Source organism: Monodon monoceros, unplaced genomic scaffold, assembly GCF_005190385.1.
Source record: "Monodon monoceros isolate NGI ecotype Baffin Bay Population unplaced genomic scaffold, NGI_Narwhal_1 Super_Scaffold_11, whole genome shotgun sequence".
Classification (NCBI taxonomy): domain Eukaryota; kingdom Metazoa; phylum Chordata; class Mammalia; order Artiodactyla; family Monodontidae; genus Monodon; species Monodon monoceros.
Genome location: NW_021703767.1, coordinates 67,300,506 through 67,539,472, shown reverse-complemented (window position 1 = coordinate 67,539,472; position 238,967 = coordinate 67,300,506). Strand labels below are relative to the sequence as shown.

Below are 238,967 nucleotides of genomic sequence, written 5' to 3'. Positions count from 1 at the left end.
GACCTGAAAAAAAAAAGCAGAACCCTAAAATTAAAAGATGTACTTGAGAGAGAAACATAAAATTCATCAAGTGGAATCTATTACCAGAAGAAAAGAAATTTCCACGTATGAACTAAAAAAGGCATAATTAAGGAACTCAAAGGGTTCAGATGGTCAAAAAAATGTTTTTAAGAAAATGGATTTTCATCCAGAGAAATCATTGTGAGCATTTCAAATTCCAAAGACAAAGAAAACTAAAAAAAAATAGAAAAAAATTAAAGTAGGATGACTGCAGAGAAAGTTAAACCAGCTCGGCATCTTAATCAACCCTAAATGTCAGAAAACCACGGAACAACATCCATAGTGTTTCGAGGTAGCATTCTCTACCCAGATAAGATGCCAGTTAAGTGTGAAGTCAGTAGAAATATATTACCAAGCAGACAAAAACAACAACAACAAAAATACCACCACTAAGATAACCTTCCAAAATAAATTACTTAAATATGTGTGTTCCCAAATAATTAGAAATGAATTAAAATTGAAAGCCTAAGAATGGAAAAGCTATGATTAAAGAAAGAAATAAAACTTTGGTAAGCTTAAAAGCCAGTAAAACATACAGAGATAACACTAAAAAAATTGTTGTAAATTAGTTTAGAAGATCAGAATGTTAAGAAAAATTATTAGAAATAGATTACCTATATTATTTTTAATGAAGTTTGAAAATAACAGGTGATAGGATTCTGGGAAGATGGCAGAGCAAGAAGCACCAGGAATCTCTCTCACTGCCTAGACAATTGCACTGGCAGAATCTGTCTGATGTAACTATTTTGGAACTCTGTAGTCTATTGAAGGCTTTCAATTTCCAAGGGAAGGCTTGGACTTTAAATTGTGGTTAATTTCAATCAATTTCAGCTCGTGGCACAGGGGAGCAGCTACCCATCTGCCACTCCCAGTTCCACTGCAGGCAATTGTGTACAAGTTCCTGGAGCATCTTGCACACAGCTTGCATGTATCAAGGTGGGCAAAACAAGACCCTGTACTCCAAATATCTGGGATATATGTCCTGATCCCTGATTGCTGCTTCAGGTACAGAAGTGCAGACAAAGAGATGAGAAGCCGTTTTTGTTGCACCTCCCCAGCCGCCAGCTGAAGTGACTTACAGTGGATTTAAAGGACTGGTGCCCTTCCTCTTCCTTCCTTTTTCTCTTTTTCCACTCTTTGGAGCCAGACATTAGAGACTAGGAAATTCAAAAGCAACTGCATATATGGGGAAAATCAGAAAGTGGGAAAGGCAAAGACTCAACAAAGACATGAAAGGACCTTAAGTTTATACCTCAGTGTGATCCTTGGCACAGAGACAGCCTACAACAATTTAAAAAAACAAAAAGAATAACAAAAAGCAAACAGTGGGAAAGGTGGCTAATCTGATGTCCAGAGTTACCACAGTAGATTCAAATGTCCAGCTTTCAACAAAAAAATCATATCACAATGTATATAAAGGAAAATATAAACTTCCCTCTTAGAATTTTTCATTAAAAGGAAAAAATAAATCAACAGAAACTGATCTTGATAAAGACTTGATGGCACATCTACTTTAAAACAACTATCTTAAAGATGCTCAAAGAACTAAAGGAAGATGTGGAGAAAGTCAATGAAATGATGTATGAACAATATGGAAGTATCAATAAAAGAGATAGGAAACCTGAAAAGAAACCAAAAAAATTATAGAGCTAAAAAGTACAATAACTGAAATTTTAAAATTCACTGGAAGGAGTCAAACGAAAATTTCAATAGGCAGAAGAAAGAATCAGTGAACTTGAAGATAAGACAAAAGAAATTGTCAAGACCGAGAAACAGGAAAAAAGATGAAGAAAAATTATCAGAGCCTAAGGTACCCATGGGACACCATGAAATCAATCAACATATTCATTGTGAGAGTCCCAGAAGGAGAAGAGAGGGAGAAAGGGGCAGAACACTTCACAAATTTGATGAAAGACATGAATATAAACATCCAGACAGCTCAACAAACTGCAAGTAAGATGAACTCAAAGAGACCTACTTTGAGACATATTAATGATGAAGTTTCTGGAAAGCTAAATACAAAGAATCTTCAGAGCATCGGTTGAGAAGGACTTGTAATATACAAGGGATTCTCAATAAGATTAGCACCACATTTCTTATCAGAAACTTTGGAGGCCATGGGCCAATATAGTCTAAGTACTAAAAAAAAAACAAAACAAACCTGTCAATCAACAACCCTATATATGGAAAACCTGTCCTTCAAATGTAAGGGAGAAATTAAGTCATTCCCAGGTAAACAGAAGCTGAGAGAGTTGTTTACTACTAGATTTTCTCTGCAAGAAATGCAGAGAAAGTCCTGTAGGGTGAAATGAAAGCAAACTAGAGAGTAACTCAAAGTTGTATGAAGAAATAAAGATCTCAGAAAAGGTTAATACACTGGCAATTCTAAAAGCGAGTATTATTGTAACTTTGATTTGTAACTCTACATTTTGTTTTCTACATAATTTAAGAGATTAATGCATTTAAAAGACTTATTAGTTTATGTTTTGGAGCACACAATGAATAAAGATGTAATTTTGTAATATCAACAACTGAAAGGGGTGGTGACAGAGTTGTAAAGGAGCAGAGTTTTTGTTTATTATTAAAGTTAAGCAAGTATAATTCAAATTAGAATGCTACAGCTTTAGTATGTTTAATTGTAATCTCCATGGTAACCACAAAGAAAATAGATATAGAATATGTGTAAAAGGATATAAGAAAGAAATTTAAACATTTCGCTGCAAAAAATTCAACTAAACACAAAGGAAGATGATAATGTAGGAAAAGAGGGACAAAAAAATCTATAAGGAAGATAGAAAACAAATAGCAAAATGACAAAAGTAAGTCTCTCCTTTTCAGGAAGTATTGATAGTTGGAGACTTCATTAGACCACTCTCCATAATGGATAGAACAACCAAATAGAAGATAAGGAAACAGAGGACACAGTAGACTGACTAGATCCAACAGACATACATAGAACACTTTACCCAACAACAACAGCATACATCTTCTCAAGTACACTTAAGATATTTTCCAGGGTAGACTATATGTTAGGCCTCAAATTAACTTTCAGTAGATTTTAAAGATGTCATGCAAAATATCTTCTCAGACCACAATGGGATGAAGTTAGAAATCAATAACAGAACCCAAACTGGAAAATTCACAAATTTGTGGAAATTAAACAACATATTTTTAAGCAACTGCAGGATCAAAGGGGAAATCACAAGGGATATTAGAAAATACTTAGAGATGAATGAAAACAAAAACAAAACACGAAAACTTATGGGACACAGTGAAAACTAGGACTAAGATTGATATTTATAGCTATAAACACTGCTGTCAAAAAACAAGGATCTCAAATCAACGATGTAGGGAACTAGAAACTTTACATCTTAAGAAACTAGAAAAAGAACAAACTAATCCCAAAAATAGCAGAAGGAAGGAAATAATAAAGAATAGAACAGAAATAAATGAAATAGAAAAAAATAGAGAAATCAATAAAATCAAATTTGGTACTTTTTAAAAGATCAAAAAAATTGAGAAACCTTCAGCTAGGTGGATTAAGAAAAAAGGCTAAAATTACTAAAATCGGTAGTGACCAATGGGTCAAAGAAGAAATAAAACAAAGGAGTCAAAAAGAAACTTTGAACAGACAAAAATGAAAACACAAATTACCAAAACTTATGTTATGAAGCAAGTGCATTTCTAAGAGGGAAGTTTATAACAATAAATGTCTAAGTTAAGAAAGAAAAGAAGTTCTTTTCTAACTAGGTCTTTTAAGAACTTATCAGTAAATTTTAAAATTGTGCTATTTTTATCATCTATTTTACTCATGTTTTAAACACACTACATTGTCATTTTTTGCTTTATATGATCAGTTATTTTTTTAGCACATTTAATTCTAAGAAAAGATTTTATTTTCTTTCATGTATTCCATTTTGTTTATTCTATTATTTCATTAAATTTTTTGTATATACAGCCATCCCTCATTTTATTGTGCTTTGGTTTATTACACTTTGCAGATACTGCATATTTTATAAAATGAATGTTTGCAGCAATCCAGACTTGTCAGATAATGGTTAGCATTTTTCAGCAATAAAGCATTTTTAAATTAAGGTATGTTCATTGTTTTTTTAAACATAATGCTATTGCACACTTAATAGACTACAATATAGTGGAAACATAACTTTTATTTGCACTGGGAAACCAGAAAATTTGTGTGACTCACTTTGTTAAGGTGATTTGGAAACAAACCAGTGGTACCTCTGAGGTATGCCTGTTAATTTCTGACCAATACATATTCCTTCACCTAAAGGGTTTTCTGTTTGCTTGTTTTCTGCTTTTTGTGTTTTTTTACATTTCTTGGGGAGTATGCATACTGGCAATGAATTTTATCAACATTTGTCTGAAAAAGTATTTCTCCATCATTTCTGAAGAATATTTTTTGCTGAGCAAAGAATTGGAGTTGACAGGTTTTTTTTACTTTCAGCACTTTAAATATGTCACTCCATTGTCTTCTTACTTGCATGGTTTCTTCTTACTTGCAGGGGGAGAAAAAGAATTACAGTCTGCTGTAATTCTTATCCTTGTTCTTCTGCAGGTACTTTTTTTTTTTTTCCTATTTTTAAGATTTTCTCTTTGCTTTTGGTTTTCAGCACTTTGAATATTGGTGTGGACTGAATTGTGTCCCCCCCTCAAATTTATATGTTGAAGTCCTAACCCCAGTTACCATGGATGTGACTGTATTTGAAGATATGGTCTTTAAGGGGGTGATTAAGTTTAAATGAGGCTGTTAAGATGGTTCCTAATCCAATCTGACTGATATCCTTATAAGAAGGGAAAGTTTGGACCCAAAAAGAGACACCATGGATGATAGTCATGGACAAAGGGATGACCATGTGAAGAGACAGAAAGAGGATGGCCATCTGCAAGCCACAAGGAGATGCCTCAGAGGAAATCAGTCCGGCCATACCTTGATCTTGAACTTGCACACTTCAGAACTGTGAGAAATAAATTTCTGTTGCTTAAGTCAACCAGTCTGTGGCATTTTGTTAGGGTAGTCTAGCAAATACAAATATTAGTGGGTTTTGGTTTTTTTTTTTTGTTTTTTTTGTTTTTTTTTTTGGCTTGGTTTGATTTTGATATTTATCCTTCATGGTGTTCTCTGAGCTTCTTAGGCCTGTGGTTTGAGGTATGGCATTAATTTTAGAAAAATTTTGGCCATTATTTCTCCAGATATTTGTTCTGTCTCATATTCTTTTTCTTTAGTCCTTCTGGGATTCCAATTACATGTATATTATACCATTTGGTATTTTCCTTCAGCTCTTGGTTGCTCTGTTCTGTTTTTTATTCCCCCATCCTATTTTTCCTCTTATCAGTTTATATAATTTTTATTGACCTACTTTCAAGTTCCATGATTCTCTCTTTTGCTATGTTGTCTATTGATGGGCCTGTTTAAGGCATTTTTCTTCTCTGTTACTGCATTTTTAAATTGATTCTTCCTTATAGTTTACATTTCTCTGCTAAAATTATCTTCAAAATACCTTTTCCATTAGATCCTTTAACATATTAATTATAATTACTTTAAATCTCCTATAAGATAGTGCCAACATCTGTATCATATTTGTGTTTGGTTCTGATGATTGCTTTGTCTCTTCAGATTTTTATTTTTCTTGCCTTCTTGTATGCCTCTGCTATACAGATTTGTATGTTGAGGCCCTAACATCCAATGTGATAGTATTTGGAGATGAAGCCTTTGGGAGGTAATTAGATGTGGGACCCTCGTGATGGGATTAGTGCCCATATACAAAGAGACACCAGAGAGCTTGCATGCTCACTCTCTTTCTCTCTCTTACCATATGAGGACACAGAGAGAATGCAGCCATCTGAAAGTCAGGAAGAGAGCTCTCACTGGTACCAAACCAAACTTGGGTCTACTCGTCCAATGCACAGCAAAGCCAGTCCATTGACACTGGGTTGTGGTGCAGGAAAGTATAGCATTTATTTTAGGGTGCCAAACAGGGAGAATAGGCAGCTCATGTTTAGAATACCTGAACTCTCCAACGACTTTCAGGGAAGGGTTTTTAAAGACAGTGTGAGAGAGGGTGTGCACAATCTGTGCACAGTTTTTTGATTGGTTGATGATGAGGTAATAGAGTGGTGTTTCGGGGATCTCGATCATCAACATTCTGGTTCCAAACAGTCTGGGGTTTACTTGCTGGTGGTCCCCATGCAGTTAACTTTTTTCCACCTGGTGGGGTTTTTAGTATCTGCAAAACAACTTAAGGATGTGGCTCAGGATGTTATCTACAGCTCTTGAGGAGGAACTAAAGACTTGACTTTCTTGACTTTGTTTTATAGCTAAACTATTATTATTTTGTTTTGCTTGATTGTGTTTCTTTGTTTTTTCACTTTTTTCACTTCTCTGATTAAATTTGCTCTTTGGAACTCAGGGAAGGCCTAGGAAGCTAAAGCAATTTTATGAAGAAGAGATGGGGAACACAGGGGTGGGGCATGTCCCTGGGAAGGGTCCTGCTTGTTTTCATCATCAGAGTCCAACCATGCTGGCACCCTGATCTTGGACTTCCAACCTCCAGAACTGTGAGAAATAAATTTCTGCTTAAGCCACCCAGTCTATGGAATTTTGTTATGACAGCTTGAGTCAAGTAAGACAGCCTCATAAATTTTTGTTCAAAATCATATGTGTTATATAAAATAATAGATGCTGAGGTAAATATGTTTTGTGCTTAGAGATAAACATGCCTTCCTTCTGCTAGGTGCTTAGCAATGTGGGGATTTGTGTTAAGTTTGTCTGGAGTTGAGTTGGGTTTGAAGTTTGTTGTTGGTATGGTTAACCTCAGTGTACCATAGGCTTCAAATTTCTCTAATGATAACTTGTGTGGGCTATTTACTAGGGTGTTTCTCCAAATGTCTGCTCTACACCTGGCTTCATCTCTTTCTGCTTTGAGTCTTCCCTTTGAACTGCTCCCCAGAAAGAATCTGTCTTTTGCAGCTCTCCTGTATTCCATTCTTATCTTACTTGATGCTTATCAGAGTGGTTATGGAGGAGGGGCATGGGGAAGGCAGAGTTCTCTGATTTTCTAATTGTTTCAGTTTTAGTCAGACATTGTGAACCTGCTTCCTGTGGGCCTTCACTAAATGTTCCTGTCCCACCTCCAAATCAAGCGCTGGGCTAGAACCTATTCCTGACTTTTTTCCAGGGATGAACATGGCTTTCCTGCTTTTGTCCCCCAGTGGCAATGGGCTTCTACAAGTGCCCTAAGGATATAGTTTTTGTTTTCATTATCCCTGCAGATTAAGCCTTTTGTTCCATAAGGGAGACAGGATAGATGGGTTTGGGCAGAGTTTCTGCAGCAGTTTCTAATCTCCTCATCCACCCATCCCTGTGAAGAAAATTTCCTCAGGATTTTCTCCAGTTTTCCTTGTGAGCTCCTGATGATGTTCTCGCAGAAAAACGATGCAAGCCAGGGGCTTCACTGTATCACACTAACCTACACTCAGTCTTTACAATTAATTGTTACAGTTTTCCAGCTGATTCTTGTTACTGACATGTGACATCTGGAGGCATCTGCCCCAGGTAATCAAATGCTCGCATCCTGTTTTTCCGTATAGGAGCTTGTCTCTCCCTAAATTTTGGGTTATATTTTTGCCCTGTCATAGAAGTTCTTTTAAGAGTTCTTCATTGGTTTGCAGTTTGTCCAGCATTTTCTCGTTGTTAGGGTGGGAACAACTGTCCTTATAGCTTTCTACATCTTCTGGGGTGAAACCAGAATTAATCTCTATGATTATTCATGTACAATTTCTGGGACTCAACAAAAATGACCAGACGCACAAGTCTGCTGAATACAAGGTCAGTATACAAAATCAACTTAGTGTCTATATACCAACTGCAAATAATAGAAAATAAAATTTTTTTAAGGATACAATTTGCCATCAAACAATATCAATAGAAATAAACCTCATGAAGATGTGTGGCATTTCTACCAAAAAAACCCCCTTAAAATTTATTAAGAGAAATTGAAAAATATAAAAATAAATAGAGATATTGGAGGGCTCAAAATATAAAAATGTTAACTCCCCCAAATTGACCTACTGATGTAAGGCAATCCCAATTAAGATCCTAGCAGATTTTTCTGGAAATTATCACACTGATTCCAAAATGTGTGTGTCAATGCAAAGAGCTAAGAATAGTCAAGTCAGTCTTAAGGAAAAAATGAGGTAGAAGGACTTGCTCTAGCTGAAATCAGGACTTGTTATAAAGCTCTAATTAAAAGAGTGTGGTATAGATACAAAGGTAGGCAAATAAATAGACCAATGGAAGAGAATAGAGAATCCAGAATCAGAGAGACACATGTATCAACACTTGACTTTTGGAAGAGCTAACACTGCTGAGCAGTGGATAAAGAAATTAATTTTCAATAACTGGGCTTGGTCAATTGGATCCATATGAGAAAAAGAAACTTAACCCACCCTGTACTTCACAACTTAATTCTATGTGGATTATAGACCTAAATGTAAAAACCAAAATATAATCCTTCTAGGAGACAATAGAGGAGAATATCTTCATTACCCTAGGGAAGGCAAGTATTTCTTAAATAAAATACTAAAATATCAAGGACATTAAAGGAAAAGATTTTAAAATTTATAAATAATAAATTATTAAATAAATAAAAATATTTGTTCATCAAACAATATCATTAAGAGAGCAAGAAGGCAAGTCCTACAAATTAGGAGAAGATATTTTTAACCACGGAAAGGACCATATCCAAGACACATAAGAAACTCCTAAAAATCAAGAAATTAATAGAAAAATAAGCAAAAGATTCCACCAAAGCCAAAAATAAGATATCCAAAAGTCCAAAAGGCCAATAAATATATGAAAGTTTACTAGTCATCTAATCAACTTCATTAGTCATCAGGGAAATGCAAATTAAACCACAGTGCAATACCATTACACACCTACCCGTAGAGCTATACGTGAAAAGACTGTCAGTTCCAAGTATTGCCAAGGATGTGGAACAATTAAAACTTTCATACACTGGTGGTGTGTGGGTAAATTTGGAAAAAATCTTTGGCGTTTTCTACTAAGGTTGAACATAAGCTTCCTCTGCTCGTAATCTATTGCTGCATAATAGCAATATTGTTTCAGTGACTTAAAATAATATATATTCTCTTACTCTTTCTGTGGGTCAGGTATTTGAAAGTAGTTTAGCTGTAGGGTTTTTGGCTCAGGGTCTCTCATGAGTTTAGTCAAGATGTCAGTTCTTTGGAAGACTTCACTGCAGCTAGACAATTTCCTTCCAGGATAGCTCACTCACATGGCCACTGGAAGGAGGCCTTACTTCCTCAGTGTGTGGGCCTCTCCATAGGACTAGCTAAGTATCCTCATAATATTGCAACTGCTTTTCCCCCAGAGGAGACAAGGAAAAAACTGTAATGTCTTTTATGACCTAGTCTTGGAGGTAACACGGTGTCACTTCTGTTATTTTATTCATTAGAAGTGAGTCACTAAGTCCGGCCTACACTTCAGGGTCATGGATTTAGGCTCCCCCTTTCGAAGACAGGAGGGTCAAAGACTTTATGGACGTATATTAAAATCACCACACATACCCTATGACCAAATAATTTGACCCTGAATTATAGAAGCAAAAAAGGGTGGGTGTATGGCCCCCCAAACATTTACAAGTATGTTTATAGCATCATTATTCATAATAACCAAATTGTAGAAACAAATCAAATGTCTATCAACAATAGAATGTATAAATAAATTGTGGTATATTCTAACAATGGGAAGCTATTCAGAGATGAAAATTAGTAAACTACAGATTCATAAACTACAGGTACACGCGAAACCATAGATGAATCTCACTAATTCTTTTGCTCACTAATATTGAGCAGAAGAGACAAACTCAAAAAACTGTGCTACATTATTTCCTTTATATAAATGTTAAAAGAGGCAAAACCAATCTGCAATGTAAGAAATCAAGATGGTGGTTACCTTTGAAGAGGAGAAAGGAGGGAATGACTTCGAGGGGTAATGAGGCAGAGCTTCTGAAATGCTGTTAACTGTTCTGTAACTTGCCCAGAGTGGTGGTTGCAAAGGTGTGTTTACAGTGTGATGGTTCAATGAGCCATACACCTCTTATTTGTGCAGATTTCAGCATTGTTTTATACTTCAAATTAGGAAAATTTTAAAGATACCAAGGAAAGAAAAGAATACTCTTCAGGCAAAGACAGAACAGGTCTTTGTGCTGAATTTGGCTTTCAACTAGCCAGTTTATAATATCTGCTTTAGACCAGGGTTGGTAAATGTGATCTTCAGCAGGCCTCAAAGCATATGGGTTACGGTAGCCTTTGGTGGTAGCATAAATCTATTCCTATAGAATTTGGAATTGTTGAATGTTGGTTCTGGAAAAGACCTTCTGGATCATTTGATCCAGTGATTTTTCAAACCGGCCTCTCTGGCAGAGGCAACCCCTTAGATATTCCACAGAACAGTTTCTCAGAACAGTTTAAAAACCACTGATCTAGTTTAACTCCCTTGTGCTACAAATAAACAGGCTTAGAGAGTGTGTGTTACTACTGTGTTATAACTGTTCAGAGTTATACAGCTATTACTTGGTGGTAATGACCTGAGATTCACTGCCATCTGAAGGTACCATATCGTGCTGCCCTGATGGAGAAGCCAAAAAAGGGGAAAGTTACACATCTCAGGATCATAGTCTTTGGAGTAGAAACTCTCCTATTCTGTCACTCAAGGTGGCGGCAAAGCAAAGTTACTAAAGAGAAGCTGACATAGGAGATGTGTTGGAAAGTGTTTCATTTAGGGACTGTGCTAGGGAATACCCTGTTTGGTAACAAATATATGGGGCATTCTTTTACCCAGCTCACCCTTCAACTAGCTTCTCAACTCTGCCTGCACATTAGAACCACCTGGGAACTTAAAAAAAAAAATACTCCTTCCTGGGCCTCCCCATAGACTAATTGAACCAGAGTCTCTGAAGTGGGCTGGAAAGAACTGGATATTCTGACCCTCATTGAGCTTTACTGAGATGTGCATGGAGTGAGCTCATCATCTTAGAGGAGCTCTGAGTCTGAATAGCAAACTGGGCCTTGACACAAGAGGAAGAAACACTAGAGAGGAAAAAAAAATCCCTCTGGTTGTAGGAAAGCTCCAGGCTTTCTGCCTTTGTTGCTATGACCTGAGGACATGGACCTCTTCTCTATGGCTCCAGCCTCAGGAATGCAGCCCCATCCCCCCAGCCCCTCCCCCCAATCCCAGTTCGTCTCTGGTTTCTCTTCTTATAATAAAATATTGAGAGAACCAGATTCTTAGGCCTTTCAATGACAAGTGCGATTAAAGTACATGGGTCTCATGCTTTGGCAGAACATGGGGTCTACCCCTTTGCTCAGAATGGGCAGAACCCAACAGGACCCTTCTCTCAGGGAGGTCACCCTTAGAGATGCGTTGGTTCTGTATTCCTCTGTCCAGCTAAGGGACCCTAACATCTTCCTAATCTGGATTCTTCTCTCCTTTGAACTGTAGAATGCCAGAGCTGGGAGGGACCAAGGAGGTTATCTCATGCAGTTTCCCATTTGATAGATAAAAACATCTAGGCCCAAAGTGACTTACATAAAGTCACACTGAATGCCGGTGGAAATGTCATGACACAAACACACTTGGTCTGATTCTACACCCAGTGCTCTCTCTTTTTTTGTCTTGAAAGTATTTTTTAAATACCTAAGATACCAAAGATACAGAAAAGCACACAAAATAATATAATCTCACACTTATACTACCTAAATTTAACTGATTTTACCTTTTTAGCGTATTTGTTTCAAACATTAAAAAAAAAAAGTTACAGATTCAGCTAAAGTCCCTTCCAACCCATTTCTCTCCTCCCCCTCTCTCAGGAGTAACAACACTCTAATATTGGTGAATACCATTCCGCTGAATGTTTTTATACTTTGTTCTACATATATATGAATCTTCTGTAACACTACACGATATTGTTTTGTGCCTTAACATTTGACAAAACAGTATCTTGCAACTTCTTTATTCATATAACATTATATTTGTAATGTTCATCCATGGTATAGATCTAGTTAATTCATTTTAACAGTGGCATATTACCTCATTCCATTGATAAGCCCTATCTTATTATTTCCCTCCAGTAGAAAGTTGTTTTCCAAGTTTTGCACAAATTGCTTTGCAGTGAACTCCCATGCACATATATCTGTGTTCACGAGAGTTGAGAGTTTCTATAGAGTGGAGACCTAGAGGGGAAATCACAAGATCCTAGGATATGTTCACCTTCAACTTTATGAGGCTTTGTAAAATTGTTCTTCAAAGTAGTTGAACCAATTTACACTTCTCACATCTTTACTAATGCCTAGTTGGCTCAGACTTTTACATTTTAACTTATTTGTCAAATGTGAAGTAGCATTTGTTGTTTTAAATTTCCAGTTTTTGATTACTAGTCAAGCTGAGCATCTTTTAATATGTTTAATACTGAATCAGATTTCTTCTAATGTGAATTGCCTGTTCATCTCCCTTACCATTGGATTGTGTCCTGCTTACTTTTTAGGAGTTTTTTAATATTTGTTGGTTATAATTTTCTTGCCTTTTAAATGCACAGCAAATATATTTTTCCAGTTTGTGATTTGTTTGTTCACTTTGTATATGTTGTCTTTTGTTTATAGAACTTTTAAATTTAATATAGTCTTATGTATCAGTCTTCCTTAATGAATTATTCTTTTTGTTTTCTGTTTAAGAATTCAGTCTTTTCTACAAGGTCATATGGGTATTCTATATTTTCTTATAAAAAATTGAAATTCTTGCCTTTAATGTGTAGATTTTAATCAGTTTGGAATTTTGTATGTGGTATGAAGAAAAGATACACCTTATCTCTTAATACAACAGACACTAATTGTCCCAGCATCACTTACTTAATAGTTTATGGTTGTCCCATTGCATTGTAATGCCATCTCTGTTATATATCAAGTTCCCATTATTATGGGTGCCTATTTCCAGAATCTCTTTTATGTTCCACTTGTCTGTCTATCTATATGCCAGTGCCACATTGTTTTAATTACTCTAGCTTTATCATTTGAAGAGGCAAATTCCCTCTTCCTCCTAATTTTTCGTCAAAATTATTTAGCTACTTATCACTGTATAATTTCCTTTTAATCTTAGAAATGGCTTGTGAAGTTTTACAGAGATTTTTTTTCAGAATTTTGTTAGAAATATATAGAATTTGATTAATTGAGGAAATATTATCATCCTTAGTGATATTGAGTGTTCTTATCTATGAGCATGGTACATCTTTGTATTTATTTAAATCTTTAAAAAATGTCTTCAGTACCTTTTTTCAAATTTCTTCATAAAGCTGTTCCACATATATTTTTAGACTTATTCCTAGTTACTTTATAGATTTATTGCTATTGCAAATGTATATTTTAAATTCATTTCTTCTAAATGGATATTGTTGGTATATACAAACACCAGTGACATTAGTATATTGACCTTGTTTCCAGCAACCTTTCTTGTTAGTCCGTATATATAATTTATAGATTCTCTTCAATGTTTTGTGTAGATAATCATAATGTAACATCTTTATTCTTCATTTTCAGACTTTTACTTTTTATTTTCTTATTATACTAGTTATAATATCCTGTAAAATGTTGACTAGGAATGGTAATAATAAACATTTGTTCTCAAACTCCTTTTACTAGATTCTACCACCTCCTGCTTTTAGCCCTACTCCAAGATAGATTGTCTTGTTATATCCCACTAATCCAGAAGGTTTCTCAGTCCCTGCTAACCCAGACCTCCCTATATAGTTGTGCAGCTCCTACTAACCTAATGTAACCAGATTGCACTTAATAAAGATGTCCAACCCTCCATAGGATTTTCATTTGAATGGTCCACTATTCTCTCCGGTGCAATGTGTTTGAAGTGATTCAAAACCTTTCTATATATTTATTTTCTTTAAAGGCATCACCATCCACCCAGGCTCAATAGTCAGAAACTTATATTCTTCTCTCAATTCCCACATCTAATTTATCACCAATCTTGTCAATTCTATATTCGAAATATCTGCCCAAGTATTCTCTCCTCTCCATTCCCAACACCAACGACTGGCTTAAGCCCTCAGTATCTCCCACCTTGACTATAGTATCAGTTTCCTAACTGGTCTCCCTGCCTTTCATCTCAGTTCTCACCTACCATTCTTCTTACTGCTACCAAGTTTATTTTTCTAAAATGCAAGTCTGATCATGCCTCGCCCAGCTTAAAACCCTTCACTGGCTTCCCAGTGTCTATTATATGAAGTCTTAGTAATCCAGCTGGTCACGCGAGGCCCTTTATTTACCCTGGCTAGCTCTCTAACATACTTTCCTACCACTCCCCACCTTGCTCTATAATCTAGCAGAACTCAAGTGCTTATAATTCAGCTATGCTATTTCCTGGTTCCATGATTCTTCACATACTGGTCTCTCTGCTTGGATTACTCTGGCAAAATCTTATTTGTTTTCAAACCCAGATCACATGTCACTTCCTCCAGAAACTATGGATTAACAGCTCAACAAATATTTATTGAGCACTACCTATATGCCAGGTACTATGCTATATGCCAGGCATACAAAGATGAATAAGACATACTTCAAATGGTGCAGCATCAGTTGGTGACTTTCTTTTCTTGCCCTCCTTTACCTTTAACTGCCTGAAGCATAATTTTTATTTACATGTTCTTTTGTTTTCTCCATTCTTGATAAATACACATATAGATGTAGAAATATCACAGTATTCTCAAATACAGATGCATATGCACATATAGACTCAGTATTCAGAGCATTCATGGATACAGTTTCAACTAGGAAGTGCAATTATAAAGGGTGAGGTCATAAGCTCAGTACTTTGTGGTCAGAACCTGGACCAGTCGACACATAGAAGCACAGCATAACTAGAGTAGTAATTAAGGGTGTGTGCTCTGAAGACAGGTTGCTTGAGTTTGCATCTCAGCTCTATTACTTACAAACTGGGTGGCCCTGGGTAAATAACTGAATCTTTGTGCCTCAAGTTCATCAGCTATAAAATGGGGTCAGTGTTAGTCCTTGCCTCATAGTGTTGTTGAAAGAATTATTGAAGTTAAAACAAAAAGGGCTTAGAATAGCGCCTAGCACAATGTAAGTGTTTAATAATAGTAGCTATTATTATTTTACAGATGAGGACACTTTTGTCTCAATCAGTATCAGCAGGTCAAATGATTTTTACTTCTATATCTAGCAATGAAAAAACTATTTGTTCTGAGCCAAATGTATAATCTTATCTAATCTTTGTTGAATGAATGGCACATGTCGGCAAAATGACTGGCCCAGGAGAGCTCATGACAGTGGAATGGAGTTTTTCTTTGTCTGGAGCTAAATGGCATATGTGGAAAGAAACTGCATTAGCACATGCTGATAGAGTCAACTATACACATTGAGACGTAACTAGGTGAGAGTGCATGGTGGTATAATAACTAAGAGCACAAGATCTGGAATCAGATTGCCTCACTTAGACTCATAACTCCACCACTTACTAGCTTTGTCACCTTGGGCAAGTTACTTCTTTGTATTTCAGCTTCCATTCCGTAAAATGGGATTGATAGTAAGTTCCTATTTCATACAGTTATTGTGGGAATTTAATGAGATAATGTATGTAAAGCACGTAGAACATTACTTGGTACATAATATGTAATAAATGGTGAAGAAAAAAGATGCACATAGTAGACAGAGGACCATATAAAGTTAACCTAAGTGTTCACTACAAGAGAAGAAATGGAGGTAGATGTTCAGTTGAATGAGTGATTCTCAAGAGAAAATAAGGGAATTTTCTAATTCTACTACACTTGGAATAGCCTTTGTTAAAGTCATTATTTTGTTGTTGTTGTTCCTATGTAAGTCTCAACGTATTCCCCCAGTTATGTTTGGGTTAGACCACCAGGCTTTCCCAGAATATGTTCCATGGGACATCTGCCCTAAGATATGTATGAGAAAAAAGGGTTTTGTGGTTGAACAATGCTGCATGCCATATTCTCTTGGAAATTCAAATGTATATTAGCACCCTAAGGGGTTGATAGGTCCTGGAAAAATGTTTCATTTAGTTTAACCCAGCATTTCTTGAATATATTTGATCAAAGAGCCCTTTTCGCATATACTATTTATTAACATTCCATGGAACTACTGTTCCATGGAATAAACATGGAGAAATGCTGACTTCAGTGAATAGCAAAATGACCTTAATACCAAAGCAAGGGCTAAGGGAGGTATAGGTGTGGGAAGGAGAGGGCTCATACTTTTTTAGACTGGATTGAAAATTTCCCTAGAACAATTCTCAAAGCCAGGAATCACACAAATCCCTCAGGGTCACAAACTCTCAAACACATACAAGCTTCCTGGGAGCACATGCAGGATCCCTGGAAGGCGTTGGGGGAGCACCCCTCACTCACATTGTATCCTGCTGCTCCTGCTGTGCTGGGATCCCACTGTGGAAGATCCAAAGCTCCTGAACACACTGTGCCATCTGCCTTTGGCCATGCATTTCCTGATTCTACTTCCTACTTTTTAGAAGAGAAGAGGCTACAAGAAAACTATTTAAAGTGGAGAGGCCCTATAGGGGAACCACAGGCCAGACACAGGAGTGGAGGGGGGAGGAGGGGATTTGGAGAGAAGAGACTGGGTTGAAACCTCCAGTCAGATTCAGGACAAGGATGCTCCTCTGGGTGGAGGCGAGATGAGGGACTCCAGTAGTGCCAAGCGAAGAGGAGCCTTCCTGGCAGAGCAAAACAGGAGATACACTTATGAGAAATAATACTGACTTGTAAGGTCGGTGAGCAGAATAGGAGATCCCTGAGGGCAGAAACCATGTTCAATGCATTTTTATAACTATTTTCTTCAGGAAAAAGGTGGTGGCTAGGAGGAGGGGGGAATTGTGTTTGTTACAGAACAGGGAGCACAGTGAGAAATCCCTGATAAAGGAGAGGTGTATAAGGTGGCTTGCTGTCTATATGTTGGCCAGTGTTCATGTCACTTTCCAAATTAATGTCATTGGTTGGCTGGTTCCTGAAGGCAAGTGTGCCTTCCTCCTCTGATTTGCTTTACCCCTTACTTCCTACCAAGGAAGAAGGAGAGACTGGGAATACATCCTAGATGGCCTGGTGCAAAGAGACCTAGAATCTTTCATCTTGGGCGGCTGAGGTCTGTGAGGGGCTGCTGAGCTGCGTGCAGGATGGCAAATAATAAGGCCTAAACCAATATTAACGATGCCTAACTATGGATGGTGGGAGCACGGTTTTTTCTTACTTCCATTAATTTATATTTTTTCTAACTTTTCTATAATGAGCACCCTTTTCTTTTATAACTTGGAAAATTAGGTCTATTTCTCTAGTTCACACCCCACCATCTTTATTTATAGAAAACCTGAACAATCATTACACATAAACATCCTATTAGTGTGTTTTTAGTGGGGAAAAAAAATGTTTTCCAAGCACGTGTGAGTGAATGGAAACATACGGCAGGAAATATTCCCTAGAAAGTTATATCCACATAATTCTACGAAGAGTGAGGGAGAAATTTGCTAGGGGTAAGGTTTCCCAAGAACTTCTGGGGAAAATGGTAACAGGCTCTTACAGGTGGGAGGCGAGAGTGGCACGAGATGGTGTTTCGGTGAGGAGAATCACCTGGCAGCCTGCCTGGGGGGCGGTGGCAGGCAGGAAAGGTGGCCGCGGGCCAGGGCCGGGGCGGAGCAGGAAACGGCGGCGCGCGGAGCGGGAGGCGGAGCCGCGGGGAGCTCCCAGGTGGACAGGAGCCGGGCGGTACCTGCCCGCGGAGCCGGACCGGTCCTCCCGCCGCGCCGCACGCAGTGAGCGGAAAGCGGGGGGATTCCTTGGAGAAGTGGTGCGCCCTGAACCGGCCGCTGATGAAGACAGACACAGTGTCCCTGGAGCCCCTGAGCTGAAAGGGACCGGAGGGGGCCGGCATGAGCCCCGAGCTGCCCGCACCTTGGCTGCTGCTCTTCACCTGGCTCCCAGCAGGTGAGCCGTGGGAAAATGGGTCCCACCAGGGGCCCAAGGGGAGAGGAAGCCATTGTTGCCTGGCCTTGCAGAGCTGGCCACAGGCAGGACAGCGGAGGCCCGGGCCGCGCTCAGGTGGCTCTTGGCACGGGCGCCAGGAGTTGCGGGGACTGAATCGAGTTTCTGTCTGTGGGAACCTGTTGTTTTCTTCTTTTATTAGCCTAGGCCCTTCCGAAACAGGTGCAACTAAGGAAGAAGCCAGGAGCCTCTGGGCTTCTCCTCCTGCTCTTTAGGCACTTCTTGGTCTCTAAAGACAAATTGATAGAGGCGGAAACACCACTCTTACAATTCCTAATTGTAATTCCTAATTCCCACTTCTGACCCTGGGCACCCCATCCTCAGAATTAGGACTTTGTAGCCAGCAGTCATCTAGGTCAAAAGAATAATAAAAGAAGCCTTACAGACAAAAATCCCATTAGGGTGTCAAACCCAATCCTTAAATCACCAGCATGATGTTTTAAAAGCTGTTCTATTTTTACAAAGAATATTGAACGCTCAACATTTTTCAAACACAATGATTATAACCAAAGGGTATATTCTTTTTTTTTGGAATTTTATTTTTATACAGCAGGTTCTTATTATCTATTTTATACATATTGGTGTATATATGTCAATCCCAATCTCCCAATTCATCCCTCTTTCCCCCTTTGGTGTCCATACGTTTGTTCTCTACATCTGTGTCTCTATTTCTGCCTTGCAAACCGGTTCATCTATACCATTTTTCTAGATTCTACATATACGTGTTAATGCATGATATTTGTTTTTCTCTTTCTGACTTACTTCACTCTGTATGACAGTCTCTAGGTCCATCCACGTCTCTACAAATGACCCAATTTCATTCCTTTTTATGCTGAGTAATATTCCATTGTATATATATACCACATCTTCTTTATCCATTCGTCTGTCGATGGGCATTTAGGTTGCTTCCATGACCTGGCTACTGTAAATAGTGCTGCAATGAACATTGGGGTGCATGTGTCTTTCTGAATTATCATTTTCTCTGGGTATATGCCCAGCAGTGGGATTACTGTGTCATATGGTAATTTTATTTTTAGTTTTTTAAGGAACCTCCATACTGTTCTCCGTAGTGGCTGTATCAATTTACATTCCCACCAACAGTGCAAGAGGGTTCCCTTTTCTCCACACCCTCCCCAGCATTTGTTGTTTGTAGATTTTCTGATGATGCCCATTCTAACTGGTGTAAGGTGATACCTCATTGTAGTTTTGATTTGCATTTCTCTAATAATTAGTGATGTTGAGCAGATTTTCTTGGCCAACTGTATGTCTTCTTTGGAGAAATGTCTATTTAGGTCTTCTGCACATTTTTGGATTGGTTGTTTGTTATTCTAAAATTGAGCTGCATGAACTGTTTATATATTTTAGGGATTAATCCTTTGTCCTTTGATTCATTTGCAAATATTTTCTCCCACTCTGAGGGTTGTCTTTTCATCTTGTTTATAGTTTTCTTTGCTGTGCAAAAGCTTTTAAGTTTCATTAGGTCCCCTGTGTTTATTTTTGTTTTTATTTACATTACCCTAGGAGGTGGGTCAAAAAAGATCTTGCTGTGATTTATGTCAAAGAGTGTTCTGCCTTTGTTTTCCTCTAAGAGCTCTGTAGTGTCTGGTCTTACATTTAGGTCTTTAATCCATTTTGAGTTTATTTTTGTGTATGGTATTAGGGAGTGTTCTAATTTCATTCTTTTACATGTAGCTGTCCAGTTTTCCCAGCACCACTTATTGAAGAGACTGTCTTTTCTCCATTGTATATCTTTGCCTCCTTTGTCATAGATTAGTTGACCATAGGTGTGTGGGTTTATCTCTGGGCTTTCTATCCTGTTCCATTGATCTATATTTCTGTTTTTGTGCCAGTACCATATTGTCTTGATTACTGTAGCTTTGTAGTATAGTCTGAAGTCAGAGAGTCTGATTCCTCCAGCTCCATTTTTTTCCCTGAAGACTGCTTTGGCAGTGTCTCCATACAAATTTTAAGACTTTTTGTTCCAGTTCTGTAAAAACTGCCACTGGTAATTTGATAGGGATTGCATTGAATCTGTAGATTGCTTTGGGCAGTATAGTCATTTTCACAATATTGATTCTTCCAATCCAAGAACATGGTATATCTCTCCTTCTGTTTGTGTCATCTTTGATTTCTTTCATCAGTGTCTTATAGTTTTCTGAGTACAGGTCTGTTACCTCCTTAGGTAGGTTTATTCCTAGGTATTTTATTCTTTTCGTTGCAATGGTGAATGGGATTGTCTCCTTAATTTCTCTTTCTGATCTTTCATTGTTAGTGTATAGAAATGCCAGAGATTTCTGTGCATTAATTTTGTATCCTGCAACTTTACCAAATTCATTGATTAGCTCTAGTAGTTTTCTGGTGGCTAAAGGGTATATTCTTAAAGTAAGCAAATTGCTAAATGGACAGACTTCAGAAAGTGGAGCTCCAGGTGTTCATGAACCAACCATGCAGTGTGAGTAGCCAGGATACTGAGCTGGTCAAATAATACAGACTGCTGTATTTGCCTGGCATTCGTTAAATGGAAGCCTACCTGCGTGACACATTTTAGAAGCAAAGAATGCTGAACACGGAAAGATCCTAAGTCCAGGAAGAAATACAGTTTACATTGTGACATATACACACATATATGAGATTTATAAAATAGGAACAAAAGGTATACACACACACACACACAAAACCAGTTACTATGTTGGATAAAAGAATAACAAATTAACATTAAATATTACTTTAATAACATTTAAATTCATAGAAAGTAATCCCCAAATTAACAGTATTAAATAGAAAAATCCAGTAAGTTGATTTTCTCAAGACCCACTGCAAACTGAGGTATGAACTTTGGAAAACCCTGCATTAGAACACATTCATTTTGGTCTGTCACCTTGTTATCTTCTGTTTCTAAAGAAAAGTCAACCCAGCTCTCTGATTAGCATCCAAGTTTCTGCAGTTGCGAAGTGTGGGTCAGGAAAGAGATTATGTCAGATGTGGGTACTGGCTAGTTGGTGTGGCTTGGGGCCTCTGATGAAGCCTCTGAGGTCAGGAAGTCCTGTGAAGTTACCAGAGTCTTTATGTTTGGAGCTGTGGAGAGATGGCTTGTCAGAGGGTTTTGTGTGTGTGTAATTCTCCAAACTGTTTTTCCTTAAAAAGAAAGAAGTTTTTTTTATCACACAAGTGATATTTGCTTCTTGAAACAGAGCCTTAAGATAAGGCTAAAGTAAGCTCCTATAGCCCTTTGCATTATTGGCTAATAGCTCTGGTTACCTTCATCCAATCTCAAAGTTTATTCCTGGAATGAAAAGTTTAGATTCCACCCCCCGCCCCCTCACTGCCAAATTCTAAAAGGTTGTGTGTTGTTTGTGCTTTTGTGAATATTTAAAAAGATCTTAGAGGGGTGTTAACTTATAGATCCACGTAGCTATCAACTTATATTATTCTTTAGGAAATCAGACAGCTGACTTCTAAGGGACAAGATTCTTAGCATCTAGACCAGGAGCTTCCCCTTGGTGGTTGGGGTGAAGGTTGGGATCATACTGAAAACCTAATGACATCTTGGTCCCTGATACAGTAGATAGTAAAAAGTAGAGCTTCTCAGGTGTTGGACAGGGGACTGTCCACTTGACTCCTCCCTTGCCCCCCACCCCCCCTGCCGTGAGGCTCCCTGAAGTACCTCCCAGAACCCCAGTGCTCTGCGAACACAAGTAGAAATCACTCCCAGTCCTTGTCTTCTCCTCCCAGCCAGTTTTACAGGTAAGGAAATCTGTGTCCAGGGAAGTCAGGCATCTCAAGTTGACACAGTGGAGTTGGTTTGAGAGCGGGGACGACGGGAACCCTGGCGTCCTCACTCTTGGTCCATTGCTCTTTCACCTATTTCATACCATGGAGCAGATTTGTTTTGTCTAATTGAATCCTGGTAGAAATAGAAATTGACTACCTCCTGGATGTATAACCAGATGTTAATTATTAAACCTCTTGTCTCAACAACAGTGCAGTGGGATGAGATGCTGGGTAATTACTGTACTGTCTGCCTAAGTTTCTTTCGGCCTAATACTTTATTTCATTATTTGAAGTCCTTAGGGGAGAAATAAGATTGTGTGTTTTAAGAATTAGGAAGACTCCGATCATGTCTTGTCTTTCTCCAGTCTTCGTTTCTGGATCTTCCAATCTACAAATCTTAGGGTAAGGTGGGGTCAGAGGAAAGCATTCTACACTTTCTTCATTTCCCAAACCCAGTTAATCACCATGTGCTATTGCTTAATCCCAGCATCTTAACCATCGCCTTGCCTCTAGGCCTGCTACCTCTCTGCCTAGTTTCAACCATCCTCTACCCAGATGATAGGTTAGCCTACCTGGATTAATCTTTCCCACCTTCACTTGAGTCCTCCAAGAACCTCTGCTAGATCCCCATAGTTTATATGAGTGGATTAAATCTCTTTGGAATTCAAGCCTCACTCATTATGGCCTCACTAACATGGGCAGCCTTGTCTCCACTACTATGAGCATGCTCTTGCACCCCCTCTCCCCCCAACATACACCCTTCTTCCTTGCTTTTTGTCTGGCCATATTACAAATGGTTGACTTTAACCATTTGTTTTCTGTACTTTCAGAGCACTTAAACTTTGTTCCAGGCAGCTTAGCCTGTCTTGTATGAATTTATTTGTTTGTTTATTCAGCAAAGGTTTAATGCACACCATGTGCCAGACATACTCTCAAACAAAAGCAGACACGGCTTTGGTCCCCATGGTGCTTATGGTCTAAAGGAAATACAAGCAAATGTAGAAATACAACTATGATAGGGACCATGAGAAAGCGATACAAGGTACCACAAGAGCATATAATAGATGGATTTTGCTCATTCAGGAGGCCCTCCCTGGAGAAATGACGCTTACATTGAGAGCTGAGGGGTGATCATCCCAAACAAATGAATAGCATGTGCAAGGCTGCTGGACAGGAGCTCAGTGAGAATGAGAGGTGGCAAGAATATCAGTGTGACTGAGAGGAGGAAGCCACCGGACGTGTGGTGGAAAGGAGGCCGGGGATGGGTAGGACCAGATATGCATGGCCTCATGGGTCATGGTGGAAGGCTGTGTATTTATCATAAGAACAATGGACAGCTTTTGGAGATATTTAAGGAGAAAGAGTTGGGAGACGTGTGTGGAATCCACGTGGAGGAAAACCAGAGTATGTGCAGGTACCAGTTAAGCTGAAGCAGTATCCAGGCTGGAAGTGATGGTAGCTTGTGCTAGGGTGATGGTGATGATGGAGAGACAGAGATTCCAGAAATACTTAGGAGACAAACCCAATTTGATAGTAGATTTTAAATGGAGTGAGGAAGAAAGAGATGTCAAGGACGATTCCTAGTTTTCAGTCTTGTCCATTCACTGAGACGGGAAATAGGGAAGAAGCCCAAGTTTGTACAGAAGGAATAGGATTTAGATTTGGGGTCTGATTTAGATTCTGAAACAACCAAGAAGAGCTATGAGGAGGATTTGGACCCGTGTGTCTTCTTGGCTCTTATTGTACAGTAGTAGGATTTGTTATTCAAAGCTCTACCCGCTTCTAAGCCATCCTATAAAACTTAGCCATGACCAGAGGTACCTTGCTTATCCGTTTACTTATGTATTGTTGACTTTCCCCAAGAGTATAAGTTCCAAGAGTACAGGGACCTTGTCTCTCTCATTAGCTACTTTACCCCCATCATCTGGAACAGCGCCTGGCTCATAGTAGGTATTCAATAAATGAGTGAATGAGTGACCTCTGAAGGCCCAGGGCACACAGAAATTTGTCATTCTGGTGAGACTTAAATTTGCATGTGCTCTGAGATTAGCATGTGGGGACACAGATGAGTCACAGACACTGAGCGTCTGACTTTGGGAAACCCCGAGCATCTGCCTCTCAACCAGGTCTTGTTGTCCTCTACCCCTAATAACCAAAGGATATCAAATTCAAACCACCTGAGGGGCTATTTTTTTCACCTAGTAGTTTATCAAGAAATTTTTAAAGATTGATATTTCCCCTGTTGGAAAGATTGTGGTGAAACATGGGAGTGTCACACCCTGTTGATGGGAATATAAATTTCTTTCCTGAATTATCTATTAAAATATAAAAGCCTTATCCCCTTTGACCCAGCACTCTCTCTTTGAGAAATACATCCTACTAGAATAAAAGCATGCATGTGAAGAGATACTTTATATAATATAAAGGTATTCATTTCAACAAATTATTTCAGCATTGTTTGTAATAGTGAAATATTAGAAACAACCTAAATGCCCATCATTAGAAAAATGGGTAAATTATGGTTCATCCATGTAGCGAATTTTCATGCAGCCACTAAAATTTAGATCCATATATACTGAGATAGAATATAATGATATCTCATTAGTTTGAAGAAAAAACAAAGTTGCAGGTCAATGTACATAACATGATTAATTAAAAAAAAAAAAAAACCGTGTAGGAAAAGATGTGGAGGGTAGACACCAAATTATGGTGCCTCTGGAGAGTAGAGTTCATAGTGAGCAAGGATGAACTTTTTACTTTATACCCTTCTCTATTGTTTGAAGTTTCTTATTATTTATCTTATAAATAAAAAAGGAAGAAAGGGGTTTCTCTACAAAATGGTTAAAATAAATTTGTGAATGTCTCTTAAAGGGTTAAACCTCCACCATTAGGAAACTTATCCAGGAGGCAGGTGGTACAATGGAAACTGTAGGATTTGGGATTTTAGAGGTATACGTTTATATCTAGTTTCGCTATTTACTAGCTGTGTGGCTTCAAACCGGTTACTTAATCTCCCTGAGGATTTTCCTCATCTATGAAATTGAGATAAAAATAAGGCTGATCTCATGGGGGTTTGCCAAGGTTAAACTACGTACTGCATAATGAAGCCCCCAATACCATGCTGACCAACACTGAAGTGCTCAGTAGTTACCAGTTTCCTCCCGAGGGTAGACATAGGCTTCTGCCACCCCAAGCCTAACAACTGTCGAGAAGCACCCCCAGACCTTTGTTAAACGTGCAATACGTAGACATAATTCCTCCCCCGCCCCAACCTGCTTCTTTCTCCCCTTTTCTCCTCTCCTTGCTCTCTCCGTCCCTTACTTCTTGTCCATGCATTGCCAGGCCCTCTTCTCCTTGATTCCTCTTCTGTTTGCACTGTTATCTGAGGAAATGTAACAAATGCTGATGGTAAATATACTTGGGGAGATAGCTTGCCCTGACATAAACTCTGATAGGATTAAACCTGTGTACTTTTTGTTAACCTGATTAGTGGAGCAGAGGTGCCTGGGTGCCTGAAAAACAGGAATCAAGACCTTCCATCGGAGGCACCATTAGGCCACTGCCCCTTGCTGGGAAAGACCTTGCTCTCCTCCCTGCCTGCCACTCCCTTCCAAGCAAGACCCTTCATGTGGAAATGAGGGGAAATGCCATCCAGTCCCCTGAAAAGGATTCTTAGTTTAAAAGGAAAAAAAACTTTTGTATCTGTATCCCTGTACTGTATGGATAATATGTTCTAGAAACTATAAAACATCTTGCCCACTCTGATACTACACAGGGAAGACAGGCTGAATAAATAAATGTGCAAAGATCTGCATCTATTTGGGAACACATGGCATTTAGTTGTAAAGATACTCTTCTTTTTATTGGTGTATTTACCTTCCACTTCAAGGCGGGATGGTAGTCCCCACTCTGCTTAGCAGCCTAGTCTTGGAAAGTACCTCATGGCGGGAAACAGAGAATCCCCTTCTCCTTCCCTCCTTCCCATGAGCTCTGCTATCTCATCTGAAGTTACCTTTCCACCCTTACAGATCTCCCTTCCTCTTTCACAGAGACAAACTGTGAATGGGTTTGCCAGGTAAGACGCAGCTTTAAAAGCTTTTAATGCACTAACTCATTTTGCAAAGAGAAGGCAGTAATGATAGCTTACATTTGTATCATTTTAATTCATTCAAAATGCTTTTGCATGCTGTTCTCAATTGCTCTCAACCTCTTGAAGTGGGCAAGATAAGAACAAATGATACAAGTAATAGCTACTGTTTATTGAGTGTCTATTATGTGCCAGGCTCTTTGCTAAATGCTGGACATATTTATCTCATTTAACCCTCACTATTACCCTACCAGGCACGTATTATCATCATCCCAATTTTGCATATATAGAAACAACTGTAGTTTGGAAATAACTTGTCAGGTCTTTTAGCTAGCAGGGGAGTGGAGGCAGAATTTGAACTCAGAAAATCAGTCTCCAGAATTCATGTTTTCAGGAGAAAATTATAGACACAACTAGGCAAGTAGATGGTGATGAACTGGGGAGAAGGAGATGCCACAGGATGAAGGGAATTTAAGAACAGAAAGAAAATTTAAGAATTTGAAAGCCCGTAGTACCAGGTTTAAAAGAGCAAGGATGCAACCAGGACACATATAAACGGGACACTTATCTTTTTGAATCTCTTCATATTTTCAGCCCAGATTCCGCTGCCCTTAGTCTCTCCTTGAAAACTTGACCTGCTTAGTAGTGTGTGTGTCCAGTGTGGTTAGTTTTACAGAGAAATTAGAGGCTAAAGGAAAAGATAGGAGGTTTCTGCCTTTGAAATGGTCTGTCTTGCTACTTCCTCTCTCTTCCTCCCAATCTGGAAATTCCTCCTGCTTTTTGAGTGTCCAGTGCCTGACTTCTACTTGGAAAGTCAGGCTTGCCTTCTTAGGAAAGATTGGATTTGGTGTGAGCAAGACCCGAGTTCAAATCCTGAGGCTGAGAGGGCTTGGTTTATTATCGTCTCTGAACTTTTGCCCACAGATATGAGCAGGGCTGACCCCACCCTAGGGAATTTTGTGAGGATTAGAGACGATGTATGTACATCACCTGGTACACAGTAGATGCTGAAACCCAGAGCAACAGCTGAGAAGAAGGGAGAAGCGTTTGCTGGTTGCTCGGTACCTTTTGGCCTGAGATTCTCCTCCACCCTCCATGTGAGGGTGGGCTTGGGGTGAAGGTCTAGGAGCTGTACAGGATGCTGTAGGGCCAACAGACCGCTGGAGGGAGTGTGAATGAGCTCAATATGGTCAGATATGTGGGAACCTGGCGTATTTCAAGGCTTGAAATTCACGTAAGGCATGAAATTAAAGAGAGGATAAAAGAGAAATACCAGGCAACAAAGCCAGTGCTGACGTTGGTAAAGGTGAGTCAAGTCACCCCACGTGTGCTTTGCCCATAACAAGAGCATTCATGGAAAAGAAGCTGAGTGCGCATTTGGTAATGAAGGTGATCACCCTTGTCCCCATTCTTCTGCCTCAGGGTGTCAGATTCAGCCATCTTCAAAGCTACCCCAGAGCAACTTCTGGCTCCAACCAAATACCCTCTCTGACTCCCAGCAAACCTGCACTACCCCCCTGCAGATATTCCACCTCTATACAAATAATGTTGACTGGAGTCCTTTGAATAAACTGTCATTTGTATTGAATTACCATTCAGCAAAATAAAGAACATGTAGCTTATTAATCACGGTATTAGAGTAACTGCTGCCCATTGTATATTAATTATTGCTCGTGTAGCCTGGCCCCATATGCTGTGATTATTTGCAAGCTATTGAATACCAAACATCTTCCTTTATTTAAAGAATAGCCAGGTAGAATGGCAAGAGACTGCTCAGGGGCAGAATCTTGGCTCCAACCCCCTTAGAAAATGAATGACCACAGTCAAGCCACTTGCCTTATCCAATCCTAGATTTGCCGTGTATGCACCGGCACAACTTGTTTCCTCCCAGGGCTCATATTTAGGGAGTAAATGAAAATATTTGAAAGTGCTTTGTGAACCTAAGATTTTGTTTACACCACAATTCAATGTTTTTCTCTCTATTCCAATCCATGCGTGTTACTGAACAAAATAAGCTAGTGTTGACAGTGCCATCCTATTCATTGTCAAATCTTACCTGTAGCTGCTTCTGGTATTCAGTTAAAGCTGTGTTGGGTAAAAGCTCCAAGGCCTACTTCAGGTCAGTTCTGGAAAAAACCAAAGAGGTGGTGAAGGTGGAGAAGCAAAAATAAAAAATCAGATTATGAAATAATCCTTGTTAGGCTTGAGATACTAGTCATTAGCTCTTCCATTCTGATTGGACTGATTTCCAGGAACACTACAGCTAGTAGAGACAGCAGCTATTTCCCCCAAACTCCTCAAGGCTTATTTTCAAAGTGATGTTCTTTTTCCATTCACAACTAAATAAGGAAGTTATCCATCTTCCTAAAAACATCACTTTCACCTTATTACTTGTCTTCAGGAAAGCCTTCAGTGATTATCCATTAACTGGAAATAGACTCGAGTGCAATTTACACTCCACCCCATCTCCCCACTTCCTACTCCCCACTACCAGCTCCCCTTATTTATCCTCTGTCTATAAAGCCAGAGGCACCAGCTGGGTTGGTTCCCTCCAGGTTCTCAAAGGAACTGCCCCTTCCTGATAAGGGCCTTTGCTCACTCCTTTCTTCCATCCTGACACAATGAGGCTCTCTGCCCTCTCCCTATTTTTCACGTATCATGTTTTGTTTTTTTTTGCGGTACGTGGGCCTCTCACTGTTGTGGCCTATCCCATTGCGGAGCACAGGCTCCGGACGCGCAGGCTCAGCGGCCATGGCTCACGGGCCCAGCCACTCCGCGGCATGTGGGATCTTCCCGGACCGGGGAACGAACCCGTGTCCCTGCATCGGCAGGCGGACTCTCAACCACTGCGCCACCAGGGAAGCCCTCACGTATCATCTTAATCCTACTTGGGTTTTAGGGTCTAGCTTAAATCTCTTCCTTCTATGATGCTTCCCACCCACAGGTCTCCCCCACACTGCTGCAGACCCTCTCTCTAGCATGGCTGTCACTGGCACATCCTCATTACAGCCCAGCCCTGGAGATGGCTCAGGTCATTTCTGGGGACCAGAGCCTGTCCCAAGCAACATTCTGCTACCTCTCTGTGGACATGAGAAAAGTGGCTGCTGGTGGCCATCACAAACCATGGTGGCTGTCTTATGAGGGTTGTGTCCAGAAGGCGAGGCAGGACCCAGAACCATGTGGCTCTGGCCGTTGAGCCAGGCTCACCCAGCTGCTCTATAACAGGGGTGACTGTATTTATTTTGTTTATGGGAGTTAGTCAAAATGAAGGTAGCTCTACCTGAGAACTCTATTGGAGGGACTCCCAGCTTGAACCCCTTTCTCCTTGGCCCTCATAATTAGGGAAAAAAGGAAAAAGACTCATACAGTGTCACTAACATGGCAGCATATATGCCAGCACCTTGCCAGGTACCATGCCAAGTGCCAGGAGTGGGTTATCTCACTGCATTCTTGCAAGGACCTGATTAGGTTAGTACTATTATAATCTCCATTCATAGCTGAGGAAACACAAGCTCAGAGAGAGTAAATAACTTGTCCAATGTCCAAGTGAGTAGTACAGTTTGATTTGAACCCAGTTGTATCTGAGTCCAAAGCCTGGGTTTACTTTAGCTAGTCTACACCAGTGGTTCTCAAAGTATGGTACCCATCAAAGTAGTATCAGCAACTCCTGGAAATTTGTTAGAAATATAAGTTCTTGGGTCCCACCCAAGTCCTACTGAATTAGAAACTCCTGCTGACAGTGATCTGGGCTGTCACGAGTCCTCCTGGTGGTGCATGCTCAAGTTTGAATACTACTGCTCTACACTAAACCTCCTATGAGAAGCCCACTATAACTTGGCCTAGAATCCATATTGACATAGGAACATTTGAAGATGCTGGTTATGTGTGGACTTCTGACCATGCCAGAGTCCCACCTGACATTTCTGTGCCACCTGGTTCCTCATCAACACACACTTGGAGCTTTCAGTATATCTGTAGATTTGGAGGGTAAGGGGAGAAAGTTTTTAAAAAGTAAAAAGAAAAATGGTTAGTTCCTTCAAGTCTTTCATGATAAAATTTGTCACAGTCTGATCATTTTTTAATTTTCTTTATGCTTATGTTGACCAGTTGAACTGCCAATTTTCACTGGTCATTCATTCCATCATTTATTCAACAGACATTTGTTGGGTGCCAAGGAGGTGACAGGCACAGTATGAGGCTCTTGTGTTTGAACAGTGAGTCAGAGGCAAACCCAGTTGGCCTTCTCAGAGCCTACAGTAGACAGGCCATCCCCAGAAGTGTGAAATGCTCTGCCTGGGGGTAGGATGAGGCACTTTGGGAAAACAGAGGAAAGCCCCTCTCCCGGACTTGTAGTCAGAGGAGGCTTCTTGAGGAGGTAAGGGTGCAGCTGAAGACCTAAGAAATAAGTAGTACTTAGCCTGGTGAAGGGAGTGGAGAGGCCGCTGGTGATGTGGAAGAGTGCTCCAGCCAAGAGATGTACATGTGGGAGCACCTGGGGAAGACAGCAGTCCTAGCACGGGAAGGACTGAGGCAAGTCCAGAGTGGCTGAAGCCCCAAGTGGGGGTGGGCATGAAGGGAGATGAGGCCACAGAGAAAGACTGAAGGCAGACGTGACTGGCCTCCTAGGCCAGGGTACAGAGGTTGAACTTTATCCTTAGGGAAATGGGAAAACGTTTTAAGAAGAGAAGTGACATGAAAAATTATATATATTAGCGAAGTCACTCCAGTACATACATGGCCTTCTTTTTTTTTTTTAAAGAAGATGTTGGGGGTAGGAGTTTATTAATTAATTAATTTATTTTTGCTGTGTTGGGTCTTCATTTCTGTGCGAGGGCTTTCTCTAGTTGTGACAAGCGGGGGCCACTCTTCATCGCAGTGCGCGGGCCTCTCACTGCCGCGGCCTCTTTTGTTGCGGAGCACAGGCTCCAGACGCGCAGGCTCAGTAGTTGTGGCTCACGGGCCCAGTTGCTCCGCGGCATGTGGGATCCTCCCAGACCAGGGCTCGAACCCGTGTCCCCTGCATCGGCAGACAGACTCTCAACCACTGCGCCACCAGGGAAGCCCCATGGCCTTCTTTTAATATCGTTTCTTTATCATTGTTGGATGTGTTATCACTCCCTATGGACTGGGAACACCTTGGGAGTCATGGTTTTTGCTCTTTTTCTCCTCCATCTCCTCCAGGGTGTCTGTGCAGTTTCCGTCCCAACCCTGCCCAGGCTAAGTAAGAACACAGACAGCTTGTGAGCTGCTCCCAACCAGTCAGGCGGTGTGTTTGCTTGTGTGCAATGCTTTTATTGCCCCATGAATAGAAGTAGGTCACCCCTTAGAGACCTACCTAAGGTCTGCCTTCAGCATTGTCTCCTGCTCTTGGCTGCAGGGTGTGTGTCCTTGCTGGTGACAGTCCAGCACACGGAGCGCTATGTCACCCTGTTTGCCTCCGTCGTTCTCAAATGTGACTACACCACCTCTGCCCAGCTCCAGGATGTGGTGGTGACGTGGCGCTTCAAGTCCTTCTGCAAGGACCCCATCTTTGATTACTACTCTGCATGTGAGTGCCCTCATCCCTGCCCCCTGCTCTCCCGGAGTCCTTCTGTGATGTACCGCCATTAGGGTGTAGGAATTCTTTAGGATCACAAATCCTTATAGTGAGAAGAAGCCAGAAAGATCACTTAATACTGTCCCCTCGTTTTATAGATAAACAAACAGAGGCCAGGTAGATGAAATAACTTATTCAGGGTCACATAATATTTATTTATTTAAAAATTTATGTGTCACCTTGTTCTAAAATAAATGAAGGCAGCTTAGACTTTAAATAAAAGGCAGAGCAAGTTGTGACTCCTAGTTCATTCCTGGTTGCCCACCCATGCGCTAAGATGAGGATGTAGGTCTGCCTCTCATCACCCCCACCTCCTCCGAACGCAGACAAGAAGACTCCTACCCGCCCCCCAATGACGCATGAGGAGTGGTCACTTGTGAGCCTCCCGCCCACTGCCACACTCCCTTCTAGAGCCAGCCTTCCTGGTGGACAGTCAGTCCTCTGTGGATTAAACACTCTCAGTGCTGGAGAGCTCCCTGGCCACAGGCAGCCTGTTCATTGTTGGACATCCCTGAGTGCTGTGCAGCTCTCCCCATGCTTAGCCAAGTCCTGCCTCTCAGTGACAGCTGCCCTACTCACGTCAGTCCTGCTGTCTGGAGCCAAAGCTCTTCCCTAGCTGCCCACCTCTGCCTCTCTCAAGAAACAAAGGAACCCTGATCCCCACCACCAGCCTGGGACAATTAACCATTAGAAATTCAGAGAATAGAAGTAGATACCCTGTTCACAGGAAGGAACTGAGCTTCCTGAGATGAGGAAAAGCAAGGGGAGACATCAGCTTTACCTTTTTTAGCCCTAATATCTTACAATATGAACTCCAAAACCTAACTGTCTGAGCCACCCACAGAGCCTGACATTGTCCCCAAGACACCCCTCTCTAAATTGAGGCATTGTTTCCTGGGGGTTACTCTTAAAATGCCTGCATTAAGTGGGAAGGTAGGAGGGACGGGCTAGTAGGCATTTACCATCAGCAGATTTAACAGCTCTCAAAACTTTTATTGTGAGGGCAGGTGGATGAACCATATGGGAGCAGATTCTGGGGTGACTTTGAAAATGAGGCAAGGGAAACTGGGGTGGGAGATGGGGATGCAGTCAGGATTTGGAAATGATGGCCTATTAGAGGGGTCTGGAGTCTTGCTGCTCAAAGTGTGGGTCACTGGTGTCACCTGGGCAGAAATGCAGAATCTCAGATCCCCACTCCAGAATCAGAATCTTCATGGGGATGCATAGGCTCGGGAAAAATTGAGAACATTCATTGCTCCAGAAACCACTAAGGGCACCTTTCTTCATGGGAATTCCCCACTGCTGTGTGACGTAGGTGTGTACTCTTTCCCCAGCATACCAGGCGGCTTTATCCCTGGGCCAGGACCCATCCAATGACTGCAATGACAACCAGCGGGAGGTGCGCATCGTGGCCCAGAGGCGGGGGCAGAACGAGCCCGTGCTGGGGGTGGATTACCGGCAGCGCAAGATCACCATCCAGAACCGTGAGTGTAGAGGCAGCAGGGAACTGGGGGTGGAGAGGTGTGTAGACCAGGCCCAGAGGTCTGAGTCATTGTGGGGATTTCCCTTTTTTTCTGCTGCCTGATGGTCTACTTGGTCACTTTCATTTTTTGAGGAAAGTGCCAAATACACAGAATGTGCTATACCATCCGAAGTCATTACCCTGGAAGCTGGTCTCAGGCAAGAAGACATCCTACAGCTTTGGCTAAAGGTCAGGGAGTGGGTGATTTCCTTTGCTTTTCCAAGATGCAGGTCTAACGTCTGGCTCAGGCTCCCTTGATTCCTTCCACAAATTGCTCTCAGGGCCTGCTCGAACCCCAGGCCCCTGAGTTCCCCTCTGGCTACTTCTGTTGCCCAAATCTAAGGAAATAGGGGTTTCCAAGTAGATGGCCACCTTAGACCCTTGCCCTCCATTGGTAGAGGAAAGAGCATTGTGCTTAGAATCAAAAGACAGGGTGGGTGCCCCCATGCTTCCACTCCCTTGCTTAGTGACCAGCAGCAGATCCATTCTTTTCTCTGGCCTCTGTTGCCACATCTGAAAGATGGGCATAATGGCCTCTGTCTCCCCACACCAAAGTGAGTATCAAATGTGATACCTGAGAGCTATGTCTAAAGCATATGCATTCTTTGTGGGAGTACAGAGAGTAGTGGTCAGCCCCTTCTCTGAAGTCAGACTCAGGTGTTGGTCCCCATTCTGCACTTACAGGGTGTGTGAACTTGGGCAAGTCCCTTCCATTTTCTTTAGCCTCAATTTCTGTAAGATGGGACTTGCCGTAGCACGTATCTCATGGAGGGTTGTCAAGATTAAGTGAGATAATACGTATAAAGCACTTAGCAAACATTAAGTGTGCAGTAAACTTCAATTATGATCACTCAACACACTTTTGAATGGATGCGTCAGTGCCCCACATTCCTGTCTTATAATCCAGGACTGCTGCAATGGATTATTGGCACAGAATTCAGAGCGTATTTCAATGAGCTTTATGTGCAGTGTTAAATAAATATTGGCTGGTTAAAAGTGAAAAAAAAAAAAAAAGCGGGAGAATACACCTAGAAGGCCACTCAGGGTACTCTTAGCAACAATGTGAGGAAATCAGTGAATATTCTATGACTGTTGAGGTAGATCAAGCCAGTTTAAAAATTGCTTCCACCTTTGTGTATAATACTTTGGCTATAATACATAAGTCTGATCCATTTACATTCAACCTCAGACCTTCCCAAGTCAACCCTTGAATGCTCAGCCTTAGGGAACATCTATCCTTTTCCAGTTTCTAGGTGCATCCTCAGAGGTTCAGGGTGACTCTGCTTTCTCCAGAGCCCACAGAATTAGCTCCGATCTGACCCCAAAGTTTAAAGGATGAAAGTGCCCATAGGGGATAGTCGCTGATTTTCCGTCTTTTTTTCTAGTTTTGCACAGCACTGTCTACTACTTCCCCTCCCAACCCCGTTTGGGTCAAACCCTGCCTCCTTCTTACTCCCATGGGAAAGCGGTATTTCCCCTTGGTCTTAATTTTTAACCTCAGGCTTGTTGTGACTTCTTGGAGCCCTTGTATTCCGATACTTTTATGCCTGTGTTTGCATCATTTGAGAAGACCCTGTCAAATCAGTTCTTGGATAATTTAAAATATTAACATATCTGAATGTCCTCATTACTCTGACATCCCTGAAATAATCCTTATGCCTCTAATAAAATTGGGGCAGATTTATAACACACATTAACCTTGGAGGGGGAATTTCTTCCTAAGCACTTTCACCATTCTTCCAAGTCTGGGGCAAGCTTGTTTCTGGGAAAGGCAGTGGGTTTGGAAAATCATGGGGTAGGAAAAAACCGTAGGGATTGACGTAGAAAGAGAAGGAAACAGAAGTCGAAGTTAGCTCCAATGGTGCGTGACCTTGCATGTTTGTTTCATTTCCTCAGTAAATATTTCTTGACAAAGAGATAATAAAGAATTGCAGCTACGACTGCCAGCTGAGCAGGAGCAAGTCTATAACTGAGGTCTTTAAGAATTTGAAGGTGTCCTCTGGTACTTACTGTGGCTGAAGTAGCAGGGACGTGGGAGCTGCCCTGATGCCTTTGACTGGACTTTAAGCGCTTTGAGGACAGAGATAGGTCTTGTTTGACCTTCCATAGAGTCTGATATAGTGCTGGACCCACAAAAGGTCTTTAGTGAACATTTGTTGCATTTACTAAATGTGAACATAACATTCACCTATCTTAACGGGGTAGATGCTTGGTGCTCATGAAAACTGAAATTCTTTTCTTGAGTAACCTTTACTCTTAAAATATTGGCATTTCATCCTTACTTATTATTCAAGTTCATCTCACCTATCCTTTCAAGATTCAGAAATATGTGTTTCCAGCTTGTGAGGAATCCAGGCTGTGGAGTTTTCCACCCAGTTAGGAGAGGACGGTAGAGCTTGGTGGTTAAGGGCACCAGCTTTGGGGCAGAGACATGAGTTTGAACCTACCTCTGTCACCTCTCTCTGTTCTAGCTTCCTCTAGTCTTAGTTTCCTCATCTGAAATGCAGCTAATAATCCTACCCACTGTATCAGGATTAAGTTTGATTGCAAGTAAGCAAAAGCCCAAAATATTAGTGACTTAAACAATAAAGAAGTTTATTTCCGCTCATGTATAAATTTGGAGGTAGACAGACAAGAACTAGTGTGGTGGGTCTGTTCCATTATGTCCTCAGGTACCCAAGTTCCTTCCAGCTCACCAAGAATGTCATCTCCTTCCTCATGGTCCAAGATGGCAGCCATCACATTTGCTTTCCAGATAACAGAGTTGAAGAAGAAAGGGGCAAAGAAGTTCCTAAACTGTTTTTAAAAAAGTTCCTGGGAGCCATCATGTGACACTTCTGCTTATATTGTGCCCACCAGAACTGAGTCACATGTCCGTGTCCATCTGTAAATGAGGATGGGAAATAGTGATTTTATTCTGGATGGCCATGTACATGACCAAAACTTCTATGATCATGAGAGAAGGGGAGAATAGACATTGGGAGATAGCCGGTAATCTCTACCTCACCCACTTAGAGTTGTTTTGGGAAGTAAATGAGGTGATGTATCCAAAATCCTTTCAAGGTACCTAGTAGGGCTCAATGAATGGTAAGTTCTGCCACCTTTATATTGTTTGGAGAAAGAAGAGAGTCTCAAACGAAGGAATTGAGGCCTTTCTCTGAACTATGAGAGGCCCTCTTGGGATGTGGAAGTACAATGCTGGGGACTTGAAGCGACCATAGATCAGATCCCTCTCCTTTAACCACTGGCACCTTCCCCTCCCCTGTTGCAGGAGCAGATCTTGTGATTAATGAAGTGATGTGGTGGGACCATGGAGTGTATTATTGCACCATTGAGGCTCCAGGGGACACGTCAGGAGACCCAGATAAGGAAGTGAAGCTCATTGTCCTGCGTAAGTGCTCCTGGAGCTTTCTATTCGGCCACCCCACTGTGACACTTTTACATACAGAAAAAAAAGAAAAACAGAAACACGCAAGCCTAGGTTATTGTTGTCGGTAGCCAGCCTCTGAAGTTCCCTTACCAAAGATAAACTTTTTTTTTTTTTTGCCTGTATGTTGCTCACCCTTAACCTATAGTTCAAGAGCTGTGTTGATCAGACCTCTACAACGTTACAGCCTGAAGCATGCACCTACCTGCATGTTTAGTTCAATCCCTGCTCGGCTTCTCTCCTGCAGACTGGCTGACAGTGATCTTGATCATCCTGGGGGCCCTCCTTCTGCTCCTGCTGATTGGAGTGTGCTGGTGCCAGTGCTGTCCTCAGTACTGCTGCTGCTACGTCCGCTGCCCCTGCTGTCCCAACCGCTGCTGCTGCCCCGAGGAAGGTGAGAGGGGACGGACGAGCAGTGCGGTGGGGTGGTGCAGGAGCCTAGTGCCCCAGACAGATCCATTTCATATGCCCAGGTCAAAACCTTGGGTTCTTCCAGGTTCTCCTCCATGCCCTTCTCCCGTCAGAGGCTCAGAGGTCTTTGGCCTCAGCCCAGGAAATTATGCTCAGGGAAGCTATGGAGCAAAGTGGGAGGACTTCTGCCTGTTCACCTCCTAGCCTGCCTAAGGCTTCGTTCAGGTGTCTCTGCCTACATATCAGTGGCCCTGATGTGCCTGTGCTCCAGCATTTGCTCCCAGCACTGACCTTGCTTGGACACGAGGTGGCTGGAGGGAGTGATTTGCATAGAGCTGTGAGAGGGAAGGCCACTTCTCAAAGATGACTTGAAAAGAACAGATGAGAAGAGAGAGGTGTTGGAGCAGGGATTCTCAAACTTAAGAATCTCCTGGAGGCCTCCATCTCCAGAGTTTCTGATTTAATCGGTCTTGGGTGGCCCTGAGAATTTATATTTCTCAAAAGTTCACAGGTGATGCAATTCTGCCAGTCTGGGGGCCACACTTCGAGAGCCTCATTTTTAGACAAAGGAAAGAGGGGGCAGAAGAAGATCTTGCTCTAATGTGATCTTTCTTTGGGCTTAAGTTTGACCTTTTAAAACAGAATTGTGACATGCCATAAAAAATTTGGTGAAGGCCAAAGAAAAAGAATTATTCTACAAAGATCTTTCCTTACTAAAGAGATGGAATCAACAGCTTTAAATTGAAGGAGGTTTTTTTGTTTTTAAAGTAACATTTCCTTTTCCTGATGATATAAGTGAAGTATTACATTGTCGAAAATTTGAAATGTAGGAAAATGAAAAGACTAATCTAAGCACCCAGATATAACCACTCTTATCATTTTGGTCTATTTGAAAAGAAAACTTTTAAAAGAAAAAAATAAGAAATTGGCTGTTAAGACAGAAACAAAACCTAATCTACAAGGTCAAGAAGGTCAATGGTCTGAGTCTAGTTTCAGGCCTATGTTCTGAGGTTGCTGTCTTACAGGAAAAGAGAACTAACTTTTATTGGATGTCTGGTGTGTGTGGGCCCTTTGCATATATTTCCCTTTTGAATCCTCACAACCCTAGAAGGCAGGTATCATTATTTAACCATGAGGAGACTGAAGGTCAGAGGAGTCACACAGCTGGTAAGTAGCAGAAGTAGTGCAGCGTTGTATTCATGATTATCTGACTTATGAGCGCCTGAATTTCCCACGAGAGAGGCTGCCACGACCTATCTGTGTAGATCACTATGGGATTGGCTGAGATACCAATGAACTCCTTCAAGAGAAGAAAAATAGCAGAGAACTCAATATTGGGCCACGGAGCTCCCTACCGTTCAGAGGCCTCTGGGAGAGATGCCACGTAGAAGTCACTGCCACTGGAGCAGAAATATGCAGACTGAGATGAGAGAAACTCTCCCAAGATACTTTCTTGGAATCCCTAGGTCTGTGGGGTACTCAAAACAGTCAGGGCTAGGGACTCAGTCAGCACAAGCGATAAACGTATCCACTGTCAGTAAGCTGATAAACAGGTTCTGGGAGAAAGTGGCTTCTCCTAAGTGGTTAGGGGTCATTTAGAAGAACTGGTAAAGTAAAGAAATGTGGGCCACAAATAAAAGATCCCTGAACTTGAGCAGATGAGATCACTTTCAAAGTGAGTCACTTGGGGAGTCTGTCCTGAGAAATTTGGTGATAAGAGGAGATTACATAGAGGGGGCAGGAGTTGTCAAGGAAAGCTCTTGGGTGGGGAAGAGGGTGTATGTGATCGTTGATTTTTTTTTAGAATAAGGTAACCCTAAGCATATGTGTAGGCAGAGAACCAAGGCCAACAGAAAGAGAGTGAAGGGAAGCATTGTGAAGTAAGGCGATGACTCAGAAGGGATGGAGCCAGTGGGAGAGACATCAGGCTTACAGTGAAAGGATTACCTTTAGACAGAAAAGGAGAAGGAAGCCTGCCCTCTGAAGAGAGAGAGGAAGTTGTTAACACCTGGAAGACGATTAAAGTGTCAGGGAAGGAGCTGAGGGAGCGAGCTCACACCCGCCTGTCTCGATTTCAGCACATCAAAATTCTAGATGCAAAAGGCAGCTTCGATGCCAGTGATTCTTGTGCTTCCGAGACCACAGCCCACCTCCCCAACCTGCTCCTACTTTCCAGTGAGAGTTAACAGAGGACCAGAGAGGAGAAAAATGAAAATGACACCAAAGTTTAGTAATCCTTGGTAATTCACTTAGTACTAGTAAACAACCTACAGTAGAACTTAAAGAAGAAAGTTATTGACACTGAATCTTATTTTTTTTCCGTGGGAACTGGAGCGACAACTTCCATCCCTAGATTGGTTGTTGACCCTCCTCCCCACGGAACCCCTAGGCGCACCCTGCAGTGGGCTATAGGCCACACGGAGAATCTCTGATCTATGCCACCCACCTCCCCATCCCCTCAGCTGAGGGAAGTGAGGCCTAGAGAGACTTTTCCACAGTTACACACAGCTTGTTAGTGATGAGCCCTGGACTAGACCTAGGTCTCTTGATTCCATGTCCAGGGCTGGTTCCTCTTCCTCAGCAAAGACATGTCATTAGCTGAAAGTTCATAGGGAGGGGAAGACATGAGAAGTTTAAACTGCTGCTCTGGAGGAGGGAAGCAGGGTCGCTAGATCAGTCAAGGAGATCTACGCACATTGCGAGAAGGGCTATATGAGGTCAGTTGCCTGACTGTGCAGCCAGTGTGGGTCCAGGAAGCATTGACTGGTGGTTTCCTAAAGCTGAAATGGCAAAAATTCAAGGGGCATGAGATTCTAGGATGCTCCTGAGGTTGTCAGTGGAAGGACTGCCAGTCAATTTGGTATACTGTGTATACTGCCAGTATATGTATAAAAAAAAGGAATGTGTGACCATGGGTCAGAGAGGGCGAAGAACACACTATAAGGGCAGGGAGGGGGTGGTAAGGAATAGTAAGAAGTTGGAGGTCCTCAGGGGCACCATGGGTGATGCACACAGAGGATGCTGGCTGCAGGTCTCTGCAGGAGGGGAGGTGTTGAGTGTTATTTCTGCCACAAAAGGGTCTTCTTAAAGAACATGCCCTGGGTTTTCCTCAGGAATGAGGATGAATATGGTGGTCTAGTCTCCAAATGTGTACTTTTTGTCTTCTATGAGATCTAAGGTGAAAGAAGCGACTTATTTTAACAGTAACAGTGACAGCCATGAGCTATTAGGCATTTCATGTGCATTACCTCATTTAACTTCAACAACTTTGTGAAGTAGGTATTATTATCCCCAGCTCAGATATGAGGAGATTGGGCTCAGACACTCTGGAAACTCACTCAAACTTACACAGCTAATACATGCTGGGATTCAAGTTGAAGTCCACGTGACCCTCAAAGCCTGTGTTTAACCTATCCCCGAGGACCATAATTCTCAGAATGTTGTTGAGAATCCACAATAGTCAACTCCAGTTCGACTCCCTGCATTAAAATCAGAGAGCTTGTTGAAAACATGGATTTTCTTACCTTGTATTAGACTGAAAGTCAGTCTGCGAGCAGGGTCCAGGAGTCTGTATATATAACTAGCGCGTTAAAGGTGACCAAGGCAGACTTTACACCACTGAGGTTCAGAGGTAACTTATTAGGAGTCTTGAAGCTTTGTTCATTTCTCCATGTTTCTTATTTTATTGCCTGATTCCCCATTAGGTGAGCAATAGAAACACCTGATAGCCTAGACTTCCCCATGGAGCTGTTTCCAGGGACAGGAGGGCAAGGGAGAAGCTCAGAGGCTGTATTTTTCCACTCCCATCTCATCAGTTCCAGTGCATCAGGGAAGGGAGGGACCCTGGGAAAAAGTTTGTGGCAGCTAAGAAGGGAGCAGGTGTGTTAATCTTGGGAATATGTAAAAATCTGACAGGAAAGCGCGTGGAGGACCTGGAAGGGTCTCTAGGGAGTCATCTCTGCAGGGGGTCCCATTAATTAAAAAGTCATTTGGGGAGCAAGGAGTTAAGCCCAAGTCTCCTTTTCCCTCCTATTGAATTGGAGGAGTTGAAGAAGGAAGTGGCCCAAAGGGGAAATGGTGTCATCTGGAGGAAACCAAGATTCAGTCAGAGGGGCAGGGGGTGGGTAGGGTTGTTCCCAATGGAATCAGATGTCCCCAGGCCTTGGAAGCAGAGGTTAGTCTGAAGTGGGTTTTGAATGGTGTGGTGCTGAGTGGAGAGAAATAAAGTGAGGCACTACCACTAGAGAAGGGTTTTTTTTGTTTTTAGGTTTGTTTTTTTTTTTGCTTTATCACATAAATAAAGGAGTCTGGGGACTCTGTGGTTTGGCAGAAAGAGTACAGGCTTGAGTGGCAGACAGACACCGGGTCACATGCTGCCTCTGCCAGTCACCAGCTGTGGGACATTGGGCTGGGAAGGTAACCTCTGTAAGCCTAACTTCCTCATCTGATTCTCATATTAAGAGATTCCTCTGAGGATTAGTTAGCTCATGTAAAGTGACTGGCGCATATTAAGGAGGGCATTGTGTGTGCTGAAGATATCGTGTATAGGGAGCTGGGGGAGGCACCTGTTAGCAAGAGGGAGAGGAAAGTGCTGAGCAAGTGAACCTATCTTTAGAGGGTCTGGAGTGCTGTCCTTTGGCATGAAGATGTGGCAGCTGGGTGAGCTGCTCTAAGTTTGCATCTGATTTCCTCCATGCTGGGCTGTGACTCACCATCAGGGCTGGGGCTCCAAACATTTTTGGGGGCTTGGCTGAAACCACTTCCTATTGTGCTGGAAGTTGGTTTCATACTAGAGCCATTGGGTGGCCTTCCTGATGGCCCTTTAGCTGCTGGCCTCAGCAAATCCCCCAACCTATGCAGCTGGGTCCAGAATGCCTGTCTTCTACCTCTTCCTTCTGTGGTAAGAGGAAGCCTCTGGCAGAGCCCTGCTGCTTTAGGGGTGGCCACAGGGCTTGGGGAACCCAGAAGGAGGTGAGAATGCCAGGCTGGCAGGCACTTCCTGCACTTAAGCACACAAGTACATTTCCTACATGCACGGATAGACAGGGAGCTTGGGAGACATGTGCACTTGGTCACAATTACCTCAAAATAGAAATTCATGAACAAAAACAACTAGATGCATTTGTTTTTACTTTGTACTTGCTGTGGGTTGTGTGCTTCAGACCAGCTGCACCTAAGCGACTGGAGAAACGTTTCTATGGATCCCTTGTGCTGCTTTTTTCTATTATTTTCTTTGCCCTGAAAGGAAATGGTATTTCCCTTCTCCCTTCTCTGCCTCTACCCCACCCATTAGAGATTCCCCCTACTTAGGGAAAACCCCAATACTTAATAAAGTGAGGAGAAGAGTAGAAAGGATCCACCTCAACTTTTTTGCATTCTCTGCCTTCTTCCCCCTGGTTTTCTCCCACCCAGGGCTGGCATTACCAGCTAGAAACGTTCTTCAGTCCCTCTCCCTTTACCAGTAATTCTGCCCATTGACCTCAGCACCTGCGTCCTCTTTTTCCACTCTGAGCAGGCAGTCCTCCCAAGCAGCCTCTGACTAACAGCCTCCTCTAAGCCCTTTGCATCTGTACCTTCTATATTTGGCCTATGGCCTGAAATTTCATTGCCTGCTAATACCTATGCATCTACCTATACATTTTAGGCTGACTAACAGCCTCCTCTAAGCCCTTTGCATCTGTACCTTGGCCTATGGCCTGAAATTTCATTGCCTGCTAATACCTATGCATCTACCTATACATTTTAGGTGACCTTGGAAATGGGCAGAACAATGAAATGTTTTCAAGACTAGGAAGTCAGGTTTTAAGATTATATTTCCTAGTGTGCAGGAGTTGCAGTGTTGGCTGGGGAATTTATTCCCAGCTCCTTGCCAAGGGAATAGTTGATTCACTACTTCCCTTAACTCTTACTCCCATGCGAGAGAGGTCACAATAAACTTTGAAGAGAGAAAGTGGCCTCTTGGCAAGGCTGCTAGGTGGAGAGAAGTGAAGTGGGAGGTGTGGGCCTTGCCCTGGCTGAGGGTCTGCATTTCTCCTTTTCCCCCTGCAGCCCTGGCCCACCAACGCAACATGAAGCAGGCTCAGGCCCTAGGCCCTCAGATGATCGAAAAACCCCTGTACTGGGGGGCGGACAGGAGCTCCCAGTTTTCATCTTATCCAATGAATCCACTGCTGCAGCGAGGTAAACCTTGCCAGAGATTTGGGGTGGGAGAGGGTAAAGGGCAAGGGTAGGAGCATGGGCTGCATTGGGGCCTTCATGACCAATATGGTGGACATCTTTACGACTGAGGATGGGAGGGGGTAGATGCATGCTAATAAGGTGGCACTTCGGTGCCCTGATTCTGAGGAGTGTGTTTTGGACCAGCAGTTCTGCATGTTCTTTTCCTTATTTTCAATCAGATTTGTCCCTGCGATCCAGCCTCCCAGAGATGCCATTGACCCAGACCACCGCTCACCCTCCCATCACCAACGGTGTCCTAGAGTATTTGGAGAAAGAGCTGCGGAACCTCAACCCAGCCCAGCCTCTGCCGGCTGACCTCCAAGGCAGATCTGGCCATCCCCGCAGCATGCTGTCCTCCCTGGGCTCTGAGGTCGTGGAACGCAGAATCATCCACCTGCCCCCGCTGGTCAGAGACCTGCCGTCTCTGCGGAGGACCAGCAACTCCTCCCACCAGCAGTGGCTCCCCCCGGCTCCCCCCGGACCCTGGGATCTGAGGGAGGGGAGAAGGCAGCCCCGCTACTCTGATTTCCAGCAGGAGCACCGGGACCGGGAGCCTCAGCGCTGGGCGCTGGAGCAAAGGGAGCTGGGCCGACTGCGGAGCGGAAGGCACCGCGGCTCCAGGCAGCGCGGGTCACCCACACCCTGGTCAGACAGGGACAGCCTCAGCGACGGCCCCTCGTCCAGCGAGGCCCGCTGGCCGCCCAACCGCCCCCGTCTCCGGAGCCGCTTCCCAGAGAGAGCCCGCGGGCCCAGCCCCCGGGGCAGCGCCCAGGGACACCAGAGGCGCCGGCACCGCAGCTACTCCCCTCCCCTGCCCTCCGGGCTCAGTTCCTGGAGCTCCGAGGAGGAGGAGGAGAAGGAGAGGCATTCCCGGAATTGGGGGCCCCGTCGCCGCCGCCGCCGCCGCTCGCGCTCCCCAAACTGGCCTGAGGAGAAGCCACCCAGTTACCGCTCGCTGGATGTCACCCCAGGCAAGAATGGCAGGAAAAAAGGGAGTGTGGAGAGGCGCTCGGTGAGCCTGGGGCTTCCTGCTGAGGGTCGGGCGTGGGCAGAAGGGACCCTTCAGCCAGGCTGACACGGGCCACCTCACCTGCCGCCGCGGAGGGTCCCTCATCTCTGTTTTGCCCCGCTGGCCCTCTGGGCGTGGTGAGACCCCTCTTGCAGAGCTGGACGGGACCAGTGAGTGCCAAGAGCAGGGGAGGGACTCTGGGCGTGATGCTTAAGAGGGCCTTCTCACTCTCAGTCTGGCTCCAGCCCTCATCACAGTCCCCTGAGGCCAGTCGGGCCGGGTCCCCCCATTTCACGGGTGAGGAAACGAAGCTCAAAATAATTAAGCGCTTTGTGAGTAGTGGAGCTAGAACTCCAGCACAGGCTTCCACCGGCCAAGGCTTTACTTCCTGTCATAGCTGCCTTGCTTTACTTAGCAACAATTTCCATACCCCAAATTAGAACCGTGGGCCTGACAGGACGTTTGTGCCACTTCTGGGTGCTGCAAGTCAGTGTGCAAGGGCCTGAGACCCACCCCCAACCCCTCCGGAAAGTCTCGTTAAAGTGATTTAGGGAAACAAAAACAAAACAAAACCCCCCAAAACCCTGATATCCCAAATATGGGTCGAAACTTTAGGACTCTGTGAACAGGCAAGGTGCCAATGGAAAGGGGCACAAAGAGGGATGCAGGCTCTTTAAGCCTCTGAACATAGACCTTTTTTCTCCTTTAAGATGCGACTTTAAAATATCATCTTATAATTAATATACCCCTATGATAGTATTCCTTCTGTGTTGTCACTTTGCAAAGTTATGCTGGCTGTTGCTCAGAAATATTCATGAACTGCTTCAGAACCAACCTACAGGCTACCCACACAAATCTATTTCTCTATTCCACTAAAATCCTTTTTCCGTTTTGCTTCTGTTGAGATAAAGGGATACGTAGTCGGTTGTGAGGGAAGTTCCCAGAGTAGAGGGATATTAGAGGAACAAGAATTTTAACCTCTCACGTACTTTGAAGGATACAACTCTCGTTTGGAAATGCAAATTCTGCTGTGACTTGTTTTAAAACCAGTCATCTGCATAGTGTGTACAAAGAAACAGGCACCTTATGAGAGCCCCAGTGCTGGTCTTTCTAGGGAAGAACCTTGGCGAAAGTGTGATTTGTGAGGAAGGTAGCAAAAGCCCGCGGGCATTTCTGAAATAATCAATGGCAATTATATTCTCACAGATGTCCCACGAGAGAGGCAAAGACCAGTAATAATGAAACTTAGTAGTATCCTTACTAAGTGGTACTGAGCTATGGACATTTATGCAACATCTCATTTAATCCTTTCAACACCCTGTGAGGTTTGTACTATTATGTTCGTTTTACGGTGGATACAACTCTTTCTTCCATGTTACCAGTAAGAAAATTACATCCTGAAAGAAAATACAGAATCAGTCAAAGCCAGGACAACCACTGTTACTTTGGTCATATGATTACTAGACAGTCTCTTATCTTCATTTTAACAGAAAAATGTAATTTAAAAGTCAGCTTTTGGCTTCAAATCCAAACCCTATTTTTTTTTTTAAGTTAAACTTTTTCTTTAATTTCTTCTAAATTATATGGTTTCTTTTAAGTGAGAGAATGGTGAAAGGAGCACCAGTTATGTTTTGGATACCAGAATAAGCCCTTTCCAAGCCTTATTTCATTTAATCCTTGCGATAGCCCTGTGAGGCTCAGTGAGGTTGAGTAACATGCTCAAGGTCACACAGCCAATAGGGAGTGAAGCCAGAATTTGAACAAAGCCCTCTGACTCAAGACTATGCCCTTTTCAATAACTCATGCTGCCTAATTAGAAGAGAATTGTGTGGGGCAATGATGTTTTCTTGTAACTTTATTTCTTATCATCAAGATGTACACACAAATAATTCTATCACAAGGAAACCAAATTTTCGATTGTAAAGTTGCTTGTGAGAGGCAAAGTCGCTCAAGATAATTGTAAAGGCCTTCATTGTTTTGGATTTCTCTGAGCTTATCTCCAAAATAGTTTTCACTTTACTTTATCACATTCAACTATCCACTCATACTCTGAGTGACCAGAGGCCCAAGACCAAAGCTTGATTTGGAAGGTTGATTCGTTTGAAGGGCACCGTGTTTTGTTTATTTTGTTTGTAACTTGAAATTTGAATGCTTTTAGTGGGCCCTAAATCTCTCTTTGCTCCTCTCCTTGGCAGGGCCGGATGCTTTCCACACGCCTTCTAGCCTCTGAAGTCTTTGGAGCTTGCAGCTAACTTTAGAAGTTATAGTACAATTGGGCCACTAGATGGTGATCTTTGATTATATATAACTTGAGTTTCTTAAATTGAGCTGATAAGATGTATGACTATTTTCTTAAATCAAGCTTTCAACAGTTACAGCTTTACCATAACTTTTTACAAAATACTTATTAAAAATACTTTATTAAATATTCAGAGTAATATGAATTAATCAAAAAATCTTTTGGCTCAAATGGAGTCTCTCTCTAGAGTAATGTTTAACAAGTAGATGCCAACAGGCAAGGCCTTGCATGTAAATGATCTCATGGGAACTGAACTAGGTAAGGAGTATTGTCTGCACAGTGCCCATGAGAAAAGGGAAGTTATGTTGAGGTATCTTCCATTTGACTCCAGAACCAGGACTCCAGCCAAGATCTCATTGCGTGTCTGGTGGTCTTTTCACTCCACCAAAAGTCAAGAGTCTCAGAAATATAAGCAGCAGTAATATCAAGCTTTAAACTCCAGGGGTTTCAGACTGAGTGGCCCCTGTGTTTCTGGTATCCTTCAAATCGATCATCTTTCTTTCCAGTCTTGCTCTGTCAGGAAGGGCTTCCCAAGGCATTGCTGATTTGTTCCAATCTTGGCCTGTACACACCTGTTCTAATGCAAGAGAAAGCTACTGCATTCTTTCCTCTCCAAGCTAAACTCAAACTTGCTGTAGAGAATCCAAGATTTTTTTCTTGACTCTTTGATTTAATTAAAAACATTTTAGATTATGGTACTTTCTTCTACTTTCAGTAAAATGTCTGTTCTTTGATAATGTCTTTTCTTTAGAAAACCCTGTACAACTTCCTTTGGCTCCATTTTGTTGCTTTCCTTTGTCAGAGAGCATTCATCCCACAGCATTTTTGTTCCAAGAAAAATTTTTTTTATTGAAGTATAGTTGGTCTACAATGTTTCAGGTGTACAGCAAAGTGATTCAGTTTTATATATATATTATTTTTCAGACTCTTTTCTGTTATAGATTATTACAAGATATTGAATATAGTTCCCTATGCTATACAGGAGGTCCTTGTTGTTTATCTACTTTATATATAGTAGTGTGTATGTGTTAACCCCAAGTTCCTACTTTATCCCCCGCCCCTTTCCCTTTGATAACCATAAGTTTGTTTTCTATGACTGTGAGTCTATTTCTGTTTTGTAAATAAGCCCATTTGTATCATTTTTTAATCCTACATATAAGTGATACTATATATCTGTGTTTCTGTGTCTGACTTACTTCATTTTACTTCACTTTGTATGATAATCTCTAGGTCCATCCATTTGTTGCTACAAATGACATTATTTCATTCTTTTTTATGGCTGAGTAATAGTCCATTGTATATATATACCACATCTTTTTTAAAAAAAATTTATTGGACTTCCCTGATGGTCCAGTGGTTAAGACTTCATGCTTCCACTGCAGGGGGCATGGGTTTGATCCCTGGTTGGGGAACTAAGATCCCACATGCTGCGTGATGTGGCCAAAAAAAAGAAAAAAATTATTGAAATATAGTTGATTTACAATGTGTATTAGTTTCAGCAAAGTGATTCAGTTTTATATATATTATTTGTGTATATATGTGTGTATATATGTATTTGTATATATATTCTTTTTTAGATTCTTTTCCATTATAGGTTATTACAAGATATTGAGTATAGTTAGTTCCCTGCGCTATATAGTAGGTCCTTGTTGGTTATCTGTTTTATAAATATATAGTAGCATATTTTAATCCCAAACTCCTAACTTATTCCTCCCCCACCTTTTCCCCTTTATTAGCCATAAAGTTTGTTTTCTATGTCTATGCATATATACCACATCTTCTTTATCCATTCATCTGTCGCTGGACATTTAGGTTGCTTCCATGTCTTGGCTATTGTAAATAGTGCCACTATGAACATTGGGGTGCATGTTTCTTTTCAAATTAGAGTTTGCTTCTTTTCCAGATATATGCCTAGGAGTGGGATTGCTGGATTATATGGTAACTCTATTTTTAGTTTCTTAAGGAACCTTCATACTGTTTCCATAGTGACTGTACCAATTTACATTCCCACCAACAGTGTAGGAGGGTTCTTTTTTCTCCACACCCTCTCTAGTATTTATCATTTGTAGACCTTTTGATGATGGCCATTCTGACTGATGTGAGATGATACCTCATTGTAGTTTTGATTTGCATTTCTCTAATAATTAGTGATGTTGAGCATCCTTTCATGTGCCTGTTGGCCATCTGTGTGTCATCTTTGGAGAAATGTCTAATTAGGTCTTCTGTCAATTTTTTGATTGGGTTATTGGGTTTTTTTTTTATTGAGATGTATAAGCTGTTTGTGTATTTTGGAAATTAATCCCTTGTTGGTCCCATCGCCTGCAAATATTTCTCTCCCATTCTGTAGGTTGTCTTTTCATTTGGTTTATGGTTTCCTTTGCTGTGCAAAAGCTTTTAAGTTATTTAGGTCCCATTTGTTTATTTTTGCTTTTGTTTCCATTACTCTAGGAGGCAGATCCAAAAAAAAATTGCTGCAATTTATGTCAAGGAGTGTTCCACTTATGTTTTCCTCTAGGAGTTTTATAGTATCCAGTCTTACATTTAGTTTGCATTTATAGTATGCAGTCTTACATTTATATGGTGTTAGAGAATTTTCTACTTTCATTCTTTTACAGGTAGCTGTTCAGTTTTCCTATCACCACTTGTTGAAGAGACTGTCTGTTCTCCACTGTATATTCTTGCCTCCTTTGTTGTAGATTAATTGACCGTAAGTGCATGGGTTTATTTCTGGGCTTTCAGTCCTGTTCCATGGAAGTATGTGTCTGATTTTGTGCCAGTACCATATTGTTTTGATTAGTGTAGCTTTATAGTATAGTCTGAAGTCAGGGAGTGTGATTGCTCCAGCCCCGTTCTTCTTTCTCAAGATTTGTTTAGCTATTCAAGGTCTTTTGTGTTTCCATACAGATTAAAAATCTTTTGTTCTAGTTCTGTGAAAAATGTCATTGGTAATTTGATAGGGGTTGCATTGAATCTGTAGATTGCCTTGGGTAGTATGGTCATTTTAACAATACTGATTCTTCCAATCCAGGAATATGGTATATCTTTCCATCTGTTTGTGTCATCCTCAATTTCTTTCATCAGCGCCTTATAGTTTTCAGAGTACAGGTCTTTTGCTCCCTTAAGGTAGGTTTATTCCTAGGTATTTTTTTAATGGTATTGTTTCCTTAATTTCTCTTCTGATATTTTGTTGTTAGTGTATAGAAATGCAACAGATTTCTATATGTTAATTTTGTATCCTGCAACTTTACCGAATTCATTGATGAGCTCTAGTAGTTTTCTGGTAGTGTCTTTAGAATTTTCTATGTATAGTATCATGCCATCTGCAAACAGTGACAGTTTTACTACTTCCTTTCCCATCTGGATTCCTTTTATTTCTTTTTCTTCTCTGATTGCAGTGGCTGTGACTTCCACAACTATGTTGAATAAAAGTGGCAAGAGTGGGCATCCTTGTCTTGTACCTGATCTTAGAGGGAATGCTTTCAGCTTTTCACCATTGAGTATGATGTTAGCTGTGGGTTTGTCATAAATGGCCTTAATTATGTGAGATATGTTCCCTTTATGCCCACTTTCTGGAGAGGTTTTATCATAAATGGATGTTGAATTGTATCAAAAGCCTTTTCTGCTTCAATTGAGATGATTGTATCATATGGTTTTTATTCTTCAATTTGTTAATGTGGTGTATCACACTGATTGATTTGCGGATATTGAAAAATCTTTGCGTACCTGGGATAAATCCCACTTGATCATGGTAAATTATCCTTTTAATGTATTGTTGGATTTGATTTGCTAGTATTTTTATTTATTTATTTATTTATGGCTGCGTTGGGTCTTTGTTACTGTGCATGGGCTTTCTCTAGTTGGGGTGAGTGGGGGCTACTCTTCGTTGTGGTGTGTGGGCTTCTCATTGCAGTGGCTTCTCTTGTTGCAGAGCACAGGCTCTAGGCACACGGGCTTCAGTAGTTGTGGTTCACGGGCTCTAGAGCACAGGCTCAGTAGTAGTGACACATGGGCTTAGTTGCTCCACAGCGTGTGGATCTTCCCAGACCAGGGCTTGAACCCGTGTCTCCTGCATTGGCAGGTGGACTCTTAACCAGTGCGCCACCAGGGAAGCCCGATTTGCTAGTATTTTGTTGAGGATTTTTTCATCTGTGTTCATCAGTGATATTGGTCTATAATTTTCTTTTTTGTGTGATATCTTTGTCTGGTTTTGGTATCAGGGTGATGGTGGCCTCAGAGAATGGGTTCAGAAGTGTTTCTTCCTCTGCAGTTTTTTAGAATAGTTTCAGAAGGATAGGTGTTAACACTTCTCTAAATGTTTGGTAGAATTCATCTGTGAAGCTATCTTGTCCTGGACTTTTGTTTTGGGGGAGGTTTTAAATTACCGATTCAGTTTCCTTACTGGTAATTTCTTTGTATTTTCTGTTTCTTCCTGGTTCAGTCTAGGGAGATTGTACTTCCTAAGAATTTGTCCATTTCTCCTAGGCTGTCCATTTTATTTGCATAGAGTTGCTCGTAGCATTCTCTTATGATCCTGGATAAGTCTGAGTAAAGGCTTATCAATTTTATCTTTTCCAAGAACGAGCTTTTAGCTTCATTGGTCTTTTCTATTGTTTTTGTGGGGTTTTTTGGTCTCTATTTCATTTATTTTTGCTCTGAACTTTGTGATTTCTTTCCTTCTACTAACTTTGGGTTTTGTGTGTTCTTCTTTCTCTAGTTGCTTTAAGTATAAGGTTAGGTTGTTTATTTGAGATTTTTCTTGTTTCTGAGGTAAGCTTGTATTGCTATAAACATCCCTCTTAGAACTGCTTTTGCTGAGTCCCATAGGTTTTGGATCATTGTGCTTTCATTTTCATTTGTCTCTAGGTATTTTTAAAATTTCCTCTTTGATTTCTTCAGTGATCCATTAGTAGCATATTGTTTAGCCTCCACGTGTTTGTGTTTTTTGCAGTTTTTTTTCTTGTAGTTGATTTCTAGTCTCATAGGGTTGTGGTCAGAAAAGATGCTTGATAAGATTTCAATTTTCTTAAATTTACCAAGGCTTGTTTTGTGGCCTAGCATGTGATCTATCCTGGAGAATGTTCCATGTGCACTTGAATGTGTAACCTGCTGCTTTTGGATGGAATGCTCTATAAATATCAGTTGAGTCCGTTTGGTCTAATGTGTTATTTAAGACCTGTGTTTCCTTACTAATTTCTGTCTGGATTATCTGTCCATTGATGTAAGTGGGGTGTTAAAGTCCCCCACTATTATTATATTACTGTCAGTTTCTCCTTTTATGTCTGTTAACATTTGCCTTATATATTGAAGTGATCCTATGTTGGGTGCATATATATTTACAATTTCTTTATCTTCTTCTTGGATTGATCCTTTGATCATTATGTAGTGTCCTTGTCTCTTATAAGGACAAGGACACTTGTCAGTGTCTTTATATATATATATATATATATATATATATATATATATATATATATATATTTAACATCTTTATTGGAGTATAATTGCTTTACAATGGTGTGTTAGTTTCTGCTTTATAACAAAGTGAATCAGTTATACATATACATATGTCCCCATATCTCTTCCCTCTTGCATCTCCCTCCCTCCCACCCTCCCTATCCCACCCCTTTAGGTGGTCACAAAGCACCGAGCTGATCTCCCTGTGCTATGTGGCTGCTTCCCACTAGCTATCTATTTTACGTTTGGTAGTGTCTATATGTCCATGCCACTCTCTCACTTCATCCCAGCTTACCCTTCCCCCTCCGCATATCCTCAAGTGCATTCTCTAGTAGGTCTGCATCTTTATTCCCGTCTTGCCCCTAGGTTCTTCATGACCATTTTATTTTTTTTTAGATTCCATATATATGTGTTAGCATACGGTATTTATTTTTCTCTTTCTGACTTACTTCACTCTGAATGACAGTCTCTAGGTCCATCCACCTCACTACAAATAACTCAGTTTCGTTCCTTTTTATGGCTGAGTAATATTCCATTGTACATATGTGCCACATCTTCTTTATCCATTCATCTGTTGATGGACACTTAGGTTGCTTTCATGTCCTGGCTATTGTAAATAGAGCTGCAATGAACATTTTAGTACGTGACTCTCTTTGAATTATGGTTTTCTCAGGGTATATGCCCAGTAGTGGGATTGCTGGGTCGTATGGTAGTTCTATTTTTAGTTTTTTAAGGAACCTCCATACTGTTCTCCATAGTGGCTGTATCAGTTTACATTCCCACCAACAGTGCAAGAGGGTTCCCTTTTCTCCACACCCTCTCCAGCATTTATTGTTTCTAGATTTTTTGATGATGCCCATTCTGACTGGTGTGAGGTGATACCTCATTGTAGTTTTGATTTGCATTTTTCTGATGATTAATGATGTTGAGCATTCTTTCATGTGTTTGTTGGCAATCTGTATATCTTCTTTGGAGAAATGTCTAGGTCTTCTGCCCATTTTTGGACTGGGTTGTTTGTTTTTTTGACATTGAGCTACATGAGCTGCTTGTAAATTTTGGAGATTAATCCTCTGTCAGTTGCTTCATTTGCAAATATTTTCTCCCATTCTGAGGGTTGTCTTTTCATTGTTTATGGTTTCCTTTGCTGTGCAAAAGCTTTTAAGTTTCATTAGGTCCCATTTTTTAATTTTCGTTTTTATTTCCATTTCTCTAGGAGGTGGGTCAAAAAGGATCTTGCTGGGATTTATGTCATAGAGTGTTCTATGTTTTCCTCTAAGAGTTTGATGGTGTCTGGCCTTACATTTAGGTCTTTAATCCATTCTGAGTTTATTTTTGTGTATGGTGTTAGGGAGTGTTCTAATTTCATTCTTTTACATGTAGCTGTCCAGTTTTCCCAGCACCACTTATTGAAGAGGCTGTCTTTTCTCCACTGTATATTCTTGCCTCCTTTATCAAAGATAAGGTGACCATATGTGCGTGGGTTTATCTCTGGGCTTTCTATCCTGTTCCATTGATCTATATTTCTGTTTCTGTGTCAGTGTCTTTATATTTTAAACTCTATTTTGTCTGATATAAGTATTGCTACTCTAGGTTTCTTTTGACTTCCATTTGCATGGAATACATTTTTCCATCCCCTCACTTTCAGTCTGTAGATCTGAACTGAATCTCCTGTAGGCAGCATATATATGGGTCTTGTTTTTGTATTCATTCAGCCCGTCTATGTGTTTTGGTTGGAGCATTTAGTCCATTTACATTTAAGGTAATTACTGATATGTGTTCTTATTGACATTTTGTTAATTGGTTTGGATTTTTCTGGGTCTTTTTCCTTTTCTTCTTTTGTTCTCTTCTCTTGTGATTTGATGACTACCTTTAGTGTTATGTTTGGACTTCTTTCTCTTTTTTGTGCGTATATCTATTATAGATTTTTGGTTTGTGGTTATCATGAGGTTTTTATACAGCAATCTATAAATAAATATTTTTATTTCAGTTATTGTATTCTTCAATTCTGTTTGGTTGTTCTTTATATTTTCTAATTCTTTGTTAAAAATCTCTAACTTCTCACTCTGTGCATCCATTTTCTTCTTGAGTTCCTTGATAATCATTATGAGTATTACCCTAAACTCTTTCTCAGATAGATTGCCTGTCTCCACTTCACTTAGTTCATCTTCTGGGGTTTTATCTTGTTCCTTTGTCTGGAACATATTCCTCTGCCACCTTATTTTGTCCAAGTTGCTATTTGTATTTTTGTGTATATGGTATATTAGTTATGTTTCTAACCTTGGAGAAGTGGCCCTCTGTAGGAGGCGTCCTATGGGTCCCAGCAGTGCATTCCCCTCTTGTTACCCAAGCTGTATTCTCTAGGTGTTCCCCCTAAGAGGGCTGCTTGGGTCCTTCTGTTGAGGCAGGCTATGTGGGCAGCCTGGTAGGCTTGGTTGGCCCCTAGTTTGGTTGGTGTCAGCCCCTGTCTTGTACAGATGCTGCTGGCTGCTGTTTAGTGTGGTCTGGTCATGAGGTGCCTGGTTTTGGAATCCAAGTGGGCTCCCCAGGGCTAGTGCTGGCTCCCTGGTGGGCAAAGTCAGGATCCTGAAGACTCGGGCTGTTGCCCACCCACTAGCAGGTGAAGCCAGATCCTGGGGTTAGTGCCAGACTACTGGCAGGCAGAGCTAGTTCCCAGGTCTTGCTGCAGGGTCCAGGGATCTCAGAGCTTGTTTCAGACCACTGGTGGAAGGGGGGCAGTTCCTGACACAGTTGGGTATGGGGTCTGGGGTGTCCTGAAGTTTGCATTCACATGATAGTGGGCAGGGCCAGGGTCCAGGTGGTCCCAGGGTAGGATCTGGCCTGCATTGCAGGATTGTGGATTTCTTGCTTCTGGTGTCTGCCCCCTGGTGGGTGAGGCTGATCTAGAGGCTTGTGCAGGCTTCCTGGTGGGAGGGGTTGGTACCTGCCCACTGGTGTGTGGAGCTGGGTCTTGGCCCTTTGGTGGGCTGGGCTGTGTCTAGAGGCTTTTGTGGGCTCTGTAGTCTTTAGGCAGCCTGTCTGTGGATGGGTGGGGCTGTGTCCCCGCCAAGTTAGTTGTTTGGCCTGAGATGTCTCAGCACTAGTGCACCTACAGGCTATTGGGTGGCCCAGGTCTTGACTCTAATGAGCCAATATGGCAGCTGCCAGGAGTGTTCATGTGGCTGAATGTTTAATATGTCTGCAACTAGTGTCTATTTCCCCAGGGTGAGCTGTAGCCACCCCTACCTCTCCAGGAGACTCTCCAAGACCAGCAGGTAGGTCTGGCCCAGGCTCCTATCAAAGTATTGCTTTTGCCTTGCGTCCTGGTGAATGGGAGCTTTTGTGTACTCCCTTTAAGAGTGAAGTCTCTATTTCCCCCAGTCCTATGGGGCTCCTGCAATTAAGCCCAGCTGGCCTTCAAAGCCAAATGCTCTGGGGGTTCATCTTCCTGGTGCTGGATCCCCAGGTTGGGGAGCCTGATGTGGGGCTCAGAACTCTCACTCCTGTGGGAGAACCTCTGCAATATAATTATTCTCCAGTTTGTGGTTCACCCACCCAGGGGGTATGGGATTTGATTTATTGCAAGTCTGTCCCTCCTACCTGTCTCATTGTGGTTCTTTCTATATATCTTTAATTGTAGGAGATCTTTTCCTGTAGGTTCCAGTTTTTTTGTTTTGTTTTGTTTTTTATTGATGGTGGTTCTGAAGATAGTTGTGATTTTGGTGTGCTCATGAGAGGAGGTGAGCTCAGGGCCTTTCTACTCTGCCATCTTGGCTACAATCTCCCATCCCACGGCATTTTGATTAGAAACCATGCTCTCAAAACTCACTTTCTTGATAAAATGGAAACACACAGAATTTTTATAGCTACATGAATATAGTACATACATATACATTTTGAACAGTATGTTTTGAGGCAGATACCTTATCTTGCCATTTCAAACAAGAAAGATCACATTCATAGATGACGTTGTAGATATTCAAAACTGAAATAAAAATAATCTCCTCCAATACAAAGTTAGAGAAATATGAGAAATTAAAACCATAGTTCTTGAAGACCTCATAGCACAAGATGAGAAAGCCAAAAGATCAAGTGGAATAATTTCTGAAGAAAAGCCACCGCGTTTGGTCAGGAAAAGATAATTAGTGATCTGAACAAATAACATCAGAGAAATACCAAGGTGTGAAGCTTAACTTTTTAGATAAGGGCTAAGAACAAATGGTTCAGGAGAATATAAATGGGAAAAGGAAAACTGGGCCATATCTTCATGAATAAATGATAGAGAGAGGGACTGATGAATGGAACAGGGTACCTTGTTTTTCGATCTAAGAGAGACTTAAAGATGTTAAAAATCAGCAAAAAGCAGAGTGAATGAGACTCTAAGAAATTTTCAGAAATTAAAGGTGTTTGAGGGAGGCTCCAGCGAGGTAGAAAGATGAGAAACATAAGCCAAGGGGAGAAACTGGCTTCATGACAAGTCAAGAAATAATTTTTAGATTCAGAGCTGCTGTCCCAGCAGCCACCACTCACTGAGGATTTGCACCAGAATCAAGCCTATTCGTGTATTGTATACATAGACAATAGAGCCCAGCTGACTGGATTTTTGTATATTCTTCTATTCCCCAGGAGAGAGAGAGCTCCCATAGTGGAAGGAGTGTGGTCATTTAGTCACCAGGCACAACACTGCTTCTGTGGCTACTTCTCAGCTCCTGCATGTCATCAGCATCACCTAGATTTCCAGCTGACTTGGGAGGGGCCATTCCAGCTGACTTGAGATGGACACCACAAGTTTGTATCTAACAGTTTTGACTTAGATTCTGAGAATCAAATAGAAGAATTCTGTAAACAAAGTTTGAGGAATTAATGACTGTAGTTTTAGCCTTGGTACACACTCTGCATATTTAGATAGTCAGACTTGTAATGAATTCTAACTGGGATGTGATCCCTCAGGAACTTAGTAGCCTGAGTCTTCAACTAGGTTACACTGCTCAGAACTGTGGCCATTCTCAAAGTGAGAACTCAGGAATCTTTAAGAGGAAATCAAACATTTCCTGCTCCTCTTAGGAGCAGAAAATCTATGGAGTACTATAGGGAAATTTCCATGGAAACTTGTCTCCCCCTATAGCATATCTAGAGGATCCCTCCATGTTATGAGTCCACTTTACTGCCCCCAAGCCTGGTCCTGAATGCCTCTGAGGGTTCACTCAGAGATGGCACAGGAAATACTCCAGCAATGTGCCTTCTCACAGGCTATTTATTGCGTGTGTAGAAAGTCGCAGAGAAGCACTTTTGCACCAGTCTTATTCCTGTCATTTGTTTTCTTCTTTTTTTTTTTTGTCTATATCTAATTTATATTTTCCTATATAACATGCATCCATTGAAACCACTTTATTATTTTTTTTCCATCATTTATGGGTAGATTTTTATTTTTTTTTTAATCTATTTTTTTTAACATCTTTATTGGGGTATACTTGCTTTACAAATGGTGCGTTAGTTTCTGCTTTATAACAAAGTGAATCAGTTGTACATATACATATGTTCCCATATCTCTTCCCTCTTGCGTCTCCCTCCCTCCCACCCTCCCTATCCCACCCCTCCAGGCGGTCACAAAGCACCGAGCCGATATCCCTGTGCCATGCGGTTGCTTCCCACTAGTTATCTACCTTACGTTTGTTAGTGTGTATATGTCCATGACTCTCTCTCGCCCTGTCACAGCTCACCCTTCCCCCTCCCCATATCCTCAATTCCGTTCTCCAGTAGGTCTGTGTCTTTATTCCTGTCTTACCCCTAGGTTCTTCATGACATTTTTTTTTTCTTCTTAAATTCCATATATATGTGTTAGCATACGGTATTTGTCTTTTTCTTTCTGACCTACTTCACTCTGTATGACAGACTCTAGGTCTATCCACCTCATTACAAATAGCTCAATTTTGTTTCTTTTTATGGCTGAGTAATATTCCATTGTATATATGTGCCACATCTTCTTTATCCATTCATCCGATGATGGGCACTTAGGTTGCATTGAAACCACTTTAAATGCTTCTTGGGAACAACACAGTTCATAAGTAAAGAAGAAGTAAGTGAAAGCTACTGGCCTGAGGATTCTGCCCCAAATATCTATTTTGATGCACTTGATGAAATTAAGCCTTCTTCCTGACTAAAGCTCAGAGAAGAGCCAGGCCAACCTGATAATTTTGGAGCGACCTTTCTCCTGGCACTACTCAGCCTTGCAAAGTTATTCCCCAAGCAAAGGCATCCAGGCAGGTTTTACTACTCAGTGCCCCAGGAGGAAGGGTCTGTGCCTCTCTGTAATAGGCCCTACCTCTCTCTCTCATTTTCCTCAGCCCCTTCTGGTGGCTTCATCAATCCATTTGTGCTTCATGTAGAGACTCTCCTTAAGCAGACTGTAAGTAGATGGCCTGAAAGGAAGTGCGTGCATGTGTGTGTGTGTGTGTGTGTGTGTGCGCGCGCGCGGCGCGCGCACGTGCATGCTCACGTGTTCCTCAACAATATCTTTATGTGTATGGCCTTAAGCTCATTTTAGATCCTTTTGTATTAACATCCGTTGTTTCTCCCAGTCTCATTAATTACATGTTAGAGAATATTGGTTAAATACCTGCACTGTGCAAAGGTGTCTTTGGGATTTTTACTATCCATAATGTAACTGCGTCTAAATTGGTAAAACAGAAAAAATAAAACTTTAATGGATAATTCAGTAGCTGAGGGACTTCTGGTCTGGACAAGATGGCATAGACCTCTTTTTCCCTGCTCCTCCTCCCTAAGCACAACTTTATATATCCTAGAAATGACACAAGAGACAAGCAAAAGATGACTCTGAAGGGTGCTAAGAAGAAGATGATCTGGTTTGGGAACCTAGGACCAGATGACAACACAGAGGCAGGGCATCTTGTGTCCCCCAACCAACAGAAGGCAGCCACCCAGACCCGATGTTTTTCTGGCTTCCCACTTGGCAACAGAAAGTAGTCCAGCAGCTTGTTCTTCCCCCTAGATGTAGTGGGAGTCCCTCTGACAACTTCAGGCAAGGGGGAACAACTGGGAGCCCTGCCAAAAATAAGTGACCAGGGGAAGCATTCTCCTACCCTGCTGGGCCACACACTCCTCTCTTCTATGGAGAGATACTGATGTGGATGGGAGGAACCAGTAAGAGACACCCAGGTAAAGCACGTGGCCCACCTGGGGAAGCCTCTTTGTCCCCAAGGGCCAGAGACCCTCCTCCTCTGCCCAGAGACATTAGGGCTGACTGGTGGAATCATGAAAAAGAACCTGTCGTCACAGCTAGCAGCCCTATAGCTAGCAGCCTGGTCCCAGAAATCACTTTATCTCTCCTTCCTGCCCAGAGAAACCTGGGTAGCTTGGGGGGGGGGGGGTTACTAATAGAAGGATTTCCTCACCTGCCTCCCTCAGGCAGTCACAAAGTCTCTGAAAATTAAACTGTTGGAATCACAGCCCACAGAAGTAGGCTAAGACTCATGTGTTAAACCTAAATAGAGTAAATTCCTGTAAAATAAAATATTTAAATAGGTCCCAGATTGTCCTAACACAATAGACAAAATGTCCAGGATATAAATCAAGAACCTAGAAAATCACAACTTGAATGAAAAGTGAAATCAACTGATGCCAACACTGAGATGAATCAGATGTTGGAGTTATCTGATAAGAATTTTAAGGCAGACATTATAAAGATGCTACAACAATTACAAATTGTCTTAAATAAAACTATAGAAAATCCCAGAAAAGAAATAGAAGTTATGAAAAAAAACAAGTGGAAATTATAGAACTGAAAAATACAATAGAAATTAAAAACTTGCTGGATGGGCTCAACAGAAGACTGGAGATGATGAAGAATAGAATCAGTGAACATGAGGACAGAACAGTAGAATTCACCCAATATGAATAATGGAAAAGAGGTTGGGAAAAAAATGACCAGAGCCTCAGGGACCTGTGGAACAATAACAAAATATCCAACATTCATTTCACTGGAGTCCCAGAAAGTAAAGGAGAAACAGTGGGGAAATGAATAAGCATTCAAAGAAACAATGCCTGAAAACTTCCCAAATTTGATGAATGACATCAACATAGAGATCCAAGAAGCTGAATGAACTCTAAAAAGGATAAACCCAAAGGATCCATGCAATACACATCATAATTAAACTTTTGAAAACTAAAGACAAAGAAAAAAATCCTGAAAGCAGCCAGAGAGAAACAATGCATTCCCTATAGGGAAATACCAATTTGAATGTATTTCTCATGTGAAATCATGAAAAAGGAAATGGCCAAATATCTTTTTAAGCACTGAAAGAAAATAACTAACTGTTGACCCATAATTTTATATCTGGCAAAACTAGTTTTCAGAAATGAAGGGAAAATAAAAACATTCACAGATGAATGAAAACTAAAAGATTTTGTGACTAGCAGATACATCCTGGAAAGACTGGACAAAGGAAGTTCTTCAAATGGAAAGAAAATGATAAAAGGAAACTTAAGCATCAGAACGCAAGAAGAAACAATAGAAAGATCGGAAATATGAGTCCATACAATAGACATTTTTTGAGTATTAGATGGTATTATAATTTGTTTCAATAAAATATGATTTATAAAACCCAAAAGGAAAAAAATCTCACAAAAGAAATAGAAGTTATGCAATGTGTTAACAATGATATGTAAAGTTGGGAAAGGTAAAGAGACCTAATTGGAAGTGAGGTTTCTATATTTCATTTTAAATGGTAAACACTGTGATACCAAGTACAGAGTTACAAGTAGCACCCAGAGCAACCACTATGAAAACTGCAGAGATGAACTCAAAAGTGCTATAAATTAAGATGGAATCCTAAAACATGTTCAAATAACCTGCAGAAAGGCAAGAAAAAGAATAAAGAGCAACAACAACCAAAGGAAACAAGTAGAAAATAAATAATAAAATAGCATCGTAAAGTGCTAACATATCAATAATTACCTTAATTGTAAATGGTCTAAACATACCAATCAAAAGACAGAGATTAGCAGAGTAGATTAAAAAATTAAAAAACCAAATCCAACTATATGCTGCATATAAGAAACTCACTTCATATTCAACCACAGGTAGGTTGAAAGTAAAAGAATGAGAAAAGATAGACTATGTACACATTAATAATAGAGAAATAAAAAGCAGTGACAATATTAATATCTTATAAGGTAGCCTTCAAAGCAAAGAAAATTATCAGAGAAAAAAGGGATATTATATAATGATGAAAGGCTCAATCTGCCAGGAAGACACGATATACTAATGTGTATAAACCACAGAGCCTCAAATACATGAAGCAAAAACTGTTAAAGCTGAAATGAGAAAGAGAAGAATGTATGATTATAGTTGGGAATATTAACACTGCTCACATTCAGCAACCAATAGAACTGTTAGGCAAAAAATCACAAGGATATAGAAGATCTGAACAACACTATCATCAGGATCTAATTAACACATATAAAACAGACCATCCAACAACAGTAGACTACATTTTTCTCAATTTCCTGTGAAACATTGACCAAGTAGGAAAAAAAAAACACCTAAAACAAATCTTGACGAATATAAAAGAATTGAACTCATAAAGTATGTGTGCTCTGACTATGGTGGAATCAAACTGGAGATCTGTAAGAAAGACAACAGGAAACTCTCAAAACATTTGGAAACTAAGCAACACGCTTCTAAATAATTATGGGTCAAATAATAAGTCTCAAGGGAAATTAAAAAGTATGTAGAACTAAATAAAAAATTAAAACACAACTTTATGTAGGATGCAACTAAAGCAGTATTGAGAGGGAAATTTATAGGTCTAAATGCTTACATTTAAAATGAGGAAAGGTGTCATATCAATAACTTCTTTCCTCCAGAAACTAGAAAAAGGAGCAAAATAAACCCAAAGCAAGCAGCAGGAATGAGATAATACAGAAAATAAAATTGGAAATAGGAAAAAATTACTGAAAACAAAACCCCAAGGAAACAAAAAGTTCGTTCTTCAAAAAAATAATGAATTTGGTAAACCTCTAGCAAGACTGACAAAAATAGAACACAAAACACCAATATCAGGAATGAAATCAGATATATCATTCCACATAGTGCAGCCATTAAAAAAAATAAGGGAGTACTACATACAACTGTATGCTCATAAATATGACAACTTAAAAAAAAATGGAACAATTCCTTAAGAACCACAAACTGCTAAAATTCAAGTAAGATGAAATAGACAATCTGAATAGCCCTATAACCATGAAGGAAATTGAATTTTTAATTAAAAACTCTCCAAAATGAAATCTCAAGGCCCAGATAGTCTCACTGGATAATTGTATCAAACCTTTAAAGGGTAGTTAAAACTAACTTTACACAATCTCTTCCAGAAAATGGAAGAGGAAACATTTCCCAACTCATTCAGGAAGACAGTACAGAGCCAGACAAAGATATGACCAAAAAAAAAAAAAGGAAAACTACAAACATCCCTCATGAACTTAGATGCAAAAATCCTTAACAGAATATTACCAAATATTTTAATACACAAAAATAATTATACACCACGAACAAGTGGGATTTATTCTAGGTATGCAAGACTGATTACCAAAATAGTCAAAACAATCTTGAAATATACAATTGGAGGACTTATACCTTCCCATTTTAAAATGTACTATAAAGCTACCATAATTGAGACAGTGTGGTACTGACATAAGGATAGACATATTGATCAACGGAACAGAACTGAGAGTCCAGAAATCTTATATTTATGGTAAATTGATTTTTGGCAAAGCTAGTTAGGCAATTCAATGGGGAAAAGACAGTCTTTTCTACAAATGCTGCTGGGTCATTTGCCAATAGCCACATGCCAAAAAGTGGATTTAGACCCTTAATTCATAGCACACAAAAGCAGTTAACTCAAAATGGACAGTGGACCTAAGTGTAAGAGCTAAAACTGTGAAACATTTAGAGGAAAAGGTAGTAGAAAGCCTTTGTGTCCTTGGTTTACTTAAAGAGTTCTTAGCTATGACACCAATAGCATAATCCTTAAAAGAAAAATTTATAAATTGGACTTCATCAAAATTTAAAACTTTTTCACTTCAAAAGACACCATTAAGGAAATGGAAATACAAGCCACAAACTTAGAGAATATAGTGACAAATCATGTTTCTAATAAAATACTTCTAACCAGAATATATAAAGAAATCTCTTAACTCAATAAGACAAAGAACCCAATTTCTAAAAATAGATAAGATTTGAATAGTGATTTCACCAAAGAAGACAAAGATGGCTAATAAGCACATGTAAAGATGCTCTTTATCGTATCATGAGTCATGAGGAAAATACAAATTAAAACCACACACCCACTAGAATGATGATAATAAAAGAGACAGACAATAATAAGTGGAGGCCTAGACATGGAGAAATGGGAATCCTCATAATTGCTGATAGAAATGTAAAATGATGTAGCCACTTTGAAATGCCTTTTGTCAATTAAAGAAAAACCACATTCTAAAAAAAAAAAAAAGGTTCTGAAAAACCTAGGGGCAGGACAGGAATAAAGATGCAGATATAGAGAATGGATCTGAGGACATGGGGAGGGGGAAGGGTAAGCTGGGATGAAGTGAGAGAGTGGCATGGACATATATACACTACCAAATGTAAAATAGCTAGTGGGAAGCAGCCACATAACACAGGGAGATCAGCTCAGTGCTTTGTGACCACCTAGGAGGGTGGGATAGGGAGGGTGGGAGGGAGACGCAAGAGGGAGGAGATATGGGGATATACGTATATGTATAGCTGATTCATTTTGTTATAAAGCAGAAATTAACACACCACTGTAAAGCAATTATACTCCAATAAAGATGTTAAGAAAAAACACACGTTAAACATAAATTTACCATATGACCCAGCAATTTCACTCCCTGGCATCTACCCAAGAGGAATAATATATTCATGTAAAGACTTGTACATGAATGTTCATAGGAGCCTTATTTTTAATAACTAAAAATGTAGAAAAAAATCCAAATTTCCATCAACTGGTGAATGGATGAACAAAATATGGTATATCCATACAGTGGAATTCTATTCAGTAGTAAAAAAAGAACAAATAAGTGATACATGCTACAACATGGATGAACTTCAAAAACAATATGTTCAGTGAAGGAACCCAGATGTATAAGACCACATATCATATGATCCAGAAAAGACAACTCTGTAGAGACAGAAAGTAGATTAGGGGTTGCCTGAGATTGGTCCGAACAGGAGTTGACTGCAAGTGGACAAGATGTTCCTTTCTGAGGTGATGGAAGTGTTCTAAAATTGGATTATGGTGATGGTTGCACAACTTTATACATTTACTAAAAATCATTCAATTGTACACTTATAAGGAGTGAATTCTATGATACATCTACTATGCCTCAATAAAAATCTTAAGTATAGTACATAAATATCATTTCAAAATGTTTTCTCTGCATATAGTGATAAAAATCCTTTTAAAATGTCTAATTTTAATTAAATATTTTAATTAAAAATTAAATTCTAATTTTAATTAAAAGTTTTTCCTACTTTAACAGAAGGAAATTGAAGTGAAACTAGAGGATTTGTTAAACTTCAAATCGTTCAAGTTTTGTTTTTTTTTTAAAGAGCCCTTCCAGATTATGAAAAAAGACAAAGAAAAATGCTGAGCAGTTGATTTCAAATGGACTACCTGGTATAAACATGAGAATGCTAGCAACTCTCATATTTCCTCTAATCTCTCCACTCCTCACCTCCCAACTTAATCTTATGGTAAAAGTAAACAAAGTTCCCAGTTACATTTATTTTAGAAAACCTGAAAAAGACACAGTTTTTGTTCAAGATATTTTCTAACTTCTGCAGAAGGATGGCCATCTTAAAAGTCAAAAGCTGTTCTGGTCTTTTACAACTCTGTAGAGTAAAACACTGCACTTTTCTTGGGGTAGTGTCATGGACACAGAGTTCTTAGAGTTCATTTTAAGATCCCATACATCAAGACAGGAACTAGCCAGGCATTCGGACTTCTTTTCATTATCTCAAACATATTTCACAATTCTTGAGAAACAAAGATTTACATTTCAGTTGAGTCATTAGACAGTTTGACAGCACAAGAGTCTTAATTTCTTACACTGAATAGCAGGTAAATACCACAGAGAAATTGTAGGCAAGATAGAGCATAGTCAGGTTTTGTATTCCTGAAGACCTCATCTGAACCTGAATTAGTTAGTAAATTCAACCTTTCTTTAGACACTCAGCTCATAAATATACTGTACCCTCTAGATTCCATTTTCAGAAAAGTGATTTACAACATAGTGTCTGAATTTAAAAAAAAAGTACTTTTAGGACCTGTTATTGATCTTGTTTAGTCTCCTTTTAAGTTAAAGGTGATGCCTGTCTTAAAGAGAGGCTCAAATTTTGGTTTACATATTTCATCCTTATAGATGAGATATTCTGTCTCCATATACATAAGTATTATTTTATCAAAGTTTATATTTATAATCTGCTTTACAATCATCATTCTCACAATTAGTCAGTGTTGGTTTTATATTTAACACAACTTCTCCATTCCCGAGTTCTTTATTTTTATTCATCTTATCTGGATTTCATCATCACACAGCTTGTGCAAGAGGTTATCTCTCATACAATCTTCCTTAAGTTTATGAAAGCTATCAGTGGCCCTAAAAATTCAACCATATTTTGGTATAATTTTTTCTTTAGAATATTGTAACAACTGCTCCATTATCTTTTGGTATTGAATGTTGCTGTGGAAAAACATGAGGACAGTCTGTGGGGATTTTTTTTTTCTCTTCTCAGTAGATCAGTGGTTCTTAAAGTATGGTCCCTGGATCAGCAGCATTAACATCACCTGGGAATTTGTTAAAATGCAAATTTTCAGTCCCCATTTTATAGCTACTGAATTAGGAACATGGGGTATAGAATCCAGTAATCTGTTTTAATAAACCATCCAGGTGCTTCTAGTGCATGCTAAAGTTCAAGAACTGATTAAATATTTCCTTTTTCTGCCTGAATACTTGAAGATTTCTTACCTTGAAATCCAATAGCCTAATCCAAAATATCTTAGAATTGAGAGCTTTCTATCAAAATTTCCTGGATTCATCTTGCAATGTGTACTCTGGCTGGTCATGAATACCTAGTAAACAAATTAATCACTTGGCTTTTATGACTGGATGGCCATGTATCTCAGGATAGTTTTAATTTATGCCTGTTGTCCCAGCATATTTATTACTAGTGCCCCCTTTACTCTCAAGACATTCCTAGTTTGAATGATAGATGATTATTTATGACCAGTGAGTCCAATGGTTTGCAAAATACCTATGACTGATCAAGATGCTGTATGGACTCTGTGAAAGCCCTGATAGGAGATTCAGAGTAGAGGCCCATAGGGTTTTTGAGTAAAATCACACCTATTTTGAAAAGTTCTTATCCTTATTTTGAGAGAGAACTCTTGGCTTCCTATTGGGCTGTGGTAGAGACTGAACACACACTTGACTATAAAACAACAGCTGCCCCACATGAATTGGGTGTCCGATCTACCAAGCCACAGAGTCAGGCATGCCCAGTAACACTCCTGCATCACGTGGTATATTTGGGACTGGGCTTGAGCAAGTGTAAATTGGATGAGCAGGTAGTTCTCACTCCTGGTGTGCTACTCCCATTGCATTGCCATCCTGCCCTCATACTATGCTTAAGCCGTATGAAGTGCTCTCCATGGCCAGTTGACTGAAAAGAAAAAAATCTGAGCCTAGTTCATAGATGGTTTTGCATGACAGCTGGAGATGACTTCTGCAATGCAGCAGCCCCACCAAGGAGTGGCCCTTCAGCAAAATAAAATGGAAATTCCATCCAATGGGCATTAATTTTAAACAGGACATCTCATTGCCCGTTTTGCCCACAGGAAAGCAGGCCTGTGGAGCAGCTCTATAGTAATGCATGGACAGGCTCTAATGATTTGGCAGGATAGTCGGGGACATGAAAGGAATAAGATAATGAGGATTGGTAACAAGTTGGTCTGGAAAAAGAGGTATGTGACGGGATCTCTAAGAATGAACTCAGAGTGAGAGAATATCTGTGTCATATGTAAATGCTCACCAAAGGGCCTTTACTTCAGAGAAATTTTTCTTTACCCAGGTAAGCATGATGACCCTCCTAATTTCAGCGCTAGTGACCCTATGATCAGTTATTCAATGCCAAATGTTCCTGTGAGTCAAACCAAATTGATTACCCACACCAGCTCTTCTGCCTACTAAAATAACCAGCTCCAAGTTGTTTCTGGCGATTTGGTGCCACTTATTATCTCTTCCATCCCAAGCTGCCATCATCCTTATTGAAATCACAGAATCTATTTCAATATCAGTATTTTCCACCTTCATCTCTGACCTACAGAAGGTAGCCACTGTGGTGCTTTTCAAATACGTTGGCACTACCTTCATTAATGCATTTCTCAATGTTCTTACGATAGGGTTGGGATGGCTTAGAGGGTAGTACATAAATCCACACTGGCATTCTCATCTCCCTAGATCTTTCTATTCCTTCCTCTATAAGGGATTTCTGGCATCTCAACTCAGCCTAGGTGAGAAGTGAATCCAATTTTCAGTCTACAAAAAGATAAAATAATTAGAACTCTACCAACTGCATGTGATAGCACATTGAATGCAGACTCTCTGATAAGTGCACCTATATAATCATTTTTAGCCTAACTGAAATTCTCTTCCTCCATTTCTAGTGTGGTACCCTCATAATTCAGTTCCATGTTTATTCCTCTGGGGTTTTGCTGATAAACATTAGTGCAGTTTTGCAACTCTTTTATCATGCAGGCCTCTTGCTTCCAAATTTGACTGTGTAGTTGGCCCACATGCATTTTAGGATCTGCCTCTAGCTGTAGATGTGGAAGCAGTGAAGGAGAGCTGGGGAGTGTGTGAGGAAAGCTGGCACTCACTTGCCTGGTAATCACCTCAAGTAGGGTCATTACAGGGTCTTCAGGCAAGGCTGGCACCATCAATCAGGTGTAAAGCGGCTGCTTCTGGCAACAGAGGCTCAGTGGTGTTTGTAGCTAACAGATTTCTAGAGTCATCTGAATTCTTCTAGGTTGAGCATTCCAATTCCCTGTGTTCCTGATATCCTGTCCCCTTTTCTTTCTCACTTTTCCCTGGATGTCTGTCCTCTTGTCTGTTTTTGTCCCTTTTTGTTTTCCTTCCAAGCTGTGTGTCTTCATACTTAAGCTTTTCTCTCTTTTGCTCATCTGTCCTCTCAGCTAACCACATTCTTTTACAGGATTCTAATCTCACCCCTGTGTAACTTCTGCTTACACAAAAGTTGCCATGCTGCCACCACCCCTGACCCCCCAAAACCCACACACCCTTCAGTTTGAGTGTCCTATTCCATTTGACTCTCTGAACCTTTGTCTCAATTCTAAATTCTTGAGAGACTCTGATGAGCCCCACTTGGGCCAATGTTCCACCTTGGTCCAATCTCCAAGGATGGCAGAGTTGCTTAATACCTAGGGCTTCCCCTCTTCTGGGTGTGGCTGGTGAGGTTCTCTAAGAGAGAGGTTTGGGCAGGGAGGATCCTGTGGAGAATGTAAAAGAAATATAAGATATGATCCTTGTCTTTAGGGAATTGAACATCATGGACGCAGAACCTGCTGTGCTTCATTAGTAGAATTCTGGCTCCTTTTTGAATTTCTATAATTGGATATTGCAGAGAATATAGATGAAGTTAGCCCAAGGCAGGTTTATACCAATAAGTTCTAACTTACTGAAGATCTGAACTTTCTTTCCTAAAGATTAAAACTTAATGTAGTAGACTATAGTATTTATGGAGTACCTACTATATCCCCAATGCTTTGCACATATTTTATTTTATTCTCTTCTCTGAGAAACTCTATGGACAGTTATTATCACCCTTTACCCAAGTCTCAGAGATATTAAGAAACTTTGCAAAAGGACCCACAGTAGTAAATAGAGATTCAAACTAGAGTTTGCTAGTTCAGAGTCCATGTTTCTTCTGGTAATAATACAAAGCTGTCTCTCTAACCAGAGCAATAAGAAACTTACCTTTAGTTAGAACTAAATCCACCTCTTCTAGAGGTCCTAGTGTCTCAGAAGGCACCAGAGCAATGCAGAAACCAGACATGTTAAAAGTGAATTCTGCTGGCTTTCTTTGTTATGGCATAGCCTAAGAAGGAGGCCACATGCCACTGCTCAAGCTACACGTTGCAACATGGTCTACGTGCCACCATACAGGACTCATAATTTCTCAGGGACCACACAAGACCTTATAAACCCTCCCTAGATGCCATACCAAGCATTAATCTCACCCTTACAAAGGCCTCCACTATAGTCTGTGGAAGAAAGGACAACAACACAAAAATCACATTATGTTTGGGTTTTTAGAAAGTAAACTCACAGGAATTCCTAGGTTTCCTTTTGTTTCCTATGTATCTCAGGCAGGGTGCTGGAGAAGCCTACAAACTGCAACCACTAACAGGTGCAGCCAAAAGAGTCCTCCATAACGACTGTTCACCCAGCCAAGGAACCAGAAAAAGAGCAGGTTAGCAGAACAGAAAACACTGCAATACCAATACTACTCCATCCAAACACCAATGGAAAACTGTCTCCTCCACTGTAATGTCTGTGGGACTGAGCAGGGAGTTGAATTTTCATCCCTCAACCATTGCTACCATTCTGCTTCTCCCATCAGGGTGGTGTATGCAAGGTCAGTGATAGCAGGCAGTACTCCAGTTCCACCACTGGGGTAGTGTCAGCATGACTGAGCAAGGAGCTGAGCTTCCAACCCTTCACAACCCTTGAAGGTGGTGCTAGTCAGCACTCTTCTTCCTTCCTGCCCTTGTGTCAGCAGGGCCCAGGGGGTTGCTGAACTTCTTCCTCTACCAGGCAGCAATGAGATGGAATGAACTGGGACATATTGGTGGTCCACGTTCTCCACTCTCACCATCTTTCCATCCCTAGTTTAAGTGGAGCTCAGCAGAGAACTGAACTCACACACCCACCCACTAGCAATGAGGTGGAAGGGGAAGTATGAGGTGGAGCTATGTGGCACTCTAAGCTCCCCCATGCTGTCAGTGGGGCCCAGCGGGGAGCTCAACTTTAAACCCAGCAGCAATGAGGTAGTGCCAGTTGGTATCATAGGACCCAGGGTTGTCACAGGACCCAGTGGGGAACTGAATATCCACCTCCACCTGACCTGAGCACTACTCTTAAACAGGGTGACTTCTGCCAGAAAAGAAAAAGATTACATGTAGAATCTAACAACATAATAACCAAAATGTATGAGATACAACTGAAAATAATTCACCATTCTAAGCACCAGGACAATCACAACTTGAATGAGCAAAGGCAATTAGCAGATGCTAACAATGAGATGATTCAGATGTTGGAATTATCTGGCAAGCACTTTAAAACAGCAATCATAAAAATATTTAAACTACCAATTACAAACATTCTTGAAACAAATGAAAAAATAGAGTCTCGGCAAAGAAATAAAGCTATAAAAAAGAATTAAAAAATTATAAAACTGAAAATTACAATAAATGAAATAAAACTCACTAGATGTGCTCAACAGTAGACTAGAGATGACAGAGTAAAGAATCAGTAAACTCAAAAACAAATTAATAGAAGCTATCCAGTCAACAACAGTAAATGAACAGAGCCTCAGCGGTATGTGGGACAATAACAAAAGATCTAACGTTTATGTCATGAGAGCCCCAGAAGCAGAGGACGAGAGTAGGGCTGAAAAAATATGCAAAGAAATAGTCAAAGGCTGAAAAATTTTCAAATTTGATGAAAGATGTTAACTTACAGATTCAAGAAGATTAGAGAGAGAGACCTTCAAGATGGCAGAGTAGTAAGATGTGGAGATCATCTTCCTCCCCACAAATACATCAGAAATACATCTACGTGTGGAACAACTCCTACAGAACACCTACTGAACACTGGCAGAATACCTCAGACTTTCCAAAAGGCAAGAAACTCCCCACGTACCTGGCTGTGTGGCTGACAGGGTCTTGGTGTTCCAGTGGGGTGTCAGGCCTGTGCCTTTGAGGTGGGAGAGCCGAGTTAAGGACACTGGTCCACCAGAGACTTCCTGGCTCCGTGTAATATCAAACAGCGAAAGCTCTCCCAGAGATCTGCATCTCAATGATAAGACCCAGCTCCACTCAACAACCAGCAAGCTACAGTGCTGGACACCCTATGCCAAACAATTAGCAAGACAGGAACACAACCCCACCCATTAGCAGAGAGGCTGCCTAAAATCATAATAAGGTCACAGACACCCTGCAACACACCACCGGACGCAGTCCTGCCCACAACAAAGACAAGATCCAGCCTCATCCACCAGAACACAGGCACTAGTCCCCTCCACCAGGAATCCTACATGACACACTGAACCAACCCTACCCACTGGGGGCAGACACCATAAACGGCAGGAACTACGAACCTGCAGCCTGCAAAAAGGAAACCCCAAACACAGTACGTTAAGCAAAATGAGAAGACAGAGAAACAGCAGATGAAGGAGCAAGGTAAAAACCCACCAGACCAAACAAATTAAGAGGAAATAGGCAGTCTACCTGAAAAATAATTCAGAGTAATGATAGTAAGGATGATCCAAAATCTTGGAAATAGAATGGAGAAAATACAAGAAACGTTTAACAAGGACCTAGAAGAACTAAAGAGCAAACAAACAATGATGAACAACACAATAAATGAAATTAAAAATTCTCTAGAAGGAATCAATAGCAGAATAACTGTGGCAGAAGAACGGGTAAGTGACCTGGAAGATAAAATAGTGGAAATAACTACTGCAGAGCAGAATAAAGAAAAAAGAATGAAAAGAATTGAGGACAGTCTCAGAGACCTCTGGGACAACATTAAACACACCAACATTCGAATTATAGGGGTCCCAGAAGAAGAAGAGAAAAAGAAAGAGACTGAGAAAATATCTGAAGAGATTATAGTTGAAAAATTCCCTAATATGGGAAAGGAAGTAGTCAAGCAAGTCCAGGAAGCAGAGTCCCATACAGGATAAATCAAAGGAGAAACATGCCAAGACACACATTAATCAAGCTATCAAAAATTAAAGACAAAGAAAAAATGTTAAAAGCAGCAAGGGAAAAACAACAAATAACATACAAGGGAATCCCCATAAGGTCAACAGCTGATCTTTCAGCAGAAACTCTGCAAGCCAGAGGGAGTGGCAAGACATATTTAAAGTGATGAAAGGGAAAAACCTACAACCAAGATTACTCTACCCAGCAAGAATCTCATTCAGATTCGATGGAGAAATTAAAACCTTTACAGAGAGCAAAAGCTAAGAAAATTCAGCACCACCAAACCAGCTTTACAACAAATGCTAAGGAACTTCTCTAGGCAAGAAACACAAGAGAAGGAAAAGACCTACAATAACAAACCCAAAACAATTAAGAAAATGGTAATAGGAACATACATATCGATAATTACCTTAAATGTAAATGGATTAAATGTTCCCACCAAAAGACATAGACTGGCTGAATGTATACAAAAACAAGACCTGTATATATGCTGTCTATGAGAGACCCACTTTAGACCTAGGGACACATGAAGACTGAAAGTGAGGGGATGGAAAAAGATATTCTATGCAAATGGAAATCAAAAGAAAGCTGGAAGAGCAATTCTCATATCAGACAAAATAGACTTTAAAATAAAGACTGTTACAAGAGACAAAGAAGGAACTTCATAATGATCAAGGGATCAATCCAAGAAGAAGATATAACAATTGTAAATATTTATGCACGCAACACAGGAGCACCTCAATACATAAGGCAAATGCTAACAGCCATAAAAGGGGAAATCGACAGTAACACAATCACAGTAGGGGACTTTAACACCCCACTTTCACCAGTGGACAGATCATCCAAAATGAAATAAATATGGAAACAAAAGCTTTAAATGATACATTAAACAAGATGGACTTAATTGATATTTATAGGACATTCCATCCAAAAACAACAGAATACACATTTTTCTCAAATGCTCATGGAACATTCTCCAGGATAGATCCTATCTTGGGTCACAAATCAAATCTTGGTAAATTTAAGAAAATTGAAATCGTATCAAGTATCTTATCTGACCACAATGCTATGAGACTAGATATCAATTACAGGAAAAAATTTGTAAAAACTACAAACACAGGGAGGCTAAATAATACACTACTTAATAACCAAGAGATCACTGAAAAAATCAAAAAGGGAATCAAAAAATACCTAGAAACAAATGACAATGAAAACGCGACAACCCAAAACCTGTGGGATGCAGCAAAAGCAGTTCTAAGAGGGAAGTTTATAGCAATACAGTCCTACCTCAAGAAACAAGAAACATCTCAAATAAACAACCTAACCTTACACCTAAAGCAATTAGAGAAAGAAGAACAAAAAATCCCCATAGTTAGCAGAAGGAAAGAAATCATAAAGATCAGATCAGAAATAAATGAAAAAGAAATGAAGGAAACAATAGCAAAGATTAATAAAACTAAAATCTGGTTCTTTGAGAAGATAAACAAAATTGACCAACCAGTAGCCAGACTCATCAAGAAAAAAAGGAAGAAGACTCAAATCAACAGAATTAGAAATGAAAAAGGAGTAGTAACAACTGACACTGCAGAAATACAAAGGATCATGAGAGATTACTACAAGCAACTATATGCCAATAAAATGGACAACCTGGAAGAAATGGACAAATTCTTAGAAAAGCACAACCGACCGAGACTGAACCAGAAAGACATAGAAAATATAAACAGACCAATCACAAGCACTGAAATTGAGACTGTGATTAAAATCTTCCAACAAACAAAAGCCCAGGACCAGATGGCTTCAGAAGTGAATTCTATCAAACATTTAGAGAAGAGCTAACACCTATCCTTCTCAAACTCTTCCAAAATAGAGCAGAGGGAGGAACACTCCCAAACTCATTCTACGAGGCCACCATCACCCTCATACCAAAACCAGACAAAGAAAGAAAGCTACAGGCCAATATCACTGATGAACATAGATGCAAAAATCCTCAACAAAATACTAGCAAACAGAATCCAACAGCACATTAAAAGGATCATACACCATGATCAAGTGGGGTCGATCCCAGGAATGCAAGGATTCTTCAGTATACTCAAATCAATCAATGTGATAAACCATATTAACAAATTGAAGGAGAAAAACCATATGATCATCTCAATAGATGCAGAAAAAGCTTTTGACAAAATTCAACACCCATTTATGATAAAAACCCTCCAGAAAGTAGGCATAGAGGAAACTTACCTCAACATAATAAAGGCCATATATGACAAACCCATAGCCAACACCGTTCTCAATGGTGAAAAAATGAAACCATTTCCTCTAAGATCAGGAACAAGACAAAGATGTCCACTCTCACCACTACTATTCAACATAGTTTTGGAAGTTTTAGCCACAGCAATCAGAGAAGAAAAAGAAATAAAAGGAATCCAAATTGGAAAAGAAGTAAAACTGTCACTGTCTGCAGATGACATGAGACTGTACATAGAGAAGCCTAAAGATGCTATCAGAAAACTACTAGAGCTAATCAATGAATTTAGTAAAGTAGCAGGATACAAAATTAATGCGTAGAAAGCGCTTGCATTCCTATACCCTAACGATGAAAATTCTGAAAGAGAAAATAAGGAAACACTCCCATTTACCATTACAACAAAAAGAATAAAATACCTAGGAATAAACCTACCTAAGGAGACAAAAGTCCTGTATGTAGAAAACTATAAGACACTGATGAAAGAAATTAAAGATACAAACAAATGGAGAGATATACCACATTCTTGGATTGGAAGAATCAACATTGTGAAAATGATGCTACTACCCAAAGCTATCTACAGATTCAATGCAATCCCTATCAAACTACCAATGGCATTTTTCACAGAACTAGAACAAAAAATTTCACAATTTGTATGGAAACACAAAAGACCCCGAATAGCAAAAGCAATCTTGAGAAAGAAAAACGGAGCTAGAGGAATCAGGCTTCCTGACTTCAGACTATAGTACAAAGCTACAGTAATCAAGACAATATGGCACTGGCACATAAACAGAAATACAGATCAATGGAACAGGATAGAAAGCCCAGAGGTAAACCCACACACATATGGTCACCTTATTTTTGATAAAGGAGGCAAGAATATACAATGGAGAAAAGACAGTTTCTTCAATAAGTGGTGCTGGGAAAACTGGAAAGCTACATGTAAAAGAATGAAATTAGAACACTCCTTAACTCCATAAACAAAAATAAACTCAAAATGGATTAAAGACCTAAACGTAAGGCCAGACACTATAAAACTCTTAGAGGAAAACATAGGCAGAACATTCTGTGACATAAATCACAGCAAGATCCTTTTTGACCCAGCTCCTAGAGAAATGGAGTAAAAAGAAAAATAGGGCTTCCCTGGTGGTGCAGTGGTTGAGAGTCCACCTGCCGACGCAGGGGACACGGGTTCGTGCCCCAGTCCAGGAAGATCCCACATGCCACGGAGCAGCTGGGCCCGTGAGCCACGGCCGCTGCGCATCCGGAGCCTGTGCTCCGCAACGGGAGAGGCCACAACAGTGAGAGGCCCGTGTACTGCAAAACAAAAAACAAAAAACAAACAAACATATGGGACCTAATGAAACTTCAAAGCTTTTGCATAGCAAAGGAAACCATAAACAAGACGAAAAGACAACCCTCAGAATGGGAGAAAATATTTGCAAATGAAGCAACTGACAAAGGACTAATCTCTAAAATTTACAAGCAGGCTCATGCAGCTTCTTAATATCAAAAAAGCAAACAACCCAATCCAAAAATGGGCAGAAGACCTAAATAGACATTTCTCCAAAGAAGACATGCAGATGGCCAAGAGGCACATGAAAGGATGCTCAACATCACTAATCATTAGAGAAATGCAAATCAAAACTACAATGAGGTATCACCTCACACCAGTCAGAATGGCCATCATTTAAAAATCTACAAACAATAAATGCTGGAGAGTGTGTGGAGAAAAGGGAACCCTCCTGCACTGTTTTGGGAATGTAAATTGACACAGCCACTATGGAGAACAGTATGGAGGTTCCTTAAAAAACTAAAAATAGAACTACCATATGACCCAGCAATCCCATTACTGGGCATATACCCTGAGAATACCATAATTCAAAAAAAGAGTCATGTACCACAATGTTCATTGCAGCTCTATTTACAATAGCCAGGACATGGAAGCAAACTAAGTGTCCAACGACAGATGAATGGATTAAGAAGATGTGGCACATATATACAATGGAATGTTACTCAGCCATAAAAAGAAATGAAATTGAGTTATTTGTAGTGAGGTAGGTGGACCTAGAGACTTTGAAATAAGTCAGAAAGAGAAAAATAAATATGGTATGTTAACACATATATATGGAATCTAAAAAAAAAAAAAAGTTTCTGAAGAACCCAGTGGCAGGACAGGAATAAAGATGCAGATGTAGAGAATGGACTTGAGGACACGGGGAGGGGGAAGGGTAAGCTGGGATGAAGTGAGAGAGTGGCATGGACTTACATATACTAACAAATGTAAAATAGATAGCTAGTGGGAAGCAACCGCATAGCACAGGGAGATCAGCTCCGTGCTTTGTGCCCTCGTAGAGGGGATAGGGAGGATGGGAGGGAGACGCAAGAGGGAGGAGATATGGGGATATATGTATATGTATAGCTGATCCATTTTTTTATAAAGCAGAAACTAACACACCATTGTAAAGCAATTATACTCCAATAAAGATGTTAAAAGAAAAAAAAAGAAAAAATGTGTTGAATGGATAAAGCAATGAATAAATGAACAGATGCAAATAAAGACCGGCTCAATGTGGGAAAAGATTAAAAAAAAAAAGTAGCACCTGCTCGCCTCAACTAGAGAAAGCCCGTGAGCAGCAACAAAGACCCAACGCAGCCAAAAATAAATAAATAAAATAAACTTATTAAAAAAAACTATTAAAAAAACCCTACTATTATCCTAAATGTGTATATTATAAAAAAAGAAAAATAAATGATCCAAGTATCTATATACTATTATCCTAAATGTGTATATTATAAAAAAAAAAAAAAGAAAAATAAATGACCCAAGTATCTATATCAAGAAGTTAGAAAGAGCAAAGCAAATTAAACCCAAAGAAAGTAAAAGGAATGACATTTAAAAAAGAACGATTCAAGGTTGGGAAGGCTCAGTACAGTAAAGATGCCAACTCTCCCCAGACTGACCTATAGATGTGATAAAATCCCAATTAAGATCTCATCAGATCTGTGTGTGTGTGTGTGTGTGGGGGGGGGTGCAACTTGACAAGGGCCAGTGGCAGGATGAGACTAGTTAGGTAGGTAGGGACAAGGTCAGATGGCCTTGTTGAGGAGTTAGAAGTTTAGACTGAATAGGGAGCAATGAAGTGCTTTTAAGCAATAAAGCAATATGAATTACATTGTAAGAAAGATCATATTGCTAGTAATGTAGGAAAAATTGGAGGCCGAAAAGTAAACTTAAAAGGCTGTTGTAATAATCTACAGATATGATGGTGGCTTTAACTGGTAGAGCAGCAGTGGGAAAGGAGAGAAGTGGACAGATTCGAAGCCTACTAAGTAAGTAGAATCTCCAAGACTTGTTGATCAACTGAGTATGTGTGAAGTGGCAGAGGGAGGAATCATGGAAAATGCCTAAGTTCCTAATTTGGAAAATGGGTAAATGATGTAGAATTTGGAACTACATAATCATAGTCTTGTGACTTTTTTCCTGCACTCCCAGGCAATCCAAAAATAGGAATAGATATAATGGATATATGTGTCTAGTGGTAGAAGAGATTGGCAAAGACGTTGGACTAGACCTTGAACCTCTTCTCTGTATACGTTTACTTCCTAGGATATCTGCTCCAGTGTCACGCCTTTAAATACCGTTTATACACTGATGACTGTCAAGTTTATATATCCAGCTCCAGGCTCTTAACTGAACTTCAGACTCATAAAACTGCCAGCTCAACATCTCCAACTAGATACCTTATTGGCATCTGAAGTTCAACATGCACAAAACTCTTAGTTACTTTACACCCCAAATCTATTCTTGCCCTAGTCTTCCCTACTCTCAGAAAATTGCACCATCATTCATCCTCATTACTCGAGCCTTCAAATCTAAGAGTCAGCACTGATTTCTTTCTTTCAAATCATATATGCAAACCATATTCAATTCATGTCAGTCCTACCTTAAAGATAATTTAATTTATTCCAAGTCAAGCCATTTCTCCCCACCTCCACTGCTGCCACCTTGGCCAAATAACAATCATGTTTTACCTGGACTATTATAAATATCTACTAATTGGACTCCCTGCTTCCATTCCTTTCTGCTTACAGACAATTCTCTACTTAGCAGCCAAATTGATCTTAGAGAATGTCAGATTATGTCATCCCCATGTACTAAACCTCCAACGGTTTCACATATCACTTAGAATAACATCAAAATGTTTTATCATGGCCACAGGCCCCACATAATCTGGTCCCTAGCTTCCTGGGACTGCATCCTCTACCTCTTTACACCTTACTTATTCCAGTCCTGTCATACTGTCCTTCTTGCTCTTCCTCAGTATTCCATTACTTCCTCAAGCCCTGTGTGTTCTCTAAGATCTTGACAGCTAGTCAAGATAAGTGAGGTAACCTTGCACACAGGTATAGCAGATTACTCATCTTTGTTTTTCCAACACCTAACTCAATGAATGGCATATAGTGAAACTCAAAGATGTATTTGAATAAAAAAATAACTCTCTTAAAAATTTTTGAGGTTTTAACCAACCATGTGATTAAAATGTAAGCCTACATTGTGATGCAGTTGCCAAAAACATCTAATGTTACCTAAGGCTACATTAACAGAAGTGTATTGTTTGGAGAAAAGCAGGTTGTAGTTCTTCTGGTCCAACCAATTCTGGAATGTTGTACATATTTGGCTTCAGATATCACATATTAAGAGGGATTCTGACCCACTGTTACATTTCAGGGAAAGGATATTTTTCAGAAGTGGAAAAACAGTTGTGAAAGGACTGGACTACGCCCTGTGAAGAGCCATGAAAAAAAACTGAGAATCTTTAGCTTGATGAATACTTACTTGATGACTGGGGAGGCGACATGAAAATTCTCTCCAAATAGCAGAAATTCTGCTGCATAAAAGAGAGGTTTATGCTTATTCTTGTTAGCCATAAAGGAAAGAACCAATGGTAGGAGGTTCCAAAGAGAAAGCTTTCAGTTCAACACAAGGAAGAATTTCCTGCCAGCTTTTCCCAAGTCAGTGTTCTGCAGAACACTATACCATGTGAAACTAAACAAAGTGTCTTGTGTCTTTACTGAAGGATATCTCAGAATCCTTAATATGCAAATGTTAAGAAGAAGATATATATGCTTCATTTCCAAAAGTTATTTATCCATAAAAACTTTTATTCACAGAGCACTGTTACTATCTCTTGAAACAATAGTTCATAGAACAGATTGAGTTAAAGCTGCTCAAAAATGAACAGAGAATCTTCTGAAGAAGCACAGTCAGGTTCACATTAAGATATCTGTGGAAACTGGATGGTGTTGCTGTCACTTCGGTACTTCGGAAAACTTGGTAACTAAGACTAGAGTATTAAAGCTTGGGAAACTTAAGCAACTTTCCTTGTTACGTTTACAACGTGAGACTGACTCAACACAGTTCTAGATGAGAATAATGGAGCAAAACCAATGGAAATGAGGCTCTCTAGGACAACTGTTCTGAACTTTTCCCCCAGCAATACACTGTAGAGTCATGATATTCCCATGTCTGTCCACTGATTCATTCATTGTGTGCAAGGTAATATTTCTCAACTTCTTTCACCAACACAGCAACAAACAAAAACCTGTCATGTTCTACCACTCCTTCCCTCAACCCCCACATTTTGTTAGAATCCTGATATGGGACCATGTCCCCCATGGAGCACTGCCATTTTAGAAGCTCAAACCTAGAGTATTAATATAACTTTTTTTTTTAATAAACAGGAAAATCTAGGCCTAAATGAAGAAATGGCATTTAAAAATTTTGGGAAAAGTAAAACAGGAAAAATTATCAAAACAGATCCACTACTTTGAGGCCAAAGGAAGTACTAATAAAAAAGGAAATTATATTCATAAAAATACTGTTGTTATTAAATACTTGTTGCAATAAGCAAGATGACGTAATAATAAGACAAAGCTGGCCCAACAACATTGAAAAGGCAGGGGTGGAAAATTATAATTAGTGTCTACACAGCTGTCCACAGGAGGGCGCACTCTAGGGCTGAAACATTGTAGTCCCTAAGAAGAATGTACACTGTAGAAGAAATGGCTCATCAGGACTTCTGCAATTTATACTTGTTCTCTTTTCCAGAGCCATGTTTACTATCTTTAATTTGATTTCCAAATATCTATCAGTACTGAGAAAGGGGATTTGGGTTAGTGGATAAAATACTGTAATTATCAGAAAGATATATCTTCTCCTATGTGTTAATAAAATGTCATTTTGTTTCCTACTATCTGTACTGAAAAATTAACTACGGTCTTATCAAATCTGGATACCTGAGAAGCCAGGCCCTGGACCAGATCACACCAGACATACCAATTCTTGAGGTCCTTATACACAGTACAATTACACTGCTAATGAAGAAACTTGAAATACCATTTCTCTGTTATTCTGCAATTTTGCCTCTAAATCAGCACTTCAAAAAGTGGGGTCATCAGTTCTAAATGGCAGGTAAAACAATTCCTACATAACTTTGATAACCACAGAGACTAACCTCAATTTTACATTTGTGTTTTTCATGGCCATTTGGAGGTAGCAGGCCAGCTTCAGCAACACTACACAAGGTTTACCAAGTTCACTGAGAGATGGGAAGACATAGAGTCTCAGGGGACTTACTATAATGTACTGAAAAACCCAGTCCTAGAACTGCCTCTATCATGGGAGAAAAATAGAGGAGATTAGCTCAGATATGACACTACTTCTCTCTTCTAACCAAGTCGGAGTAAGAAATGCTTAAAGATGGTGATGGCCAAGATCAGAGTCAGGAATTGGGGTCTGGGCAGAGTCCAGGGAGTCATTAGAGCTTTGTCTTCTTGGTCTCCAGGTTGATCATGTTTCCTTGGATTTGGGGAATCTGCTTATCTGCTGACCCCTGAATATCCTCTAGCTTTATAGGAACATAGTAGTAGCCCATGATGGAGAAGATCAGGCAGACCACCAGCAGGAGGCAGGAAAACAAAATGAATTCGGCCCACTGCAGGAAGAAATACATATAAGAGAAGAATATGGAGAACCTGAAACTAAAGGGATCTTTATAGGATGAGGACTGGGGAGCAGATTTACCCAGGGTCACCTGTTTAGGAAGAGCTTTGGCAGAAGACAGGGCTCACTGGCCTTTCCTTGCATGGGCCTATGGTAGTCATTATTGCCACTTACATGTCTATTTTTCTGGCAAAGTCTGTGGGTATCTAATCCATCTCAAGTCAGAGGGCTGAGTGGGGAATGTGGGAGACAGAGGGGAGGGGGAAGAGAGAGCAGAGGAAGTTGGATAGACACGTGCTCCTGCTTCCCTTAGGTCCATACCTGTACCAGGCTGCTGAACTGTGCCACAATAAGCACGATGATGTTCCCAACTGCAACTGTCAACAACCAGGCTGCCTGGAGTACAGACTTCATGCTAGAGGGAGCCTACAGAGGACACAAATTTGTTAGTAAACAAACTCCCTACACCACCCTAATGCCCCATGCATCTAACCAGAAAACTTCTCCCACAAAAACTTCCCCTACTAAGTTCAGCTATCACATTGATTCAGGGGATGGTAATAATGTTCAGAGTAACAAAAAGATGGAGCTCTTAACTGAATATTTTAATTCATTATATCATAATCTTCATTACAACCCTAAGGGATAAGTTCTATTACTATTATTTTATACATAAAGAAAAATAGCATTAGAGAGATACACTTGCTCAAGGTTACACATTAGGTGTGCAGCCAAAATCTGAATGTGGGCAGTTTGATTCCATAGCCCTTATTCTTAGTATTTAAGTATCCTTTTCTGGATTCCAAACAGCATAGGGATGCAGCCTGCCATTACCCTAGGAGTCAAGTTGATACTCTGTTCAGGACCATAAGGAATCTAAGGCCAAAAAATATGGAGGCCTTGGCCAGGGTCACATACCTAATTAAGGCAGTGCCAGGATTAAAACTCCACCCTCTGAGCAACAGCTCCACCTCCACCTTCCACTTGCAAAAACCTACCTGAGAATAAGAAAACTCAAGTCCTGTGACAGAGAACATGACCTCCCCAGCTGTAACAAGGGCATATTGTGGTAGCTGCCATGCGATGGACATTTTGTTGGCTGGGATATATTCCATCTTCCAGGCCTGAGGACCCTGACCGGTGCTCTTAGTGAGGGAAAGAAGAAATGGGCTTGTCAGGAGTCTCAAGTAAATATTCCTGGCCTAAAACATTTTATGGTCTTATATCCATCCCCTCATTGTATTTTCATCCTTGTGCTACCAAGCAATTTCTACACAATTTCAGTTTTTTGAAATTCCTTTCAGTGACACTGAACTCACTTGCCTGACTTCAGTCAATCAAATACCATTACTGCAGAGCCCTTAAATGGTAGACTATTTTGATACTGTACTTTAGATTCCCACCATTTTGACCTACTGGGTATTTTGATCCTGGCCAACATTTTAAATGTAAAATGGCATCTGAATTATACAAACACAATGAATTTTCAGAAGAGCATGTACTTAAGAAAAGTTTAACTCCTTGTTAAATTTTCTATGTAAATACAGTTAAACTATTTCTAACATTTTCCACTTAAATATCTATTTTACTAAAATTACTTTTATCAAAATGAGTTATTTTCTTGGTAACCCTTACATTGAAGATTTTCTTGATCAATGTTTTAAAATCCATATCAAATACCACTTGCTATGTTGAATTCTATTTATTAGCCATTATTTTTGAACTCAAATCTTACACATTCAAATTTTGTCAAAAAGATGCAATTTTTCTGTGAAATTTTGGTCAAAAAGAAATCTTTTCAGGGTCAACTTTTTGTTATTAATGTTACCAATATACACGATTCTACAATTCTTTTTTCGTCTAAAATTACTTTTATTACATGCAGGTTTTTAGCTGTAGTTGGTTTTATTTTATATAGATTATATTTACTAATATTTCTTACAATAATTGAATTAAATTTTTGGAATTATGTATTTTTGTTGGAGTAAAACCCAGTTATTAGGTAGTGTTTTTAAATAGCCAGTGTAATATCTGGATATATCATGAGATAAAAATAGCAGAGCTAAAACATATAGGTCAAAAGTCCCTAAAATCAAAAGTCTTTGATGTCCACATGCCCTTGATTCTCTGAGTCAAAAGCCATTGCGTTCGAAGTGTAGTAAGGCAAATGTTGTTTTAGTTGGTATTGTGAACAATACCTGGGCATATATTTGGGTTTTCTTAGCCTAAGAGAAGACTGTGACCTAAGCTCGTAAATCAAGGTCACATTCTCAAATACCCACAGGCAGGTAATTAACTAAACAAAGCAGGCTGAATGGGAATGATAGGGACTATGGTGAACTGGACAGCCCAACCCCATCTAAAGTGTACAGCCACTATAGCACCAGACAACTGACATGGTAATACCTGTTATAGAATCTTCTGATTTTGTTTTTAAGAAATATAAGGAATACAGTTTCTTAGGTAAAATCACTTGAATTTTAAATATTGTCAATTAATAATAATTATTTTTATTTTTGTCAAGACTGTACAGACCAAACAAAATAGGACTACGTGAGGAACTGGGCCCTTAGGCCTCTAATATATGATCTGTACTCTAGATGCTTATTATCCTGGCATTCAGAAACAATATATATAGCCTCTATCTTGAGCAGTATATGAGAGACAGAAGGAAAACACCAGGAATGCAAGTGTTATGGGTTGAGTTGTGTCCCCCTAAAACTCATATGTTGAAGTCCTAACCCCTAGTACCTGAGAATGTGACCTTATTTAGAAATAGGGTTGTTACAGATAGAATTAGTCAAGTTAAAATGAGGTCACTAGGATGGGCTCTAATCTAATGTGACTGGTGTCCTCATAGGAGAAATTTGAACATAGACAAACATACAGGGAGAACTCCATGAGAAGATGAAGGCAGAGACTGGAGTGATTCTTTTACATAACAAGAAACACCAAATACTGCTGGAAAACCACTAGAAGCTAAATGAAACAGATTCTTTTTTTTTTTTTTTTTTTGGTACACGGGCCTCTCACTGTCGCGGCCTCTCCCGTTGTGGAGCACAGGCTCTGGACGCGCAGGCCCAACGGCCACGGCCCACGGGCCCAGCCGCTCCGCGGCATGTGGGATCCTCCCGGACTGGAGCACGAACCCGCGTCCCCTGCATTGGCAGGCGGACTCTCAACCACTGTGCCACCTGGGAAGCCCCGAAACAGATTCTTTCTCACAGCTCTCAGAAGGAACCAGCTCTACCAACACCTTGATCTTGTACTTCGCCTTTATGACTATAAGGAAATAAATTTCTGTTGATAAAGCCACTCAGCTTGTGGTACTTTGTTACAGCAGCCCTAGAAAACTAATACAGCTAGGTCGGTTTAACATCAGAAAATCAATTAATATAATATACCATATCAATAGAAAACCATATGATTATCTTAATAGACACAGAAAAAAGCATTTGACAAAATTCAACCTCCCCCCTTCATAGTAAAAAACAAACAAAACCCACAACAAACTAGGAATAGAAGGGAACTTAACCTGATACCTGATAAATACCTATGAAAACCCCACAGCTGACATACTTAGTGATAAAAGACTGAATGCTTTCTCCCTAAGAGTATGTCTACTCTCACTTCTATTCAATACTGTATTGGAGGTTCAAGCAAGAGCAATTAGTCAAGAAAAAGAAATAAAGTCATCCACACTGAAAAGAAAGAAGTAAAGCTTCTTTATGCAGATGACAGGATCTTGTATGTAGAAAGTCCTAAGGGATCCACTAAAAAACTATTAAAACTATCAAATGAGTTCAGTAAGGTTGCAAGACACAAGATCAATATCAATTGTATTTCTACATATTTGCAATGAACAATCTAAAAATGAAATTAGGAAAATGATTACATTAGCAACAGCAAAATAAAGAATAAAATACTTAGGAACAAATTTAACAAAATAAATGTAAAACCTATACTCTAAAAACTACAAAATATTCTTGAAAAATTTAGGTCTTAAAGAAGACCTAAATAAATGGAAAAACATCTCATGTTCACTGACCAGGAGACAATATTGTTAAGATAGCAAAACTCCTCAAAATCACCTACAGATTCAGTGCAATCCCTCTCAAAAATCCCAGCTGGCTTCTGATCCTAAGCTGATCCTAAAATTCATATGAAAATTCATGGAACCCATAATAGCCAAACCAATCTTTAAAGGGAAGAACTAAGTTGAAAAACTCATACTTCCTGATTTTGAAATTTACTACAAAATAACAGTAATCAAGAGATTATTGTACTGGCACAAGAATAAATATATAGATCAATAGAACAGAACTGAGAATCCAGAAATAAGCCCTCACATTTCTGGTCAATTGACTTTTGACAAGAATGTCAAGACCATTTGACGGGAAAAGATGAGTCTTCAACAAATTGTGCTGGGACAACTGGATATTCACATACAAAAGAACGCAGTTAAGCCCCAAGCTCACATCATATACAAAAGTGAACTCAAAATGGATTAAAGACCTAAATATAAGAGGTAAAACTATAAAACTCTTAAAGGAAAATAATGGGCATAAATCCTCATGACACTGGATTTGGCAATGGTTTCTTAGATGTAACACCAAAAGCACAAGCAACCAAAGAAAAAAATTGATAAATTGAACATCATAAAGATTAAAAATGTTTGTACTTCAGTGGACACCATTAAGGAAGTTAAAAAGACAACCTATTGAATGGGAGGAAATATTTGCAAATCATATATCTGATAATGGACTTATGTTTAAAATATATAAGGAATGCTTACAACTCAACACAACCCAATTAGAAATTGGGCAAAGAATTTGAATAGACATTTCTCCAAAGCAGATTACAAATGGCCAAAAAGTACATAAAAAGGTGCTCAACATCATTAGTCATCAGGAAAATATAAATAAAAACCACAATGAAATACCATTTCATACCTACTAGGATAGCTATAATTAAGAAGATAGAAAAACAAGTGTTGGCAAAGATGTAGAAAAATTGCCACCTTCTATTGGTGGGAATGTTAAATGTATGTTCTCTTTGGAAAAGTCTAGCAGTTCCTCAAATGATTAAACATAGAGTTACCATGTGACCCAACAACTCCACCCAAGAGAAGTGAAAATATATGTCCACACAAAAACTTGTACATGAATGTTCATAACAACATTATTTATGTTAGTCAGAAGGTGAAAACAACCAAATGTTCATCAACTGATGAATATATGAATAAAATGTGTTATACCTGTACAATGGAATATTATTGGGCAATAAAAAGAAATGAAGTACTGATGTATGCTATATGAATGAACCTTAAAAAATATGCTAAATGAAAGAATCCAGATACAAAAGGCCACATGTTATATCATTCCATTTATACGAAATAGGCAGAATAGGCAAATTTATAGAGACTGAAAGTAAACAAGTGGTTGCTAGGGCTAGAGGGTATGGGAGGGAATAGTGAGTAACTGCTAATGAATATGGGGCTTCTTTTTGGAATAATGAAAATGTTCTAAAATTACACAACTCTGTGAATTTATTAAAAACCATTGAACATATATTATTGAAAATATATTCTATATATGTATTGAATATACAATATATATTGAATATGTTAATGCATTGAAAACCATTATACACTTTAAGTGGGTGAACTGTATGGTATATGACTTATATCTTAATAAAGCTGTAATAAAAAATGGCATACTAAAGATATCATGCTAATTAATTAAAATTAAAAAAACTTTACAGATTATTCTCATCACACTTCTAGAAATTTTCCATCTTTTCCTTATTCACTGTCTTCTTTTTATATTTAATACAACGTCAAAAGTAATGAAATAGGGCTTCCCTGGTGGCACAGTGGTTAAGAGTCCGCCTGCCGATGCAGGAGACACGGGTTCATGCCCCGGTCCGGGAAGATCCCACATACCGCGGAGCGGCTGGGCCCATAAGCCATGGCCACTGAGCCTGCGCGTCTGGAGCGTGTGCTCCACAACGGGAGAGGCCACAGCAGTGAGAGGCCCGTGTACCGCAAAAAAAAAAAAAAAGTAATGAAATAAAATTAGAAGCAAGATTCAAATCAGAATTAAAATTCAGAGGTGTCATGTCCTGAGTGCTGAGACAATTGCTTTTGATGGAGCACAGTTAATTCATCCCCCAAACTTTGTGTAGAGACTGACACTTGTTACCAGTCTTGGTATTTCAGGCTGTGATATGCTAGCAGATCAGTTTCCAAGGAGCTAGGAGACCCACATGTGGAGTCAGTCAAGAAGACTTAAACAATTTTTGTTTTCTTGGGGCCATAATGAGACTGCAGCAAACCATGTCACCTCATAGCAATGACTCAAGATAAATTATGTCTACCATTCCCCAAGACCCTGTGCCTGTTGCCAATGTTATCTCTTTTAAGTCCTCATGGAGACCTTAGTAGGTTTTCTAAAGTCACTATAGAAACTATCACCGTTCACTAGAAATAAGTATGTGATGCTGTCTTGCCACAGAGTCTTATTTGGGTCCCAGGACAGATACAGATTCAGATAGATATAGATTTATATATATAGATATGATATAGTTATACAGACATAAATATAGATACAGATACATGGAAGGAGAGAGTAAGGGTGGCCATGAGCTACTTACATTAGTAATAACAAACAGATAAGCTGCACCAAAGTCTAGTAGACCCAAATTGAGTGAAAAGTCCTCATTTTTTGTTCTACATGGCACTGCAGAATATCTGGAACAGGACAATTTTAGGTTAGAATAGACATTACAGTTTAGAAAAGCATTCCCATCTCTGGAGGAAAGAGAGATTTCATCTCTCTACTGATGGTGAATCAATCAGCAAAGCTACCATTTCTCTTTGAGGAGAGGAGTCTCAGAGTGAATTATTTTCATGCCAGGTTTTTTCTACCCCTGATCTGAGCTCTTCATTGTCTGTTGGCTAATTTTTTTTTTAAACCTTAAACCTGAATGCAGAAGGCACAAATTGTCTTCTTTTGTGAACTTCAGACTCTAAGTCTTCTCATCTAAATTTTAAGAATTTTTCTCTTCTAAGTCTTATGAATTAGTGGAACAGCATAAAACAGTGAACCTGAAAGGATAAGCTCGAACGAGGTGTTAATAGGAGTTACCAAAGGGTAGGAGTGGAAGCCAGTAATAAACTGGCAAACCTCCCAGAGATGGCATTGTTGACTATACAGTATGGCCTTTACAACAAGCATGGTCTCAATATATCTATGCAGAAAAAGGTGAGACTGAGGGAAGGAGGCAAAGGTCGAAAGAGAGCAGGAATCTGTGTATATTTAAAATTAGCTGAGATATACCTAATCCTCCCACCTATATGCAAAGAAAGCATTTAAAAAACAGTTGTTGATAAAAGTAAAATTACAAGGGTAATGCTCTTACTCTCCTCTTTGCACAGTTCTGTAAGCAGACACACCATAGTCTTCTTCAACACCGAGGGAGGTATCTGTACCCAGGGAGATGTTGAGCTCTTCATGCAAAGTGTTAACAAACCTAAGGGTAGAGACATTGTTACAGATCAGACAGACTCTCCCACCTGATAAAAGGGCAGGGGCCTTTTCTGTTTTGTTTACTGCTATATGCCTAGTGCCTAGAATAGTGGCTGGCACATAAAAGGTACATGATGTATATTGTTAACTGTGTGAATAAATGAACTCACATGTAAGAAGCAATCAGTAGTCTTAGCTGTCCCTAACTTTTTCTTTCCTCAGGTATTAACTTTTTATCTGCCACACTCTCACCTGATTTCAGCTGGGATGACACTATTGTGATCACCCATGGCAGTCCGAGTCTCCTTACTAACCTACCTTAGGTGCACCTAACTTCTTTCCGTCTTCTAATGGTGTAATTCATCAACTGAGACTCCACTAAGAAAAATAATTATGTGTGTGTGTGTGTGTGTATATATATATATATATATATATATATATATGTATATGTATATGTATAAATACGTACCAGTATTTATATAAAACTGATACTTTATCCTCTTACAAATGAAGTCTGATTTGACTTATGCAAAACTCAGACTCCCAGCCCACAGTAGGTTGAGCTATCATTGTTTTGGGTCTGCAGATAACCCTGGACTCTTCCAGAACCATCTTTCTAGTCTTTTGAACCCGGGCCGCTAAATTGCTCCCTCAGTTTGGGTTTCTGGTAGCATTTGCATTGGTCCCTGGCCCATGGGATTAGAAGAGCAGTTCCCTCTAAAATCCTTGATATTGATTTCTGGACATTCAATCATCCTGCACTAACCTAGAAATTGCTCCCTTTCATCCTTCCTGGAGGTTCCCATTGCTCTCTGACCCAGGGAAGTCCTATCCTCATTGTTGTCTTACTTATTTTTGATCTGTTTACTTTTTCTGAAGCTGCATATGCAAAAGCAGATTATTATGACTGTTCCACCCTTCAGTGAAATTCAAACTTTTTATTGAAAGCTCTCCTCTAAAATGCTATTCTCAACAGCAACCATCTAATCTTGATGGCCATAGGCACATGCATCTGTCTATTTCATGTCAGATTCCTGCCCCAGTGAGCAGGTGACCCCCTTCAAGGTTCCATTTCTGTAAATGTCCCAGGCTGTCTAACAAGACCTTCAGCCTTACCTAGATTCAAAACCAAGTCTTTTGACTTCAAGTGTGTTGCCTTTACTAAACCATGAGGCCCCTATAGGTTTATTTTAAATTTTACTTAAAAAACACAGTAACTATAAAAGATATTCAACTACCAATAACAAAGGGAGGATTATTTGCTTACTTCTAAATTTCTCTCTGGTGATCACAGAGAGGAAAGAATTCAGTTATTTTCCTAAGAGCAAGATAAGTGGATAAAATTCAGCAGAAGAGATTTATGTTGCAGAGCACAGGGGGCGTACATAAATACAGGGTCATCTTTGAATACCACATGAGAAAGCAAGCCAAAAGACTTGGTTTTGAATCTATGCTTCTCACTGCCCTGGGAAATGCCTTCTGACACTAATTCTCTTGACATTCTAGGAAGAGAATCCCTGTACAAGACAAGTAGAATGTGAAGTCTCTTCATGTGAAGCCCCACAGATCAGAAGAGACCCAAGATTCAAGAGAACAGAGAGGCCTGGGTCTCCTTGGCATCCAAACCTCATGGCTGTCATCCCATTGGTTGTTTTGTTTTCTTCATCCTTTACCTACAATAGAGGGAAGTAAACATCAGTTACAGCTGACAAGAGGGAACTGATAATCAGAAACTTTGATCATCATTCATATCCTTGGTAAGATATTGATGAGCCCAGTCATTGTACTCTAAGATAATTTGGAAACTAGGCCATTCCTCAACTTACCATCATGCTAGAAATACTTTTCCCATCTTCTCGAATGATCAGAGTGTACCATTTTTTCTCCTCCACAGAATGCTCAGTGTAGACAGACAAATTGTGATATTTCAGTTGGAAGTGGAAATTCTGGCTTTTTGTCTTCAGGTGGAGTTTGGAATAGTGTGGCATTTTCTATAGAATGAAGAGCCTGTCACACTCACCTTCTACCCCATCTTGGACATCACAATCTCATAGTAACCCAGGGCAGGTGACCTCATTAGATACTTTCAACATTACCCTTTAACCTAGTATTTCCATTTCTAGAAATATACCATAGGAGTAATTAGAGACTTGAATAAAGATTTATGAGTACGGATGTTCATTATAGAATTATGTATAATAACAAAAAAATTAAATACCTATAAGGAAATATTTTACTAAGCCATGTTATATCCACAGAATAGAATATTATGTATCCATTAAAATCACATTCTCAAAGTTTACCTAAGGGCATGGGAAAATGCTTATGATGGTTAATGTTAAAAAAAAATCAAGGTCAATACAGCATATAGTGTTTCAACACTTTTTCAAAATTTGTTTATTCATTTATACAAAAATGCTAACTATGATTATCTCCATGTGATGGATTTATAGGTGGTTTTTATATCTTTTGACATACTCCCCAATTTTCTACAATAAGTGTATATTACTTTTATTGTTTAAAAAATATTTTTAAATGAATATTTCAGAATATGTATAATATAGTAGTGAAAATATGCAAGCCAAACTCTTCCACTGGGTGTGTGTTACAAGGCAGTTTGAAATAATAACACAAATTACAACCTATTGAGAGACATTATGCTAAGCACTTTACGTATAATATTTATCCTTACAATAGCTTATGACATAAAAATTATTGCCATTTTACAGATGCTAAAACTGAGGCTTAGAGATCGAATAACTTGTTCAGGGTCTTATAGCTAGGGAATGGCAGAACCAGGAATTGGACTGGGGCAGTTTGACTCCCCAAGTGCATGCTCTTCACCACTGTATTATGCTGCTGCCTTGGCACATAATCTGAATGTGTTTCTGATTCATTCAAGTCCATACATCACCTGAAAGGATTTGACAGACTCTGCCAACAGAGAGTTGTTTTCATCTCCCAGCACTGTAACCTTCACCTCATTATCTGCCAGATTCAAGACTTGTAGGAAAATCTCTTGGGAATCTGGTTGGGGTGGGGCCATTTCCTTAGGACAGAGAACACATGTTAGAATTACCAACAAATAACCCTTCAGATACCATGAAAACACATACCTCAGTCCTTTCTCGACAGCCTAGCTGTCAGGAGGACACAGTTTCCTACCTCTAAAGAGCATTTGGCTTAGAAAACTCTGAAGGCAGTTTGGAGGGGGTAAACACCAGCTCAATATAGCAAGCACTGATGCCAGGTAACAAACTCCATGCCTTTTGACTGAGCTGTGGCCTCATACATCATTCCCTAATAGTGGCTATTCAATCTGCCAAAAGTTATTTGTTTGAGTGTCTGGTAAGCTATCTAAGAGATGGTTATATATCTTGGATACCGGTGTTTGGAAATTCCTTGACAATATACTCTGAATCACTCAGGTGGGAGGTGGGCTTCATTTTGCACTGCTGCTTTACCCCTGTATCTACTCATTGACCACAAACACTTATTATGCACCTTCTTTAAAACAGGTACTGTGCTTAGGGCCCAGGGAATCAAGATTGAACAAGTCAGAAAAGTGAACAAAATAGGTATGGTCCTGCCCTCATGGCTTAAGATTTATTGTACTCACATTAATTTTTATCTCTACAGTAGCAGCAACTGCAAAGGCCAGGCATGCTAGGATCATACCAACAGCCATTTTCCTAAGTGATCTATAGGGGAAAGAAAGAGACAATTATAGCTAAACTCTAGACTCTAAAGAATAAAATCTAAACCCCCTAAGCTTAGCTAATTTGGTCCCAATTACTTTTCAAAGTATTGCCTCCCCTTCATATAACCTTCTTTCTACTTTTACTTGAGTCATACTGAATTGTTCTCTGTAATGCACCAAATTTTTCCCTCTATCTTTGCTTATGATTTTTTATCCATTATGTCATAATAACAAAAATAATAGTAATATAGCCAGATTTACTGAACATTTACCATATACCAGTCACTATATATTATTACCTCCTTTTCCTCTCCTTCAGAAGTCTTTCTTGACCCTGGCCTCTCTCTTCCATCTCTGCATTTCCCTGGCACTTTGCTTTCCTTCTTAGGGCACTTAACATATTTCACCTTGTTGCAATAATTAACCTTGCATATTTTCTAGCTTCCTTACTAAAGAGTAAACTCCTTAAGAGCAAGATTTGTGCTTTTACATTTGCATAGCACTTGGTGCTGAACTCAATAAACTGCTCAATAAATGAGTAAATGACAAAAGGTCATCTGAATATGGTAAGTGGTTATCAAAAGGAAATTGCTATTAAATCAGAAATTAGAGAAAACTTAACACCCTCCTCTGTCAAACTTTACAAAAAATAACACTTCTATTTAGAAGGGGGGGAAAGCAGTAATTAGGGACAATTCTATCCCCACTCTTATGAGGTCCCCCATTTGTTTCATAGGGACAGTGGAAGATTTAAAGGGATTAGTTATCCTCAAAGGCTCTGGACTTCTTTGAAGAGGCAACTTTCAAGAACAAAGCAACAAGTTGGTTTAGGAGCCTAATCTCACATACTTTGTGACTTCCCATGAAGTATAGTCCTAACTCTTCAACATCACATACGTAAGTCTGCAGTAATGGCTTGGACTCTCTATCATAAGAATTAATTAGATCTAATTCCCGTCCTTCAGTATTAACAGGCGTTTAATCTAACATGGATAAACAGAAGCAGAAAAATGATAAATCAAAACAAATCATCACTAAGTAGAAAAGATATTGACTCTTTATCATACTGGGCAAATGTTGAGTCAGTTTGGAGCAACATAGGCATAGTGAGCACTTACGTGAAGTTAATGCCACACTTGGAGACCAGAGGATAAATGACAAGGTCAAACAATGGGATGAAGATAAGAACCAAAAAGGGATTTAGTACCTGTAACACCATGGTAAAAGGGATTAGTTACAATGTTCTTCTATCATGAGTGTGAGCATGTGCTCTCATTTGCATGTGTGCACTCTCTCTCACATCCAAACACACTTTCATCATACTATGTACAGAATGATTCCACATCCTTCAGTCTCTTTACACCCAAGACTCTATTTCCCCTGCATAGCACATTATCTTCCAAATATCCCAAGGAACCAGTTTCACTCTGAACCTGTTTTTCTGTCAATCAACTGGGAGCTTTCCCCTCCCATTTTCACTTATCTTCTTCAGCACCACAGCCAAGGGAAAAATGTCATGGCCAGGAGAAAGGAATGAGAGAAGGAAGAATTGGGGATTGTTGAACAAGAGTTTAAAAAGATACCTGGGAGTCACCAATAAACAGAGATTCTGATTTTGTTGCTCACACGACAAAGCCTTATACTTTCTTTGACAATATTTCCATGATACTTGACATGGAAAAAAATCCAGTGCTTATACTTTCCCTGTGAGCTCAAAACTCAGTCTCCCTGGAGTTGATCAGGAGCTACTTACTTAACAGAGGATGTGAAAGAGAAGTGTGGGGCTTAAAGAGAATATTTTCATTCCTATGTTTAGCTCTCCTCAGCATACAAGGAAAAAAGCATCAAATTATGGTTGGTAATCCTACTACTACAGGTAATGGTGTAGATGAGGAAAGAAATAAGTACCCGGGACTATAGAGAAGTCTCCTACCTGCATCTGGTCAGGCTGAAGCACAAAAAAACCCTGAAACATGATAACAAATCACATTAAGATGGTGGCCTAAAGAAAAAAAAAAGCCTAGATCAACCATCTTGCTAATTAGCAGGTGAGAAGCTTAAGGTAAAATCCATCAGGTCTTTGGTTCAGGATCACTATTATCCTTGTAAGGGTATGCCAGGGGTGGGGGGTGGGGTGGGGGGGGTGGGGGGGGGAAAGAGACTGGGAATGGCTTTAGGCTATGTCTCCTGAAGGCAGATGGGCTTAAGGGAGAATCTTATTTTCTGTTCACTATGCTTTCTTTAACTTGAAAGAGAATAAAGTCAGTGTGTTTTTTATTAATCTCAGTAACTGCAGTCGTAGGTGGTAATAATATGACGGACAAGACATCATGGTTAGGGTGAAGACTCCCACTGACACACAGTGTTTCTGAAGTTGTTCTCCAGGAGGTCAAAAAGAGGACAAACATGGTAAATCCTGGACAGCCAGGGGAAGGAAAAAGGTGAAATTATATTAAGCAGGCTCCAAACAGACTGGCATCATAAAACCCTGGCATCATTCCACCCTGCCCTCTTCACAGCTGAGATGATAGAAAAACAATACAATAATCTAGGAAGTGGGAACAAATGAGAGAAGCATTTTTGCCAATGAATGGAAATTGGAAAAAGAGGAAATAATGTTTACAAGTTTCCCATTATTTCTGTATCCATGTACAAAATACCCCACCTCTGGGTCCTCTGCTGTTAGCCCTGCCTAAGAGATGGTGTCAATTGTGTTGTAGCAGCAATCAAACCTGCTGTTCCCTGGCCAGGCTTAGATGGAAGAAAACATCCACTTCCCCAGGCTCTATCACTTCATTTGCTATCCTCTCAATGCTTCTTTGAATACATTTAAACCTTTCCATCCTTACATTTCTGATTTCTAAAGATAAGATTCTGCTTTTTATTTCTAGATTTGCTTTCTTTATTTTGCCTACTCAGTATCTTCATGCTAAAGGCACATCTATTATGATCTTATGTCAGTTTTCAGGCAAAAACACAAAGAAATTTCTCCTTAATATGGATTATAAAGAAAATGATAGACTTCCCTGGAAAAATCTCTGCTACTCACCAAATTCCCATTCATCCTGGTGGCTTGCAAGGTCCATCGTGAGCCCTAGAGCAAACAGATGCTATTAAAAGAAATCCTTTTCTCTGAGAGGGAAGGGGCTGGAGGAAGGGGTAGCTTTCAAAAGAACTATTCTTTTTTTTTTTTTTAACATCTTTATTAGAGTATAATTGTTTTACAATGATGTGTTAGTTTCTGCTGTATAACAAAGTGAATCAGCTATACGTATACATATATTCCCATGTCCCCTCCCTCGTGTCTCCATTCTTACCTGCTGATCCAAAAGAGCCCAGAACATGGGCAATGGGATATAAAGAAATAGTACCCTGGTCAGTGCCTTCACATCCATAATGAGCTGCCTCTGCAAGAAGGGGTGAGAAGGAACAGGCTGAATTGCCAGATAGGGTTTTCTTGCTTACAGTAGAAGTGGCCCAGAACAGTAAGAGAAGAGGTCAAATACAGCAGGAGGGAATCAGTTTGGACATTAGGAAAGACTACATGGAGGCATCAGATGTTTCTGCAGTTCCAACTTACTGGGTATTTCTCAGCTGCCCAGTCCAGCCAGTGCTCTCGCTTCGGAATGTCCGCAGAACGGTTCTTCAAACGGTTGGAAATGGCAAACTAGGGCAGAGCGTAGATATCAGAGGAGAGACCAAAAAAAATCCCCTGCTTTTTCCAATTCATTATCTCTTCCCTTAAACACACATAACTCTTAAGTGACTTACTCCAACCTTTTGATTTCATCAGGCATTGAATTTCAGAATATTTCAAATCTAATTTTACCTATCCTTATTTTCTGTTGGTAACATACATAACTACATTTCAGAAGACTTTTGCCCATTTTTAAAAATGATTACATTATTTTTAACTTAATGGTTAAGTAGAGGCACAGAGGGAAGACCGATTAATCTCAGTTTGCCAAAAGGCACAGTAGAGCAGAGGTCATTGAGAGAAGCCATGTTTGAAGGCCTATATGCTCAGCACAGCATCTCTTTCCCTTTGACTGAAAAAGGTAGGTAAACAATTCATGGACTTACCCAGATACATCTGACAACTTGAGTCACTATGTTTCCTTCAGGAGGTGGTTTTCTGTATATTTTGCTTCCCATTGCAAACACAACTGCAGTTGATAGACAAATAAAGTTCTTAGCTTCTCATTTAGCACATTCAGTATGTAAACACTAAGGACAGAATGCTGAAATATAGGAGTAACTGGCACATCTCATAAAGGGAGGGAAATGACTGACGCTATCTGACTTTGGAGTTAGAAAAACTATGGGAGCCAAAATGGTCAGTGTTGAGACTTTCCTGTTATCACAGAAATGAAAGTCACCTTTGAATTCTCACTCTTCTTTCTTCATCTCTACATCTGACATATTAGGAACTTTCACTGACCCTCTGTCTTCAGTGCATTTCCTGCCTGCCCCCTCTTTTGCATCACCACTGCTGTGACTCTTGTGTAGGACCTCATAACTTCTACCCTGCATTATCAAAATGGCCACCAACTAGTTTCTCAGTCCTGTTCTCTTCTTCTTTTATCTGATGCCAAATTAAAATCCTTTTTCCAGGACCTGCCTAACAAGCCCAAACTCCTGGCATGGAAGGCCTTCCCAAATTCATTATTATCCTGGTGGTTATTATTATCATTAATGATCTCTTGAAGATTTATTATTATATGTAAAGTGTTAGGCATTTTACATTCAGTACTGATTTAACCTGACAAAATATGTAATACTCTATTTTACACATGAAGAAATCAAGGATTAAAGAAATTAAGCAATCTGTACAAGAAAGTGCCAGAAACTGCATTTTTGACCTGAGGCCTGACTCAAGAATCTATACTCTTAACCACCATAAAGCACCTCATTCATTCATTCTTCCATTACACACTCTGCTAGATACTACTGGTAATAAAGATAAAAAAGAGGTGGCCCCTGTCTGCAATGGAGCTCCCCCTCAACCTACCACTTTCCACTTTACCTTTCATTATTCTCCATTTGGCACCTTATCCTCTAACCACTATTCATCATTCCTATGAAAAATTCTTTTCTGTTCTATTTCTGTTCTTGAGCTCATTCTCTTTCCCTCAACGCCCATCTTTATCCTTTAACCACATCTCCACAGTTATCTATAGGTGAATTTAATTTTCTTATTTTCTCCTTTATTTTACCAGCAATGAGATATTAGTTTTATAATTATAAAAAAGTAAATTTTTTTCAAGTTTATTAAATTTAACTAAAATCCGTGAGAAACCTCCATCTTGGTACCCTCCCAGATGTACTTTCCTCCTGAATGGACTTCCCAGCTCTAGCCAGATGCCCCTCTAGTAGATCTGCTACCCAAGATGCTTTTCTCAGTGACCAGTAGCAATTTCCAATATCCTTACATCTAGAATGCCTGAATCACCTTACTTTTCTCTATCTTAACTTTCTAATTTCTCCATTCCTCTCAGTCAGATTCACTCTACCACTTTTTCTTTATTTATCCTCTCAGTTTTCCCAAAGCTTCTCCAAATAGCACCCTTTACCTACCACAGCCTTCTTACTGTTGATAGAAAAAATAGTTCAGAGAAAAGAATGCTAATCCTGGGAGACCAGTGGGCAGATAAAGAGGTATCTAGATAAGTGGAAGATTTTGGACAGGAAATAGACTGCTCTTGAAACTAAGAATGATCCTAGAAAGAGGCTGAAATTCTCAGGAATTCTGGTCTAAAAAGTGACAGTGAAGTGATAAAAGGAAGACCTTGACAAGTTCACACTTAAATTTCAAGGCCACTTAACTAAAGAAGCTGAGTAGGGACCTTGAGTTTCTCTACCATCTCCTCCCACTAGTAGACGTTGCCTCTTACTTCACAAAGAAGATAGAAGGCTTCAAATGAAAACCCCCTCAACTTCTTGCCACCAAATCTATTAACTTCTGTATCCACACCCATCCTCTCCTCTCTCCATTTAGGTGAGGGTGATTGATGTTCCTCCTCCTGTATAAAGGCAATTGTGCCATGTGTGCTTTCATACTGATTATACTGTTTTATCTTACATCTTCAACATGTTTCTTTACTGGAGTCTTCCTAATGACATTCAAGCATGCTCAACATCCTCTCTTGACTCCATGTCACCTTTCAGCTATAAATACTGTCTTCCCTTTCATCCCTCTTATTCACTTCCCAATTTACTCTAATTAGTCTCGAATCTCCACCAATCTACCATAGATGATATCATCAAATCAATGACCCTCTTGTCACTATATTTAATGGACATTTTCCACCCTTATCTTGCTTTCCCAGTCAGTAACATTTGTTACTCTGAATGAGTCCCTTCTTGAAATCCTCTTGGTAGCCAAGATAGAACAACTATCACTTTGGCCATTCCTTCTTAGTCTCATTTGTGGGTTTCCCCTCTTTGCCTGTCTTTTTTTGTTGTTAACTGTTGAACCCTTTACCTAATTCAAATACAAAATTTGACCCTTAACACATTTTTATTGTAAAGGAAATACAAGAACTTACAAGTAAATGCTGGCTTGTATAAAGGTATGCTCAACACTGAATAATCTCATTTAATAATATAAATACATAACAAAGAATTGACAATCTATATATTGGAGAAAATAATCATTATTAAGTTTTCATTACATTAAGACTCATTCCCATACAAATTTGAAACATTATTCTAAAGGTTTATGCCATAGAGATTGCCCCTTAATTTGATTCTGGCATTAATGAAATCACCCTGGTTCTCAAAATACGATTTTTGCCTCTCCATTTGCACTGTTTTTTTCCTACCTGGAGAGCCATTCCCCAACTTTTCTTTTGTGAATCTTTATTTGAATAACTTCAGTGCAACCTAGTTACTCATGCCTTTGCTGCACTTCCTTGTAGATATCTTTATTTCTGCACTTATCACAGTGAATAGAACTTCATTGTTCACTTATCTGTATCTTTACCAGGAAAATAAAATTCCTTGCAAATAGGTACCATAACTTGTTTATCTCTAATTCCTGGTGCTTAGATCATTTGACTGTCTTTTAAATACCAGTGTTCCTCACGGTTCTATCCTTGCTGTCTTTTTACCGTACTCTTATTATCTCTTAGTTATTCCATCCATTTTCATGAATTAATTGCTATACATATATTAATAGCTCCAGATCTTTATAGCTGAAACATTTCTTCTGAACTTTAAACCTGTATTTCCAAATAAATGTTTGATACTCCCAATTAAATGTTCCAAGGACATCTAAAATGTAACATGTCCAAAACTAAATTCATTAGTATTGCCCCAAACCTCTTCTTCCTTATTATCAGTTAATGACCCTACTATCCACCATTTGCTCAAGCCAGAGCCCTACATTCAATCTTGGCTTTTCTTCTCCCTTACTTTCACACATCTAATCATACCAAGTTTGTCAATTCTGTCAGGGCCAAGGAGGGTGAGCTAAGTGAGGCACTCACCTTGAGCACAAAATTTAAGGGAGTACCAAAATTCAGTAATCAAGACAAAGGGTATCCTTGTCTCACCCTTAACCCATTTTTTCTCCACACTACAGTCAGAAATACCACTGAAAAATAAAAATCTAACCATCATTCCTCTATTCAAAATCCTTTTGAAGCTCCCTACTAGTCTCCTGATAAAGTTCTAATTCCTTAGTAGGTTAAAAGGCCCTTCATTATCTAGTTTCTGTCAATTTCTCCTATCTTTCCATTTATGCTCCAGGCAATTTGAATTCCTTTAAGGCCTTCAAATATGTCATACTATTTCTCATCTCCTTGTCTTACAGATACCGTGTCCTATTTCTGTTTCACTTTCAATCTTTTCTTTGATTAATCTTTGAATTAATTGCTGCTAATCCTTTAGGTCTTACCTTACACATCATTTCTTTCCTGACCCTCGAAGTCTTAGTCAGATATCCCTCCTATGTGTTCCTATAGCTTTCTCTGTATTTCACCAGCTGTGACAGTGATCATACTATATTGAAATTTCCTGTTTTCTTATCTGTCTCCCTCCTCCTGCTAGACCAAATAAATTATTTGAAAGCATGAATTCTGTAGCTATCTAATTCACCAGTGTGACCCCAAAACCTAGCATAGAATCTGACACACAAACGGCTCATTAAGTCAATGTCTATCAAATTAATGAGTGAAAAAAATCAAATGAATAAATTTAATTATAGTGAAAAGTCAGAGAACTGACTTATTAGTACCCAGAAAATTGAAGCAGCTGACTAATGATGACAGCTAACACTTATTTAACATTTCATAATTTATTAAACATTTCCATTACAGCATCTCTTTTGATCTTCATAATTACTCTGATATGTAAATAATATTATTGTGCAATGATCCAGAGAAAAAGACATAGTACTAATCAGAGGAAAACCAGGAAAATATTTGGCTTCAAAGGGAGAAGGAAGCAGAGAATGTATTATCACAGGGCTCCAGGAATTACGCATAAATTTCCTTGGAATTGGAATTGCAATCTGATATAATAATATTAGCCCCCCCCCCAACCCCCGGTAGAAAATAATCAGATGGAACATTGAGTCTCTGGGCTCTTTATCCTCTATTGAGCTCTTTATGTGTTTGGACTGGATATCTTCCAGTGGGGGGTGTCACCCAAAGGCTCAGTGTGAGAACAGGTTTCCAGGTCAATGATTAGAAACAATCATGTCCAAGTTTCCCCTTAGGCTGTGTAAACTAAGCAACACACACATCCCCCTTCCACTTCCATTGCTGGGTTCCCTGTGGTAAAGAGAATGCCACTTGATCTAAGTTGCATCAGTTTCCCCCTACTTATCCAACTTCTCTTATTCTCTTTGCTTAAGAGCAAACTTCTTGGGAGCATTGCAGAGCAGGGCAGAAACGGCTAAACCTAGAAGCTACTTTAAAAGGCCCAACGAATTTTAAAAGTCTTTCAATTACCAGATAAATAACCATCAGATGAAATAAGCTAGTTCAAAAGGAAGGATTATTTTCCTTGCTTCATTATATACTGTAGTGTAGATCAGTACATCTCAACCTTGACTACACATTAGAATCACCTAGATACTTAAAAAATTACAGATGCCAAGGCCTTATCCCACAGAGATCCTGATTTAATTAGTCCTACATAGGGTCCAGGGATCAGTCTTTCTTAAAGCTCTCTAGGAAACTTCTTATTAGTTATGTAACCTTGGGAACTTTTTTTTGAGGTTTCTGACTTTATTCAGTTAATTTATCTCCAACGTCTAGGGAAAACCCCTATAATAACACTTACCTAATAGGTTAGTGTGAGGACTGAATGAAATAGTTTGTGTAAAGTGCTTACATCACCCTTTACATGTGGAAGGCATCAGTGGCTATTAGTTTCCTTTGCCCCACTGCACTTACCAAGAGCTATCACCATAAGCAATCCTGGAACTCCAAAAGCCAATGCATAGCAGTCTTTCCCAAAACATTGCACATCTCCTACAGGAAAACAAAACAAAACAAAACAAATTGATCCTGAATCTTAAGTCTTTGATGTTCTATTCTGTAAGCTCAGGTTTTTGAGGTCATAGACATAGCCATCCTCTTTCTTCCCATCACCTAATCCACAATCCTTCTTTTGGGCCAGACAAAGCAAGGTTAAAAGAAATTCTCTCAGATTTTCAAACCCTTATAAAAGGAGAAGATGGACAGGAGGAAGCCTTGAACAGATTTCTGGCTGGCCTGAGTAAAGCTTATACAGAGTCCCTCAGAAAAGATACCAACCTCTCAGCATGGGTGTGACAAATGTAGAAATCAAGCTCCCTGCATTGATGGAGAGGTAGAAGACTGAGAAGTACCTAGTCCGTTCCTCTGCCTGAAAAAAAAAAAGGCCAAATCATCAGTGCAATATGCCTCCTAGCTCCACGACCTACCTCACGTTCAGACTAAGCGAGAGGTACATACACAGAGACAGATTCAAGCACTGCCTCTGTGAATGTGTATGTGAATATCATATCAGGTATTTTAAAACATATCTCGCTGACCCCAGACAAACATTTCCCTATCTTTCAAACCCTAGTACAAGCATCTTTAACATTCTTTTACCCCTTTATCTTGGCAAAAATGATCATCTTGTACACTATGCCTATGTACTGTGTCCTATACATATCTATTCTAATATTAGTTTCTTTGCATTAAATGTCTGTTTCTTTCTGTAGGTTGAGTTCCTTTAGGGCAGAAATTGTATCTTATTATTTTCTGTAATCCCCACTAGCATAGTACCTGTTATACTACAGACAATAAATGTTTATTAACTGAATTTATTAAGTGATTGAGTGACTAAATTAAGTAACTGATTTTGTGGAATGTGTGGTAGGAATAGGACTAGAACATGGGACAGTGGAGTAAATTGTCTGTCAAACAGGATAATTTACCTAATGTTTATGGGAAGTCTGCCAAAGAGTATAAAAGGATGTCTGTGGGCTTGGAAATGGCTGGTGGAAACCTGGAGGTGGGTTTGTACTATTATTGAAATATCTTTGTGGAGCAGTTACAAAATGAAGCAATTTTCAAATACAGTTGCTGATGCTTTATTCATTGTGCACTTCTGTGCTTCATTCTGACACCCCAGATCTTTTCCTGACACATCAGCACAATCCTCATTTTCTATTTATGGTGTGTTTTGCTTCCTCTTCTGGTCCCCATTTAAACTCATTACACCAATCTATGGGTATAGTTCATTGTGCATAGAATCCCAGTTGCCAGAGGTTGGTTGTTTCTCCAACGTCAGCAAGCAATTATGATCTATGGACCCTCAGGCAGATAAAGAATATAAAATAACTCAAATGGTCTGAAGGGTTAGAGACATGAAGGAAGACAGGACACAGAGAAAGAACAGAGTGAAAACCCAGAAACATGGTAACCAGCTACAGAAGAGGGAATAATACATGAAGACAGCCAAAAAAGAAAACTGAGAGGAAAAAAGAGGAAGCTAGAAATGTTGGCTGATCTAAGAATAGACTACTTCCCTTGCCTAGTTGTCACTGCTTCCTTATACAGGCCCATTTTTACCTTTATTCATACTGTTTTCCCCTCCCACTGACAGTGGCAAGTATTTAGGAAAAGAAGGAATGGTCATCCAGACAGGTTCATCTAGAGAAACTCATTCTGTTTTATTCCAAATGGTCCTTTTCCCCTTTCATAGAATCTCAAAGCTAGAGATGCTTAAATCATCTCCGTACTACTCATCACTTCCCATTCCCAAAGTGATTACCATGTATCTTCTTAAGTACCTCAAGTGAGAGTAAACTCGCTACTTCCAACTATTTCAAGTTTTTCTTTCCATCAAGCCAGAAGCTAGCTTCCTATAGCTTTCAGCCATTGATCTTTGGTTTAATTACTGATATCATTCAAATATCTATAGACAGCTAAGATATTCTCTTTAATTCTTATCTTATCCAGGCTATAAATATCTCCATTTCCCTCAACCTTTCTTCATAAGAGCATCTTTTAGTCCATCTACCATCCTGGTCACTTTCCTTTGAAATGTTGCAGTTTTTCCCTCTATTAATGACCAGTACCCAGCACTGAACACAGCTCCTCAGATATGATCTGACTAGTGGATCACTTCAATCTTGGCAAATGGTTACCTGCCGTTTGATGCCTGCTCTACATTCTTGAAAAACACAGAAATTACAGGACTCTTACATGTTTTTCTTCAAACTGGTCTCCACCAAAAGCTGCCACACAGGGTTTGATACCTCCTGTCCCCAAAGCTATTAGACTCAAGCCGACCATTGATAGGACTCTGAAATGGAGAGGTGAGAGTACTAACCATATTGATACTAAACACAACTGTAGAAATAAAATATAGAGCTACAAGAGAAAAAAAATGTGTACAAGGGCAAAGACCTCCTTCACATTTCTACACTGTGGGCATTTTCCATATGCCTTCAGTCCTAGGGGAGACTCAGGTACACTTATAATCCTTGAGTTTCTGCCAGAAAGTATACATTACATGGTGAGATTTGTCCCTGATAGTTTCATTTACCCCTTGTGCACAACAGATAGAAGCAGATACTGAAGGAACTCCAAAGTTAAAGCACTGGTTCTCAATCTTGTCTTAGTCAAAGGGACACTTCAATAGAATGACCTTGTGAACCCTTATCCCACATATCCTTAGTAACCACAAAATAAAATGTTAAACTAGTCATAACTAATAGGAGTAGTGTCACTGATTTCTGAGGGGACAAAAATAAGGAGGTATCTAATATTTATTAAATTTCAAATAAAATTCTTAACTCATTGGAAAATACACATATAGGCACAGTATAAACATGAATATGTACGACCCGCTTCTTGAACAACTCTAATCTTCTCTACTGACTGAACCAACAGACATCAGAATCTATCAAGAGTCTCTGGCATCATAAACATCAAGAGCTTAATAAAGAGGGATAGAGAAACTGGAATATATGGAACTACACATAAATGGAAATAATCCAAGCTTTGAAAATGAATTCTACAATGTATTATAAGGAAATATCACAGACAGTTTTTTTTAACTCTGGTAAAGGTACAATGTGTGGATGGGTGAATAGGTGAGGGAATATGGAGGGCATGAAGGTTTTAATGTCTTCAAGCACATGAGGTTTTTATCAAAAGGATACTAACTGGGCATTCTAGTAGTCCCCAAATATTTAATAAAAACAAATGAGCTCACATAAAGCAGGAGAGTTCAACTGGTCAAAGTTTTTTCCTTAACCAATTTGGTATTAAAACAGATTGGAAAATAAAGGGACATCATTGGTAAGAAGACAGAAAAACATCTGTAATGAATGTGTGAGACATTTACCTGCCCAATGGAGGAAAAGTGGTTTAGTTTATTCCATGATTTTACTCACGTGTGTAACATTTGTCCCCCCAGTATTGGTAAGGCACCCATGGACTTGATCACATGGCCAAGCACATACACCAAGGAGAGATAGATGATTGTCCTGTTGAGAGAGTTAAATCAGTCAGTCTACAAACAGAATTCAGAGATTTGAGTAATTACAGACTCAGAGTTCATACTGTTCTCAGTGCCAGGATAAATGGAGCGGCAGGAGGAGGGGGTGGAGGAGGAAAGAATTACCTGAGATATGCAAATAGAAATAATAATGGTGAATGAAACAAACAGTCTAGAAAAAGAGACAGTAACTCTTTACCCTGTAGTGTTAGAGATAATGGACATTCCTTTCTCATACCTGCTCTCTCTTTTCCCTCACTAACCCCACACAAACACAGAGTACCCCTGATCTTGTGTAGATATGTCATGACCAGGTTGGATTTGTAGCCAGCGATAATGTTTTAAGTAAGGAGAACCAGAAGAACAGGATACTTTGACCTGAGGTTTCTTCCAAGGAATGTCTTTGGCTCTAGAAATCCATAAGGGTCAAGAAAGAATGTCACATAAACAGGAAAAAAGGGATGGTTAACACAAAGAACTTTCTCTAAACACAATCACTGGGATATACAGAGAGGTAAAGGGCTCTCAGGTTCAGTCTGAACACTTGGGTTAATTGTAATCCCCACCACAGTTTCCTCATGGACAATTTCCCAAGGGTAAGAAAGGAACCAGGGTCTTTGAACAGACTTTCCAGTGATATAGCTCATGCAGTTGATAGGGACTTGTTGTTATGCTGTTTTTTCAAAAAAATCTGAATGACAAACAGGAAGTAGAAGAGTGAGGAATTCCAGTAAGAACATATGTAGAGATATACACACTGAAACATGGCATACTACCAAATATACAATGTGTATTATTTGTATTAGGACACCAGTATTCTCTCTATATATAAGTAGAATATTAATACTAGAAGGAACCCTGGAAATTATATAGCTTACTTCTGTGATTTTGAAGTGTTATATGCTAATGTGGAATATAAAGAATGGAATGAAGGTAGCAGAGAGAGGCTGGAGATGTCAGAAATCTCAGAATGTGGATTTCTCATTCTAAATGCCTAATCTTCCTAGGTTGGCTCTCCAGGGAAGGGATCTTAGAGGGTTTATAATGCGAAGCAGGGGATAAGAAAGCTGAGTGACTAAACCAGGGCTAATTAATATTAGGGGAAGGGGCAGCCTTTTCCAAAAGGCCTTGTAGTGTCTTCTGGAGAAAAGTTTCCTTCATTGGAATAAAAAGAATGAATAGAAAGAAAGGGAATAAAAAGGGACTGAAAAAAAGGCCAAAAATTATGAACACAAAATAGATGATCTATGCTAAATCATCACAGAGAAAAAACAAAAGGAGTCTGAGCTGGAGTGATAGTCTGCGTTGGGAGAACAGGGCAATATCAGGTTGTTGGACTAAATGAATGAAAGAAGTGTAAGTGCCTTAAAAGGAAAACAGGCAACCTTCTAGGTGAAAGATTCAGGGAATTAGTCTAGAATGTGAAGAATATAAGACAGGAAGCTAATGGCAGAGAACTTTAACAGAAGGAGAGAGAAGTCAAGAGAGACTTGGAAATGCTGCATTTGAAATGGAGTCATTGGGGTCATTACAATCCCAACCACAGGACACAGATCTGTTTTAGATAGACTTGACCAATCTTCCATTTGCAAATGAGGAAAGTGAAATCCAGAGAAGTCAAAGGATTATTTTTAAGGTGACATTCTAATTAGTATTAGGATTAGGTCTAGAACTTCCACTTTCTTACAGCCCAGCATTCCTTCAATTTTATCATGAACAAGTTAATGTGGAAAAAGGAAAGGGAAGAGAAAGAAGTTTTAAATTTTATTTAACTGTAAGAATATCAAAAGCCAGAGACATTTTTAATTAAAGCTTAGGAACTGAGAAGGAGTATGTGCAGTAGGCATATATTATTATACATACTTCCTCTGATGGCAGAGGAAGAGACCTAGCATAAAGAGGGTCAGCTCTGATGAGACAAAAAAAAAAAAATAGTGGGGGAAGGACATGCTATAGACACACTCAAAAAAACCCCAGAAATTGTAGAGAAGACATCCAAAAGCATATTTGGCAATAAACACATTTAAGAGAGTGGCTTTTAGTGATTGCCATGATCAGGAGTCCAGAGTAGTAGGCACAGGTCACAAGGTAAAAACCAACACTAGGGACTATGACTAAAAATGTTATTCTCTCTTAAAAGCAGCTAAGCATCAAAAATTGCATCTGAGCATGTAATTAACCCTCTCAGTAGATGTTTATAGAAATAATAAAAATCCAGTGTCCATGCTTAAAAATTTTCTTTTCCATTGTATATCCACTGGCTACTCTTTCCTGTGTGTAGCCCTGAAGGAAGGTTCACCTCCTTCCTGACATAGCGAGTTCCTTATACAAGAGTCAGGGACCCTGGGTACCCATTTTCTCTTAACAAAGCTATGATTCTGTGACTGCAAACAGAGGAAGCACTTTTAATAGAAGTTGTTTACTAAATTCAGATGTTTCTAATGTTATAGGATGTTTTTCATCCTGAAGATAACATCTGAAGAAAAGGAGAGGAGTTTTAAATACTTATATTCTTATGTTGCTGTCATCATTGTTTTTGTACATGTGAGCTCACACACACCCCGATAGAACAAGTTACTCATGTTTTCTCCAACTCACTTTCTCTCAGAAAGAGATACCAATTCATCCCCAAAGAGTTTTGTTATTTAAAAAGCAACCACAGGGCTTCCCTGGTGGCAAAATGGTTAAGAATCCGCCTGCCAGTGCAGGGGACACGGGTTCGAGCCCTGGTCCGGGAAGATCCCACATGTCACGGAGCAACTAAGCCTGTGCACCACAACTACTGAGCCCATGTGCCACAACTACTGAAGCCCATGCACCTAGAGCCCGTGCTCTGCAACAAGAGAGCCACCGCAATGAGAAGCCCGCTCGCCGCAACTAGAGAAAGCCCGCACACAGCAACGAAGACCCAACACACTCAAGATAAAGATAAGATTGGAGCTGATTTCTTTGATTTGCTTTAGTGTTTTCATGGCAGGAAATGCTTTCAAATCATTTTCTGTGTGTAATCTGAATGCAGGTAAAGAATTCCTCAATTTGTCAGAATGCTAGTTAAATGTAATAATAATCTGTGTAACCTGCTGTGATATTAAAGTGGCTAATGACAGTCACTTGGGTTTCCAACCAGGAAGGGTTTGTTTTAATGCACATGTCTAATTTAAGAAGTTCACTGCTTTATTATCATGTAATATTGTCGTTTGCTTGAAATAGTGCAAAGCAAATAGTTGGCTGATCACTCCTTAAGAATTTATGGTTTCTTGTAAAATCAACAGAGAATCTATTTCCAAAGAAAGAAATATCAAAATTAAGTAATAATTTAAAAATTTACGGGGAAAGTATCTCAGGCAACTCATAACAATTCCTAGATGTTTTTTATTAGTCCATGACGTTTTCACAATAAGTAAGGCTCTAAATTTATAGATAAATGCTGGGCCTGCTACCTTAATATGTGAGTGTGGTTGCCCTGGATGCAGTGCAGAGGATACACAGAGGTGATAATTTCGTGCTCCAAGAGAATTAATGGTGGAAAGTTACATGATGCTCAAATAGCTCCTTCCTTAGGAAAAAGGAAACTATCCAGAAAGTCACACACCTAGCAGAATCTATTGGAACCTTGGGACTTAGATATTTTTATAATCCTATTTCTTTTTTTATAGAGCTTCAAAAAATCATCTTTGTTCAAAAAGAGGAAATATTTTCTTTACTATAAACGGACAGAACTTTTCTCATATTTTCACAAATGTTGGTGTTCTTCTATTTCAGGAATTAATTAAAAATGTTGTCATCAAATAAAAATTCCCATATTATTTAAATTTTTTTTTTTTTTTTTTTGTGGTACGTGGGCCTCTCACTGTTGTGGCCTCTCCCGTTGCGGACCACAGGCTCCGGACGCGCAGGCTCAGCGGCCATGCCTCACGGGCCCAGCTGCTCCACGGCATGTGGGACCCTCCTGGACCAGGGCACGAACCCGTGTCCCCTGCATTGGCAGGCGGACTCTCAACCACTGCGCCACCAGGGAAAACCTAAAATATTTCTTTTATTATTATCAAGTGTCAAAGGTAATCAAGGCTATTACTCTTGAGGCACAAAGCAGATGTTGACATAAGAATGCTCTTTGTCACTACCCCTTATTGTCGTATGCCATGGTGCCAGTGATGTCTCACCCTAATCCCTGGAACCTATGACTATAATGAGATGTCACTTCTTTAATTATGTTATATTATATGACACAATTGACAGTAAGATAGTGAGATTAACTAGATGAGCCTGATCTAATCATATGAGCCCTTAAAAGCAGAGACTTTTCTCTGGTAACAGAAGGGGAAGAGATTCAAAGTTCGAGAAGGGTTTGATACACCATACTGATAGCCTGAATATGGAAAGAACCATGTGTCAAGGAAAGGGGACACCTCCACCTGAATGATGGCAAGAAAATAAGCACCTACAATGACAAGGAAATGAATTCAGCCAACAACGAATGAGGCTGGTGGTAGATTATTACCCAGAGTCCAACCTAGGAGACACCCAGACCTGTGAGCCAACTGACTGCCTCCAACTTCTCACTTACAGAATTGTGATATAATAAATGAATCTGGTTTTAAGCCAAAAATAAATAAATAAATTTATTTTAAAAAAGTAGCTGAAGTAGAGATTAAAAAAAAAAAAAAGCAATCACAATACCCACAACAAAATAAGTCATCTTCACACCTGCCCACACCTACCTCAGTCTTGTGCCTACATTTGAGTATCTGAGGGTGAATAAATTTATTAATTGAAACACTTGCTGTGCTGTGGGCCTGTTATGTACCAGGCACTGTTCTAGGTGCTGTGGATAAAAATATAAATGAGACTTTGTCTTCTAAGTGTCTGAAGAAGGTATTAGATTCATATACAATAGTTATGATAAGACAGAGTTTGGTAAATGTCACATGAGGGTAAAAAATAAGGAGTTCAGAGAACTTTAGATTACTTCTGGCTAGTGGTGAAAGGTGAGGGGCAGAGAATACTCCACTGCATAGGTGGAATTTGAACTGAGCCTTAAAGGGTTTGGACATAGAAGGCTGGGGAGGAAGGAGATTCCATGAAGTAGAAACTATGCAAACAGACATGGAAAAGAAATGTCCCTGTTTATCATTAGGTAAGTATTAGTATTTGGTTTTTCTCTAGTGTACATTTTTGAAAGGGAGTATGATAATAAGAGCAGAAAGGTAAGTTGGATGAGATTAGTAGACAGTGTGTTAGCAGAAATTTTTGAGCAGAGTAGTAATATGAACAGAGATTTCTTTTAGGAAGATTAATTTGACAGTAGTGCATACACTCAATTGTGAACAAAAGATATGGGAAGCAATGAAAACATCATATACGTCCATTTCAATAGCCCAATTTAGAGGCTAATGAAAACCAAAACTAGAGTAGTGGTGATTGATGGCCATGGGATTCAGTGTTGAGGAGGGAGAATGTGAGAGAGATTATAGAAATAGAATTGGCAGAATTTGAAAACTGATTGGATGTGGGAGTATAGGAAAGCTAGGAGAGAGGATAAGGTGGAATATCCAGGAGATGAATGCTAACATGCAGTTATAATGCATAAGGGCGCTTGAGTGACAGGTTAAGATTACAGAGTTTGAGGAGCCATTAGCATATAGGTAAAACTGACACCGCAGAGCCTGCTAAGGGAGAATCTGGAGAAAGGGAAGAGGGTAAAAGGTATACACTGGGGAAATGCCTACATTCAGGAAAGAGTAAAGTAAACAAAAAGCAAAAGAAAAGCCAAATGAGGAAGAATCCAAAAAAGTAAAAGAACCAGAAAATACAGTGTTAGAGAAGCCCAGGAAGTTTCAAGAATTTAGGAGTGATAACAGACTAAAATGTTAAAACATGTTCAAAGTGAATAAGAATTTAGAAAAGACCACTGGGTTTGATAACAAAGAGATCATTACCAGTGATCTAAGAGAGAAGAATTTCAATAGGATAAAAAGATGACATACTATATATTATTTCACTTACCGTAATCTGCTTTATATTAAAGCTAGTTGAATATGAACACCATGAAGCAGGTATTATGTCTTATTCATCTTTTTATCCCTCATGGTTCTTTGGACAAATACAAGTTGCTCAATAAACATTTACTGAATTAAACTCGATCAGCTTAAGTTGAATCTAATTGGATTCTACTGCACTGCATTACATTACTCTACCCTAAGGAGTGATAATGAAGAGTGAGAAAGGAAGGCAACAAATAATAAGTGATTCTTTTAAAAATCGGAAGGTAGTGGTAATAAGACAAAGAAGATAGAAAAAGAAAGGTTAACAATAATTTTGTTTGTTTAAAGGTCTCATATTTGCCCTTGCTTCTAGGTACAGGACAAGAGTGTCTCTGAGGAAGAATTTGAAGGAAAGAGATGGAGGTATTGAGGGTACAAAGACACCAAGGAGAGTGATCTAGGTGACGGTGATACATTTGTAAAAATTCATCCAGCTGTACATTTAAGACTTTTGGATTTGTGTACTTTATGTAAGTTATACCTCAATAAAAATAAATTCAAAAAAAATTAAAAGTACCTCATAAAGGATTGAGATTGAGGGCACAAGTGGAGGTTGCTAAATTTCCTCTGAAATCGTCAGGAAGCTATTACTTACCAAATCTCAGATCTATACTTTTTCAATCTTAAAGGAAGTCATTTTAAAAATAAATAAAATTACTACGTGATATATGTGAGTCTTTTATTCTATAACTGAATGAAGACTATATACCATGGTTTATACTTTCTTTCTGCACATAGTGCCAACCCTCTATCTGGATGGACTCGGTAACTACTACTACATAAGGAGCAAACATAGATCTCAGCCACCTGCCATACCTTTCCCAAGGCAAGAAACTGTGTTTAGTACTAAGTTGTGGTTGTAGCGCTATATTGGGTGCTGATTAAAAACTTTAGAAGAATGAATATATCTAGGCCAAAGTGAGATAGAAACCAAGGATTCCTTGTGAACACTAGGTCCACAAGAAATCCTGAAAAAATATTCCACGGTTAAATAAGTTTGGAAAATACTACATACCATAACCTCCTCTTGGATATTTTATAGTAGGAGTTCACAAGTTAAAGGCTGTAAGAAGTCATGCAGTAAAGATACCTTTTTAGCTTTATTCAGCCTAGCATTTTCCAAACTTATTTGACTATGAGAGCTTTATGTTCCCATATAACATTCATTAGATCCTATACAACCAATTTTCAACAGAATGCAGTTTGAGAAATGCTAATTTAGACAATTCCATAGATGACAAGTCCACAGAAAATACCTGAGTGATGGATATCTAAGAGCCATCTCTAGCCCATGAAGATGATGTTATAGGGGACAAAAATAACACTATCCCAAACATATCTCTTGGTGCTATTTTCAGGGAATTAAAAGATACTGAACTGAATAGACCATTAGTCTAATTCATGAAGATATTTATTATATTATTAAGAAATAAACTACAGAAGGTTAGAGAAGAGAAACAGAGATGGTAAAAGAGCTAAAAAGAGGGATTCATAAGAAGATAGTAAAAGTGTTGGGATGACTCAATCTAGAGAAGAGATGGATAGTATATCAAATAACTACATTGAATTATAAATTTTCTTGTGGGTAGCAACCTCTATCACCTGAGATCAGAACAAGAACTAGTCTTAAATTACAGAATGGAAGATTAAAATTAGATAAAAGAAAAAAACCCTGCTGACAGAAAAGGGTATAGAAATATTGGAAAAACTGAAAATGAAGAGACAAAACCTTTCTGTATTGTCAGTCTGAGAGAGATTCTTATTTGTCATGGATGACATAAGCACGTTCTTGCTTGGAAGCAAGAGGCTAGAAGTGATAGTCTCTGCACAATTAATATGTGCAGCTTCTTGGACTGTGACCTCCCATCATCCTTACTTGAATTTTCCCAACCATGAGTCAGCAATGGCTGCTCCCAGGATGGGAGTGAAATAACAGAGGCTGCTGAAGGCATGGTATACAGATGTGGAAGTGTCTTCACTCCAGTGCAGGAAATACAGGAAATACAGGGTCAGCACAGCTGAAGCAAAAAAAGAGAGACAAAACAAAATAGATGCATTAAAATGATTTATGGAGCAGAAGAACATTTGATATGGTCTTTGAAGTTGATCTTGACCTTCAACACTCCTATCAGTGAAGTGATGAGGGGTGATTGCTGGGCAGTAGAAGCAGGGCCCCTTGGAGTTGTGGGAGTAAATGGGGCTATGCTTAGTATACAAATGCAATACTCCTCCCTTCAGTCTATGTGTGCATAGCATCATTTAGGCCACTCCAAAAGATAACATGGGGCTTCTAATATCCCTTCCTTCTCCTTCCCAGCAATGATATAACCCATAGACCCGAGGAACAGAAATGAAGAATGGAATGTCGATGATGAGAGTTTTTCCACTTATATTTTCATAGGCTGTGTTCTGATTTCCACTTGGCCTTTCTGTTCTTGGCCTGTATGAGTTAGTAGGTGAAATCCCGTGAGGCATTTTTTGGAAGTCTTCACCAAAGGAAAGGACCAATTGGATGAAGGCAGAAAGAGTAGATAAGGGAAATAAGTGCATATGAGATAGGTTGTTACAAACATGGGGTGAGAGTGAGTGGAGAAGAGTAGGACTCAGGGACACAAAATTACCTTTCATGCCATAATAGGAAAAGCGCTCACAGAATTCATTCACCACAATGAAGACAATACTCAGTGGATAGTTGGAGCCACAGATTTTCTAAGAAACAAAAAGGCAATGGTTCAAGCATGAACTATATTTCCCTGTTTAAACCATTAGATTGCTCCACAACAGAAAAAAATCATTTATTTTAAGTTGCCATGATAGGTCATGTGAAACAATGGCCCCTGCTTTTCATGAAACAGCCAGTATCACACTAAAAGTGCTTGCATCGCTGATTTAGCAGTGAGAAGCTATTCTGAATATTACTTTGTTCCTCAATTCATTTAACATGAAACTGCTCAGGCATTCCTTGATACTAGACACCAGGACCTGTTCATCTTCCCACAAGTACTAAATGAAAAGCCTGGGGCTCTGAGTAGGAGAATAATCATACTTATTTTCAGGAACAGAACAAAGAGTTGGCCTATGGAGCACTTGATGTCCAGGCAGTCACACTCACATGTCAGTATCCTGCTTAGCTCCACTGTGCGGATTAACCTTTCTGTTTCCACTTGCCCCATTCACTGTGCTGGGAAAAATCCTAGCAACATGAAGGTTTCCCATTCAGTGGCTACTGAAGCCAGGCACAGAGCCTAGTACAGATTGCTAAAGGTAAGATGACTGATCACCTTGACCTTGGGCAGAGAGTTCTTAAATCTTGTCAAATTAAATGGCCATTCTTTCTATGAAAGAGAGATTCTATAACATTTACATGCTAATCCTTTTGGGCATTAAAAGGACTATGCTATTTCATGCACTGTATCAGTCAGAATAAAAGGAACATCATGTATTATTTCAAATCCTTACCCATTATGATAGCCCAGTCAATATGAGAGGGGGATGGAGATATGTGTTCATATCGAATCTTATCATGAGATTTTTATTGCCTTTTCTTATTCATAAGATGTACGTACATCTTTGTAAGCAGCCTCAAATTCTTTGGGACCAGAAAATGTATAACTAAATAAATTAATGTATTCATTCTTTTATCCACATGGATATATAAAAACAACCCTCCAAAATATTAATATACATTAACATATGATAAAAACTTGCTTCGAAGACAATATGAATTAGTCTTATTACCTTCCCAGCTCACAGCTCGAGAATCATGCAACCTGAAGTTTAGTTAACACATTTCTACTAGCTATGTAACACTGTCACTGGCTGTGTTAACATACTGATCCAGGCCATGTCACTATACTTGGCTTTATACTTCAGTTTTGTTATTCCAAAGAAACTACCACCTCTAGAATACTACTACAGTTACCTCTTTGCCTGTAGTAAGAATTCAGTAAATACTGGCTAGTATGTCTGTATCCTCTCCATTTACAGGATTTTGATATGAGGATTGAATAAGAATTGGCAAGTGCTTTAACAAGTGTATAAAGTAAAACATTATTATTACTTCCTTGCTTCTCTGTCCTTTCTCCCACTGTAAACTGGAACACAGTAACAGAAACTAGATCTATTCTAAAACTTCTCTTGGTGGTCAGCATAGATTCTGTGCACAGGGGAAACTAAGGGCTGAGATTTTTTTTTTTTGGTGAAGAAAGAACAATCACACACAGTTCTCCAGAAAGGAGTACTTGCCAAGTTTCCCTGGACATTCAAATTGCTTTTTTTCCACCCCAGAGAAACTCAGAATATACAATGAAATATAGCCAAGTCCTGGATACCAACTGAAGAACTCTACCTCTTTCTGCTGCTTCCTCTCCTAAGTTAAAGGAAACTTCTGTTTAGGTTTGGTTTACAGGTTAATTCTAACTCCAAGAGAGAATAGTTTTTAATACTCTAACACAGCTCAGCGTGAAGCTCCAGGGGCCAAGGAGGAGAACCAAAGAAGTAAGTCTGTTCCTACCAGAGACAGAACTGAATCTGAAGACTCACCGGAGATGGCTTCTTTGGAAAGCTGGGGGGTCGAGGTGGTACCTCTTCAGGGGAGACAGGTAAAAAAGGAGTTTCCTTGAACTCATTTTTCTGGAAGAGATTCATGGCTGGCTCCTTACTCTCTCTCTCTTCAAGCATTTGGCTTCGGTAGGCAGTTGGGACAGCTGCCAGGCTACTGTGAAAAGGGGGACTGGGAGGGGAAGAGGGGGTGGCTTCAGCAACTAGGTTTAACCCTGTGGGTGTCAGGCGTCAGCAGCCGCCTGCAAAGCAGAAAGCTACAGAGAAAGGAAGGATTGGGTCTCAGAGACTAGTTCAAAAGAACATTTAAGTCACAGGGAAGTGAGAATAACACATCATGGGATGAGACAGTATAATGCTGGAAAATTTCAAATGAGTGAAAATTAGTTAAGAACACAATGCCTGGAGCATAGCTTAGAGCAGATTTTGAAATCGATTTCAGGGTAATAATAGCTACCATTTATTGCACACCTATTGTGGGGAAGGTTTATACACACACACACACACACACACACATATATATTATATCTACATGTTCTAATTCTTACTACTATCCCCATTTTATAGGAACTAATGTCCTAAGAGGTTATGTAATTTGTCCAAAGTCATGTGGCCAGTAAGTGGCAGATCTGGAATTTTCACTATGCCACTACAGATTAGTATCAGTAATGCCTGTGGTCATTACTTAGGAATGGAAACTATGGAAATAAAAACATAGCAATGTAGGGGAAATGAAATGCATCGAAGAGGGAAAGTTATCTCCAAACAGAATTTGGAGAGATACAAAAAATGTTGATTTTTGGTTTTCAGCATAATAAAGTTCAACTAGAAATGTCTTATAAGCAATTAAAGAGGTGGAGCTGAAGAAAACAAAAGGAAAGGGTTGGTGATGTACATTTGGGAATCATTCTTCTCCTTTGCTAAATTCATTCCCTGTGTTTTCATTTTCTCACTTCAAGATGAATCCATCATTTAATTAGTAAATAAAATTTAATTTGTGTAAAAATTATGAGCCAGTTATTTTCTAGGAACCATTATAAACACCATATTTCTTAATTTTCAGTGAATGGACTCCCAAATGACTCCAGAATATAATATTTAGTTCTTATCAGAGGAGGAACAAGAACAGAGATGACAATGATAGATACATTTTAGACAGTATTATTTTTGCTAAGTCAAAGAGGTAAAAGAACAAGAGAGTACGGTGCCCATCTAGATGTCAATCAAAAGAAAAAGGAAAAGAATGGCTAGAGAGCAATAAGAAAAATGAGGACTAAACCAAAAAAGAAGTCAGGAAACAGGAGAATGAATTATTTTATTTTAGAATATGAGAACCTATGACTCTCTCCCTCATAAAATTCTTACATTACCTATTTGAGTTATTGACAAATAAGACCAGGAGAAACTCTACCCTTTCCTCCCTAAACTCCATCTTAGACTTTGACCATGTTTCCCCAGCTTCTACTCACTCCTCCTCCTGCTTCTCTCCCATCAACCTTTACCCAAAGAAGGGTCCACTTCATTTCTGTTTGTGACATTAATGATTAAGCTACAGTTATTCTTTCAGGAAGTACTGCACTTTCTGACCTAGTTTGGTTAATGACTCTGGATACAAAACAAATGAACAGTCAAAACTTACTAGTCAAATTAACCACTAGAGGCACAGATGCTTTTAAGATCTAATTATATCACCAGCTCCCCCTGCTCTGGCCTTGTACCTCTGGAATAGCATTTGATCTCTCAGAGCAGATGGAATAGCACCAGTAGGCAAGGCACCAATTCATTTGTGCTTATAGGTGCCCTAAATACCAGACTTTAGAGTACTGGCATTGGTTCTCTGATACTCGTTTGTTTAGGTGAAATTCTTCTTTTGATTATGGCAATACCATGCTAGCATTTATAAAATCGAATAGTATCAGAGATGGAAGGAATCTTAATCTTGTCCTACATAAACTAAACTTCCCTGATGCTAAAAATCACTTAGGGATATATATATTTACATATGTATTTATATTTGTATATATACTTATAACTACAAATTTTCACAGCAATTCACACACACACCACACACAATTTACAGGCCTTTGCTTTGAAAAGTCTTATTGAATAGATCTAAGTAGGTATCTAAGAACTTGTATTTTTAATAAGCATCTCTGGTAATTCTTATAATAGGGATTTGGTGAACACTGGTTTGAAATCCTTTTCCTAGTCTAGCCTGAAGAATATTACAGAAGAGCCTCCCAGCCTCCAAGACCTATTCTAGAGCCTTTTCTATCTTATCAAGATGCCTCTTTACACCATCATTTTTGCTAAGTTGAAATCAGATAGAAGGATAAAAGGGAAAAGATCAAAAAGAAAAGCAACTCCTGAATAGAAATGAGTACAAACTCTTGAAAGATAAAAAAAATAATAGAGTGAAAGAATCTAAAATATCAGTGATAAGAGTAAAAAATATTTGTGACCTCAATGATTATGACAGAAGAGAGTGATATTTTACAATCATGTACAAAAAGGAGGCTGAAAATGACAGATACTAATATAGTCAGAGAGAAGAGGCAAATATGAAATTAAAAGAGAACATGTGTTTAGCAAGGTGTATGAATACAAAATCATCACATAGAAATAAATTGTATTTAAATATCAGCAAAAACAAATAGAAAAGGGAATTTAAAACATTATACTAGCTCTAAAAGCATAAAAAATACCTAGGAATAAATCTATTGAAAGATGTCTAAGACATCAACACTAACCACTCTTAAAACATTATTGAAAGAAATTAAAGATCTAAATAAATGGAGAGACATACCATGCTTATGATTTGGAAGCCTCAGCAAAAATGTCAGTAATCCCCAAATCAATCTATAATTGCAACACAAAATCCAACAGGTTTTGTGAGTGTAGAAAATGACAAGTTGATTTTTAAAATTCATATAGAGATACAAAAAGCAAAGAATAGCAAAGGCAATCTTGAAGAACAATAGTGGAGGATTTGCACTAACCAGTAGGAGACCTATTATAAAGCTATAGTAATTATAACAGAGTGGAACAGACACAAAGATAGATAAGGCAACCAATGCAACAGAACAGAGTGCAGAAAAAGACCCACACATATACTGAGGCATCAGTTATGACAAACGTGACACTGCAGTGCAGTGGGGGAAATGACGGTGTTTTTAACTAAAAAAACACCATCTAGGGCTTCCCTGGTGGCGCAGTGGTTGAGAGTCCGCCTGCCGATGCAGGCGACACGGGTTCGTGCCCCGGTCCGGGAAGATCCCACATGCCGCGGGGTGGCTGGGCCCGTGAGCCATGGCCGCTGAGCCTGCGCGTCTGGAGCCTGTGCTCCGCAACGGGAGAGGCCACAACAGTGAGAGGCCCGTGTACCGCAAGAAAACAAACAAACAAAAAAACAAAATAAAATAAAAAACACACCATCTAGATACTCATATGGAAAAAAATATGTTTACCCATGTTTTTATGCATGGTGTAATATATCTTACACCATGCATAAAAACCAATTCAATATAGATTACAGATCTAACTGTCGAAGTTTAAAAAATTAAAGCTTTTAGAGGAAAACGTAAGAGAGCATCTTTATGGCTGTGGATAAGCCGAGATTTCTTAAATAAGACATAAAATATGGTAACCATAAAAGAAAAAGAATTGATATATGGGACAGTATTAAAATCAATAACTTTTTTGGGCTTCCCTGGTGGCATAGTGGTTGACAGTCCGCCTGCCGATGCAGGGGACATGGGTTCGTGCCCCGGTCCGGGAAGATCCCACATGCCGCGGAGTGGCTGGGCCCGTGAGCCATGGCCGCTGAGCCTGCGCGTCCGGAGCCTGTGCTCCGCAACAGGAGAGGCCACAACAGTGAGAGGCCCTCGTACCAAAAAAAAAAAAAAAAAAATCAATAACTTTTTTGTTCACCAAAAGATACCATTAAGAGCAAAAAGACAACTCACAAAGTGGGAGAAAATACTCATATTACATATATTGTCAAAGGATTTGTGTCCAGAGTATATAAATCACTTCAAAAATCAATAAAAAAAGTTCACATTCAGATTTTTAAAGTTTTTTGCCATTATAAATAATACTGTAATAATAACCTTGCAAATAAGTCAAATGTATCTGTAGAATGAATTTCTAGAAGTGAGATTGCTGTGACAAAAATGTTTTTATAATTTTCAAAACTGAAGATTCATTCCCTTTTTTCTATTGAGTTGTTTGTCCCCTTCTTGTAAGTTTGTAAGATCTACTGATTTTGTTTGTGGACTTTTAAAATTAAACGTAACTTAAAAGGCACAAATCTTAAGTATAAAACTCCACTATTTTTTACATATGTGTAACTCACACAACCACCACCCAGGTAATATTATATATATTTGTAATAAATATTTATTTATAATAAATATTGGGTTGGCCAAAAAGTTCGTTCAGGTTTTTCCATACCATCTTACGGAAAAACCCAAATGAATTTTTTAGCCAACCCAATATAATAATATATATTATATATTATACTACTCCTATGAATTGAGTCAGTCCCTTTGAAGAAGGTTTCAACCTTTTTAGGATATATTTTTATAATATTTTTCCCATTCTTGAGTTGGTAATTTTGATTCATCTCTTAATAAATTGGAAATTACTAAAGTAATTATTACATGAATGATATGTGAATGATACAATTCCTGAATTCTGACATGTCTAAGAATGCCTTCTTGCCAAACTGTAGATGATATTTGATGAATACGTAATTCATAGGTCACACTTATACCTTGTGCTGACACAGCTTTACTAACTTTAGAGTTTTGGTGTAGTGTTATGGAATAGTTCAAAGCCCACTGATTTTTGTTCCTTTGTAGCCAACTTACTTTCACGCTTATATTATCATCAGTTAGTGGATATATAAACTATGGTACCTCCAAACAATGTAATAATATTATTCAGTGCTAAAAAGAAATGAACTATTAAGGCATGCAAAAGACATGGAGGAAACAAGTGCATATTACTAGGTGAAAGAAGCCAATCTGAAAAGGATGCATAATGTATGATTTCAATTATAAGATATTCTGGAAAAGGCAAAACTAAGCAGACAGTAAAAAGATCACTGATTACCAGGGGTTGGGGTGTGGAGGAATGAATTGGCAGAGCACAGGATTTTTAAGGCAGTGAAACCATCCTGTATGATACTACAGTGGTGGATAAATGTCATCGTACATTTGTTAACACCCATAGAACGTACAACACAAAGAGTGAACTCTAATGTAAACTATGGACTTTGGGTGATGGTGTGTGAATGTAGGTTCATCAATTATACCAAAAAAAAAAGGTACCACTCTGGGGCAGGATGTTCATACTTGGGGAGGTTGTGCATGTGTGGGAACAGGGAGTATATGAGAATTCTCTGTACTTTCTGCTCAATTTTGCTGTGAAACTAAAACTGCTCTTAAAAATAAAGTTTATTAATTAAAAAAAAAAGAACTTGCTGCTGGTTAGTGACTCTCAACTATATTTATCATTTTTCCCCAATTCAAAAATGTTATAGGTATAAATATTAATTATTTATCTCATTAACATAAATGCTTATTTTTACTCTCAAAAGCAAAATAAGAAAATGATTAAAAAGTATCAAAGAGATAAGAGAACATGATAAAATGTGTGAGAGATAAGAGGACAATTGTTTCATTAAAACAATTACTTAGCTTCACCTTTACCCTAAACTTTAGCTTAATTTTCAACCAAAATTTAAGGAATATCAGATAGAAAGGCTCAGAGATGTAATTAAAACCAGGACATTTATTATAAATCAACAGTTTTGCCATTCACAATTGAAAACAGCAGTGTGGTAAAACAGAACACTGAACCTGAACTTCAGAACACCTGATCTGCCACTTGTTAACAATATGTGGGCAAGTAACCTAACCCCTGAAGTTTGTTTTCTCATCTGTAAAACTTCCTAGGAGTTTTGTTAAGATTAAATGAAAATACATGAAAATACCAGTACCCATAAAAGGTAAAAAATGTAACATCAACTGAAAATTCTGAATCAGATTAAATTTCTCTTATCATCAAAGTTAAGATACATTTTCCTGAGCCTTAGGAATTATCACATGTTTTATAAACTTTATACTTATAGCTGAATATTTCTTCAGTCATCACTGTCACTTCCTGATTCACTCAGCTGCAAATCATTTCCTAAAATAAAAAAGGAAAACTGTAGTAATTGAATATTTAATATTTAATATTTTTGGATAACATAGATGTTTTACAAAATATAACCCCAAGGTGATCCTGTTTAGCCAACATTATGTCTTTAAATTATAGGATAAGCAATCTGATTATTAGTCACATCAGTAGCAACTCAAAGAATTAATATTACCTGTAAAGAAAAAATAAACCACCAATCTTCAGCATAGTTTTAGTATCACTTGGCATCTATTGATATTTTAGTCTTCTTTCACATACCAACATCACCCTTCTTTTATACCACTGATTTAATTACATCAGGAAATGAGGAGAAAATGTGGTTCAGAAGATCAGACTATTTTGAAGAGTGAAAAAACGTATAATTTTTTACTACAAACTCAGTCAAAGTCATTAAGTAGTGTATGTTAAGAGTACCTCATCATTGATTCTTTTGTAATTCATCCATGTTCTTACAGTCACAGAACTTACATTCCAGTGGGGGAGACAGACAATAAACAAATATATAATGTAATATTTATCCTAAGTAGGGATAAATATTACACTATTTAGATGGGTCTGGGGAGAGTGGTGAGAGATGCTATTTTAAATAGGGTAGTTAGGAATGCCTCCTCAAGGTGGGACATTAGAACAGAGATCCAAATGTAGAGAGACAGTAATGAAAATACAGAGGTGGGGGAAAATGTCCAGGCTCAGGTAAAAGCAAATACAAATGCCCCAAGGCAGAAGCATGCTTCTTGTGTTCTCTGACAGCAAGAACACCCCTGTGGCTGGAGTGGAATGAATGAGGAAGAGAATGTAGGGAAATAGGTCAGAAAGATATCCAGAAGACCACGGTGTGTAGATCATGGAAAAAACTTTAGATTTTGTTTGAAATGTAATGGGAATTCAATTCACTGGAAAATTTTAAACAGGCAACTGACTTGAACACTATTGTATATCAGTGAATAGACTATAATGGTGTGGAGGAAACATGGAATCAGGGAAAACAGTTATGAGTCTATGCAGTTTCTCATGTAAGATATAATATCAGCTTTAAGAAAGACAAATACTGTATGACTTCACTTATATGTGGAATCTAAAAAACAAAACAAATGAACATATAAAAAGGAACAGAGTTACAAATACAGGGAACAAACAGGTGCCAGAGGGGAGGTGGGTAGGGTGAGGAGAGAAATAGGTGAGGTACAAACTTTCAGTTATAAAACAGTGATAAGTATGAAATGTATATTGTGGGGAGTATAGTCAGTAACTATGTAGTACCTTTGTATGGTGACAGATGGCAACTAGACTATGGTAATTGCTTTGAAATGTACAGAAATATCAAATCACTATGCTGTGTACCAAGAACTAACATAGAGTTGTAGGTCAATTATACTTCAAAAACAAACAAACTCAGAGAAAAAGATCAGATCTGTGGCTACCATGAGTGGGGGGTTGGGGGGAGGGGAAATTAGATAAAAGGCAGTCAAAAGGTACAAACTTCCAGCTATAAGATAAATACTAGGGATGTAATGTATAACATGATAAAATAATTAACACTGCTGTATGTTATATATGGAAGTTGTTAAGAGAGTAAATCCTAAGAGTTCTTGTTTCAGGGAAAAAATTTTTTTCCTATTTCTTTAATGTTTTATGTATATGAGATGATGGATAGTTGCTAAATCTATAGTGGTAATCATTTCAGGATGTATGTAAATAGTTGTACACTTTAAGATTATACAGTGCTGTATGTTAATTATATCTCAATAAAACTGGGGAAAAAAGAAGTAATACTGGCTTAGACTCAGGTGGTTCAGATGAAGGTGGTGCTAAGTGGTCAGATTTATAATTTGCTTTGAAGATGGAGCTTACAGGACTATCAACAGTACTGGACTTAGTACATGAGAGAAAGAGAAAAGTGAAGGATGACCCTCAAGATTTCTGGTCTAAACAACTGGACAAATGGTGGTATCATTTACTGAGATGAGAAAAACCAGAGGAACAAGATTGTGTAAAAAAAAATCACAAGTTCAATTTTTAACAAGGTACATTTGAAATACCTAGTAAATATTCAAGTATATATGGTATAGGCAATTGGATATACAAGTCTGAAGCTCAGGGTAGAGGCTACAGCTGCAAAAGATTTGGGAGTCATTGATTACAGGGGGTTTATTTGAAGCTATAGGATTGGATAAATCTTTTGGGTGGTAAATTACAATGGTTAACAAACTCTTGTATTTTTAAACTACTCCACAATCAACAAAAGCTGGCGTATTTTGAAGTTAATATCCAATTTAAGATGAGTACTTTTTAGGCCATATATAAACTGTTGTAAGATACCTCAGTCCACTGCATGAACTCCAGAACTAATTACATCACTTGATAAAGAAACCTGCTAAAGCTTCATTTGTGCATCTGGTTCACATGACCATTTTCTTATTTTCAAGGCTTAAGTTTCTACTTATTATGGCATAAGAATGTTTATCCTGATGTGATGCCTATAAAATGAGTTTCTCAAGTGACACAAACCCAAATGTCCTGAGTTCTGTTTTTCTTAATAGACTTCATACTACGGAGGTTATAAGCACAGCATTACCATGCTGTTGGTTGAAATGTTCAGTTTTGAAGATATGAGATTAGCCTTTGAATATGAGATGCTTAGTAAAGGAAATATGTTTTCAATCAAAATGGTAATTATGACTTGGAAAAAAGAGTATACCCATAGCAAATGCATTCAGATACCTAAACCAATGTTTCTCAATGAGAGCAATACTGCCCTCTAGGAGATGTTACAGAAATGTACGTGAGGGGTCTCTTGTCCCAGTGATTTGAAGATTGCTAGTGGCATTTAGTGAACAGGGAACTTAGGAATCTTAAATGTCTTGTAATGCAAGGACCAATCGTGAACAATAAAGAACCCTTCTACATTCTGTAAAACTTTTGAAAGTCCAGTGGGATACTCATGTACTTGAGAGGTCTGTTTATAATTTTAAGGCCAGAACTAATTGCATTTTTATAAACTAAAAGTATCCTTTTGCACAGACATAAAATTCTCTGAAATTTACAATGATGCAACTATCATGTAAACTGAAAGAAGACTTTACTTTTCTTCTGAGACCTTTACAAAGACTTTTTAAAATTGTTTCTGAAAACACAGTGATATCTATGTTGCTCATTGGCTTTGGGTCAGCAATACAGCACCTCAAAACTTATCTGTGTACGCAATTCTATGAATATGTATGTATATACCTTTCCAGTCCTTATTTTAACAAGATAAATAAAAAGAAAAAATATTGACATATGAGTTGAATATTGCCTTGCTTCCCTTAATTCCGAATATATTCATTAAAAGTAAGTGCAAACATATGGCACTTTGTTATGTTGTCTCACCAGGCCTGAACATTTACAAAGTAGAATATCTATTACTTTACTATAAACTATTTTTATTTTGTCTTAATATTACATTAATTATTTTCAAAGATATATGTGCCTAGATGATATTAAGCTATGAAATTCATTTCAGAATAGTAAAGGGGACTTAAATATATGTTATAAAAGAGGGTGTTGAGTCTGCTAAGGTTGAAAATGGGATGACTGCAGTAACAATAAAAAAGGGTTTATTTCCTCTTAGGAAACTTAAAGTTTGGATAAAATATATCAAGCAAAGAAATTCACTATGTTTTTGAAAGAAATTCCAATGGTTACTACTTGTATAACAAGATTGCTGCTGATTTTTCCATATCATTGTTGCATCCAAAATATTTCTAAATTCTTTTACTATTTCTATAGTTTGTGGATTCCTTTGGATTTTCTATGTAGACAATTACATTGTCCACAAATAAGGATCATTTTATTTCCTGTTTCCAATTCTTATTTTCATTTCTTTTACTTGTTTAACCACATTTTCTAGAACCTTCAGTACAATGTTGAATAGAAATCATGATATTAGTCCTCCTTGTCTTCTTCCTGACTTTAACGGAAATGCTTCTGGAGTCTCTATTAGTATAATGTTGGCAGTAGTTTTGTTCTTCGTGATTAACTTTTATAACGTTAAGGAAATTCCCTTATATTCAATCTTCAGTAAAAGTTTTAAAATTAATAAATACTGACTGTTGTCAAATTCAAATTTGTTGAAATGATCATATGGCTTTATTCCTATAATCTGTTAATGTGGTAAATTATATTGATATAATTCCAGATATTGAACATTTCCTACACTTCTGTGATGAGTTTCACTTGGTCATGATTTAGCTTGCTTGTTTTAAGTATCGTGGTTATTCAATTTGCTAATATCTTATTTGGTAATTTTACATCCATGTTCTTAAGTGAAATTGGTCTATAATGCTTTTTGTCTTGTTCCTGTTCAGTTTTGATATTGAGATTACCCTAGAATTATAAACGAATTGGGTTGCTTCCCCTACTCTTCTATTCTCTGAAACAGTTTGTAGAAGATAAGAATTGTTTGCTCCTTGAAGATCTGCTAAAATTCATCTGTAAAATTATCTTCAATTTTCTAGCATCTTGGGGATATGGAGATAGGATGAAGGAGGAAGAGACGTTAATTGTTAATGGTTTCTTCAGACTTTCCACTTCTTTTTGAGTCAGATTTGGTAAATTATACTTTTTTCCTAGAAAATCATCCATTTTTATGCCAAATATACTGGGATAAAATATTTGTAAAGTTTTCATAATGAAAAAAATAAAAACATACTATAATTTTAACCACTTTTTCATTCCTAATACTGTGTTTTACTCTTTCTTTCTTCATCAGCCCTAGTTACAGGTTGGTCTTCTTATAAGTTTTCAAAGAAATAACTTTTAGTGTTGTTGATCCTCTAATGTTTCTTTGCTATCTATTATACTAATGTCAATTCTAATCTATAATACTTTCTTTCCCTGTTTTAAGGTCTTATTGTTCCTCTAGTTCCTAAAGGTGAAACTTCCACGCATTTATTTTCAATTTTTTTTAAAAAAGAACATTTTGAGGCTACAAATTTCCCTCTATCATTTTGGTTGCACCCCAAAACTGTTGAGATATTTCTGATATTGCTTAATTATAAATATTTTATAATTTCAGTGTAATTTCCTTTTGTGTGTGTGTGTGTGTGGTACATGGGCCTCTCACCGCTGTGGCCTCTCCCGTTGCGGAGCACAGTCTCCGGACGCGCAGGCTCAGCGGCCATGGCTCACGGGCCCAGCCACTCCGCGGCATGTGGGATCTTCCCGGACTGGGGCATGAACCCGTGTCCCCTGCATCGGCAGGCGGACTCTCAACCACTGCGCCACCAGGGAAGCTCTGTAATTTCCTTTTAACGTGTAAGTCACTAGGTATGTGCTCCAGAGTTTCTAAGCATGTATTTTAAACTATTTTTGTTATTTATTTATATTCTCATTGTTTTATAGCCATGTGATATGATCAATAAAATATGAATTCTTTTAAATGTGTTATTTCATTTGTCCTAGTAGAAAGTAATTTCCATAAATGGTTTATATTATTAAAAGAATGCCTGCTTCTCATTTTTAGATTGTAAGATTCTACGTATTTACTGTTAGAATGGGCATGTTCAGCCTCCCAAGGCAATAGAAATAAAAACAAAAACAAATGGGAGCGGGGCTTCCCTGGTGGCGCAGTGGTTGAGAGTCTGCCTGCCGATGCAGGGGACACGGGTTCGTGCCCCAGTCCGGGAAGATCCCACATGCCGCGGAGTGGCTCGGCCCGTGAGCCATGGCCGCTGAGCCTGCGCGTCCAGAGCCTGTGCTCCGCAACGGGAGAGGCCACAACGGTGAGAGGCCCGCGTACCGCAAAAAAAAATTGCTGGAGAGGGTATGGAGAAAAGGGAACCCTTCTATACTGTTGGTGGGAATGTAAGTTGGTATAGCTACTGTGGAAAACAGTATGGAAGTTCCTCAGAAAACTAAAAATATAATTACCATATGATCCAGCAATCCCACTCCTGGGCATATTCCCAGACAAAACTATAATTCAAAAAGATGCATGCACCCTTATGTTCATAGCAGCACTATTCACAATAGCCAAGACATGGAAACAACCTAATTGCCCATCTACAGATGAATGGATAAAGAAGATGTGGTACATATATACATATATACAATGGAATACTACTCAGCCATAGAAAAGAACAAAATAAGACCATTTGCAGCAACATGGAAGCAACTAGAGATTATCATACTAAATGAAGTAAGTCAGAAAGAGAAAGACAAATACCATATGATATCACTTATATGTGGAATCTAAAAGATGACACAAATGAACCTATCTATGAAACAGAAACAGAATCAGGTACAGAGAATATACTGGTGGCTGCCAAGGGGGAGGGTGGTGGAAGAGGGTTGGATTGGGAGTTTGGGATTAGCAGATGGAAACTGGTATATATAGAATGGGTAACCAACAAGGTCCTACTGTATGGCACAGGGAACTATATTCAATATCCTGTGATAATGGAAAAGAATATGAAAAGGAATGTATATAAATATAAATAAATATATATATATAACTGAGTCACTTTGCCGTATAGCAGTAATTAACACATTGTAATTCAACTATACTGCAATAAAAATAAATTTATAAAAGGTATAAAAAAGAAAAAATAAATATGGACACAGACACACAGAGAAGGAAGACAGAGGCCAAGTTTGGAGCACTGTGTCTACAAGCCAAGGAAAACCAAGGATTGCCAGCAACCACCAGAAGCTAGGAGAGTCACAAAACAGATTCTTTTTCAGATCCTCCAGAAGAAATCAACCCTGCTGACACTTTCATTTTAACTCCTGGACTCCAGAACTGTGAGAGAATTCATTTCTGTTGTTTTAAATCACCTAGTTTGTGATATTTCTTAGCATCCCGAGAAAAATATCACAGTGTAGTTCCTTCCATTTGTTTGCGCTCTTGCAAAAAATAAACTGCTTCCTATGACCAATTTTAATTTACATAAATGACACTGTGCTGTGGACCAAAAAAAAAAAAGATAGAATTTATTATATTTAAAAAAGGGCATGTTAATTGTGTTGTTCAAAGATTTTATACCCTTACTAAATTCTGTATCCTTGAGTACAGATACATCAAATCTACCATTACAATAGACTTGTCAATTTCCCCTACTTCTGTCAATTTTTGTTTTATATATACAAATACACATATGTAACTACATTTTTTAATATGTAGTTACATACATTATGAAGGTATATTATTATGGGCATACAAATTCATTACTGTTTATCCTCCTAGTATTTGTCATTATTTGGCCATTCAAGAAATCAGATGCTATAATTTCACCTCTCAAGTTATAAATAATAGCACTAAATACATAAATAACTGGAAGTTCAAAAGACCTTTCCTAGTCCCTAATTAACACATAGTTTTACACTATCATAACCATAACCACAGTTTTACTCTACCACCCATGCTTGGCTCCTCCCTTATTTACTTCTGTTTTTAAGTTAGAGCAAGTCGGTCTTTCCTAGATATTTACTTTACCATTAAAATTAATACAGTGAGATTAGTTTTAAATATACAGAAAGTCCCATTCTCCCCCAGAGAGTATCAACCTGCGTGCCTTTATTAAAAAGAATTTACTGAGCATCTACTATGTATCAGGAACCGTGTCAGGTGCTAGTATTCAGTGATAACAAAATAAGCAAGATCACTGCTCTCCTGGAGCTTATACTTTAGAAGAGAACAAATGAAAGAAATATAAATTTATAAATTATAATTGATATAAAGAAGATATTGCTCTGAAGGTCTATAACAAGGGGGATTTGATCTTTTCAGAAAGGTCAAGAAAGGCTTTCTTGATAAAGTATATATAAAACCACCATCTAAAGGAGAAAAAGTTAACTACATGAAAAGAAAGAACTATTTCTAACTGAATGGACAGTATGGGTAGAGTCCCTGAGGTAGGCAAAAGTATTTGAGTATGGTGACAAAAAGAAGGAAAATGTTGCTAGAACAGAAAGGGCAGGACTCTTATGTTAAAATGTTTTGTCTCTATCCTAAAAGAAATTATAACCTATTGTAAAGTTAAAGTAGGAGAGACAAATAATACTTGAATTATGAAAAGATCAATATGGCCGCAATGTACTTAGTAGATCAAAAATGGGTTTGAGTAGATAAGTGATGAACCAGTTAGGAAGTCATTGCATTGTTAAAGCAAGAAATAATGGTAAGTTTAACTAGAGTGACAGTGGTGGAGACGCAGAAAAGTAGATGAATTTGAGATTAAGGAGGTAATATAAACAGGACTTGGTGAAGGTGAAGGATTGACTATACTGTAAAGAGGGAGAGAAACTCAACCCTAGAATACAATCACTTCTGGTTTGCATAATTAGATGACTCCTGCCTTTCACTAGGAAGAAACATAGTGAAAGATTATAAATTGGTTTTGGACAAGGTGAATTTGAAATGCCTTTTAATACGTGATGTGTTGGACTTATGTGTCTAGAGCTCAGAGGTGTGGGTCAGAGATGCAATTTTACAAGTTATCTATATATAAGTATTGACTGCAACAGAAATATGGAGATTATCTGTGGAAAGAATATAGAATAAAACAAAAAAAGGACCTAGAATTAAGCCTTGCAGAACCCCAGCCCTAATGACTGAGTAAAAGATTATAAACTAGCAAAGAAGAGTCAGAAAAGTATCTACAAAGTTTCGAGAAAAGCCAATAGGACGTTATGTTACAGAGTCAAAAGGAAATGAATAATTCAATAAGAAGGTAATGGTTGAGATGGCAGAGAGGAGAAGCAAGAAGAACTACAATTCTGCAGCCTGTGGAACGAAAACCACATTCACAGAAAGATAGACAAAATGAAAACGAAGAGGACTATGTACCAGATAAAGGAACAAGATAAAACCCCAGAAAAACAACTAAATAAAATGGAGATAGGCAACCTTCCAGAAAAAGAATTCAGAATAATGATACTGAAGATGATCCAGGACCTTGGAAAAAGAATGGAGGCAAAGATCAAGAAGATGCAAGAAATGTTTAACAAAGACCTAGAAGAATTAAAGAACAAGCACCTAGAAAAATTAAAGAACAAATAAACAGAGATGAACAATACTATAACTGAAATGAAAAATCCACTAGAAGGAATCAATAGCAGAATAACTGAGGCAGAAGAATGGATAAGTGACCTGGAAGACAAAATGGTGGAATTCACAGCTGTGGAACAAAATAAAGAAAAAAGAATGAAAAGAAATGAAGACAGCCTAAGAGACTTCTGGGACAACATTAAATGCAACAACATTCACATTATAGTGGTCCCAGAAGGAGACGAGAGAGAAGGAACTCAAGAAAATATCTGAAGAGATTATAGTTGAAAAATTCCCTAACATGGGAAAGGAAATAGCAACCCAAGTCCAGGAAGTGCAGAGAGTCCCAGGCAGGATAAATCCAAGGAGAAACACACCGAGACTCAGAGTAATAAAAATGACAAAAATTAAAGACAAAGAAAAATTATTGAAAGCAACAAGGGAAAAACTACAATAACATACAAGGGAACTCCCATAAGGTTAACAAGTGACTTCTCAGCAGAAACTCTACTAGCTAGAAGGGAGTGGCATGATATATTTAAAGTGATGAAAGGAAAGAACCTACAACCAAGATTACTTTACCAGGCAAGGATCTCATTCAGATTCGACACAGAAATCAAAAGGTTTACAGACAAGCAAACACTAACAGAATTCAGCACCACCAAACCAGCTCTACAACAAATGCTAAAGGAACTTTTCTAAGTGGGAAACACAAGAAAAGGATGTACAAAAACAAGCCCATAACCATGAAGAAAATGGTAATAGGAACATACATATCGATAATTACCTTAAACGTGAATGGATTAAATGCTCCAACCAAAAGACATAGGCTTGCTGAATGGATACGAAAACAAGACCTGTATATATACTGTCTACAAGAGACACACTTCAGACCTAGGGACACATACAGACTGAAAGTGAGGGGATGGAAAAAGATATTCCATGCAAATGGAAATCAAAAGAAAGGTGTAGTAGCAATACTCATATCAGATAAAATAGACTTTAAAATAAACAATGTTACAAGAGACAAGGAAGGACACTACATAATGATCAAGGGATTACTCCAAGAAGAAGATATAACAATTATAAATATATATACACCCAACATAGGAGCACCTCAATACATATGGCAACTGCTAACGGCTATAAAAGAGGAAATCGACAATAACACAATAATAGTGGGGGACTTTAACACCTCACTTACACCAATGGACAGATTCTCCAGACAGAAAATTAATAAGGAAACACAAGCTTTATGACACAATAGACCAGATAGATTTAATTGATATTTATAGGACATTCCATCCAAAAACAGCAGATTACACTTTCTTCTCAAGTGCGCATGGAACATTCTCCAGGATAGATCACATCTTGGGTCAAAAGTCAAGCCTCAGTAAATTTAAGAAAATTGAAATTATAACAAAGCACCTTTTCTGACCACAATGCTATGAGATTAGAAATCAATCACAGGGAAAAAAATGTAAAAAACACAAACTCATGGAGGCTAAACAATACGTTACTAAATAACCAACAGATCACTGAAGAAATCAAAGAGGAGGGCTTCCCTGGTGGCACAATGGTTGAGAGTCTGCCTACCGATGCGGGGGACGCGGGTTCGTGCCCCAGTCCGGGAGGATCCCGCATGCTGTGGGGCGGCTGGGCCCGTGGGCCATGGCCACTGGGCCTGCACGTCCGGAGCCTGTGCTCCGCCTGTGCCCCCGTCCCGTCCCGCAAAAAAAAAAAAAAAAAATCAAAGAGGAAATCAAAACATATCTAGAGACAAATAACAACGAAAACACGATGATCTAAAACCTATGGGATGCAGCAAAAGCAGTTCTAAGAGGGAAGTTTATAGCAATACAACCCTACCTCAAGAAACAAGAAAAACCTCAAATAAACAATCTAACCTTACACTTAAAGGAATTAGAGAAAGAAGAACAAACAAAACCCAAAGTTAGTAAATGGAAAGAAATCATAAAGATCAGAGCAGAAATAAATGAAATAGAAACAAAGAAAACAATAGCAAGGTTCAATGAAACTAAAAGCTGGTTTTTGAAAAGATAAACAAAACTGATAAACCTTTAGCCAGACTCATCAAGAAAAAGAGGGAGAGGACTGAAATCAATATAATTAGAAATGAAAAAGGAGAAGTTACAATGGACACCACAGAAATACAAAGCATCATGAGAGACTACTACAAGCAACTCTATGCCAATAAAATGGACAACCTGGAAGAAATGGACAAATTCCTAGAAAGGTATAACCTTCCTAGACTGAACTAGGAAGAAACAGAAACTATGAACAGACCAATCACAAGTAATGAAATTGAAACTGTGATTAAAAATCTTCCAACAGACGATAGTCCAGGACCAGATGGCTTCACAGGTGAATTCTATCAAACATTTAGAGAAGAGCTAACACCCATCCTTCTTAAACTCTTCCAAAAAAATTGCAGAGTAAGGAACACTCCCAAATTCATTCTACGAGGCCACCATCACCCTGACACCAAAAACAGGCAAAGATACTACAAAAAAAGAAAATTACAGACCAATATCACTGATGAATATAGACGCAATAATCCTCAACAAAATACTAGCAAACAGAATCCAACAACACATTAAAAGGATCATACACCATGATCAAGTGTGGTTTATCCCAGGGATGCAAGGATTCTTCAATATATGCAAATCAATCAATGTGATACACCATATTAACAAATTGAATAATAAAAACCATATGATCATCTCAATAGATGCAGAAAAAGCTTTTGACAAAATTCAACACCCATTTATGATAAAAACTCTCCAGAAAGTGGGCATAGAGGGAACGTACCTCAACATAATAAAGGCCACAGACAACAAACCCACAGCAAACATCATTCTCAATGGTGAAAAAACTGAAAGCATTTCCTCTCAGATAGGAACAAGACAAGGATGTTCACTCTCACCACTATTATTCAACATAGTTTTGGAAGTCCTACCCACTGCAATCAGAGAAGAAAAAGAAATAAAAGGAACACAAATTGGAAAAGAAGAAGTAAAACTGTCACTGTTTGCAGATGACATGATACTATACATAGAGAATCTTAAAGATGCCACCAGAAAACTACTAGAACTAATCAATGAATTTGGTAAAGTTGCAGGATACAAAATTAATGCACAGAAATCTCTGGCATTCCTATACACTAATGATGAAAAAGCTGAAAGAGAAATTAAGGAAACACTCCCATTTACCACTGCATCAAAAAGAATAAAATACATAGGAATAAACCTACCTAAGGGGGTAAAAGACCTGTACGCAGAAAACTATAAAACACTGATGAAAGCAATCAAAGATGACACAAGCAGATGGAGAGATATACCATATTCTTGGATTAGAAGAATCAATATTATGAAAATGACTATACTACCCAAAGCAATCTACAGATTCAGTGCAATCCCTATCAAATTACCAGTGGCATTCTTTACAGAACTAGAACAAAAAATCTTAAAATCTGTATGGAGACACAAAAGACCCCAAATAGCCAAAGCAGTCTTGAGGGAAAAAAACAGAGCTGGAGGAATCAGGCTCCCTGACTTCAGACTATACTACAAAGCTACAGTAATCAAGACAATATGGTACTGGCACAAAAACAGGAATATAGATCAATGGAACAGGATAGAAAGCCCAGAGATAAACCCATGCACCTATGGTCAACTAATCTATGACAAAGGAGGCAAGGATATACAATAGAGAAAAGGCAGTCTCTTCAATAAGTGGTGCTGGGAAAACTGGGCAGCTGCATGTAAAAGAATGAAATTAGAACACTCCCTAATACCATACACAAAAATAAACTCAAAATGGATTAAAGACCTAAATGTAAGACTGGACACTATAAAACTCAGAGGAAAACACAGGCAGAACACTCTTTGATATAAATCACAGCAAGACCTTTTTTGACCCACCTCCTAGAGTAATGGAAATAAAAAGAAAAATAAACACATGGGACCTAATGAAACTTAAAAGCTTTTGCACAGCAAAGGAAACTATAAACAAAACGAAAAGACAACCCTCAGAACGGGAGAAAATATTTGCAAACGAATCAACAGACAAAGGATTAATCTCCAAAATACATAAACAGCTCATGCAGCTCAATATTAAAAAAACAAACAACCCAATCAAAAAAATGTGCAGAAGACCTAAATAGACATTTCTCCAAAGAAGACATACAGATGGCCAAGAGGCACATGAAAAGCTGCTCAACATCACTAACTATCAGAGAAATGCAAATCAAAACTACAATGAGGTATCACCTCACACCAGTTAGAATGGGCATCATCAGAAAATCTACAAACAACAAATGCTGGGGAGGGTGTGGAGAAAAGGGAACCCTCTTGCACTGTTGGTGGGAATGTAAATTGATACAGCCACTATGGAGAACAGTATGGAGGTTCCTTAAAAAACTAAAAATAGAATAACCATATGATCCAGCAATCCCACTACTGGGCATATACCCAGAGAAAACCATAATTCAAAAAGACATATGTACCCCAATGTTCATTGCAGCACTATTTACAATAGCCAGGTCATGGAAGCAACCTAAATGCCCACTGACAGATGAATGGATAAAGAAGATGTGGTACATATATACAATAGAATATTACTCAGCCATAAAAAGGAACGAAATTGGGTCATTTGTAGAGACGTGGATGGAACTAGAGATTGTCATACAGAGTGCAGTAAGCCAGAAAGAGAAAAACAAATATCGTATATTAATGCATATATGTGGAATCTAGAAAAATGGTACAGATGAACCGGTTTGCAAGGCAGAAATAGACACAGATTTAGAGAACAAACATATGGACACTGAGGGGAGGAAGTGGGGCGGGGTGGTGCTGGTGGGATGAATTGGGAGATTGGGTTTGACATATATACAGATATGTAAAAAACAGATAACTAATAAGAACCTACTGTATAAAAATTAAATTAAAAAAAAGAAGGTAATGGGTAATACTGTCAAATGAATAAAAAAGAAGTCTTTCTCTGTATGCAAATTTTAGACCATAATCAGTATGGCTCCACTGTAAATTCTTACTTTTCCAATTACGCGTGCTTATGTATACTTACTTAAAGTATTCATCAGGAGGCCATTGCTGTCATGAAGTTTATTATGACCAGCCACTATCTCAGGAATCCTGCACTGTGGCATGGTAGACATGGTAGGATGTTCTGAGACATAATTCCCTGGATCAGAAGGAGAGGATCTGCACTCTTCATCTTCTGAATCACTAGAACTATCCTTACTGCTTGAAGATGATGAACTTTTGGAATCTGATGAACTATCACAACTACTCATCTGGTCCATTAGACTAGCTTCTGCCTTCAGTTCTGAAAATAAAACAGAAGTTAATAGCGTAAATAAATATTAACTATAAATATTAAATAAATATAATAAAATTTGAATGTATCAGTTTCTAACAAACTTGATGGGGAATAAATAAGACTAAACGTACATTTACAGATTTAAAGCATTTTATTTAAAAAGCTCCTCTACTAGTAGAAAATGAAAAGTAAAATCCCTCTTCTTACCCCCTCTTCAAGTTCCTTTAATCCTACTCTCCAGGAATAATCACTCCTAACACTTTCTTGTGACCATATATGTTTTAAAATTCTGCTTGGAAACTGGCATTTTAGATTTTGACACCAACTCACTTACTGTTAGAGTTTGAGTGTGGTTTTTGTTACTAACCAACCAAGAGTTTAAAAAAAAATGTCAGGACTTCCCTGGTGGTGCAATGGTTAAGAATCCACCTGCCAATGCAGGGGACATGGGTTCAAGCCCTGGTCCCGGAAGATCCCACATGCCGTGGAGCAACTAAGCCCGTGCGCCCCAACAACTAAGCCTGCTCTCTAGATGCTGCAAGTCACAACTACTGAGCCCGCGTGCCACAACTACTGAAGTCTGCGCACCACAACAAGAGAAGCCACCGCAATGAGCAGCCTGTGCACTGCAACGAAGAGTAGCCCCTGCCCGCCCCAACTAGAGAAAGCCTGCGTGGAGCAGCAAAGACCCAATGCAGCCAAAATAAATAAATTAATTAATTAATCTTTTTTAAAAGTCAACTTTTCTAGCAAAAATTGCATCCCTGAACCCAAACCTTTCTTTCCCAGCTCTTCTCTGGTAGTCTTTCTTTCTCCCTGTCCTATGTCTGGACAACATATACACATAGTTCTCAGACACCCCAAAAAGTAAAATAAAAAGCTCCTCTGCTATCAAGCTGAGCTATATTCAATGTTGGGATTATGAAAAGTAAAAGACATAGGCAATATCTAAACTTAAATACTATATTTACTTATGCCACTATACTTAATTACCCATGTAACTCAAATAAAATACAAAAAAGAATGTGAACGTTTTAAATTGTAAAAATTGAAATCTGTTTTGTTAGAAACCGTCCTCCAATCCTTTTCTTATTTCCCCAGTACATGTAATGCAACACAATACATAGAGATGAATTTTTTCAGCTTTACTGAGGTATAATTGGCAAAAAACTTGCACATATAAAAAGTGTACAACATGATGCTTTGATATACATATACATTGTGAAATGATTACCATAATCAAGTTAATTAACACATAATCTCACATAGTTGCCATTTTGTGTGTGTGTGTTTGTGTACTGTGGTAGAAACACTTGTCTTGACTAGCCTGCTGTTGTTGGATAGCCCTTTCAATCTGGGAGAAGAATAAGCTATCTGAGACGCCTTCTGTAACTAAGCTGGAGTCAGGACATGCTGGGCCTGAATTGTCATCTTCTGAAGGAGGAGGTTACAAGATGCCCTGAATATACTGTTCTTCTAGTGCTTCCTTGGGCCCCTAACCAGATTACCTTCCTCTTTCCATCTTTCAAATTTCTCCTTTGATTGTCTTTTGCATCATTTCCAGGGTTTATAGTTTTACTTAGTGGGGAGAAGCAGAAATAGATAAGTCTATGTCATCTTGTTCCACAATACATTTTAAGAGACTGATCTTACACAGAATATGTTCTCTATCAAAACAAAATAATTTAAAATTTATAAATGGAACCTAGATAATATTCAAGTAGTTGAGAACTAAACACACTTCTAAGAAACCCATGGGTCAAATACGAAATCAAAAAGATTTCAGTAAATACGTCTAATTGAATGAAAATAAAAACACAGCTTATCAAAATCTGTGGAATACAACTAAAGCACAGCTTGGAGAGAAATTTGAAACATTAAATGATTATACTGGGGGGAAAAAGGAGGTCTCAATTAAATGAACTAAGCTGTACCTTAAGGAGTTAGAGAAAGAAGAGCAAATTAAAACTAAAGTAAGCAGAAGGAAAAAAATAGCAAAAGCACAAAACAAGAAAGACAACAGAAAAAAAAGTGAAAATAAATGAAACATAAATTGACTGCTTGAGATAAATAATGTTGATCAAACTCAACCAGGTTTATCAAGAAAAAAAGATACTAGATATAAATTAGTAATATCCAGAGTGAAAGAGGTGACAGCACTACAGACCTTACAGCATTAAATGAATAGAAAGGAACACTGTGAACTACTTTATGTCCACAAACTCAATAAATTAGATGAAATGGATCAATTCCTTGAAAGGCACAAACTACTAAATTTCACTCAAGAAGAAACAGATAACCAGAATATCCATAAATCTTCTAAAAAAAACTGAGTTGTAGTTAAAACCCTCCCCACACCCTACACACAGATCTCTAGTGACAGATGACTTGACTAGTGAATTCTACCAGTTATTTAAGGAAGAAATAATGTCAGTTTGATACAAATGCTTCTGTATAATTAAAAAGGAAGAAATACTTTCCAATTCATTCCTTAGGGCCAGAATTACTGATACAAAATCCAACAAAGACATTACCAGAAAAAAAATATCCCTTATGAACAGACACAAAATTTTTAAAGAAAATTTTACCAAATCAAATTTAATAATATATAACAGTGGTTTTCAACCAGCTATGATTTTGTCACCCAGGGAGACATCTGGCAATCTGGAGACATTTTTGGTTGTCACAACTGTTGGGGAATGGTGATACTAGCATCTAGTGGGTAGAAGCTAGAGATGCTGCTAAACATCCTACAATGCATAAGACAGCCCCTGACAAAGAACCATCCAACTCCAAGTGCCACTATTGCTGAGGTTAAGAAATGTCCTATATTAAAAGGACAATATATCATGATTAAGTGGGGTTTTCCAAGGAATACAAACTTTCAAAAATCAATCCATATAATTCACTATATTAAAAACTGAAAAATAAAAGCCATCTCAAAACAGCAGAAATTTCAGCAGTGATTCTTGATAAAAACTCAGCAAAATAGAAATATAAGTTAACCTTATGAAGGACATCTAGGAAAAGCTTACAGCTGAAATCATACATAATTGTAAGGGACTGAATATTTTCCCTCCAGCATCAGAAACAAGAGGTTTCCACTTTGACCACCTCTAGTCAATGTTGTATTGAAGGTTCTAATTGGTGCAGTAAGTCATGAAAAAGAAATAAAAGCCATCCAGATTGGAAAGGAAGAGGTGAAATTGTCATTATTTACAGATAACGTGATTGTCTATGTAGAAAAGCTGATGGTATCTACAAAAAAGCTCTAGAATAGTGAGTTTAGCCAGGTTAAATACACAGGGACAATATACAAAAATCGGTTTTATTTCTATGTACTAGCAATGAGCAATTAGAAGTTAAAATCATATAAACAAGAGCATTTATAATAGCTTCCAAAAATTAAATAATTATTAAAAAATTAAATAATTATAGATAATTCTGACAAAATATTTGAAGGACCTGTATGTTGAAAACCATAAAGCATTTCTGAGAGAAATTAAAGATCTAAATAAATGGAGAGAGATACTGTGTTCATGGGTCTCAATATTGAGAAGACTCAATATTGTTAAGATGCCAATTTTACCCAAATTGATCTATGGATTCAGTGCAATCCCAATAATAATTTCAACAGAAATTGAGAAGCTAATTCTAAAATTCATGTGAAAATGGAAGAGTCCTAGAATACGCAAAACAACTTTGTAAGAGAAGAACAAAGTTGTAGGACTAAAATTTCCTGGTTTCAAGACTTATTATAAAGCTACAATTATCAAGACAATATGATGTTGCCATAAAGATAAACAAATAGATCAACATATCAGAATAAAGAGTCCAGAAATAGACACACACAATATGGACAACTGATTCTTTTTTTTACAAAGGTGCAAATATATGATGAAAGACAGTCTTTTCAACAAATGGTGCTGGAATAATTCAATATCCATATGCAAAAAAAAAAACCTTTGATACATACCATGTAGCATATACAAAAATTGACTCAAAATGAAGCATGGGCCTAAATGTAAAACTATAAAACTTCTAAAAGAAAACATGAAAGAAAACCTTTGTTACTATGATCTTGGTTTAGACAAAAAATTTCAATATGACACCAAAAGGAGAATCCAGGAAAAAATGGATAAAATGCATGTATTCAAAATTAAAATCTTTGGCTCTTCAAATTACATTGTTAAGAGAATGAAAAAATACAATCCACAGACTGGGAGAAAATATTTGCAAGGCATGTATATGATGAAGAACTTGTATTCAAAATATATAAAGAAATCCTAAAAGTCTAATAAGAAAATAAATAATCCAATTTTTTAAATGGGTAAAAAGATTTGAATAGACATTGTGCCTGAACAAAATATAATGATGGCAAATAAGGACATGAAAAGATACTCAACATCATTAGTCATTAAGGAAATGCAAACTAAAGTGACAATGAATATGATCCAACAATCCCACTCCTGGGCATATATCTGGACAAAACCATAATTCAAAAAGATACGAGCACCCCTATGTTCACAGCAGCACTATTTACAATAGCCAAGGCATGGAAACACCTAAATGTCTATTGATAGATGAATGGATAAAAAAGATGTGGTGTGTATACACACACACACAAACACACACACACATATACACACAATGGAATACTACTCAGCTATGAAAAAGAATGAAATAATGCCATTTGCAGCAACATGGATGGACCTAGAGATTATCATAGTAAGTGAGGTAAGTCAGAAAGAGAAAGACAAATACCATATGGTATTACTTATATGTGTAATCTAAAACATGACACAAATGAACTTACCTATGAAACAAAAACAGACTCATATACACAGAGAACAGACTTGTGGTTGCCAAGGGGGAGAGGTGGTGGAGAGGGATGGGTTGGGAGTTCGGGATTACCAGATGCAAACTAGTATACACATTGGGTTGGCCAAAAAGTTCACTCAGGTTTTTCTGCTGAATCGCTTTGCTGTATACCAGAAACTAAAACAACATTGTAAATCAACTATACTTCAATAAAATAAATTTTTAAAAATTTATTTTTTTAAAAAAATTAAGCCACAATAAGATACCACTATACACCCCATTAAAACTGATACAAGCATTCATATAGATGTACACTGCTGGTAGGAATGTAAAATAGTACAACCACTTTGGAAAACATTTTGGCAGTTGCTTAAAAAGTTAAATACATACCTATCATACAATCCAGCTATTTCACTCCTACACATTTACTATGGAGAAAAGAAAACATTTGTCTTTTCAAAGACTTGTATGTTATGTTCATAGCAGCTTTATTTGTAAAAGCCAAAAACTGGAAACAACCCAAATGTCCATCTTCAGGTTGAGCAGATAAACAAATTCCTGTATATCCATAAAGTAGATTACTGCTCAGCAATAAAAAGGAATGAGCTATTGATACAACCTTCAATAATGGATGATTCTCAAAATAATTATGTTTAGTGCAAAAATCTATGCAAAAAAGAGGACATACTATATGATTCCACTGATACAAATTTCTAGAAAAAGCAAACTAATGATAATGACATAAAGCAGATCAGTAGTTACCTGGGAATGGATGGGGTGGGAAGGAGTGGGAGAGAGGGATTACAAAGGAGGAGGAGGAAACTTTTTAGAGTGATAAATATGTTCATTACCCTGATTGTGGTTGTGGTTGTAATTTTAGGATGTACACATATGTCAAAACCTAGCAAACTTTACTTTAAATACATGAAAATTTTGTGTCACATACACATAGAAACACACCCGCACAAGTGATCCTACATGATTTCTGAGCCTGTGTAATTAAAAAGATAAAGTTTTGACCTCACTCCTCTGTATCCTTTCTCCCTTCCACTCTCCCTTTCTCGACACTTATTCTTGGAACCCAGCCACTATGTTGTGAGGAAGCCCAGGCCACCTGGAAAGGAAATGTGTAGCTTTTCCAGCTGACAATCCCCGAAGTCTCAGCCAAAAGCCAGCAACAACTGGCAGGTGTGAATAAGTGAGTCTTCAAATGATTCCAGCTGCTAGACCCCAAGTCAGTCCAGCTGACACCAGCTGTTCCTAGAACAGCAATGAACTATCCCTACTGAGCCCTACACAAATTGGAGAAAGAGCAGAAAATATGTTGTCATTGTTTTAAGCCTGCCCAAGATTTTCCTTAAATTCCATATGTTTGGAAACCACAAAACATTCTTTTTTTTTTTTTTTTTTGATCAAGAACTTTATTTTACTGGTTGTAAAGGTGCGCACATGCAGGCGCACACAATCACCAGTGCTGTTAAAAATTGTGGGACAGAACTAATCATAATTATTGAGTTTAAATGTCATTTATCAACTTATTAAAGTGCAAGCAAGCAGGGAAAATAAGCTAAAGACAAGTCTTCCGTTTTTTGTTTTTTTCTATATATATTTTTTTAACATCTTTATTGGGGTATAATTGCTTTACAATGGTGTGTTAGTTTCTGCTTTATAACAAAGTGAATCAGTTATACATATACATATCTCTTCCCTCTGGCGTCTCCCTCCCTCCCACCCTCCCTATCCCACCCCTCCAGGCGGTCACAAAGCACTGAGCCGATATCCCTGTGCCATGCGGCTGCTTCCCACTAGCTATCTACCTTACGTTTGTTAGTGTGTATATGTCCATGACTCTCTCTCGCCCTGTCACAGCTCACCCTTACCCCTCCCCGTATCCTCAAGTCCGTTCTCCAGTAGGTCTGTGTCTTTATTCCTGTCTAACTCCTGGGTTCTTCATGACATTTTTTTTTTCTTCTTAAATTCCATATATATGTGTTAGCATATGGTATTTGTCTTTTTCTTTCTGACCTACTTCACTCTGTATGACAGACTCTAGGTCTATCCACCTCATTACAAATAGCTCAATTTTGTTTCTTTTTATGGCTGAGTAATATTCCATTGTATATATGTGCCACATCTTCTTTAACCATTCATCCGATGATGGACACTTAGGTTGTTTCCATCTCCGGGCTATTGCAAATAGAGCTGCAATGAACATTTTGGTACATGACTCTTTTTGGATTTTGGTTTTCTCAGGGTATATGCCCAGTAGTGGGATTGCTGGGTCATATGGTAGTTCTATTTGTAGTTTTTTAAGGAACCTCCATACTGTTCTCCATAGTGGCTGAACAATTCACATTCCCACCAGCAGTGCAAGAGTGTTCCCTTTTATCCACACCCTCTCCAGCATTTATTGTTTCTAGATTTTCTGATGATGGCCATTCTGACTGGTGTGAGATGATATCTCATTGTAGTTTTGATTTGCATTTCTCTAATGATTAATGGTGTTGAGCATTCTTTCATGTGTTTGTTGGCAGTCTGTATATCTTCTTTGGAGAAATGTCTATTTAGGTCTTCTGCCCATTTTTGGATTGGGTTGTTTGTTTTTTTGATATTGAGCTGCATGAGCTGCTTGTAAATTTTGGAGATTAATCCTTTATCAGTTGCTTCATTTGCAAATATTTTCTCCCATTCTGAGGGTTGTCTTTTGACTTGTTTATGGATTCCTTTGCTGTGCAAAAGCTTTTAAGTTTCATTAGGTCCCATTTGTTTATTTTTGTTTTTTATTCACATTTCTCTAGGAGGTGGGTCAAAAAGAATCTTGCTGTGGTTTATGTCATAGAGTGTTCTGCCTATGTTTTCCTCAAAGAGTTTTATAGTGTCTGGCCTTACATTGAAGTTTTTAATCCATTTAGAGTTTATTTCTGTGTATGGTGTTAGGAAGTGTTCTAATTTCATTCTTTTACATGTAGCTGTCCAGTTTTCCCAGCACCACTTATTGAAGAGGCTGTCTTTTCTCCATTGTATATTCTTGCCTCCTTTTTCAAAGATAAGTTGGCCATATATGTGTGGGCTTATCTCTGGGCTTTCTATTCCTGTTCCATTGATCTATATTTCTGTTTTTGTGCCAATACCATACTGTCTTGATTACTGTAGCTTTGTAGTATAGTCTGAAGTCAGGGAACCTGATTCCTCCAGCTCCTTTTTCCTTTCTCAAGATTGCTTTGGCTATTCAGGGTCTTTTGTGTTTCCACACAAATTGTAAAATTTTTTGTTCTAGTTCTGTGAAAAATGACATTGGTAGTTTGATAGGGACTGCACTGAGTCTGTAGATTGCTTTGGTAGTATAGTCATTTTCACAATATTGATTCTTCCAACCCAAGAACATGGTCTATCTCTCCATCTGATTGTGTCATCTTTGATTGCTTTCATCAATGTCTTATAGTTTTCTGCATACAGTTCTTTTGTCTCCTTAGGTAGGTTTATTCCTAGGTATTTTATTCTTTTTGTTGCAGTTGTAAATGGGAGTGTTTCCATAATTTCTCTTTCAGATTTTTCATCATTAGTGTATAGGAATGCCAGAGATTTCTGTGCATTAATTTTGTATCCTGCTACTTTACCAAATTCATTGATTAGCTCTAGTAGTTTTCTGGTAGCATCTTTAGGATTCTCTAAGTATAGTATCATGTCATCTGCAAACAGTGACAGCTTTACTTCTTCTTTTCCGATTTGGATTTCTTTTCTTTCCTTTTCTTCTCTGATTGCTGTGGCTAGAACTTCCAAAACTATGTTGAATAAGAGTGGTGAGAGTGGGCAACCTTGTCTTGTTCCCGATCTTAGTGGAAATGCTTTCAGTTTTTCACTGAGGATGATGTTGGCTGTGGGCTTGCCATATATGGCCTTTATTATGCCTACTTTCTGCAGGGTTTTTATCATAAATCAGTGTTGAATTTTGTCAAAAGCTTTCTCTGCATCTATTGAGATGATCATATGGTTTTTCTCCTTCAATTTGTTAATATGGTTTATCACATTGATAGATTTGCGTATATTGAAGAATCCTTGCATTCCTGGAATAAACCCCACTTGATCATGGTGTATGATCCTTTTAATGTGCTGTTGGATTCTGTTTGCTAGTATTTTGCATCTGTGTTCATCAGTGATATTGGCCTGTAGTTTTCTTTTCTTTCTTAGTGACATCCTTGTCTGGTTTTGGTATCAAGGTGATGGTGGCCTCGTAGAAGGAATTTGGGAGTGTTCCTCCCTCTGCTATACTTCGGAAGAGTTTGAGAAGGATAGGTGTTAGCTCTTCTCTAAATGTTTGATAGAATTCGCCTGTGAAGCCATCTGGTCCTGGGCTTTTGTTTGTTGGAAGATTTTTAATCACAGTTTCAATTTCAGTGCTTGTGATTGGTCTGTTCACATTTTCTATTTCTTCCTGATTCAGTGAGGTCAAATCAGAGAAGAAACCACCTGGCAGTGGTGGGCTGCACAGGCTCCCCAGAAGAGGGGTGTAGATAGTGACCTGTGCTCGCCCCTTGGCGGCGGCAGCAACAGCCTTAGCGTCTCCTGCCCGTCCCTGGGGTCCGTGGTTTTAGCCGCGGCTCGCGCCCGTCTCTGGGGTCCGCGCTTTTAGCCGCGGCTCACGCCCATCTCTGGGGTTCACGCTTTTAGCCGCGGCTCGCGCCCGTCTCTGGAGTTCCTTTAAGCAGCACTCTTAAAACCCTCTCCTCGCACACCAGGAAACAAAGAGGCAAGAAAAAGTCTCTTGCCTCTACGGCAGGTGCAGACTTTTCCCCGGACTCCCTCCCGGCTAGCCGTGGTTCACTAACCCCTTCAGGCTATGTTCAAGCTGCCAACCCCAGTCCTCTCCCTGCGCTCCGACCGAAAACCCACAAAACATTCTTATAAATGATTTATTGTCTAAGAACTGAAATTACAAAAATTTTTAGAATTTAACTACCATGGAAGTGTTAGTCATTTACTAGATGCAGTGATACCTAGAAAGCTATTTATACTCTTAAATGCATACAAAAGATAAATTCAATATAGATGAACTAAGCATCCAATTATAAGAACAACACAGCAAACTCAAAGCAAGTCAAAGAAGGAAATATTTTTTTAAAGAGCATACATTAATGAAAGAGTAAAAAAAGGAAAAAGAAAATAATAAAAATTAAAATAATAGCTAATATTTGAATACTTCCTAGTGCCAGGAATTGCTTTAGGTACTTTATATATATTTATTGCATTTAATCCTCTCAATAATCCTAATTATTATCTCTATTTTAAAAATGAGAAAACATAGAGAGAATAAGAGGTTAAGTAAATTTCCCTAGGCCACCCAGCTGATAAGTGATGGAGCTGGGATTTGAATGAGAGTAGTCTGACTCTGAAGATGTCATTCTTAGTCACCACATTTATTATGTCTCACCAAGACCAAAAGCTGGTTCACTGAAACCTAATGAAATGTATCAAATTCTAGAAATACTGGTTAAGAAAATGAGAGAAAGGGCATGAATAATCAGTGTTAGGAATAAAAACGTGCCATAACTACAGACATTGTAGAGATTTATATGGACAAATTATGCTAGTATTTTGAAAATGTGAATTAAACTAATAATTTTCAAGACAAATATGAATTACCAAAACTGAATGAAGAAATAGACAAATATGAATTACCAAAACTGAATGAAGAAATAGAAACTGAACAAACCTATCGTTATTAAAGAAATTTAGAAAAATCTACCACATACAAACTGTTTCAAGGAATAGCAAAGTATATAAGTCCTTTAGAGTACATTCAGACATGCGCATAGATAGACAGGAAAAGGAAGAGAATGTGTTGGAAAGGAAATAAATGTCTGTAATTTTTTAAAAAACTGAAACCAAAGTGGTAAGCTGCAATTAAGGAGCCCGCCTGCTGCAACTAAGGAGCCCATGTACCACAACTAAGGAGCCAGCAAGTTGCAAGTAAGGAGACCTGGAGCCACAACTAAGGAGCCCTCCTGTCACAACTAAGGAGCCCATGTGCTGCAACTAAGGTGCTGGTGAGCCGCAACTAAGGAGCCTGCCTGCCAGAACTAAGACCCAGTGTAACTAAATAGATACATAAATATTAAAAATATATATAAAATATGCAGAAATTAACATAGTTGCATTAGGGTGGTGAGATTATGAGTGGTTTCATATTAACATTGTTTTTACATTATATTGTCTTCTCAATAAATAATCATTATCTGAAAAATAACAAATTCATTGTAAAAATTCAAATAACAATTTGCACCACAGAAAGTGAAAGGTTCCTATAATCCAAACTCCCAAAGATAATGCTTACATTTTAGTATAATTCTTCCAAGTTCGTCTATGCATCTACAACTATATACATTTTGTTTTCAGAAATGGTTCATACACACTCACACACATTGTATAATAAGTAAAAACATTTTTACTTAATAATATATTTGGATATCATTCTTTGTTACTAAAATGTGCAGTAGCTCTTTTTTAATAGGGATGTATAGTATTGTAATCCCTTCTTTATGTGCACCTAGGATTTTTCCATTTTTTCCTTAGTATAAAAAACGCCACATTGAGCACTCTTATGTGACTGATATAGGTATACCTATGTAATTATGTATCTATCTGTACAAGTTTCACAATAAGAGAAATTTCTAGACTTTCTAGGTAAGGAATAGGCACACTTTTAATTTAACAGTTATTATCAAATAAGGATGATAATGAGAGCAAAACCTTACATAGTAGTTTCTTTGTGCTAGACCCTGTTCTAAGTGTTTTGCAGGAAAAATTCCTCTACAAAAAAATATATGTCAATGTATGTTTCTTCAAAAATGTATGCACACATTTGTTTCCCTTTATATCCTCACCAGTACTGGATGTTGACAATTATTTTAGCTACTACCAAGCAGATAAATGAAAAAATATCTCTTTCCCTATCAAAATACTCATGACATTTTTCACAGAACTAGAACAAATAACCCTCAAATTCACATGGAACCACAAAGACCCGAAATTGCCAAAGTAGTCTTGAGAAAAAAGAACAAAGCTGGAGGTTTCACATTCCCTGACTTCAGATTATGCTACAAAGCTACAGTAATCAAAACACCATGATAGGGCTTCCCTGGTGGCGCAGTGGTTGGGAGTCTGCCTGCCAGTGCAGGGGATGCGGGTTTGAGCCCTGGACTGGGAGGATCCCACATGCTGTGGAGCAACTGGGCCCGTGTGTGCCACAACTGCTGAGCCTGCACTCTAGAGCCCACGCGCCACAGCTACTGAAGCCTGCATGCCTGGAGCCCATGCTCCGCAACAAAGACAAGCCACCGCAATGAGAAGCCCATGCACCACAGCAAAGAGTGGCCCCCGCTCGCTGCAGCCAGAGAGAGCCCGCGTGCAGCGGCAGAGACCCAGCACAGCCAAAAATAAATAAATAAAATAAATTTATAAAAACAAAACACCATGATACTGGCACAAAAACAGGCACATAGATCAGTAGAAAAGAATAAAGAGACAGAAATAAACCCATGCACTTATGGTCAATTATGACAAAGGAGGCAAGAATACATAATAGAGAAAAGATAGACTCTTCGATAAGTGGGGCTGGGAAAACTGGACAGCTACATGTAAATGAATGAGATTAGAACATTTCCTAATACCACATACAAAAATAAACCCGAAATGGATTAAACACAGAAATGTAAGACCTGAAACCATAAAACTCCAAGAGGAGATCATAGGCAGAACACTCTTTGACATAAATTGTAGTAATATTTTTTGGATCTGTCTCCTAAGAAAAAAGAATCAAAAGCAAAAATAAATGGGACCTAATTAAACTTAAAAGTTTTGCACAGCAAAGGAAACTAACGACAAAATGAAAAGACAACCTCCTGATTGGGAGAAAATATTGCAAACGATATGACTAATAAGGAGTTAATATTCAAACTATATAAACAGCTCATAAAACTCAATATCCAAAAATACCTGAACAACCTGGTTAAAAATGGGCAGAAGACTGGAATAGACCCTTGCCAAAGAAGATATACAGATGGCCAACTGGTACATGAAAAAATGTTTAACATCGTTAATCATCAGAGAAATGCAAATCAAAACCACTATGAGATATCACCTCACACCTGTCAAAATGGCTATCATCAAAAAGTCTACAAATAACAAATGTTGGCAAGGATGTGGAGAAAAGGGAACCATAGTACACTGTTTGTGGGAATGTGGATTGGTGCAGCCAAGCTTCCTTAAAAAAACTAAAAATAGAATTACCATATGATCCAGCAATCCCATTCCAGGGTATATACCCCAAGAGAACAAAAACACTAACTTGAAAAGATGCATGCACCCCAAAGTTCATAGCAGCATTATTTACAATAGCCAAGATATGGAAGCAACCTAAGTGTCCATCAACAGATAAATGAATAAAGAAGATGTGGTATTTATACACACACACACACATATATATATATACACAATGAAATATTACTCAGCCATAAAAAGAACAAAATTTTGCCATTTGCAACGACATGGATGGACCTAGAGGGTATTATGCTTAGTGAAATAAGTCAGAGAGAGTAGGACAAATACTGTATCTTATCCCTTATATGTGTAATATAAAATCTAAAAGATAAAACAAAACATGTGTATAACAAAACAGAAACAGACTCACATATACAGAAAACAAACTAGTGGTTACCCATGGAGAGAGTGGGGGTAAGATAGGGGTATGGGATTAAAAGATACAAACTAATATGTATAAAATAAAACTTAAAAAGGATATATTGTACAGTACAGGGAAATATAGCCATTATTTTATAATAACTTTAAGTGGATTATAATCTATAAAAATATTGAATCACTATGTTGTACACCTGAAACTAAAATAATACTGTAAATCAACTATACTTCAATTAAAAAAGAAAAATATCTTTTTTTGGCTGCGTTGGGTCTTTGTTGCTGTGTGCAGGCTTTCTCTAGTTGTGACGAGCGGGGTCTATTCTTTCTTGCGGTGTGTGGGTTTCTCATTGTGGTGGCTTCTCTTGTTGTGGAGCATGGGCTCTAGGTACTTGGACTTCAGTAGTTGTGGTGCACGGGCTCAGTAGTTGTGGCTCAAGGGCTCTAGAGTGCAGTCTCAGTAGCTGTGATGCACGGGCTAACTTGCTCTGTGGCATGTGGGATCTTCCCAGACCAGGGATCAAACCTCTGTTCCTTGCATTGGCAGGCAGATTCTCAACCACTGTGCCACCAGGGAAGTCCCAAAATGTCTTTTTTTGTTGAGATGCTTTGCTATGTAGCACATGGTCAGTTTTCTTTTGTTTTGTTTTTTAATTTCACACGGACTTGAAAAACCTGTATATCTCAAACAGTGGAAGTGCTATGTATGTCTACTTAGTTCAAGTTTCTTAATGGTGTTTTGCAAATCTTATTAATCTGGGGTTTGCCTGAATCTATCAATTACTGAGAGGGGATATACTAAAAATCTCCCACTATGAAGTGAATTTATCCATTTTTCCCTGAAATTATGTTAAACTTTTAGCTTATTCATTTCTAGGCATACTCTTGTAACCCCTGCACAGTGTCAGACATTGCAAGAATAAAACTATTAAATTTTAGAAAAAAATATCTTTTAATCTTAAAATTTGAACTTTGAAAGCATTAGTGAATCTGATCCACTTTTCATACATGTATTGGCCACTGTACATCTTATGTTGTGAGATAGACTTAAGTCCAGAAAGAAATTCTGCATGTGACAAAAATGGCTTTTCGGAGCTAGAAGATTTAAGGAACAAACAGATGAAAAATACAATAACTGAAATGAAAAATACACTAGAAAGAATCAATAGCAGAATAAATGAGAGGCAGAAGAACAAATAAGTGAGCTGGAAGACAGAATGGTGGAAATCACTGCTGCAGAATAGAATAAAGAAAAAAGAATGAAAAGAAATGAGGACAGTTTAAGATGTTTCTGGAACAACATGAAACTGACCAACATTTGCATTATAGGGGTCCCAGAAGGAGAAGAGAGAGAGAGAAAGGGCCTGAGAAAATATTTGAAGAGACAATAGCTGAAAACTTCCCTAACATGAGAAAGGGAACACTCACTCAAGTTCAAGAAGTGCATAAAGTCACATACAGGACAAACCCAAGGAGGAACATGCTGAGACACATATTATTCAAATTGACAAAAATTAAAGACAAAGAGAAGATAGTAAAAGCAACAAGAGAAAATCAACAAATAACATACAAGGGGATTCCCATAAGTTTATCAGCTGATTTTTCAGCAGAAACTGTGGACCAGAAAGGAGTGGAACAATATATTTAAAGTGATGAAAGGGAAAAACCTACAACTAAGAATAGCCTACCCAGCAAGGTTCTCATTCAGATACAACAGAGAAATCAAAAACTACAGACACGAAAAAGTTAAGAGAATTCAGCACCACCAAAGCAGCTTTACAACAAATGCTAAAGAAACTCCTCTAGGTGGAAAAGAAAAGCCTGTAACTAGAAACAAGAGAAGCTAACAGGTAAAGAGAAACATACAGTAAAGCTAGGATATCATCCATACACAAATATATCAAAACCAGCAATCGTGAGAAGAGGAGAGTACAAATGCAGGATATTGGAAATACATTTGAAATTAAGAGAACAGCAACTTAACACATTATTGACCGGGGATTTTTTGTAGAAACTAACACCTGTGGCTGTAATACGTCTCTGGTAAAAAATGTGTTAAAACAACCATATATATATATATATATATATATATATATATATATATATATATATCAGAAAAAAAGAAAATACAATCCAAACAACACTAAAGGCAGTCATCAAATCAAAAGAGAAAAGAACAAAAGAGGAAGGGAAGAAAAAACACCTACAAAAACAAATCCTAAACAATGAACAAAATGACAAGCAGAAATACATATCGATAATTACCTTAAGCAGTTCTAAGAGGGAAGTTTATAGCAATACAATCTTACCTTGCGAAACAGGAAAAATCTCAAATAAACAACCTAACCTTATAACTAAAGAAACTAGAGAAAGAAGAACAAACCCCAAAGTTAGTAGAAGGAAAGAAATCATAAAGATCACAAAAGAAATAAATGAAATAGAGATGAAGAAAACAGTAGAAAAGATCAATGAAACGAAAAGCTGGTTCTTTGAAAAGATAAACAAAATTGATAAACCTTTAGCGAGACTCATTAAGAAAAAAAGGAAAGGGCTCAAATCAATAAAATTAGAAATGAAAAAGGAGAAGTTACAACTGACATCATAGATATATAAAAGATCACAAGAGACTGCTATAAGCAGTTATATGCCAAGAAAATGGACAATCTAAAAGAAATAAACAAATTCTTAGAAAGGTATAACTTCTAAGACTGAACCAGGAAGAAGCAAAAAATATGAACAGACTAATCACAAGTACTGAAATTGAAACTGTGATTTAAAAACTTGCAACAAACAAAAGCCCGGGCCAGATGGCATGGCAGGTGAATTCTATCAAACATTTAGAGACCAGTTAACGCCTATACATCTGAAACTATTCCAAAAAATTGCAAAGGAAGTGACACTCCCAGACTCATGCTATGAGGCCACCATCACCCTGATACCAAAATCAGACAAAAAAAGAAAATTACAAGTCAGAATCACTGATGAACATAGATGCAGAAATCCTCAACAAAATACTAGCAAATCGAATTTAACAATACATTAAAAGGATCATACACCATGATCAAGTGGGATTTATCCCAGGGATGCCGGGATTATTCAGTATCCGCAAATCAATCAGTGTGATACACCACATTAACAGACTGAAGAGTAAAAACCATATGATCATCTCAATAAATGCAGAAAAAGCTTTTGACAAAATCCAGCACCACCCATTTATGATAAAAACTCTCTAGAAAGTGGGCATGGAGGGAACATACCTCAACATAATAAAGGCCTTACATGACAAACACACAGCTAACATCATACTCAGTGGTGAAAAGCTGAAAGCATTTCCTCCAAGATCAGGAACAAGACAAGAATGTCCACTCTCGCCACTTTTATTCAACATAGTTTTGGAAGTCCTAGCCATAGGAATCAGAGAAGCAGAAGAAATGAAAGGAATCCAAATTGGAAAAGAAGAAGTAAAACTGTCACTTTTTGCAGATGACATGATACTATACATAGAAAATCCTAAAGATGCTACCAGAAAACTACTAGAGCTTATCAAGGAACTCAGTAAGGTTGTAGGATAAAAAATTAATACACAGAAATATCTTGCATTTCTATACACTAACAATGAAAATCTGAAAGAGAAATTAAGGAAACAATCCCATTTACCATCACATCAAAAAGAATAAAATACCTAGGAAAAAAACCTACCTAAGGAGGCAAAAGACCTGTACTCTGAAAACTGTAAGACACTGATGAAGGAAATCAAAGATGACACAAACACATGGAAAGATAGACAATGTTCTTGGATTGAAAGAATCAATAGTGTCAAAATGAATATACTACCCAAGGCAATCTACAGATTCAATGCAATCCCTATCAAATTACCAATGGCATTCTTCACAGAACTAGAACAAAAAATTCCAGAACTTGTATGGAAACACAAAAGACTCTAAATAGCCAAAGCAATCCTGAAAGGAAAGATGGAGCTGGAGGAATCAGGCTCCCTTACTTCAAACTATACTACCAAGCTACAGTAATCAAAACAGAATGGTACGGGCACAAAGACAGAAATATAGCTCAATGGAACAGGATAGAAAGCTCAGAAATAAACTTACACACGTATGGTCAATTAATCTATGACAGAAGCAAGAATATTCAATGGAGAAAAGACAGTCTCTTCAATAAGTGGTGCTGGGAAAACTGGACAGCTACATGTAAAAGAATGAAATTAGAACATTCTCTAACACCATACACAAAAATAAACTCAAAATGGATTAAAGACCTAAATGTATGACCAGATACTATAAAACTCTTAGAGGAAAACATAGGCAGAACACTCTGACATAAATTGCAGCAATATCTTTTTGGATCCACCTCCTAGAGTAATGAAAATAAAATAAAAAATAAACAAATGTGACCTTAAAATAAAATGGGACCTAAAAATAAACTTAAAAGCTTTTGCAGTGCAAAGAGAAACCATAAACCAAACAAAAACACAACCCACAGAATGGAAAAAAACATTTGCAAATGAAGCAACCGACAAGGGACTAATCTCTAAAACAGACAAACAGCTCATGCAGCTCTATATCAAAAAAAATAAACAACCCAATCAAAAGGTGGGCAGAAGATCTAAACAGACATTTCTCCAAAGAAGACATACAGATGGCCAAAAGGCACAAGAGAAAATGTTCCACATCGCTAATTATTAGAGAAATGTAAGTCAAAACTACAGTGAGGTATCATCTCACACCAGTCAGGATGGCCATCATCAAAAAGTCTACAAACAATAAATGCTGGAGAGGGTGTGGAGAAAAGGGAACCCTCCTACACTGTTGGTGGGAATGTAAATTGGTACAACCACTATGGAGAAAGGTAAGGAGGCTCCTTAAAAGAGTAAGAATAGAGCTACCACATGATCCAGCAATCGCACTCCTGGGCATATACGGAGAAAAACCATAATTTGAAAAGACACGTGCACCCCAACGTTCAATGCAGCATTATTTACAATAGCCAAGACATGGAATCAACCTAAATGTCCAACGACAGATGAATGGATAAAGAAGTTGTGGTATATATACACAATGGAATATTACTCAGCAATAAAAAGGAATGATATAATGCCATTTGCAGCAACATGGATGGACCCAGAGATTATCATACTAAGTGAAATAAGTCAGACACAGAAAGACAGAGATCATATGATATCACTTATATGTGAAATGTAAAAAGATGATACAAATGAACTTATTTACAAAACAAAACAGACTCACAGACTTTGAAAACAAACTTATGGTTACCAAAGGGGAAAGGTGGGAGGGATAAATTAGGAGTTTGGGATTAACATATATACACTACTATATATAAAATAGATAGTCAACAAGGACCTACTGCATAGTACAGGGAACTATGCTCAATACTCTGTAATAACCTAAATGGGAAAAGAATTTGAAAAAGCATAGGTACATGTATATGTATGACTGAATCACTTTTCTGTACACCTGAAACTAACACAACATTGTAAAGCAACTACACTCCAATATAAAATAAAAACTGAATTTAAAAAATGGCTTTTCATATCAGCAGAAGAAATACTGGCTTATTCAAAAAATGGATATTGATACTCTTTTTCAATACTATATTTGTTGATTCTCTATCAATATCTATGTAATTACACTGTTGGGGAGGAAGGAAGTTTAGATTCTTATTTCTTAGACTAGAATTCCAGATAGCCCAAAAAGGTAAATGTAAAAATTAAACCAGAGAAACACTAGTAAAGCTGACAGACATCTAATCATAAACTTAAAAAAAGTGTTTCAACCATAGCAGTAGGCATTGGCATAGTAGGGTCAAATATTAAGAAAATATTTAAAAGAAGATAGTCTAAGGAACATGCTCTGCAAACTGTAAATTCTTATACAAAGTTAGATCTTATGCTTGGATTACCTTAACTTATATTCTACAATACAATGTTTTTACTAAGGTCTCTGCTAAAAACCTGCCACATAGAGGAACTTCTTTTTGTATTGTAAAATTATAGTTGAAGATACTATATAGCTTAATTCTCCAAAGAACAGGTTCCATACGATGAATTCCTTTTAGAATTTAGTAGCAGGGAAGAGTCCAAATCTTTGGAACCTCTTAGATAATACAAAATATACTAAAGTTTTCAGTTTTGTATTAGTGGATAGGAAGCTCAGATATAAATTTAATGTCTTAATAATTAGCAAATTTGCTTCCTCTTCCCTCCAATATCTTAATTTTCTGTTCCAGATTTTTATTGTACACATATATAAAATGATATAATGATTCAAATCCATTTTGGAAGCAGATATAACAATAAAATAAAATTCAAGATCCCTTGTAGCAACAAGGGTTCTGAGCTTATATTTTCCTTATTGTTTGAAAAGGGAACACTAATATATTAGGGAACTAATACTATACCGGGCCTAGAAGGGGGCAAGTGGAAACAGAGAGCTATATGCAAGTTATGAAGGCAAAGCGTAGAAACAAATAAACTTTGGTGACCAGGGTCTTACTCCTACCACAATTACTATAACATAAACACCCAAACTGCAGCTAGAAAAAAAATGGAGATTTAAGTTTCCTTACTTTCAAAAAGACTGTGCCTCTCTAGAAGCACCTTCCTGCTGAGAAGTGAGCAGCAGTTCAGAAGAACTTGCCTGCTGCTTTGGCTTACTACATCTCCTCACTCCACTACTGGTTTGGCTACATCTTAGACATCTATAGTCTGGCTACACATAAGAAAACTTCAACAAGAAGATGCTGTAAAGGACTAAATTGGAATCATCACAACTGTCAAAAAGAAGAAAACTCCAGTTACACATATCTAAACAGTTACTTTTTCCCCTGAATAATAAAAAATATAAATTCTGTTATATAGACACAGGCTTATGTACATAATACTCTAAATCATAAACTACACTTCTCCCCTAGAACCATAACAAAAAACATTATGTTTTTAGAATTTTACAGCTAGTTCCCTTGTCAATTAAAATGAAAAATTTCACTTAACATTTATTAATAATTTATTTTAAAGGGCCATTACATACTCATAGATTTTACCTCTTTCAATATCATCCATTGGAGATGCTGGGGACATCTTGTCTTCCGATGGAGAATGTTTTACAAGATTGGGAGTCCTAGTTGAATTCCGCATTTGTTGCTGCTGCTGCTCTATACGATACTGAATTTTACTGCTTCCTTCAACTCTGCAATTAAGAACATCAAAAGGTCAAAACAGGTATGATGATTGCAATATAACAACAATTTCAACTTACAAAGCTACTAAAATTGACCACTTATTCTTTTTCCTAGAGATCTTTAAAACGATATTCAAGGATTAAAGCATTAATTTAATTCATTATTTAACAAACCTTTATTGAGCCCTGCTATAGGCATGGCATACACACAGATCCACTGAGGGATACAAATGTGAATTTAAAAAAAGCCACTGCTCAAAACTGAAGAGATAAGACATACACAAATGACTAAAATAAAATGAAATTATACATGAGTATAGCAGACACATTATATTCCCTAAATTCTGAAATTACCATTTCTGTTAAAATTAAATCACTCCCACATTTCTCATTCATAAGGTTAAGACGTTATTAAAGGAGGTTCGTATACTTTCCCTTCAATACTTAAAAAAAAAAGTATATAACACAACTATGCTTGACTTTGCCTCTCCCATTTCCAGTCACCAAATCCTGTTAGTCCTTCCTTCACAAAGTATTTAGAACTTCACTTTTCTCTTCATTCCTACTCTAAAACATCGTGGTTTGTGCATTTTTCTCTTTCCCACATTGTTTCATTTAAATCAATTTGTTTGGTGGATTTACATTTCAAAACAAGAATGTAAGCATGTCGATCCCTGGTTAAAAAAACTTTAATATGCAACCACCGTCAATAAGGCAATGTCCTAATTTCATAGTTAATATTGAAGGCAACCTACCTTTATAACCTTACCTCTAGTCTACTTTCAACCTCATACCCCACTTTCTATACTTGTATGCAGGGAAAGAAACAAATCTCTGCTCTATTCAAGCAAGTCTTATTCATAGGTTCCAAATAAGTCAGATATATTCCTGTCTTGTTTACATCCTCATGTTCTCTCTGATCAATTAAATCAGTATTTTCCAAACTTTCCTACAAATAAAAAATCACCTGGGAAGAGGGGATAATTAAAAAACAAAAAAAAGTTTCCTGGGCTCCTTCCCTGATCTGTAGTTGAATTTGGGAACTCATTTGTTTAACAAGCACCCAAAGGCAATCCTTATCATGAAATATGTTTGGGGGGAAAAAAAGCCCTAAATCTTAACCTCCTCTTAAGGTACATCAGTAAGGGCTCCCTGAATGCTCCGATGAACCATGTCTTCCTTCCTTTAATTCCTAGAACAATTTTTATCTATACTATTTGTATGGCTTGTTAATGCACTGCCTATTTCCCCCCAAAAAACATGTTAATTAATGCACTGCCTATTTCCCCCCAAAAAACAATTTGAGATGGCTATGTTCTCTTATTGACATTTTAAATAGAATTATCTGCTAATCCAATTAAAATGTGGAAGTTCTGAGGTTAGTATTTGTATAGGAAGTTCTCCTTTTTCTTGCCTCACATTTTCTAAGTGCTTGATAAAATTTTACTACTGATAATGAAATTATTTTGGAGAATGTGTAATGGCTCCTTTTAGTCCAGTTCTACAAAAGTATCTACAGTAGAATAAAAGATATACCTACATATAAGAAAACATATAGAAACAAAACAAGCTTTTAAATATCATAGGGAGAAATGGTAAAAGCTTCTGGCTAAAGGATCTTCACCAAATTTAAACTTGGAAAAAGATCAAAACATCTTTGTAGGGCTTCCCTGGTGGCGCAGTGGTTGAGAGTCTGCCTGCCGATGCAGGGGACATGGGTTCGTGCCCCGGTCCGGGAAGATCCCACATGCTGCGGAGCAGCTGGGCCCGTGAGCCATGGCCGCTGAGCCTGCGCGTCCAGAGCCTGTGCTCCCCAACAGGAGAAGCCACAACAGTGAGAGGCCCATGTAACACAAAAAGAAAAAAGAAAAAAAAATTTTTGTACCAGACAGAAATAACCCTTATGTAATAGTGTGACTTAATCCAATAACTTTTTTCACTGACATTCTCTTAGCAATTTATGTGTTGATTAAATAATTTATTTCATTAACCACATACCTTGTTTTTTTTACAGTGATGTTGCTGCTGAGTTTTTCTAGTCGACATTCCCCAGTATCATGGTTAATAATCAAAATGCATTCTTTTAAGTAAGGTTTCTTTGAACCTTTGAAAACAGTTACTGGTGTAGTTGAACCCTGTTTAAAAAATTAATTATTATTACTTGAAATTTATCATAGAAATTCAGTTGAGAGGGCCTTTGAGATCTTCTGTCTTTCTCAATCTATTGATATACTGTACTTCAAGTCACCTAACTGCCTAAATTTACTACTCTGGCAATAAGGAGTATAGTAAAAAAGACAGATGAAGAGAGGCTGAGATCTCAAAATTGTTGTCTTGAGGAAAGGGAACAGAGGAAGCAGCTGCCCTGAGCCAGTAAAGATTTGTTTCACAAATCTTGGTAGACGTGGTCTACAATAGGAAATTGGGATTCAATTCTAATACAACCAATATACTTTACAATAAGGGAACAAAAGTCCTGAGTTATATTTCCTACTCTTCCTCTTCTTCCTTCCTAAATTTAATTTTTTAAATCTGGCATTTTATTAACGGGGGGCTTCCCTATGCAGATTAAGGAAAATGAATGTATCAGGGAACATATGTTACATTAAACTCACTGATCAATTTTAGCATCCTTAAAAGTGGGACAACCAGGCATTATGTGCTTCATGATGTGATATAAAAGAAAGTATGCATCACCTATAAAGTGTTCTTGCCTGAAAAAAAACCCACAAAGAATCTAACTGTCCCAAGGCTTTAGAAATAACTACCAGTTTATAGGAAATATGAGGAAGGAGAAACAAGTTACATAATCCCAGACAGAAGTAATTTGAAATCCAGAATGTGGGTATATTCTCTAGGACAATTAACCTGGTTTCTCCAACAAACCAGTGGCATAAAAGGGGGGAGGGACTTTTACAGAATAAAAGAGATAAGAAACATAATATCAGAATACAATCTAGGAATATAAAATAGGTAAACAACAAGGAACTACTGTATAGCACAGGGAACTATACTCAATATCTTATAACAATCTATAATGGAAAAGAATCTGAAAAAGAATATATATGTATAACTGAATCACTTTGCTGTACACTTGAAACTAACAGAACTGTAAATTAACCTCAGTAAAAATAAATAAATAAAAATACAATATAGGGATTTTATATGGATTTCTAGGGAGAAAAACTGAAAAAAGACATTTTTGAAACCATCATGAAAACATGAATATGGACCAAGTATTACAATTAATTCTACTATGTGTGATAATAGCAGGGTTACCATGGTACTTAGGTGAAAATTAAAATATCCTTATCAGTTAGAGATGCATACATAGCATTTGTGAATGTCTGCGATTGCTTTAAAATATGCCAGGAAAAAAGTAGGAAGCTCTATTAAAAAAAGATTAGCGTGTTTCCCTGGTGGCGCAGTGGTTGAGAGTCCACCTGCCGATGCAGGGGACATGGGTTCGCGCCCTGGTCCGGGAGGATCCCACATGCCGCGGAGCGGCTGGGCCCACGAGCCATGGCCGCTGAGCCTGCACGTCCGGAGCCTGTGCTCCGCAACGGGAGAGGCCACAATAGTGAGAGGCCCGCGTACCGCAAAAAAAAAAGGTTAGCAAAATGTTGATAATTGCTGAAGCTCAGTAAGTACACAGGAGTTCATTATACTATTCTATTTTCCATAATAGAAGGTTAAAGAATCCTGGTCATTACTAATAACCTACATCCACCTATGCTCCTCTTCTATCCTTTGTCCCTGCCTCCCTCAACCCTGAAGGAATTTTATGTTTCTCATTCTCTTATTTTATCCCACATATATGCACCCCTAAATAATATATTGTTATAATTGCTTGGTTTTGAACTTTATAAAAGTACATTAAATTTTTAAAGCACTGATTATAACAATTTTGCCAAATACAATAGTAATGTTAGATCATGTTAGAAAAAGATGACTTCTAAAAAAGACTAAAGGGCCTATCATTTTTAAAAAAAATATTTATTTATTTAGCTGCACCGGGTCTTAGTTGTGGCATGTGGGATCTTCGTTGCCACATGTGGGATCTTCTTTGCGGCATGCGGGATCTTTTAGTTGAGGCATGCAGGCTGTTAGTTGTGGCATGCGGGATCTAGTTCCCTGACCAGGGATCGAACCCAGGCCCCCTACATTGGTAGCACAGAGTCTTAACCATTGGACCACCAGGGAAGTCCCAGGGGATATCATATTTTAAAAGTTAACAATCATTAGAGGCTTAACACATTACCAGAGGAGTATGAGATAAATTTGGTAATTGAGGATGCCATAAAGAAGGGGTAGGTTAGAGACCTCTGAGAGGCTGGGAGAGAAAATTATGAAACCAAAAGTAAGGAACAAGTTTTTCTAAAACAAAAATGATCTACAGGAAGTCAAGCATGCATAGCACATAGATAAGGACATATCTGGAGTGGCCCTAGAAGAGTGAGATGCGGAGCACTTAGCTGAAGCCCTGTAAGGTAGAGAGCCAGAAGCATGATCATGAAAAAACTAAGTTGGGCCTACTTGGCTGATAAGTATATTTTTCAAACGTCTTGACTAAAAACAAGTGAGTAAGATACCCCAGAATAGCAACCCAAGGGCTCCAAATTACATTTAAGAGAGTCATGTAATATATTCTTCTTAAAAAATACTTGTATTCTTACTTAGAAAACATTTTAAAATACATTATTGTACTCTGAGTTTCTGAAGGAGGAGGACTGGATTAGAAATTTTTTATTGCTCCTAGCACCTGAAGTACCAAGCTCTTCACAGGTACTCAATGAATGTTGAATGTGAACAATATGAACATTTTTACCATAAATAACAAGTTAAATAAGCCTTTCACAATCCCTGTACCTGCCTTCTATACTTTGAACAAGTTTTTTTAAATTAAACTTTTTTCCTCATTAAATTGAGCACCATTCTTATTTTAAATTTCAATTTCTGCCCTCTTATTTCATATTCCAAGAAAGGGGTATTAAACTATTAAGGTACCAGGAAACTCCGAAGCATATGAACTCTCTTTGCCTCTGAATAACTATGGAACACCTCCTACCACCTCCATATTTACTGCTATAACCCAACTTCAGAACCCAATCATCAGGTCACCTAGATTACTGTTATCCTCCTCCCTACTCTCCTTCTAGTTTTATTTCCCATCTGCTAACAGGCAAATCTGATCATGCCTGATTATGAATACCAGGAAAGGAAAGTAATCAGTAATGGAATGGAAGAGTACAATAGTACTCCCAAAGTAACATGAGGGAAAACAAAGAAAAAGAAAAGAAAGAAGAGACGCTTGACAAAACTAATAAGGAACAGAAATAAGAAAACAAATTAAAATAACCAATACACATACTATAAGATGATAGAAATAAAAATCAAGTATAAAAACTTTGAACTAAATGTGGATAGAATTCTCCTAATAAAAATAGAAAGTGTCAAAATGGGTTTAAAAATGAAACAGAATATTCTGTTAACAAAAGATATACTTAAAATGTAAGCTAAATAAAAGTAAGAGACACTTAGATTCCATGAACATGCAAACAAAAAGAAAGCAAAGGTGGCAATATTAATATTAAACAAGGTGGTATTTAACCTTAAAGTCACAGAAACAGGGTAAAAAATGTTTATTATACAATGATAAAAATATAATTCATTTAGAAGTATAACTGTAATAGGACGTTAAAATAGGAGTCAAGTCCTAAAATAAGCTGAAGTCCCAAGAACGTGGTAGGCTATTTTCCCATGTAAGCTAAGTAAAGTAAACTCAATGGAAAGAATCAGACTAGGCTCATCTTGGAAGGGACTTTGATCAACAGGGTCATCTAGAGTGGCATAGTAGCCATCAGACATATGGAACTCTCACAAGTCCAGGGTTTGTGGGCAAAAGTTGTTGAGCAACCACTAGAGATGCACTCATTGCATAATAGGAAGTGTAGCTGGAAGTTTCCTGTGGGCTATTTCATCAAAGCCCACAAAAGTACCTCACAAGATAGCACTAAAAATATGCCAAACTGGACAACACCAATAACAAATCATAACAGTCAAGTAAATCTTTTCCTTTCAATATTCAACATTTTGAAATTTTATAGCAGTCAACCATAGAGAATTGTTTACAAAAAAGAGAGATTTGTAAATGCCCAATATTAACCCCCTTAACAGTCTTCATTTTTATTAGTTTCTTCTATTTGATACTACCAAAGAAAATCTAGAGGAATGAGAATTAGAAAATCTACCCTATCGAAGAACCACCAGAACCTGAAGGTACTCTTAAAAGTATAATAATAAAAATTCTATTTTATGGAATGCCTCCAAGCTTCTAGGCATTTTCACCAAGACGATGAAAGCAAGTTGATAAAGAAAATAGGAGAATATAAATGCCTCAAACTAATAATCATTACATTTCCACAAAATTAAGAACTGTGAAGAAATGTAAACCTCCTACTTATTTGAAGAAGTTTTTTTTTTTTTTTTTTTTTTGTTGGTACGCAGGCCTCTCACCGTTGTGGCCTCTCCCATTGCGGAGCACAGGCTCCCATTGCGGAGCACAGGCGGAGCGCAGGCCCAGCGGCCACGGCTCACGGGCCCAGCCGCTCCGCGGCACGTGGGATCCTCCCGGACCGGGGCATGAACCCACGTCCCCTGCATCGGCAGGCGGACTCTCAACCACTGCGCCACCAGGGAAGCCCTTGAAGAAGTTCTTTAATGAAGGGGGAAAACTCCAGAAAATTTGAGAATATAATTTCTATTCTTATTCACAATTGTTCAAGGATTGCAGGCCCAGCAGAAAAAAAAAATTTGCTCTTAGCAAGTGGTAATTTTAACAATTCTCTTGCATTCCAGCTATCTGAAAGATTCACAGGATAAAATTCAAATTCTTTTGCATTACACATTAGGCCCTTCTTTATCTGATTCCTAAATACCATCTCCGACAGTGTCCCCATATGCACCCTTTCTTACCTAGCCATAGTGGCTTATATATAGTTCTTCAAATGTAACAGACTCTTTTGTTGCTTTGTCTTAGCCCACGTCTTTCTTTTCTCTAAGAGGTCCTTCCCTCTTTCCTTCACCTGGGTAATTTCAACTCATCTTCAAGACAGCATATCCTGATGTCTCCTCTCCCTCCCCAGGCTGAATCTCCGCTCTTCTGTACTCCCATAATATTCTGTGTATACCTTTATGATAGTCCTTAAATTACTAAATTTTAATCAATTATCTCTTATCTTCCTCATTAAATGATAATATTTTTTAGGACACCTACCACGTCCAGTCTACCTCTGTCTTCTTTTTTTATTTTTATTTTTGGTCATGCCACATGGCATGCTGGATCTTAGTTCCCCCAACAGGGATCAAACCCGTGTCCCCTGCAGTGGAAGTGTGGTGTCTTAACCACTGGACCGCCAGGGAAGTCCCTACCTCTGTATTCTTAACAGCTACCTAGCAAAGGACTTACCACACAGAAAGTATATGCATATATGGACTGTCTGTCCAACCGTCTCCCTTTCTCATGCACACATATACACACAAAAATATTGAGGCGTAGTCATTTTGGACATATCTCTGGTGGGCTGAGGTGGGGAGGGAACTACTTTTTCCCAAATGATTTCTCTGCTATTTCATAAATTTACAATTTGAAGCTTGAAATTTTCCTCCTATAGTTGTCATTCCTTCAAGAAGTATTTTCAATTGAGACCAAAATCGAACACATGGTAGATGGTAACTCTTGATTAAAGCAGGATTGTGTGTGAATGAAAAAGGTTTATTAATAAATGTAAGAATCCCCATCTGCTTGGAGTAGAAAGACAATGCAAGGGATGAGGATGGGAAGATTGCAATTTGAGAAAATAATATGCTACGTGGCAAAGAAGAACTCATCTGCAAACCAATCATCACTGATCAATAATCCTATAATCTGAGACCAGGATAACAGGTGGTGCCTGTTATCCACCTGAGGCTTTTCAATAACTTTTAAGATTAAGTGAATGATTTGGGCTTTTCTTTAATAAACCTCATAAAGCAAAAAAAGCCTTAGATTATTGGGTACTTAATATCCAAACTATTTTAAAGACACCAGAATCTGAACACTTTTTATTAACAGAGTAATACAAAGGCTTACTAATCTACAATGTCTCAGACTGAGTTGATTTTTCATTTTCTTCAATTTCTAAGGGAGCAAATGAGAAATATACAATAAAATGCACCCACAAATTTCATTAACATTAGGGAAAACTTCAGAGGCAGCAACTCATATAGTCTGACATATAGGTGGGGTCTCAATATATAGTGTTGACAGACAAAAGGAAACAGATGGAAGGCTAGATAGAGGATAGAGAGCTTGCTTGCTATACCTCTAACCATGACAAGCCATCTCATAAATGTATACAAGAGAATGTGGATGAACTAGCACAAAACCATTCCTATTACAAAAGTTAAAACAATGTAAAAAAATCTCAGAAAGTCCAGTGTTTTCTATGTTAGAGTATAAAGTTAGTCTTGGTTTTCTTTGAGAATAGATCAAGTCAGTATAAAAGAAAAGAGAAACTTAGGTTGAATGCTAAGAAATTTCTAACTCAAGGACTGAGAAAACTAGAGCATACAACAAAGAACTTGCATATTTATGTAAACATTAGCATTACTTTGATATATCTGAAAATTTTTGAAATGGGCAAAATTTTGGTAAAGGCCTACCTGACCTAGTCTCTTTCTTTTCCAGTCCATTCCCTAAGTCATTGTTAAAATCACTCCCAAAGCACAAATTTAATCATGTTACCTCTCTGCTTAAAAACCTCTAATGGTTCTCTAATACCTATGACATAATCTCAAAATTCTACATTACAACATAAAAGATTCTTTATAATCTGGTCCCAACCTACCTTTCCAGTCTCTACTCCTATCAATCATTTCTCATTATTCTGTAATTTACTACATTCATTCATTTATTCCACTTGTCCTTTCTCCATTTGGAGCCTTTCACATACTGTTCCTTTTGCCTAGAATATTCTACTCCTCTTATAACGGATGAAATTCCACTTGTCCTTTAAGTCTCAGCCCACATAGCATATGCTTTATGAAGCCTTTCAAGATTCCACCAAGCAGGACTTCCCGGGTGGCGCAGTGGTTGGGAGTCCGCCTACTGATGCGGGGAACACGGGTTCGTGCCCCGGTCCGCGAGGATCCCACGTGCCGCGGAGCGGCTGGGCTCGTGAGCCGTGGCCGCTAAGCCTGCGCGTCCGGGGCCTGTGCTCCGCGGCGGGAAGGGCCGCGGCAGTAAGAGGCCCGCGTGCCGTAAGGGAAAAAATTCCACCAAGCAGAGTATCTGATTCCATTTATGTGTTTAAACAGAATTTTGTCTCTGTTCTAATCTATAGCACTAGATAGATGTTTATATGTCTGTCTGCTGTAACAGATTAGGACTACATGGCAGGGCATATGTTATTATTCCTAGTTTGGAGAACAAAATCTGGCTCATAATAGTGATTTAATAAATATCTGTTTAGACCTCCAATTGTTTCAAATCATTTAATATGATAGTTCTTGAAACTTACAAAGTAAATTTTAAGAGTTTAAGATTGTTTTACTTAAGAAAGTTTAAAATATGATTTTTTTGCTTTGCTATATTTACTAATTTTTTAACTACCACTACATGAATTGTACAATTATTTTCATTTAAATTTAGTGGAAACCTGTAAAAACATCTATTTAGTTTAAATATATGGAAATACTCACTTCTATATTTGGTAGAGTAATTGTCACCTGTTCACCTTTGCCGACTTCAAGCTCTCCTTCACAAGAAGTGTCAATAGAAGCAGGTTTGAAGTCATCTAAAAATAGATATAGATACTGGTTTTTATAAGATGGAAGAATACCTGAATACATGGGTATCAAAAATATGAGCATGTTTCAGAGTGATAAATTATTTTTCAATAGCCAGTAATTAAAAAGGCTTAGAAGAGTCTTAATATTGCAAACAAACAAAATACAATCCAGATTATTTGTGTATGTATAATTCTGAGAAAAAAAGAAATAGCTACACTCTAAAACAGTATTCCTCACTTCATGATCCCTTGGGATCCTGTTTAGATCAAGATGAACTAGACTACGATGTTCCACTGCTAAAAATGAAATAATGTCAGTATCTTGACAATTTTCTAAAAACCAATATCAGTAGAACATCTTCAATTTTCAGTTTTTTTTCTCCCCTAAATTTTTCTTAAACCACCTTGGGCTCCTACTACCACTTGTCTGCTGTCCTAGCAGAATACAAAATGAATGAAAACACAGCAAACACACATTCATGGGGAAAATTTAAAGAAAACTTATTCAGTTTAACAGCTTGAGTTTTTCATGGATACATACACCACTAAAAGATGTGTAAATTTAACCAAATCTGCCACTTCAGAAGAAATTAAAATAAGTTTTCATTTTGAATTAGATCATAATTCAACTGATGTCATTAAAATATATCACCTAGAGGGAACACAGGGTGCTAAGATATTTCACATACTGAGCAAGCTTAAAAACCTCTAAGATATGAAAGTCACTTAAAAATAATTCACATCAATATACATCAATGACTAATAAGAACCTGCTGTATAAAAAATAAATAAAATAAAATTCAAAAATATATATATATATACATCAATGACTAAAAATAATTCTGATACAGAATTCCTTTGCTGTTGCCAGGTTATCTTCTGGTTTCTTTTAAATAGAGGCTGGTAATCCAGATTTTTGTATAAAAGATCTTGATTTTTAGGTATTTACAACCAAATCATGTTAAAACAACAACTGTGTGGGTCAAAAAAAGCATCTCTAAAGTCAAAATCAGCTGATAGGCTATAAATCTATAACCTCTGTTTTAGTGTTTAAAAACAGATTTTTTTTCTTTATATCATTACTTTTGATCTTCACAACTCTCTGAATTGAATATTCTCACCCATATTTTACTGATGGTGAACTCCTCTAAAGTAATGAAGCCAGTAAAAGATAAGCGAGGAACTCAAGCCACACACTCTACCCAGCCCATATTATATAGCCCCTTTGCCTTAGATCCACAGTTCCAAACTTCTGTGTATATGCATGTGTCTGGAGGGGTGGTGTTAGGAGATGAGGGATAGTCATAAGTCCCTATCGGAATCTGATGAAAATTATAGACCAGCTACAGATCCTCTCTGCATAAAAATGCATATATGGGGACTTCCCTGGTGGCGCAGTGGTTAAGAATCCGCCTGCCTAATGCAGGGGACACGGGTTCGAGCCCTGGTCCAGGAAGATTCCACATGCCGCAGAGCAACTAAGCCCATGCACCACAACTACTGAGCCTGCACTCTACAGCCCACGAGCCACAACTATTGAGCCCGTGTGCACAACTACTGAAGCCCGTGCACCTAGAGCCCATACTCCACAACAAGGGAAGTGAAGCCACTGCAATGAGAAGCCCGCGCACTGCAATGAAGAGTAGCCCCCGCTCGATGCAACTAGAGAAAAGCCCACATGCAGCAACAAAGACCCAATGCAGCCAAAAATAAAAAAATTAATTAACTTTTAAAAAAGTAATACATGCTTAAAATATGCATATATGAACATACATATCAAATACTATATAATTTCAAGGGATTCACAAGCCCTTGAAGCCTATGCATAAATGCCTATAGTATATGTGATACCAATAACAGACAGAAATGTACTCAAAATATCTGTAGGTTTGCTTAATGAGCTGGGATTTATAACCAGTAAGTCCATCAAAACTATTCTGAACCTATTTATATTTCTAATTATTATTGTTAGAATAAAGTCCACATTTTATTACTTGTTATATTAAGTAGTGTTGTCTTTTATTTACCTTCACACAAGAAGTTTCTTTTTAAGTATACAAATTTTGAGATTCAAGGGGTTAAATATAGCTCTAGAACTACAGAATTTGTTGAATAATCTGATGTTCATGCTTTCCATATGTTTTCTAATGTCAAATGTATTCTCTTCTAAGTTGGAATGATTCCAGACTAAATAGTTTATTTCTTTTGGTTCTTCTTGGTTTGGAAGCCTCACCACTAATTTTATCGTTTATTTTCTCTGGATTTCCTTCATTTATGTTATTTTCTTCAGATTTACAATACAATTAGTTATATTACATAAAGAGTGGAAAAACATTTCCTGCCTTACTCTCAACACTTTTCCTATCATTGTTGATCACTTCTCTGACTATTTTGGCTGTAGCATCACACAATGTCAATATCTTCACAAAAGAGTCCACAATTAGTAACATAAATTTATTTCCTGGGATCTGAACTAATTCAGCTAACTCCAAAACCCATATCCTTCCCAGTATACCACACTAATCAGAGAACATTAATTGTAAATATAATTTCAATCCTATTTTTCATTAGTGTACTTTCTAATGTGTGCCCATACCAAAGCTTAACAACCAGTTTTTTGGGAGTGGCTCCACTTGGTGCCTCAGACAATATTCCTGTAGTCACTGTCCATGAGCTCATCATTTCATGACAGGAAAAAATGGTGTCATTTACAAACTTAGGAATTTCAATCTTTATTCCCTTATCTGGTTATAAATTGTAAAACTAGTACTAGCTCAAATCCAAAATTTATTCTAATGGGTCCTATTGCTCAAACTCTTCTACCCAGTGAAGCATCTACTGTTAAGCATTAAGTTTATCATTTACAGAACATCCCACGTCTTCCCTACCACATGCCAGACTATGTTTTTGATAGGTTTTACTGCCAAGCCCTGATAAATGTTTTTTTTTTTCTTTTTCTTTTTTGCAGTACGCGGGCCTCTCACTGTTGTGGCCTCTCCCGTTGCGGAGCACAGGCCCAGCCGCTCCGCGGCATGTGGGATCTTCCCAGACCGGGGCACGAACCCGCGTCCCCTCCATCGGCAGGCGGACTCTCAACCACTGCACCACCAGGGAAGCCCGATAAATGCTTTTTGAAAGTCTAGGTAAAGTACATTTATTGGCACTCTGCATACACACATGAATATAACCCTTCAATAATAATGGTGACTACTATTTATTCTCTACCATGCACCAAAAACTGTGCTAAGTTGTTTATACTATCTTACTTAATCCTGAAACTCTGAAATGTAGATATTACAATTTCCATTTTACATTTAAGAAAACTGAGACTGAAAGCTTCGAGAATATTACCAAAGTTACGTTACATATATAGGTGGTGGAGGTCAGAATTCACATCCAGGTTTTTCCAAAACCTCAGTGTATTGAACAGGCATCATTACCCAAGTACATAAAGATAGAATACTACTTTCTCCCAGGTAACATTGATTTATTATAAATTAGGTCCACCCTGAAGGGGATTAAGAAGTACAAGCCTCCAGTTACATAAGAAACAAGTCATGGGGATATAATATACAGCATAAGGAACATGGTCAATAATATTGTAATAACTTTGTATGGGGACAGATGGTTACTAGACTTATCTTGGTGATCATTTCATAATGTATGCAAATGTCAAATCATTATGTAGGAAACCTGAAACTCACATAATATTGTATGCCAACTATGTTTCAATAAAAAAAATTTTAAATAAATAAATGTCATGCTAAAATATATTTGAACCATCCTTACAAATTATCATGATACTTTCAATATATATCTTTACAGCCTTACCTGTTAAAAAAAACTTAGAAGATTTAGAAAGATATTTACATTTAGTGAATGAATGAAAGCTTCAAGCATTATGTAAAACTGATATTGAAAATATTGTATTTTTCACATACCTATCAATTTAAGGGCAGTTCATAATTTTAATAAAAAATGATAGAATGGCTGAATTTATTGCTTCATTCTATAGATAAGATGAGCTCAGCAACTTAAAGTGAATTGTCTATTTTACATAGTTAATAAAAAGTTGAAATTAATGTATTATCTGTGTGTATTTCTGTTCTACTTTATTACAGAGCTTAAACATGAGTATATTTTTCTGAAAATAGAAACAAAGTTCTTCTTCAGTTCCCTGAGGAAAAAACATATCTTTACATGTAGTAGTGATAATTAAAAATACTAAACATTTTTGGTTTTCAGAAAGAAAAATGTGCAATTTTTTAAAAAAATAAATAAATCATATCCACCTGCCTGTATGAAAGTCTATAGTTTCCATCCCTCACTCTGAGTCCTTAAGGATGAGAATCATATGGGAAATGAACCTATCCTCAAGGATAATGATTGGTTTTCTTTTAATAAATAAAGATTAAAAGAAAATAAAAGATTAAAGAAAATAAAATAAATTTATTTTCTTAAATAAAACCTTTTTAGAAAGGTTCTGTCTGCTTCAACAAGAATAAAACTAAGGGCTGAAAACCTTTCTGATGTCTTCCACAGGACTAAAGGTGTATTCAAACATTTGGGTTTTTTGTGGTTATTATTATTGTTGTTTTGTTTATTTTCATTCTTGTAACAGGATCACCCGATACTCTGATTCTGAAGACACGATTCCAGCATTTTGAGAACTTTTATAAATAAAAGGCTTTGAAGCACTGCAAAGTGCTTTTCGAAGGCTACTTCTTATTCACTTAATTTGGGGCTTATGCCCTTAAAAAGAGACTATATACCCAAGTTACATGAAAATAGATTCTTGAGCAAATTTGTGTAATCTCAAACCTTATCATTAAAAAAACTGATACTAAGATTACTGCATACCTGAGAAAGAAGAGGAAAGGAGAGGGAAGTTATTACTTGAGAGAAAGGCATGGAGAAACCAGGTAAGAACTATATCATACTTCTGGAAAATGGGGCTGAAGAAGGAGAGAAACTGCACAGCCAGCACTAGCTGTTTCAAGGTCTTGGACCACAAAGTATGGTAAAGAAGGGACAGTGTTGAAGATCTGTTTGCAAATATCGCCCCCATTTATTCTATCAACCGGATATTAATTTTGCTTAATAAAATCCTTTCATAAAATGTAAATATATCCTTGGAGAGTTAAACTTATTGGTTCTTCATACCTTTACTCTGAGTTACTGTAATTAGATTGTGTACAACTTAAGTAAACTTTTGGAGAATGTGAGTTTTAATTGAAACATGGAACACTTCAGAGTAAAAACCATAAAGATCTCTGAACAGTCTAAGGACAGAATGACTGAGAAGGGTGGAATGATGAGACACTAAGGAAGGGCAGGGCTAGAAAGAGGAAGTGAAAAAATACCTACTTTACAATTTGGCCACAGAAAAATAAGAGGTTATGATTCAATGATCTCAAAGTTTCCTTCCCACTCTATAATTCTATGAGGGCTATTATGCAAAAAATGAATGTTTTACATACCAAATCATAATATACTATATTTTCCTTCCTGGAATCTACACCATCCAACTATTAAAGCATCCAACTATTGAAGCAGGACTGAGGTAGCCTCAATAACATAAAAGAGAAAAATGTATCAAAACTAGTTCCAGAGAACAAAGGGAAACCAAAAGGAGAAATCACAGGGGGTAAATATCTTTCTAATAAATTCATAACACACTCTTCAGTACAGTGATAATCAGTATTTGATAAGTGACTGAATGAAATCAGGGGTCCAAAAGAGATACAGATTATTAGAATTGTCCAGAATATTTCTCCAGGAACACAGTAAATAAGAACCCTCATCAGTCAGACACCAAAAGTGAAGAAAGGAGAGAATGTTTTCCTACCAACCTAAAGGCATTTTCATCAGCCAGACACCAAAAGTTAAGAAGGGAGAGAATGTTTCCCTACCAACCTAAAGGCATTTTCCCTTCCCATTTCCCTTTGCCCCCTTCCATTTGTCACCTTATTACAGCTGTTCCTTGAATAACACGCACGGGTCTGCACCGCACGGGTCCACTTACATGAAGATTTTTTCCAATAAATAGAGTATCTGTATTTTCATCTTACAGATCTTTAAATTAACGAAGTGTGGGGAAAAGTCTGTGTTCCATTAGAGATCACAATACGTGTAATGAAAAAAACTACAGAGTTTGAGTCCTGATTCTACCCAAACGGCTTCAGCTTCGGGATCTTGGGTGAGTCATGTATCGATTCCTTCGTTTTTGAGGCAGAGATAGCAGTCCGTGGATTTTCCACTGTGCGGGGTCGACGTCCCTAACCCCTGCGTTGTTCAAGGGTCAACTGTATACTTTCCTTACCACCTCTGCATGATCCGCCAGTCACTTCTGCCTCCACCCATAGTCACCCCTGTAGACCTCCTCCACAAAGCGTCCCTTTCTACCTGCTGGTCTTACCTAAATCTCTCTGCTCAGAATTACCCACACCTGCTCGACCAGGCTGCTTCCATCGGCCCCCTAGCACTCCGGACAGGGCAGCGGGTCGCGCTGGGCACGGCATTCTCCCACAGAATAAGGGGTGGGGGCCTCTGTTCGAACACGACTTGGAGAGAGTTGTGCTTCCGCACCCCCATACCCAGAGCTCCCCCCAGTTTCCCCGGGGGTCGTCCTCACTCACAGCGCACAGTGTGGAAGGCGCAGCGCGGCTGCTTCTCAAAACTCTCCCCTAACTTGAGAACCCGCTCGCGACTGTCAATATGCGAAGTTCCCGCGATTCCATTCATCATTCTCCTCCGGCTCCAACTCTGCCTCGGCCACCGACGCTCACTACCCTCTGCCAACTCAGCCTGAAGAACAGGCGCTCGGCCGCCGCGGGCGTAGCCACTATAGCCTCCGCCCCGCGGCCGACAAGCGCGGTCCCACCGGGCCTCTCGCGTGCTGATTGGCCTCCTGGAGATTGGCGCCCCGCCCCTTGGCCCCGAGGCTCCTGGTCCTGCAGCCAGGCTCCATTTCCCACGTTGCGACGCACGCAGACCCCGGCACGCCGCGTTTCTGAGGTGCGCGGTGGGGGCGGGGTTATTCGGTGGAGCAGCGCGAAGCAGGACTGAGGTAGCCGACCTGACTGGGCGGCTGGGGAAGGAGGGCGCCCCGGCATACCGGGAGGCCCGGACCGCAGGCTTCTGGACCAAGCGACCCGTCTTGTAGGAGCTCTTAAAGGGAGAATCGGCCTGCTCCACGCCTTTTCTGTGGAGATCTGGTGTGGAAACTGAGGCGGGGGAGGGGCGGAGCGTGGGCACTAGGCCTGATGTCTTGTCCAAGGCCAGATAGCACGAAAGCCGGCTCTAGAATCCGGAGTAGAGACGCCCGTGGCCTCAGAGACGCGGTCGGTGGACCTGACTGAAGGCGACGCCGTTGCCTCAGCAATCGTTTTTTGACCTTATGTTCCAGAGGAAGTTCCTGGTGGTATAAGGACTGGGATAGAGGGAGGAGGGTGAAGTGGGGCGGGTAAAAAAGTTTCAGAGTTTGGAACTGCAGACATTTAGGATTACTTGCAGCTGGAATCCATTGGGTTACCTTCTTTATCTTCTTCACAGTGATCTGTGGCGGCGGTAACGGCACGGCCCTGAAGACCGAATTCCCAAAAGATCAAGGCCAGACCTTGTGCTCTGGCAGCAGGGTAATAGCATTAATAATTGAAAAATCATTGTCTTTTTTTTTCATTTTTTCTGTCAGAAGTTCGTGAGTTTAAGGGTAAAGATGAGAGAAGTGCTGTATTAGAAGAGAAGCATCCAAGAGAAGGTTCACAAATGGTTGCCATAACAGTGGTGGTTTTTCAGGGTAATTACGTAATCCGAACACTTTCTTACTTAACTGCTACCTTCGCCAGGTTTGTAATTTATTGTTCCAGGCAGGTAGATGAATGTGTCTCTCGCAGCCTATCCGCTTGTCCAAATTCTACTCTTTTAAGGCGGACTAAGACTGTTCCCTGTGGTAGTTAAGCGCTCGGGTTCTAAAGCCAGAATCTTTGGGTTTGAACCCCAGCTTCATACTCTGTACAGTATGACTTTGTGCAAACCAAAGTTAAGGATGCTGATCATTACAATGGGAGGAAAAAATAATAGTACTTATTATACCTTACAGTTGTTGAGAGGATTAAATTAGTACAAGAAAGCATTGAAAACAATTCATGGGATAAAGTAAAAGCTCTCTGAATGGTTATTATTTTTGAGACTTTACTGTCATGCAACATTTTAGGGCCATCTTTGGTGGTTGCCTTCTTTTCTAAACCTTGAATTACTCTAGGAGGTAGGAATTATTATTTTGTTTACAGGTAAGAAAGCTTGTTCATGGAAACCCTGTCCTCTGACTCTGTGGTCTTTATTCTTATCATCTGTGTCACCTATTTGGCCTGTAACGTATTTTACATAATTATTTTATTTTACATATGTGTGTATATAGGTCTGTGTGTATACTTTTCTTTCCTAACCAGAATGTGAGCAGGAAATCTGTCCTATATAAAATCTTTGTGAACCTTGGGTCTATCATAGCGCCCTACGCATGTTTGGTGGTGGTGATGATGTTTTAGTGATGTTTTATTATATTAGCCAGAGGGGAAGAACAGTGTTGTGAATCTATTTTACTTTAAAAAGGCTTTCAACCGGAAGTCTGCGGTTTCCATTTATAATCAGGAGAAAAGCAGAGCATCAAGAAATTGAGGTTTTGGAATACCCAAAGTTTGTGCATTTATTCATTGTTTCAACATATATAAATACTAAGTACCTACCACGTGCCAAGTGCTAGTTTAGCCTCTGGGAATATAACAGTGAACCAAAGAGGTAAGAAGGCAGCCACCAAGAATGGTATGAGTTTTGCCCTTGTGAAGCTTACCTTCTAATGTGAATTTTCTCTAAACATACATCTAAATGAAATATGTTGTACTAGCCCAGGAAGAAACAAATAGACTAATGGACTAAATAGAATCTAAAAATATACCCAAGTGACATTTCAGATTGCTTCTCTTGTATCCATTCATGATAAATTATCTCAAATTTATGATAGCTATGTGCATTTGTTCTTTTTACACCAATCTGTAACCTCATCTGACGTTATAGCTTCCTATCTTAAACCACTCACAAAAATAACTTACATTTGTATTGAAGATATAAATAAAGTATGTTTATGAAGATATAAGTAAAACAAAATAATAAAAACAGTAGAAAAAATTAGGAGATTATATTTTAACTCTTAGGGTAGGGAGGACCTTTCTAAGCATGACACCAAAGGCAAAGTCATAGAGGGAAGATTGTTATACTTGACTACATAAAAATTGTAAAACTACGGTAAAACCATAATCAAGCTTTAATAAATAAACGACAGATGAGGATAAAGTGTTTATAGCCAATATAAAAGATAAAGGGTGTATATCCATGTATGAAAAACTTCAAGCTTCTACAAAAGAATAAGATAAGCCAATAGAAAAATTGTTGAGGGATGTGAAGAGAAAATATATAAAAGAATAAATGGTCAGTGAACATGCAACGTGCTGAACCTCCCTAATAATCAAAGAAATAGAAATTCAAACAAGATGATTGGGCTTCCCTGGTGGCGCAGTGGTTGAGGGTCCGCCTGCTGGTGCAGGGGACGCGGGTTTGTGCCCCAGTCCGGGAAGATCCCACATGCCGCAGAGCGGCTGGGCCCGTGAGCCATGGCCGCTGAGCCCGCGCGTCCGGAGCCTGTGCTCCACAACGGGAGAGGCCACGACAGTGAGAGGCCTGCGTACCGCAAAATAAAAAACAAAAAAAACAGAACAAGATGATACCATTTTTCACCTAGCGGATTGACAAAAATGTAAAATATAACATTAGGTACTATTGAAGGCATAGTAAAGTGAGCACCCTCATACATTGTTGGTGGAAGTATAAATTGGAACACCCATTTTGGAGAAAAATTTGGTATCTAATCAAAAATTTTAAAATATGTATCCTGCCACCCAGCCATCTGACTGCAAGGGAAAAATTCATCCCACAGAGTACTATCATGAGTACCTAAGACATATACTTCGATATTCATTGCAGCATTGCTTGTACTAGCATACACTCTGAATGACTTCCAGTAGAGGAGATGTTTAAATATATTTTGATACTCTCTTACAAAGGAAACATAGCATAATGCAGCCATTGGAAAGAATGAGATAACTATATCCACTCTCCTAGAAAGTTTATGTGCCAAGAGTTGTGCTGGGCTTTCTTTAAAAATGTTTCCAGAAAACTTGTTTTTTAATGATATGTATTTTACCTAAAAAGGAATGATTTTTGGATCCTGTATTATGGCCAACTCTTTTTTTAAAAATATTTTATTTATTTATTTACCTTATTTTTGGCTGCATCGAGTCTTAGTTGCAACATGTGGGATCTTTAGTTGCGGCACGGAAGCTCTTTGTGCCGGCATGCGGGCTTCTCTCTAGTCATGGCCTGCACATTTTCTCTCTTGTTGTGGCGTGGGCTGCAGAGCGTGTGGGCTCTGTAGTTTGCGGCACGCGGGCTGTCTAGTTGAGGCGTGTGGGCTCAGTAGTTGTGGTGTGTGGGCTTAGTTGCCCCACGGCTTGTGGGATCTTAGTTCCCCAACCAGGGATCGAACCTGCATGCCCTGCATTGGAAGGTGGATTCTTTACCACTGGACCACCAGGGAAGTCCCCAACTCTTTAATATAAAGGGTGAACTGTGGTGCCAGTTATGAAGAATAATAGCTTAAAAAATGAGAAATAGGTTATTTGGGAATATGTTTTGTGTTTCTTTACTCTTTTATGTGGGAAGGAATATAATGAACATTGTAATGGAAATTGGATTCATACTGATCTGGATTTGAATACTGACTCCACCACATGCTGGTGGAACCATGACAAGTTTCTTAACTTCTTCAAACTTTACTTTTTTTTAATCTGTAAAATGTAGGTGATTAAAGGCTCTACCTCATAGTCCTGTTGTGAGGATTAAATGAGATAATGCATATGAAAGCACTTAGCACAGTGCTTAATTCATAGCAAGCACTTAATATATGTTAGTATTTATTATAAATAAGTTAAGATTATACTTTTTTTAAAATGGTATCTTTGAGCTTTGAATGCCTTAATTAAAAGAATTTAATTTTCTTTAAATTTTTTAAAGAAAAGTTTTAGCAACAAATTGAATTGGGATGTGGATTTTTTTTAAGATAATTGATTTATTCACTACGCTATTTATAAACAAGCTTTGGTTATCTTATAATAACATTTCTGAATTGTGTGTTGGGAATCCCCAGGACCAACTCCAGGTTTAGTAATTTGCTAGGAGGGCTCATAGCTCTCAGGATATAATCATAATCATAGCTATGACTTATTACACTAAAAGGATACAAAGGAAAATCGTCAAAGGGAGAAGGCAGATGAGGTGAAATTCAGAGGAGAACAGGTGCAAACTTCCAAGAGTCCTCTCCCAGCGGAGTCACATAGGACATGCTTAATTCCTCCTTCAGTGAGTTGTAGTAACATGTTGAAGTGTTGTTTACCAGGGATGCTCACTGGAGACTCAGTGACAAGAGTCTTTATTGGAGATGGTCATGTAGGCATCCTCTGCTACCACATATCAGAATTCCAGACTTCAGGAAGGAAAGCAGGTGTTCAACATAAACCACATTGTTTTTACAAACAGTTTAGGCCCAGTGAGCCAGTCGTACTAGGAAATTGGTGGAAACCCTCCTGAAATCCAAGTTCCTAGACACCAGGCAAGGGCCAGCCTTGTAAGGAGACCTTTAAAAATGATATCAGTCTTAGGCCTGTATTAGCTCATTTCTGCACACTCAGTTTCTCTTTTATGATGAAAGAAAATTAACTCCTAACCTAGGATTGTTGTGCAGATTAGGGAGAGTGAATGTGAAGCACCAAGCACAGTTTCTGACTCTCAGAGAGTGCACAATAAACAGTACCTAGTGTAGCTGTTACAGTATGTTATAAGGGTCTTTAGCTCTTTTAGAGGTACACTAGTTGGAAAAACCAATTTCTCCCTATAAGGAAGAAGTGAGAAAAATCTACCCTTCACTTCTTGAACCAAGCAAAGCTGTTGTCATTTATATTTCAAACATTATTTAGGGGGTGAATGTTTTAGGCTGTTGACCTTTATTTTTCTGATTCTGTCAAATATAGGTGGTATGAGAAATGAAGCCAATGGGTAGAGACCCAAGGATCTTATCTCTAGCTGCTGAAGTTGCAGTAAGTCCTGAGCAGAATGTCCCTGTTATACTGTTGAAGTTAAAAGGTAAGAAAATCTTTTTGTGATCGGCTGACACTTTAACAAAACAAATTCCATCATGGGTACAATTTTAGCATTTGTTTTTAATTTGTTCAGTGAAATCTTAACACTGTGATAAAGCAGTGATTTCTTTTTCCTTTTTAATGTATTTTTAGTCATTATTCAACCTATAAAAATATGGATAACTCTTGGATTTATTGAGCAAAAATAAGTATATCTTATTTCCTTTTACCTTAGAAATAATAAACAACACACCTTTTGGAAGCTCAGAGTTGAAGAAAGTCAAACAAGATATATATTGTTATGATCTCATTCAGTATTGCCTCTTGGTCCTCAGTCAAGATTGTTCTCGAATCCAGGGTGGTTGGACTACAATTTCCCAGCTTACACAAATATTAAGGTAAAATGAACAATAAATCAGCTTGTTGTTGAGGGATATAGTAGTAGATTCTTTTTTTTTTTTTTTTTTGCGGTACGCGGGCCTCTCACTGTTGTGGCCTCTCCCATTGCGGAGCACAGGCTCCGGACGCGCAGGCTTAGCGGCCATGGCTCACGGGCCCAGCTGCTCCGTGGCATGTGGGATCTTCCCAGACCGGGGCACGAACCTGTGTCGCCTGCTTCGGCAGGCGGACTCTCAACCACTGCGCCACCAGGGAAGCCCGAGTAGATTCTTAATTTCAACATTTGCTTTCTTTTCTTCATCTGGCTAACAAGCATTGGCAACCTCCCATGGTATGTTATGGATGTACTTTTCCTTCATACTATATATTATTATTCCTAACTGTATTTGTGAATATTTCACTGTCAATTTCACTCCATAAGCTCTACGAAGATGGTGATCTTGTGCTCACCACTGAATCCCAAGGGCCTAATAGACTAAAGACTAAAGAATATTGAAGAAATAAAGAGATTAAGGCACTGGCTCTATACTGGAAAAACTTACAGTAGACATGGGATGACAGTCATGTGGATTTATCATACAAGGCAGAATGAAATAGGTGCTGAAATGAAAGGCATAAGCAAAAGACTGCAGAAGAAGAGATACAGAAACTTCATTTCACAGTGTATTGGTATAGCTGTCTCAACTGTATATTTCATTAAGTAACCCAAATCATGTCAATAAATTTAGAAGCAGCATTTACTGATCAGTAGATGCTAGATCAGCCATGCTAGAAATTATGAGAAAAAGATCAAAATCTTTTTTCATATAGGAGGCAATAAAATAAATCAGGTGTTCTCAGTGTCTAAGCCACTTCCTAATTAAGTAACTGAAAATGTGCAGTACTAGTTGGATCTTAGCTTTTGAAACTGCCTATAAATAAACATAGATAGATAAAGGCCAGATTCAAGGTATACAGTTAGGAAAAACAGTTAACACATGTAATATTTTTTTAATACCTTAATTTTCAAGATTAATTATTTCCTTAAGTAAATAAAGCCTTATGTCTTTGTGTTGTTCGATATGTTAGCTCATGGAAATATTGATGGAGCTAGGCTCTCAGAAGTGGACTCCAAGTCTTAAGAAATCCCCATGTTTGTGAACGTACAAAAAATGTATTTCATTTATTAACATTTTCAATGAAAATAGTACTCTTAATTAACTTTAGAAACCAAAGGGAAAAGAGAAACTGGTACATGTGAGTGTAAGTCTATTGACCTTAAGGACTGATATGCAAAAAAAAAAAAGACACTGAGCATTAGTCAGTTTTTAGTGTACTCAGTATGTAGTCACTGTTGCTTATCAGTGTCTGCACAAGCCTCTAACATCGATACTTACTTATTAGAGTACACACATAGAGACCATTCTTGGATTGGGGACTTTTTTTGGTATTAGTCTGCACAAATAATTCTTACCGTTGAGGCTTTTGAATATACTCGTTTCGTATCCAGGGGGTGACTTTATGTGTGGTTTCAAGAGGACCCATTTCTCTAAATAACCTTCTCTCTTTCAATGTATATTGTAAACTGTTCCTACTAGACTTTTTGCTGTCTCCTCTTCTGATGTAGGGAATGTGCAGTCAGATATTTTTCAGATTTTAGGAAAGTAGATCTGTTGGAAAAAATTGATAATCTGTCCCTTGTAGACTAATGCTACCCTAGCTGTTTTTCAGCTATCTGATGTGTAAAATGTATCAGTTAACACATATGTTACTCTTGAATGGTATTCTATTGCTTTTAGAGTGTGTGTAGCGCCTTCACTGAAAACTTGCCTCTTTCTCTTTATTGTGAGCCAAGTGTATTTTGTTTCCTGAAGGATTGACAAGTAAGTTTTTGGACAGGTAAGGCCTAGCTCTAAGTACAGGCAAAATCCACACCACTGTTTACTTGTTACTTGTTAAGAAAGTTGTTACACTAATTTTCCTGTAAAAGTTCTTTATTGGCTTGGCAACAAAAGAAAGATACTAAAAATTCTCATTAAGGCATGGTGTCTATAGAAGCTTTAGCATTCATCTAAAATTTATAATTAGCACAAACTGAATCACAAACTTGTGCTCTTATTTCAGCCATTGCTGTGTGGGCTTGGAACCGGGAGAAGATGCAGAGGAATTTTACAATGAATTACTTCCATCAGCTGTAGAAAATTTTCTAGTTTTGGGGAGGCAATTGCAAACATGTTTCATCAACGCAGCTAAGGTATATGTATTTATTTAGGGTTTTTTGTTTTGTAGCCAAAACAAGTTAATTCTTGAGACGATGTTCCATATTGTTTTTTCAAGTGTGCAATATTTGGCTGAAAGTACAATTAGAGTAATGGATTCAAACATTTTGAAAGCTACGACCAAAAAAAAGAAAATCTCTACATTTGAAAATTTTAAAGTGCTGACTGAAGCATATTGTATGGCAATATGCTTTTTGAAGGATCTGTTTTACTACTCAGTTTTGAGCATCACCCATAGACATTTATTTCCATAACATTTTCCTAAAACATACTTTCTACTTAAATCAGTACTGGAAGAAAGTATTGTTCTTTAGGCCCAAGGCTTTTCTCAGTAGCTCCAATGGTGAAGAAGAATAAAGGTGCACTTTCTATATGCTCCTTCAGATCCTCTCTAGTCAAAATGTTTCAACCTCAACATTTGGGTTCATTTCAATCCAACAAGTATTTCTTGGGTGAATTATGCTGGATGCTATATGTACTTTTTTTTTTTTTTTTTTTTTTAACCTATGGATCATTTAGAAGTTTGTTGCTTAGTTTCGAAATATTTGAGGATTTTCTTGCTGTTTTATTGTTATCAGTTTCTAATTTAATTCTGTCATGTCAGATAACATACTCTGTATCATTTCAGTCCTTTGAAGTATTTTCAGACTTGTTTTGTGGCACTCCATATGTTTTATAGTGGTGAGTGTTCCATTACAAGCTGTCCTTGCTTTGCACAGTGCTGTCTTAACTGAAATTCATGGATATCAGGGACACGTAAAGCTTTTGATATATACAGATTTCATTTAACATGGTACCATGCAAAAGCAAAGACTCCGTATACCTGAATGTGAACTCCTCAGTTGTAGTGTGTAATGTTCTGTAAATGTCAATTAGATCAGTTTGGATATAGAATTTCCACCTTGGAAGAGTTCTTGGCTATATGTACATTTGGGCCTACTGCCACATCAGAGATAGAGCAGATTCAAAACTTTTGTGAATTATGAAGGGAAATAATGTAAGTCACTATAGGATGTTAAGTTCGATTTGAGATGCTTTGGGTATATAAGGAATACACATAGTTTTGCCTTTAAACAACTCTCAGGCTAATAAAGTAGATAAAACCTCTAGGTATTTCTTATAGAAAACATAAGACAGATATATTTTTAATTCAAAAAAATAAGTTTAAAAGGTTTAAGAGTGAAATTGAGCAAGATATACAACAGTGGACAAAAAAGTGGTTTGAGTATGAGAAGTATTGTTGGCAGAGAATTTAACTTAGTGATAGAGTATATGGGGCACAGATGCCACTTCTACCATCTCCATTGACATTTTGAGGGATGCTAGCAGTAAATAAATCTTTGCATATTTGCTAGATATAATTCAGTTCAGTTAAAGCAACATGAACTATAGAAATTGTGTTGAACTTGATTTCTTTTCTGGCTGTGCCACAAACTAACTCTGGGTTCTTGGACAAATCACTTGATTTCACTCCACCTCAACTTCCTCCTTTGTAAAATGAATTTCCATCTCATGAATAGCTCAGACCATTATGAAAGCTTTATGTTTTCTTCAAAGCACTTTTATTTAATATTCCCCACTTAAAAGCAATAATAATTATATTCTTTTCATTTATACAGTCCTTCAATACTTTTCATAATACTTTCTTATTCTTAGTCATGGTATTTGTATAGAGATAAAAAACTGTTTAGTATATACATCAAAGGGAGTAAATCAGCTACAAAAAAAAGAGGGCCACTTGACCACAGAACAAATTAAAATGGTGAATAAAAAGAAAATGACGAGAGACAGGATTCAGTGCACAGGGCCAGGAGGACACAGAAGTGTCCAGAATCCAGGCAGGAAGTTGCTGTCTGAGTCCATGACTCAGGTTCCAGTGGAGCAGGTACTGGTATGGTAGACAGGCTGGTAGGGCAGGAGGACCAGCTCTCCTTGGTGTGAAAGCCCAGCCTCTGCCACTGAGCCCATCCAGTTCTTCCTGTCACACTAGTTTTTTTTAACATCTTTATTGGAGTATAATTGCTTTACAATGCTGTGTTAGTTTCTGCTGTATAAAAAACTGAATCAGCTATATGTATACATATATCCCCATATCCCCTCCCTCTTGCATCTCCCTCCCACCCTCCCTATCCCACCTCTCTAAGTGGTCACAAAGTACCAAGCTGATCTCCCTGTGCCATGCAGCTGCTTCCCACTAGCTATCTATTTTACATTTGGTAGTGTATATATGTCAGTGCTACTCTCTCACTTCGTCCCAGCTTACCCTTCCCCCTCCCTGTGTCCTCAAGTCCATTCTCTACATCTGTGCCTTTACTCCTGTCGTATCCCTAGGTTCATCAAAACCATTTTTTTTACATTCCATATATGTGTTAGCATACGGTATTTATTTTTCTCTTTCTGACTTCACTCTGTATGACAGACTCTAGGTCCATCCACTTCAGTACAAATAACTCAGTTTCATTTCTTTTTATGGCTGAGTAACATTCCATTGTATATATGTGCCACATCTTCTTTATCCATTCATCTGTCGATGACACTTAGGTTGCTTCCACGTCCTGGGTATTGTAAATAGTGCTGCAATGAACATTGTGATACATATCTCTTTTTGAATTATGGTTTTCTCAGGGTATATGCCCAGTAGTGGAATTGCTGGATCATATGGTTATTCTATTCTTAGTTTTTTAAGGAACCTCCATACTGTTCTCCATAGTGGCTGTATCAGTTTACAGTCCCACCAACAAGCAAGAGGGCTCCCTCTTCTCCGCACCCTCTCCAGCATTTACTGTTTGTAGATTTTTTGATGATGGCCATTCTGACCGATGTGAGGTGATACCTCATTGTGGTTTTGATTTGCATTTCTCTAATGATTAGTGATGTTGAGCATCCTTTCATATGTTTGTTGGCAATCTGTATATCTTCTTTGGAGAAATGTCTATTTAGGTCTTCTACTCATTTTTGGATTGGGTTGTTTGTTTTTTTGATATTGAGCTGCATGAGCTGCTTGTAAATTTTGGAGATTAATCCTTTATCAGTTGCTTCATTTGCAAATATTTTCTCCCATTCTGAGGGTTGTCTTTTGACTTGTTTATGGATTCCTTTGCTGTGCAAAAGCTTTTAAGTTTCATTAGGTCCCATTTGTTTATTTTTGTTTTTTATTCACATTTCTCTAGGAGGTGGGTCAAAAAGAATCTTGCTGTGGTTTATGTCATAGAGTGTTCTGCCTATGTTTTCCTCAAAGAGTTTTATAGTGTCTGGCCTTACATTGAAGTTTTTAATCCATTTAGAGTTTATTTCTGTGTATGGTGTTAGGAAGTGTTCTAATTTCATTCTTTTACATGTAGCTGTCCAGTTTTCCCAGCACCACTTATTGAAGAGGCTGTCTTTTCTCCATTGTATATTCTTGCCTCCTTTTTCAAAGATAAGTTGGCCATATATGTGTGGGCTTATCTCTGGGCTTTCTATTCCTGTTCCATTGATCTATATTTCTGTTTTTGTGCCAATACCATACTGTCTTGATTACTGTAGCTTTGTGCTATAGCCTGAAGTCAGGGAACCTGATTCCTCCAGCTCCTTTTTCCTTTCTCAAGATTGCTTTGGCTATTCAGGGTCTTTTGTGTTTCCACACAAATTGTAAAATTTTTTGTTCTAGTTCTGTGAAAAATGACATTGGTAGTTTGATAGGGACTGCACTGAGTCTGTAGATTGCTTTGGTAGTATAGTCATTTTCACAATATTGATTCTTCCAACCCAAGAACATGGTCTATCTCTCCATCTGATTGTGTCATCTTTGATTGCTTTCATCAATGTCTTATAGTTTTCTGCATACAGTTCTTTTGTCTCCTTAGGTAGGTTTATTCCTAGGTATTTTATTCTTTTTGTTGCAGTTGTAAATGGGAGTGTTTCCATAATTTCTCTTTCAGATTTTTCATCATTAGTGTATAGGAATGCAAGAGATTTCTGTGCATTAATTTTGTGTCCTGCTACTTTACCAAATTCATTGATTAGCTCTAGTAGTTTTCTGGTAGCATCTTTAGGATTCTCTATGTGTAGTATCATGTCATCTGCAGTGACAGCTTTACTTCTTCTTTTCCGATTTGGATTCCTTTATTTCTTTTTCTTTGATTGCTGTGGCTAAAACTTCTGAAACTATGTTGAATAATAGTTGTGAGAGTGGGCAACCTTGTCTTTTTCCTGATCTTAGAGGAAATGGTTTCAGTTTTTCACCATTGAGAATGATGTTGTCTGTGGATTTGTCATATATGGCCTTTATTACGTTGAGGTAGGTTCCCTCTATGCCCACTTTCTGGAGAATTTTTATCATAAATCGGTGTTGAATTTTTTCGAAAGCTTTTTCTGCATCTATTGAGATGCAGAAAGGTTAGGTTGTTTGAGATTTTTCTTGTTTCTTGAGGTATGATTGTATTGCTATAAACTTCCCTCTTAGAACTGCTTTTGCCGCGTCCCATAGGTTTTGGGTCATCGTGTTTTCATTGTCATTTGTTTCTAGGTATTTTTTTGATTTCCTCTTTGATTTCTTCAGTGGTCTCTTGGTTATTTAGTAGCATATTGTTTAGCCTCCATGTGTTTGTATTTTTTACAATTTTTTTTTTACTGTAATTGATATCTAGTCTCATAGCATTGTGGTCGGAAAAGATACTTGATATGATTTCAATTTTCTTAAATTTACTGAGTCTTGATTTGCGACTTGAGGTATGATCTGTCCTGGAGAATGTTCCATGTGCACTTGAGAAGAAAGTGTATTCTGTTGTTTCTGGATGGAATGTCCTATAAATATCAATTAAGCCCATCTGGTCTAATATGTCATTTAAAGCTTGTGTTTCCTTATTTATTTCATTTTGGATGATCTGTCCATTGGTGAAAGTGGGGTGTTAAAGTCCCCTACTATTATTGTTTTACTGTTGGTTTCCCCTTTTATGGCTGTTAGCATTTGCCTTATGTGTTGAGGTGCTCCTATGTTGGGTGCATAAATATTTACGATTGTTATATCTTTTTCTTGGATTGTTTCCTTGATCATTATGTAGTGTCCTTGTCTCTTGTAATAGTCTTTATTTTAAAGTCTATTTTGTCTGATATGAGTATTGCTATTCCAGCTTTCTTTTGATTTACATTTGCATGGAACATCTTTTTCCATCCCCTAACTTTCAGTCTGTATGTGTCCCTAGGTCTGAAGTGAGTCTCTTGTAGGCAGAATATATACGGGTTTTGTTTTTGTATCCATTAAGCTAGTCTGTGTCTTTTGGTTGGAGCATTTAATCCATTTACTTTTAAGGTAATTATCGACATGTATGTTCCTATTACCATTTTCTTAATTGTTTTGCATGTGTTTTTTGTAAGTCTTTTCCTTCTCTTGTGTTTCCTGCCTAGAGAAATTCCTTTAGCATTTGTTGTAAAGCTGGTTTGGTGGTGCTGAATTCTCTTAACTTTTGCTTGTCTGCAAAGTTTTTAATTTCTTCATCAAATCTGAATGAGATCCTTGCTGGGTAGAGTAATCTTGGTTGTATGTTTTTTCTTATCATCACTTTAAATATGTCTTGTCTTTCCCTTCTGGCTTGCAGAGTTTCTGCTGAAAGATCAGCTGTTAACCTTATAGGGATTCCCTTGTATGTTTTTTGTTGCTTTTCCCTTGCTGCTTTTAATATTTTTTCTTTGTATTTAATTTTTGGTAGTTTGATTAATATGTGTCTTGGCATGTTTTTCCTTTGATTTATCCTGTATGGGACTCTGTGCTTCCTGGACTTGATTGACTATTTCCTTTCCCATGTTATGGAAGTTTTCAACTATAATCTCTTCAAATATTTTCTCAGACCCTTTCTTTTTCTCTTCTTCTTCTGGGACCCCTATAATTCAAATGTTGGTGTGTTTAATGTTGTCCCAGAGTTCTCTGAGACTCTCCTGAGTTCTTTTCATTCTTTTTTCTTTATTCTGCTCTGCGGCAGTTATTTCCACTATTCTATCTTCCAGGTCACTTATCTGTTCTTCTGCCTCAGTTATTCTGTTATTGATTCCTTCTAGAGTATTTTTAATTTCATTTATTGTGTTGTTCATCATTGTTTGTTTGCTCTTTAGTTCTTCTATGTCCTTATTGAACGTTTCTTCTGATTTCTCCATTCTATTTCTGAGATTTTGGATCATCTTTACTATCATTACTCTGAATTCTTTATCAGGTAGACTGCCTATTTCCTCTTCATTTCTTTGGTCTGGTGGGGTTTTACCTTGCTCCTTCATCTGCTACATATTTCTCTGTCTTCTCATTTTGTTTAACTTATGGTGTTTGTGGTCTCCTTTTCACAGGCTGCAGGTTCGTAGTTCCCGTTATTTTTGGTGTCTGCCCCCAGTGGGTGAGGTTGGTTCAGTGGCTGTGTAGGCTCCCTGGTGGAGGGGACTGGTGCCTGTGTTCTGCTGGGTGAGGCTGGATCTTGTCCTTCTGGTGGGCAGGGCCGTGTCTAGTGGTGTTTTTTGGGGTGTCTGTGAACTTATTATGACTTTAGACAGCCTCTCTGCTAATGAGTGGGGTTGTGTTCCTGTCTTGCTAGTTGTTTGGCATGGGGCATCCAGCACTGGAGCTTGCTGGCTGTTGTATGGAGCTGGGTCTTAGTGTTGAGATGGAGATCTCTGAGAGCTCTTACTGATTAATGTTATGTGGAGCCTGGAGGTCTCTGGTGGTCCAGTGTCCTGGACTTGGCTCTCCCACCTCAGAGGCTCAGGCCTAACACCTGGCCAGAGCACCAAGACCCTGCCAGCCGCATGGCTCAGAAGAAAAGGAAGGAAAAAAAACAACAGAAAAAAATGAACAGATAGAACCCCAAATCAAATGGTAAAAGCAAAACTATACAGACAAAATCACAAAAAGAAACACACACACACACTGATAAAAAGAAAACAAAAACAAACAGACAGAACCCTTGGACAAATGGTAAAAGCAAACCTAAACCGACAATAATCACAGAAAGTAACATATATACACACACTCACAAAAAGAGAAAAAAGGAAAAAAAATTTTTTTAAATAAAAATAAAATAAAAAGGAAGAGAGTAACCAAACTAATAAACAAATCCACCAATGATAACAAGCACTAAAAACTAAGATAAACCTAAACCCAAAAACAAATCAGACGCAGAAAGCAAACCCCATGTCTACAGTTGCTCCGAAGTCCACTGCCTCAATTTTGGGAACATTCATTGTCTATTCCTGTATTCCAAACACGCAGGGTTTATCATGTTGATTGTGGGGATTTAATCCACTGCTTCTGAGGCTGCACAGAGAAATTTCCCTTTCTCTTCTTTGTACAGCTCCTGGGGTTCAGCTTTGGTTTTGGCCCCACCTCTGTGTGTAAGCCCCTCTCAAGCATCTGTTCCCCGCCCAGACAGGAGGGGGTTAAAGCAGCAGCTGATTAGGGCTTTCTTGCTCACTCAGGCCAGGGAGAGGGAGGGGTACAGTAGTCATAATTGGAATGCGGGCCAAGCATGTGGCGGGAGAGGCCAGTGTGACATTGCAACAGCCTCAGGTGTGCTGTGTGTTCTCCCAGGGAAGTTTTCCCTGGATCATGGGACCCTGGCAGTGGCATGCTACACAGCCTCCCAGGGAGGGTGTGAGTAGTGACCTGCCCTTGCACGTAGGATTCTTGGTGACAGCAGCGGCAGCGTTAGCGGTACATGCCCATCTCTGGGGTCCAAGCTGACAGTCGTGGCTCATGCCCATCTCTGGAGCTCGCTTAGGCAGTGCTCTGCTGTCTCTGGGCACACGGAGCAGGAATCCCCTCTCCTTGCGCACCCCGAAACAATGGTCTCTTGCCTCTTAGGCAGGTTCAGACTCTCCCAGACTCCCTCCCGGCTAGCTATGGGGCACTAGCCCCCTTCAGGCTGACTTCACGCAGCCAACCCCAGTCCTCTCCCTGGCATCTGACCTCCGAAGCCTGAGCCTTAGCTCGCAGCCCCCACCCGCCTCGGCGGGTGAGCAGACAAGCCTCTCAGGCTGGTAAGTGCTGGTTGGCACCGATCCTTTGTGCAGGAATCTCTCCGCTTTGCTCTCCGCACCCCTGTTGCTGCACTCTCCTTCATGGCTCTGAAGCTTCCCCCCTGGTCACCCCCTGTCCCCGGCAGTGAAGGGGCTTCCTAGTGTGTGGAAACTTTTCCTCCTTCACATCTCCCTCCCAGAGGTGCAGGTCCCGTCCCTATTCTTTTGTCTCTGTTTTTTCTTTTTTCTTTTGCCCTACCCAGGTACGTGGGGATTTTCTTGCCTTTTGGGAGGTCTGAGGTCTTCTGCCAGCGTTCAGTAGGTGTTCTGTAGTCATTGTTCCACATGTAGATGTATTTTTGATGTATTTGTGGGGAGGAAGGTGATCTCCCCGTCTTACTCCTCCACTATCTTGAAGGTCCCTGCACTTGTTTGTTGATGGGTTATCATGGCAGTGGGAAGCACAGAAAAAGTTAATTATCAGCACAGACTAAAATGGAACAATTTGGACTTTGGTTTAAAATTAATTAAAATTCTGTTTCTAGTGTTAAAAAAAGAAAAAGAAAACTGAATTTTTTTTCAGAATTATTATATTTTTAACATCTTTATTGGAGTATAATTGCTTTACAATGGTGTGTTAGTTTCTGCTTTATAACAAAGTGAATCAGTTACACATATACATATGTTCCCATATCTCTTGCCTCTTGCGTCTCCCTCCCTCCCACCCTCCCTATCCCACTGCTCTAGGTGGTCACAAACCACCTAGCTGATCTCCCTGTGCTATGTAGCTGCTTCCCACTAGCTATCTGTTTTACGTTTGGTAGTGTATATATGTCCATTTATCTATTAGTTCTATCTACCTAGTTGTTTCCCAATTATATATATATTTTTTAATTAGCTAGCAGGTAGGTAGTAGAGCACATGGTGGGACATACACAGAGTATTATGGCCTAAACTGCAAACTCGTTAAAATATGCATACACATATACATATATACGTGCATACATACACACACACACACACACACACACACACACACACACACACACACACATATATATTAGGTTGGCCAGAAAGTTCATTTGGGTTTTTCATAACATGTTACAGAAAAACCCGAGCGAACTTTTTGGCCAACCCAATGTATGTATTTTATATGTAAGAATAGGAAAATAACTGCCAGAATTTTGTAGTGACTTAAGGGTAAATTTTGTTAACCAGTCTCAGAGGCCATGAATTTGTGGGTGACATTATCTAATGGGTTTTTAAAGGGAAGTAGTAAGTATAGGAGCCCAGCACTATACCTCGAGGTTGGCAGCAATGAAGATTACCGTGCCCTTTATTTCAGTGAAACTGGCTAAGGCAGTTTATTGGACTAAAGGGATTCTTGATCTAACGTGACACTTCTTTCTTTTTTGATTGTTGGTATATTTGTTAGTATACATCTATTTAAGCACCTATCTAACCCTGAGGAAGAAAATACTTTCATTTTTATGAAGAGTAACCATAGTAGCCATGTTTTTGCTGTTGTCATTACTTTTAGGCCACAGTACATTCATGACATGGATAAGATAAATGGCCTTTATACAACTTTCCACTAAAATTATGTGGCCAGTAAGACAGAATTGTGAATGTAATCTGTTTGTTATTTCCCATTGTGACACATACTCTAATGTAGAATAATTTCTCATCCTACTTTCCAGAAGGAAAGAAGCAGAAAAAATTGTCATTTATTTATTGGATAAATATTGATTGAACATTCACTGTGTGTCAGAACTGTTGTAGACACTGGGTGTATAGTGGAGAGCTAAATAACATGGTCTTTGCCTTCATGGAGTCATAGAGTAGAAGCTGCAACTGAAATGCACTAATAATAATGCTTTTTATGTTGACACCTACTTTTGCATATTGCAGTGTTTTTCAACCCTGGCTACATAAACAAATCACACACCTAACCTTGTAAAGAGTCAGAGGTCCAGACTTTTAACTTTGGAGATTCAGATTTCAGTATGTTTGGACTAAAGCCTGTGCACAGGGATATTTTTTAAAACTCCACAGATGATTCTTATGTATAGCTGGTATTGAAAAATCCTAGTGTATCAACTTGTAGTTCTTATACTACGTATATTGTCCCATTTGACCTCTGGATAGCAACCATTTCTGTTAAGTAGAGTAGGTATTACTAGCCTGTTACCACAGTTTTATAAATTAAGAAACTAAAAGCTACAAGATCATGTACCTCATAAATAGCTGAGATAGATGCAGAAACCAGGTCCTGTGACTCTTCAGAGAGAAGTCTATTCTTTTATTAATTAAAACAATTACAGAAAAGTCAATTGATTTTTTTTGTGTGTGTTAAGGGTGAAGAAAAAGATGCATTACTACACTTTTTTGAAATTGTGACTGATTCTCTCTTCTGGCTATTGGGAGGACATGTTCAACTCATCCAGAATGGTAAGAAAAAAGATTTTTTAATTGATAGTCATTGTAGAGTCACCTGCTAACAGTTTGATTGTTTTTTTTCTAAAAATAAATACCTCATTAACTACAGATAACCACAGTTAAATGAAACCACACTGAAATAACCCCACACACAAAAAGTAAAAGCACATTTGGATGTTCCAGCTTTAAATAGACAACATCAACAATGTGGATATTACATTAAGTGGAAAATTGCTAAAATATAACTTTCTCCTTAGTTTTTTCTATTTAGCAAATCTAAGATAAGGATTAATGATCTTAACAGTTTAGTCTAGGGAAAATCTTTTTTTTTTCCCCCAAAGATTACAGTTATATTTTAGACTTAGTATGATAGACATCCCTATGTACAGAGTATAGATATAATTTAACTCACAGCCTAACTATTGATGTAAGAGTAAGCTTTTATATAGTGATATTTTACTAAACTTGAAAGTTACTATATAGGATTTCTGTACTTACATTGAGCAATACAAATACATGTTAGTTTTATATTATGTTTCCTTAAGACTAAGAAAGTAAACTAATAATAATCATGACAACATTCTTACCTTCTTGAAAGATTTAATCTAAGAAAAATGTAATTATATAGGAATAATGTAAGAACATTGATATTTTTTAGAACGTTAAAATTGAACTGAATATTAATATTTTATTTTTTACTCTCAGAATTATGTATGTGCATAATTTAAAGAGTCGGATGGTTCCGTAAGAATTGTTTAAAAAATACACACAATCCCTCACACCTCACTCCAGTTCCCATTTTCTAAAGGCAACTACTTTCGATTAGTATAACTAATACTTTTGGTAGTTATATCCACATAGAGCTAAGTAACATGCTTGAATACTTCTTTTAAAAATAAGCATTATCTATTCATTTCCCATTATAGAACAAATATTAGTATAAACTTCCCAACTTAAAGAACTATTTTACCAAAAATATAAAGTACTTAGCCACACTATAGTGAGACATTAAAGACCTAGTTAATGAGAGACAGAGAGAGAATACTTGAAAAATTTTTAAATATGCCATATTCCTTTTCAAAAATTATAACAAAAGTGACAGTACTCCTCAGATCAATCTGTAGATTTAAAACACCAATAAAGTAGGTATTAAAACTAAGTTAAACAATTGGATACAAAATTAGGATGTCCAGTAACCTTTTCTCTCAAAAGAACCACCTCCTTGGAGAAATGGCTGACTATATATAGGTATGAGGTAGAAAATATGCAAGATAAGCCAGAAGTATCTTGAATAACTAGATAGGAAGGAGGCAATCAAAGTCTGTTAGGATTCTGTGAAAAGGACTCAGGAGCCAACATAAGGAGGCTTCTACTAGCTAAAAATGGGAAATTTGAACAGTAATAAGGGTAATAACTACAGTGGATTAAAACTCGTCAAATATAGTGAGATTATTAACTTTAACCTTTTATTATGGAAAGTAGAATATTATAATGAACCCCTATGTACTCATCACTGAGCCTCAACAATTATCAACATTTTGCTAATCGTTTTTTTATATATTCCCATACCATTATTAATAAAAGTTACCATTAGAGTCTGCTAGGGGACCAGTTCATTTTGAAAACTGGTAAATGGAGAGTCCGGCATTTATACTGCCTTTTCTTACATACTGATGAGGAGAAACTTTTCTTTATAAACATATCCCAACTAATAAGTGAAAAGGGTATGATAGAATAGTGCCATTTTGCAACCTTTAGTGAATTATCCATCACTGTCAACACCTCAAAAGGAGAGACAACCAGATAATAAGTGCCTCATCATAACCTCACATATGACATGGATATGCCAGAAATTCAAACATGAATCATTTTGATCCTGGAGCTCCAACTACCAATTTGTAGAAGGTCAGAGAAACATTAAATTATACCCCAGGAATGCAGTTAGCAAAGCTAGACTGTGGGAAACTCATAGGACAATTGACATAGTTTCGTCAATAAATAAATTGCAGGGGGGAAAAAGGGTAAAGTAGAAACCCATAGGTTAAAAGAAATTTGAAAGATAACCAGTTCCAATGTGTGACTCTTAATTGGATCTTGATTCAAATAAACTTTTAAAAATTCACACAAAGGGCTTCCCTGGTGGCGCAGTGGTTGAGAGTCCGCCTGCCGATGCAGGGGACATGGGTTCGTGCCCCGGTCCGGGAAGATCCCACATACCGCGGAGCGGCTGGGCCCGTGAACCATGGCCGCTGAGCCTGCGTGTCAGGAGCCTGTGCTCCGCAACAGGAGAGGCCACAACAGTGAGAGGCCCACATACGGCAAAAAAAAAAAAAATTCACACAAAAAGTGGAAATGGGAGGACTGACTGGATATTTGATAAAATCAGGGAATCGTGATTATTTAGGTTAGATAATGGCTATGTTTTATTTTTTAATAATTCATATGTTTGGGGAATATGTATTGAAATACTTGTGGATAAAATGATTTGATGTCTTAGATTTGCTTTCAAATAAAATGGGAGGCAGGAAGTAGATGGGATAGGTGAAACAAGATTGTTGGTGAGTTGATCACTGTTAAAGTTGAGTGACTGGTACGTGCAGGGTCATTATACTGTTCTCTCTACTCTTACATATGTTTGAAACTTTAATTGTAAAAAGTTAATTAAAGAAAGAAATGGGCAGAAGTATCAGTTTTAGTTTGGGGGACCAAATAGTTATCTGACTGCACTTGAAAAACATAATAGAGGCTCCAAAAATAGGTTATATAATAATATAAGACAAATAGTATAAAAAATAAAGTAGAATAACTTTAATAAATTATCATAATTTTTCCAATATAGAAAAAAGGTATATACACACTAGATACTATATGATTTCAGTGAATTCAAAGTTAATTAAAGAGTTGTTAATGAAACATCTTTAAGTAGACAAAAATGGAAAAATACACTTATCCCAGCTACAGAGGAGAATTTTTTTGCTATTAAAGAATAGAAAATTAGAAGCCATAAAAATATTTAATAGTAGTGGTATTGTGTTTTGAAGTTGTTAAACATTAAAAAAGAATGGTATCTGGTGAGATATTGAAATACTGGATTATATAAATAGAAATGAAGAACAGTAGTTAGTATGTGAAAGAAATCAAATACGTTCCCTCAGGAAACTGAAAGAGGAAAAGAGGAAAGTTGTTTTGTAGAAGCTAGGGTAGTGTTCACAGAGCTGCCTTGCCAACATACCTGATCCCACTTTAATTAAAATTCTGAGAGGCTTCCCTGGTGGTGCAGTGGTTAAGAATCCACCTGCCAATGCAGGGGACACGGGTTCAAGCCCTGTTCCGGGAATATCCCACGTGCCACGGAGCAACTAAACCTGTGTGCCACAACTACTGAGCCTGCGCTCTACAGCCCGTGTGCCACAACTACTGAAGCCTGCACACCTAGAGCCCATGCTCCACAACAAGAGAAGCCACTGCAATGAGAAGCCTGAACACCGCAATGAAGAGTAGCCCCCGCTCACCGCAACTAGAGAAAGCCCGTGCACAGCAACAAAGACCCAACACAGCCAAAAATAAATAAATTTATTTTTTAAAAAAATTCTGATCAGTTAGTGAAGAAAGGACTATAAACTGACATTTACTGGGAACCTACGCTGTTCTAGGACATTTTACAGTAGTCTGTGAAAGAGCTGTTATTTTTAGCTTTATAGAGGCAGAAATAGATGTTCTGAGAGGTTAAGCGACTTGCGTAAGCATCCAGTGCCAAGTCTTCATAACTGGCTGCTCAGAACCTAAAAATTATAAACCAATACAAACAAATACTCTTCTGGGTAATTAATGATTTATTATTATTTAAGATAAGATATTAGCAAACATGATAAACATGATACATTATATAACAATTAAATTTTTAAGGACATGAGCTGCTGATTACGGTCATCTGTGCCATTGCTATTCCTTCACATTCTCTTTTTTTCACAGAAAATTTGGTTTTCTTCACTGAACTCACTGCTAGAAAAGGAGATTCAGTTTTAGGATTTTATATTTTACTTTTAATTTAAGGGGAGATAACAGTAGATTCTTAGCTTAGTATTTCTTTATTTTTCTTTTAATTTATTTTTGGCTGCATTGGGTCTTCATGCTTTCTCTAATTGCAGCTAGCGGGGGCTACTACTCTTCGTTGCAGTGCATGGGCTTCTCATTGCGGTGGCTTTCTTGTTGCGGAGCACGGGCTCTAGGTGCATAGGCTTCAGTATTTGTGGCACGCGAGCTCAGTAGTTGTGGCTCGTGGGCTCTAGAGTGCAGGCTCAGTAGTTGTGGCTCATGGGCTTAGTTGCTCTGTGGCATGTGGGATCTTCCCAGACCAGTGATGGAACCTGTGTCCCTTACATTGGCAGGCACATTCTTAACCACTGCGCCACCAGGGAAGTCCCATCTTAGCTTAGTATTTCTTTATTTGTAACTGTCCATAAAAATGGGATAGCTATCTATTATAGTTATTGAAACTATTCTAGAAAATCTTTACTGCAAAGTATATAAAGGCAGGAAGTTTAACAAATGATTATACTTTGGCTTGGTTTTGAAAGGGCAAGTAAATACTAATTGTATCATCATAGAATCTTAATCTTATTTTCTCTTCCTTTAGTACTGCGAAGTGATCATTTCTTGCACTTACTACAAACTGACAATGTTCAGGTAGGATCTACGGTCATGACCATGCTACAGAACATACTACAGATCAACAGGTAACTTGGCCTTACAAAATATGTAGAATTTTTTTATTTGTGATCAGAAGCATTACCAATTTTATTCCAATTTTCCTAAAATCTTCGATTGCATATGACTTGTACATGGCATTTAAAAAGCTCTATTATTACCATTGTATTTCAGAAAAAAATGGATGTAAAATACTGTAAAAGACTGGAAATTTGTTATCAAATTTGTATCTTATCTTAGAGCTTAAGAAGATTTTAATCCAAATCGCAGGCTTAGAGAAGAAAAATTACTGTGATATCTGAAGGAAAATATTGGGATCACAATAAAAAATATTTAATCATATATTTATTTAGCAAACTGCAAGCTTAGTATTTGCCAGGTGCTATAGAAGGGCATAAAAGAAGTAATAGGCAATTTTCCCAGGTTAAAATAGAAAGGCAGAGTAAACACTGTTGAAATCATTGATTCTTTCAGCTCAATATGGATTTGTTAAGCATCTACTATACGTGCCAAGTATTTGTCTGTCATTGGGTTTACAAAATTGATTACGATATGAACCTTGTCTTCAAATAGCTTACAGTATAGTGGAAGAGACTAACACATAAGGACAATTATATTACAGTGTAATAAGTTACCATGTTTAAGGGTACACAAGTGTTAGAGGAGCTCCTAAACCAAACTGAGGGGGGGCTACTTCCTGGAGAAGGTTAACACCTGAGATGAAACTCTACGGATAAGAAATTAACCAGGGAGGAAGAAGAGAAAACAGTATTTCTAGGCAGAGGTAACAATATAAGCAAGTGCACACAGGTAAGAAACAACATGCAGAGGGTGAAAAGTAGGCTAGAGTTTATAAGACAGGATACCATAGAAGAGAGAGCTACACAAAGAGAGAACCCCAGAGATCTGCAGAGTCCCCTGCAAGTTTTCAGTAGAGTACTGATCAGCACATGCGTTTGAGGAAACTATCCAATGTCGTGGAAAACAGTAATCCAGAAGGATTAAAAGGAGCAGTACCAGAAACACAGAGCCAAGAATACTGACTGATTCCAGCAGCCAAACTGGAAAACTACGTGAAAAATGGAGCACTGAGAGTACTCAGGATGGTTTCATCCTAGTAGTGAGGGATAATAGCACTAGACTGAGCACCATTCTGGATCATCCAAACAAAATGAAAGCAAGATCTGAAAGGATCAAATTGTTTCCAAGCAACTTAACCACATCTGGTTATTGAAACTGCCTACATCTTAACATTTTCTTTATTTGTAAAGTAATACAAAGGCAGGAAGTTTAGCAGAAATGGTCATACTTTGATTTGGCTTTAAAAGGATGAAAAAATCAAACTTGTGCCATGATAGAATCTCTGCTTTGCTCTTTTTTTTTCCCCCTCTTCCTTTAGTAATACAAAGTAATCATTTCTGCAAACTGATGATGTTCAGATAGGATCTACAATCATAACTATGTATAAAATTCTAGGAAATGTAAATTAATTTATAGTGACAGAAAGCAGATCAGTGGTTGCCTGGGTATAAGGTGCCAGGGAAGGTAAGAAGGGAGGGACTACAGTGAAACAAAAGGAAGCTCTGATGGGTGATAGGTATGTTCATTATCTTGATTGTGTTGGGGAAATGTCAGAACTTACCAAATTGTACATTTAAATGTGTGCAGTTTGTTGTATATCAATTATACTTTAATGAAGCTGGTCAAAATAAAAAATCATCAAGTCTTCATGAGCATTTTGATACGGAGTAAAATAAAGGATGCATTCAGGTATGACACCAAGTTTTCTATAATGGATAATAGACAGTGGTATAGCCAAAACAAATTCAATATTGGTTATGTCCAACATAGGTAGATATTTTCAGCAGACAGAGAAATGAGAGTCCGTGCAAAGACTTGTACACAAATGTTTATAGCAGCTTTATCTGTAATACCCAAAGACAAGACAACTTAAATGTCCACTGACAAGTGAATGTGACTTCTGGAAGAGATCTGGACTAGAACTGTGGACTTATGAGTTAGCCTAAAAACGATAGTTAAAAACATGAGAGAAGATGAGCTCAGTGGAAAATATGAATAGACTGAGAAAAGAAATGGGCTGAAAATGGAATCCTGGGGAGTAACCTTTAAGGGGTATATTGGGGAAGGGGAGCCCACAAAGAAGACTGAGAAAGAATGGTCAAAAATCTGTAAGTAGAGGATGGAAGAGGATCAGAAGAACATTTTATCACAGAAGCTGAATGGTAGAGAATATCAGGCATAACCTTTACGGTTACTTTTTCTACTGGATAAAAGTCATTTATATTGTTGTTGAGTAAGAATCTCTTTGCATTGTTCTCAGATAATAATCATTGCCATTATTTGCTTTCTACAAGCCAACATCTACTTTTACAGAATTGCAAAATATCCTAATCAGTAGTAAATGGATAATCAAAGGTACACACCCCTAGAAAATCACATACTCCTTGGTGGGATGAGTAAAAGAACACCCAGTAATCCCTTTTGACTATTTCGACGTTTCAGGTAATTTTTCATGACATCAGTAATGCAACGTGAGGTTGTTAGTGTAATAAAGGAATACTAAAAGAAAAAGTTCCTTCTATATTAAGTACATGATAATTGAATTCCTATAACATGTTTGTCTTCGTACATCATTAAGCAGTGAAGCATGTACTTAATGTCCTGTGATCTTCCTCTTATTATTGCCTTGAAGCTTTTGAACCATCTATTTACTATTTTGCACATTTATCTTTCCTCCAGTATTTGATTGCAAGTTTCTTTGTCAACTTTGTATTCCTTACTTTACCTAGCATGGTGCCTTACAGTAAGAATTCAATTAATTGATTTAATGTGATGTATTTTTGGAACTAAGCTATCTGCTTAAACTATTGGTTATCTTCATGGATCAGGCCATAGGCATTAACTTGCTGCACCTGTAATGTTTAATTTTTTGTGATACTTATGTGTCGTTTAGTAACGGTACTTTTTTTTTTTATTTTGTTCTATTAGTGGTGATTTACTCAGAATAGAAGTGAAAACCCTGCATTCAATTTTAGATGAAGTTGTTTTCAAACTTTTATCAACTCCTAGTCCAGTCATAAGAAGTACTGCTACAAGGCTCCTACTGTTGATGGCTAAATCCCATCAGGAAATTTTGATTTTACTGAGACTAAGTGCCTGCTACAAAGGTAGTACATATATTCTTTCTGTTCTTGAAAGTCTCAAAAAGAACATTTTTATTGATGGTTTACGGAAAACAAAATACCTGTGTTTTTAAAAAGTCAATAATTGAAATGTGCAGATAAACTCTGTCACAGCAGATAACAGTTCAGGGAAAAAACCTTTATGTAATCCAGCTATCTTCATGTCTCAACAGGTGTCATATGGTACCTTATTGACAAGGTTACAATGAATATTTGCTCCCTCTCTGACAAAAAGGCTGTGTATTGATTATACCATATAGTGTAGTAAAATAATGACCAAAAAAAGATCAGTGATCTTACCTAACTTTACTGAGAAAATAGAGCTGTGCTTCAGAGATTGACAGCCCTTTTGATCTTTACATCAATTAATAATTACTCTTCAACTCCTATACTGCCTTTCCTCAAAGACAAACAAAAAATTTCCCTCACCTCCAAAATCAAACATATATGTGAATAAAATGTCAGAAAACTTGAGAAGGAAAGGACTCAGTGTTTTACCATTACCATGGAATAATCTTTCATTTAATTGAGCATTTACTATGTGTCAGATGACTATTCCTCATACTTTATGTGTATTAAAATATTTAATCTTCATAACAATCCTGTGAGATGTTTACTCTTATCCTCATTATATAGCAGTGGAAACAGAGGCATGGAAAAAATGTAGGTGTTTACCCAGAATTACTCAGGTAGTTTTTTTTTTTTTTCAACTGTTAATCAAAGTTATATGTTAGCTTTGTTTTATTTCTTTGCTAGCCAGAGCCATGAATCCATTACAATATATTTTCTTATTTGGTATGGTCAAGAAGTAGGTTTCTAATTGATTAAATATACTTACTAATACAGGGTTATATTATATATAAAATTTCAAGAATTAGAATATAATGTGATGCATTTAATACCAAAACTATTACAATGGCCTTTAATCATTCTTGACGATTTGGAAGGCACTTTAGTGACTTATCTTGCATGAGTCATTACTGTGAATATTGTAATTATTTTATGTATTATAGAAATAGGGAGAGAAGTGCCAGTAATAAAACTGTCTAGATGGTATTGTGCCAGATACACATTTTTTATTTCTGTAATTAGATTTCTTCTATAGAAATGTGAATGTCCAACAGTTCATTCTAAAGGAATTTTATCTTAAGCTGTCTCCCTTTCTTTTCTCAACAGTAGAACTTATTCAGTTTCCTCAAGATATTTTACAATTATTAATACTGCTGAGAACTTGAGTCTTGAAGAAAGTATGACATGGAAAGACCTGTCTAGTGGCTTCCCCAGTTGTACGCTGCAAGGCCATTTTCCCTTGCTGATGTATCTTGTGTACATACATTATAATACATCATTCCTCCTTACGCTGGAAATAGTACTTACTTTGTAACTTATATTACTACTCAGTTTTAATTTGGAATGAAAGTGCAGTATTTTAATATTATAGCACTTCTCCTATAATAAATGCTCAGGAACCTATTGATTTACCCCAAATTACATACATTACTATATATTTTTATGTAATAATAACTCCATTTAATTAGTAGTAACTAATAACCTGCTTAAGTGCTTCCACAGGATAGGCATTTACTCAGTATGTATTCATTATCTTTTTTTAAATGTTTTTGTTTAAGGTATTTATGTTCAAAAAAAAAACACAACTATATGTCTCTACCCTTTGACTTATCGCAGTGATTCCATTCTCCCTTTTTTTTTTTAATTAAAGAGGTTGACTAGATAGATTTTGCATCAGATCTCACAAGTAAGCACATAAGAACTCCAGGACAGTGGAAAATCCTAAAGACCTCAATCTAGAAGTTTTTGAGAAAAGGAAAAAGAAAAATCATGTGATTAATCTTGTTATTGTTTTCATTTGTTTCTAAACTAGACTTTTTAACCTCAAATTAATTCTGATTAGATAACAAAATCATATTTTATTATTAATAGTTGTGCCTTTGTTATTGCATTTCAGGACTCAGAAGTCTACTAAATAAACAAGAGCCTGGGACAGAGTTTAGTCAAGAACTTAGACAGCTCATTGGTCTTTTAAGCCCTAAGGTCTATCAGGAAGTAGAAGAGCAGGTATTAAATTATAAAAATAATTTGCATGATATTTACTAACATTTCAGTAAACATTTTAGTTTCAAAATATTGGATAGTGGTAGTCTCTTGAATCTTTTATTTGCTCTCTCTCCCCCTTCCTTTACTTATTTTCCCCTAACATCCAGAGCAGCCATAGTTTGATGGGAGAAGGAGTTGTTTATGGTCTAAATTTTTAACCCCAGAGCCTTTTTTTTTTAAACCTATACAAAGAGTCCCTCATACCCTTGAATCTTTGAATAAATGAAGCCAGGCATAGGAAGTGAAGCAAAGAAGTTAAAACATTAAATAAGCAAAACTATGAAATCCTTGTAATGGGAATGGAAGTGAGATTAATCAGGGACAATTTGAAGCTAACTAGACTGTATCTTGAATACATTCTAGATAATGCCTAACTGAGCTTCCTTTGGGAGATCAGGTTTAATATTCTTAGGCCTTCCCTGTCCTGGGCCTATGCAGATGTTGCTTCCTGCTCAGCTTATTAAAAATGGAGATTAATACTTGCCCAGGCCTGATATTTTAAGAAGTAAACTTCTAAAAAAGACTTTCCTAGAGATGTCTCTAAATTAATTCTGGCCTTTAATTTCAGAAACTGCATCAAGCAGCTTGCTTGATTCAAGCTTATTGGAAGGGTTTCCAGACTAGAAAGAGATTAAAGAAGCTTCCATCTGCTGTGATTACTTTGCAGAGGAGTTTCAGGTAAAAAATTTGGGTGAAAGGAATTATGATCTGAGAGGGCTAGATATATCTTATTAGAGTATAGCTGAATGAAAACTTAGAGTTTGGGGTGTTGTTTTTTTTTCTTTTTCAATATTCTAATCCATTTCTTTCATTCTTGCTTCATACATTTCTGAGTACCAGCACTTCATTAACCAGATGTACTTTCAAAAGCAAAAGACATAATGTAAGACAGGAATGTGATGTAACAAATACACAATCCTGTTCACTTAATGAGACTTTCTTGTGGGCCAGGCCTACAGAGGGAGCCAGTAATGGTCAATTATCTCATTAAACCCTTAAAACTAAAAGTTGCCATAATTGTTCATATGTAATTATGGTAAAAATGTGTATGAGTACAAAAAGGTTTAAGTATGTTAACCTGATTTTCCTCAGTAAATATGGCATGGATACATATGGTCATTGAGATATGACATAGTTTGTCATTTGTTGCTATTTCAAGTAAACTAAAAATGAAATACTGAGGACATGGCCCAGTTTTTACATGACTAATCCATCCAGATTCTTAGAGGTGACAAAAAGAACACACACACACCACACACAAATGAGTTAGCTCTTAGGTCATTGTTGATAAATTAGAGCCATCTCAGAGGTGATTTCATGTAACCTAATTTAAAGCTAAATTTTAGTTCACTAAAGTGTAACTTGCATATTCCAAAAGTCAATGTTTTTTTTAAGAAAACTGAAACTATTCTTTTAATAACTGCAGCTGTGTTTCTCAGTTACAAATGTGTTTTAAAATAGTGAACTAAAATTTAGCTTTAAGTTAGGCTGCATGAGAAATCACCTCCGAGATGGCTCCACTTTATCATAAATGACCTTAGGAGCTAAGTCATTTGTGTCTGTGTGTTTTCTTTCCATTGCCTCTAAGAATCTGGATGGGTTAGTGGAAGGTATCGAAGCCACTCTGGCTGTGTCCCTTAGTGGACATGCTTTTCATTGATAAAAGTTTCCTTCAGAGAAGACTTAAAAGATAAGTTATTAATATCATTGGGCATGAGTTTTGTTGGTAACCAAAAAATCGTTAATTTTTTAAGCATGCTTCAAGTGCCTAATATATGCCAGAGGCTGTGCTAGGTATTGGGAGAGTTAAACAGACTTGAGTTTGTATCCCTCCTCAGCAACTTATGGGCTGAATGATCTTGGACAAGTTGCCCCACCTCTCTCGCCTCAAATTTCCCATCTATAAGATGGGGATAATTGTCTGTGTACCTCACAAGGTTAAAATAATAGAAAGGTTTTTTTAGCATGTTACTGGGCACTTAGAGGAAAATGCATATGGCACACTTTTTGCCCTTGAAGATTTACAAATCTAGTTAGGCAGATCTGTTAAGTAAATAGTACTCATTAGAAGCAAGTATAATCCATTCCAGCATTGCTCAGAGTTTGTCTATTCTACTAGCTATTTCTTTAAAAATATTTAAAAAGTTATTTCTTTGGTTAAATAAGTTTGGGAAATGATGAATATTTTGAGAGTCACACCGTATATTCTTCTAGTCAAGAGTCTGAGATGTTCTTGGTATAGCCTGACCTTTGTAGTGAACTCAGAGTAGCTATCCCTTACGGATCTTCCTGCTACCATTCTCAGCTATGTATCTTACATTTAAAGGTGCCCCTATGCCATGGATTCAGACCTTTAATGTTTAGTCTTACAGTAGTTGCCAAATTTGCCAGTTTACTTTTCTTTGCAATATTAAAATCTTTACTTAAAAGCATCCTAGGATTAAAGATTTTGTCCACTTAGAGGGGTATCTGTGGAATCTAATTAAGATTCCACTATTTTAAAATAGAAATTCCATTGCTTTATGTAACAACACCAGACCAGTTATAAATATATCCATTATAAGACATCAGCCATGAAGCCAAAATTATTTAAATCTCACATTATAATGAGTTTTTAGTTTTTTAATCTCCAGTTTGCTCCAGGCTTCAGCACCTTTCCTCTTCTATTAGTTGCAGCAACAGTTTATGCAAATTTCTTTTACTTCCTTTGTAGCTGGGCTTTCTGCCAAGGTTATTTCTGTCTCTTTGTGGTCAGGTTATTATCTCAGAGTAGTTTCCCTCCCATGTTTTTTGGGGGGAGGGACTGCCCACCACTCACAGTTATGGACCTAGATTCATCAGAGCTTCGGATTCAACAAGAGGTACTCTTTTATAGTCACACCCTTGCTAAAGCACTTTCTTGGGGGTTTCTTCTTTATTTAATCACTTTTCATGGTCAGAAACTTTGTTTTCTGTTAAGTACCCTTTTCCTCAGCAAGGTTTACTGAAGCAGCTAACAGCTGCCTCACAAGCAGGAAAGCTCACAATTTACCTTCCTCTATCATGGTGCTGATACTTAGGTATTTTAATTTTATTTGTTTGACTTTGTAGGGGAAGAAAACAGTTTTTACCTCTATACATTTTAGGTTCGTTGGTTGGGGCCCTGAAAATTATACTGACAAAAACAAAAACAGATTAACAAGAGAAAAACAGTTTCTTAACATGTGTAGCACACGTCACATGGAAGAAACCTGACATAATGCATAACTCAAAGGGGTGGTTAGAATTTGGTCTTATATAGCTCTCGCCCTCTGAGATGGCCCACACTCTGTGGAGTGTGTTTCTCCCAGGGCCGTTCTCGCCTTTTGAGACAGACCACATTTTGTCTATGGAACATGTATTTCTCTAAATAAATCCACTTCTTACCTTAAAAAAAATTGGGGCCTATATAGATGTTAACAAAGAATAATTTATAGAGAAGTGACAGGTGAAAAGAAAAGGATTTTAGGCTTCTGAGGGCAACAAACTGTGGGAAGGTAAGTATATTGGGGAAGGTAAATATATTGGGGAACTTATGGAAGATATGGGTTATTTGTGCAGTTCCATCTCTATGGCCATAAAACTTCCTTGGGAGGGGGAATTTATGGCAGTCCTCATTTCTCAGCTGTTTCTGCTTTTATTCAGTTAAGAGATCCTCTGGGAAGGCTTCTTTCTGTGTTTCCTGATTCTCATTTGCCTCCACCTCAAAAAGATCTTTATGCCAGAGTGGCATATTCCACTACCCTTCAACTTCCCCCTTGAAACCGAGCTTAAGGGCATAACTCTATCTCCTCTTTGTCTGCCTTAGGGACAGTGATTGCTTCTTTGAAATTTTTATTTTTTCATAGTTTATAGAATTCTGTCCAGTGAATGAACCAATATTTATTTATATAACTCACTATTGTAGGACATATGGTTTGTTTTCAACTTGTTACTGTTGTAATGCTATGGAGAACATCCTTTAACATAAGTCTTTACATACGTATTGGATTTTTCCTTATGAAAATAATTAGAAATGGAATTAATTGGTTAACATTTTTAAGGCTTTTGATACATATTTTAAGTATTTCTTCAGAAATATTTTGATGCATGTATCCAAAATATTTCTTCAGATAGGTTGTAGAGCAGCACATGAAAACTTATTTCATCATACTCTAACTACACTAGGAATTATCTTTGAAATTTTTTTTGCTGTCTGTATTTATATGATTACTAGTGAGGTTAAGCCATTTTTCATAAATACTTCTTGAGTGGACATATAATTATGAAAATTGTGTGTACTTAATGTTTCCATCACAGATCTAAGCGAACAAAGATGTTACTGAAGCTAAGTAGACAGAAGGAAGAAGAGGACTGCAGATTACAACTGCAACTTCAAAGGCAGAGAGCCATGAGACTTTCCCGAGAATTACGGCTGAGTATGCTTGAAATAGTTCATCCAGGTGTGTGGCAGTATCAATTTTATAAGTGTAATTAAGACTGATTAGGATATCTTTTAATAAACCAAATTTCCCAGCTACCTGATGATTTATTTTTTTAAATGTGGACCTTTTCCCTGTTTCTCCTTTTTCAGATAAATCTTATTAAATCTCTTGAGTCAAAAAAAGTAACTATTTTTTTTTGATTAAGGCCTATTAGTTTATGATGAGCAATCTCTCCAGTAATTTTTCTTTTCTTTCAGATAAATTAGTGAAACAAAATTTTATGCTTAAAGATATCTGTCTTTGACATAAAGAAAGAACCCCCTTGAACTTAAGTAAGGTGTTAGAATATTGCTACATTCTGCCCTCAGAACTCAGTACAAACCTTGTGACACCTCTTGCCACTTTCGACACACTAAGCTGAAATTAATATTAAAGTGTAGTCTGGGAGATCTGAGTCATTTCAAGATTCCTTTTTAGTTCTACTCCTTCCCCCTTCTACTACTCATTCCCAGTATCCTTCACTAGCCTCATATTTCTCTTTCTTTCCCTTAAATACAGATGTTTCCCAGGGTTCCATCCTTACCCCATTATTTTCATGTTGCTCTTCCTGAGGTATCCCATCCATAACTGCAGCTTCAACTACCAACTTGAGTGCTTAGCACTCTGGAATCTTGTCTGCATCCTCACCCTCTCTCCTAAGCTCTAGACCAGCCCTGCCCAGTAGAACTTTATACAAAATGAAGTGTTCTATATCTTCACAGTACCAATGGCTAGAGGTAGCTGTTGGCTTGAAATGTGGCTAGTGCACTTGAGGATCTAAAATTTTATTTTACTTTCTTTAAATTTATGTAACCAGTTGTGGCTAGTGCCTACTACATTGGACAACACAGCCCTGTAGCCAGCTGCCTATTGGTTAGCTTTACTTAGATATCCACAAGCATCCTCAAAACTAGTCATTATCTCCCCTCACTGATTTCCTCTTCCTGTATTCCTCATCTCTCAGGTAATTGCACCAACAGTCTACTCAGTGTCCCATCTATGAGACATCCTAGAATTTTTTCCCTCCCTCCACATCTAGTTCACCACTAAATCCTATCAATTTTTGGTACTGTCTCTCAAATATATCCCTTTTTATTTTTACCTTCCACCTTATTCTGTCACTTAGCTACTGTGAACCCTAGACTGTATGCTGACTAACTCCCAGAAAGTAAAAAGAAAGTCATCTGTAGAACTGAGTGACTAAAGAGAAATTTAGAACCACGCAGAGTAGGTAACATATATACACAATGTGCTTTTCCCTTTTGGTAGTACTGAATGACTTTCTAACTATTTACTTGTGATTCTTTTTTCTAAATGTTCTTGCTATCTTGGATTTTATTCTAAATGTTCTTGCTATCTTGGATTTTTAGCCCTTTTCTCATTCCTCTGAGACAAAAAAAACGATATGAGTCTTTTCCAAAGAAGATGCATAATCTGAGAAAGCTTTTGGAGCGCTTTGTTTCTAAAATCTTATAACCATTGTAAAATAATAGAATTGGGAAAATCAATATTGAAAAAAACAAAAGGACTGCAAGATTGTTGGTACTTTCATTGTCCTGATTATAAAACTTGAGAAAGCATAGAAGTGAGTATGTTGTAATAGTGTTTGTTACCTTTTTAGGTCAGGTGGAAAAACATAATCGGGAAATAGAAGAGAAATCAGCATTGATTATCCAGAAACATTGGAGAGGGTACAGGGAAAGGAAGAATTTTCGCCAACAGAGGCCATCTCTTGTGGAGTATAAAGCAGCTGTCACACTTCAAAGAGCAGTGAGTCTGAGTTAGTAAAAAGAGTACTGGATTAGGAGGCAAAGACATGGGTTCAAATCTGACTTTCCTGTTTATCTGCTGTAAAGTCTTGGTCAAGTCACTTAGCTTTTCTGAGCCTTAGTTTCTTAAAATGAGAACATCCTTATCACTGGCCAAAATGATTTAGACATTCAGTCCTTAGTATTTCCATAGACCCTTGTACATCATTTACCAAAATGCAGTGTTATTTGTTAATTTTTTCTTTCTTACTTGAGCAATGAGAATCTCAAGGGTAAGGAACGAAGTCTTATTTATTGTCAGCTTCCTGCATGTGCTTGACATATGAATGACTGTCTACCCTATCTTTTTCACTCAGTTGTTATGTGGATCAGATGATAATAATTTATGGGAAAGTATTTTGTCAGTTGTAAAGTCCTGCGTAGGAGCAGCTTATCATATTAGATGTTTTTTAATGCACAGATAATACATTAGGTATAATTAGATCATTATAATTCTTGAATTATAGAATGGTGTTCTTAAATGATGATCTTCCTGGGATTTATCTGGAGCATAGCAATATTTTATTGCCTTGGAAAAGCATAGTACAAGGCTATTTCACTTAATGACCAGTTTTCCTAATATCTAGTTATTATACATAGTTAACGTTCATATTAGGATTTCAGATCATGTAGCATTTAGTTTTATTGTTATTGTTAAACTTATTTATTGTTTATTGTTATTGTTAAACTTTAGGTCAATTTATTGACCTAAATCCCTTTTTGTTAAACTTTGTTTGTTTGTTAATCCCTATTGTTAAATCCCTTATTGTTAAACTTTAGGTCAATTTCAGTTTTTCACAGTGATAGATTTTGAACAGTCTCCTTATTGATTTCTCTGATTAAGCTTTTACAAAGATTTTTTTAAACCACTTAAAAAACAGAGTAAATACTAGGGAAATAGGAAGAGATGTCTGCTGCCTCCATCTTTCTCAGGCTCTTTTGGGGATTTTAGGCCATGTGTGCAACAAACAGTCCTGCACCATCACTGAATCACACCCACATCTGCTGTTTACCCTCTGCTAAGCAATGCCATCTAAGGATTAACCCATGGACCTATGGATATCAGTGCCTTGGGTCCTTTCTAATACCTTTACCTCGTGGCTACCGACTTTTTTTTTTGGCTGGGCTCCATGGCAGCATGCAGGATCTTAGTTCCCCCACCAGGAATGGAATCTGTGTCCCCTGCAGTGGTGCAGTGGAAGCACGGAGTCTTAATTACATGTGGAAATGCTAATATTTTACATATATTGAGTTATGCTTATGTAACTCAGTACATGCAAAATATTAATTTCACCTGTTTTTACCTTTTTATTCTGCCTCCCAGAAAATTAAAAATTACATATTTGACTCATATTTCTATTAGCACTGCAGATGACCTTGATAACAAAGAAAAGGAAATAATTATCAATTTCACAGAAGGAAGTTGGAATATCATTTCATTGAACTTATCCCTCAGGAGGAACTGGTTATTAGTGTCCTTGGCAGACAAAGGCCAGAACTGTTGTTTACCTTCTGTCCCTCACTTTGCGTAAAAGAGAGGCATTGTTTTTCAGATAGATAAAAATCAAGAAAACCTTATGTACACCTGCTAATTTCAAATTACACATCCTTACGTAAACAAGTTGGAGTTCTATGTAGTGGTATAGTATTAGAATTAAATTTGAAGAATTAGCTGTCTTTTCCTTTTTAATGTTCCAGGATTTTCTTTTCTTGCTTTTTCATCTGTTAAGCTCAGAAGGAGCCCCCAAGCACACTGGAGTACCGGGTACCCATGGGGCCAGGCGGGGCCGGTGCCGTCGATCATTTAGCAGGACCCCACCCTCCCCGGCCAGCTTTAGACTCCCAGGGGAGTCTCCAAGGGAGATGGCCAGGGATGCTTAAATGGTCCTCTGCAATTTGGTGCAAGTGGCAAATGACTTTTCTTTCTGCAGAGCACTGCAATCTGCTAAGCCTCAGCACGCTCGCATTTTAGCCTTTATATGGCATCCTGCAAGGTTACCCTCAGTGCTTAGCTGGGAGCAGTCAGAAGGGGTTGGAGCATGGGTCCGCAGAAGCATTGGCTGACCTTAGTTTAAAAATCTGGATCCATTTTTACTGTTTGATGAATTTAAAGGCGGTAGACCAGGTGGATTTCCTGATCACCCACACTGAGGTTTTGAAACAGTGTATTACCTCCTGGAAGGGGGTTATCATGGCCAGCGAAGAGTTCTGTGGACATGCTGGTCAGTTGAACACAGGAGACCTGCAGTGGATGACCATGGGCTGGGGCATTGTGCAGAGATGCCTTGCTCGGAGGAGTCAGTCCATGGCCTACAGCTGTGGGTTAATTTGAGGAGCTCACAGAAGATGGTGGAGCTTTGGTACCAGGAAGTAAAAAGCAGCAAAATCCCTAAACCCGTAAGGATGGTGTTACTGTTGCTGTCATTTCTGGAGAAGCCCTGGGAATCAAGTCCAAGATTTACACTTATACACCAACTTTATATTTGGACTTAAGATTGGACCAAGGAGCAAAGCATTCCCAGCCTATTCCTAAAGGGTGATCAAGCTTCATTTATACCATATCTGGAAACGTGCATATTGGACCTAACACCCAACAAAAGATAGAACCTCATCACACAGCTGTGCTGGGGGAAGGTGACAGTGTCCAGGTGGAGAACAAGGATCCTGAGAGAAGCCACTTTGTCCTAATTCCTGGGGAGCCATTAAGAGAACCAGTTGTTGGGCTTCCCTGGTGGTGCAGTGGTTGAGAGTCTGCCTGCCGATGCAGGGGACATGGGTTCGTGCCCTGGTCTGGGAAGATCCCACATGCCGCGGAGCGGCTGCACCCATGAGCCATGGCCGCTGAGCCTGCGCGTCCGGAGCCTGTTGCTCTGCAAGGGGAGAGGCCACAACAGTGAGAGGCCCGCGTTCCACAAAAAAAAAAAAAGAAAGAAAGAGAACCAGTTGTTGGGACTCCCCTGGTAGCGAGTGGTTAAGAATCCACCTGCCAAGGCAGGGGACATGGGTTCGATCCCTGGTCCGGGAAGATCCCACATGCCGTGCAGCAACAAAGCCCTTGCGCCACAGCTACTGAGCCTGTGCTGTAGAGCCTGTGAGCCACAACTCCTGAAGCCCGCGTGTCTAGAGCCCGTGCTTTGCAACAAGAGAAGCCACCGCAATGAGAAGCCTGTGCACAACTAGAGAAAGCCCGTGCACAGCAATGAAGAAGACCCAGCGCAACCAAAAATAAATTAATTAAATAAATAAATTTTAAAAGAGAGAGAGAAACAGTTCAACATGGAGAAGTGTGCTGACCCCTAAAGAATCCAAAATGTGATTCTTTCTTGACTTGAAATTTTTGTAATCTTTTGTTATTGTCAATGAGGTGCTACTAGTTTTCAAAAATGACTTAGACCCCTCATGTAAGGACACAGCCTCATATACTGCAGACACCAAAACTATGACAAGATTTGCCAATTTTTTTCTTATCAGATCAGTTCAGTTCTTGACATCAGCCAATGCTATTTAACTGACAACTACAGTAAATCTTTTTTTTTTTTTTTTTTTTTTTTTTTTTTTTTTTGGCGGTACATGGGCCTCTCACTGTTGTGGCCTCTCCCGTTGTGGGACGCGCAGGCTCAGCGGCCATGGCTCAAGGTCCCAGCCGCTCCACGGCATTTGGGATCCTCCCAGACCGGGGCATGAACCTGTGTCCCCTGAGCAGGCAGACTCTCAACCACTGCGCCACCAGGGAAGCCCCAGTAAATCCTTAAAGTTCTCATCACAAGAAAAAAAAAAATTCTCTAACTACGTATGGTGACAGATGTTAACTAGACTTTTTGTGACAATCATTTCCCAATATATACAAATATCGAATCATTATGTTGTACACCTGAAACTAATATAATATTGTATGTCAATTATACCTCAATTAAAAAAATAAAGAAGGTAAAAAGAACTAAAACTACAAAAATGGTCATGATAGAACCAAACCTAAGAATGTTTTTAATAAAGAGATTGCCATTGCTGATGACAGCCTGCAATGGATGAGTGAGGTCTAATTGCATATGTTTATCTGAAGTTTGGTCTTTATAATCATACACAATCCTAAAAACCTGTTTTACCATCCTCGAGGATCTGATGCTGGGAAAATAACTGTTTGCTATTCAGATATGCCTGAGTTTGTTTCAAATTAAGAACTACAGAAATATGCACCATTTTAGTGGTAGAAGAAAATATTCTCGTCACCCAGAACTTTCTGAATGTCTCTTTTTACTCTAGGTTCATTTTTGATGCACACAAATGAAGAGATTTCTCAGGCCATTCTTGATTTCAGAAATGTGAAAAATGGCTTTGAAAGAGCCAAAACCTGGAAATCAAAGACTGGAAACTAGTGACAAGCACAAGGGCAGGTCTGGCTGCCTTCTAGAATTTTCCATTTGTGGCATCCACCAGTTCAGTGCATCCAGTTTCCAAAGCTGACTTTGCCAATGTTTCTAAAGAATTCCACACTAAAGTGATAAACATGGTTTTTATAGCAATGTATGTGAGATATTTCCTGGCACAAGCAAATAAACCTAATTGTTCCTTCTTAAAAAAAAAAAAAAAAGAAGCAGCAGCAGCTCAGAAAGAAGGTGATGTTTGCTGGCGTCTGCTCTCTAGAGCCAGAATGATAGCTAATTCTTGCTACTTGATTATAGCAAAACAGTATCAAATATACATATCTATTAAAGACCAACAACAAAAGTACTTACTGAAACAAACCAGTTGAAAAAATAAACATTGGGAGATAAATACAATTTCAGAGAGTTCTAAAATGACAAAGAATGAGGAAAAGAGACAGAGATGTCAAGGTGGACTTTTCTGATCTAAGGGCAAAAATTCCTCTGTTCTGGAAACTTTACTCTGAGTTCCCAGAGTAGCATCATAAGCCTGGCTTCATACTAAAAGCAGGAAGTAGAGGAAAGATAGAAGGAGAAGCAAGGAAGAAAAATCAAGAAAAGGGAAGAATAGAAGAAAAGGAGAAAATCTCTCAATAGGAGAATGTAAGCGCAGTTGAAGGCTCAAGTACTATAGTAAAAACAAGGGTATTAAGGAAATCTTTATACTGAATGTGAAAACCTCCAAGCCCTTTTTTCTTCTCAGGTCTCAGTGCTGTCAGCCAGGCTTGTATCCTGTAAACAGTAGGTTGAAAACATTTTCTTTAGGAAATCTGAACAGCCCAAGGGAATAGTTATACATGTACTCACAATGAGGTACTCCAAAGAAGCAGCCCAGTTCAGTAGCCCTATAAAGAAGTACAGAATAGATAAACCCTACCCATCTGCTCAGCATTTCTAAACAGCTTTTTAGTGCCCACTCTTAAATATCAGCTGGAAGTATCACTGGACGTCTGTAGGAAGCTAAGGCCAAAACAAATAGAATAAAACTACTTGGTGGAAATAGAGATATTGCAGGGATAAGAAAACTTTTTAAATGTATTATTTTCTCCGAGAGCTAAAAGAAAATAATACATGAAACAAAAACCAAGATGCTGGATAACAGGGAACAAATGGAATAAAATTTGATAGAAAAAAAAAAGACATAATAAAAGGGCTAGAAAAAAAGGTTTGGGAAATCTAGAGAGCAGGGCAAAAAGAAACCAGAACCAGTCTAGGAGGTCAAACATTTGAAACAAAGAAAAAAAAAAAACTGGAGGAGAAGAAATCAAATAATTTAAGATTTCTCAGAATTGAATATCATGTGGTTTAGATTAAAAAGACTGAATGTCCAATACAATGACAAAAATACACTCACATCTATTTCACATTATTGTGAAATACACTGGGGCGAAAAGTACTCCTCAACAGCATTATTGGAAGCTAAAAGATATTGGAGTAAGGCTGTCAAATGTTTGAGGGAAAATTATTTCCAACTAGAATTCTACATCCAACTAAACCATCAGTTAAAGGTAAAGATACACTAAAGACATTTTTATGCATCACACAGTCTCTGAAACAAAGGAATAACCCAAGAAAGGACAACATGGAATCCAGGAAACACAAAGGAAAGATGAAAAGAGTCACCAAGATGATGGGGAATGGGAGATCTCGGGATGACAGCTATGCACCAAGCATAGGGAATAATCTATCCAGATTGGAACAAGTCAGAAAGCTCCAGAATATGTGTATCTAAGGAAATTAATTTGATAGATTGCCTGATGTGTTTTAATGTATGAACAGTTAGGGCAGAAATTGTGATAATCAGTGATAAATATATAGAAAAATAAGCACAGGAAAATAATAGAGTTATTAATTCCAGTGAAAATAAAAATATGCAAGGAAGAAAAAGTAATCATCACTACATGGTTGAAAAATGAATAGCCTTTATGTAGTCATAATAATGTAACACTGAACATTAACTAAAATTATGATTTAATAATATTGGATATTTGGAGATATAGAAAGTATGTGTGAAAGAGAGCTAAGTCCTTATGTTTCATACAAGAAAGTCAATAGATAATACCTATCACTGAAAAAAATCACAAAAATGTAGATGGAGATAAACATCAGAAGAAAAACCTGAAAGAACTAAAGTTGCTGTCTTTGGGGGAGAGGTTTTTAACAATTCTTCTAAAACTGACACTTTAAACAATAGTTATATCAACAAACTTTTTGGAAAGCATCAAATAGTAAAATATTTTAGGTTTTGCAGGTCATACAGTTTCTTGGAACTATTCGACTCTACAGTTGTAGCCCAAAGGAAGCTGTGGATAGTATGTAAACAAATGAGCATGACTCTTGTTTCAATAAACATTTGTAGACACTGAATTTTGAATTTCACATAATTTTCACATGTCATGAATTAATTCTTTTCCTTTTGAACTTTGTAATCATATAAAATGTAAAAAACCATTTTTCAGCTGTTCAAAAACAGGCAGCAGGCTGGATTGACCTGTGGGCCATAATTTGCCAACCATTGCCTTAAGCAATGTGAACATATAACTTTGATGAAAATAAAAACTACAAAGAAGGGAGAAGAGTGAAAAAAAATTGGGCAGAATAATTTCAGATGTGTCTCCACATCTTGCCTGTTAAAAGATTTCTTACCAGGAATTCATTCTGAAGGACAGGAGAAAGCACATTCATTTACCAAGCTTTTTCTTGTATACCTTCTCCTTGATCTTTACAATCCTTTGGCTAAGTACAATTGGGATCCCTGTTTTCTGTAGACATAGAACCTATCCTATAGAGATTGAATGACTTGCCTCAAATCAAACAGTTTTATAAGGGACTAGAATTAAGACTAGAACCCAAAGCTGATTTCCCTTTTTTTTTCTTTATTGCCTTCTGTACAAATAATACATGAATATATCCTTGTAAAATATTAAAACACTACAGAAGAATATAACGATAAAGTTATTGTCCTCTGTCACCCCAGTCACAATCCTATCTTTCTCCCCATACATAAAAGGGTTAACAGCTGTTGTCACTATCATATGTTTTTGTAGGAAGGAAATAGTTCTGTTAGGGAAGAAAAAAAATCACAAATCTTTTTTTTTTTGTCCCAGACTCTTAAATTCCTAGCAAAGTGCCGTAAGAAAAAGAAACTATTTTCTCCTTGGCGAGGACTCAGAGAACTCACTGATGCACGCAGAGTTGAACTGAAGCAACAAGTGGATGACTATATCAGAAGACATCCAGTATGTAGGCTTTTGTGCCATGGTACCAGTGTTACATTATTGCAGTGGGTGATATTCACCAACAAATAAGTGTCTCAGCTGTATACGTACATTTATTTTTGGCATAAGGTAATGCAGTTGCTTTACCGTAGTCAATGGATTTGGCGTCTTCTTATAATTATGTGGACCATATAAGTAAAGTCAATAGTAAAGGAGACTTCACTTCAAATTAGTGGTTTTCCGTACTGCATCAGCAAGACTTCTTCACATCCTCACCAACATTTATTATTTTCACATCCTAATGAATGTGAAATGGTATTGTGATTTGGATTTGCATTCTCTAATAATTAGTGATTTTGAACATCTTTTCATATGTTTATTGGCTATTTGTATATCTTTTTTGGAGAAATTTCAATTCAAGTCCTTTGCTCATTTTTTAATCAGGTCGTTTGTTTTTGTGTTGTTGAGTTTTAGAAGTTCTCTGTATATTCTGGATATTAATCCCTTATCAGATGTATGATTTACAAACATTTTTTTCCATTCTGTGGGCTGCCTTTTTACTGTTGATAGTGTCCTTTGATACACAAAACTTTTTCATTTTGATGAAGTACAGTTTGTCTGGTTTTTTGTTGTCTGTGCCTTCAGTGTCATATTTAAGAAATCATTGCCAAATCTAATATCATGAAGCTTTTCCTCTGTCTTTTCTTCTAAGGGTTTTATAGTTTTAGTCCTTATGTTTAGGTCTTTGATCTCTATTTTTTTTTAATGCACTGTGTGTGATTGTGATGCATTCTCCTGTTAAAAAAAGAAGTGCTGCTTTAGCCATACTCTAGTACACCTGTTACTCTGTGGCTGAAAAGTAAGGTGTTAGCTGGAACAGGGCTGTATCCAAGATCCATGAACTGGAATATTTGAGAAAGCTGGGGTGTCAGAAGCTCTGTCAGCTTCAATGTTGAGATTATTTCATCCTTGTCCAAACTAATTAGGTAAGTTCCTTTTAAAGTAGCTGACTAGCCAAAAGAATATGGTCCTTTGAATGATTTTGTCCCTTGTTCTGTGAAATTAGAAGCCGTTATAACATTATGGCTTAGATAAGTTTGGGAGTGGGGATAGGACAAGAAGTTAGGTAGTCTTACCAGGTGGGGCTAGAACAAAAGGATTGGTCTTGTTACTCCTCTTCCAGGCCAGTATCTTTACCAAACCATTTGTAATTTTCACTATGATTTCTCAATCTTATCTCTTCTCCCAGAATACCATACTATGTGAGGAAGTGAGGTATAGGAGCATACCAAAAAGAATCTGGCCCACCTGCATTTTCATTTAAAGCTGCTTTTAAGAGGTTATTTAATGCTTGCTCAAGAGTACAAGGTAGATATCAACCATAACATTCAATTGATGAGAGACAGCTAAGCATTCTAGAACCTCTACTAAGTGGTTAAGTGAAACATACTTTGATATATGTGTCCTTCATGTGACACTTTTTTTGTCCTTTGTTCCCAGGGCTCTGAGGTATCAGATGTGATCAGCAGGGAGCTCCATTCCCAAGCACAAGAACGACTGCAACACTACTTCATGGGCAGGGCTCTAGAAGAGAGAGCCCAACAGCACAGGGAGGCACTGATGGCTCGGATCAGCACCAACATCGAACAGTTGATGAGTATGTGCTCATTCCATTTTTGCTTCCTAAAAGGAACAGCCTATGTAAGATTTTGTGACATCTAGATCTTCAGAAGGAAAACACCATTTAGTGGTCTATTAACCCATCTCCTATCCTCAGAAATTTCTCCTTCTAGATCATATCACCACACAATGATTTCAAATGATGCAGACCCCATAACCTTGACTGCTTCCCTCAGCCTTGTGATCATTGATATGTGTCAACTCAAAAAGTTATTAATTATAAAGATGCTGAGCCCTACTAGCCAGATTCTGTTATATAGTATGAAAAGCTTTTTGAACATATTTTAAAAGTAGATGATGAGAGTGGTTATGGTGGCACTTTAATGAAGTGTTTTCACAAAAATTAATTCATCTGCTTCTCACAACCACTGGTGCATTTAATGAGAGATCCCATCCACGAAGCCAGTGTCTCAGATGGCCTCTGAAACACTTTTAGTATTTGTGGAGCAAAAAGGGCCAGGGTCCTCTCTTTAGTGCCATTACTTTCAAATTTTGTGTTTTTGAATGGATAGGTGGCTGGAACTGAGCCTCTCATCTGTAAGGATTCTGCTATTATATTAAAAGTTCCTGCTCTTTTAAATAAACCATCTAAAAAAATCTACCTCTTTCTTTTATTCTTTCCCTTTAAACACAGAAGCATGGGCTACAATTTGTGAATAGTCACATGCCATCTACAGCTGACAATAATAATAGACTCAGAGTTGGAATCTTGTTTTTGCCTGCTATTGCAGAGTTCCAACACTGTAGTTTCCAAGTTCCTGTTTGTTTGGTACAGAACTCTTCCACTCACCTTTTTATTTTCTGTTTACTACAGAAGCACCAAGTCTGAAGGAGGCAGAAGGAAAAGAACCTGAGCTCTTCCTAAGCAGATCCAGGCCTGTGGCAGCCAAGGCCAAGCAGGCCCATCTTACCACCCTGAAGCATATACAAGCACCCTGGTGGAAGAAGCTTGGGGAAGAGGCAAGAGATGAGATTGATGTCCCAAAGGATGAACTTAGTATAGAATTAGGAACTTTATTCATTGGTGGAACCAAACCCCCTTAAGGGAGTTACCTGGAGGAATGACAAATTATATTTCTAGAGATTATATGGGTTCTGCCTCTGACATGCTAGTAGACTAGCATTATCCTAACTCATGGTTTTCCAGAGGTTCCTCTCCAAATAAGACTTGAAGGCAGTAAGCAGAGTTATCTTCTACCTTGATTTCAGTTCTTTTTCTTTATCCATACTTCCATCCTTGGCCACACATAAAAATTGGTATGACTTTTATTATGGAACTAAACTCAGCATTGTATTCTATTGCATATATGAAATGTGATATTTCTATTTTTGTTTCTGCTGTTTTCCAACTAAAGGTGTTTTCTAAATATTTTCAACAACTGTTCTGAAAAACTTGTCAGGGTTACTTCAGCTTTTCACACTTATTGATTTTTCTATTAATATAGGAAATGTGCTCTTGGCATTTATTATGGTGAGGAAAAGAAGCGGTCATTTGAAAGACATTTGACTATTTTCGACCAAACAGTGTTTGAACTCAATTTGTATCTTGTTATTTCTAAAAGGAACTACATTAAAAAGTCCTCCTAGGATTCAGTGCAAGAAAAATTTCTCCTGATAAAATTGCATTCTTTGTATTAAACTAAGAGAACTATATAACACACTATTTGCATTTTGATTTGTCTCTTAGGAATCTCAGAGCTAAAACAATGCTTACTTTCTGTTACGATTCTCAATACCTACATGATTATTTGGTTCCAATCTAATAATTTCTGATTTTCCTGTTTATCTTTAACTGTGGTTTAATACCAGAAGCCACCTCTATGTTTGTGCTAATATGGAATTTAAGTTAAAATCAATTAAATCATTGACTCTATATCATAAGGAACCTGGAGTGTGCTTTTTCTATAAATGAGTAGGAAAACCAGTATTTCTGGATAAGAAGACCAAATACTATAATGTTGTTCATCCCACCAAAGTTAGTTTAGTAAAATTCTAGTCAAGATTCTAATGTAATTGTTATTCATAATTGAAAATGAATAAAATTCATTTGTAAGAATAAGGAGATGAGAGTTCTGATTTCACTTAGAATGTAAAAATCTCCATGAGAATGTTTCTTCCATCTTAACAAAAAAAATGCCAGGTAATCTATAAAAATCATTTTTCTTGAGCCTATCAGATAGTTGAGACCTCAAGATAACCAAGTAAATTGATGGGACTCAGTATCTGTGAAATAAACCATTTCATCTTTTTTTTTTTTTTTTTTTTTGACTGCATTGGGTCTTCATTGCTCCACGTGGGCTTTCTCTAGTTGCGGCGAGCGGGGGCTACTGTTAGTTGCGGTGCATGGGCTTCTTATTTCAGTGGCTTCTCTTGTTGCCGAGCATGGGCTCTAGGCACGCAGGCTTCAGTAGTTGTGGCATGCGGGCTCAGCAGTTGTGGCACACGGGCTTTGTTGCTCCACCGTATGTGGGATCTTCCAGTACCAGGGCTCGAACCCATGTCCCTTTCATTGGCAGGCGGATTGTTAACCACTGCACCACCAGGGAAGTCCCCCATTTCATCTTTAGTAGAGCACAAGAGTCAAAGGTGGCTGGATAGGAAGAAATCAACTAAAATGTTAACAAATTCTTAGGAGTCCTAGGTGGTGCAGTGGATAAGGCTGCACTTCCAGTGCAGGGGGCCTGGGTTCGATCCCTGGTCAGGGAACTTTATCCCACGTGCATGCCACAACTAAGGAGCCCACGTGCTGCAACTAAGGAGCTGGCTAGCCAGAACTAAGGAGCCCGCCTGCCGCAACTAAGACCTGGTGCAACCAAATAAATAAATACATGTTTTAAAAGCAAAACAAAAAAACATTCTTAAAGGCCAAGTGTGGGTAGCATGTCAGTTTAGAATATCTAGGGACTTCCAAAGGAGAAGTTAGACCTTTACCAAACACAAACAAGAAAGTTTAGGAGCAGGGCAGGAGACCTGCAGAGATGCCTTTAGTGGCACAGGCAAACATGAAGTGATAGGCTGCTATTGGGTGACATGCCCAAAGACTCACCTGCTTTCCCAAACCCTTCTCTTAAAAGTCTTAAGCTGCTAGAGCAGGGGCAGCAAGCCCTCTTACCCCCAAGGCTCAGAGAAAATTCCATTGCGCTTAAGGAAGGAACAGAAACAAAACCTAGCTGTCTGTGTGGGGGCGGGGGGGTGGGGCGTGTGGGGTAGCGAACAGTCTAGCCCCAGATACAAGTAGAGATCCAGTGTTGCTGAGGGCAGGATAGAAATAAAAACCCTCTTTCCTGGGAGGGAGGCAGGAAATGATTTTGGGCCCAGAAATCCTACACCAATACAAAGCAGATGTCTGCTAATGCTAATGATTGCTACTGAACTTTAATGATTAAATATTGAAGACTTTATTCATCTTATAACAAAGTTTGTACCCTTTAACCAGCATCTCCCCATTTCCCCCACCTAGCCCCTGGGAACTACCATTCTACCTTATGTTTCTGAGTTTGACCTTTTTTTTTTTTTTTTTTTAAGATTCCACATAACAAGTGATGTCATATAGTTTTTCTCTGTCTGGCTTATTTCACTTAGCACAATATCCTCCAGGCTCATCCTTGTCACAAATGCAGGATTTCCTTTCTTCTCGTGACCAAATAGTATTATATGTTTATATTTTCTGACATCTTCTGTATCTATTCATCCATTAACACTTAGATTGTTTTCATATGTTGAAGATTGTGAATAATGCTGCAGTGATGTCTCTGAGATACTGATTTCATTTCCTGCATTACCCTGAAGGGGGCTTGCTGGATTACATGGTAGTTCTATTTTTGGTTTTTTTTTTTTTAGGAACCTCTATACTCTTCCATCATGGCTGTACCAATTTACACTCCAACCAACAGTGTACAAGGGTTTCCTTTTCTCCAATTCTTGGCAACACTTGTTATCTCTTGTTTTTTTTTTTAATAAAAGACATCTTAACAGGTGTGAGGTGATATCTCATTGTGGTTTTGATTTGCATTTCCCTGATGATTAGTGATGCTGAGTACCTTTTCATGTACTTTTTGGCTGTGTGTGATATAATATTATCCACTGGAGTTAATGCAAACTTCAAAGTTGAGGTCATAGTCCCCAACAAAATTCCCTCATAAATTTAGATATACCCAGACTGCCCACACTTCTGACCAACTTACCACAAATTTGGGGGTTCCCGCAAACCTATCAGGTTTGATAATTCTCTAGGATAAACCAGAGAACTCAGGAAACATTATACTTATGACTGACTAGTTTTGCTGTAATGATACAAATAAGGTTTAGCCAAGTAAAGAACACTTAGGGCAAGGTCTTGGAGGATCCCAAACATGGAGCTTCCATGCCTTCTCCCCATGGAATCAGGATGCATCACCGTCTTGGCACACTGATGTGCTCACCAACCAGGAAGTTCAAATGACCCTTAATGTTCAGAGTTTTTACTGGAGTTTCATTACATAGGCATGATTAATTGTACCACTGGCCATGTGACAGAAAGCAATCTCCAGCCCCGACACCTCTCCAGTGGTCAGAAGGTCAGGCTGATATCATGTGGCTCAAAGCCTCAAAACTCTAATCCCTTTGAGCCCACCACAAAGATTAAAGACACTCCTATCACTCAGGAAATTCCAAGGGTTTAGAAGCCCCATCCCAGGAACTCGAGGCAAAGAACAAATTCTTTACTGTACAACAGCCCCACATTAACTGTCTGATATAAAGAGAGATGTGCCCATATCTGGGCATAAGCAGTATCTACCTTAGTCTTTTCTGTTCTATACATGTATGACATTTAGTCAAAAATTGAGACACACTAAAAAGCTGGGAAAAAAAAAACTTTTGTCAAGAGATAAACCCAGATTCAGAGATGACTCAGATATTGGAACTCACAAAAAAATACCTTAATAACTGTGATTAATAAAAGACAAAATGTAAAAGTAAACAACGTGCAAAAACAAATGGGGAATTTCACAGAGATGGAAGCTTTTAAAATAGATTAGTGGAAATGCTAGCAAAAGCACAATATCAGAGGTTAAGTTTATTAGCAGTTCTTTGACAGGCTCATTAGCAGACTAGAATTGAATAAAGAATAGGTAACTTTGCCAATACATCAATAGAAATTTTCCAAACAGAAACACCAAGAGAAAAGAAAAAAATGAGGGGTGGGGAAGTAAGGAGAATAGAGCCTCCAAGAGCTAGGACACAATATCAAACAATATGACATGCAAGTAATTGAAGTCCCAGAAGTAGAAGAAAGAGAAATGAGGTAGAAATAGATGAAGTAAAAATGACCAAGGATTTTTGAAAAATTAATGAAACAGATTCAAGAATCCCAGAGAACCTCAAGCAGGATAAAAAACAATTATGTTACAAATGTAAAAACACACCTAAATACATCATAGTCACATTGCTTCAAATCAAAGATAAATAGAAAATCATGAGAGCAGAGAAAAAGGAAAATTTTATACCAAGGAACAAATATGAGTTTCAATAGACTTCTCATCAGAAACTATACAAGCCTGAAGACAATGGAAATGACATCTTTAGAATGCTAATAGAAAAAACTATCAACCCAGAATTCCATATACAGCAATAATATCTTTCAAAAAATTAAGGCAAAATAAAGATTTTTTCCAGAAAAACAAAGCTGATCATAAAGGAAAAACTAAGATTTTTTAAAAGAAGGAACAGGATACAAGATAGAAATTAGATCTACACAAAGAAAAGAAGTGAGGGAAATTGTAAAAATTAAGTAAATATAAAAGATTTTTTCTTATTTTTAGTCAATTTAGAAGTTAATTTACTGTCAAAGATAGAGAATCTCAAAAGCAGCAAAAGAGAAGTGACTTGTCACATACAAGGGATCCTCAATAAAATATCAGATTTGTTATCAGAAACGTTGGAGGCCAGAAAGCAGTGGGCCAATATATTCAATGTGCTAAGAGAAAAAACCTGTCAAACAAGAATCCCAGGCTTCCCTGGTGGCGCAGTGGTTGAGAGTCCGCCTGCCGATGCAGGGGACACGGGTTCGTGTCCCGGTCCAGGAAGATCCCACATGCCGCGGAGTGGCTGAGCACGTGAGCCATGGCTGCTGAGCCTGCGCGTCCGGAGCCTGTGCTTCAAGAGTGTGAGAGAAATTAAGACATTCACGGATTAACAAAAGCTGAGGAAGTTGATTATCACTACACCTGCCTGGCAAGAAATGTTTAAGAGTCCTGCAGGGTGCAATGAAAGGATATTAGACAGTCAAAGCTGGTATGAAGAAATAAATATCTCGATTAAGGAATCTGGGTGATGGCAGGCATCTGATTGAAGACAACAGCATCTGAGAAAATAGAAACCCTACCATTTGGATGATTCAGTGAACATACCATGGACTCATGGCTGTGGTTTTTCCATAGACTCTTAATCATTTCCTATTTAGGACTGTTGTGAAATAATTCATATAAGTAATGGGGATATGTAAAGTCTCAAAGGATGACAGAAAAGCTCTACATTTAAAATAAGATCTGGGAAAAAAAAGCATTTATAGGACTCACTCTCATAGGTCACATCTACATTTAAAATAAAAGCAACCATATGGAAATATTAGGCCAATTTGTTTTTAAATGTCTATTTCTGACTTTGAATGTATTTACTTGAGTTTGTACATGTCTCAAAGAAATGAGGAAAATATGATGTTCTCAAAGGCCTACTTCTTCTTTGCCAAAGTGTCGAGAACATTCATGGTAACAAAACTATATCTACATAACCACTCTAACACACTCATATGAATTAAAGGGCTTAAAAGTTATACTTCCAAAAAAACATATTCTCTATTTCTTAGTAAAATTTTAAACATTCTACTTTACTTCTTCAATGGGTTTTTTGAAGAGAGGTTCTACAGTTTCTTGGTCAGCAAATAGAGGAACTGAAGAGCTTGTGTTCTGTAGGCAAACGTTAACTGATAAATACCTAATGTCTGTAAGACTAAAAAATGTTTGGAGAGTTGTACATCTGCATGTTGTAGTTGGGTTAATGAGTTTCAAATTATATAACATAAGCAATATAATTTTTTAAAAATTAAAGTCAACCTTTTCCCTTAAGGAGTCTACAGTATAAAACAATGATTTTCAATGTGTGCTTATGGATCCCTGTAGGGGATTGTCCTGAGACCCCTTCACTTACTGAAGAGTCAAAACTATTTTCATCATAATACTAAGATGTTATTTGCCTTTTACACTGTGTCAATATTTGCAATGATAGTACAAAAGCAATGGTGGTGAAACTGCTGGCACAAATCAAGGCAGAGGCACCCGACTGTTAGCAGTAACCATTGCATTCTTCATAGCCAGGCATTCACAGTATTGAAAACAAAAGATGACCTTCACTTAAGAATGTTCTTGATAAAGGAGTAAAAATTAATTTTATTAAACTTCAACTTTATATATTAATATGAACTCACATTTGAATACATACCAATAGTACTTAGTTAAAAGGTATTATTAAAAATAAAATTACAAAAAAATAAAAAAATAAAATTACATAAACTGACAGTTCAATAAATCGTATTTGAAAGTATTATATCTACTGTATCCCTATATGGGAAATACCGTGTGTGTGTGTGTGTGTGTTTCTCAACATTTCTGCACATTCAGTGATGATATATTAGTAGTTTGAAGTCAGACATGGTGGGTGTGCCTATACCACAGAAATCAGTAAATGGTACATGTCTAAAATTTTACCCTTGAAGAAACATTTACCCCAGTTGTTAAACATTTACCAGCACATCACTGGATATAATCTACCTAAACAAAAGTTCAGTGGGATCTGTGATGGTTAATTTTATGTGTCAACTTGACTAGGCTAAGGGATGCCAAGACAGATGGTAAAACATTATTTCTGGGTGTGTCTGTGTTTCTGGAAGAGATTAGCATTTGAATCAATAGACTGAGTAAAGAAAATCTGCCCTCACCAATGTGGGCATGCATCATCCAATCTGTTGAGGGCCCAAATAGAACAAAAATGGTGAAAGAAGAGTGAATTCTTATTGTCTCTTTCTGAGCTAGGATGTCAGATATAGTAGCTTCTGGTTTTCAGGCCCTTCAGACTCTGGGACTCACACCAGCAGTCCCCCCGTTCTCAAGCCTTTGGCCTGAGACTGGGAGTTACACCACTGACTCCCCTAGTATTCAGGCCTTTGGACTGGGACTAAATTATACCACTGGCTTTCCTGGTTCTCCAGTTTGCAGAAGGCAGATTGTGGGACTTATCCGCCTTAACCAGTGAGCCAATTTCTGTACTAAATCTCTTCTTATATATAACTATATATCTATAAAAAGATGTATTCGTTCTGTTTTTTCCAGAGAATGCTAATACAGAGTCATCATTAATTTAAGTATATTAGGTGGTCCTGAAACCCAAAAGTTTAAGAACTCCTGATCTAAGATAATCTTGCAGCATTAGTCTTTAACAGTTTGTTCCTTACCTAGTCTATCTGAGAATGTAAGGATATGCTATTCATAGACCCTTCATCAAATCATCCCACCTTGCCTCTTTTCAGGAACCTAACTATACTACTCCTACTCCTAATCCTACTCCTACTCTTTCTCCTACAACTGCTGCTGTTGCGTTTAACTGCAACTATTGCAATAAATAGCTGACATTTATTGTGCGATAAGTGCCTGACTCTACTAAGTATTTTATGATCAATATTTCATTTATTTCTTACAAGAACCCTACAAGATAGGAACATTTATAATTTTCATTCTATAGATGTGAAAACTGAAGCTGTGAGACATTGACTAACTTGCCCAAGTTTAAATCCAGGTCTATACAACTCTAAAATGAACTACTTATTCATTTCAATTAATCATCTATTCATTCACTCACTCTTATTGTACTTGAGATTTATGTAGGTATTTAATTCGTTGCATGAAAATGGCCCATCTGCTTTATGGAACATCTCTTGAGGGCTGGGATGGTGCCCTATAATTTTTTTTAGTCCCTCAACTATTATTTATGCACTTTGAGGTGCTCAAATAATAACTGTTGAAGACTGAGTTCTCAGTGTTTGACAAAGTGTCTATTACATCAGAGATTTTAAACTCTAAGATACTATTCATTCAATGAATACCTATAAGCATCTATGATGTAAAAGATGCTGTGCTAGATGCAGAAGGCACATACAGTCTCTGCTAATGAAGCTTATGTTCCAATAGAAGAGATAAACTTTAAACAAGTAAATGATTTAAACTGTGATGACTATTATTTTGCAGGAAATGATGTGTATATGAGAGTCATTAACTTAGTCTGGGAGATGACCAGAAGAAGCCCCTCAAAGAAATGAACTAAAGAATGAACTGAGTGAATTACAGAAAGTTAGATGAAATGAAATGGCAGAGGATTATGTCCCAGATGAAGGAACAAGATAAAACCCCAGAAAAACAACTAAATGAAGTGGAGATAGGCAACCGTCCAGAAAAAGAGTTCAGAATAATGATAGTGAAGATGATCCAGGGTCTCAGAAAAAGAATGGAGGCAAAGACTGAGAAGATGCAAGAAATGTTTAACAAAGATCTAGAAGAACTAAAGAACAAACAGAGATTAACAATACAATCACTGAAATGAAAAATACACTATAAGGAATCAACAGCAGAATAAATAAGGCAGAAGACTGGATAAGTGACCTGGAAGACAGAATAGTGGAAATCACTGCCATGGAATAGAATAAAGAAAAAAGAATGAAAAGAAATGAAGACAGCCTAAGAGACCTCTGGGACAACATTAAATAAACCAACATTCACATTATAGGGGTCCCAGAAGGAGAAGAGAGAGAGAAAGGACTTGAGAAAATATTTGAAGAGATAATAGCTGAAAACTTCCCTAGCATGGGAAAGGAAACAGTCAACCAAGTTCAGGAAGGGCAGAGAGTCCCAGGCAGGATAAACCCAAGGAGGAACACACTGAGACACATAGTAAAAAAATTGACAAAAATTGAAGACAAAAAAATATTAAAAGCAACAAGGGAAATATGACAAATAACATACAAGGGAATCCCCATAAGATTATCAGCTGATTTCTCAGCAGACACTCTGCAAGCCAGAAGGGAGTGGCAAGGAAATATTTAAAGTGATGAAACAGAAGAACCTACAACCAAGAATACTCTACCCAGCAAGTCTCTCATTCAGATTTGATGGAGAAATCAAAAGCTTTACAGACAAGCAAAAGCTAAGAGAATTCAGCACCACCAGACCAGCTTTGCAACAAATGCTAAAGGAACTCCTCTAGGTGGGAAAGAGACTAGCAACTAAAAAAACACCTTGTACATATATACACTGTTATAGCAAAACCTCATGGGAACAGTAAGCCCAAAAACTACAACAGATACACACATGAAAAAGACAAGGCAACCCAAACACAACACTACAGATGTTCATCAGACTACAAGAGAAGAGAACAAAAGAGGAAGGGAAGAAAAAAGACCTACAAAAACAATTAAGAAAATGGCCATAGGAATACATATATCGATAATTACCTTAAATGTAAATGGATTAAATGCACCAACCAAAAGACACAGACTGGCTGAGTGGATACAAAAGCAAGACCCGTGTATATGCTGTCTAACACAGACCCACCTCAGACCTAGGAACACATACAGGCTGAAAGTGAGGGGATGGAAGAAGGTATTCCACACAAATGGATATCAAAAGAAAGCTGGAGTAGCAATACTCATATAAGACAAAATAGACTTTAAAATAAAGACTGTTATAAAAAACAAAGAAGGACACTACATAATGATCAAGGGATCAATCCAAGAAGAAGACATAACAATTATAAATATATATGCACCCAACACAGGAGCACCTCAATACATAAGGCAGATACTAACAGCCATAAAGGGAGAAATTGACAGTAACACAATAATAGTGGGGCACTTTAAGAAGCCATTTTTATCAATGGAAAGATCATCCAGACAGAAAATCAATAAGGAAACACAGGCCTTATGTGACACATTAGACCAGATGGACTTAATTGATAGAACATTCCATCCCAAAGCAGCAGAATACATATTCTTCTTAAGTGCACATGGAACATTCTCCAGGATTGACCATATGCCGGGCCACAAGACAAACCTTAAATTTAAGAAAACTGAAATCATATCAAGCATTTCTTCCGATCACAACACTATGAGATTACAAATAAACTACAAGAAAAAAAAACTATAAAAAACACAAACACGTGGAGGCTAAACAATATGCTACTAAACAACCAATGGATCATTGAAGAAATTAAAAAATACCTAGAGACAAATGAAAATGAAAGCACAATGATCCAAAACTTATGGGATGCAGCAAAAGCAGTTCTAAGAGGGATGTTTATAGCAATAAAATCTTACCTCAGGAAACAAGAAAAATCTCAAATAAACAACCTAAGCTTACACCTAAAGAAACTAGGGAAAGAAGAACAAACCCCAAAGTTAGTAGAAGGAAAGAAATCATAAAGATCAGAGCAGAAATAAATGAAATAGAGACAAAGAAAACAATAGCAAAGATCAATGAAACTAAAAGCTGGTTCTTTGAAAAGAAAAACAAAATTGATAAACATTTAGCCAGAATCATCAAGAAAAAAAGGGCAAGGACTCAAATCAATAAAATTAGAAATGAAAAAGGAGAAGTTACAACTGACACCACAGAAATACAAAGGATCATAAAAGACTACTACAAGCAACTATATGGCAATAAAATGACAACCTGGAAGAAATGGACAAATTCTTAGAAAGGTACAGTCTCCCAAGACTGAAGCTGGAAAAAATAGAAAATATGAACAGACTAATCACAAGCACTGAAATTGAAACTGTGATTAAAATACCCCCAACAAACAAAAGTCCAGGACCTGATGGCTTCAGAGGCAAATTCTATCAAACATTTAGAGAAGAGCTAACACCTATCCTTCTCACACTCCTCCAAAATATAGCAGAGGGAGAAACACTCCCAAACTCATTCTATGAGGCCACCATCACCCTGAAACCAAAACCAGACAAAGATACCACAAAAAAAGAAAATTACAGGCCAATACCACTGATGAACACAGACACAAAAATTCTCAACAAAATACTAGCAAACCGAATCCAACAATACATTTAAAGAATCATACACTATGATCAAGTGGGATTTATCCCAGGGATCAAAGGATTTTTCAATATCCACAAATCAATCAGTGTGATACCCCACATCAAAAAATTGAAGAATAAAAACCATATGATCATCTCAACAGATGCAGAAAAGCTTTTGACAAAATCCAGCACCGATTTATGATAAAAACTCTCCAGTAAGTGGACATAGAGGGGAATATACCTAAACATAATAAAGGACATATACAACAAACCTACAGCTAACATCATACTCAATGGTGAAAAGCTGAAAGCATTTCCTCTAAGATCAGGAAGAAGACAAGCATGTCCACTCTTGCCACTTTTTTTTTTTTTTTTTTTTGCGGTATGCAGGCCTCTCACTGTTGTGGCCTCTCCCACTGCAGAGCACAGGCTCCGGACATGCAGGCCCAGCGGCCATGGATCACGGGCCCAGCTACTCCGCAGCATGTGGGATCTTCCCGGACCGGGACACCAACCCGTGTCCCCTGCATCAGCAGGCGGACTCTCAACCACTGCGCCACCAGGGAAGCCCAATTGCCACTTTTATTCAACATAGTTTTGGAAGTCCTAGCTATGGCAATCAGAGAAGAAAAATAAATAAAAGGAATCCAAACTGGAAAAGGAGATGTTAAACTGTCACTGTTTGCAGATGACATGATACTATACATAGAAAATCCTAAAGATGCTACCAGAAAACTACTAGAGCTCATCAATGAATTTGGTAACATTGCAGGTTACAAAATTAATAAACAGAAATCTGTTGCATTTCTATACACTAACAATGAAAGATCAGAAAGAGAAATTCAAGAAACAATCCCATTTAGCATCACATTGAAAAGAGTAAAATACGTAGGAATAAACCTACCTACAGAGACAAAAGACCTGTACTCTGAAAACTATAAGACACTGATGAAAGAAATCAAAGAAGACACAAACAGATGGAAAAATATACCACGTTCTTGGATTGGAAGAATCAATATTATCAAAATGAGTATACTACCCAAGGCAATCTACAGATTCAATGCAATTCCTATCAAATTACCAATGGCATTTTTCACAGAAGTAGAACAAAAAATCATATAATTTGTATGGAGACACAAAAGACCCTGAATAGCCAAAGCAACCTGGAGAGAGAAAAACAGAGCTGGAGGAACCAGACTCCCTGGCCTCAGACTATACTACAAAGCTATAGTCGTCAAAACAGTATGGTACTGGCACAAAAATAGAAACATAGATCAATGGAACAGGATAGAAAGCCCAGAAATAAACCCACACACCTATGGTCAATTAATCTATGACAATGGAGGCAAGACTACACAATGGTGGAAAGACAGTCTCTTAAACAAATGGAGCTGGGAAAACTGGACAGCTACATGTAAAAGAATGAAATTAGATAATTCTTCAACACTATGCACAAAAATAATCTCAAAATGGATTAAAGACCTAAATTTGAGACCAGACACTATAAAACTCCTAGAGGAAAACATAGGCAGAACACTCTCTGACATAAATCGCAGCAATATTTTTTTCAATTTGTCCCCCAGAATAATGGAAATAAAAACAAAAATAAACACGTGGGACATAATTAAACTCAAAATCTTTTGCACAGCAAAGGAAACCATAAACAAAATGACAAGACAACCCACAGAGTGGGAGAAAATACTTGCAAATGATGTGACTGCCAAGGGATTAGACTCCAAAATTTACAAAGAGTTCATGAGGCTTAATATCCTCAAAACAAACAACCCAATCAAAAAATGGGCAGAAGACCTAAATAGACATTTCTCCAAAGAAGACATACAGATTGCCAAGAGGCACATGAAAAGATGTTCAACATCACTAATTATTAGAGAAATGCAATAACTATGAGATATCACCTCACACCAGTCAAAATGGCTATCATCAAAAAATCCACAAACAGTAAATGCTGGAGAGGGTTTGGAGAGAAGGGACGCCTCCTACACTGCTGGTGGGAATGTAAATTGGTACAGCTGCTTTGGAGAAGAGTATGGAGAACAGTTCATTAAAAAACTAAAAACAGAGCTACCATATGACCCTGCAATCCCACTCCTGGGCACATATCCAGAGAAAAACATGGTCCGAAAGGATACATGCACCCCAATGTTCATTGCAGCACTGTTTACAATAGCCAAGACATGGAAGCAACCTAAATGTCCACTGACAGAGGAATGGATAAAGAGGATGTGGTACATATATACAATGGAATATTACTCAGCCATTAAAAAGAATGAAATAATGCCATCTGCAGCAACATGGATGGAACTAGAGATTGTCATACTGCGTGAAGTAAGTCAGATAGAGAAAGAGAAATATCATATGATATCCCTTATATGTGGAACCTAAAAAGGTATGATACAAGTGAACTTATTTGGAAAATACAGACTCACCGACCTATAGAACAACTTACAGTTACTGGGGGGAAGGGTGGGGGGAAGGGATAGTTAGGGAGTTTGGGATCGACATGTACACACTGCTATATTTAAAATGGATAACCAACAAGGACCTACTGTATAGCACAGGGAACTCTGCTCAATGTTATGTGGCAGCCTGGATGGGAGAGGAGTTTGGGGGAGAATGTATACATGTATATGTATGGCTGAGTTGCTTCACTGTGTACCTGAAACTATCACAATATTGTTAATTGGCTATACTCCAATATAAAATTAAAAAGTTTTTAAATATAGGAAATAAAATATAAAGTGGATAGAATTTTATGATTAAAAAAAAAGAATGAATTGGGCAGCTCAAGGAGTAGAAGGGGAGTGTTCCATGAAGAGGGAATGAAAAAACAGTATATCTATTCAACCAATGTATTATGAAGAAGGCACTTGGTAACTATTTGTTGCGTGAAGATTTGGCTAGCACACATGGAAAAGCAGTCTTGCCTTCCCATTAAGAGACCCAAGCAATTTTAAGTGCTTTGAATTCTCATGTCATACACTCAAAAAAATATCTAATAGGCAGAATAGAAAGATTAAAAAATAGATCAAGTTAAAGTAATAAATATGGAATGAATAAATTGGCTTCATAGGATGCCCATATGACATAGAGAAGACAAGAGAGTTGAGGGACTTTCTTGGTGATCCAGTGGTTAAGACACCATCCTTCCATTGCAGGGGGCCCGGGCTCAATTCCTGGTCAGGGAACTAGATCCCTCATGCCACAAGTAAAAGATCCTGCATGCTGCAACTAAAGATCTCGCACACCACAACGAAGATCCTGCGTGCTGCAACTAAGACCTGGCGTAGCCAAATAAATAAATAAATATTACAGAAAAAAGAGAGAGCGAGTTGAGGCAAGGTCCTAGATGGCTGTCGCTAGAATGTGCAACCCTCAGCACCACACAGGCATAAAGAAGTCATGTATCTTAATGGAAAAGAGTCTCCAAGGGAGCAGAGACTCAACACCTGTGTCCCTACAGGAGTCCTAAAAGGTGTCTTATTACTGGGTCTATATATTATGCAGACAAATCTTTCACTCATATTAATCAGCCTGTATTTCTTGTGCCTGTCAGCCTAATTAAAATGTGTGTAAGCCAAGGAAATTAGAAGGTTGGTAATCTTGAGGGCTGAGAGGAATGAAGCAGGAGAAAAAGGCTAGGGCTGCACTTCCTTCAGAGATCAGAAGAGAGACTGTTAACTGCTGGTTATACAAAACCTATTAATATCTTAGTTTTGACTCTAGGTTGAATACACCTTCCTAAACAGCATGTGCAGAACTCTAAAGTAATAAATGCAGAAAATCTCTTAATTGTTAAAGAAATCTTCTAATAAATATCAAGGCGAGTTCATTGAGCAGGACACACCTAGGACAATTTAGAGATGTTTAGGAGGTCTACAGACTTTCTCACAGTATCTGCTCTACATGCAAATTTATTAGTTATACCAGCAGTAGTGGGGTGACTTTGTTAATCTTTTTGATATTCTAAACTAGGAATATTGATGAGGGTAGGCTTTAGTGATACAGTCCTTGAAAGTACCTATGAAGCATATCAGAGATGCCAATTTGATATGTAACTTGAGTCCTAGTGACCTCTTTGTGCTAGTATATTAATCATTAAATATAGTTGTATCCTGAGGGACTTTTATAGTACTTGGGAGTTCTCCAAAAAAGGGGCCTACCACATCCCCTAAGATACATGATAAGAACATTCTTCAAATTGATGGGCTAGAGAAGTCTCCATCACAAAGCCTGCTTAAAAGGCCTGAGATTTATTCTTAGATCCCAGATAAAAAATAAGCCACATAAAGTGCCTGACACATGGTCTGTGCTTAGTAAGTATTTGTTGAATCAATGCTGAATAAGAGCTGTATGGTTACATCTCCTAGGAATTTTCTTCTCTTTGATTTCAGGTTCCTCATGCCCTTGGCTCTAGGTGCCTCAGGATGAGAAAGTCACCACTGCTCCCCATATGACTTCCTCATATATTGTAAATGCTCAGTAACAATTCATATAGAAAGAGTAACTGAGTTCTTGTGGCATAAATGTTGCTTCTCCTCTACAAACTACTGTGGCTTCATCCCCTATAGAGAATAATCCCACTTGTTTCAGCCATTCCCACCCTTTGCCCACCAGGGCTTCCAAGATTTTCTGCCTGGCTCTACATGTTCCATGAAGTATCCAGAGCCTGCTGATTCTGTGGGGGAAGACTCTTGAAGTTAGAAGAGGGCTCAATCAATTCTCCTGGAGCCTGGATTATTCCAGGCCTTTGAGTCAAACAGTTATAGCATCTCTAGCCCCTGAAGACACAGGGGGAGTTTTAACAGTGGTTTCTTCTTCAGCTGTCAGAGGAGCAGATCCTAGCAAGAGCTGGGAGACAACTCTTGCCATCTTCCAGGCAAGAATGCCTGGCCTCTTCAGCTCTCCTGTTCTCCCATGTGCCAGGGTTCCTGCTTAGCCCTGCCCACCTTTGGGCAAAACCGCTGCTGCTTCAGGATGTCCAGCAAGAGCTGAAAGACAGGTATCAGGGCCTTAATATCAAGATAAGAGCATAAATCAGCAAGTTTCTGTATCCCTCAGGCATCTCTGATGCCTCTGAGAAGCTGAATCAGGACATCTACTCATTCCACACTTATAGCCTTCTCAAGAAACAACCTGCCATCCTTGGTCCCCATCCCAAAGTTCATCCAGCAGGAGGCAAGGAGACACCTGCAGCTCCACAGACAGAAGAGCCCCCAAATCCTAATCTCTTCCATCGTCAAAGATAGACTATCTACAGGGACCCATGGAGAGCAAAAACTGGAGCTGGGCTGGAAAAAAACACATCAAGGGCTGCTGTACATTTCAAGTTTTAAGGAGTGCAGGAAGCTGGAAGTCATCAGGCCTGGTCTCAGTTTTCCTAAAGTCAGCTCAGTCTCTCCATGGGTCTAGTGCTTAATCAAGAGTGCTGACATTCCCAGGAGGAAAGTCAGGAGAACAAAAGTCCCAATTCCTGTAGAGAGCTTCCTCTGGCATCTGTTTCTAGGAGTTAATTGGTATGAAGGATGACTACCAACTGCGACATGGAGACAAATGGCCTGAAATCTACCCCATGTCATATTGGCCTCCTTGGGACACCAGAACAAAGCCCAAACAATTCACACAGCGGCAGTCCCTCTGTCCTCAATGTAGGTGGGACACCAGTCCCGTCTACTGTGGCTGCATTCTGTAGGCAGGCCCTAGTCAAGAAATGGGCACCAAAGTATGCACAGGCATCTCTGCACTTCCAGAGGAGACACCCATGACTTACTACTTATGAGGGCTAGGGATTTCAGAACAGTCTTTTCTTAGGCTTTGAGTATTGGGTATTTGGTACACTCTGGATCCTTCTGGGATTTTTGCTGACCTAGGGGAATATAGATAAAGATCCAGACCTCTGTGGACAAGTACACACAGATACTTTCATACAAAATCCAGATCTCATAATTTAGACTTCTTTACCACTAGGGAATCCTGATTAGTGAGGATTTTATTTAATGACTGTATTTAAATATAACTCACAGAGACCAGCTACATGAAAGGTCTGCACATCATCAGGGAGCAATTTCAGCTGTTGATGCAGTCAGCTGGGTGCCTCAACCCTAAACAGCTGCAGTTGATATACAGCAACATTCCCTTGCTCACTGACCGCAAATAAAATCTCTTGGAGAGCCTGCAGAATAAGCCCTGCAAGCCCTGGCTCATGTTGGGCCCTGGAAGGGCTGCCCTTTACATTCCAAGTTTTAAGAAGTACAAGAGAATGAAGCAAAAGCCAGCATGCCTGGTCTCAGTTTTTCTAAAATTGCAGTCCCCTGCACCCACTATACTCCATCTCTGCTTGCATCTTTCCTAAGCATTTTGCCATCTACCATATTACAGTTGACCCTTGAACAACATGGGAATTAGGAGCACTGACCCTCTGTAGTCGTAAACCCCAGAATAAATTAGGGAGTTGGTTCTCCCTATACATGTTTCTTCCTTACAGGTGGTTCTGTTCACGGGTTCAACCAGGCCAGATAGTGTAGTATTTATTACTGAAAAAAAAATCAGTGTATAAGTGGACCCGTGCAATTCACACTTGTGTGGTTCAAGGGCCAACTGTTTATTTTCTCTCTCCTCACTAAATTATTATTTTCAAAAGGGCAGGAACTTTTGTTTCTTGGTCTCAGCTATATCTCCAGGTCTACGAACAGTACACGGTGATTACAGGGGACTACAGTTTTAGATGGGTAGCCAGCAAAGGCCTTACTGATGTTCGAACCTCAAAGGGTTATGTAAGCACTAGGGTGAGGATGCATATAGTGGGCTGAGTGCCTGGTACACAGTAAGCTACTTTCCCCCCTTTCCTTAGTCACTGACTCCCATCCCAGGACTCAAGCCCTCAACCCTCAACCTCTGTTTAAGGGCCAGGTCAAGCCCCACTTCCTAAAACGCATTTCCTAGTGTTCACTATTCTCTCTCTCATTCACGTCCTTAGAAACATCTCTGATCCTTTCATACAAACGCCAGGTTCTTGTCCGAGTTCCATCAGTAAGTTGTTGTTTGTCTTTGGGCAAGTCACTTTAAACTGGTTCTCATTTTTCATCAGTAAAATGAAAAAGTCGTATTAGACCACCTACCTTCTGTCTCTAATATTTTATGACTCTAAGAGCAAAACCCACATCCCCACTCCCTTCACAGCTCATTCAACAATCCTAACGGCAGCTGGTTTCCCGGGGTGCAGCGTCTCAGCAAAAGCCCAAGCCCTAAGCTGGGTCAGGCACCGCCAATCCCGCGGAAGAATTAGAAGAAATCGGCCGTCCCATCAACACCTGACCTTACCAGAACGCCCGCCCTCCCGGTATTTCCGGCTCTTCCCTAGATTTTCTTCCGGAACCCTTGCTCCCGTCTGACTCCGCCCCTCCTCCACTCTTCAGAGTCCATTGGCTGTTTCTTTGAGGAAGCGGAGCACATCCCGACGTTGATTGGTCTCTGTCATTGTTGATGGGTTAGTTACAAACAAGGCGTGCCTGGTCTCCCTGGTAACGCCCGGCTGCTAAGTCCTGATTGGTCCATAGCCTAATCCCCTTTTCCGTCCCAACTGCCAGTGGTTGAGTCCCTTGGCGGGGCGCTGCAGCGGTAGGTGTCGCGTACGGGATTCCCGAGCTGACGTGGCTTAAATTTGGGAGGGGGGCAGCTGGAGCCTCCGGCGACAGCCTCTTCCAGGTGAGTGGGGGACGCTCCCCAACTCTTCGCCTCCTTGAGCCTTGTAACGGTCACCCCCGCCACAGCACCCGCGGGGCTGCCAAAGCAGCCACACTCGGATTCCCTCCCCGTCCTGATTCAGTCCCGGATCCGGCCGTTCAGTCCGCCTCCCTTCACCTACCAGGCCTAGTTCTAATCGTCCACCCGCCAGCTGGCCCCACCGGATGGCTTCGGGGTCGCCCTGTGCGGCCTCTAGGCACATATGCACTCTTTACCCCATCCCCAGGACGTTTCTCCTCCGGGAGCGACGGAGAAAGGCGCTCCGGTCGGTCCTGTCAGGACGGCCTTGTTCCCTGAGCGGCCTGCTCTGGCTGACCTGTGTACTCAACAGCTGACGTCGGAGAGAACCTGCCAGGCCCCTGCGCTCAGGCCCTAAACAAACTTAGTGTCGGGAAGGGGAGGCGGGACCCAGACAAACCAAAAGTCTTGAGGGCAGAGATCGCAGAAACATTGGCGACAGTAACTCAAACGAGGGCCTGACGAATGATCCTGCTAATGAGTTGCTGGAGAGATTCGGAGAGAGGGAAGATCCTTGCGATCCCATCAACACTAAAGTCCCAGGAATCAGAGGTGGTCAGGCAGTTAGAGGAAAGGGAACCCTTAATAGAGTTCTGGAGGAAAAAGGACTTGATTTGGTGGTGTGGAGGATGTTTATTCTGCGTAACAGGAGTGGTGCGTAGGAGTGTGAAGCAGAGGATGAGCCCCTCGACAAATAAGGAATATATTTGTCTGACTTACTCAAAGAGTTCCAGTTGGTCTGTGCGGAGAGGACAGTTTAAGAGTGGGGCAGAGATATTTAAAAATCACTGGATAAGTACTTTCACTTTTGGAGGTAGTTGGAAGC

At 38.3% G+C, this 238,967-nt stretch overlaps 5 protein-coding genes and 1 pseudogene across 17 annotated transcripts in view; 4 read left to right on the top strand and 2 right to left on the bottom strand.

Moving 5' to 3' along the window:
* Nucleotides 1-17,921: 17,921 nt before the first annotated feature.
* ILDR1 (immunoglobulin like domain containing receptor 1) lies at nt 17,922-112,199 on the top strand. 3 transcript variants are annotated; one of them, XR_003792434.1, is made up of 10 exons: nt 17,922-18,134; nt 31,427-31,597; nt 32,980-33,129; nt 36,439-36,558; nt 36,842-36,988; nt 43,054-43,185; nt 43,404-44,236; nt 90,366-90,616; nt 92,378-92,437; nt 111,907-112,199. XR_003792434.1 is itself a non-coding variant. In XM_029215396.1 (8 exons), exons 1-8 carry the CDS (start codon nt 18,080-18,082, stop codon nt 56,624-56,626), a joined length of 1,587 nt encoding a protein of 528 aa, XP_029071229.1. In that variant the 5' UTR covers nt 17,922-18,079; the 3' UTR covers nt 56,627-57,439. The 3 variants fall into 3 exon arrangements, 2 of the variants coding, with proteins under 2 accessions (XP_029071229.1, XP_029071228.1); XM_029215396.1 differs by lacking the exons at nt 90,366-90,616; nt 92,378-92,437; nt 111,907-112,199 and adding an exon at nt 56,607-57,439 and having other exon boundaries at nt 43,404-44,195; XM_029215395.1 differs by lacking the exons at nt 90,366-90,616; nt 92,378-92,437; nt 111,907-112,199 and adding an exon at nt 56,607-57,439.
* SLC15A2 (solute carrier family 15 member 2) lies at nt 79,470-116,296 on the bottom strand. The gene is made up of 22 exons (XM_029215394.1): nt 116,136-116,296; nt 114,215-114,302; nt 113,470-113,611; nt 105,446-105,538; nt 104,250-104,349; nt 102,327-102,417; nt 101,964-102,041; nt 96,643-96,725; nt 96,140-96,226; nt 95,877-95,966; nt 95,609-95,653; nt 94,493-94,525; nt 93,678-93,766; nt 92,479-92,560; nt 91,774-91,908; nt 90,686-90,850; nt 90,486-90,532; nt 88,753-88,863; nt 87,985-88,081; nt 82,329-82,475; nt 81,652-81,756; nt 79,470-81,322 (listed from the first exon to the last, which is right to left on the bottom strand). Exons 1-22 carry the CDS (start codon nt 116,271-116,273, stop codon nt 81,146-81,148), a joined length of 2,223 nt encoding a protein of 740 aa, XP_029071227.1. The 5' UTR covers nt 116,274-116,296; the 3' UTR covers nt 79,470-81,145.
* Nucleotides 96,702-174,140, bottom strand: EAF2 (ELL associated factor 2). 3 transcript variants are annotated; one of them, XR_003792435.1, is made up of 13 exons: nt 173,941-174,122; nt 167,214-167,308; nt 159,471-159,607; nt 157,336-157,481; nt 136,495-136,755; nt 116,136-116,325; nt 114,215-114,302; nt 113,470-113,611; nt 105,446-105,538; nt 104,250-104,349; nt 102,327-102,417; nt 101,964-102,041; nt 96,702-96,725 (listed from the first exon to the last, which is right to left on the bottom strand). XR_003792435.1 is itself a non-coding variant. In XM_029215397.1 (6 exons), exons 1-6 carry the CDS (start codon nt 174,047-174,049, stop codon nt 122,302-122,304), a joined length of 795 nt encoding a protein of 264 aa, XP_029071230.1. In that variant the 5' UTR covers nt 174,050-174,140; the 3' UTR covers nt 121,932-122,301. The 3 variants fall into 3 exon arrangements, 2 of the variants coding, with proteins under 2 accessions (XP_029071230.1, XP_029071231.1); XM_029215397.1 differs by lacking the exons at nt 96,702-96,725; nt 101,964-102,041; nt 102,327-102,417; ... (3 more) ...; nt 114,215-114,302; nt 116,136-116,325 and adding an exon at nt 121,932-122,348 and having other exon boundaries at nt 173,941-174,140; XM_029215398.1 differs by lacking the exons at nt 96,702-96,725; nt 101,964-102,041; nt 102,327-102,417; ... (4 more) ...; nt 116,136-116,325; nt 159,471-159,607 and adding an exon at nt 122,187-122,348 and having other exon boundaries at nt 173,941-174,123.
* A 214-nt stretch (nt 174,141-174,354) lies between these two features.
* Nucleotides 174,355-220,306, top strand: IQCB1 (IQ motif containing B1). 4 transcript variants are annotated; one of them, XM_029214662.1, is made up of 15 exons: nt 174,355-174,371; nt 174,857-174,939; nt 179,440-179,551; nt 179,783-179,945; nt 182,050-182,179; nt 192,536-192,629; nt 197,254-197,353; nt 200,334-200,512; nt 202,494-202,603; nt 203,211-203,320; nt 206,960-207,102; nt 208,745-208,893; nt 216,460-216,591; nt 218,071-218,227; nt 219,065-219,642. In XM_029214662.1, exons 3-15 carry the CDS (start codon nt 179,452-179,454, stop codon nt 219,292-219,294), a joined length of 1,797 nt encoding a protein of 598 aa, XP_029070495.1. In that variant the 5' UTR covers nt 174,355-174,371; nt 174,857-174,939; nt 179,440-179,451; the 3' UTR covers nt 219,295-219,642. The 4 variants fall into 4 exon arrangements, with proteins under 4 accessions (XP_029070495.1, XP_029070498.1, XP_029070496.1 ...); XM_029214663.1 differs by lacking the exon at nt 174,355-174,371 and adding an exon at nt 174,374-174,725; XM_029214664.1 differs by lacking the exon at nt 174,355-174,371 and adding an exon at nt 174,383-174,463.
* LOC114890788 lies at nt 209,640-214,676 on the top strand (annotated as a pseudogene).
* Nucleotides 220,307-237,945: 17,639 nt separating the features above from the next.
* GOLGB1 (golgin B1) overlaps nt 237,946-238,967 on the top strand; it is an 86,928-nt gene continuing 85,906 nt past the window's right edge. For all 6 annotated transcript variants that reach the window (XM_029213832.1, XM_029213830.1, XM_029213831.1 and 3 more), the window contains exon 1: nt 237,946-238,084. The gene's annotated coding sequence lies outside the window, so the exon portion shown is untranslated. The remainder of the gene's footprint in view (nt 238,085-238,967) is intronic.

Coding starts and splice junctions, on each gene's coding strand:
- ILDR1 (XM_029215395.1), top strand. CDS start 18,080: ATGAGCCCCGAGCTGCCCGCACCTTGGCTGCTGCTCTTCACCTGGCTC. Junction 36,559..36,841: donor AGTGAAGCTCATTGTCCTGC/GTAAGTGCTCCT, acceptor TCTCTCCTGCAG/ACTGGCTGACAGTGATCTTG. Junction 44,237..56,606: donor GGAGTGTGGAGAGGCGCTCG/GTGAGCCTGGGG, acceptor TCTATTCCCCAG/GAGAGAGAGAGCTCCCATAG.
- SLC15A2 (XM_029215394.1), bottom strand. CDS start 116,273: ATGCTTGAAGAGAGAGAGAGTAAGGAGCCAGCCATGAATCTCTTCCAG. Junction 102,418..104,249: donor ACCAGTTTGAAGAAAAACAT/GTAAGAGTCCTG, acceptor TTTTTTTTTCAG/GCAGAGGAACGGACTAGGTA. Junction 96,726..101,963: donor GCTTATGGTGATAGCTCTTG/GTAAGTGCAGTG, acceptor TATCAACTGCAG/TTGTGTTTGCAATGGGAAGC.
- IQCB1 (XM_029214662.1), top strand. CDS start 179,452: ATGAAGCCAATGGGTAGAGACCCAAGGATCTTATCTCTAGCTGCTGAA. Junction 182,180..192,535: donor GTTTCATCAACGCAGCTAAG/GTATATGTATTT, acceptor GTGTGTGTTAAG/GGTGAAGAAAAAGATGCATT. Junction 202,604..203,210: donor ATCAGGAAGTAGAAGAGCAG/GTATTAAATTAT, acceptor CTTTAATTTCAG/AAACTGCATCAAGCAGCTTG.
- EAF2 (XM_029215397.1), bottom strand. CDS start 174,049: ATGATGAATGGAATCGCGGGAACTTCGCATATTGACAGTCGCGAGCGG. Junction 167,309..173,940: donor CGCCTTCCACACTGTGCGCT/GTGAGTGAGGAC, acceptor ATCTATTTTTAG/ATGACTTCAAACCTGCTTCT. Junction 159,608..167,213: donor TTACTCTACCAAATATAGAA/GTGAGTATTTCC, acceptor TTTTTTAAACAG/GGTTCAACTACACCAGTAAC.